The sequence below is a fragment of the Cupressus sempervirens genome, chromosome 10 (assembly GCF_028749045.1).
Source record: "Cupressus sempervirens isolate cs-2001-9-10 chromosome 10, ASM2874904v1, whole genome shotgun sequence".
In the NCBI taxonomy this organism is placed as follows: Eukaryota; Viridiplantae; Streptophyta; class Pinopsida; order Cupressales; family Cupressaceae; genus Cupressus; species Cupressus sempervirens.
Genome location: NC_143127.1, coordinates 604,835,438 through 605,110,122, shown reverse-complemented (window position 1 = coordinate 605,110,122; position 274,685 = coordinate 604,835,438). Strand labels below are relative to the sequence as shown.

At 34.0% G+C, this 274,685-nt stretch overlaps 1 protein-coding gene across 7 annotated transcripts; it reads left to right on the top strand.

The window, feature by feature from the left end:
- Positions 1-98,457: 98,457 nt before the first annotated feature.
- Positions 98,458-233,236, top strand: LOC149535311 (serine/threonine-protein kinase CTR1-like). Of its 7 annotated transcripts, none has more exons than XM_089803403.1 (14): positions 98,458-99,113; positions 148,871-149,060; positions 149,183-149,291; positions 149,449-149,527; positions 171,090-171,130; positions 171,255-171,317; positions 171,690-171,790; positions 172,373-172,451; positions 172,600-172,698; positions 172,825-172,893; positions 172,986-173,035; positions 173,245-173,326; positions 184,809-184,903; positions 185,007-186,146. In XM_089803403.1, exons 2-14 carry the CDS (start codon positions 148,894-148,896, stop codon positions 185,089-185,091), a joined length of 1,119 nt encoding a protein of 372 aa, XP_089659529.1. In that variant the 5' UTR covers positions 98,458-99,113; positions 148,871-148,893; the 3' UTR covers positions 185,092-186,146. The 7 variants fall into 7 exon arrangements, with proteins under 7 accessions (XP_089659529.1, XP_089659528.1, XP_089659527.1 ...); XM_089803398.1 differs by having other exon boundaries at positions 98,464-99,113; positions 149,449-150,115; XM_089803404.1 differs by lacking the exon at positions 98,458-99,113 and adding an exon at positions 125,482-125,961.
- Positions 233,237-274,685: the final 41,449 nt, after the last annotated feature.

The following is a 274,685-nucleotide window of genomic DNA, read 5'->3' as shown; positions in this document are numbered from 1 at the left end:
CAACATTCCAATTTTTAAACACTAATTGCCTATATGATGAACCAAGTCATCAACTAGTTCGAGTATCCTAAGACACTATTCAATACCAAATACCAAGAGTCCTTAATGACTCAGATCATTATAGATACATCCCCATACAAGAAGTATTAGCATTTAGTCGAGACTAACAATAGTGCTTTGTACCACTGAATTGATGCACTCTTTGCATCATCTACTCAGAAATAGGTAGGGGCATAACCCCAATCATACCTCTTAAGTACTCAAAAGTATCTTTAGGAAAAGGCTTTGTGAAGATATCTACAATCTAATCTTTAGTACTCACATAATCCAATCTGATCTCCTTTTTTGTTTCTTTCTCTCTCAACACATGATACTTAATAGATATATGATTAGTGTTAGAATGAAATACAAGATTCTTAGACATACTCAATGTACTTGTGTTATCACATTAAATGATAATAGGTTCCTCAAACTCAATTCTAATATCCTTGAACATCTGCTTCATCCACATAACTTGATTACAATTATTTGTTGTTGTAACATACTCTATCTTAGCGATACTTTGTGAGATACAATCTTGCTTCTTTCTTAACCAAGAAATGAATCTTCCTCCAAGAGAGAGTGCTCCACCATTGGTGGTCTTTCTATCATCCATATTGCCTACCCAATCTACATTAGAATATGCAAATAGAGTGAAGTCAATTGATCTATCATACCAAATTCCATAATCAGATGTCCCTTTCAAATATTTAATATTCTCTTTAATACTACAAAATGATGCTCCTTAGAATCATCTTGAAATCTAGCTACAATCTCAACTATGTTTGCTATATCTGGTCTAGTGTGAGTTAGATACTACAAACCTCCAATCATGGCTTTGTACTTCTTCTACTCTACTACAGGTGTCTTGTATTTGCTAGATAACTTGTGACTAGTTATCATAGGTGTACCAACAGGTTTACAACTTTCTAAACCAAACCTTTTCAAAAAATCTTTGAAGTACTCAACTTGTGAAATGAAAATACCATCACTATTCTATGCAATTTTTAATCCTAGGAAAAACTTCATTTCTTCTATCATGCTCATTTCAAATTCATTCTTCATCTCTTTAGAAAATTTATAACTTGCTTCATCATTACCCCCAAAAATGATGTCATCAACAAATATTACAATAATCAACAAACCATTTTCAACTTCTTTCAAATACAAGTTACTATCTACAATACCTTTAACAAATCCAAGCTTTTCCAAATAACTATTCAACCTTGTATACCAAGTTCTAGATTCTTTCTTCAAATCATATAAAGCTTTCTTTAATCTGCATACCATGTATTTATCTTCTAATAAAGGATAACCTTCAAGCTTCTCAATATATACCTCTTCTTCAAGTTCTCCATTCAAAAAGGCTGATTTAACATCCATCTGATAAAACTTGAACTTCTTATTCACTACATAAGCCAGGAAGACCCTCACTACTTCCATTCTTCCTATAGGTGCATATGTCTCCTCATAGTCTATGCCTTCTTGGTGTGAATATCCCTTGCATACAAGTCTATCCTTGTTCCTCTTCACTTCACCTTGCTCATTCATCTTGTTTCTAAATATAATTCTGCTAGGAGTTGTCAACTCAACTCTTTCTTCTTCTCTAGACTCATATCTCTACTTTTCAAATTGATTCACATTCTACAAATCATTGTTAGTCTCAATTATAACTTCCATATTTTCATGGTTAGCCTTTGGATCAACAATAGTTACCAAAGCTATCTCTTCTATTACTTCCTCTTTCTTAAACAATTCAAGATCATTTTCTTTCTCATCATAGTCATTCAAGAATCTTTCCATACTTATTTTAAATTCTTCATCTTCAATAGAAAGTGATCTCTTTCTAGATTTCTTTACTCTCTTAGGATATCTGGACAAAAAATGACCAAACTTTTTACATGTCCAACAAAAAAAAATTTACATACCTTCTTGCTCTCTTTGCATAGGAAGATCAATACCTTCTTTTATCTTCTTGTCTTCTTCAGATCTAAATTTGTCTTTACTTGTGCCTTGATCCTTTTGTATGCAACAAAAGAATTATGGATCTGGAAACTCGATACTCTCTTCTTTACACAAATTTGATAACTCACCAAGAATCTCAATCTTCTTGATGTCAAAATTTCCTCTATCTAACTTGGAACTATCTTTTCTAAAATAACTCGCCACTGATTTCCCAAAGCTATTAAGATTTCTCTTCAAGGACCTGATGGTCTAATACCAATTGTTAGAATATATAGTCCATCGATATAACTAAGAGGGAGGGGAGGTGAATCAGTTATCCAACTATTATCATAATTATCAACCTTAAAAAACCTTAACTATATGAGTAATATAAACTAAAACCATAACAAGACGCTCATACATAATAACACCAAATATGTTAACTAGGGAAACCCTTGATCATAGGAAAAACCCCAATGGGGATCGTACCCACAAGATGATGTACTAATATAAATATTCCTTGTTAGAGGATGGACCCTATTAGGAGTCTATGAATACATTCAGTACATATGAGTCCCTTTTAGGAGAATTTGAATCTATGTTAGGAGATTCCAACCCTATTAGGAGTTGTGGAAGATAGTTGGACACACTGCCCAAATAGCTTCAAGAGAAAGACCAATGAATCAACTATCCAAATGATCTCTATATTATTCCTTGTAGAATAATAGGATGGTATTGTACTCTTCCTTCCTCTTTCCCTATCCTGTCAATTAGACCTCTGCTCCTTCTAATCTTGTAATTAGATCATGAATCTCACATCTAATAATCCCTTGGATTGCTTACACACATTTAGTAAGCACTCTACTCCTTTTCACACTTTTCACTTTAGACAACAATGGATATACTTTACAATCAAGGAAAAAATATTTCTTTTATACCATATCTTCATAATAATTCCTTCAGTTGGCCTTGAGGCTTTCCCAATTAATTAAAATAAGATAATTAATTAATTATAATTAAAATAGCACTATTAGCTCATATTCTATACAAAAATTCACACGTGTGATGCTAGGGTTTGTGCACTTGCTGACATCATCAACTAACTATCCTTTGTCACTGCCTAACTATGCATCCCTTCATTACATCTCAGATGTAAGATAGCCAACAGACATCGGGAACTACTTTCCTAATACTTTGTCTCTGAAATACTCTCTATGAATTAGGTACAACTTCTATACATATTTGACTTAGACTCTATACACTTTACTATGTCATCGAGATACTATGTCAAACATGTTCGTTACTACACATCACTAGAAAATCAAACTATTTTTTATACCATAAAGATCTTTGTTTGCTACTCAACTAGTCTTTATAGATACAATATTATGTTGACATCAATGACAAACATAGTCATGAATGCAACATATCAAAACTCTCCAATGCTCATAGTATCATTAGCATTCATGCTAATATCTCCACAATATCTTTCTATACCTATTGTTCTACAAAGATCTATATGAACTAGTTCCAAAACTTCTTCAAAATTAAAAGACTTGCTTCTAAAACATATTTTACTTATCTTTCCTATTTGACATTGTTTACACATGCCCATTTTAGGTTTCTTAAGATTTTGTATTCCTCTTACTCTTTTTTTCTTGCTTATAGTAACTAGGTTATCAAAGTTAACATGACACATCCTTTTATGCCATACCCAACTTTCCTCTCATTGAACTAATAAACATGTGCTTTCAGTGTGATCTAGGTAAAATAAGTTAGCCTTTTTTGATTGCCAATCCTAACCAAGTTTCATTTTCCATCCAATAGTTTAGCTTTGTCATTCATGAATTCTACCTTATATCATATATTATTTAGTTATGCCACACTGAGTACATTATGTCTTAATCCTTCAACCTAGTAGGCATTTTCACACTTTATTCCTTCAGTTAATGATATGAATCCTTTTCCTTTTACATAACATGAGTTACTATTTCCAAATCTAACACTTCTACTGTCATAGTGTTTTGAATCTTCAAACTTAGTTTTGTCACAAATAATGTGATGAGAAAAATAACTATCTATGATCCATGTATCATTTTTGCTAACATGAGAAATAAGTGTCATCTTTTCATTTCCCCATTATCAAATTCATCATTAACAACAATATAGACTTCTTCTTCTTCATTATCATCACTATTAGAATCTTTAGTAATGTAACAAGATTTCTTACCTTTATCTTTGCAATCTTTGTAGTTCTTGAAATATTTCTTGTCTTTGAACCTGATATTTCTTTTCTCAATTTTATTCTTCTTTGTTTGGACATCTTGTAGCAATATCACCAATCTCTTCACATGAGAAAAAAAATCAATGGAATTTTGCCTTTGAGTTTTCCTTTCCCTTTTGATGTTCTTTTTGCTAGCATGGCTTCAATAACTTCAAGTTCTTCACTCTATTTCATCTTCTTCTTCACTATCAACCTATTTTCCTTTTGATTTTCCTCTTTTTTTGCCAAGAGTTAGTTTGACTTTGAATGTAGATTCAAATCTACCAAGAGTAGGAACATAGTTATCAAAGTTATCCAATTCAAAAGAAGTCAATCTTCCCACAAGTGCATCCAAGGTTATATTATTTTAGGATTGTGTCTAATCTCTTGAATATATGAAACTATAATTGTATAAATAGGAAGAAAAATTCTTAGTACCTTGCTAACCATTTTTTCATCAGTTTTAATTCCTCCTATAGCTCTAATTGCACTCACACTTTCTTTGATTCTTTCACTGTATTAGACAATGTTCTCACCTTCTTTCACTTTCATTTGATCAAACTTGCCTCTTAAACTTTTTACCTTGGCTCTTTGCACATTTTTATTACCTCCATAGACTTTCTACAATTTTTCCCACACTTCAAATGTAGTAGGACAGTATTTAACCTTGTCAAATTTAGAATAGTTGAGAGAGGAAGCTATATCAATCATCATTATATTGTGATCCTTTATCTCTTTCATATGTTCCACAAACATAGGTTTAGGTAGTGGAATTTTTTTTTTCATGTAAAATATACCAATATCTATAATGCTTGATAGGTGTAGCTTCATCTTTTTCTATTGCGCTAAAAAAGTTCTCTCTGTTAAGCTTGGGAATATCCCTTCTATATGACATCTTGATCTTTAGCTTAGGTCTTTGAAACCTTTCCTACAAGCACCAAATGCTCTAATACCAATTGTTGGAAAATAAGGTAGTAACTAAGAGGGGAGGGATGAATCATTTACTATAAAATAATTCCCAATCCCTAGATGTACAATCAAACATTTCACTAATAATGTAATACTGTCCAACTCGGTTATACTTAAGTTAATGTTTTAACTTGGTTAAAAAAATAGTCTTATGAATATTAATCTATTTTAAAATGTAGTAACTTAGTTGTAGAAACATAAAGCATCAAGAAAATAAAATGAACATAGATGACACCAAGATTTAACTTGGAAACCCAATTGGGGAAAACCACCATGCAACTAGTTACAATATTTTTCACTCTTTTGAAGTGAGCCCTATTAGGAGCCAACCTTGTTAAAGGTTACAAAACATACTGTTAAGTATGACCTTGTTAGAGGATTTAGATCACACTATTAGAAGTGGCCTGGTTAGAGGCCTTCAAACACTTCAATCTTGAAATGTCACCTTGCTAGAGGATTTACAATATGATGATTACGTGAACTCTATTAAGAGATTTTTTAACTACTAAAATGGTTAGAAGGTAATAGTAGTTTGACTTCATTTATTGAGAAACTTCTTTTGTAGATTTAGATCTTTTTTTTGGCTTTACTTCTGGATCCTTACTGATTAGAATATTCTTTGCAACTTATCTTCCACACTTTTGTACTCTATCTTTTCTTTCAATCATATATCCATCTTATTCCATGTATTCCACATGCACATTTTATCCTCACTACTTGAACTTTATTATATATCATAAGCTTTGATAGGTCATCTTGAATACCCATGCAAATAATAATTAAACATCCAAATAGTTGGTCTCAACCAGTTAATTATTAGACAATTTTTTTCTACTATCACTCAGTCAATATTGAGATTTATTACTCGGTTAACACTGGAAGTACTTTGATGCTTGACCATTTGGTTAATATTGAAAGTTGGATATGCTTCAATTCCTAATTTCTCGATTAACATTGAATTCCCTTCATTATCCAACTACTCAATCAATATTGATATGCTTGGTTAATATTGCAAGTTCTTCATTTCTTAGTTAATATTGACATTTGTGTAACATCAGTGACAACATATAATTAAAGAATTGTTTCCAACAATTTGCACTTACTCTTCTTTAGTTTCATTGCAGATTAGCTTTCCTATACACATTATCTAGCTCACATAGACTAATTAGGGGTTTTGTAACTATTTCACTCTTGTTACATTAATCCTCCATTTCACTTAGCTTTAGCTTGCATTTGGCATTGCATACTTGATTCTTAGATATTGGTACTCTTTCTTCTACTCTTTGAATCTTTCATTCTCTAGTGCACCTTGCAATGGTTACTTAATTAGGTCTATTTGAGAGCCACAATAATCTATTTCAATCCTTGCACATCATAGATTGGAAGCCATAGGCCACCTCTTGGGATTCTATTTATCGTAAGTTCCCTCAAGTGTAATGCTCTATAGAAGTGTGTTCACCTTTTGATCATACATCACAAATATGTTTACTTGCTTTCTTATTATAAAATTCCTTAAGTGTATTTATCATAGGGAATGTATATTACCTTTTCATAGGCTTTGTGCATTTTAATTTCTTGTGTGTGGTCACAACAATTTTGAGTATGGAGAAATGTGAAGAATGTAAAAACTAGAGGTTTTTTTTTTGACACTCTAAAACAACAAATGGATTTCAAAGGGAAAGTAATGGAGGAATGGTTGAATAATTTCTTCACTTCTATATGGAGGAATGGTTGAGTAATGTCTACACTTATATACACCTATTCTTTATCAATATTATTTGGTCTCTCTTTAGCTTTGAGTATGCAATCTATGATTTCAAGTGCCAAATAATTGTTAATATTGCATCACTAATTTGTGCTTGGGGGTTAAATTTTGTGCTCAATGAGAAGGTAAAGCATATTGTAGAGTGATTTGTGAAGGAAAAATATTGTGTGGGTCTCAATGAAACTCTAGAGTATACAATGCTTGGAAGAGGGTTTATGGTCATCTAAGGGAATTGGGTAGGTTACCCTACATACCAATCCCATCTTTTTCCTTTTCTCATTAAGCATGGTATTGAGGACTTCTTGAAAATAAAAAATGGCACTAGGTGGGTTTGGCCCCTTCTTGTTTATTTTGTGCATGATTGGGATTTGGAGATCACATCTAGGCTTCCTAAAACTCATATCAACTTGGACCTATTTCATCCACATCTTTTGGGTGCCTGGGAGGAAATGGAGAGCCATAGAAGGGAGAGGCATCAAGAAAGGTAGGATAGAGTTTGAGGGGATGGATAAAGTGGGGTGGTGATGTCTGAAGAGGCTAGGGAAGAGTTCAAAAATTTGGCCAAACACCTTAGAGAAATTTTTACTGTGTAGGAAGATGTGATGTTCAACTGAATGTTTTCAATGGTGGAAATAATTTAGAGGTTGTTGAAGGATCTTGAAACTCTCTAGTGTGAATTTCTATGGATAGAGGTAACCTTGAATTGGATGAGTCCTTAGATGGTGATGGTGTGGGTTTGATGGGTGGTTCATTGCCCTCTCCTCCACCATGCCATGGAAAAATGAAGAGTGGAGAAAACTTTGAGTTTGGTTTATGCATGTTTGCCAATGGTCTAGTCGCTATGTTTATTGTGTGTCTATTAGTATATTTATCTATAATCAAGTAGGGACATGGGTATTTTTGGAATGAATGTCCACCCCATTTTGCAGTGGCACATTATGTTGGGGTATTTTTTTAGATAATTATCCACCCCATTTCAGTTTCATATCTATAAAGTCATGTAGCAGTTTGCACTCAGTAGCTAAATGGGAGACATTTTAGAGGTAATATTCCTAAGAGTTTGAATGAATGATCAATGGAAGAGTAGCCATAATGGATGGTTTTGAAAAAAGTGTAAATTTTAATAAATATTTAAAAAATAAGCAATAGATAATTTTCTAATAAAAATATGTATTTAAAAAATATTCATCCTTTGTATAGTACTTATCCATATCAACATAATAAGAGGAACTTCACTCCTTCAAAAATAGATTAACCTCATGTCCCCATGTAGTTGATTATGGACACTTTTTGTTTAAATTTAAGAAACCAAGTTGTGTTCCTATGTAGATTTTAAATGAAGAGGAAATGATAGTTTGGAATCTTTTCCTATTATGGTGGAGCAGCAACTACTAACACTTTCAAAATAAGTTTTGAAAAAAATGAGGGGTTGACAATAAGTAGCATTTGTTTATTGGAAAATGATAGATGTCTTCATTGTATTTTTTCCTCTTCTTTTTATGGGCCTAAATTTTCTCTTCCAAAATTAATTTGTAACAAATATTTATTTGAAAATTTCATTTCAAAGAATTCACTTAAAAATAAGTAGAAATTTTGCTTCCATGGGGCCACCAACTTCACAATTTTTCGCTAAAAGTATGGAGTAGCAATTACTAGCCAAACTAAGCCTAGTAGTCACATGGAGATCTACCCTACGAAAAATCTAATTTTTTTTTTAAAAATGGTAAAATGATACATTATATTGTGACTAATATTGCAAAAGCATTAGGAAAGAACTCCACACTCCTCATATCCTCAAATTAAAGAAATAACTTCTCAACTATTTTGTTTCCTACATTTCTACCACTATTACCCCATGTCCCCATGCAATTGCTTAAGTTTCATTTCTTCTTAATTTTAAGCCACAAGAGTATTCTCATGCAAATTTATAAGTGAAGCAAAAGGATAAATTGGAATCTTTCTCAATTTTAGTGGAGTGGCTATAATTTAAGAATTAAGATGGGATCCCATGGGAGGGCTTAATATTATATTTTAAAGGAAGTAGGGATCTCATGAGGAAGAAAATAAATTGCTACATGAACATTTAGAATTTTTTCCCAAGAAATAAGAGCCTATACAGTATAGGCTTGCTTATTTAAGCACAAAAATAATGGTGGGGCTAGAATTAGCTCCACCATCTTAGGAAAATATTTCTAAAATCTACATTCCTAGCCCAATAAAATTTTAGTCAGGTTTAACTATTTCTTTTGAATACAAAAACAAATTTGAATATAATTTTTTTATTTAAAGATATTAAAATTTATAAGTCCTAACTTCCTTTAATTTTGGAGTTTAAATTTTTAAGCTTGGTTACACTAGAAATTTATGGGAACACTAGGTTTAAAATATTCCTAAGAAATATTTTCACCACCCACTCAAAATTTAGGAAGCCCCCCTCCATGGGTCCCCACAAAATTAGCGAGATCCTCTGGAGGAGGCTTCCTAAATATTTTAGTGGGTGATGCAGAGTTTTCTTAGGAATATTTTAAGTGTGGTGGCCTCGTGAATTTCTAATGCACCCCTAGCTTAAAATTAAACTCCAAAATTGAAGGAAGTTTGAGACTTATAAATTTTATCTCTTTTTTTATTGGCGAATGACACAAGACATAAATTTTTATTTATAAAAATAATTTTTATAGAACTTGGTACAAGGGAACATACCAACAAGAAAGAACAAGGAAGAAAACCTCTAGTTGTATCTCCAAACTCGTGAGTAATTTAAAGATACATAAATGCATACCCTTGTGATACATACAATTCTCAATCAAGATTGATTTTATGTTTCAAAAAAAACTTTGGGATATACTAAAAAAGCCTAACCTAATTATACATAAAGAATCAAGGCCATACCCTTGTGATATTGATGCTGGTATGGATGGAAAAATTAGGGGCAAAGGCACACCTAACAGTCCAAACACCCTGTCGATTAAAAATAAAGGAAGAAAACAATATAGAGAACAACAATAAGGAGAGAAGGAACAACAAATACTTTATTAATTCATCAATTTGTCTACATACATGCTCGACTATGAGGCTTTGTGCATTACAACCAACAAGATTTATGAAATTCTAGAGTTAGAATTATCACATATCCTTCATTCTAACTCTTCTAACTCCCTTGACTTAGCACCTCCCTTGTCATCCTAACCTAATCCTAAACACCCCTATTTATACTTGGCAAAATGGCCTGCAGGAGATTTTGAATCATTACAAAATAGAAGCTCGACCTTAAAATGGTCTACACACATCCCCATGCATAATCCTTATCTTAAATTCATGATCCAAATTAAATACACAAGTCGGTTCATACTAGGAACAAATCATAGATAAACTCGGTCAAAGAAAAAATTGAACACTAACAAACAACAGGTTCACTTGGCACATGAAGGAACACTCAACCACCAAAGCACTCAGACAATACTGAGCAACATGACCAACACAAAACAACTTAGCCAACACTAAATTTGGCAGCAACTGCATCTCGGCAACTACTAAAGCTCGGCAATGATTGCAACTCAACACTTACTAGAAAAATGAACAAATATGAGCAGCATAGTAAGGAAACCTAAGATGCTCTTGCATCACATACATATAATGCTCATATTAAATTTCATCACATATTTTGATATGAGCTCAAATGATACAAGTTACAATTGTTAGAAATAGGGAATACTAAGAGGGGAGTGAATCAATGTTCCACAAACTCTTTCCTAACTATGGATATTATTAACAATATTTAAACTTGCATAGATGATAAAATTGAAAAGTAAACATAACAAAAATTCAATGCAACTCATAATACCATTATTGGTTAACTAGGGAAACCTTGGCCAAGGGAAAACCCCAATGGGGATGGTACCCACAAAATGATTCACTAATCAAAAGTATCTTGTGAAAGATATTAACTATATTAGGATTCTATTACATCGGTATGGTGTATATATCCTTGTTAGAGGACTAAGCCTTGTTAGAAGCCTCAACCCTATTAGAAATTATTATTACAATACAAAAGAATGTAAGATGAGCCCACTACTCAAACATGCATATACAACTATACAATGTTATCAATAGAGATAGGTATAAAACATTACAAAGTGTTGATATCTTCAATATTTGGTTTCTCTTTGTAATTCCTTCTTCAAGAAAATTCACACAATTATTCTTCTATGATCTAGCATCAAATTCACATCTATACTAATCATATAAAGTCCACATATTACTATTATATCAATACAATACAATGCCACACTTCACTTAACAAAGTACTCTTCCTTTATACCAAATTTCTTATTCCTATTAGCCTTTCTTATGATATTTTTTCTAAATATTAAAATAATTATTTTCCACATGTGGGTTAACATCTAGGATGCCATCCCGATATTGTTAAATAATTATTTTGGTAGCTAAGTTCATACCTCTCCTCCTTGCCTAGTCATTAGGATTGAAGACACTCTCCAAAGTAATTAGACCTTTGGGAAATTTATTGGAATTGAGGTTGATGATCTGATCACCATATTGGTCTTTCAATTTGGACTAGTTCCTGTCTAAGAACTCTTCCTCATTTTGCATAAAATTGACAATCTGTGCATCAAAGTCAAAAACCTACCAATTGGTATTATTGTCTGGGATTATAGGTCTTACAACCACTTGCTATGGCACATCATAAGAAGTACCAATTGATGCAAGACTACCAACATGTTTATTTTCTCTTCTAGGGATGCTCTAGATGTTAAACCCTCTAGCAAATCCCATACCCTATGCTTGGAAGATTTGAGAAAGTTGTTCTTTGTAATATTCTAATTTCTAACCTAATGAACAACCAACTCACTATCCCCATATACATTCAAGTATTGAATGCCTCTCTTTTGTGCCAATTGAAGGCCTTGAATTAGTGCTTCATACTCTGACACATTATTGGTGTAGCTAAATTGGAGCCTATGAGAGAAATAGTACGTCTCCAATTTAGGGGAAATGAGCATGACACTAGCCCTTGGTCCATTCTTATTCCTTGAGCCATCAAAGAACAAACTCCATAATCCACTTGGGTTTTCTTTTGTCTTTATGAGATTGGGAATAGGAGCCTCTTCTTCAAGTATGCAATAGGTTCCAAGAATTTTCCCCCTAGCCTCTTGCATTGGGTCAAATTGATAAGCAATGGCCCACTCATCCAAGAGATAGTTAGGCACCTCTACCAAAGAAGTAGCAGGCTCTTGTGCCATGTCTTTATCATCTATCTCATGGATAGTGTAATTCATGTTTATGGGACTTGGGGTGTAAGTCTCTATATGATTAAGGACTAGAGGCTCTACTCTTATGGAAGCTCTTACCCCATACCTTGTTCTGAATAACATATAACACCAATCAGATGAAATATAGCCACCTATGTGTGTAGTAAATTCTTTGGAAAGGTAGATGGAAAAATGTGGTTTGACCTTAGCTATTGATATGTCTTGTATAGAAGTGCAACTAGGGTAGGTATGCAATGAAATTTGTACATTATTTAAGACTCCTACTATCTTTATAGAGCTTCCATCCAATTAAAGCACATCCCTAACCATTGGCACAAATTTGATACCCATGAGGTCAACTACACACCTAGGCATAATAGAACTACTAGCCCCTAAATGAATCATTCAAATATGGACTATTTTATCTCCTATGATTAAAGAGAAATATAAATGAGGAGGTATTTTTTTCTTACTTGATTCTCCTTCTTTTCTTGGCTACACTAGGCTTGTAGCATCTCTCAGAGTAGTTGATTCATCTTCCACTCTTATGGTTTCTAGCTCCTACTGCAATAGCACCCTTTTTGATGGCATAGTAGTAACAACATCCCACATATGGACACTGACATTGGTCCTCTTCATCTGATCCACAATGTTAAGAGGAGTACCAATTTCTTTGATTGAAGCTTTGGGAACTACAAGGGCTGGTGACTAAACTTGATTTGTCTAAGATTCATTGGGCTTCCCTTTGTTTTTATCTTCTTGATGTTGGGTAACCACACTTGGTTTGGTATTAATTATTGGAAAATGAGAAGTAGCCCCTAAAGTTAAAGCTTGATTAATTGGAGGAGGGATATCATTTTCAATATCTCTTCTCTTACTTCTAGTGTTGTGAGCTATGGGATCCTGACTAGTGTTGTGAGCTATAGGGTCCTGGTTGATGATTCATAAAGGAACAAACCCCTTGATGCTACAAATGGTCATAATTCATAGATTGAGGGGCATTATATTGTTGTCCTAATGTTTGGTCTTGAGTGGTCAGGGCTAGGTATGATTCTGCTTTTTGGCACATGCAATGACTATATGAATAATTGTAGGAGGGACAAAAGTCTCATTCCTAAGCAAGATAATTTTGAGGAACTGGTGTCCTCATTGGATTTGGGTTTATATTTGTTATAGAGGTATTGCTAATAGGCCTATTATATGTAGGGTTTTGAAAATTAGGTTGGGGAGGCCTAATATTTTGGGCTTCTTGTCTTTTCAAGGTCATCACATTGTTATTCATCTTTTGGACCACTAAGAATTTCTCCTCAAGATTCTTTTATTGATCATGCAACTTCTTGCCTATCTTAGAACCCTAATCTTGCAATTTCTAATTACTCAACATCAAAGCCTGCATCATGTCCTTCAATTATTCAAACTTAGTGGAATATGTGGAGGCTACTGGGGCTAAAGAAAGAGTTTGTCTTGGGGAGGTAGTAAGGATAGGGGCTATTAGAGGCTAATGATTGGGCATATCTGGGAAGAAAGGCATTGGAAGCCTTGGGGCTAACTTCCCTCCTTGTATTAGAATGTTCTCTGCCCTTATTGCAATTTCATAAGAATCAAGATAGGTATCCCCTCCCATGGATTGTAGGGTGGTAGCAATATCACTATTAAAGGCTCTAAGGTAATATGAGAAAGCATTACTAGGAGAAGGCTTAACTGCAATGGGTATTCTATCCCATATTTTCTAAAACTTGTAATTAAAATCAGCCATGTACTCATGTGGGGCTCTTTTGATAGTTGTTAGTTGCTTCAAGAGTGATAGGTAATCAGTCTTATCTTTAAAATGTTTATAAAGCCCTGCTCCTAACCCATCCCAATCAATAATAGAGTTAGGAGCCAAATCTCTATACCACTGTAAGGCTTTCCCTTTTAAAGATGAAACTAGTAGCCTGCCAATAACATCATCTTCTACAATACCACATATATTGAAAACATTTGAAACTTCTTGGATATGTTCTAAGGGAGAAATGGAAGTTTCACTAGTAAATTCAAGTATACTTTTGAGAGCTGCTACTGGTATATCATGTCTCAAAGCCAGAAGAAGGGGACTTCGACCATTGAAGGTAGAAAAAGCATGGGCTCTAGCCATATAAACAAGTAATCTCTTTAAGCGGGAAGATGGTATTCTAGGTTGTGATCTTTTAGTAGGAGGGGTAGAGATGGATCTTGCAAGTGTATGTATTTCTTTAGTACTCCTGATTGGTGAGAAAGAGAGTCTAGTATTTTTCTTTCTAGGGTTTGAGAATGAAAGTTCAATTTATTGAAAGCTACCTCTAGAAGATGCCCTTGTGTGAGCTTTAGGCATGAATCACAGCAACCTTGGTCTGAAAACCAGATGTAGAATGTAGTAGAGTTTCCAAGTGCCTTGAAAATGAGCCCCCTAAAGGCTTGAAATACTAAGAGAAGCACTATCTTCCCAACATGTATTTGAATTTCTTCTTTGACACTAGTGAGCCAGTAGACTAAGAATCAAGGATAACTTTAGTGGCTAATATTTTCCAATTGGTTATTCTCGCTCATTGGGGACCCTTGATTTGGTTAATTTTTTACACTTTTGGGGTGTTCATGTCACCTATACTTTACCAAAATTGGGTCCCATGGTTAGGCTAATTGCCAATAATAATACATAAGTATTTATATTTTAGTGATGACTTGGCCAATGGAATCTAATTTTTCAACATAGTAAATTAAATATTTTTCCCTATAATTTTTAAAGCTTGTCTTAATTGATGGTCATATTTGCCAATATTTTTGTAAAAAATTAAGTTACACTATAGATTAAGTATGTAGATTTGACATGTGTCTCTATTGTGAAGACTTTTCATGAAACTTTTTATCCTTTCTCACTTTGCCACAAATAGATTTGATTAGGGACACGTGTCTTTACTTTGGTGACTTTCTTTAAAACTTGGTATCCTTTTAAAAGTTTGGCTTTTAATAGGATTTTGGCTATTGATTTAGGATCATCAGTTAAAAATAATAGGGGTGCTTCCCCCAAACCACCATTCAATAATATGGAGGGAAACTATAATGATAAAAGTGGGCTAAATTTAACCTTAAAGTTTAATAATTAATTAGGCTCTGTATAAAAATAATAATAATAATAAAATCATTATTTCTAGGTATGTGTACTTTTTTCCATGATTTTTATCAATAATGAAAGATTCGCCAAAATTTTATAGAATTTTCATATGATTGAAAAGCAATTGCCAACAAAATCTAAAAAATTCCTACTTAAAAATTTTTAAAAAATTCAATAGAAATTATTTTTTTCCTCCCTAAACTAATGTTCGATTTGCCAAAATTTTATATTTTTTTCTAAAGGGGGATTCTTAAAGTTATTCCTACTTAGAATGTTTCAATATGAGTGTCCCATTGGGTGTGCCAAAAATTGTTGTCACAAAATATTACGCCCTTGCTTAAAGTTTTGACCTAAAGGAAACCTTGTGAAACAGGAAACAATCTCCAAGGTGTCGGACTTGAACAATGAGGTTGAATCTTCAAAGAGGATTGGCTTCCTTATTATCAAGATGCACCTAACTACTTCTTGAGAGCAAAAGGGAGAAGGAATGCATGAAAGCAAACTACCTAATGTAATCTAGAGAGGGGTGATACACCAAAATAGTTGTTCAATCTTATCTTTTCCTTCGAAATGAACAGTTCACCAATACAATCTCAAAGTATAAAAATCCAATCCTTTCTTAACTCAATAACCAAATGTAGGTTAGAACCAAAAGAATGTTATAAGGAAGAGATTTCACTCTATATCATCCAAAGGTCAGGTAGACACAATCATATAGTTAAGGAATAAAGACAATACATCAACAAGAGGCAAGAAGGTATTGCATAGTATATGAATCGTAGAAAGAGATACAACAGAGAATATATTAACTTAGCGGCAAAGGAAATTATAGTAAACAGAGTATAGAATACTACTTCTAGAGAATCAAAGAAAAAGATCAACCCTTGGAAAGGGTATAAAACTTGCTTTTATAGTTCAAGCATAATTGAGAAACTTCTACTAGAAGCTAACAAAATCAACCACCAACACCAAGTTGCAAGAGAACCATCAATGTAGATCAAAAAGATTTGATCATTACACATCCATATATAGAAATATGATCCCCATGTACATACTCAACCTTGGAAGGGATAGAAAAAGTAGCCATAACTAAAGATTGGGTAGATAGATAATCCAAAGCACTAAGAAACATAGAAAATACAATTTTAAAAAATAGGGAGAATGCAAAGAAGTAATTACAGATGATCAAAAGATCAATCTAATCATTAAGATCCATTTGTGTTGTTCTCAACACGCCAAATTAGATATATCAATAAGTTAGTGCATATCAACTTTCAGGCTTCACCACATGGACCAATCATATTTTATCATTCCGCCACTAGACCAAAACATATCTTCATGTTTGACCTTTGACTACCCATGATCATGGCTTTGCAAACTGCTTTCCATTTTAACATCAGTTGCTTGTAACCATGCAAAATAGTCAACCTTAATAGCCAGTGCATTGTTGCCACTTTAACTTGTGGTTGCTCTTAACTCGTTGTGACCATGTGATAAAAGAATATTTATCCATCGCCATTTAAGCCCTAGGTTAGGCCTAAACCTCTGTGAACCAATGAATAAAGGTATTTACTATGTCATAGCCTTAATCATGGTCAGCCCTTGATCCATTGTGACCCAAAAAACATTGACCATTGACCATACTTATCCAAGACTTTGTAAGGTCATGGCTTGTCTTAGCTGATAACAGATTTGCTTTGTGACCATGCAAGTGAAGGGTCCCTCACATTATTTCAATTTGGTCATCGGCTAGAGACTTATTTTCTAGTTGGCATCAAATTCTTGTGACTCAGAAATGACTACCCCTCCTAGTTGTTGATTGCCTAGTCATAACTAAACTCATTGACTTTGATGCTAACCCTGTAAATGAGCAATCAAAGCAATTGTTGCGTCACCCTTCTAACCATGTTGAATATTATCTTCCAGTGACCATGCAATGAAGGAAACCCATACATGGGGTCCACTGATACATGTGTCATGAGGTTTTATCCCTACATTAGCTAAACTCCATGCAACTCAAGAAAGCAGGAATGCAATAGTCATTGATCTCTCCAGATCCAACGATGAAGATCGATACTAAAATTGCTTCTACCATTCATAGTGTCACATCTTAAAACCTTGAAGCTTGTCAAATGGGTGGCAGTTTTTGAACATATTTTCTTCATCTAATAAAGATATATTTCCCTTACAATGATATGATGAAAGAAGCCCTACAAATGTGGCCCACACAGACACATGTCAAACCATTGTTTCCCTACTTTCGTTAAAAATCATGCAACTTCAAAAAGTGTGCAAATGCTAGCCATTGATCTTCCTTCATTTGATGATCACAATGAAGTTGAGACCTTTTCATAACTTTATCACCTTCGATCAATCAAGAATTGTCAACTGTCAAACATCCTTGTGACAATGCCAGCAAGAGGAGCATTTCAAGTCCCGACATATCTAGACACATGGAAACCTATGATTATGTTGCTATGTCCAAAAGTCTAGCAGCTTTCCATAGCAATAAAATGATAGACCTTGATCTGTCTTCAAATAGATGGCCTTAGGAGGAACTTGGAAACTCCTAATGAAAAATAGTTCATCTAGCCAATAGGACATGACCACCTTGTTGGAAGATTGGGGAGATTGTTGGAAGATTGGTTAGAAGCATGAATGTTGATGATATTCCTATATAGGGGAGTATCTATGATGAATAAAGTCATCTAGGACTCTTGGTGACATTTTTTTAGATAGTGTCTTTTGACACTCGAGTTGAGTAAGTATCAATTGTTGCAGAGTTTGATGCAATAGAGTTGGTTACCTTTGACATTGATGTCAATGGGGGAGAAGTATTGCATGAAAAGCATTATGCTAAATGGGAGAAATTTGGCATAAGCACAACATGCAGAATGAAATGTTCAAAATTTAGCTCATTGAGGTATATCAATGGGGAAGAATGATTGATAAAGAGGATTTGAAGACTAATAGTCTTTTGTTGGTATTCTTGGAACTAGATGTTTTTCATCTATGTTGCCATCAATGCCAAAGGGGGAGATTGTTGGAAGATTGGGGAGATTGTTGAAAGATTGGTTAGAAGCATGAATGCTAATGATATTCCTATGGGGAGTACTAATATGATGATATGTTACATTCATGACAGAGTTTGTTATTGATGTCAACATAGCATGTTTTATGTCTACATAATAGTTTTCTATGTTATGTGACTGAAGAACAACAGAAAGATCAAGTTGGTACAGATGGCTAGTTGAGAATGATAACCACCTGAGATTATGGGAGATACTTTTGAGTATCTAGTATATTTAGTTAACATCAAAAGAAGAAAGGATAAGTCTAGAAGAAGATATGTAAGTTTTGGTGATGTATGTTCTGAGATAGAGTTTACAGAGGCATGTTCTGGTAAACTTGTTATATATCTTAGAAGAGTTGATATCTCTAGGATCAAGGTTGAGTACATTGAGAAGACATGTTGGGAATGACATGGCTAAGCTCATTCATCATAATAGTGCATGTAGAAAAAATTATTCAAGTTGCAAGGTAGAAGATTAAGGTTATCGCTATGTGTAACATGTTCTTAATGTGGTCCTATAATAATTAATTGAGAAGGTCTAACACTCGACTTAGGGAATTGTTTTATGGACTTAGTATAAAGGAAGGGCCTTTTCTTTTATCATGATATAAGAAAAAAAAATGTGAAGTGTGAATATTTGATAAACAATAGAAAGTACAAAATGTGAAGTTGAGTAGAGCAGTGATGAAATGAAGGAAACTTCATTACTGAGGTTTTTCTGAGTGATCGGAATAATGGTATTAGGATCTAAGGTTCGTGACCAAGTCTACAAGGTTTGACAGTTATTGGTCTGGTTGACAAGATAGAGGAAATGACAAAGGAAAGAAGAAAGATAAAAATAAATTGCTTGTTTAAGCATTGAGCTCTTCTTGTAGTTGAAATTACATGTTTGGGTAGTGGGCTCATCTTGCATACATTATACCACAACTCTTAACAAGGTTGGCACAAATCCCAATAGGGTTGGAATCTCTTAATAGGGATTCAAAGTCTCCTAATAGGTACTCATTGTACTAAATGTTGTAATAGACTCCTAATAGGGTCCATCATCTAACAAGGAATATTTATATTAGTACATCATCTTGTGGGCATCATTCTCACTAGGGTTTTCCCTAGTCAATATATCTTGTGTATTTGTCTATGTGTATCTTTATATGGTTACTGTTTACTTTGGTTGAATGTTTAAGTTTGTTTAAAGAAGATAAATATTTTAATTGTTGGATAACTGATTCACCCCCCCCCCCCCCCCTTTCAATTTTCTTAGTGGGACTATTATTTCTAACACACCTCACAAATCATCTGATACACTTACCAACTTGGTGGCCCACACTAAGAAATTGGACCCATGATGCCATGTGATAGCCTCTCACATTCTCGCATTCACTAAACATCCTGCATATTCACAAGGTGGATATACACTAGCCATAAATTTTCATCTGATCAATGATCAAAGATCATATCAGTGAAATGCTCCCTTTTCTATTTGCTAAATTCAAGTTGCGGCCCTACAACAACAAAACACTTAATCCTTATTGCACACTCATGACTTTAAATCCAGTTGAGTGATTTAACCATTTGACCATGCACACAAAAGGTATTTACAACTTTGCAGCTCCAACCTAGGTTAACCATTAACTTATTGTGATAATGCAAACAAAGGGCTTTAATAGTTTCTCTACCTGATATACTAACCCAAGAATTAACCATGCAAACAAGTGAACCAAGAATTTTGCAATTTTACCAACCAAATCATGAGTTAAATTTATAATCCTATGATCCAATGAACAAAGGCTTTTTTTGTGTCATGGGTCTAACCATGAGTGAACATTAACTTCCAGTGACCAAGTGGTGAAGGCATAGTCGTAGAGTCATGAGTTAAATCATTGTGAAGGATATAACATGAAAACATGAAGGGTATAATTAGACTTAGGGATATAGGTAATGGGCCAAAGTTTTAAATATATCCTTATGTTATTAGAGTTATTTGAATAATTAACTTCAAATATGACCATTGGCCATCCTAATAGGAAAAATTCAAAGTTTTGGTAGGAGGGAAAAAATGGGCAATAGTAAACCAAAATGCCATTACTCTATTGTTAACTTTGTTTCTTCCTAGTAACTCAAAATTGGTAAAATTATCATAACTCATGAAAAACTTGTTATTATACTTAGAACTTTGACACACATATTGTACATTTTTCATACTCTCTTCCCTTAAGTATGAAAGTCTCTAAGTGCTTTCAGTGAAGCATGCCAAATCAAACTATCTAATTGTTCATTGTTTACCTTTACCAAACTTAGATAATTTTATACTTTATCTTTCACATTATCTTCAATCATCTCAAAGTAAGTTATATGTTTCCATAATGAAAACCTTAACACTTTACACTAGCCAAATTTCCAATAATATCACCCTTTGGAATTTATAGCAACATATGGAAAGAAATTGACTAAGTAACAAAATTTCAAAATTGTAGAACTGTGGCCTTGTGAAAATTTCAAAATGTGGATCATTTGTATTAAAATAACCATCTTCTACATACCGTACTCCCCTTGGATTATAATCTTACTTATATATCCTTCATCCAATACTTACAATTTTTCTTACCATTATTATCCCCCTTCGACATCAATGACAAAGGTGAGTCAAAAAATATATATATATATATATATATATATACGAGTCAAGAATTGGATTATTTTCCCCCCTTCTTCAATCTAAATAATTTTCCAATAACTTAAAACTATCTAAGTAGTTCTTCTTGAGATTGGAAAAATCTATTTTCCAAGAATATCATACTACATCTACCATCATGGTGATTTCACATAAAGCATAAGATGCTACATTTGTTACATTTAGGTCTAAATATACAAATTTGTCACAAGATTCTTTTTCTTCCAATAGAGTATCCAATTGCTTATTTATTACAAAAATTTTCACAATGCTCTCTTTAAGATTATTTCCATATTATCTTCAAGAAGTCTAGATTTATCAAGAGTTTTACTTACTTTATGCTCAAATATTGTGACCATTTCATCTGTGTTCTTCAATATTTCACTCATCTTCTCCAATTCATTCTCCTTTTCTCGGATGGCCTTAGAAACATGCTTAGTGAATTTGTGTGCTAAGGCACATTTCACCTATAAGTATTTTCCTTCAAAAGTGCATCTTCTTAACTCTTTTATGTAAACATCTAGTATAGTTTATCATTCCTTATGTTCTCACAAATTGTGCTAAATAATTTAGCACCATGCTCTATCTTCATTTTAGTGTAAGCTACTTTAGGTGTGGAAAAATGATTTTAAAATTCCTCTATTAGCTTCTCACCTCTCTTCTCAATATTCTACTCAACTAACTATACAAGAAAAGATAATGTGCTTTACAATATTTCAATGGTTAGCTCAAGAAACCTTTGTACATTCTTGTTCACCTTTCCTAATTCTTCTATGATTTTCCCAATAGAAAATGTTGATAGATGAATGTATTTTTGAATATCCATGGTCACAAAAAACATGTTTGTAACATCTTATGGAAAATCTAAAAGTAATGCTTCAAAGAGTGACTTTGAAATATTTGCTAGAGATGTATTAGTTTTCTTTTTAGGAGGTGTCTACAATGTTGTGATATGTCTTTCCTTGCCAAGTTCATCTGATTTATAACATATCACCTCTGGTGTAATTTGTTGCACACTCATCATTTATTCCTTCCCTTGCTCCTTGATTTTATATTTCTTTTCTTCATTGTCCTCTTATTTATTATTTTATTGAGTTCATTGACCTTGATTTTGAATACTGATATGTACACCTTCCACACTAGGTGTTGATGATGCCAAACTTGGATAGGGCCAAGTCATAAATAGTTTTCTTAAAGTTTCATCACCACACTGAATATATGTGTCTTAATGACCTATTCTCTCTTTTCTTTCAATGTGCTTCTTTCTAACATCTTTTTCTTCTTCATCATTACTAGTTATCACTAATCAAATTGCCAACTAAAAAATCGAAGTAATATTTGAAGGGGTCCACTATTGTGCCAATAGTAATCTATACTCCATTTATGTACATTGAAGTGTTGTCTATCTTATATGTAGAAATTGTAGTGCCATGTTTATCTATGACTAAAATGTCTTGTTGTGATGGCTCTTCTACTATTGATAGTGGTTCCAAAATACTAGGCTCACTCAATACTTGATAAACAACTTTCTCTATTTCTTCCATTACCTCTTCATATAAATTGTTCATTAGGCTAATTTCTCTCATTTTTTCTCTTAAAAGTGGGTTCAACTTCTGCTTAATTCTTTCTAGTTTCTCATCATTTTCTTTGATGCAACATTTAAGGTATCGAAAGTTCTCTTAATTTCTTCTCCTCTTCCAATACTCCAAGTCTTGAATTATTCAATCTTTCACACATTTCATTAGGCAATATTACATGTAAACTAATACAAGGTGTTCTAAATTTTATCATATACTTAATGAGAGGTACTTCTTAATTCCTCTTTTTATTGGCATCATAATTATCATAATATTTATTTAACTTCTCTATATTACCATCATTCATAACTATTTCATTCATCTTACCAATTTATAGCTCCCATTTTCTCTTCTTGCTACCATTTCTTTGCTCTAGTTGATTTTCCTTTGGATTTTCTTGAGGTAGTGAAATTTTCCCTCTCATCTTCTCGACTGGTGCTTCTTTTTATCCTTCCTCTTTCCTTGGTAGGAAACCACAATATTAGGTTTCTTTTTGGGTCCAATTCCTACTGCCATCTCTTTAGATCTCTTCAATCTCTTAGGTATTTCTTCCTCTTGTTTGATATCTATTTGCAAATAAATTGTCTAAACAATTAGCAGTGTAGTCCTTGTGATTCTTGTTGTAGGTGTTGTAGGTGAGGTTTGGACATGATTACTCTTCACATCATCCTTAAATGGTGTTTGAATTCTTGTTGTAGCATGTGTGCATGCTGATGCAATGAGAGTGTGAAGTGAAGCATCAATAACCAATGGTTTGATCATCATGATATTTTCTTTTCTACCAGCCTTCATATCAAAATCTATATGTTTCACATCCTCCCATTCTTGTTTTCTCATCTTAGAATCCTTCAAGCATTGCTTGCTCTACTTATTAGTTGTTTTTTAACATTGCTCATTTTATTCTTATATGTTCTCCATCTATCGCTTTTCTCATCCAAATCAGATTCTAGAATTTCTTTAGCACATCCATCAATCATCTCTTTAGTAACCTCATAAACAAATGGCTCAACATGCATGACTCTAGGTTCAATTAACTCAATGCATATTTTGTCATTCTGAAATATAAAGCATATATCATCATTGTACTTCTCTACCACAGATTTGGGAGTCCTTATTCTTTTCTTCATCTATGTCTGGAATGATGTGATCATTAAAGTGATTTTGTCATTCATTTTCTCTGTTGGAATTTTTTTGAACCAATATTTAATCAATTCCATAGTACATTTCCCTAAATTCCATTCTAAAGTAGGCATATTGAGATATTTCTTAATTACATGAAAGAAAAGAAAAGTTTCAAAGAATCAAATAAAAATTTTCTATATTTGTCCCCCTTAATTCTTCTAATGTTGTCAAGTAGTTGCTTCTTTAGAATCCCACATAGGTCAAATTTCATTTTGTTAATACAAATTTTGAATACAACATGGATTAATCTAGCTGATACCTCATCTTCTCTAAAACTATAATTCATCTTGTAACCCATAACATTTCTTATGAATCTAACATTAGTTTTTTTTACTTTTCTCAACATCATACCTATGCCATTCCAATTAGTTTATGTGTTCTATTGAACTATTTTTTTCACACTCTTCTCATTAATAGGAATAGTACCCTCATTATACAATCTAGTTAATTCATAAATTAAGTCACTTGTAATTTTCACTAGTATGTCTCCTATCCAAAACATGTTGTCATGAATTATACTTAAAATTATCCTAGACCATTCTTTATTTTCAAATTCTTCATAAAAGATGTAGTCTGGAATGTTTCGATGCCCTAGGTGTTCAAAACCTTTCTTAAAAGATTTGTCATTTTTGTAAATATTGTCAAGTTGTCTTAATATGTCCATATCTCCTATGGTTTCAAAGTTCCAGTGAATGTATAACCTTACATATTCCATGAAGAAAACTCCTTCAGGCATGTAAGTATTTTTCTAAGGAAAAGAATGAAAATTCCAAGATCTAGAAGCTCAATTGATAGCAGAAGAGGGACAAAACGATATGATCAAATGAATAGATAATTAGATACAATGCATGTAGAAGTGCTTGAATATATAGGCAATCCAAGATAACTAGGATTCATGCAAGTGATAAGAATAACAACTAAACACATGTCCACCAAAGGTGGGTTATTCTCCATTGTGCATGAAAGTATATGCAATAATGAGATGATAAGAACACAAAGGTGTATCACACAAAGAGATGTGTGAGACAACATGTGCTCAAACAAAGTGCAAACTCCTATGTGTCTACATGGAAATTAATATGAAAATACATTATCCTAAGTAAACTTAAATAAAGTGTAATTAGTAATATTTAATTACACCAAGACCACCCTTAAGTGCAACTTAGGGGAATGAACTTAAGATTACAAAAGATAAATGACAATGCAAGATGGGTCCAAACTACTAGGCCATGTTAGGTACCCATGTACAATTTTCAAGTACAAAATAATGCAATATCTTACAAAGAAAAGAAAGAGGGAAAACCTCATAGGAAAAAACCTCTCCCAAAAAGAGAGATGAAAAGAAAAGCAAGATGCATGGATGAATGGAGTATTCAAGTCCCCTCCCCTTCCCCCATTATCACATACATCATGCATCTACCATAGATAATCCCCATATAGGAGAGAAGAAGTGGAAGAGAGACCGATTAGATCATCCTAAATGTAGAATGTACACCTATGGTAGATGCTTCAGAATCTATATAGAAACTACTCCATGAGAGTAGAAAAATATTCATTTCCTTAAGAAGAAACAAAACCAAAGTTGTATCAATGAAACCTCCCCCATATGTAGGACGAAACCTCAAAATTATGGAAATTTTGAAACCTACTCAAGTGTCCCTATGTCAATAATGAGAGGGGCCTCCTCCAAAACATATGTACTATGCCACTCTACTAAAAATGACAAATCATGATCAACTGAGAATGAACGTAGAATATGTATACTCAAGTGTCTCCTATGAAGAGAAAGTGACCTCGTAACTGTTGTATCAAACTATCCACCATCATGTCACCCTTGAAAGAATGATCAACTAGAGAATGAAGATGAGGATCATCATACTCCCTTGCACATCTGAAAAAGGATCATCTTCATTGAAGACAAGATGAATATAATCAATAGTATCTCCCAAATCAACAATGTAGGACTGCACAAACAAACATACAATGTTTGTCAAGTAGCCATCCCATGGAACTAAGTCTAGAAGACAAGGAATATCATATTGCACTAAATTACTTGAATCATGGATGTGTGAATACAAGCACCATCAGGAAAAATAGTAGATCAAATCTCAATAGGAGGAGAAGAAATGGATGGCTCGGGAACTTGATCACATGTGAGAGTACCCAAGTTCAAGTATCCAAAATTCTCCTCAAAATTTGAATCATCATTGGGATGTGATCAAAACTCACTAAAGAATTTGTAGAGAAATCACTATCATCATCATGAGAAAATTTTGAGAAATACTATATCTAAGATGCATGATCAACCACCCTTGTAGCAATGACCTCTTTGGTCTCCAAGTCTCTAGTAAAAATTGAATCATGTGTGAAATCCACAATCCTCCTTGTGTCCCCATAAGTGAATTGATAGATGGAAAGAATATTATGACTTGGGTGAGGTACACACAACACATCTTTGAAGAATCTCTCCCCCTTATCAATAATTCCTTTCCCAAACACATTTATGTAAGTGTAGTTTCCTATCAAAATACATGGAGAATGACAAAGATCAAATGATGAAAACATAGACTATGAAAATGTCATATGATGTGAAGCCCCTAAATCTAGAATTTGTCTCCCTGAATCTTGACTTGAAGAAAAAACTAATGTTTGACCTTTTCCTATTTGATCCTTTCCTTAATCTAAAGAAAAGAAGAGGATGAAGTTTTCATTCTTGAAGGTAAGCTGATTTGAATCTTCAAATAATTTATTTCCTTCTTGTATCAATGATGGGCTTAATGTCCACTCTTCTTACAATATGCACAATTAAGAAACTCCTTATTGGAAGATTTCCCCTTATTATTGGTGGTGTCTTGTGGTGAGGAGGTTGAGTGTTCTTTCTCTTGTTATGTCTTTTCTTGCCATGGTTTTTTTTTTCTTGTTTCCCTTTCCTAGCCACCAATGCTCTAGAATTTGAAGACTTGAGAATCCTCATGCTAATCAAGTTTGATTGTTATATTATCAAAATATTCATGAAGGCATCAAATGAAGGCATGGTGTATGAATAACTAAGGTCAACTTATGAGCATTGAAGCTGGAAATAAATGGTGCATGCTCTAGAGAAATTTTTCTCATCAAATTATGGATCAATTTTTCATCCTCTATGGTAATTCCACAATCCTTAACCATTGACCTTAGTTCATGTTCCTTGGTGATACCATCTTGAATTATGTAAAAATCCTTAAGATCTAATCTCATGATATTTTCATCAAATTCAAATCCCCTAGCTTTGTCTAAATTTGCATATAATCTAGCAAACTTGTCCCATGCTTTCTTTATAGTTTTACAACTGTCAATATGGAAGAAAAGATCATCATGTACATAATTTATTAAAGTACCACTATCAATACTATTTTTATGATTCTATTCTTTTAGTTCATCGAGATCAGAGGGTACAAAAATGGTTCCATCAATATAACCAATTAAAACTTTTACCATCATTTTACTCTATGCTCTAATTTTTTATGTAACATAATTATGTGAAGTTAAAAGTAGAAATTTAGGAGAACCCATGATACAAGATGAAAGAGCATGAGAGAAAGAGAAGAAAATTCACTCAAAACAACCTCCACCCCCATAACCCTCCCCCCCATTGAATAAAATAACCCTCCCCTCAAAAATAGATGCTTTGACACTTTATACATAGTGGGTGTACCACCTATCAAAATGGACCAAAGTGGACTTTTGATTTTGATGGTAACAATAGAAAATATGAAGCTATATCAGACTCAAGAATATAAGACACTAGATCTCTCAAGGATCTAATCAATTACAAGTTCCAAAATAGACCAAATATTGAAAGTACTATGTCCACCTAAAATTTCTCCAAACGAATACTAGTTCTAGAAAGTAGAAAAAAAAATGCACTTTCAAAAAAAATGACACATGAAAATGTGTTCAAGTGAGCCTGAATGAATCCTCAAAAGTTGCAAAATATAGGATTGAACAAGTACAATCACCAAAATCTACCAATTTTGTAAGCTATTCATACCAAAACCAAAAATTAGTTGTACAAATGCAAAATTCAAGAAATTTAGGCCAAAAAAAAAAAATTGAGCTCAATTTCTTGTCTGAATGAGTGATTTATGGTTTATTAAAGCTAGACCGCCAAATAAAAAATATGGTGAGGGGTTCAAAATGCAAATTCCCATTGACATCAGACTGTCTAAATTTGACAGTTGATATCCCATCATAGGAAAACAAAAATCACCTAGGTCAGAAGGCTAGATGACCATCAAATTTGAAATGAGCTTAAATTTGAGATTTTTTGAAGTTTTCAAAACAAAATGAACACTAGGCCCAATGACACGCAAAAAGGTGTCAAATTAAATATCAAGAAAAAACTATTGAAATGTAAATTTTATTAAACTACCATTTTGTTGATGGGGGCACTAGATGATATCCTCATGGGAAAAATATTTGATGGATTCAAATTTGGTTTTTTTTTTTCCTAACATAGAGGTGGGCTCTATGTTGATCAAGCATAAGTGCTTGAGGCTCAACGTCACCCACATGAATCTCAAAATATGGATATTCGTAGTTGGTCATGTAGGAGTTGATTGTTGCTCCAGGTGGATGATACTTTGTTGGCTCATTTCCACCAAGAGCTTGATTTGATCAAGGTACTTGATTTGATCAAGGTACTTGATCATGACAATCAAAGGTGGATCAAATGTTTCTACTGTCGGATGATGCTCAATGTGTGATTGCAAGCTCAAATTATTGTGGATGTATATCAATAGATGTCGATGAGAGATCAAGAGTGAATGAATAAGGATAGATCTACATTGTTTCTGCGAGTGCTCACCAAATGTTATATTAAGTTTGACTGCTATAGAGAATGTATAATGCCCCAAATAAATGTATGAGGTCACCTGAGTGTTGGGTGTTGCTACCCAACTCAGATGTCACTGTAGATCAGGAGCCAAACAAACTACACTTTGTGCAATGAGGAATATTGATTGTGTCATTGATGTCAATGCATCTTGATTGGTGATAATCTAGATAGAAGGCCTTGCATTATCTTAAGTAAACTTAAGTGTAACTAGTAATATTTAATTATATCAACAAGGCACTTGCGAAAATGCTCTAGCAGGATTATCTTCTAAGGGTAAAATAGGGTTTATCTTAAATTTATATCTAGGTTTCTCAATTATGTCATAAATAGATGGAGTGTTCATTTCCTCAAATTAACTTCAAATTCTCTTCAAAAGATAACCTTAAGGACTGGATAAATACTTTTTAAATCACAATTTTATGGTTTCATAGAAATTCACTCAAATCACTTGTGAAAAGGTTCCAAATCACCTTAGATCTCTTTTACTTCATTCTACCAAGCTTTTGTGAATTCCAATCATTTATATGGTGACCAAATTTATTTATTTCAACCCTTAAATCCTTACAAAATTTCATCTTCATTGATTGTGTAAATACACACAACTAAAATAATAATACTAAATCCTATAGACCTTCAATTCTACCACCTCACATATCTTCATATCTTTTTCTATGCTCTTAACCATAACATCCTTATACCAATTCCAAGATACTACCAATAGTATGAAACTCATTTTTTCCAATAAAAGGGTCTAATGAATATCTGGTGAAATATCTCATGTTTTAATCTTATAAAGTGATTGCTTAAGTTGATGTAGGGGTTCACTAGTAATTATTGATTTCATCTTATTCTCTGATGTGTATTTTTTCTTGTAAACCCATACCTAAGTGCTTGCAAGAGTTCCTTCTCTAACAATTTTTTTTGTTAGATTTTCAACTTGCTTTTTTTCCACACTTTCATTCCTTCTTGCATTGCTATTCATATTTATTCTAGGATTAGGTGCTCTCATGTTTTGTGATCTCATGTAAGGTGTTCTCTTATTATTCAATCTACAAAACCTTGTTGTATGTCCCAAACTATTGCAAATCTGACATGCTATAATTGTGTTCCCATATCTAGGTCCAAATTGATTAGTTTGTAGTCTACAATATCTGGCAATATGTCCAAAGTTTTTGAATTTGTAACACATAATTTCATTCCTAAGAACATTTGTTTCTCCCAATAGTTTACTAGTTGTAGGGTTAGTCTTTTCATGCATACCATTATTAAATCTAGGTTTCCTAAACTCATTACATCTATGACCATAAATAAAGCAATTATAATGATAGCCACAAACTTTTCCTGTCATGCCCAAACTACGAGGGCGAAAACACACAATATTTTTTTTTTTTGAATGATAAATAATAATTAAACATGCTCTAAGTTTTAATCTGATCTCATGCAAGAGAAGTGAAGGCTCACTACAATACACCTTAAGTTTGTAATCTTTACACATGAATTAATCAACAATTTATCTTTCATCATTAACACGGTTAATTATTTTAACGATCAAATTTCTATTTTAAAAGTTTTATCATATTGGTAATATTATATACTTGTACACAATAACTTTAAATTATTCGAAATAATTTTAGTTATTAGATCATTAATTAAACAAATTATAATTAAGCTACTAAAATAAAATAAAATCCATGAGACTAACCAACTTTAATTAAATCTAATTAATATTTACATCCAATGCTAAGTACCTTTAAACTAAGCTAATTTTAATAAAACAATTTACCGAAACAAATTAACAAAGATACTATTTAATACTAACATTTCTTAAATCTTAAACTTAACTTAACTCTAAACAAAAATTTAATCGAAATTAAATTAAATCTAAACTAAATTAAAAATTTAATATTAATCTCATACTAACTTGATTTAATACCAATCAAACAACTATCTTAAAATAAATATTAACTTAAAACGCAACTTAGTTTAGATTAAGCACTAACTAAAAACAAAATTTAACTTAAATTAAATATTAAATTCAATTTAATCTAAATTTAATTATATAACAACTAACTAAATTTAACTAATTGTTAAATTAAAATTTTCTAAAATAGTAAAACAACTAAATTAATTAAAAACTAAACTAAAAATATATATATCTAAAGTTTACAAACTTTAAACAATACAACTAACTTAACATAATGAATAACTATCTAACCTTACTATCAATTTATGACTAATTTAAAACTTTAGTAAATTAAATTCACACCACATAATCTAACACCAATCTAACTTAATTAAATTTAAAACTAACTTTTAATACTAAAACTTAAATAAAATAAAATAAAACAACCTAAGCTAAAAACAAACTCAATCTACCCCACCCAAACACTTTAACACATATCCAAGCGCTCATTTCAAACCCATGCGCTTTGTCAAACAAGAGGCGTTCTGCCCGAGCACATTAAAAGTTGACACCACTGACAAAAGGAATGGAGGCGTCAAGGTAAAAAGGTAACATTGGTTTAAAACAAATGAAATATTTTGCAAACACTTTGTCATTGATGCCACCCACAACTTGCGCCTGGAAAACTCAAGGATGGCGACCTCAAAGGCAGAGGTGGAAGTTGATGCATTAATGCAATATCCCAACCCAAAGCAAAAAAAGGGCAGCGCTTCCCAAGGAAGCAACTCGCTTCCAAGGACAGCCAAGGACTGACACAACCCTGCCACGTGAGGTGGCGATGAAGGCAAGAGGTAAGTGAAGTAAAAAAAAAAAATGCAATCACTTTCCTCCATACAAAACCCAACGCTTCCTAAGAGTAAAGTCAGAAAAGTAGTACAGAGGTGACATGCAAGGGAAAGAACATTTAAGCCAAAAGTTTATTAGGTAAAATCTAGATATTAAGATGGAATGTTTTATAACTATTTTTTTGAAATTTCTTTTGTTATTTTAAACTCAAATATCTATGTTGTTCCTCCATTTTGGTTTTATTCAAAATTTAAATATAAGAATATATAGATATATATATTTTTGGAATATTCTCTGTTGTGGAGAAATTTAAATTTCAAACTCCATACAAAACACAGAGAGTTATTACTCTCTTGGAGAACATTTTGTTTTGTCTTTTAAAATTTTAAGTATAGATTTTTTTTTTTTTTTGAAGTTGATATATTGACCAAAAGGGGCTTTATATATATATATATATATATATATATTTTAAGTCAATTAGGAGCTATTACAATTTAAATATTCCAAGGATATGAATGATCCATTTTACTATAATGCAAGAATTGTTTTGCTTCCAATAATCCCGAAATCTGAACATACATTCATAACATAAATTCCATTTTTCAACATAAAGGAAACTCAAAATTTTACTTAATTATACTATCATCATTTCATCTTAATTTTGATGTGCATTCATTTAAATTTAAATTAAGATTAAATCACAAGATAACCAATTAAACTCAAACACCAAATTTATTGGCAAACCTGATTCAAAGGCTCAGCCAGGAAAGAATCAGGAAGAAAACCTAGCTTCGTTGCCATTTACAATAAGGTTTAAAATACAAATTACAATAGGATCTCAATCCCAAATTTGAACAATTATATCAAATTTTCTTCATGATCATAATCAAGGAGTTTGTACTGTTTTCTGAATCTCATTTCAAGGACCATGGAGGAAACCAATATCTGATCGGGTGACAACCAAGCAGAACCAAAAGAACATCAAGCATGCATAATCATACATGGTTTACACAATAGGATTCACAATGAATCAAGACTAGGTAAAGGTGGATTCTTCCAACAAGAGAAGTCAAGCACAACACCCATTCAGATGCCCAATCGGGGCTAATAACCAAGAACTTCAGTTCTTCCATTTAAACATGCCATACTCATACTAGGTTTGTGCTGACGGGTAGGGGCCCATAACACCCTACCCTTTATCCCTCTTCTCATCCTGAGAAGAGACTCTACACAGGTTGGAGTCCAACTAAACAGACCTTTCCCAAAATTGGTCACTTCTGCCCTCTCCAAGGGTGAGTAATACCAAAACACCCATGCAAGGAAAACTCAAAATTACAAACATAAACAAGAAAGGAAAACAACCAAAATGACATGGTTTTCAAATCTTCCCACATACCCACAACCATACAACAATGAAACAACAACAAGGTAACATGAACATGAAACCAAACATAAAAACTGAATAAGGGAGATGAGAATTTCCTACCTTCACAAAGAGGTAATGGCAATGAACAAGTTTGAGTAGAGTATCCCTTTTCTTCCTTCAAGCTTCAAGAAATCTTCTCTAAATGTAGAGATTGGATAACAACCAACTAGTCCAAGGAAGGCCTCTAAATAAGCCTCCAACTCAACCACCCAAAAGGAGCAATAACTATTTCTAACCACTAGCAACTCTAGAAACTCCTAACTCAACCTACACTATGGTTAAACCCTAAGTGGAGATGAGGTGAGGTAACTCAAGATAGCCATGGTCAATTTTCGCACAAAGGAAAAAAGGGACTTTTTGAGTGACCTCAAAAGTCAAAAAAAGGGGCTTCGATGTTGGAAAAGACCCCTAACCCATACCCATACCCTTTAGTTAGAAAAATAACATGTTTTAAAGCCTTAGGAAAGAGGTTTAGAGTCAAATAAAATTTAGGAATAAAATAGGTCCATCTAACTACTCTAACTTGCAAATTACGCACTAATCCGAATTAGGGATGACTAACCCTAATTAAGAACCTAATAGAAAATTGACACTAACTTGAACCAACTTGAATCCAAAGGTTAAACAATTAACCCTAAATAGCACACCGAAGCACATAAACATTTTACAAGTGTCAAGCAACACTGAAAGAACATAATTACGAACATTAACATTCACTGAACAAAGAAGATACATACATATATCTCACAATACAATACGTGAATTACGAACAACAAGGCTTCCAAAAATTAGCACAAAGAGATCAGTTCTGTTCCTCCGTAGGGTTTCTCGGCTAATTATCTGCACACTCATTGCACACATCAGTAGTCCCGAAAAATCACATGTACATAAATGTATACATATTCAAAAATTCCCATAAATTAAAACATACATCAATAAGAGTTTCTTTATCCTACTTAATTCTTAATCATTTAAAATTTCTCAAATCAAAGTCTCAATCCTACATTTACTGATTTCATCAACATACATATTCATGAAACATTAAATGACAATCATCAAATATATCTGAAAATAACATCCCACAACATGAAATAATAAAATATGTTCTAAGCATCAGATAATGTCTTGACATCTCGAGTCGTGCATATAAAAAAAAAATAGTAATGCATCGCTATGGTACGATGGGTCGGGGCGAGGCCTCACATTTCCCCAACAATGATTATTATTAACAATCTTTAAACTTGCATAGATGATAAAATTGAAAAGTAAATATAAGAAAAATACAATGCAACTCATAACACCATTATTTTTTAACTAGGAAAACCTTGGCCAAGGGAAAACCTCAGTAGGGATGGTACCCACAAAATGATCCACTAATCAAAATTGTCTTGTGAAAGATATTGACTGTGTTAGGAGTCTATTATATTTGTATAGTGTATCCATCCTTGTTAGTGTACTAGGCCTTGTTAGAAGCCTTAACCATGTTAGGAGTTGTTATTACAATACAAAAGAGTGCAAGCTGATCTCACTGCTCAAACATACATATACAACTGTACAATACTATCAATAGACATATGTACAAAACTTTATATATTGTCGATAGATCTTCAATATCTGATCTATCTTTGTAGTTCCTTCTTCAAGAATGTACATACAACTATTTTTCTCTGATCTAACATCAAATTCACATCTATACCAATCCCATAAAGTATGCATATAAACATTATATCAATATAATATAATTACCACACTTTACGTAACAAAATACTCTTCCTTTATATGAAATTTATGTAGTGTCTCTCATGTTTGCAGGTTGTACCTTGTTTATTTTGATCGAAGAGTTACTTGAGACTTTTGTTATGTTTCATTTGAGATGACCTTAGGGTCAAACGTTATACTTTGATTTCAGTATCATAGATGCTATACTGCTATACTGTTCAGTTTATCATATTTGCATGTTGATGTCATTTGAGATGATAGTAGGTTTATGATAATACCTGGTTATATGGTATTTAGATATATTTATGATTCTATTATGTGATAGATTTTATGCTATGGATATTTACTTCATTCTTGTTTTAGCATGTTTTATGCGAACATGAGTGATGTAAATGGATTATTTTGGTATAATTGAATAAATGGTTAAATTAGGTATTTAATGCAATTATTGCTTCGGCTATGTTATTATATGCAATTGCACTTGATCATGTGTTTTAGTGTGCAAGATTTATATCCATGGTAGTGGCATAGGGATTTAGTGATTTAGGTGTTCATTTTACCAATGTCATCCATGTATGGTCGATGTATCTTATTTAAATGTTTAATTAAACTTTCCAATGATTTGTTAAATCTACTCATTTGCATTATGTGATTAGACCAATAAGCATGTATGTACATTTAGAGTTTCGCATTGTTGTGAAGTTGTTAAGGCCTTCTATGATTTTGGTTTTAGGGTTTTCACACTTCATTTAATCAATTTTTAATTTTTGGCAGCTTTGCCATGGATAAATTCCTATTACTAGGAATGGCATGTTTTCATTTGGGTCGATTCGGAGTCTAGCTAGTTTAACTGGCTATTTACTCTTATTAAATATTCACTCAAAAAGTGAATAAGTATTGAAAGAGGAATTTAATTCCTCACTTCTCACTTTTGCAAAATACAAAATTGAGAGCTTTTTTTAGAGTCCTCTTCTGGAGGATCACGTTTTTGTTCATTGTGAGAGTTGCGGGCGTAGGATCTTTGCGAGGTTAGTCTCATTAGATCTAGCTTGGGGAGACCTTGATGTACCATGATTTTTGCCAGTTTCTGTGGGTTATTTTTTTTATTGTGGTGTTTCCTCTTTCATCCCTTTTTTCTATCAAGTAGGGCTCTCCCTTTTGTTGTCAGGTAGGGCTCTCCTGTCTTCTTGTTTCAGCTAAGTTTTTGTATCTGTTTCTAGTAGATGATTGTTTGGAGGTTGAGAACTAATGTTCCCCTCCATTTTTTGTTGGTTTTTCCTGAGTGGTCAAGTATGAACTTTTTCCTTATTTTTGGGATGGGGGTTTGGGGCTTCGCATTGTTATGCTGGTTGTTTTTGCATACGGTGTCCAAACCCAAATTTTATTGGATTTTTGAGGCTTTTGTTCCCAAAGACCAAATGGGTTTTAATTTTTAAGTTTTTCAATTTTGGGGGGTTTTTACCTTGTTTTGTGTGCCATTATATTTTCTCAAGTTTTCTTGTCATGATGTTGGTCATAGACCTGGATCATCTATTTGGATATCAATCAAACCATTATTGCACATTTATGTTGCATTAGGATGTGTGTCACATCTATCCTCCCGAGCTTATTTTTGGTTGAGTGATATTTTCTTGTGTTCTCATCTAGTCCTTATGTTATGATCTTTGTGATGGTGGTGCACCATACATGAGTACATATGTGTACATTATCAAGTGACTTATGAGGCCTGATCTCCCATTTATACCTTGGTGGAGTTATGATTATTTGGGGTTGGGTTGGGAATATGCATGTCTATGGGCACTCATCATTGGATGAGCATTGGTAAGGTAGGTAGCATATGGAGGGGCTTCTATCTCACAACTTAGTGATCACTCCCAAGGTTGGAAGAGGAAGTTTTAAGTAAGTGATAACTAAATAAAAATATTGGGTGGTAATAAATTTAAGATAATTCAAATGTGGATTGTGCACCTTTCGTTGGGAAGTTGATACTTCCAGGACTGTACACATTTTGTTGGGAAGTTGATGTTGCCAATACTAGCTTGGGTTTATGGATGTTACATGACTCTCCATGATGTCAACCCCTACTTAGTAGCCATTGATTGTCTAACTAGGACCTATAGTACTTGCATTATCTCATGATCTTGGTTTTAGTCATCATTATTAGCGTGAGTGTTAGCCATGGCCATTGTGATTTTTGTTTTTTTATGGTTGGATCATTACCTCCATCAGCATGGTGGGAGTGGACCTATAGGTTTCACAAGGTTGGGGAGGTATAGCTACCTAGACCACTACTGGGGGCTAGTGTACAGAGATGGTATATTAACCTAGTGTGACTATTGCTGGATATTTTCACTTGGTACTTTGGGTTCTAGAGTATGCTTTCTTGTGATTTATGCTTTCATTGGAAAGCTTGTATATCATGTTTAGGTGATTTTAGTTTATTGATGCATTCACTTAATATGATGTTTAGCATATGATTAGATGATGTTATCTACTTGGTTGGAGTATCTATTGCTTTTGGTTTAGTATGTTAGATTTCTTGTTCTTATGATGTTATTATGCTTTAGTAGTGACATCCTTATAAGATAACTCTAACTATCTAGTTGGTAGTTTGGGATGTTACACACAGGGGATGGCTAGGATCTTCAAGGTTTCATGATGTTATTATGGTTGGGAGGAACTGCACACTTAGCTTTTTATTTCAATATAGTTTGATTTTTCTTTCAGTAGGTCCTTTTACTGCTATGGTAGATGGTTAGATTTAACTTTCATCTTTTAGTTATTGGTTTGAATGACCTTGCCTCGATATGTGGATCTGATATTTCCCAATGTGGAGGTTATGACATTCCATTTTATCCCTTGGTTTGTCCTTGGAGGGTTCCTTGCTATTCCTAGGTGACCGTGCTTCATCATTTGGTGATACTTTAAAGTATCGCATGCCCAAAGAAGAATAATTGCACAATACTGGAAAGTATCACAGGCCCATAGGAAAACTATCATGTGATACTTTGAAGTATCACACTCCCTTTGTAAAAATCTCATATGATACTTATGAAGTATTGTACGGCTTCAGGAGAAGTGTCATCCAAACCTTGAAAGTATTGCATTCCTTCTTTAGAAAGGTCATACGATACTAGAAAGTATTGCACAGTGATGTACTAATCTACCACCTGGGTTTTGGAAAAACCTGTCCGAGTGGATAGTGGGCACTTTTCAAATTGTCCGAAAGTTTTTGGGAGTTATTTTGGCTACCCTCTAGGGTGTTCTTGAATACCTTGGAATTTCATTTTGATTTTAGAATATTTCAAATTCAAAATCGTTTGTGTCCTTCCATGTTTAGTTGTTTTTGGTTAGTAGTGATGTTTGGAGATTCGTTGGTGTTTGGATGTTTGTTTAGTCTTCTATTGTGATCTTTGTGATCCTTGTATGTCGTATGTCATGTCCACCCATACTTGTTCAAATTTTTTTTTTTATCTTGGTTTATATTTATTTTTGTTTCAAGGATCTCTGAGCGAGGCATTACATCTAGTACCAGAGCCCATGTTGCAACATTGGGATCTTTGTGTTATGCTTCCACTATGGTTTTTTTTTTCTATATGTGTACTGTTATCTTATTGTTTGATTATTTTATATCTTTTTTTAGTTCAAGTTGTGCTTCATATGTTTTGACTTTATGTTGTTGCTTCCATAGTGATGCCTCCTATACATAGATCTGGTGGTTGGGGTGGTAGCTATACCAATAACTGAGGATAAGAACATTAGGAAGAGGAATGTTAGGATGGAGAGGGAGAATAGGGTAATAATGAACACAATGACATTGGGGTATTGATGCTAGTGCTTCAAGAGATTCTTTCTCAGTTGGGCCCTCGTGCAGAGGAACACTAATAGGATCATAATCAAGAAGAGGGATCTCATCATGGGGATTCCCATAGGTTGGAGCATAGGGAAGAGGAATGTGATCATGAGTGGGAGCATTCTCATACACCACCTGGTGGTAGAGGGCACTGATGGAGAGCTCATGGTCAGAATGATAATGATGATTTCATGCAAGTTGAAGTGATGCAGGAACTTCAGAGGTCTAAACCACCATTTTTTGATGGCTAGGGGACAGGACTCAAGATCAAGACCTAGTTACTAGATATGGAGTGTTGCTTCTTCTTACTACCTTACGAGAGCAACATGAAGGCTCGTTGTACTATCACATAGGTTAAGGGAACATGGTTCCATCTAGTGGGATATGGAGTGCAAGAAGCTTTGTATCAATGTGGCAGATCTCACTTGGGAGAACTTTGAGGAGAGATTCAAGGAGAAATTCATGTCTCTATAGTATCGTGAAGCTCATATTGATGAATTTCATGAGCTCAAATAGGAAAATATGATAGTGGATCAATATGAAAAGTGTTTCCTTGGGTTCATATAGTATTCGAGTTACTGGCATGATGAGGCACTCCTCATACAACATTTTGTTAGGGGCCTTTAGGAATCTATCATTAAGGATGTCTATGTTCACCAACCTAGGACACTTGCTTTTTTCATAGAGAAGGTGAGAATTCTGGAGAATAACTTGATTAGGGGGTTCAACAAAAAATTTGGTTCTCAGAACCAAAGTGCTCTACCTTTGGGGTAGGATGTACAATATTCTTAGTCCTCAGGAAAGGGTCAAGCCTAGTCAGCACCCTCTTAGAGTAGGATGTACAATATTCTTAGTCCTTAGGAAAGGGTCAAGCCTAGTCAGCACCCTCTTAGAGTGGTAGTCATCATGGTCATCAACAAAAGGGGTTTTGGCCTAAGGGTGGACAAAATTCAGGTAACTCAAGGAAGAAAGGAGATAACCAAAGCCATATTTGACTTTATTTTATCTTTGGTTCATTTTGTCTAGAGATTAGCTAGTCCCATATTTAATTATACCAACAAGGTACTTTTGAAAATGACCCATGAAGATTATCTTCCAAGGGTAAAATTGGGTTTCTCTTAAATTTATTTCTAGACTTCTCAATTATTTCATAAACAGATGGAGTGTCCATTTCCTCAAATTAACTTCAAATATTCTCTTCAAAAGATAACCTTAAGGACTAGAATAAATACCTTTCAAATCACAGTTTTAGGGCTTCATAGAAATTTACTCAAATCACTTGTGAAAAGCTTCCAAATTGCCTTAGATCTCTTTTACTTCATTTTACCAAGCTTTTTTGAATTCCAATCATTTAAATGGTGACAAAATAATTGATTTCAATCCTTAAATCCTTACAAAATTGCATCTTCATTGATTGCACAAGTACTCACAATCAAAACAATGATACTAAATCCTGTAGACCTTTAATTATTTTGCAACCTCACATATCTTCATATATTTTTGTATGCTCTTAACCATAACATCCTTATACCAATTACAAGTTACTACCAATAGTGTGAAACTCAATTTTTCCAATAAAGGGTCTAATGAATATCTGGTGAAATATCTTATGTTTTAATCTTATAAAGTGATTGCTTAAGTTGATGCAAGGTTTCAGTAGTAATTATTGATTTCATCTTGTTCTCTAATGTATCTTTTTTCTTTTCAACCCATACCTGAGTGCTTGCAAGATTTCCTTCTCTAACCATTTTTTTAAAAAGATTTTTAACTTGCTTTCCTTTCACACTTTCATTCCTTCTTGAATTGTTGTTCATATTTCTTCTAGGATTAGGTGTTCTCATGTTTTTTAGTCTACAAAACCTTGTTTTATGTCCCAAATTGTTGTAAATATGACATGCTTTAACTCCATTCCCATATCTATGTTCAAATTTATTAGTTTGTAGTCTACAATATCTAGCAATGTGTCCAAAATTGTTGTATTTGTAACACATAATTCCATTTCTTATAACATTTGTTGCTCCATTTGTTACTATTCCTTGCATACATACCATTATTAAGTCTAGGTTTCCTACACTCATTACATCAATGACCATAAATAGAATAATTATAATGATAACCACAAACTTTTTCCCAACTACGGTTATTATTAACAATCTTTAAACTTGCATAGATGATCAAATTGAAAAGTAAACATAAGAAAAATACAATGCAACTCATAACACCATTATTTGTTAACTAGGGAAAATCTCAGTGGGGATGGTACCCACAAAATGATCCACTAATCAAAAGTATCTTACGAAAGATATTGACCATATTAGGAGTCTATTATATTTGTATAGTGTATCTATCATTGTTAGAGGACTAGTCCTTGTTAGAAGCATCAACCATTTTAGGAGTTTCTATTACAATAGAAAAGATTGCAAGATGATCCCACTTCTCAAACATGCATTCACAATAATGATATCAATAGACATAGGTAAAAAACCTTATATAGTGTCGATATCTTTAATATCTGATCTATCTTTGTAGTTCCTTCTTCAATACTATACATACAACTATTCTTCTCTGATCTAACATCAAATTCACATCTATACCAATTGCATAAAGTATGCATATAAACATTATATCAATACAATAAAATGTCACACTTCGCTTGACAAAATACTCTTCCTTTATACCAAATTTCTTTGTCCTATCAACCTTGCTACTTGAGACTTTGCAAAATATTCAAATAATATTTTTTCACATGTGGGTTAATATCTAGGATTTAATTTCAATATTGTTAAGTAATTTTTTTGGTAAACCAAAACAACTCCTTAACAAAAATGCCATTGCTCTACCTTTGGTAAACAAAAAATGTCATTAAATGCCATTGGTATATTGTTAAGGATTTTTTGGTAAACAAAAATGCCATTGCTCTACCTTTAACTCTATTATTTCCTGGCAACTCAAAACTAGTATTTTTTTCATAACCTATGCAAAACTTAATATCACCATTAGTTCTCTTACAAATGTACTATACACTATCTTTAATACCTTCCCTTAAGTGCACAAGTCTCCAAGTGTTTCTAGTAAAGCGCATCGAACCAAACTATCTATCTATTCACTATTTACCTTTACCAAACTTAGACAATTTTATACTTTGTCTTTCACATTATCTTATGCCATCTAAAAGTAAGTTGTGGCTTGTCATAAATGAGAACCCTAATGCATTACATTAGCCAAATTTCCAAAATCAATTTCAGTTACATCAAATGGGGTAGTTGAAAATAGAGTGTAAGAATCTTGACAATTGTTTTGAGGAGTCTCTAATAGTGGGGAGTCCATAAGTTTAGAAAATGAACGAGGATCTTGTAGGAATTAAACACCCACACTTGGATGTAACAACCCCCTTTGAAACATTAAATATCTATTAATTTTGATATAAACATATGCATTCAAATCATTAACTTGTCTAGATAAATGACATTACCTATAATAATAATAATATTAGATGTTTTTATATTATTCGAATGATCATAATTAGCATTAAATATTAAGAAGACATAATAATAAGCAATCCTAATACTTTTATTTAATAATATAAAATAATAATATTGTTCATTAAATGATTAGATAAATAAATTATTAAAATAACTACATTCATACTAAAGAACAAATGTAGATATAAATGACTAAGCACAATATATTAAAATGAATCAAAAGGCATATTTAATTGTGACCCTTAGGGTCTGTTTGGCTATGGGAATAATAATATGGGAATAGGAATACGTATTCTGGAATTGTTATTCGAGAATAATAATTAAGAATATGTATTCCTATTCTTGTTTGGTTCACTCAGAATTTGATGGGGAATTCATGGACCCAAAAATTTATGTTTCCTTAAATAAATAAAATTGGAATAGGAATATGGATTCCAGTTCCACCTATTTTAGTGCAATAGAAAATGCTCATTTTTGGGCCAAAATTGGAATACATATTCCTATTTGCAATTCTAATTTGGTGCACCCAAATGGAGAATTCAAAATTTTAAGAATTTACATATGTCTATTCCACTCATATTCCCACTACCAAATAAGCCCTTAGAGAAGGGGTCACAAGGTGGTGGCCCCCCCATGTATAAAAGGCCTAACGAATTGGAATCACAAAAGGGGAATTCGTTAGAAGAAAGACTAAGAAAATAAAAAAGGAAAAAAGATCTAACCAAAGAACACTATTGGTATAGTGCAATATCAAAGGGCAAGGAAGGGACGACATCCCAATCTCCAAATAGAAGAACATGCAAACATAACCATACACTAATGATGCCTACAAACACCTGCGATAAGTAGAGAATGCATGTATAGACCTACAATAGGGGTGACATGGATCAAACCCATGGATGAAGATTTATTCATGACAATAAAAGAAGGCACATGCCAATCTAACACTAACTAAGGATGAGCATGTGGGATTGGAATTAAAGGGGATTAGTGGCATCCAACCCCACACAATAGGTAAATATTAATATATATGTGGTAAGGTATTCATATACATAGGTAAGTTAAATTAAAGCAACTTCCTTTATATTAAGAAGTTATATGTATATTACATAATTTAATATGTCTTTAAAATAGAAATATGTAAACATGTTAATTATGATCAAAGTAATGATGTTTATGGTCATATATTTTTTGTGTCTTGGCTAGTAATAGAAAGAATTAAGGTAACTCCCAAACTGTCAGTATAAGAATTCTATTCAACCTTATATAAATGGCTGAGTGCTAGTATAGGGATTGAGATTTCTTATATAAATGGAGAAATTGGGATTGATTGAATATTGTAGTGTCAGTGCGTGAGGTTTTCCCTTGTATAAATAACTTATAGTGCTAGTGAGAGAGGTAACTATAACTCATGTATAAATGGCTAGATGAGTAATGAATGGAATCACATAGTGCTAGTCTAGGAAGTGAGATCCTTGTATAAATGGTTATCATGTTAGTGCAAGAGATGAGTAAACTATATAAATGGAGAGAAGAGATTGAGATAATGGCCAGAATAAATGGTAGACTAATATATTTAGACTTGTTAATATTTAGTTCTAACTTTTTTTTTTGCATGTATTAAGTGTCCCAAGATAGCCAAATAGCAGGGACATTACATTGGAAAGGATATTCCTACCAAGGTTGAAGAGGTAATATTGAACCAATATTACTTACCAAAAAGAAAAGTCATGAACCTACGATAAAAAATTAGTACTAAACTAAAAAGACAATATTATTTAAAAAAGGTTTAAAGTGATAGTACTAAAAATGAAATGACTAAACTAATCATCATCCTTTAATTGCATAAATAATTTTTATAATAATAATATCGATGATAAATTAAAATTAAAATTATTGGATAATATGAATGAGGAGATAATGATCTAACCCAAATAAAAGAGATAAAAATTAACAATAATTATGTTGATGAAGAAAATGAGATTGAAATAAATTGAAATTTAATAGTTAAATTAAACTTCTCAAGAAGATAATAAAAGGCAAAAAAAAGTAATATAAGACTACACATAAGAAATAGATATATATTTAAATTTAGAAGAATTGTTCAAATGAAAATAACTAAAATTAATGCTTCTAATTTAAAAATTAAAAACCAACTGAAAAATAAAGTCAAAATATATCTGCTATAATTAAAATGAAGACGATAAAATACTAGATAGGGACAAAGGTTGAATATTAGAGCTGAATTAAATTATGTGTAAACAATTTAAATTTAGATGAAGACTATTAAAATTATATTCAAAGATTAAGAATCAAATAATTAAATGAAAAATAAAAGATAATTAAGAGCCTAAAAATTAATTAAATAAAAATTAAAAATTAATAAAATTAATAAAGAACCAAAGTATACTTAAAATAAAGATATTGCCCGAGTTAGAATGATCCTTAAGGAGTGTTGGCATCATTCCTTATGAGGATATTGAATAAATAAAGATCCACTAAGAGTTGGTTATTATCAAATGGACAGAAAGAATGATGTTGCTTGACAATTAGATAAATGTAAATATTAAACAAGTAGAGACATGAAATAAAATAGTAAACAAAGAAGAATGAACATAATACACAAGTATTTATCATGGTTCGACAAAACTTGCTTATGTTCACACTTTAGTAGGGAATACTTTATTATGGAAATATCCGATGACAGTGGGCTGCACACAACCAACCTTTATAAAGAACTTTATGAATATAAAGAGTTGAGGGAGAATGAACAAACTCCCCATGAAGTCCAACTAGTACACCCATGTGCATTAGCATCTCTACTTCCCATTCAAATTTATATAATAACCAAACCCTAAAAAGACTTTAACTTTGCCAAACCCTGTTCGAGGATAGTGTGAATTAATCTTCTCCAGATTTTATCAACTTGAATATAATTTAGCAGCTGAACAACTTCTGTTCTAATGCTTCTTTCTCCTTCAATACTAAAGAAAGGATCTATAAAACTTCTATCTTCCTCTTGACTATCTCAACAGCCCATGGTTTGCACTCCACGGTGCCTACATTAATCTGTTCCCATTGCTCCACCGTTTGACTGCCACTTCCCCTCTAACATTCTTCGATATAAAAATTGGCTTGGCTTTTTCCAAAGTCTGCATCTAAAAGCTCCTCATAATCTGCATCTGTTAGATGAGTCCACGGAGGATTATCTATGGTTGTTGGACTATTGATAGAGTCTTGTTGAGTGACTATTGTTGATAGACTATTGTTGGACTACTGATAGGGTGTCTTGTATTATAAACCCACATCCAAGACTTTTCCCAATATGCATATGACTGTCCATAGTAGAGCCTTGTTGTAGAGGTTGTAATCCACCTACATCCTCCCAAGGTTGTTCTCTACGTGGGGATAGGAGTATTGACCAACTGTTTTGGCCCCAAAATTTATCAAACTATGTTCGTTGCCTCCAATTGTTTTGAAAGCATTCCTCCATGGACTGTTGACATACTTGATAGACTTGTGCACAGTCAATTTTGTTGAAAGGATGTGCACAATCCTCCGTCACCGGATCTGACTTTATGATTTTCTCAAGTCGGTTGTTATCCAACATCTCAACAACAGTCCCACCCATTTCATGTTCACTTGGGCATTTATACATATGCACATTCACCTGGTTGCAAGTTTGGTCATCCCCATCCCAGTTAGATGTGTCATGCATCATACAACATCCTTCAATTTTCTTGCTAGAATCATTGTCTTCCGTATGTGAAGGGAAATCAAACCACGCACTTATTAATATCTTGTGATAACCTTCACCAGGATCGCTTTGAGCTCTTCCATCTTCAGAAGACAACATTGACATATTATGTGCCTCTTATTGTTGATGATTAGTAATTTGCATTTCTTGACCTTCTCTTTGGTTGATATGCAAGCCTCTCATTTTGGCCTCCACTAGCTGCCTATGCCTAGTAGCATGTTTGCAAGCTTCATCCCCCTCAACTTGAGAGACAAACTTTGCATCAGTTTTGACCTAGGACTCTAATGATAAATCTTTTGAACCTTCATTGTTCATAAAACTAGAAACTATCTCCGCCTTCAATATAGGGAAAAGAAGTTGGAAACTTGTCTTGCGAGGCCAGCTATTATTTTGAATAAATGTCATAGCTACATCAACATTATGAAATGAAATAATCCCATCTTTCGCCTTGTCTTCAAGTGAATTGTCCTCTTTTTTCCAACCATCCCACTAGCATACATGATGTTCCTTTCTTACTTTCACATACACAACATCTCTTTCTAAATTATCAATAAACTCATCGATAATTAAATCAAATTTCACCTTCATATACACCTTTAGGGAATTATCTTTCCCTTCCTATGTACTTTCACTTTCTTTTAGAGGGAACTACTTGTCAGGGTAAACTTTAAGAAACCCCCCTCTAGAAAAAAGATATAATTTTTTGGCGAATCTTTCATTATTTTGAAAAACCAAATTATTTTTATTGGTGAATCTCTCGATTTTTTTATTTTTAAATATTAATTACATTGGCGATTATTTTGGAATCATAATTTTTTAGTAGAAAATATTGGTGAATCTCAATAATAATAGGAAGTTCGCTAATCGTCATGGAATATTACAAATCAAAATTGAACATGTTTTATCTCATGGAAATTATAAGGATAATTAAATTATATTTAAAATCAATAGTGAAAACTAAATATTGTTAATATATCCCTAAAGTAATTAATAATTATTTTAATTATTGGTGAATTAATTTTAATTTTTTCGATAATATATAATATTTAGTTGAATCAAATCTAATCATGTATCGGATATTGTGGCGAGTCTTTGAGTTTAATTTTTTAATAAAATAAATTATTGAACGATTTTAAATATTTTAGAACTAAATATAATAAAAATGTCGCAACTTAGGTTGCATTAAATCTTAAACTATTAGCCAAATTACTAGCAAAATTTTTCTAAAATTTGCAAAATTATGAATATTCACCACTAAAAAACACCCTACTCCTTGTTTTCATCTTCATCTTTTCCTACAACAAACCTCTTGCATGCCCCTTCATCTTCTTTCATAATATACTTCTCATCTACCCTTTCATCTTCTACAATGAACTTCTTGTATGTTCCTTCATCCGCTTCTATAGAAAACTTCTCATTTTCTTCTACAACAAACTTCTCGTCTATCCCAGACTTTCCTTCTTTAGGGACATATGTACAGTTTTCCAACTGCAATATCTTGTGTACTTTAGAAGCAATTTTTTTTTGGATTATTTAGTTTGAAGTCAGAAATAAGAGAAGTCATGCCATAAAAGGCCAACATCAAGTGTTTTACAGACTCACCAGTCTTGTCCTCTTTTGCTCTCTTCCACAATTCTTGCATGACAAATTTCTTGTTTTGCACATCACCATTACCGTGTGCTCAAGAATTGCATTAAGCTCATATTTAAGAGCTTTAAAATTTTCTTCCACTTCAGCTTCCAGCTTATCTTCCCAGCCATCCCACCAATGCACATGGCAAATTCTTTTTCTCTTTCTATGCACAGCCTCACTCTCTGCCGAGTTTAAATTTTCAAGAAATTCGTTGATGATAGAATCAATTTCATCATCTTCCATCTTTTCTCTAACCTCACCTTGGCTCTAATACCAATTGTAAGTAGAGAAATGAAACAAAATAGTAAACAAAGAAGAATGAACACAATACACAGGTATTTATCATGGTTTGGAAAAACTTGTCTAAGCCCACACTCTAGCAGGGACTACTTATTATGGAAATATCTGATGACATTACATGGGTTGCATACAACCTTTATAAAGAACTTTATGAATATAAAGAGTCAAGGGAGAATGAATAGTTAGTGACTGTTGGGCTTCATATGCCCATAATAAATTCTAATGGAATGAGAACATAGTAGCTTGGTATGATTCCTACATTACATAGTTAGAATCCTATCAGTAGCAATGTACAATGTATACCAATAACTTATGAATAAAATGCTCATGTATTTAGCTAACAAACTGATAATATAGAAAGAAAATATCTATCAAAATGAACCATAATGAGCCTATAACATATCATTAGCTAAATCAATCAGGAGACCTGCATTGAATGTTGGACTATGTCCATAGGAATATATATGTAACAATGTATTCACATATATAAAACTAATAGTGTATTCACATATACAATTTTTTGTCTCTATAGTATATTAAGAGTACTTATAGTGTAATAAGAGATCCTAGATATTGTGTCTTTGTACTATATGAAAATTTTAACTAAAAAGTATTTAGAGTTTCTGAATTGAAAGACATATATACATAGACTAGAGGTACTATTAAACTAGAACTATTTCATTATTGTAAGAGCACTATAGACATAACCTAAACAAAAATCCTATATACATGAGATAATTGATTGAGAAGAACCTCATGTACACCTAATAATCACCAGTTCCTCATTGGAACTATCTTTTGAGTTTGACAAGAAGAGATGGGATAATGAAATAAGACTAATACTGGCCACAATAGGTGAAGCGATGAATGTAAAGAAATGTCTATAGTAATGCAAAACTTTGTGCAAACTATGGGAGGGGAAGATGAAAGAAGAAAAAAAGGCAGAGTGAGGAGGGAGAAAATATAAGGGAGGAGAACACGAGGGAAAAGGGAGGGCCTAAAGAGATTATATAATATAAAGAAATAAGGGATATGCATATCACAACAAACATGAATAAGTAAAAATTGTCCTTGCTAATATTTATGGCCATAAAAATATGTCGTATTAATCTATATTATATAATATGTAAAGGAAAAGCACCAACAAAGAAAAAAATAGATTACCTTGAGGGGATATATTATATATAGTAATAGGGGATATGCTTATAGCAAAAAAAAATGAATATAAAAATTATTTTAATTAATGGTTGTAGCCATAAAAGTATATTGTATTATTTGATATTAAGCAATACCTTAAGGATGAGAAAGAAGATTCCATATGAGAGGCCATAATCCAAATGTAAAGGAATATGTATGTCATATAACATAGTCCAAAAATTAGTGAAATATTTGAAGAGGAAAATGGGGAGAGAGATGAAAGCAACTAACCTAGAAGACTACTGAAGGAGAAGATCAAATGAAGATATCATCAACCTAGGATTTGGCCAAACTATTTGCATCTTCAATACCTTCTTAATAAATGTGAGAGAAGTTGGTATTCTCAAAACTTTTAATAAGGCTAATTTCTATTTGCAATTTAGAGTTTAGAAGCCAATTGGGAGTGGATCTTGTGTGAAGGGCATTGATGACTATTTGAGAGTCACCTTCTACTGCTAGGATTTTTATGCTTAATTAGATACATAGGAGTCAGACTTTGCATAGGGCTTCAAATTCATCTATATTGTTAGTGGTTGTGCCTATTTATTTAGCAATCTTGCCATATGTATTGTTGTTCCAATCTCTAATGGTACAACTAGTTCCTAAGATCCTTGGTTTACCCTAGGAAGCCGCATCAAAGTTGAGATTATGCCAATGAATGGGAAGTGGAACCAATGACATTGGATTCCTGAAAAGGGGATTGCTTTGCCTCCCTAGTCGGATAAAGGGGTGGCAATGAGGTTAGGTAAATATTATTTTGACCTTATTATCCCATAAGATAGAGTTGCGACAATTAAGGATCCTAAGTCTATTGGTTAAAAACTTGATTAGGCTTGCTTTGATTTTGTTAATTAGTTTGACTTCACTAAGCTTGGAATTTTGGAAAATTGTACTATTATGTTCCTTCCAAAGCTCCAAGATCATGGTGAAAGGAGCAATAACACAAAGGGGAAATTAGATAAATTTACTACAAAGTAAGGGCCAAATCTTAAAGAAATCAAGAAGGTTATTAGGAAATGCTAATTGAAGTTGAGGTTTTTGAATGAGCAACATCTGATAATTTTGTGCATAGGGATAATGTAGGAGAATGTGGTTTATTTATTATGAGGTGGATTCACATAGAGCACAACAAGAGGGGCCTTTGAAGCCAAGCTTAGTGAACCATTTAGAAGTGATGATGCATTTTTGGAGGGCAGCCCAAGAGAACCTACCAGCTTTAGGAAGACATAATGTGTCCTAGCATAAGTGGAGGGGGAGGTCAGAAGGGGACCACTGCTAATGATCAACTAGGGTTTGATAGTTGACTTTTACTATGTAAGAGCCTAATTTGAAACCTAACTAGACCAAAAGATCACCAAAAGGTTTGGTGGTGATGGATCTACAGGACAAAATGTAATGCCTACCCCTAGTTCACTTTTCATATTAAATTGCCGAATTATTTTAGGCTAGTTTTATGATTAGTGGTACTTGGTTACCAAATTTGATCAGATGTCATTTAAGTTTTAGTTGATATATTTGATGAGCTACTTGATATTCAGTTATTTCATGTGTTCATGGTTGTTTCAGGTGTTTATGTTTATCCTTTTGATGATGATACATGTATGTTCATATAGTGATTTCAGTTATTTCATGATGATAGTTAGATGGATGATTTATATGTAGTTTTTATGGATACTTACTTCATACTTGCATGTGTATGGTGTACATGTATGTTTTACTTTATCTATGATGTTTCTGATGTGGTTGAGGGAGGGAGTCATAGTCACCTGCTAGTTGGAATCTACATGATGCACCACTCCCTACCATTTCCTTTTTAGTTTAGATTATATGTATATGTACATGCTCGGCTTTTATGCAAATTGCAGGAACCGAGCATCAACTTCCCTGAATTGCCAAGATGAGTGTACCCTATCACAGTATCTCAATGATAAAAGAGGGGAGATAATTCTTGAATCCAAATCCTAGCCTTAAGCCAATTGTCCTAGAAAGTAGGACAAGTGTATGAGTTATTTACCCTTCTGAATTCATCAAGTGACGTGAATTCATGATTTTGACGCTTGAGTTTGTTCTAGTACTTTGTTCTTTATAATAGATTTTCATATTTAGTTTTGTGGGTCTATTATGATTTTAGTTATAATTAAGTCAAACTAAAAGATAATTTAATGATTTAATTTAATGAAAGTTTTATTTTAAAAAATCATTATTTAATTAATTGAGAAATTAACTAAATATAAGAATTAAATTTAAAGATTTAATTAAAGTTCTAAAGTTGGCAAATTTATATTTATTTAATTTAATAATAATTTATTTAGGAGTTTCATTTTTTTAATAATAAACTCTAAATATTATTAGTAGTTAAATTAATAAATATTTTATTAAAGACGTCTTGTGATTTAATAAGAGAGAGAAAGATTAAATTTAATAAAGTTTATTTTAATTAAAATGTAAAAGTTTGCATATGAAATTAAATTAAAATAAAATAATAAAGAAAAAGGTTTTACATGATTGCAAAACTAAAACCCTAATTGGAGAAAGCTCTTTATTAAGAAATCTGAGATATTTTTGGAGGAGCCAATTTTCAAGAAGAGAGTTTTCAAAAGAAAGGGAATTTGCTTGCAAACTCTAAGAGTCTGATCATTTAGCATCATATCCAAGTAGGATCTTGTTGGAAATTTTTCATAGTAATTCTTCTTTTGGAATCTTTGTCATCTCCGTGTTTGTGGATCTGTATTCAAAATTTAATTGAGTTGAAACCCTTATTTGTGAAATTATTGTTCTTCATTTTGAAAACATATGTAAACGAATTGAAGATTGAAAACCTTCATGTTGAGTAATTATGTTTTGGATTATCAACTTAGATAAGGTTTGCTTTTATTCAAGAATGAGATCTGTTTGAATTGAAAATCAATTTGAGGAAAACCATTCCTAGTATTAAAATTTATAATCTAAAAAAGGAAAAAAGAAGGGGTTGCTGGAAAAAATTGTATACTAGGTCTCTACCTGGAAATGAATTTAAAAAATAAAAAAAAATTTATAAAAATAAATTACATTTTATATAATGTAATTTATTAAAAACAAATACACACACACACACACACACACAATTGGGTGGGTGGGGGCCACCACCTCCCCATTAACCCCCACCCCCCCCCCCCCCCCCCCCCCCCCTTCACATTTATTTTCCTGTCGTATGTTGTAGGTAGTGCTTGTTGCTGCTGCAACATGCACGGTTGCCTACGTAGCACATGCGACTGCCTAGCAGCCTCCCTTTAAAAGGGGAAAAACTTTTTGTTTTAAAAGACTTTTTAAATTATTATTTTTTAATAGTATTTTTTAATAGTTTATTTTAAATTATTAGTATTAAGTATTAATTAGTTTAAAATAAATGTTATTTTATAAATTATTAATAAATTTTAAATATTAGTTAATAAAAAAAGAAAAATTTAAAATATAGTTAAAGTTTAATTTATTAACATATTAAAATATGATTTGATTTAATTTATTTTAATGAAATTTTATCAAATTAATTTAAGGGATTTTTTTTATTTCTATTTAATAATATTAAATTTTGTTCCTTTTAAGGATTAAATTTAATAGTTATTTATAGGAATTATTAATGATTTGTTTTAATAAAACTCAAATTTTGTTAAATGGTATAGTTTGTATGTAAATGATTTTATACTAAGGAAGTTTTAGGTCTTTTGAAGATTTGAAAACCTTAGTAATTATGACACTTTGGAATTGAAAATCGAAACCTTGTTTGTATATCAAACCTTAGTGTTTTGAAAACTAATGAACTTTGAAACCACTTGTTTAAATACTTGAGATGTTTTTTGTATTGTACAATTTGGGGTTCAAGTTTGAGTTAGTACTTTGACCTATCAAGATGTTTTAGATTACAGTGAAAACAGGTTTTGAAGGGACCCCGAAACCCTTTAACAAAAGTAGAAAAGATAAAGCATTAACGACCACCAAGTTTTACAAGGACCTAAAACCTACTAAGAAACAATATTAAAATCAGGTTTTACAAGGACCTGAAACCACATAAAATATCTAATAAAAGTACCCAGGTTTTACAAGGACCTAGAATCTAGTTTAAAGACCAGACAAAAACCAAAAAACAGGACTAGAAACAAAAACCATTAATCGCAACCAGCCAAAAGGACCAAAAGCTGGAACAAAAACCAAAGAACAAAACCCAAAGAGAGCTTCTACTGCAGCTCTTTGATCATTTTGACAACCTCTTTTCCAATCTCTGCAGTGTCTTGAATGGAATCAGCAACAACAGCCTCCTAAGCCTGCTTCCTAGAACTCTGCCTGGTTCTCTTGCTTGGACCCCCTAGTGATATGATCTCTTCATTTGTGTGTTTTCCAAGACTGGCAGCAGTAGTGCAGATACTAGAAGTCACCTATTCTATTTTACTACCACTTTCCTTTATAATCATTCAGAGGTTTTGTTCATAATCCTTGAGTTTGTTTGGGATGTTTCCCACCTGCACTTCCAGCTGGCTGATTTTAGCATGGTCAATATTCTAGTTTTGTTGCACAATATCCATTTTCTTTTTCAAACCCATAATTTCATTATATATCCATGAATCAACTTGGAGAATGGAATTGTCTTTTTGCTTAGCAGAGTGCAAAAAGGAGAGCATAGTTTCCCTCTGCGGAGAATCATTCTTGTCCTCTTCCACAACCTCTCTAGTAGGAGAAGCAATCTTATTTGTTTGTTCCTTCTCCTTATGGTAGTAGGGTCCTCATTATTGTCTTGTTCCATAACCTCTCTGGTGGGTGAAGCAATCTTAACAGTTTGATCCTCCTCCCTCATAGTAACATGGTCCTCTTTATCCTTTTCCATCTCTTCTTCACCAACATCAGTATCAATCTGATTACCCTCATCACCAGTGTTACCCTATTCTGTGTTATCTTCACTATTTTCTTCCTCATCCTCTTTCCCACTTTTTCCTTTGCTCTCTGAGTATCCTTCCAGATTAGAACTAAAATCTCCAACATCCATGTTATCCGCTTGCTCTGGAGTATCATCCTCTTTCCTTTTAGAGTTTTCAAACTCAATGTTCAGTTCCACCTTTTCTTTTTGAGAATGCGAGGGTTTTTGTTCAAGAATCCTCTTCTTACCCTTAACATTCTCTTCATTCTTCTTCTTTTTAGAATGAGAATCATTAACAGAACCCTTATTTTTATCTAATGAAGGAGTGGAAACAATGGACTTGCTTTTACAGTAACCCTCAATTAGGAGAATTAAACCTTCATGTAAAATAGGACGTGACTCCTTCTTCCTATTAGCATGCAGACTTTGAAGTAAAGAAAACTGCAAATAGAAAGGAAAAGAAAGTTTATCCTTGTGTCTGAAATGATTGAGAAAGACAAAATGAAATTTATTAACTCTTTTATTTCTACCATCCAAAATGAAATACTCATGGGTACAGGAGAGCACATCTCGCCAAATTTCCTTTATCTGCTCCACGATTTTTCTCCTTAACATCTGTTTTAGGAAATTTTTTGAAAGAAGCATTTGAAATGCTAGTTTGTTTTGTGAACTTAATGCCTTCCATGGGTAAACCCATGATCTCCGCTATGAAATCCTCCATCAATTTCACAGTAACACCATGTAAAGAGACCCTGTCCTCAGTCCACTTTTTTAAAAAGGCTGTGGTGACATGCGATTTGAACCCGTGAAGGCATTCCAAATAACTTCTCACCTTCCCCTTCTCTAAAATATTCCAAACATCCTTCCTAGCCTTCCATTCATCACAATTTTTGGGTTCTTGTTTTTGTGACTCACCTCCCATTTTCAGAGAATTGCAAAGAATGGCTAAAACTAGAGGCAAGTGAAAGCCAAAAGAAAACAAGTAAAATAGATACCAAATTTTCATCACATCACATTAAACCTATTTTAGAGATGATACGTGAAAATCATGCCTTCTAATCACATAAATGTACCTCCTCGAGGAAGAAACTCTGACAACCATAGGCCCACTACCAAAAATCATTAAATTTCTAATCTTGGCATATCTTTCCCACCTTCGCATGAGTAACATCATAATTAATAAGGGCTTTAAGATCAACGTGCTTATATAGCTCACCAATCCACATCATTTTATGACCCATCTGAACTGCATAATTGGCAACCTAGTCAGCTACCCCATTAGCCTCACGATAAGTGTGGGATATTATAACTTTTTCAAATTTATTAATTAGAGATTTAATCTACATGACCGTTGCCTCAATCGACAAAGTAATTGAATTTTTTTTATTGAGTATGTTAATAATATTTAATGAGTCACCTTCCAGCCATAGTTTAGGGTAACCCGAATTAGCCGCTAACTTCATAGTGTATAGAGCAGTAGTAGCTTCAGCAATGTCGCTATTAGAATTACCTATAGGAATTGCAATGGCATCAATAATATTGCCAGCATGATCTCTTAAGACCCCTCCACATCTTGCTCTTCCTGGATTACCCTTCGCAGCACCATCAAAGTTCCCTTTAATCTATCCATTAGGGGGAGTTTTCCATCTAGAAGTTAATCTTGGATTATCAATATTCAAATTAGGACCTTGTGATCACAAAGGATTATCAATTTGAAAAGTTTGAATAGCTTTTCTTTGAGATTTGAAATTTTCTTTTATAGCTGTAACAATATTTTGTCCATGCACCCATCCTAGCAAATCTTCATTTCTAAAGATTCTATTATTTCTTTCTTTCTAGATACCCCACCAGAGATGGGGAAGAGTTATTTTCCATAGCAGTTGAACATCAGGATCCCTAGAAAGACACTTCCAACTTTTAAAACAAAGTTCAACATTGTTTTAATGGACCCAAATTATATTCCAATAGTTGAGAATCTCAACCCAAACTTGTTGACTGTAAGAACAGTTCAAGAACAAATGGTCTATGTCTTCAAATCCATTTTTACATAAGGTACATCTATTTACCACATTAATACCTCTTTTTTGCAAATTATCTTGGGTGATGATTTTATTTTGAAGCATAATCCAGTAAAAAAAAATTATTTTATGTATGAGACCCTTAATCTAAGACCAAAAAGGATGATTACCCTTCTCCCTAGAAGTAAAGAGAGTAGAAACTTTGAATTGACCACTAGGATTAACATCCCATATTATCGCATCCCCATAAGTAGGATATAGAGAAAAAACATTCAAACTTAATTGTATGTTATTGAAGCCTTGATCAATATCAGTCAAATTCACCCAAGAATTGTTATGCCAGTAATGACTCACTAAAATGCCATACCTTTTCTTACATATGTCAACTTGAGCAGTATTTTGAAAGTCTTCTAGTAGAGGATAATTGTTTAACCAAACATTTTCCCAAAATCTCACCTTTTGCCCATTTCCAATTTTCCAGGAGCAACCCTTTCTAAGAGTATTCTTTGTCCCCTGAAGGACATTAGGAGAAGAAAGGAAATCAGCTAGAGTATTAACATTAAAAAGATACTTATGTTTCCATATGATACTCCATTCATTGTCATCATGATAAGTTCTCCAACCTTGTTTAGCCAACAGAACTCTATTCATACTTCTTATTTTTATGATCCCCAGACCACCTTCTCTAATAGGCTTACATACTTGGTCCTAAGTAGTCAAAGGCAGTCTCTTTTTTTCCTTAGTCCCAGTCCATAAAAAATTCCTCTAAATTTTTTCAATAGTATCTGCAAATTTCACTGGAATTATAAAAAGGCTCAAAGCATAAGTTGGTATACTTTGAAGACAAGCTTTGAGAAGAGTTAATTTACCTGCCTGACTTAAAAGATTTCCTTTCCAACCCACCAACTTCTTATTGAATTTATTTATGAGGTCTTCCCAAAAGGAATCAGGGACTTTCAAACCTAAAGGTAGACCCAAATAGATTGAAGGGAAAGATCCAATTGAACACCCAAGGATATTAACAATTTTATTCTGCCTAGGAATAGGGGTATTAATAAAAAACACAACACTTTTATTCTAATTAATCAATTGACCCGAGGCTGAAGAATTCAAATTTAGAGCTTGCTTTAGGTTTCTGGCTTCATTGACTTCAGATTTACCCATAAAGATTGTATCATCAAATAACTAACCATGAGAGCAAATAAGAGGTTGGGAAGAAGGCTATAAACCTTTAATAACACCTTTTTGAACCAAAACCCCTATGTATCTCCCCAGAAAATTAGCCATAATAACAAAAAGAATGGGGGATAAAGGATCTGTTTGTCTCAGACCACAGGAAGGATTGAAAATATGAGAAGAACTACCATTGACCAAGATAGCTATAGAAGAGGTTGAAATCAACTAATAAATAGCTCCAATAACCTTATGGTCAAAGCCAAAAGCATATAAGATTTTAGATAGGAAAACCCATTCAACTCTATCATAGGCCTTAGCAATGTCCACTTTCATAATAAAACCTTGATTATTGGAACATGACAAAGAATGAATATTCTCATGGGCTGAGATAACAGAGTTAAGAATTTGTCTACCTGGGATGAAGCCATTTTGCTGATCAACAATGATTGAAAGAATCACCATAAGTAATCTAGAAGTAAGTACTTTGGAAATAATCTTATAGAAAGAATTACAGAGGCTGATCAGCCTAAACTGATTAGGATAATCAACTCCAATCTTCTCGAGAATCAGATAGAGGAATGTGGAATTGATTTCCTTTAGCATTTGTTTTGCTCCATAAAATTCCTTCACAAAATCACAAACATCTTTTCCAACAAGTTTCCATAATTTTTGAAAGAAAAACATGGGAAAATTGTCTAGACCATGTGCTTTGTCTCCTCCTAGAGAACAAACAGCTTTGAAAATTTCTTCATCTTTGGGGATAGAGCTTAACAATTTATTCTGTTCCTTCAAAACAAAAGGTGGAATCACTCTAAGAAAATCAGCCTGGTGGTCCAGATTAATATTAGGATCAATAGTCATTAAAGAAGAGAAAAAGGCAACCATTTCTTCCATAATGTCTTTATCCTCAGTAACCTTTAGATCCCCCTTTTTTAGGTGTGAAATGTGAGTTTTAGCTCTGTGCTTGAGGGTAGAGAGATGAAAGAATTTGGTATTTTTGTCACCTTTGTTCAACCATATCAATCTTGATCTTTGTCTCCAATAGATTTCTTCTTTAGTAATGATGTCATGATATTGGGCCAACTTGTCGTTTTCTTCTATAATAAGGTCAGGAGTGTATCCTTCCTTCTAAATTTTATCCTAAATTTTTTGGATGTCTTCCTTGATAGCAGATTTATTCTCAAAAATATTACCAAAACATTTTTTGTTCCATATTTTAACTTCTTTTTTAACATTTTTGAGCTTGGAAGCTACTCTATAGAGAGATGTACCTTTATTGTCTATATTCCACCATTCAGCCAGTTTGCTTTCAAACTCAGGATACTGCAAGCAAATCTTTTCAAATCTAAAAGGAAATTTTTTTCTTGAAATTTATCTTTACAGTAGTAAAGATCAGAGGAAAGTGATATGACCCAATCTTCTGACAGACTTCCAACTTGCAAATAAAATCTTTTGTCTATTCAGGAGAGATAAGAGCATGGTTAAGCCGAGCCTAAATACACTGATCACCAAATCTCTTGTTACTCCAAGTAAACTGGATTCTATGGAGGGCCATATCCATTAAATCCTCCTTGTTGATGAAATCTATAAGGTCCAATCTACCTTCCAATTGACTCACATTTCCTCCCTTTTTCTCATGGTCATAGAGAGGAACATTAAAATCACCCATAATGATCCATCGACCAAGATAATCTTTACTTTTTATATTGGAGAGATTTTCCTAGACCTTTTCCCTAAGGTTCTTATTGTTGGGAGCATATATATTGACAATATACAATTCTTCCTTACGATCAATGCTAGTAATTTTGGCTAACATTAGATATTTACTAGCATTCAAAATGTTCCCGAATAATAGTTTTTCTTCCATAATAACAGAGTTCCCCCTAAAGCACCTTCTGAGCTACTAGCATTTATTGAGTAATTTTTAAAGGACTTAATCTGTTCAGCTTTCTCTTTATCCATCTTTGTTTCTTGCAATAAAAGAAAATCTAGCTTTTTTTCTCTAACAAAATTCCTGACAACATCAAGCTTATGGATGCTATTCAACCCCCTAATATTCCAAGTTATAATTTTTATTAATGTTTTTTAGGGGTAAAATCCAGAATAGTTGTTTGTCTTCCATCAGTAATATTCTGCATACTCTCTAATTCTCTAGTTTTCTTAGAGGATCTTCTTCTAGGTTTATCTGGGATACCAACATCTGGTTTCACCTTAGTTTGCTGATCCATTTTACTTCTAGTTTTTTTGGGGTACGATCAATAGGTTTCACCTTAACTTGTTGATCCACTTTACTACTTCTAGTCTCTACCCCCTAGAAATAGTATTAGTCTTTTTTTCAGCCTTTTTCCTTTGATTAGGTTTATGCTTTGAGTCTTTTCCTTCCTCTTTGAAACTTCTAGGGTAATACGATTCCCAAAAAGAGAAATATCTTTACACTCAGTAATATCTGTCTCCTCTAACAGATCTCTAGAATCAGCCAAGATTTCCCCTTCCTCAAGAATCTCCTTCTCATCTAAATCTCCCCATCGGTCTTCCATCCTTTGATAAATAACAATTTGTTTCGATAAATCTACCAAGTCATCTACATTTTGTTCTAGCCTCTCATTGAAACATGGATCCATTATCACCTTTTCCAGAGTTCTCTTTCTTGGGTTGTAGCACAGGTTTATTCCCCACAGATCTATTCCTTTCCTTTTGACTATCTTTATCAATGGCTTCATCTTGAGCTTTTGAAACCATGATCTCCTCCTTCTCTTTTAGGTGAGAAACTTTAGGTTTCCACACTTGTTTACTAGAGGCTTAGGAGTTTTATTCTGTGATGATGTTATGGCTATATTTTCAGTCATAGTCTTTTATACCTTACCGTTGTGATGTAGTCACACATTTTCTATAATAAGTTTGATCAGATGTTTGTAGTGCTTTCTAGTTTCTTGTGTAGAAATGAGGTGAATTGTGTGATGATCCTGGTGTAACCTTTGATTTTTTATCAATTATTTTTGGTGCTTTCTAGTTGCTTGTATAGGACTGAGGTGATTATTGTGATTGGTCTTTAGGTTCTTTCCAGTTTCTTGTAAAGGACTAAGGTGAATATTGTGTTTTATCTATAGGTGCTTTCTAGTTGATTATAAAGGACTGAGGTGAAAATTGTGATTTTATGAGTTGTACTTTTATGAGCTTAGGGTAAGTAATCTGTGTGTATGTTGGGAAGTGGGTTGCAATGGAGGCTAGATCCCTAAAGATGCTTCTTGGGTAAGCCATTGTAAGTTGTTTTTAATAAGGGCTAACATTTCATCAATTGAGAATAAGATGAATTAATAAGAGTTGACATTTTTTCTTGCCCATGCCTTGAGTGCTAGTAGAGGCTAGGATGGGAGTAGAGAGGATGCTTGGTTGTAACCTTGCCTCATTAGTATGCCTTGTCTATATGAAAGGATATTGATGCCACATAAAGACACTAGGGGGTCAAAGTCCAGAGAGGCTACCAGGGTAACCTTAGAGTTGGCTCATGCAATGACACTTGCCCATTTACATAGTAGATTTTTTGCATGTCTTTGTTGCCTCTGGGATTAGATGATACTTGTGTCTTGACACCTTTGAGATAGATTTCTATCAGGATTTCCTTGACCTAGATGATGGTTATGACTTGTGGATTAATATTTGTATGGGAGTTGAGATTATCTCCTCAACACAATGGGAGTGAGCCATTTAGGTTCCATGAAGTTAGGTGGTAGCATTTCTTATACCATTGAAATCTGACACCTATATGTCATTGTTGGATGTACTTGTGTAGTTGTTCTTTTCTTTCTGATCTTGTGTACTGATGGATGGTTATATTATGTTATATTGTACTTGATTTATCAGTGATCTTATGAGATGAAGTATTTTATTCATGATGTATATTCTTTGATCTTTTCATAGCCCATGACTTGTACAGTGGATGATCGTGCATTCTAGTTATGAAAAGTAGCATCCTTTGTAATTGTATATTAATTAATTGGAGTTGTACTTGTAATATTTCTTTGATGTGGATTTTTTATGAATCAAATTTGTTATTAATAAAAATTGTGTGTGTGTGTGTGTGTGTGTGTGTGTGTGTGTGTGTGTGTGTGTGTGTGTGTGTGTGTGTGTGTGTGTGTGTGTGTGTGTGTGTGTGTGTGTGTAATTCAACATCATGGGACCTTTAAGGGATTTAATTTGATTATGATGGTTATATGTATGTGAGTTATTGCTTTTGCTATATTATCTCTTGTTGTCATTATCTTTAAAAAAAAAATTTGGAAAACTTAGTGAAACTTTAGGTTAATTTCTTTTAGGTTCCCTTGAAATATCCCGAACTAGATATTTACTAAACTTTTCGTTCAACAATATATTTAGAAATAAAACATTGCATATCTTTTCTGGCACAATCAAAACTAGTAGAAATCCCAATAGATATTTAATCAATTTATTCTTAAATATAATATCCAAACTCAACATATATAGATATAATATGATGTAATGATAAAACCAGTAGATTCTCCACAAGAAAATAATTGTCTTTCCAAGATACTATTCAGGATTTGAACATATGAAAGTATGTCACAAATCAATAATATAAAACCACCAAACTCTTGTACAATCTCCATAGATATATTATTGCATTATACAATAGCAATACAATAACCAACACTAGAAAACCCAATCTTAAGTACATATTTAATAGTTATATTGGAATACTAGAATAAGAATTTGTAAGTGTGAATGAAACACCTGAACTGATGTCTTCTAGGACAATGGGTTTGTGTCCACTGTCTGCCAGCACGGGGGGCTACGTCCTCAAACTAGCTAAAAGCTTAAGCTTTTTGAAAGCTCTCACAAGAGAGAAAATTGAACTAAATCATAAATCAAGTATGCCTAGCAATTATCCTCTTTCCTCTTTTAATACACAAACTAAGACTCTTCAACTCCCCTCTAGCCTTCGTCCTATTCCTTGTGACTCTTCAACTTCTCTCTGATAATTCATCTTATTCCTTCTTGACCTTTTGTCCTTTTATAACATTAAATTTACCTTTTAATATTTTGAGTCCATGTCTTAGAGTCAATTTTGACATTATATAAAATAAGACTTCAATATTTCTAATGTCCAAAAAGGGGACATTACAAATATCCCCTCCTTAAAATTGCTTGTCCTCAAGCAATTAGTATTAGGATCCCATACAAGTTTGTAGGTAGCCCTGTAGTCTAATCTAAAAACAATTTCGACTACATTGTGAAGCTGGAGGTCTCTCTGCAATCTATCTCTCAATTGGATCCCTAGATCCCATATAACTCTCTGAAAAAACTTTGCACCTATAAATTGAATAACTCTAATCATCAATGATACCATTGAATCCAACCTCAAACTAAATAGAATCACAACAAGGTCCTCAACAAGCCAAAAATACAAATGGTCAACACCTAGATCCCAAACCCTATTGTCATAACCCACTGATATGATAAGATAGAAATGTATCAGTAAACTATGCATAACCAAGTAGATGAAGACATCCCAACCTAAGTAGATGATGTAATAAAAAAGCCACTCAAAACTCGAATACAATACCCTAGGCACAACCAATATCAAAATCTCATTTTCAATTTGGAGAATCTCTGAGTACCTAAGTACTATGAATAAGAGTAAAATTGAAAGATCATTCCCTATGATCAACACATAACTCTCCTCAAAACAAAAACTATCCAATGGGTGATGTATCTAATCTAACCAACTCCTATATGGTGTAAAATCAGGAACCCAATGTGGACTGATCCAATGATGCATTACCATAGTCAAATCACCATTTCCATTCAATGACCCATATTTATTTCTAGGAAATGTATCAGGATTCCACATCTTCTTGTAGTTTCATAGTACCATTCAAGATTTTATCCAAACCCTTTCCCATTGTTGAATGTTGTTATCCTATTACTATAAGTTTGACAACCACTATATTCTTTAATTGACATAGGAAATCAGAATATGGTAAAACAATTCACATTTGTCCCAGGTATAAAAGCTTAACTTCAAGGTAATCACACTGAGGTGTTCAAAGATCGATTACACCCATGAACAACAATGCTAATTCATTTATTGCATTATTACATTAAGTAACATATATGCAATGAAGGTTGAATACTGTTGATAATGACTTCTTAGTGTTTCAAACTAACTATGCACCTTCTGCAAACCATGATGGCTCCAAAAATCAACCTTCAACCCCAAAGTATTTGAATCCCAACCAAAATGTTTTTGTACACCTCAAAATAATATCTTTTACTATAGCAACAATCATCAGCAAGAGATGCACCACTGCCACACTTGTACCAATTCCTGCAATAAGACAGAACTGACAACTAGAACTAGGTTTGCATCATCGCTCACTGCAATGCCATTATTACCACAGAGTTCAAGTAAGCATTTACCAAATCAATCAAATTTTTCCATCCTTAGAACTTTAGTAAATATGATCAATCAAATTCTTATAGCTTTTGTTATGGCCTGCTCAATGTCTTTCCAACAACGCAATTACCACACACCCCAAAATGATGCATGACTCTCAAGTACAATAGTAGGAAAGTTGATGGCAATAATATACTGACTATGCCCAGGGGATACCCCACCAGTATTCTTCTACCATCATTTGAACATTTTGAAAATATAATAGAACCATTCAGAAGTGTATTTCTAAGTTTCACTATCCACTATATTCTCTTTTGATTTATCGGCTTCACCAAAAATTTGGAATATTTTGATGCCATGTCATCAAATTGAATGCTCCATGCTTGTGCCTAATCAATATTCAGATGCCTTACTGGTAATATACTATAATTAGACTTTCGATTATATGCTCAAACTAATGTTCCCAATTGCTCCCCAAAAATGCTATGTTGTGGATTTAGGAAAATTCATTGCCTTTTGAATATTAATGTTTTGTTATGAATATAACACACAACTCATTGATTTTCACATAACACCAATAATCATATTCCCGACTACGGTGTTATTTGGCTTTCTTCCCAATTATATTGATTCTAAAATTGATGGATTGACAGTTGGGGCAGTATCATTTGAATGATATTTCATTACTATTGTGAATATCTCCCTAAGACCAAATTTAATCATCATTAATAACTATCAGACCCGCACATACTTTTCTAACGCTCGAATCCTGGCAATTATTCTAACTCCTCTAATGTAAATGTCTTTCTTGTTGAAGATTTTCCTTCCCATTACCAAGTGTAGAGACCTACATGTGTCCGTCAGTAAGAAAAGCAGCAACAATATTAGACCTTTCTTGGCATTTATACCCTAGTCTAGGTAGCCTTCTATGTGGCATCCACTCCGACCAAATACTTGTTTCTACGATCTTAGTGCTATCTGTATTGTTCATTATTTGGCATGAACACTCTTGACACCTATCAACATTGGCTTTTCTCATCTTGGCCCAAAATCAATTCAATAATCCACACAATGGCTCTGTCTCACCTAGTTACAACATTTTGTAACATTATCTTCACATTTTTAAGTCTCGATGTTTTAAACACTTAGTGGACCATCTTTCCATAACTACTAGGTGTTACAACCAACTCCTACCAAGATTTTTCCCAATCTATAGGTGTTTTTGACCTTGGCAATGAATGTTCATATAGAAGTTGTTAAATCCTTACATGCATCATCTTCTTCCTCAAGATGGTGAGCATCAACACAAACCACCAAGTAACTGACCAAGAAAACCTGTCGTCTTTGGAAAAATCACTCAACCTACAACTCAAGAGGGAAGGAGTCAATGGTTGTCATTTCAAGCCTTTCCAAGCTATGGTTAAAATCACACATGAGAACAATTTATCTTATTTAATGCCATAGACTTTGACAGTTTCATCTTCATAGCTTTCGGCCGAATAAAATGATCTCTCTGCAAATAGTTCAGATTTACAACCTCATGGAGATGACTGTCTTTAGAGTTCAAATGTTTTTGAATGATACAACTAATTAATTCTATAACACTTGTAGTAGATGTGGGTGAAGAAGGAAACTTAGTTCAGTTTCAAACAACGATTTCTTCCTAGATTCTGTGAGAATGAGTCGATCTTCATTCAAAGAAAAAAGACTAGCAAGAATAGGAAATTGTCCAATAAACTCTGGTATCACACCATATGCAATAAGATCACGACTTTCAACATTAAAAACTATTTGATATGAGATATCTCATATTACTTATTCTAGCAAGGATGATGTAACAACAACATTTGCAAGACCATTGGCCCTCATGTTTTCACACATAGGTGCTCCAAAGCCTCTTGAGAAATCTTGATGTCTTCTGATATTGTTTTCTCTAAGTCTAGAAATGCCCCACCAAATATAAGAGTATATCCCTTTATATCTATCTATAAGCACAAGTCACAACTATTGTTCTTCCCCAATGTGAGCATCAACTGGACTCCAATCAGGTGTTGACCGTCTAGCCTTTCAGAACTACCATGAATGAAAATTTTAGATGCTAGAAGAAATCAAAATACTAGCTCTACACCATGTGCTACACACCCAGACTACTCTACCTGTTAATGTCCTAGTTTGCTATTTAGCTTGTCTTAAGATTTGCAAATCTTCCAATCAGTTGTTCCCCCTTTTTTATCACTACACTTCCTCTCTCTCTATCATGCCTTCATAAATATTTAGATCTCAACACAAACTATCTTGGAAAATGATTCCTTAGTTTAGTAGAAAAAGCTACTAACCTATAATAACCAAGTGTATATGCAAAGCTGTATAAACTTCACAATATTTAGTTTCTATAGGAGATGAAAACCTCATCAAAATGATCTTCTTTAGAATTTAGAAAAGAATATCATTGTTTCCATGTAACCCTTCATACTAGTAGAATAACTAGATTTTGTTATAGCTTCACAAGCTAGCAGGAAAACTAGCTCTAATACCACTAAAATATCCTGAACTGAATATTTACTAAAATTTTCGTTCAACAAAATATTCAAAAATAAAACATTGCAGATCTTTTCTGACACAATCGAAACTAGTAGAAATCCCAATAGATATTTAATCAACTTCTTAAATATAATATCTAAACTCAACATAGATAGATATAATACGATGTAATAATAAAACCAACAGATTCTCCACAAGAAAATAACTGTCTTTCCAAGATACTATTTAGGATTTGAACATATGAAAGTACGTCACAAATCAGTAATATAAAACTAGCAAACACTTGTACAATCTATGTAGATACATTGTTGCGGTTATACAACAACAATACAACAACCAACATTAGAAAACCCAATCTTAAGTACAGATTTAACAATCAAATTGGAATACTAGAATAAAAACCTATAAGCATGAATGAAACACCTGAATTGATGTCTCTTGGGATAATGGGTTTGCAACCACTATTTGCCAGCACGAGGGGCTATGTCCTCAAATTAACTAAAAGCTGAAGCTTTCGAAACCCTCTCACAAGAGAGAAAACTGAACCGAATCATAAACCAATCATGCCCAACAATGAGCCTCTGTCCCCTTTTAATACACAAACTAAGACTCTTCAACTCCCCTCTAGCCTTCATCCTATTCCCTTGTGACTCTTCAACTTCTCTCTAATAATTCATCTTATTGCTCCTTGACCTTTTTTCCTTTTATAACTTTAAATCGACCTTTTAATATTTTGAGTCCATGTCTTAGAGTCAATTTTAACATTATATAAAATAAGAATTTAGTATTTCTAATGTCCAAAAAGGGGACATTACATCCCTAGCGGGGCGTTACACAAAATGGAGAGAAGCTCCTCTTTGTTTTGAGGGGAGAGAGGAGTGTTTTCTAAAGAGCATCATTTCCATTTAAGACATGGGTTAGAAAAGGGGAAAAAATAGGTAGTTATTGAGGGTGGGACCCTAGAGGTGAGAGAGGGTCTCTTTAATAGGTGGGGATATGATATCAGAGAGGGGAGAGTATCCACCCTAGGAGTCATGTAATGCCTACCCCTAGTTTTATTTTCATGTTTTATTGTCGAACTCTTTTAGGCCAGTTTTATGATCAACGATACTTGGTTACTGGATTTGATTGGATATTATTTTAGACTCAATTTATATATGTCATGAGTTACTCAATTATTTCATGTGTTCACGATTATTCTTTCAATGATGATATATGTATGTTCTATAGCGATTTTAGTTATTTCATGATGATAGTTAGATGAATGATTTATATGCATTTTCCTATGGTTACTTACCCCATACTTGCATGTGTATGGTGTACTTGTATGTTTTAATTTATGTTTGATGTTTTTGATGTGGTTGAGGGAAGGAGTCATAGTCCCCTTCTAGTTAGGATCTACACGATGCACTACTTCCCACCATTGTCTGTTTAGGTTAGATTATATGTATATGTACATACTCGAATTTTATGTAGATTGTAGGTATTAGGCATCGACTTCTCCGAATTGCTAGGATGAGCGAGTCCTATCACAACATCTTAATCGTAAAAGAGGGGAGATAATTCTTGAGTCCAAATCCTAACCCTAAGCCAATTGTCCTAGAAAGTATGACAAGTATCTGAGTTTTACCCTTCTGAATTTGTCAAGTGACATGAATTCATGATTTTGAACCTTGAGTTTGGTCTAGTATTTCATACTTTATAATGTGTTTTTGCATTTAGTCTTGTGGGTCTGTTGTGATTTTTAATTATAATTAAATCAAATTAAAAGATTATTAAATGATTTCTTTTGATGAAAATTTTATAAAGAAAAATTGATATTTAATGATATTTAATTAACTGAGAAATTAATTAAATAAAAGAATTAAAGTTCTAATTTTGGCGTAATCATATTTATTTAATTTAATAATAATATATTTAGGAGTTTCATTTTTATAATAAATTCTAAATATCATTATTAGTTAAATTAATAAATATTTTATTTAAAAATGTCTTGTGATTTAATAAGAGAAAGAACAAATTCATTTAATAAAGTTTATTTTAATTAAAATACAAAAGTTTACACATGAAATTAAAATATAATAAAATAATTAAGAAAAGGTTTCACATGATTGCAAAACTAAAACCCTAATTAGGGAAAGCTCTTTATTAAGAAATTAGAGCTCATTTCTCCACACACAGATTTAGAGAAGCCAATTTCCAAGAAGAGGATTTTCGAAAGAAAAAAGAATTTGCTTGTGAGCTTTGTGCATCCATTGTTTAACATCAGATCCAGGTAGGATCTTGTGGGTTTTGCGCAATAGTTCTTTTCATTGAAATATATGTCTTCTCTGTGTCTAAATGGATTTTTTTTTAGAATTTAATTGGGTTGAAAGCCTTGTTTGTGAATTCTATTGTTCTTCGTTTCAAAAACATCTATAAATAAATTTAAAATTGTAAACCCTTGTTTTGTAAGTTTAGAGTTTCGTAATTTGATTGAGTACAATGCAAGTAGGGTTTGTAAAAGAAACCAAAATTTGATATGTAAAATTCAATTGATTGTTCATTTTTCTCCTACCAGATATAGTATGTAAATTTATTTTTATATATAATTACTACATTGTAGGTTCCTTTATAGGTTGTCTGGTCAGAGCCAAAGTGGAGAAGTGAACAATTATCAGGCTTTGCTATAATGTATTCAATCCAACTTGGTTTGTAGGTCTTGAAGAAGTTGTTCAAAGTACAAATGAGAAACTTAGAATCCCTCTCCTAGAGCTTTACATGGTGCATCAGCGTGGAAGCTTCGAGTTGGCCATTGTCCCTAGACGTCCCTCTCTAGTAATCTAAGAGAATGCCTTATTTTTTCAAGAGTGACCAAAAATGGAAGCCAACATCCATTTTCTTCTTAGGTGGAGAGCGATCTTAGAAGACCATAGCAAGGCCTAGCTCAGGAACTATCTCAGCATCTTCAATTCCTATATTCAACTGAGAGTGGAGCTAGATAACCTGGAAGCTTTGGATTTTTGTATCCTGAATATGGAAAAGTCCAATAGGGAGAAAAGCACCTTCAAATTTCTGTCAAACTTCCAAACCAAGAACCCTAAGGACATAGCAGAAATCATCATGGTGTATTGGAAATAGGAAGGTTACAGTTTATTGGTGTCCCCTACTTGATAGTTTTTTTCGGTGTTGAATTTTGATCATCTCGAATGCTAGTTGGAGCTTTTCTCTTCTTGTTTCTCCTTTCTTGCCTTTTGGCATATCTATATTTTAGATGGTATCAATTTATGTCTTTTAATTTCCTCCTTCTTCATTATATGGGCAGTGGTTTTGTTTTGGGCGCTTCCTTTCTCCTTACTTATGTTGTTTTCTAATTCTAATAGGATTTGCTTGCCCTGGGCACTCAGTATTAATGTAACCCCTATTCATCTAATTTCAAAATATAATTATAGTTCATAATGAATTTTTTTTAATAGTTTTGGCAACATCTGTATGATGATTATAGGCTTTGCATATCTTGTTTTCTTATAAATGTATGAATAATGTCAAAATCTTAGTATTAACTTCAAAAATTGGTAATATCAATTTGTAAGTTTACATTCCACACATTGCAATTCATGTAGGAACAATCATATTTAAATTAAGTTCAAAATGTGCAAGAAACGTACAAGGAAATAAATCGATCAACTATAGTAAACAACAACAAAGAGGCAATGAAATCTTTTAATGGAAATTGTTTATCGCTCCTAATCCTTCCCAATATAGTATAGTATAGCATGATTGCATTATTCACTAATCTGGACACTACAAGTGCGTATAAACATTAAAAGGACACAAACATTAAAAATTGATAAATTAGATGGTATTCTACCAACTCATAATAAGCTACATATAGCTAAGGAGAAAAGTGTTAAATTTGTTATAGAAAAGGTTCTTTTGTCCATTCTTGTTTGATCTCTTCGTTTACTCTTATTGGTCTAATACTACTAATACTTGTGGAAAGAAATGTTGTTTTTGATATGCAGATTAGTAGAAGTACTATTTTAGGAGGTATATGTAATTGCAACTAGCATCATAAGTCTCAATTTGGAAGACAAGCTGAATATTGCAAGAAAAGTTATTCCTGTCAATATTAGATCTAATAATTGGACACTGTAAGATCTCATTAATTAGGAATATACTAGGGAATGCCCCTTTTAAACTTTGTGTAATATAGGACCTCAGTCCTGAGCAAGGCTGGAGGTTTTCTTACCTCGTTCTTTCCTACCAGTGCCCATTTGAACGGAGAATATATATTACCACAATGATTAAAAATTACTGTGATAATTATACTATCATATTAAAAAAAGGGATGGCAAGATTTTGGTTTTAATTATTTTTTATTAAAAAACAATTTTATATATATATATATATATATATATATATATATATATATATATATATATATATATATATATATATATATATATATATATATATATATATATATATATATATATATATATATATATATATATATATATATATATAAAGTGGGCAGGGCCACCAAACCCCCACCCACCCATGGCTCACACGATGGTCACATGACAGTTGTTGCTGTTGTCGTAGCAACAGGTGCTACCATAAGGCAATATGCTACTATTGCAGAAGCAATGACACTACCATGACAACATGTTATTAGCTGGCAGGCCTTAAATGCTTGTTTTATATTTGTTTGTTTTTAAATTAAATTTATTAAAATTTTAATTGAATAAAACTTTTTAATATAGTTTGTTTATTATAAATTAAATTAATTAAAATAAAAAGTTATTAATAAAATTAAATAGTTAATATTATATTATTATTTATTAACAGTTAATAATAATAATTATTTAATAATAAATAATAAATATTTAATTATAATTTTTAATTTAAAATATATTTAATTAATAAATTACAAGTTTTGGAAATTGAGATTTGATTTAAATCAACAAGGTATAACTGGATTATTCATTTTTAAATCTATTATTGATTCAATTAAATAATCATTTATATGTTATGGGGAAATTTGTAAACTTTGGTAGCTGTGAGACTTAAAAAGAAATGAAAACTTGTATCCTATTGTTTAAAAAAAATTGTAGGTTTTTTTTATTTTTTAATTCAAGCAAAATCTATGAAACTACATTACTGTGTTGTATGTTTTCTTTTGTGTTGTGTTTAGGGTTGACTTAGTGCATTGACTAGTCAACATGTTTACCAGAGGCTTGGGTTTTTTTTGTTCTATGATGATGTTATGTATACGATCTTTTATACCCAACCATGGTGATGTGCACATGTTTTCTATGATAAGTTTTGATCAATGCTTTCTAGTTGCTTGTATAGAACTGAGGTGATTATTGCAATTGTCCTAGTGTAACCTTTGAGTTTCAATTAGTTGTCTTTTGATGCTTTCCAATTGCTTGTACAAGAATGAGGTGATTATTGTGATTGGTCTTTAGGTGCTTTCCAATTGCTTGTAAAGGACTGAAGTGGATACTGTGTTTTATCTATAGGTGCTTTCAAGTTGCTTACAAAGGACTGAGGTGAAAACTATGGTTCTATGATTTGTATTTTTTATGAGCCTAGGGTAGTTAACCTATGTGTATGTTGGGAAGTGACTTACAATGGAGGTCAGAGCCCTAAAGAGGTTGCCTAGGTAACTCTGGATTGTAGGTTGTTTTAATAAGTGATAACATTTCATTAAATGAGAGAAAAATAAATTAATAAGAGTAATTGTTCTTTCTTGCCCATACCTTGAGTGCTAGTATAGGCTAGGATGGGAGTAGAGAGGATGTTTGGTTGTGACCTTGCTTCATTAGTATACATTATCTATACAAAAGGATACTAGTGCCGCATAGAGACACTAGGGGGTCAGAGTCCAGAGAGGCAACCAGGATAACCTTAGAGTTGGCTCATGCGATGACACTTACCCACTTGCATGGAAATTTTCCTGCGTATCTTTTTTGCCTCTAGGATTAGATGTTACTTGTGTCTTGGTACCTTTGAGATAGATTGCTTTCAGGTTTTCCTTGACCTAGATGTTGGTTATGACTTGTGGATTGATATTTGTATGGGACTTGAGATTATCTCCTCAACACAGTGGGAGTGGGCCATTTAGGTTCCATGAGGTCAATGGTAGTGCTTTTTACTTATATCTTTGAGATTTGATAGCTAGATGTCGATGTTGGATGTCCTTGTGTAGTTATTCCTTTCTTTCTGATCTTGTATTTCTTTTGGATGGTTATATTCTAATATACTAGACTTGTTTATCAAAGATCTTATGAAATGGTGTATTTTATTGATGATGTATATACTTTGAGCTTTTCATACCCTGTGACTTGTACAGTGGATGATTATGCATTCTAGTTATGACAAGTGGCATCTTATGTAATTGAATATTATTTAATTGAATTCATACTTGTGGTTATTCCATGATGTGGATTTTGGTTATGTATTAGATTTAATATTACTAAACTTATATATGTGATTCAATGTCATGGAACCCTTAAGAGATGTAATATGTTTATGATGGTTGTATGTATGTGATTTATTACTTTCGCTATGTTATCTATTGATGTTATCTTGCAAATAAAAATATTTGCCATACTTAATGAAACTTTAGGTTAATTTCTTTTGGGTTCCCTAGTGGGGCATTACAAGTCATCCCAAAAAAGGACCTTGGATCCCTTACCAATTTCCTAGGACAACTTGTTAGATACTATAGCTCTACAATCTAGCATGAAATTCCATACTATAGATCATCTAGGAAGATTGATGGTATGAAAGATGTTAATAAGATTAGAGGGATCTAAATATTTATGATAAATAATCTTAACCCATTTACAATGGGAAGATCAGAGTGATCTAAATATTTATGATAAATAATCTTAACCCATTTACAATGGGGTGAAGGTACATGTTCCAAATTAGTTTGACCTTGAAAGCTTTGTTCTACCATGAGATTTTTTTAATGCCGAGGTCACCATAGGAGAGTCATTTGCATATTTTTTCCCAACTAATAAGGTGCATTTTCTTATTGTTAGAAGTCCCTTTCCAAAAGAAAATTTTCATTTTACAATCTGCATTTGAATTGGCTTTTGTAGAAAGGGGTACACAAGACTTTTGATATGAAGGGAGGGTTGAGAGGACATATTTGATCATAATGAGGTGAGCAATGTTTGATAACCATTTACCCTTCCATGTATCCACTTTTTGATCTAATTTGTTGATTAAGGGATCCCAAATTTTGTTAGATTTGGAGTCTTTGTCCAATGAGATAACCAAATATTTGCAAGGAAACTCATCCTTTTTAAAGCCAAGGATATTATAGATGAACAATTCAGAGGCATGATCTGAGTTTAGGAAAAAAATCTTAGATTTGTTAAGATTGACATGCTGACCAAAGGCTTCCATATAGAGGTCCAAAATTTGTCTATTATTAAGAGCTTTGATGGAGGAGCATTCAACGAGGAGAATGGTCTCATTAGAAAATTATTGATGTCCAATATTCTCCACAATTTTAGTAATTTTGACACTTTTGATCTTATTTATAGATTGGTAAGTTGAGATTGTTTTCCCACAGTCTTCTTCCATGATTACAAATAGGAATGAAGAGATTGAGTCTCCTTGTCTGAGGCCTCAAGATATATCAAAAAAAATTCCAAAGGACCATTAACCAAGACAAAGATTTTAGGGGTGGAGATGAATTGAAAGATTAGATTAATCCATTGGGATAAGAAGTCGAAGGCTTCAAGATATTTGCAAAGAAAATGACAATCTACTTTATTGCAAGCTTTCTGAATATCTAGCTTTATTAGCATTATCTTTTGTTTTGTTTTATGACTTGCATTGATAAGTTCTTGAATAATAATAATACCATAAAAAATGGATCTACCGAGCACAAAGCCTTTTTGTTCTCCAGATATAATCTTATAGAGTAATAATTTTAATTTGTTAGGTATAGCTATAGACATAATCTTATAAATTGTATTGCATAAAGCTATTGGTTGGAATTCACTAAAGGATGATCCATCTTTCTTTTTTGGAATTAAACAGAGAATGGTATTATTGATTTCTTTAAGAATGTGACCAACTTTTCTAGTGTTTTCAATAGCTTCCCATAACTTATAGAAAAGAAAACGCTAACATTTTTAGAAGAAGCTAGTGGGAAAGCCATTAGGGCCTAGGGATTTGTCTGATTGCATTTGGAAAAGTGCAACCTTAATTTCTTCAATTGTAAATGATTGGTTAATCATCAAGTTGTCTTCATGGGAAATTAGTTTCAAAATGTTATCGAGCATGGACTTTTAGACTTGAATGTCCAAAACTCTCAATTGTTGAGAGTGTTATGAAAGAAAGAGACAACCTCTTGGGCAATAGATGTGGATCTTCAATTAGGTGGCCATCTTGATTTTTGATTAAAGTAATTCTATTAACATTGTGCCTTGCTTTAATAATGTCGTGAAAGAATTTAGTATTGTTGTCTCATGCAAAGAGCTAGTCTTCTCTGATTTTTTGTTTCTAGAAGACTTCTTATTTGAGGAGGATATCTTCTTGTTTGAGTAGGAGTTTTTTTTACTTGAAATGTTTTGCATTATCCATACCGTGTTTGAATATGTCCTTGTTCAGCTTGGAAATTTCATTTTTGATGTTGGCTTTTTCTTTAAAAATATTTTTGAAATGATTATCATTCCAATCTAAAATTTGATGTTTCTTAAGCTTGGACACAAAGCTAAACATTTCAGATCCCTCAAATGATGAACCTTTCCACCAGGTTTCTAGAAGGGACCTAAAGTTGTTGTCTAAGTACCACATACTCTCAAGTTTAAAGTAAGCTTCAATAATCTCAAGGGAAATTGGTGAATGATCTAATCCAGAAATGGGCATAAGAGATGTGTTGAGATTGAAGTCAAAAGAGAAAGGTTGCTATAGAATAAGAATCTATCTAGATTCTCACGGATTAAGTCAAGGCCATATCTTTTGTTGGACCAAGTAAATATTCCATTGGAGGTGAGGAGATCCATCATGCTATATGAGGAAATCCAATGGTTGAAGTCTTTCATAGACTAGATAGTGGTGCAAATACCACCCTCTTTTTCTTTGATGCATTTGATAGCATAAGTCACCACCTAAGATGAAGGGACATTGGTTATGGGTGAACATAAAGTTTCCAATTTTATCCCAGAGTAAGGATTTACCTATCGTAGTGATGGGACCATAAATGCCAACAAGAAAAAATTGGAGATTGTTATGAAAACTTTTCACAATTCTAATCATCCAATTGGATTCAGTTTGGAGAATATCGTATTTAACTCTCCTAGGATCCCATAGAACAACGAGTCCTCCCGACATAGAGTTGATGCGAGAACCTATAGCTTACCAAATTTCAATTTTTTTAAAGTAAAAAGATTAAATTCTAATTCATTAATTTTTTTTTTATATAACATAATTAGTTCAGGTTTGAATGCCTTCAAACAACTTTTGAGAAGACATTGTTTGTTAAAAGCTCCATGGGACCCTAAGCATTAAAAAAAATAAGGGGTTGAAAATAAGAGTAATTGCTTATTGGAAAAAATGAAAAAATAATGTAACTTCACAAATCTGTTTCCCTCCTTCTTTTTATGTGACTTTTTGAGAAGTGGATGCTAGCTAAAAGAAGCTTAGCATCCCCATTAAGACCTACCCTTACGAACTCAAAACTTAAAAAATAAAAATATACAACTGCCGCTAATCCACCTTTGACCCAATGGTAATGTCTACACCAGCATCAAAACGACAATTTTAAATTAAATTTAAATTTAAGATACAATTTTGAAATAATTTTAATTTTAATTTTTAAAAACAGTAAAATGTCGTTTTGATGGGGACAGAGACATTGGCTAACCTAACAATAATATTTGACTTCTAAATGGTTATACACTATAGCATAAAAGATACAACTTAAGACTAATTTAAAGCAATATATAATTTTACACAAGTGATATCAACACCTTTACATACTTTGATGTCTTATTTGTCCACATGGCTCGCTAGAAAACTGCATGCAATCAGTTATATCCAGATGGCGTCCATGCAAAGCTATGGTAGTCGGCACACAACTCAAAACATTCCTCCTCTCAAAATGCACCTCTACGCGCTGTCACAACTACTCTTATTACCATCAAAACTACATCTCTAAGACGTGTTTAGCCAAGGGAAACAATGTTGATAATTAGGCGTGTTCTCTCAGAATCGCCGCAGAAGAGGAAGGAGGCGCCACGAGTGATCTTAGCAAATGAACTTGAAACAAAATACATAAGTGATGTAATTTCATTGCTTAATGCTTTTTTGGAAATAATCAAAATACATTGGAAAAGTTGAAGATGAATAAAGACAGTTTCTATAATTTGAGAAAAAGTTATTCTATTGTTTTCAAGTCGATTCTACTTTTTAAAGTCCTTTGATAATGCTAGCACATAGATTTTCAACTAAGAATCTTTAATGATTATTTCAATATGGTTGGAGATATCCTAGACAATAATGTAATGTGTAATAAATATTACACAACATAAAAATCAAAGCTCATAAATTTGAATACATGTACTACTTTTAGAATTCATATCATGAACTATTTCATTAACTCGGCTAATTAAAAAAAAAAATTCAACGATGACACATCTAGATCAAATTTACTATAGCTTTAGTTGTATGTTAACTTTTGTGAGTTACAATTATAATTTTGACAATTTTCATTTAGACAAGAAACTTGAAATATGAGAAAGTATTCAAACATAGATTTCTTTTCAATCTTGGTTTTGAAATCCTGACACCAACTACATAGTGCTTAAAGAGAAATTCACACACATTCTAAAATTCTCCAATTTGCTAATTATTAGTACTCTTCACATCTGTCTTTAGCTTAAAACCCTAAAGAATAAAAAGGATGTTATACAACTCATGCATAATTAGCCATTGCAGTCCATCACAAGTTTTGTGTTCCTATTCACATTTGTCTTAAGCATAACACCCTAAAGAATCAAGAGAATTTTGTTAAAATTGTTTATAATTTTCCATGGAACTTTGTCATAAACTTCATACTTTTTTCTATTTTCTACAATCCAGTCTTCAATTTTTGCACCTTTGTTATAATTCATGAAAAGATTTTATAGTATGATATACCAACAACTTTCTCAATGTAAATATATTTGACACAATAGAGGTTTTTAGTGGAATCTTTAATGTCCTCAATCGCTAAATCAAAATCAAGTATGCTCATCTTGTCGAAGAACATGTTATACTTATTATCTTTACAGCACAAAGGAGTAGATAGGACAAAACTATTAGTATAGGATTTTGCGCTTTGTACAATATATTGTCAAAGAAGGTTATTAGGAAATTAGTTAGTTCTATATTTTGGTTTGGAGTGTTATCATAGTTAATTACAGTAGATAAAATGAAAGCATGAGATGGTTTTAAAGTTCATATTGTTGATTTCTCTTGTCTAGACAATCAGACTTCGTGAGTCAAATCGTCTACAATATTAATTTTGAGTTTAGATACACCGATATTAGCATTGGACAAAGAAGTGCTTTCATTAAGAATGTACTTGTATGCTAAGATGATTTCCATTATTCTTTCCATTTTCTTCATTAAGACGAGTGAGATCTAGTAGAGGAAATTATTTCTGAATTATTTGATGTAATAAACTTATAATTGGAAAGTATTATTTGTATCACCTCTTTTACATTTTGTGTGAATACATCTTATGCAAGTGAATCGTAAAAGGAAATAGATAGTGTGCAAGTAGCATTGCCAAAGAATAAAGAAAGCCAATTATTCCCAGTACAATTAGGCAAAGTGGTCTTGGAATGATAAAATTAGGAATTGTATCACTAGGTTAGGTGAAGATAGAAAAAGATTAATGGTTAAAATTGGAAATAGGGTGCTAATTTGAAATAGAAACTATACTAATGCAGTTTTAAAGACTTCTATTGTGAGCGGAGTCTTGAGGATCAAGATAATTGTAAGAAAACAAAGAATTACTAATATATTTTATATTAGAATTCTCTAATATTGGTAGTTCCAACTACTTGTAGTCCCAACACATTGTTGTTGTTAGTGGTTATAGAGAAATTGAGGGAAAGATGTTTAATTTTTAAATTGATGGTGGAAAATGGTCTCCAAATATGTATTAATTTACTTCATTTTATATTAAGTATTCTAGCATCATAAATTGAATTTCTATTCAATTTTCTACTTACATCTTATTTTAGTATGTGTGGCCTCCCACATTCATTTTTGTTCACCCTAGCTCAATTATGAATGTAATATCTTCAATTATGACCTTTGGTCCTAATTTGGGACCACATTGTAGGGAGTAGGCCAATCTAGCTGCCCCATTTCTTCATGATTGGCCCCAATTTGAAGCTAAACAATGTTTATAAATTTTATCAAGATTTTACTCTACAAGATGGTTGGGATAGGTATGAAAGAAGGCTACTATTACTTATTTTGATATCCACAAAAAGTAACTCGATTCAATTTAATATCTCAACTATCATTCTATATCTTAAGTCCCAAAGAGAAAGGTATAAGCACTAAAGGCATTTTGTCCCACCATATTCTTCATTGTGACAAGCTTCAACAAGCTTTAACAACCTTCATCAAAGAATATTTTTTATAATTCCCTTATGGGTTTTTGTGGAGTCATTTTATTCCGTCAACACTTGTGATTACATTCAAGTATAAACTTGCATCATCAAGGTATAGAATGTTCAGATTCTCAAATTCAGACTTTGAAATATATTTATATCAATTTCAAAGTAAATTCATAAACTGAGGCTTTACTTAGGCAAACCCCTTTCTACACAATACTTTCCCTCTTTTTTGTATGCAAGTATATGTTGTAGATATGCTCATAAAGTTATAATCTATTGATGAGGAGAGATAGAGCCTGCAAGTTAATCGATCAAAATTGTTATGATCTAGTCAGTTAGGTCACCCTAGTTTAGGGAGTAGGTTGGCTTGGGAACCTTAACCCCTATACTTCAACTTGAAATTTTGATTATAAGTTGGCTATAGATTTTTTTACCTTATCTAGTTCTTAAATTTGTATATTAGCTCCTAATCACCTTGTACTTGCATAAAACCACATTTCACCTTATTTAGTCCTAGATCTCGCATTTTTCAATCATAATTATAGCTTCATAGTCCCCCCACATCGAAGGATCACTAAATCAACTTAACACTTGAGCAATCTTGAGTAGTGGATCATCTTCCTTCTAATGTAAGAAGAAATATGCATAATCTTATTAAAATAACCTTCATGTTTCCTTTTAATGCTCACTATTGTATCTTATTATATCTCTGTAAATATTAGAATGTTTCTAATATTTAGGTGTAGTCTAGAATAGAATGTTTTCTATTCTATTCGACTCTCCTCTTTGTATATATAGATCAGTTTGATCTTTGATTAATTCATTCAAGTATTTCGCCATTTACATTTGTAACATGGTATCAGAGCAAGGGTTTAAACCCTTTGTGCAAATCGACTGAAAAATTGTCTTTAGCTACAGGCATTCTTGGAAAATCGTGGATTTGTTTTCTGCTAATATTTTTTCTTGGAAACCCGCGGCTTAGTCTGTAAATCACAAATCTGAAGGTTGTTTTTTCAAATTTGGAGGTCGTTTTTTCAAATCTGTTCACACCCAGATCTCAAAAAGTGGGATTTTTTGGTTGTTTTTTTTTTCAAAAATTGGTCTGTCTATCCCTGTTGGATATTCAGCTCGTGTTTCAGCTGATGGGTTTTGTTGTTTTTGTTTTACCTGCAAACATCATTTTTTTGCCTTTTTGACCTCTTTGGCCGCCGACTATTATTCTGCTCGAAACTCTAGTTTTTTGACTTCGGAAATTTTTTTTTATCACACATTCTTGGTGGGTTTTTTGAAATCTCAGATGGGTCTTCATCAGATTTTTGTAGGTGCTTCCTTTTTTGTGTCTCAATTTTTGAGCCAGCAGATCCAAATTTCGACAACATTTTATTTCTGGATATTTTGAGCTCTTTTTTGGGTACTCTAATTTTTTTGGGTCTTTCATTTTCTCACCTTGAAGTTTGTGCCATTTGAAATATTCACATATTATAAGCATCTGTATCAGCAGCATCAGAAGTCGGACTCAATTAAACAGCAAGCCAATGCTGCCCAACACTCAAAGCGGAAAGAATCTATCTACCATGCCTTTATGGCCAGCATACCTGCAAATCATGTGAAATCTTCTGCCTAGTACATCGATTCTAGTGCCTCCCGACATGTCACTCATAGGCGTGATTGGTTTGTTGAATTCACTCCCTATTCTGACTCAGTAATCTTTGGAGGTGGTGAAGAATACAATATTGTCGGCAAGGCCAATGTTTAGATTCAATCTAGAGGAAGACAACTCATGTTTCTCAATGTATGTTATGTTCTTGGCATGAAACATCATCTTCTATCTGTTATTCAAATTATGAAGCACTCTCCTTAGTTGGATGTCGTTTTCAGTGAAAATAAGTGTTTGATTATTGATCGTGCTTCTCACACTACCCTTGCTTTCGGTCTTGAGGATCATGGTATTTATAGGCTTGTAGATTCAAGTGATTCCCTTGAGCATGCCTTCATCGTCGAATCATCAGCTCTCAACAGTCTCTGGCATCAGCGATACAGTCATCTGAACATTCAATATCTAGCACAACTTGCTCGGGATAATTTAGTCCATGGCCTACCTAATATTCAAACCTAGAACCATCACGTTTGTGGAGCTTTCCAAGCAGGGAAGCAACATAGGACACCATTTAAGAATGGTGAATCATGGCAGGCATATAGAGTACTCTAGCTAGTCCATGCTGATGTATGTGGTCCTATAAATACTCCTTCTATTACTGGGAACAGGTATTTCTTACTCTTTGTGGATGATTTCAGTGCAAAATGTGGGTATATTTTCTTAAGCAAAAATCAGATGCCTTTCTTGTATTTCAGCATTTTAAAGCTCTAGTAGAAAAAGAGTCTGGTTCCTCCATCCATACTCTTAGGACCGATAATGGGGGGAATTCTGTTCTTCTGCTTTCTCTGCCTTCTGTACTACTCATGGCATTAGACATCAGTTCACCACACCTCACACCCCTCAGCAAAATGGTGTTGTAGACCGTCGAAACCGTACCATTGCAGAAATGGCTAGGGCTATGCTAGAACATAGAAATGTTCCTAGAAAATATTGGGCAGAAGCAGTATCCACAGCTATCTACCTTCTTAACCGGTCACCCACCCTTGCAGTTAATCATAAGACTCCTGAGGAAGCCTGGTCTAGTTGCAAACCTAGGATCAACCATTTGAAAGTTTTTGGCTCTCTGGCATATGTATGGATTCCTGATGTCAAACGCACTAAGTTGGATTCCAAAAGCTAGAAACTTATGTTTATAGGATACAGTCGCACACATAAGGCCTACAGACTAATTGATGTAAATACTGATCATTTAATCTTCAGTCGTGATGTTGTGTTTGATGAGGAATTTGGACCATTTTCGCTCTCTGACTCCCCACCACATTTCGAGATTTAGTCTTTAACAATCTTTGACTTGGGTTCTTCTATTTTATATGAGTCATCTGATGCTACTGACACACCACCTCAGTCACTTCCAGATAATACAAATCCTGCTCCTGCTTCTCATCCAGCTATTCCGACAGCATCTGATATTGGCTCCTCGACTCTTCGGCCAAAATGGTGGGCTCAAACGATTAGTGATCTTCGTCCTAATGAACTCATTAAGGGTAGAACCTCCAGCAATAAGAGCCTTTAGCACAACATAGTTAATATAGCTCTTATGGCCAACATCCACAATATCCCTAAGCCCCAGATATATGCAGAGGCCAAAGGAATTCTAGAATGGGAACAAGCAATGGATGCTGAGTTTCAGAGTCTTCAAAAGAACCGCACTTGGGTTCTTTCAGATCTCCCTCTTGGGAAGAAACCCATTAGCTGTAAATGGGTCTATAAGGTCAAGTACCATGCAGATGGTACCTTGGACAAATACAAAGCTAGACTTGTTGCTCGAGGATTCACCCAGTGCGAAGGCATTCATTATGAGGAGACATTTGCACCGATAGCCAAGATGAGCACTATTCACATTCTTCTTGCAATTGCAGCTCAGTACGGTTGGAAAGTTCATTAGATGGATGTGAAGAGCGCCTTTCTCAATGGTGAATTACAGGAAGAAGTCTACATGATGCAACCCCTAGGTTTTAAGGTTACCGGTTCAGAACACAAAGTATGTAGACTCCAGAAGGCCCTCTATAGTCTTAAACAGGCCCCTAGGGCTTGGTACATAAAGATTGATCATTACTTGGTTGCTCAAGGATTTTAGCATAGTTCGTTAGACAATAATCTGTATATTAAACACTCTGGTAATGATATTCTTTTTCTTTTTGTCTATGTGGATGATTTGATCATTACTGGAAATTCAGAACATTTGATTTCAAAAATCAAACAGGATCTATGTAGAACTTTTGATATGACAAATCTCGGATTGCTTCATTATTGTTTAGGTATTGAGGTTTGGCAGACTAACAACAGTATTTTTTTGCCTCAGTCCAAGTATGCCAGAAGTTTGCTTGATAGGTTTCGAATGCAGGATTGCAAATCTGCCTCCACTCCTATGGAGACTGGTCTGAAATTGTCCGCACAATCAGTTTCTCCTCCTGTAGATGAAACACTCTTCAAGCAGCTAGTAGGTAGTCTCATCTATCTTACTACTACTAGACCTGATCTCAGTTTTGCAGTCAGCTACATCTCACGGTTTATGACAAACCCCAAGACTGATCATTGGATTGCAGCGAAACGTGTGTTACACTATGTACATGGTACTTTAGATTATGGTCTTCTTTACACAAGGAGTACTACTCCTCAGCTCAGTAGATTCACCGATTTTGATTGGGTCGGCTCAGTTGATGATAGGAAATCTACTTCTAGCTATGTGTTTAGTATCGGATCTACAACAGTTACTTGGACCAATAAGAAGCAACAGGAACATGCACTCTTCTCTACAGAAGCAGAATATAGAGGAGCTGTCAAGGCAGCTTGTGAAGCAGTTTGACTCTGACAGATGCTTGCAGATATGCATATTCCTCAAGCAGGTCTGACTTCTTTGTTTTCAGACAATCAGGGCATACTCAAACTTGCCAAGAACCCAGTGTTTCATGAATGAACCAAGCACATAGAGCTTCATTGCCATTACATCTGACAATTAGTAGAAGATGGATCTATTCAGTTAGGCTATGTTCCTACCTTAGAGCAATCAGAAGATATTTTCACAAAACCCCTTGGTCCTGACAAGTTTGTTAAATTCAGGGGATCTATTGGTGTAGTAAATAGATTGAGCATTAAGGGGGGGGGTATTAAAATAACCTTCATGTTTCCTTTTAATGCTCACTATTGTATCTTATTATATCTTTGTAGATATTAGAATGTTTCTATTCTATTCGACTCTCCTCTTTGTATATATAGATTAGTTTGATCTCTGATTAATTCATTCAAGTATTCCACCATTTACATTTGTAATAAATCTTCCTATATTCCTTGTACAACCTAGTAAACCCCATTTCCCCACCTTACATTTTGAATCTTCGTCTTCTCACTCCCAAAAGTTTTACGCAAAACGAATTGGAGACTGTAGCTCTCCTAATATGTCTGGAATACTTTTTGTGCATTTTCCATCAGTTTTTGTATACATAAAAGAAGAAAATGTGTTGGGTTGAAAGGGGTTTACTAAGGTCAAACACAACTTTGGAATTAATCTTGAATTAGGAATAAATTGAAATATAATTAAAGGCATGTTGATATGTAGGAAATGATATATTAGAGAATTAATGTGTCATATCTTGTTAATGCAATTCTCTCTGAATTTAGTCACAAAAGTTAATGCAATAACATGACCTAGAAGACTAAACTCAAAATTCATGAACACATGTTTTCATGAATAATGTTGAAGCTTTCCATAATGATAGATCCAAAGAAGGCTTTAAACGCTTGAATACTTGATCTTGAGGACTTAAAGATGCAAGATTGTAGTTTAGATCTTGAATTAAATTGAGTGTATATCAAAATGAGGGAGGATAGTTTTCTTGTATACTTTTATCAAGCATTTCATGGTGCAAATTTCAGAGAAAGATCATGTGGGTGTAAAACTACTTCTTTAATAATCTAACTAATGCACGATTTAGATTTGAGGTGGAATTGGTGAGAGTGAGACATAATTTAGCTCATTGCCTCCAATTTAGGCCTAAATTTGAAGTAGAGGTCCAAAAGATTGGGGAGTGGTTAATTTGAAAGAAAAATTCAGTTGTGACATTGGGACAAAATTTGGAAGGCTGCACATGGTAATATAGGGCCTATGTAGTCAAGTGGTGATTGAGGGGATGAAATAATTTGAAGGCATACCTATAATTAAGGGTCCATATAGGATTTTTATGAAATGGAAATTAGGAGGGGACTCATATTTTGAATTAACTATTAATTAAAAGCATAATGAAGCCCTATAATGCACAATAAAATGAAACATACTAAAATGAGTGCTAGGAGAGTGTGAAATTGGATACCCTAGCTTGAAGGTGTACACTTTACGATCCTACATTTAACCCCCACTTTAGTATGAGTATGAGTCTACATGTGGGTGAAAGTATGGATCTTTGTTACCTTTGGGGCTAACTTTTTGGTTCCGGCGGGACCAAATTTGACTAGATGGCTTCTGGGGGGATAGAATCCGATTGAAACTACGTGGCGTCGACTGTACGCCAAGTGGTGTGGACACATCTGCAGGGATCCAACCAAATTGGATCTAGCCAGATCCAATCTGGCTGGAACAACAAAAATTATATAAGCCACAAAAAGACAAATCCACCAATCATTTTTGTCATACAAGCTTTTTGGAACTATAGAGCGGCAAGAGCTACAGGAATCATTCGACCGAATCAGGCATGCTAGCAATTTCTCCTAATTTTTAAATGTGTTTTAAGTTTTATTTTATGTTTTCTTAGGTAGAAATATGGTTTTTAATGTGTATTTTTAATGTAGATTGTTTTAAAGAGTTCAATTTTTTATATTATTATACGTTTGTGTTTTTAAGTACTCTAATATTAGATAAAGTTTAGAAAATGTATTGAAATTTAGTAAAACTTAGAAATTATTAGAGAAATTGTAAAATATTATTTATAGAAAATAGTAGAAAATTATATAGAAAATTTAGAAAAGATTATAATAGTTAGAAAGTTTTGGAACTTTATAAAATATTAGAAAATCTATAAAATATTAGAACAATTAGAACTTTTTGAAAATATTAGAAAATTTAGAAAATACTACAACAAATAGAAACTTTAGAAAATAATAGAATTTTTTTTATTAAATATAGAAAATTAGTTAGATGTAAATTAGAAACCATTAGATTGAACTACATCAGGCTTTACCTCTTACCGTGAACACAAATAAATTCTAATTGAAACCTTAACATTGAACCTTAAGCAGGAGCAAAACTTAACATTAAATGTAATTAAATCACAACATTAAACCTAATCAAATTCGAACTAAAACTCTCACATTGAATTAGATTAGACTCTAACTCCTATATTGAACTTTAAATCCAAATATGTTGACCTAAACTGCTTTCTAAACCTAAATTTCTCTCTAAACCCTAAACCACTCTCTAACCATATAATCTTAAAACCTCTCTCTCTTTCTCTCTCTCTCTCTCTCTCTCTCTCTCTCTCTCTCTCTCTCTCTCTCTCTAGCTCTCTAAACTCCATAATCCGTAACGTAACTTTATCTCTCCCACTCCTAAACCCCATCTCTCTAAACCCTAAGCTGCTCTCTAACCCCTAAACCCCATCTCTCTAAATACTAAATCACTCTGTAACTCCTAAACCCCATCTTTGTAAACCCTAAACCAATCTCTAACTCCTAAACCCCATATCTGTAAACCGTAAACTGCTCTCTAAACCCTAAACCACTCTGTAACCCCTAAACCCCATCTCTCTAAACCCTAAATTGCTCTCTAACCCCTAAACCCCATCTCTCTAAATACTAAATCACTCTATAACTCCTAAACCCCAATCTTTGTAAACCCTAAACCACTTTTTAACTCCTAAACCCCATCCCTCTAAACCCTATACCGCTCTCTAACCCCATTTAATCCCTAACATAACTTCATCTCTCCCATCTCATCTATCTCTCTCTCTCTTACATAACTTCATATATCTCTCTCTCTCTCTCTCTCTCTCTCTCTCTCTCTCTCTCTCTCATAACCTCATCTATCCCAACCCTAACCCATAATCCCTAACATAACTTCATCTCTCCCCTCTATCTCTCTCTAACTATTAAACCCCATCTTTGTAAACCCTAGACCACTCTCTAACTCCTAAACCCCATCTCTCTAAACCCTAAACTACTCTCTAACCCCATTTAATCCCTAACATAACTTCATTTCTCCCATCTCATCTATCTCTCTCTCTCTCTCTCTCTCTCTCTCTCTCTCTCTCTCTCTCTCTCTCTCTCTCTCTCTCTCTCTCTCTCTCTCTCTCTCACACACACACACACACACACACACACACACACACAACCTCATTTATCCCAACCCTAACCCATAACCCCTAACATAACTTCATCTCTCCCCTCTATCTCTCTCTAACTCCTAAACCCCATCTCTCTAAATCAACTACTCGACTTCTGTTATCAATAACATTTAATGCATCTCTCAAATTCTGAACTATTGTTGCCTTCACAATATCTTTTGAGCTTTTCTTATTGTTTACACCTAACTACTCTAGGACAGGACTCATTTCTCTTTTCCTAAATAATCTAACAAATAATTTTGCTTTACCAATTAGAGATTTATTTTCAAAAAATTCCTCCCACATATTTTTTAGATGTAGCTTAATTGTACTTTCAGGCATCATCTGTTCAGATGATTCAATTTCTCTTAAAAGAGAGTCTTCGTTCATCTCCATCAAATTTTCCAAATGTCCTACTACTTCCTCGAACTTCAACAGGATCTTTGTCAACTTCAATCAATGGATCTTAAATTGGTGGCTTATATTATGTTTTGTCCATCCTTTCTTCTGGCCACCTCTGACTCGATCATATCTTTTTGCTCTTTTCGCTTTATTTCCCGTTGCGCAAAAACCTAAACAGAGAGCTTGATATCATCTGCATACAAAAGACTTCCACATTTAATTACATAAATATTGGTAGATCATAGACAATTTAGAAAAAAACTTTCAACATTAGAAGGTTATTGTATTTGACTGATTGTAACACTGCAAAATCTTAAGACAAGTATTTGCATTAAAGCATTGCTAAATTTAGATTAAACAATTTATTAAATATATTAAAGAAATTAAATAATTTAACTATTTAATAATTTTAATAGTTTTTATAATATATTTTTTTGATCAGTAAGAGGCCGAAGCCAAGATTAATTATAATGTATTATTATTAATTATTATTTTATTAAGCACGAGTAGATTCAAACCCAAGAACTCTTCGATAAGAGGCTCACAATTTACCATTGTGTTGTAGGCTCTTGCCTAGTTTTCATAATATTTTAAAACACCTAAATTGATTCTAATAATTTATTTAAATCAAATTAATTAATTAATTTTCAATAAACAACAAATTTTATCAATCAATTTCAATACAAAAATAACTTTAAAAATCTAATTTCTAAATATTTCTTCAATAAAATTTCATTTAAAACTTTACTTTTTTACTATTAGAAATGCAATTATGAATTAAATATAATAATTAAAAAATAAAACTTTACCTTTAAAATGAAAAACCTATTTTATTAGGCAAGATCCTACAATGCATTGGTAAATTGCGAGGCTATCATCAGGGAGGTCTTGGGTTCAAATTTACTTGAGATTAACACATAATAATAATTAATCTAACAATAATAATAAAAATGAATGATAAATAATCTAGGCTTTGGCGAATTACCTATAAAAAAAAAAAAACCTATTTTATTGAATTAAATAGAACAATTTAAAAATAAAACTTTACCTTTAAAATAAAAAAACATATTGTATTGAATTAAATAAAACATTACATTCAAATAGAAAACCTATTTTATTGTTTAAAGTTTAGTAATTTAAATTAAATTTAAAAATAAAACTTTACCTTTAAAATAAAAAACCTATTTTATTGAATTAAATGTAACAATTAAAAAAAAAAACATTACATTTCAAATAGAAAACCTATTCTAATTTTTAAAGGCGCTCGCGTATGTGACGTTGGGCGAGCGAATTTTGTGTCGTGCTGACTCGACCATATCCAGTATGGCTGGATTGGATCCAACTAGAACTGTTTAAGTGTCATTCGATGTGGCACTTTCTTTCATTTTTTTTGCAATTCTGAAGAACTTAACACTTCAGAGGCCAATTTTATCATCAGAATTAGGTTTTCAAAAAAAATTTTAAAATACCATTAGATAGAACTTGTAGTGAGATTTATGTCAATATAATTTTTTTTTATAGGTGACACATGATCGATTACAATAATTGCAAAATAATGCAATTAGGTATTTCAACATTGAAGATGATGCACATTTGAAAAATATAAAAATTAGTAGATGATAACAATTTTTTTTTTAAATGATGAATTGTTCTAGAGGAGAGAGTCCTCTTCAATAATATATAACATTTGTAATGGTTAACATATATTTACTAGGGAAAAGATGGTGGGAACGAAAAACCGTTAAATTATGAAAACTTCAACTTTAAATAGCTATAACAAACAAAATATACAATATTTTTGAAAATTTCTTTTTGATAGTTCTAGGTACATATGTCATCAACAACATAGTTCAAATTTAGATGAAAATACATTTGTTTGCAGTTATTTCTGTGGTGGGAACTATAACCCCTAATTTGCTCAATTTTTAACACTGTAAAAAAGGGTCATTGAAAATTATAAAAACATGCTATTTTTTTTTTTTTTTTTTTTTTTTTTAAATAACATATATAAACTTTATCCTTTTATACACATTTCATCAGTTTACACCAACTTAAAATTCAAAACAGAAATATGACTTTTACATTGTTGAAATTTAACACTTTTTTGATGTTAGCCTTTTCCTTTGAAAAAAGGTAACACATGTTTGTTCTTTTACCCATGTATACTCATGGTAGAGAGGGAGATGGAGGGGGAGAGGGAGAGAACCAAACCTTAGGATCTTAACTTGTACAACTACACAAGGGCACACAAAACAAAACAAAGACAAAAGACTTACAAAGGCCCCATGTGCACTAGTTAAAGATATTGCGATAACAAAATGTCTCAACCACTAATATCATTCTCAAAATGTTATTGAAGGAGTGCAATTGGTCGCATGGAAAGAGCAAGAGCATACAACAAATATAACATGAGCCACAGGATCCAACCAACTATAAAGATGTGTTATGCTACGAGATCATGGAGGAAAGAGAAACTATAAATTATATGGGATAGCTAGTTAATCCATGTGAAAAGAGAAGAAAAGATTCAAAATCAAGTTGTATTATGCTATTTACCGCATCCTAAAAAAGAGTTTGGAACACCTAGAAAAGGTGTACATTTATGATGCTAGATTTAACCCCCCCTTTTAGTGTGAGTATACATTTATACTTATGGTAGAGAGGTTGATGGAGAGGGGAGGCAGAGACCCAAACCTTAGGATCTTAATAGTAAGCTCATAGTACACAACTTACCTTCGAGATAACAATAAGCTCACAGTTACCCAACTTATCTTTGAGATAACAGTAAGCTCACAATTACATAACTTATCTTTGAGATCACAGGAGAACGTAATAGCATCTAAATCACCAAGGGATGAATCAACCTCCTAGACCACCTTACTTGGTTAATTACCCTTTATTTTCTCCTTAGGAACTATTTTAAAGGTATTTTAGGACAACTAGCCATACCTACCTAAGAGGGTAGGTTGAAGGGGTGGATTTATTAAGGCAGAAGCAAAGGGACATGAACTATGTTCCTGGATGGTTAGAGAGTCTTTTGATTCTCTTCAAAACATTTTTTTGGACATTTTACACTCATGTTTTGGTTTGGCATTTTGAGGCTCAAAACTGAAATCAATCTCATTAGCACTGGGAAGGGAATCTGACAAAGAAAAATCAACTTCATATGGAGGGGGACATAATTGTTGTTAAAAGCTACTTTAAGGGCATCAAGGGAGGCACAAAGAGCTTAAAAAGTAACCAGAGAAGGATATTAAGGGCCAAGGCCATCTTTTGCATAATGCCATAACTAGGTTTTCGCTACTGAGGTGAAGGGATTACAACTTGTGAATGATTAGGTTTAATTTTAGGTAATTTGGGAGTCCTTTTTAATTTAAAAAGGTCATTCATGCCTCATATGACCCTCTCTTATGTAGAGGAAATAAGAATTAAGAGCACCCAAAAATGAAATAGGGTACAAAAAGAATGGTCATAGAGATCCATTAGGCTGGTCTTTGCTAGGGTCAATGGAAATCAAAACTCTCACATCAGTGCGAAAGATTATATATTTTATTAACCCTTAGCACCTTGCCAATTTGAAGATTCCATAGAAAAGGAGGGATGTTGCCCACATTAATCTGCCAAGGGCAGTGAAGAGCCAAGACTTTAGCATTGACTCCCTTTGGTGACCATGGCATGGCTTAAAAGTAGGTAGAGCCAATTCCCCAAATTGCTTATCAATATTTTCTTTTTGGGAACTAGTGTTAATAAAAAAATTAAGAACAACCCTCTTTGAATCATGCATAAATAAGAAAAACGAAAACCACAATTTTTGCTGCATATATTATAAACCCATTCATTCAAATATGCTTTGAAAGGGATCTTATTAATATCTTATGTCACAAGAAAAACAATTGAATTTCTTAGCCTATTCTCCTCGGACATAGCTAAGCTTCAGAGAAATTGCACCTTCATACAACAAAAATCATACTATGCATGCATACCATACATGCTACCCATTTTAAATGAAGTAAATGGAAGTAAACAAAGGATTGCCAAGTACAGATATAGATAGATGTATTTGTTAGAGGAGCAGACTTATCCGACTATCTAATTTGATTGATGTTGATAGATTTTTTAATTTTATTTCAAATCTTTAAGCATCTAGATCTTTATTGAATTTTTAAAGATATTAATTTTTTAAATGACATTTCTTTCATTTAATTTAATTTATTTTGTGATATCAAACAACAAAAATATTACTCGGTAGCTCTATCGAGAAATATTGACTGTTGGGATGGGCCAAAGATCTTCTAGCGATAAACCATTTTATGTACTGGCAAAAAGACACAATGTTTTCGCCCACCTATGAATATTGAAGAAACAACATAAATGTTGCTTGATAGAGTGAGCTATTGAGTAACATTGTCCATCAGGATGAACCAAAGATCTTCCAGTGATAAGTCATTTTACCCGATGGCAAAAACACAATATTTTTTTCCACCTAAGAATATTGGAGAAACAACAAAAATGTTACTCAATAGAGCTATTGAGTAACATTGTCCGTTGGGATAGACCAAATATCTTCCAACAATAAGCCATCATATTTGATGGCAAAAACATAACATTTTCGGCTTGCGCACGTTCACATCAAATATTTCCTTCCCTCAAATTTACTTGCAAATGTGCGAAAAGTCTAAAACACAACATTTTTGGCATGTACATGTTCTCACCAAATATTTCCTTCTGTTAAACGTACTTGTGAATAGGCAAAATGTAGAAAACACAACAATTCTATCCTACACATGTTCAAACCTAATATTTCCTTCCCTCAAATCTACTTGTGAACACGTAAAAAGTAAAAAACACAATTTTTTTGGCATGCGCATGTTCGCACCAAATGTTTCCTTCAAATTTACTTGTGAACATGTAAAAAGTTGAAAGCACCCAACATTTTTTACCTATGCACTTTCATACTCAAAATTCTCTTCCCTTAGGTTTCCTTGCAAACATGCAATAAAATCTGAGCCATCAATGTCAAAAAGGATGATTGACATTCAAATCCTTAAAAGTGACTAGGACCCACCATGTCAAAAACACACTGTTTCTGCCAAGAGCATATGTCGAAGAAAAAATAAAGTATTACTTGATAGGAGTTATCGAGTAACATTGTCCATCGGGATGTGCCAAAAATCTTTTCTTGATAAGCCATTTTATCTGATGATGAAAACAAAACATTTTTGGCATGTAGCACATGTTCGCACCAAATATTTCCTTCCTACAAATTTACTTGTGAACATATGATGAAAAGTTGAAAACGCACAATAGTTTCAGCTTGTGCATGTTTGCACAAAATGTTTCCTTCCCTCAAATTTACTTGTCAACATTCGAAAGGTCGAAAACACAACATTTTTGGGTGCACATATTTGTAGCTAATATTTCCTTCCCTCAAATTTACTTGCAAACATGCAAAAAGTCAAAAACACACAAATCCAAATAAATATGAAATATAGTGAGGTGGCTTGCTTTTTTTTTTGGTGCTTGTTCTCCTTCTCCAAATATGTATTCTTGCTCTTGAAAGTTGTAATATGCCTCTCCAAACTTGTCTTCTCCAAATTTCTTTTCCTCCTTGCTAAATTTATTTTCTCTCTCAAAAAGTCTCTTCTTTCTGTCAAAATCTTTTTTCTCTCTCTCTCAAAATTTACACTCCTCTTTGCAAAACAAAAATGAAATTAGAGTGTTTTATAATCTCAAAAAAAAACTCTTCATCTCCTCAAAATGTCTCTTGATTTTTCATTTAAAAAAAACTTTCTCCAACTATTCATATTTCTTAAATGTTCATTAGAAATCTTTTTATTAAAATTATTAAAAAAATATTAAAAATGCCACCACACTGTGTTGGACGTTTTTTATAAAAAAATTGTAAATTTTAATGGGGAGTGATGGGGCCACGCCCCACATCAATCTCAAGGCTGCAACTATTTTTGGAGGTTACACCCCATGCTGTTGTCGTAGCGGAATTGACATTTGCAACAGTTACTACAACTGTCAACTATCACATCTGTTAGTGTCACTGCGGCAATAGTGTGGGGGTTAATTGCCACCACTGTCAGTATCACTGCAACAACAATGTGGGGTGTGTTGATGTCAGTTTTTGTACCACTACATAACATATAGCAATTGAACTCTTGATATGGAATATCAAATCCTCAATTCCTCTCTTGAAAAGTTAATACTTATGAAGACATAAGCAAAAACTCCAATGTTCCTTACACCTGTGGATACTAACTCAGTTATCGATGTGATTTGTTGGTAATCATGTAGGCGGGCTTACGTTATTCATTCGAAGATAACTTGGTGGTACTTTGCTTGCTTGAGTTGTTCCTTTTCTCCTTAATCACTTTCACTTTCAACTACTCCTACCACTAAATGCTTATTGCTCTACTACTACTACTCCTATGGATGGAGAAATTAGAAAATGGACGGGGATCTAACCAAATGAAAGCTCGCCAGTGGCGCTACCTCCATTGGTGCGATGATTCTAAGGGATACTCTTAGGATTTTCACACTGACACCTAGCTTCCAACCCAACTTGAAGTACAAGTGGAAAGATGATATGCAAGTAGAACTTAGGAGCGATTGGACTAGATTACCACACAAGGCTTCCTAACAAGTCGCTAGGATGCTAGTGGCCTAGTATATAGATCCCTATCAAACATTCACTAACATCACCATACAATTAGCCATCTACTTCTACTCTAACAACATGAAATGAAATCCTACTTTAATTTGAGAGATGAGAAGAACCATGCAATACACCAAAATGATCATGTATATCCACCATGCAAGCCACAACAATGAATAGAGAACAATTTTGATAGTATTTTGGCAACAATTCTCCAACATAACTCCCTCACAAATGAGAGCAAAATGGCCTTATATAGAGGCTCCAAATTACAATGAATGGCCGAGATTAAGAGGCAAAATCAAGGGCCAAGATTATTTCTCACAAACCCTAATTAGGGTTACCATTATTCAACCAATTACATTAGGGCACCAACTTTGTGGGTTAATGAGAAAATTACGATAATTTGTCAACCAATGAGAAAATAGGACACTTGGCATGATTTGATTGCATGCACATGAAAGTGCCACCTCATCAACCTTATCTTATAAATTTATTCAATCCTTGAGATAAGGTGAAGCCTTGGATGCTTGAGCTTGTCCTTAAAAATTTTATCATCACCACTCGAACTTGCTTGTACTTGATGTGCTGACCCTGAAAGGATGAAGTCTTCATGCACTTGGGGTAATCTTGCCTTGGCCCCGATGGCTTCCCTAGATGTGAACTTCTTTGCAACTTGAGAGTCTTGCTCTTGGCTACTACCTTGAAATCGAACTTAAACCTCCCCCATTATCCTTGCCTAACCTCAAATATTTTCAAATCTCTTCTACTAATCGGCCCTTCCTTAAAATTGCGAGGCTTCGTGAATCTCAATCTTCAAGCAAATTCACCCTTCACCCGATTTCATTCTTCACCAAAGCTTGCACTTCAACCTTTGCCAGCTTGCAATCAAATAGAAGGGCTAGGACCCCATGTGGAATTGCTTCTAGTTTTGCACTACCTTGAGTTGTAATTCTAGATTTTCATTTATAATTCTAATCAAATTTGCCCTTTCCATTTACAATTTCATCAATAAAGTAATACATCCAATTCTCAAATTGCATACCTTGTGAGACGCCTATGACTCAATTGAGTGGCACAATGAGGTCGCCATACTCTAATTTGAAGTCTGATCGGGTGAACCTTGACACCTTGGGGACTCCCTTCTTGCCTCCGTGTACCTAATTTTGTTTTAGGAGAGAAAAGTAGGCATCTTGATTATCTTGGTGGAACTTGGCAACCTGATCCATCGTTTGTCTCTCAACTATATCATGTTTATAGTGCTACCGTTGGTGTCACAGACTTGCTTCAATTTTGAGAAGAAGGCGGTCTTTGACATCATGTCTTCCTTGTCTTTTTCTGTAAACATTCCTCTAGGGTTCTTGCTTACACTAACATCTACCATCCTAAACACTTATTTCTACCCCTTTGTTCTAAGTGATATGGACTACCCTTATCGATCTCCAACCTTCTTTCTATCAATGGATTCTTACTTATTTCTGCCTCGCCAAGTCCTATCACTACACCTATCAATCTCCAATCTTTAACCCAGGGGTGGGACTACCACTTATTTCTACCTCTTCGTTACCTTTGGATGGACTACACTTATATCTTCCAACTTCATTCTTAGGGTGGTCGAGCTTATATCTGCCTTGCCAAATGTCCTATCATGGAATCTACACTTATCTCTCCAACCTTCAACCTATCAATGGGATAATGAAATGGTGGATGAAAAGTATAAGCAAGAGAAGAGGAACGAAACCAAGCAAGAACAAGAGAGAGACAACCTTGCCCTTAGAGCGGTCTCCAAACACGAAATGAAGTTCGTCCTTCTACCAACAAAGAACACTTTTTGGAAATTTGTCCGGTATGTGAAAATTTAGTCCTCCAAGCAAGAATGTGAAGTCATGGCAAGTGAAATAAGACCTTGGAATTTTGTCCACCTTATGCAAATACTGAAAATGCTTATTAAAACTCCTTGTCTAGAGCACCAAAATGTTTAAAAATTTGCCCTTATGTTGTCTGAATCAGACTTGATCAAATTTTGGAAATTGTCATTGAAATACTTGATCTAGGGCACAAAAAAATATCCTCAAATCTGCCTTCAATATCCTCCAACACACTATCCAAATTCACCCAAAAATTAGGCCTCCACAAAATTCGCCCAAGCAAGAAAAATCTACTCCAAGCTAGAAAAAAAATTGCCAAGTAGAGAGAGCTGCTTGAAAAATCGCCAAGGCAAGAAAAGAAGGCTTGATGGAATGAGAAATGAAAGAGGGGAGAAGCCCTCTTATACCAAACTTCACACACTCCTCCAAGCTGGCCAACTAGCCCTGGGAGAGACAAAAAATTAAATTAGGCCACCATTCATGGTCCAAGATTAAATGCCAAGCTAAAAATTAATTTTGCCTTTGTGAAATTTGCATTTTTAATTGCCGGTTAAGACCAAAATTGCAAAACTAAAATTAATAAAGCCTTGGAGATATTAAAAAATTTCATTTAATGATGTTTTAGTAATTAAAATATCATTTGAAATTGGATTTAGCAAGCCAAAAGTGATTTTTTCAATTTTAATTTACCAATCTCTTTAAATATTTTTAAAATCTTCAAGGCAATTTTAACCTATTTAATGCCAATTTTTGCAATTTAATCTATTTGACTTTGCAATGCAATTTTAATTTTTAACCAAAATAATAATTTTTTTTTTGGTATCGATTTTCAAATTTAATTTCACTATCACAAAATTAATTTTCCTTTTCACCAAAAAAATAAAAAAAATTCTGAAATAATTAAATCTAAAAAAATTATTTCAAAAATGCTAAAGATTATACAATTACATCCAAAATTCAAAATAAATCGTCTAAGTCCAAAAATTTGTAAATTTTATCTTGCCAAGTTTTTTTTTAACCAACGAAAGAAAATATAATCTTTGAAATTTATTCGGCCTAAGGATAAAATTACAAGTTCTGGAAAATCAAGCTAAGACTAGGTGAAAAATAAATCCAACCATATCTTTCCTTTGGCTCGAAGGTGTCCAAGGCGTAAAATTTTCAAAATCAATTTTTTTTCAGACAACTTTGAAAATTTTTGCAAGGCAATCAAGAAAAAAGGGGGGTCCCCAAAGTTTTGGGGTGATGGTGTGAAAACCTCACAACAGGGTGTAACCCCCATAGATGCTAGCAATGCACATGATTCCCACCCTGCGGTGTGTGGGATCCCACACCATCTTTATTTGATTTTTTAAATTTAAATTTTTATGTTTTAAATAGTTTTTTAAAATTTATTTTTACTTTTAAAGTTATATTTTTTAATATTTAATTTATTTAATTTTAAATTTTTTTTTTATATAAAATAGATTTTTTTTTTTTAATATATATATATATATATATATATATATATATATATATATATATATTTTATTTTTATTTTTTCTCTCCTATTCTTTCTACTAGATTTCATAATTTTAATATCTATTTGAATGCCAAATGACATTTGGTATTTTTATTCTTATTTTTAATCTATTCCAAATGGCATTCGGCATTAAAAGAATATGTGCTTTAACAAGTAAGACTTTTGAAACAAGAGACGCATTGCATCAAAGTTCGTACCAATAGTTAGGAAAGAAGGAAATTAGAGAGTAAAATATATGAAGAGAGTTAAAAGAGATATATTTGTCGTAATAGTTAGAAAAGAAGGAAAATGGAGATTTATATATATATGAAGACAGATTGAAAAGAGAGATAATAGAGATTTATAGATAGAAATGAAGGATACGAAGGATATGAAGAGATTTAAAAGAGAAAGAATGACATGTTATTATGGGGACACTAAATAGAGATAGTTGGAAGAGAATTAAAAAAAAGATTAAGGATTATGTTATTTTAAGAAATATTTAAATAACAATTATAAAATTGAGTTAAATCAATGAAGTATTTGTTTCTACCTTTTCCAATATAAATTTAAATATTAAAATTAAAAAAATAAATTGTTGACTACTTGATCCAAACCAACAAAAGAGTTAGTAAGTTTGAAGAATTTTAATATTAGTTTTACAAATTTTAAAATGCAAAAAAGAATTAAAACAAGATTGGAAAAAATAGCTAGTTAAACATAGTGTGAAAAAAGTTAGCATTTTACGATTGACAAAAGTAAGGGACAATGTAAAACTAATAAATATATTTAAAATAGAAAATATAAACATTGAAAACTAAATTAAATTATTTTTGTAACAAAATTTATAAATATTTTTAGTATAAATTTATCAAATAATTGTATTCTTAAAAATATATTTTTGTTATTTATTAATTTAATTATAATTTAGAATAAAAAATTAATTTTACATTAGAATAAAATAATTTTAAATTATTGTGAAGAAAAAAATTAAATAAATGTATTTTAAAATGATATGATAATTAGTTTTTAAGTAAGATTTTTAATAAACTTAAACTCACAAGATGTTAAAAATAATAGATTGATATATTTACAATCTTTGGTAAGAAAAATGATTCAGTTATTATTGTTGATTAGACATGCATTTATGTCTTAGGTAGTAAGGTGGAAGATAAAATAATTACTTTTTGGAAACTCTAATCAATTTATCACAATTGCGAAAAAGATAAAGCTATCGTTAATGCACGACATCATTGTTGTTGGAAAGAATATGTGAATTTTTGTTAAGTAAAATTGATTTTTCTCCCTACCAAAAGTAATATGGACCAATAGAATGAGCACAAAATGTCATTTATAAAATAAGGAAAAATGAAAAATAGATATACACATTGTAAGTTGCATATAAACGTTTAAATTCTTTGATTTGATTGGTCAAGTTAATGTCATATTAACATTAACATTAACTAAAAATAAAATAAATTCTGAAATTATTAGAAGTATAGATAAGAAAGAATGCAACGCAAAAAGCAGAGTGGTTTGATATGCGGACTGCGTGGTGATGATTTTAGGGCTTCAAAGTACTTTCACAATACAAAATATGCAGTGAAAATGAATGCATTCGGGATCCTAACTGAAGATAAATTCAATAGGGTCTTCCATAACTAGGATTCTAAAGTTAGTAAAGACAATGGCTTGAATGAAAACTTTGAAGCTGGTTGGGTTTATGTCCATAACTGTAAGAAGAGAATCCGTTTGAGAAATCCTTAGAAAGGCTCATAACAGAAATGGAGCTCATAATAGAATTGGAACCAAAGAAAATCCACGATTTACCTACAGGTGGGCTCTTACTTTCACAAAACAAAATATTACAAAGTTTTGCAAGCACAAAAGAAAGAATATCTGAATGAAACCCTAGCTAGAAGATGACTACGTCAAATACAGAGGAAGAATCCAGTCAAAGTTCAAAATGGATTTCATGAGGGAAAGATAGGAAATCACTCAAAAGACAAAGGCATTGGAAATCAGAGTGAAACCGATTGTTTGAGCATCGACAATTCAACCTCAAATAGATTATGGAATGAATGCCATAAATTTGGCCTTATTGCATTTTGGCATGAAAGTAACTTTTTTGATTTCGACCATGCTCTACGGCTCTCAACAACTTTCAAAGGAGTGGTATGTACCACTAAACTCCATAATGGGTTTTTTTTGCACAATGTTTAAGCCAAAATATTAAAGAAAAGCTTTTAAAAGGCCCTCCTATGTCTATCAAAGGTTTTTTAATTTCCTTTTTTGAATGGCATACAAATTTTGATTTGTCCTATTTACCTATTCCATCCACTTACTGTTGGGTCAAATTTCCTATTTTCCTGTAGAACTAATGAATATCTCCCATGGTTACCAGGAGACTCGTCTCCCCCCTAAAAGTCGCGTCTCGGTCTCGGAGACTTTTCGCATCTCTGGAGACTTCAAAAAAGGTTGGAGACTTCACGACGAAGTCTCCTGAAGTCTCCCCGTCTCCTAATCCAAAAAGTGAAGTCTCCTCGAAGTCTCCTGGTAAAATATAAATGTAAAATATAATATTAAATAATTTTATATATTTTAGCATCCATTTTAATGTTTTTAATACAAAAATTAAGACCACCGACAATTTAAATCAAATGATTAAATCATTTAAAATATTTTATTTAATAAATTAATAACTTTGAAAACATTAGAAACACTTTTAAAATCTTATTTTTATTCAACAATTTAAATGATTAAATCATTTAAAATATTTTTGGAGAGTGATGATTTTTTGGAGAGCATGATAGCTGAAGACCTTGAGATGGATGATCACAACCTTGTGGAGTAGATAATAGTACCATCGACATACTAATACTAGATATATTTATGTTTTTGGTTTATTGTACAAAGTGTTCATTTTTGTTTGCATATCAGCAATTCAGCATCAAACTATACTTTTTTGAATTTAAAATTTGAATATGTAATGATAATCTCAACGATTATCAATCTGATATGATGGTGATCATATGCAATATTCAAAAAACAAATATATCCATGAGATACAATATTGTGATCATGTGAGTTTTGAAATCTTTGACTCTATGCGTCTATTTTAATTTTTAATGTGACATTGCTATTATTATTTACTTTAGTCTTATAGTATTACTATTTTCAAATTTTGTATTTACTTTTAGTATTAGACTCTTTAAACTATTAAAAAAAATTATTAAAAAAAAAATTGCCGTCTCCAACTACCCCCGTCTCCTATTTGAAAAATTGTCGTATCGGTACCAGTACCAGTATCGGAGACCTCGAAGTCTCCCCGTCTCCCGGTGACCTTGATATCTCCATATTGGAAAATATTGGAGACATGTTGGGGGGTTTTAAAGGGTTACCAAAGAATTTTTTATGCTCAAACTCAATTAAGATTTTAGTAGATTTCCCTTCGAATAAAACCCTTAAGCCTATAAAGATCATCACAAACAATTCTATATATAATATGATCCCGTCTTCTTAAGGGTATAATTGGATCTAAATTTGTATTAGCTGATTTTGATATTATGAAAGAATTCTATTTTGGTAAGTCAAATAAGGATTTTATAGATAAGGAGTTAAGCTTTAGATTTTCATAATGCAGAGGATTTGGTTTTTTTAATAAACCATCCATGTTAGAAGAAGGAGAAATCATTTTTTCTTCTATATCTGAAGATTGGGACCCTCAATCACCCAATCTTATGAAGTTCACCATCTATTCAGATCCCTTTTCTTTTCTCTGAGCACATGTCTGTCCATGAATCCTCTATGGATTGCAGTCAAAAACATGATGAGCTTTCAATTTTAAATCAGAGCAAGCCTACATGTTTTTCTCCTAAGGTCAAGGGTGTAACACTAAATTTGAATCAAGATAACACGATGGTAAAAAAGACCATATTGGATTAGATGAATCCTAAAATAGAGGTCTTAATTGATGAACCTAGATTCAGGGACTTGAAAGAGGTAGATGTCTTTATAAAAAAAGTAGAAGATAATATGTCAACTCTTAATGATACAATGGAGGATTTAATGATGGTTCATGAGGAAGTATGTGAAGAAATGGCTTTATGACACCATTTTTCGTACTCTTTTATCTCTGGGAAGTCATTCTTCCCCACTAAGATCTCTTCTGAGGTTACAATCCACCCTTTAGAAGAAGTAAATGAATGGATGAGGAATGTGGAGTGGATCGTCAGTTACATGTTGGTCTTTTAAATCATAGTTTAGAGCCTTTTAATGGTCCTATAGCTGATGTAGTCTCAACATGAGGTTCAAGAACGCCTTTAGTTGTTCAAAACCTGCTGGAGCAAGTAGGTGTTAAGGAAATTAATGAAGAATTAAATGAATGGGCTGAGGAATGTGGAGCAGATCCTCAGTTAGATTCTGATCTTTTAAATCAGTCTAGATCCTTTTAATGGTCCTATAGCTGATATAGTCTCAACAGGAGGTCCAAATACTCCTTTAGTTGTTCAAAACCTATTGGAAAAAGTAGGTGTTGAGGCAATTGCATCTGAGGGTGAGTTTCATGGAAACCTTAGGGATACTTTGATCAAAGAAATAGTCTCAAAACCTCCAAACTATAATACGACCACATAAATAATCTCCTTGGACAAATTAGGTTCAATAGAAAATTTAGAAGGGCTAGATCATCCTAAAATAGCCAAAAAACATAAAAAGAAAAGAGGGAGAGCCCTTTTCAGGACACAGGACCAAGGATTGGATGACTGGTAACCAGTCATAGTTAACTAATCTAATCAATTCAGAAGCAGGGAAGTTTCCTTCTGATTCCCAATGAAGATATCTACATGGAATGTTAGGGGACTAAATCCCCCTAACAAACAAAGACTCCTAAAAAGAAGTCTGAAAACTCTTGACTCTAATTTAGTTTCTTGTAGAAGGATTAAATGAATGGATTGAGGAATGTGGAGTGGATCCTCAGTTAGATGCTAATCTTTTAAATTGTAGTCTAGATCCTTTTAATGGTCCTATAGCTGATATAGTATCGACAGGAGGTCCAAAGACTCCTTTTGTTCAGAAATTGTTGGAGCAAGTAGGCATTTAGGAAAAGAACGAGGCAATTGCATCTGAGGTTGTTTCATGGAAACCTTAGCGATACTCTAATCACATAAATATGTTCAGAATCTCCAAACTATAATACAACCACAAAAATAATCTCCCTAGTGAAATTAGTTTTAGCAACAAATTTAGAAGGGCTATATAATCCTAAAATAGCCAAAAAAAACATAAAAAGGAAGGAGGAAGAAAAACTTTTTTAGAACTCATGACCAAGGATGGGATGGCTGGTAACAATCAAAGTTAACTAATCTATTCAATGCAGGAGCAAGGAAGCTCCCTTGCAACCCCCAATGAAGATATCTAAGTGGAATGTTAGGGGACTAAATGCCCCTAATAAACAGAGACTCCTAAAAAAGAGTCTGAAAACTCTTGACTCTAATTTAATACTTTTACAAGAAACTAAATAAATAGAGAAGAATATGAAAAATTGAAAAGAAAGCTTGGTCTATGGCAATCAACTTGGGTTGATTCCCTTGGTGCTTCAAGTGGATTAGCCTTATTAAGAGATCAAAGGAAGGTGAATGTATCTAACATTAACAATTGTTACAATTGGATTTGTGCTAATGTCAATAGTGTCAATAGTAATCTAGCCTTCTCTATAAATGTGTATGGTCGTACTAGTATAGGAGAGAAGTTAGCCGTTTGGAACCATAAGTAACTTAATATCTCTAGACCCCTCTGAGACTATTATCTTAGGAGGAGATTTTATGCTATCTTAGATACCTCTAAAAAGAAAGGAAATAGTAAAGTTATATCTCAATCACAAAAAGACTTCAGCAATTTGGTATCCTTAAATAGTTTATCTGAAGTTATTATTAAAAATGACATATTTACATGGACTAATAGGAGAAAAGATTTCAATAGCATATCCGAAAAACTAGAGAGATTTCTATATAGAGGAGATCTTTCAAGCTTTAACTTTGAATTAGAAGCAGAAATTCTTGATCACCAAGGTTCATACCACTTCCTAGTTCGATTAAACATTTTTAAGCCTTTGATAGCATCTAGGCACCCTTTTAGATTTGAAATTATGTGGTTTGAACACAAGGACTTCTATAATATAATTAAATTTTGGTGGGATGAGTGCATAGTGGAAGGATCTAAGGTGTACAACTCTATTTCAAAATTAAAATATATTAAGCAAAACCTAGTCACATGGAATAAAGAACATTTTGATAATATTTTTGAAGAGGAATTTTCAATAGAACAAGAGTTGAGAAGTCTCAACCAAGTTATATCACTAATGAAGGCATGGATAATGATAAATATCTAAAAGAAAAAAACGTATTAGCTAACCTGGAGGCTATTTTAGCGAAAGAAGAATTTTTTTGGAAACAAAAATCCAAAGAGACATGGCTAGGAGAAGGGGATAGAAACAATAAGTTCTACAATAGTACTAAAATTAGAAGAGCAGTAAATAGAATATCCAAGATAAAGAACAGTAAAGGAGATATACTTGAGAAGCCTGAGGATATCTCAAATGAGGTAGTTAGTTACTTCTCTAAAACTTACAATGAAAGGGATCAATCTAATCTTTTCGCCCAATCCAAAATGTCGTCGTCCATCCCAAGCCTCATTACAGAAGAAGACAATAAGAGTCTAAATAAAGCAATCACCTCTGAAGAAGTTAAGGAAGCTGTCTTCCAAATGAATCCAAATAAAGCTCTTGATTCAGGTGATTTTAATCCAAAATTCTTTCAAAAGTGCTGGGATATCATTGGTAAAGACCTCCATGGTGCCATCAAAGCAACTAGGAACATAGGTGCACTCTTAAATGAGATTAGTAACACTTTTTGAATTCTCATTCCCAAAAAATCCAATTGTAATTCAGTAGGAGACTTTAAATCTATTTCCTTTTGTAATACAGTATATAAGATATTTTTTAAGATTCTTGCTAATAGGTCAAAATTCTTTAACCAAAGATCATCTTCGAGGAAAAGACAGGTTTTGTCCCAAATAGATCCATTCTTGAAGGAGTTATTATTGCCCAAGAGATCATTCACTCCACCCAATCAAACAGAGAATCTTGTATGCTGATCAAGTTAGATATTCAAAAAGCTTATGACAAAGATTCTTATGTAAGTGCCTAGAGGCCTTTTGGTTTTCAAAGAGCTGGATAAATCTCATTTTTAATTCTCTCTACCCCCGAACTTTCCATTTTGGTTAATGATAAGCTAGAAGGTTTCTTAATAATATGTCAAACAATATTCATCAAGGTGACCTGATTTTGTCATTATGGAAAAAGCCTTAGGCCGATCAATTTTTAGCGCTCACAATGAAGGAAAGATTAATGGGGTTTAGATAGTGATAAACACTTAAAATATTATCCATCAACAATTTGTGGATGATACTATTCTCCCAGGCAAAAGTACTAAGGAGGAAACAATGCGATTCAAAAACATCCTTAATGATTATATGAATGCTATAGGGAAGAAGGTTAATGCTGATAAATCAAAGATTTTTTTCATGAACATGAAACCTGAAATTGAGCAAGAAATATGTAGTATTATGGGATTCAAACCTAGGAACTTTCCATGTAAATATCTTGGGATTCCTTTATATAAAGGCGCTAGGAGCAATAAGCTTTGGGAGGATATCATTACCAAAATCCATTAAAGAGTGGATGGATGGAAAGGAAAGTGGCTGTCCAATGTGGGTAGAATTACAATGATTAAGTCCGTTCTTTCAACTATGGCCACGTACCTAATGTCAAACTTTCCCCTTGATTCATCCAACAAGAAGAAATTAGATGCCAAAATTAGGAATTTTTTTGGAAGGGTTCTTCGGAAAATAAAAAGTTTGCTCTTATTAAATGGGAGGAAATATGCAGATCTCTTAAAAATGATGGCCTTGGCATTAAAAACTTATATTGGCAAAACTTAGCATTAGGAGTCAAACTCGTATGGAATCTCCTCAAGGAGCCTAATAGGAAATGCGACTCTACATTTCTCAACAAATGTCGTAAATGCTGACCCAATAAATCTGTTTCATGCTCATAACCATCCAATTGGGTCCAAAGTTTGGAATTTTATTAAATCTTGCTTCCTAGTAATAAATGGAAAACTATCTTGGGGTGTAGGCAATGTGGAGCCAGTACTGTTTTAGGAGGACTCTTGGGCTGGATTTGTTCCCTTGGAATCAGAAGGTCTGGATAATAATATCAAGATTATTCCAAGTGAGGCTTGGGGCAAAAGATTGAGTGATTACTTTATTAAGGACAACTCATTGTTAGGTTGGAAATGGAAAGATCTGAATGATACTCCTTTAGTAGAAAAGCAAAAGAATAGTTTTGAGAAAGTTAGTTCTAATACATCCTTCTCCATTAATAATAGATATGACAAATCGATATGGGTAGGTTCTAAAGATGGAAACTATAAAGTTAAAGAAGGTTATAATTACTTAGTATCACCCTGAATTCTTCAATTTTGAATCTTTCTTTGGATTTATGTTGAGACAAAAATTGTGCACCAAAAGCTAGAACATTCTTATGGGCTGCTATGCATAAAAAAATTCTTGCTGCAGAATGGTTCAAAAAAGGGGGTTATGAAGGTCCATCTAGATGTATTCTATGTAAGAAGGATGAAGAATCTGTCGACCACATTCTTCTTTATTGCCCTTATGCTAAAGAATGTTGGCTCAAAATTTGCTCAAAGTTGAATCGGCAGATTGCCTTTCATCACGATCTTACTGAACACCTTAGGAACTAGTCATCAGTACTGCATAAAGGTCTATACTAGAAGATTTGGAAGATCGCACCTCCAATAATGTCATGGGAATTATGGAAAGAAAGGAACTGACATACGTCCCAAAAAAATGAAATGTTAGCTTAGGCTCTTGGTAATAAGGTTGATGCTAGTTTTGTCGAGAATCTAAACAATAGGATTTAGGAATTAAAACCACCATGAAGGTACTTTCTCTTTTATGGATGGAATCATTTGCAAGAATAGGTTTAGATTAATGATTCCACCACATTTTGGAAAAGGAGGTTCAAGTAGCAAAGAAAAAATAGCTAATTGTAATCGGAGCTAATTGTAAGCGGGGTCCTCCTAAGCTAGGTTGGCTCAAGCTCAATTTCGATGGAGCCTCTAGGGTTAACTTGGGGAAAGCTGGAATTGGTTGCATGATCCACAATCATGAGGGAAAGATGGTTGCCAAACTAGCTAAACCTCTACATAACACGACCAACAATATAATAGAACTTTTAGCATTAAGATAAGAAAAAATAGCTAATTGTAAGCGGGGTACTCTTAAGCTAGGTTGGTTCAAGCTCAATTTCGATGGAGCCTCTAGGGGAAACCTGGGGAAAGCTGGAATTGGTTGTGTGATCCACAATCATGAGGGAAAGATGGTTGCCAAACTAGCTAAACCTCTACATAAAACAACCAACAATATAGTAGAACTTTTAGCATTAACATAAGGCTTTAAAATGGGTAACATTTGAGGTATTGCTAGATTAGGGATAGAGGGTGACTCCCAGATTGTTGTCAACACATGAAGGGTGGGAAAAACCCCCAATTGGAAAATTCATGCATTTCTTGAAATCATTTGAAGACATTGAATTTAAACGCATTTACCATGAAGGAAATACAGTGGTCGACAATCTGGCTAATAAAAGTGTAGATGGCCTGGATTTCTCAGAATTAAATACTAAGTTTATTAGCTAACATAACTGTTTGTTTTAAGGTCATTACGCTATTTTTTTATAACTTTCTTTAAAAATAAAAATAAGAATTAATGCTACCTATTCACATCATTTAGGCAAATTGTATATCTTTAGTTGTTTCCCCTCCCCTAAGCCTTTTTCATTATTTAGTCTATTTTGAGCAAATTTTAGTCGACTTACTAATTTATCTTGAAGACAAATTTATAAACCCAAAAGTAGGTTTACTTAGCATCTAACTCCAAGTTTAGCCCAATTCCAAACAATGTCAAAATACTCCATTTAGCTTGTCTCCTATTAGGTTCCCAAGAGAAAATTAATATTTGAAAGACCTCTAAACCTAATAGGCTTATCTAGTTCCACTATAGTAAAATAGCCCCTAGTTTAGAATCGAACTTCGGTATATGAATGCAGTATTGTGTATCATCATTAATATAATAATACTGATTTTGTTTATTAAAGTTAAATTAGATATCATCGAAGGGATAGATAGGTAGCTAGCATAATACTAGGTCCTCTCTTTAATCAAGCATAACCTTGTCGATAAGTATTGATGAAAACATGCTATTTGACATGTTCAATATAAAAGATATATAATCAATCATAGGATTTTCCACAGAGCTATCAACACTATATTTATGAATTACCTAGAGATGTTGGAAGCTAGGCTTTTTAACATTGTAGGTCCTTTAAGTCATATGATTAATAGATATTAGTGGACTATATGTTAAGCCCTTAATTTAACATCATTAATACTCAGTGCGATCTTGTTAAGAAGGCCAAGGTTGTCGTTGCACCAAAAGATCGACTTGTCAATGCCTGATACAACCAATAGGAGGCGATTAAGCCATGTCGTGAACCCCATGCAGGACGCTGGCCCATTGCCTACAATTCCCCCTCCTAGCGTCGCTCACCGTGGCCTACAGGACTTGAACCAATGACCAGGCTCTGATACCAATTGTTAGAAAGGCTAGGGTTCCGTTGCACCAAAAGATCGACCTGTCAATGCCCGATACAACCAATAGTCTTATAGAACCACAGGAGGTGATTAAACCATGTCGTGAACCCCATGAGGGATGCTGGCCCATTGCAACAGATCTAGTTCCTAGTTTGAATAATCATTGATGTCAGTCATCACTAAACTGGCATGAATTATTAAAGGATATAAAGCTTAGATTTGGCTATTAACTTTGGAGATTGTCTAAGAACATTGCGGTAGGCCTAATATTGACAATTATTAAAGTTCAATCCTTTAGACATATGGCATCTTGATCGATCCTAGTTTCTCCCATATTTAGGATTACCTTTCATAAGGACAATTATGAATTTATAAGCATTTAAGGCATTAAGTCTATTATATTATTAGGCTTAAGATAATCATTGTAATATTAGAGGCATCTATCTCGAATATTTTGGTTCACTCTTTAATCCTCCTTTAATTACACCCAATATCGATAGTCTTCTTAGTCCTTTGTTTCATTCCTAATCTCAGTGTCGTATCCATCCTTAAAAAATCTACTATGGATTCAGTGATTGTTATTTTTTATTTGCATAAAAATAGGACAATGACCTTTCTAGGCTCTATCAAATCGGAAAGGTGGAGCAAGATTTTACAAGTTTTCGACGACATGGTATGGATGGTGCTTAATAGAGTTCTGGGAGAAATTTTTTTTGACTACAACCAAACATAGAGAATGAAAAGTGAGGTAATTGGATGCTTCATTGCATGCTTCTTAAGGGCTGGTATCAATCAATGGGACAAGATTATATTGTGTGAATGTATTTTTGGTCCAACATGGATGAAAGGTCTCCACAATGTTCTTTCTAACATTAATAGTAGATTAGAGATTCCATATCATGAAGCCTACATGGGCTGGCCTATTGGGAGCCTAAAACTAGCGAAGATTCCAAAATACCCGATACTATCTATTAGAGACCCTTCTGCATTTGACAAGGCATGGCCAGGAATTTTTTCCAACATTCATATCCTTCTCAGATGGGGTAATATAATTAAAGAAAAAAACAATTTGTGGTTGGAACCTCTTTTTAAGAAAGCCAAAATGTGGCTATCTCCTACTGAATTGGGGACCATAACAATTTCAAGTTTATTTTTCCTAAGATTAAAAGGTCAAACAAACCAAAGAAATTTGGAACAGTCTTGACATCAACAAGTTTTTGAAGCATCAACAAGGACAAAGACTTGTGAGGAGCTCATCATTATTCGTAGGACGGAAGAATAGGTTCAACCTTTTTTGTCATTTTGTCTAGCTTATCGACCTTGTAACGCCCCGCCAGGAAACCCAAAAGAAATTAACCTAAAATTCACTATGTTTGCCAAACATTTTTTTTTGGAAGATTAAAAGATAATAATAACAAGAGATAACATAGCGGAAGCAATGACTCACAAACATACATACAATCCATAAACAGATTACATCTCTTAAGGGTTCCATGATGTTGAATCACATACATAAGTTTTATTAATACTAAATCTGATACATAACAAATCCACATTATAGAATAACCACAAGTATGAATTCAATTAAATAATATACAATTACATAAGATGCCGCATGGCATAACTAGAATGCATGATCATTCACTGTACAAGTCATAGAGTATGAAAAGCTCAAAGAATATTCATCATGAATAAATACATCATTTCATAAGATCTCCAGATAAATCAAGTACAATACAATAGAATATAACCATCCAACAGAAACACAAGATCATAATGAAAGGAACAACTGCACAAGTACATCCAGCAATGACATTGTGTTGCCGGATCTCAATGGTATAAGAAACACTACTACCCAACCTCATGGAACCTGAATGGCCCACTCCCACTGTGCTGAGGAGATAATCTTAAGTCCCATACAGATATCAATTCACAGTCATAACCAATATCTAGGTTAAGGAAAACACCTGATAGCAGTCTATCTCAAAGGGTACCAAGACAAAAATAACATCAAATCCCAGAGGCAATAATGACACATAGAAAATCTACTATGTAAGTGGGCAAGTGTCATCGCATGAGCCAACTCTAAGGTTACCCTAGCAGCCTCTCTGGACTTCGACCCCCTAGTGTTTCCATGCGGCATCAGTATCCTTTTGTACAAATAAGGCATATTAACGAAGCAAGGTCTCAACCAAGCATCCTCTCTACTCCCATCCTAGCTTGTACTAGCACTCAAGGCATGGGTGAGGAAAAATACTGACTCTTATTAATTTGTTTTAAACCCATTTAATGAAATGTTATCACTTATTAAAACAACTTACAATAGGTTATCCAGGCAGCCTCTTTAGGGCTCCAACCTCCATTGCAAACCACTTCCCAACATACACAAATTACCTACCCTAAGCTCATGAATAGTACAACTCATAAAATCACAATTTTCACCTCAGTCCTATACAAGCAATTGGAAAACACCTAAAGATAATTCACAATATTCACCTCAGTTCTATACAAACAACTGGAAGGCACCAAAAGATAACCGATCGAAAACTCAAAGGTTACAACAAGAAACTCACAATAATCACCTCAATGCTATACAAGCAACTGGAAAACATCAAAAGATAACTGATCGAAACTCAAAGTTTACACCAGGAAAATCACAATAGTCACGTTAGTCCTATACAAGTAACTGGAAAGCATCAAAAGATAACTAATCGAAGCTTAAAGGTTACAACAGAAAAATCGCGCCATTAACCTCAGATCTATGCGAGCAACTGGAAAGCACTAACAAGCAACTGATCAAAACTCATCATAGAAATGTGTGAATACATCACAATGGTCGTGAATAAATGATCGTGACCAAATAACATATAACATCATAAAACAATAACTCCAAGGCCTTTGGTACACATCCAAATCTGGTCAACATACTAACTCAAACCCAATCCCAACTCAAAGTAAAAGCATACTTCACAACAAGTGTAGTTTCATAATTTGTTTGGTTTTGAAAACATAAGATTTTGATTTAAAAACAGGGTTCTAGATTTCCATTTCCAAAGTGTCATAATTACTAAGGTTTTTGAGTTCACAAATATTCCAAAATTTCTTAGTATTAGAAATCATTTTCATATAAAATTGAACCATCTAAGGAAAACCCGAATTTATTAAAAACATTTGATTTCCCCAATTGAATTACAATTATCAATTTACTTCATAAAAATATGTTAATAATAAAGTAATTAACAAAAGATTCAATTAAATACTAGTATTAAACAATTCATATAATTAAATATTATTATCATAATTTAATAGTAATTATTAATTATAATATTTATTAACTTATTAATAAAATAATATATTTATTGACATCCGAGAAAAAATGGTGGAGCGATGGAGGAATGGTTTCCCGAAGCAGTTTACTGAGGGTTACAAAAATAATGGAAGGCTTGGTCTATATGGGGGATAATCAGAGTTGTTCATAATACATGAAGGCAGGAACTATTGGGGAAATAGAAATGGGAGATGACAGAATGGGAGCTGAAACTTTCAAGAAAGTTTTCAATGGAAAAGAGTGGGACAACAAAATGGAGGTAAGTGGCAAAAGGATAGAGAGAGACACAATTCAAGTGGCCTCAGAAGTCACCCAATGCAAAGATTCACATCAGTCACTCTGGGGGGAAGTGGTTTTTGAAAATATTGCCAAAACACTAGGAATACCATAGATTGTGGAAAACCAAGAGAAGCAACTAATATAGGAACAACAAATGACAAGATGCATAGTAGAAAGGGTGGTGCTTGATAGAGGTCCTATGAAGGAGAAGAAAAAATTGCTAGAGGGAAATGCTCTTTTCCTGAAATGGGGAGGACCACGGCCAGCAATAGGTAAGATCAAAACTTTGTGTGATGAGAAATGGAGAAAGGTGAAAGATTTCAAAACTTTAGAAAATGGTTTTTGCATGATTATGGTAGAAATGGCTCAAGATAGAGATTGGATTCTGAATAGTGGACCTTATTTTTTGGAAGGGTTTGGGTTTATATGAAAAAATGGGTCCCAAACTTTGATCCAACAAAGGAAATAATAAAGGAATTTCCTCTATGGGTGGGGTTGAGAAACCCACCTCAAGAATATTGGCTAGAACACTGTTATAAAGCTATTGGAAATAAACTAGGCATATTTATTAAGGCTGTAGAAATGGTGGATAATGAAACCCTTCAAATGTTTCCAAGAATATGCATAATGTGGAATGATTGCCACCCATTATTTGAAATGGTTGAGATCTTCAATGAAGGGGTAGTTTGGAGACAACCAGTGTCTTGGGAAGAAGGTCTGATGGTGTGTGAGTTTTGTTTGTGTGAGGAACACGATTCAGAAAGCTGTAAGCAAGAAGGCTGACATAAAGGTAAAGAAGAGGAAAGGTTACTCTATAAGTTGATAGAGATGGCTCGAATGAGGGAAGAGGAGATAGGTGTGACTGCAAACTTCTTAAAAAGGGCTAATGTAGAGGCGGAAAATTTAATGATGTTGAAAACTAAAGCTAATAACTGTCAAGAGAATAGGAAAGGGATATTTGAAATTATGGAGATGGAACATGACATGGGCCCTAGGGAGGCTATTGGTAGTGTCTCGCAACAAGAACTCCAGCAAGAAAAGGTTGAGGGTGAGGCTCAGCAGGGTAAGGTTCTACAAGAAATTGATGGAATGGGGGAAGAGCAAAGGCAAGGCCTAGTGTCGTGTGTTGGTGCTGTTAGTAGGTCTTCAGTAGGGGAAGAACAAAGAGGGTTTAAGGACCAAGAAGAACCTCAAATGCCACAACGAGGTGGGTTAAGGGAGGCAAAGATGTTTCAAAGGATGGAGGGAACACATAAGGGCTAGGAGGAAGATGAAGGGTATAAGAAAGTTTTGGAAGGGGAAGAAGAAAGAGGGATGGGAGAGATTTTTAAGGACATTGAAATCTCTCCAATTCGAAACCTGAAAGGAGGCTCAGGGGAGTCAAGCTCAGAGGAAAGCTCGAATGAGGAAGATTTAGATTGGGGGGTTGAAGGGGGAGAAGGATTTTTTGGTTTAGAGGAAAATATGGCCCTCAAAGAAAAAAGAACCATTGAAAAGATAGAAAGTAAAAAGCATAAAGCCCAAATCCGGAAAAGCCAAAAAAGAGGGAGAACACTAAATGCATTGATCCAAATTGTAGGAAGTGCAAGGGGCCAAAGTAAATTGAAAATAGGAAGGGGAAAAACCCCCTCCTGGAAATGATGAAGATCCTTTCGTGGAATGTCAGGGGATGCAATGCCCCTCACAAAATGTGCTTGATCAAGACAAGTCTTGATCAAGCAAAACTGGATGTGGTCCTAGTGCAAGAAGCAAAGATAAAAGTTGAAGGTGTGGAAGGTGTTAAGAGGAAGTTTGTAAGATGGCATAGTGAGTGGGTTGTAGCAGAGGGAGCTTCGGGAGGGATTTGTGTCTTATGGAATCTGGATATAGTGGTTGGAACTGTAATGTAGATGGGAAAGAATTAGCAATGGATTAAGGTAACCTCAAAATAGTTAGGATCTGAATTTAATGTTCTTAATGTTTATACCCCAGTTCAAAGTTGAGAGAAAAGGGAAATATGGAAAACCTTAACAGATGTTTTAGAAATTCTATAAGATGAAATTACTATTTTGGGGAGGGGGGGATTTCAATGCTATCCTCTACTTGGAAGAGAAAAAAGGGGGCAAGGGTTGGAAAACAACCAAACAAGAAGATTTTTCAAGCCTTGTAGTTGAAAATGGTCTAATTAATATTCCCTTTAAATAGGGGGAATTCACCTAGAATAATAGGAGACTAGGGTTTGTTAATATAGCCAAAAAACTTGATAGATTCCTTTTAGGGGGGGACTAGAGAAGGGTGGATTGGATGGTTGAAGCTGAAATTTTACCCACTATGGTTTGGACCACTTTCTTAGAAGCCTAAGAATTCAGAAAGAGTGTGCTCCTAAACGGTGCCCTTTCAAATTTGAGACAATGTGGCTAAGGGCGGATGGGTTTAAAGAGATGGTTCAACAATGGTGGAAAGAGGCCCCTGAATGGGAATGTAATAAGGCTTTCAAAATTTTCAAGAAGCTACCACATATAAAGGGTAAGCTGAAGGTTTGGAACAAAGAGTCTTTCCAAAATATTTTTAAGAGAAAAGATGAATTGGAAGAATCTTTTAAAACCCTGAATTAAGGAATAATTCAATAGGGGATGAATGAGGAGGTTTTCCAAGAAGAAAATAAGCTAAAAAAGGAATACGAAGAAATCCTTCAGAGAGAAGAAGTGTTCTGGAGGCAGAAATCTAGAGAAACTTGGTTTGAAGGAGGGCAATAGGAACACAGTTTTTCCACAACCCAGTTAAAATCAGAAGAGCTCATAATAAGATCTTCTCCCTCAAGAGCCCTGAAGGAGTAGTGCTAAGTGATCCAAAGTTGATAAAGAATGAAGTGGTAGACTTTTTCAAAGGAAGAGGGAGAGTGGAGGTTGAGGGGGAGGCCTTAGCAGATGAGGTTTTGGAGTGCATTCCAGTTTGTGTTACAGATAGGAAAAATTTAATGTTAAGTGTTGATGTCACAAGAGAGGAGGTTAAAAAGGCTCTATGGGTTTTAGGAAAAGACAAGAGCCCAGGGCCGGATGGCTTTATAGGGAGTTTTTTCAGATTAATATTAGATTGCATAGAGGAGGAAATTTGGGTGATGGTTGAAGAGTCCAAAAGAGATTGTTTTGTTCTGAAAGATATAAATTATACTTTTATTGCTTTAGTTCCAAAAAATGAAGAGTGCAGAACCTTTGAAGATTTTAGACCTATATCTTTGTGCAATATCTTGTATAAAATCATTTTGAAGGTGATTGCCAATAGGCTAAAGTTGGTTCTAAATGATATCATTTCAAAGTCACAGAGTGGATTTTTTCTAGGAAGATATATTTTTGAAGGAGTGATAATTGATCATGAAATGATGCATTCTATAAGAATAAAAAAACTCAGCAAAATGATGGCGAAATTGGTTATAAGGAGAGCCTATGATGAGGTAACTGGAGAATTTTTGTTCAAAGTTCTAAAAAAATTTGGTTTCAATGAGGAATGGATAGTGGGTTAAGGGATGCCTAAACTCTGTCAGATTCTCTATTTTGGTAAATGGAAGCCCCCAAGGTTTCTTTGAGTTAGAAAAAGGTATTAGGCAAGGGGACCCTTTATCCCCTTTCCTATTCATAATTATGGCAGAAGTTTTAGGGAGATTGATAAGAGGAAAAAGAGTGAGGATTATGAAAAGGGGTTAAAGTTGCTCGGGGTGTGGACCCAATTTCACATTTGTAGTTTGTGGATGACACTTTTTTAACCGGGGAGGCTTTAGAGCAGGAAGCAAGACTGATGAGAAAGACTTTAGAAATCTATGGGAATGTTTCAAGACAAAAAATAAATTTGGCAAAATCTGAATTTTTTTCTTTAACACTCCTATTAATAAAAGAGTAGCAATTGGTAGAATTCTGAATATTAAACAGGGATATTTGCCAAACAGGTATTTGGGGATCCCTTTATTTTAGGGGAGAAATAGAAGTGAAGTGTGGAAGGGTTTGGCTGAAAAGTGCTTTAGAAAAATGGAAGGATGGAAGGGTAAATGGTTATCTTCTGCAGGAAGAATATTGATGCTAAAATCTATAGTCTCAGCTATGCCTATTTTCTCAATAATGTGCTTAAAAATCCTGAAGAAGGTGATTAATACAGTGGAAAAGTAGATGAGGAAATTCTTTTGGAGTGGTGTGGGAGAGGATAAAAAATGTCCATTACTTAAGTGGGAGAAAATTTGCAGACCAATTTTTTTTGGAGCTATAGGAATTAGAGATTGGAACAATATGAACATTGCCCTAGGTGCTAAGTTGGTTTGGCAAATGTCAAATGATGGAGACCAAATGTGGATAAAGATGGAGCCCTTCTCTTAAGGCTTTCTTTATCTTGTGGCCAAGGATGACGAGGAGAAATTTGTTTGAATGTGTTTGGCAGGTGAGTCCCTCGATTGTCATTTGGGAAGTGTGGAAGGAGAAGAATAGGAGGATCTTTCAGGAAGTGACAGAGACAATTGACCAATTAATGAAAAGGATTGATCATTCAACAGAAAAAGTTGTTAGTGCTGTAGTGTTTAGGGAAAATATGTCAAAATATGTGTTTATGAGTTGTGACAAAGCTATTAAAAAAGGGTAGCCTTGGATAAAAATTGGAGTGGCCAGAGCGAAGGGGAATATTTCTTCTAAGGTAAATCAGAGGGAATGTGCAAAGTGGGAAGCTCTAGAAGAAGGTTGGATCAAAGTTAATTTTGATGGGGCATCGAAGGAAAACCCTAGAAAATTAGGTGTAGGATGTATTATTAGGGACCATTTAGGGGAGACATTGGCTTTTGGTGCAATAAGATTACCTAATGGAACAAACAATGAAACAGAGTTTGAGGTTGCACTTTTGGCAATAAAATCTGTAAAAAGGTAGGAAGAGGTAAAGTGATTTTGGAGGGTGACGATGGTTGTAGTACAACCCGTAAGAAACAACTCAATTTCAGCATGACACTTAGGAAATTTGTTGGGTTGTGTAAATGAAGAGTTAAACGCACTGGCGGATTTTAAAATTTGTCATGTCTATAGAGAAGCTAATAGAGAAGCGGACACCCTTTCAAAATGGGCGGCAGGCTTTTTGGCAGAAGGAATGTCAAGTTTCAAATGGTGTAGGCATTGGGAAGGATTAGGTGATAATGACTAAGGCTTTTATAAGTTAATGTGTTTTTAGAGGGTGTGTGAACGCAAGGAAACTGACGTCATGAAGGACTGTTAGCAAAAGTGAAAGAACAAATTTGGGAAATCTGTAATAAATGGACTCATAATGAAAGGACACACAAACAGAAAAAAGCATGATTAATTTAAGTGGTGTCGGGAAGATTTACAAGAAAGGAACCCACTGACAGATTTTAAATAGTAGAGTAAGAAAGGTCTTTTTCAATATTTTGAATAGTAAATCAAAACAGTGGTGATAGTGATAGAAAAAATAGGAAACGATGGAAGCTACCTTTACTTTTAAAATGTCAAGACAGCAGAAAGCTCTGTTTGGCCCGGTTTAGAATGAGGTTGAAATTGCTACTGAATTGCCCCACGCAAGGAGTCATAGATGCAGTGAAGGAAATGTTGGGGGATTTGTTTCAAAACTCTTCTCACCATTGGAAAATTAATGTCAACATAGCGGCAATGGTGATGGCTTGGGGCCTTGAGTTGACATTTCCCTGTGGAGGAAGTTGAATGGGTAATGAAGATGTTGTTCCCAGTGGACCTGATTGTAGGGATTGATTCCCTGCTAGAATGGGCGTGGCTAGGAAAGGGTTTTGACTATAGTGAATGCTTTGAGAATATAGAGGAAGGCAGAAAATGTGGAAAATTTGGGTTTGTCTGGTGGCTAACGGGGGTTGACAAAGACACCTATAAAGCCAAGATTAAAGTGGCACGGGCAAAGCTAGTGGAGGAAATTGGCAAATTCAGAGAAAGGAAGGGAAGAAAGGTGATGGGTCTCCTTATTGCCCATCCAAAGGAGCGGAGAAGCGTGGGGAAGAGGAAGAGACAATGGGTGGTGCGCGTTAGATTCCCAGTAAGGGTGGAGGATTGAAGGGAAGTGGTGACAGTAAGAGGTAATTTTGTTTTGTTTCGTTTTTGTTTTCACAAGCCCATAAACAACGACAAGGAAATCTATAAAGTGCAAGCGATAAACAAAGAATTCCTGCAACATACCTTTGGAAATGTTCCTTTGTGAAGTTTTTTTGAAGAAGTAGAATAGGAATTGGCATGGTGGAAAAGTTTGTTTTGTAGAGGCCAAAGGTATGAAGAAATGATGGAAGTGCAATGTAGCCTCATGGAAGATGATGAGAATCGTGTGAGTTGTAGGTGGCGGAAGCGGGGAAAGAATAGAAGGACAACTGGCATAAAGGCTTAAAGCCTTTCGTTTTTGTGAAGTTAAGATGAATTTGTGACCCGTGCAAATGATATAGATGTTAAAGTGGCAATCGATGTATAAAGCTATAGAATGTTTAGGTAGAAGATGTTTAAGTGAAGTGTATAGTAGAAAGTAAGGCTAACCAATGGAGCCTATTTTGAAATGATGTAAAAACTCTTTTATTAATAAAATAAAAAACTATTATTGATTAAAAAAATAAAATCTTTATATTAAATTATTAGTAATAATAAATATTAAATTAAATAATATAATAATTACTTATTAATATTAATAATATTATTATTATTTATTATATATATTAAACAAAACTATATTATAAAATTTATTAAATAAAATTTAATATAATAAAAAAAACTGAATTGCAATAAACGTTTAAGGCCCATCGGCCAGCTTTGTAAAGCTGCGGTAGCCGCTGTGCGATTTGCAGATCGCAGCCGCAAGGTGGGTTGGGGATTTGGTGGTCCCCGCCCCACCTTCAAACCAATTTTATTTTTATTTTTATAACAAAAACAAATTAAAAACAATGCCCTCTTCAATAAAATTCTCATTTTTATATATAATATAATTATCACAGTAATTATTAATTACTATGGTAATTTTATATATATATATATATATATATATATATATATATATGTTTTTAATAAATTTTCATAATAGATTTGATAGGGAAAATAATCGCAACCAGTCAAATTTGTAAATCTAAATTCTGGGTTTTTTTTTCAAATCCCATCCTGATTTCATTCAATCAAATTACGAATCATTGAATTTCTCAAACAAGGGTTTCCAATTTTAAATTCGTTCACAGACATCTTCAAAGAACAATAAATATCAACACTAGGGTTTTAAGCCAAATAAATTCTGAAAATAAATCCATACAAACACGGAGAAGACAGTAAAATTTCAAAGGGAAATAACTCCGCAAAACTCAACAAGATCCTACCTCAATCTAATGCTAACCAGACGAATGCTCGGAGCTCGCAAGGAATTCGTGACTTCTTGAAAACCCTCTTTATCAAAATTTTCTCCTCCAAATCTGTGTGGAGAAATAAGCTCTAATTTCTTAATAAAGAGCTTTCTCCCTTAGGGTTTCAATTTTGCAAACACGCAAACCCCATTTTTTTATTATTTTGATTTATTTTAATTTCATTCAATTTTTTGCGTTTTAAATTAAAATAAACTTTATTTAATTTATTTTTTCTCTTTAATTAAATCACAAGATGCCTTTAATAATATATTTATCAATTTAACTAACAATATTTAGAGTTTATTATAAAAATGAAAGTCCTAAATAAATTATTATTAAATTAAATAAATATAATTACGCCAAAATTAGAACTTTAATTAAACCTTTTAAATTTAGTTCTTTTATTTAATTAATTTCTCAATTAATTAAATATTGATTTTTTAAATAATTTTTTTGTTAAATTAAATAATTTAATACTCTTTTAATTTGATTTAATTATAATTGAAAATCACAACAGACCCACAAAACTAAATAAGAAAACCCATTATAAAGATAGAGTACTAAATCAAACTCAGAGGGTCAAGACCTCGAATTCACGTCACTTGACGAATTCAAAAGGGTAAATAACTTAGATACTTGTCCTACTTTCTAGAAAAATTGTCTTAGGGTTAGGATTTAGACTCAAGAACTATCTCCCCTCTTTACCATTGAGACATTGCGATAGGGCACACTCATCCTGGCAATTCAAGGAAGTTGATGCCCGATACCTGCAATATGCATAAAATTTGAGCATGTACATATACATAGAAATCTAAATTAAACAGGCAATGGTAGGGAGTGGTGCATCGTGTAGATCCAAGACTAGCAGGTGACTACGACTGCCTCCCTCAACCACATCAGAAACGTCAAACATAAAATAAAACATACATGTACAACGTACGCATACAAGCATGGGGCAAGTATTAATAGAAATTGAATAAAACCATCCATCTATCCATCATCATGAGGTAATTGAAAATCACTATATGAACATACACGTATCATCATCAAAAGAGTAATTGTGAACACATGAAATAACTACGTATCAAGTAGCTCATCAAATATATCAGCTGAGTATGAAATATCATCCAAATCAAATCGGGTAACCAAGTACTAGTAATCATAAAACATAACCATAAAGCTAGCCTAAAAGAATTCGGCAATTAAACATGAAAATTAAACTAGCGGTAGGCACTACAAACCTCGTATAAAGGATCGGATATAATTTTTTCTAAAAATATTAATAGTCACTATTGGATAGGAAACTTGTACCTTTGCAATTGTTTTGTCTTCTATCATCTATGTTAATATTAAGAATGACGGTCATGATAGAAGTTTTGTTAAGCTCAGTATGCCAAACAATTTTTGGTATAATAGTAAGCTTTTTATAAGCTGTAAGTAACGTCACCATATAGCTCTTCATAAATTTGCTTATGATAAGATAACTATTTTAGTCATGATCCAAATAAAACTCTGATTTTGAAACCTAGAGGCATATGATCAATAAAAGATCTTGGTATAATAAAAAATGTCCATTTTATATTCGCATCAATTCTAGTTTGAAGTTTTCCCATCAAATGTTGTGGCATGCAGGAAAATTTAAACATAAAGATTATTTATTGAGTGGGAACTGAAAATATAATTAAAAAGCGTATGATTTAATCTTTCAAAAATCTGAGAATTTATACTGATCTCTGAGATTTATTTTCCTTGGAGATTAGATATGCTTTATGAATGAAATCTATAGTGCATGAGTCAATAAACAAATATCTAAGAAATGAATATAGCAAGATTCTTGCATACTTTATATAATAGATCACACATGTTGTTGAGATGTTGGTGAGCAATTTTCCATAAACCAAAAGGTGGGATTAGTATAGCAGTTACGAATACAAGGAAAGTTTCTTAATTTGTGTTCTTTGATACTCATCTAATCTTCGATATTGATTTAATAATAGTAATTTTATTGGATTCTAGAATATTTGGATACCAATAGTGTCTGAATGTTAAGAGTTACCTTCCTTTATGGTAATTAGCTTTCATCCCTGGTGTTTGATTAAGTGCTGTATTTTTAAGTATTGTGAATCCTTTCCTTTTTAACCCTTTTTCACTGCTTTTTACAATCGATAACTGTATCTCTGACTCCTTTCTATTATTAGAGCTTAAAAATTATTAGCTTCTCTGAGATGCTTATTCCCTTCTTACTTTACTTTATCTGTCTCATTCGGATTGCCTTTGTCAGGAAGGTTATGAAGATGTCGCCTATATGTTTTCTGTAGGTGTTTCCTTTCTTTTTTCAGATTTGAAAGTAGATAGGGTTTTTGGCTGATATCATGTGTTTGAGAATCACAGAGTTTCCCAAACATAACAATATCACCAAAACCCACTCTTCTTTGTTTCTCCTACAGGGTTAGTGTAGTCATATATCTCTGTTTCTCATTAGACATAAAATGCTTAGCCTTCGTTTAGTAGCAGCCTTTTTACGTATGTTGGGATCCTTCCTCTCATCTTTATCCTTAGTAAGTTCTCCTAGTAAGGATTTCCTGCACAAGATAACTCTTGATGCCTTGGCTGTCTAGTCGAATCCTCATCCCCTTCATTAAGGCCCTCTTAGCTATCATATTTTTGCCTTAGTATTACCTAGTTTGAGTCTATATCTATTAGATTTGTTGTTTCCCCTTCCTTTTTTCAAGTTTTTTAGTTTTTAGCTGCTGTCTTCATTTTAGTATCTTCGTAAAATATATTGCTAACTTATTCTTCTTAAGGTGGGATGCTTTCCCCTTTTGTTGGCATAGCCTCAGAATGAAAATTCTAAGAATATATCAATAAGGTGGAAGCATTCGGCATTAAGACATCCATATTCTTCTCTAAATGTACATCTCATGTAGCTGCAACATGGATGGTTTGTCACTTATCCAGTATTAACCTTCCAATAAAAAATATAGCTTATTAGTTTTATAGCAATAGGTTTTTTCGCATAATAAGTAGACCTATAGAAGATTAATTTTTTTTAAGCAAAGGAACTAATTGAAGAATCCCAAAGGACATCTATATAAGATTAGATTTCTTAGTGATGTGAGGGTTATATTTGTCATGGACCACTGTGACATTTCACCTTACTTGTCATCCAACACACATCTTTAATCGTTTCACCTTCCATGAATCTCATCTTCTTTCTTTTTCTATGGTGTACTCCTATAAATATGATAATTATAGGACATGTTTAGGATAGGTCCAAGCATGGAAACAAAAATAAGGCTTCATGGGCTTGATTCCCAAATGACTTTTGATCATAGTAATGAGAATCGCCATGAAATTGCTTGAATTGCCAGTTCGGCGATTCGAGTCATGGCATCAGTTCAACGATTTCATGGCATGAATCGCATGAATCACCTCTATTAATCGTGAGAAATCGGTCGGCCGATAGGGAAAAAGTCAAGTCAAATTTTAATAAGAATACATCTTTTTATAATTTTTTTGCCTTTCCTCTTTGTTTTAAGTTTTAACCCTAAAGGGCTTTCTAATTGTTTAGCATAAATAGAAGAGAGAAACAGTGAGAGAGAAGAAGAGAAAATAAAAACCACAGGTCTGCAACCAGCAAGAAGGAAGAGCACCAAAAAAGGACACTTTTACAGATAGTAATAGACATACATTTACAAATACTGATAGACATATTTCATGGATCTTGATTCTTCATCTTACATACATTTATGATTTGATGTCTTATGGATCTTCATCTTACATACATTCTATGATTTGACTCATCATGATCCTATGATTTCTATTTACTTCAGCTACAATTTACATTTTATGTGTAACATAGTTACATATGTGATGGATTTATCATTTATGTTCTATGCTTATGTATGTTAGCTTCTATTTGACGATGTTATAGTATGTTTAAGTTATATTCAATAAAGGGTGCATGAAATAAGTTTTAAATTGTGAAAAATCTCTAAATTTCAAGGGTTTTTTAAATTGGCCTATTTGATTCAGCCTTGTCAATTTCGATCCAATTCCGATTCTCGTTACTTTGCTTTTGATGAACTGATCACAGGTCTCAGCATTAAAGAAATGCTTCTCTTCACTCATTTTTTGGTGATAAGAGGAGTTTATAGAATTCTTTTAAAGAATTCATCTTCAATATTGATAGGTATCAAGTGTCGATAGATATAACTTCAATGTTTATTGCAATGGTGCATATGGTTGAGTTTGAAAAATTCAGCATCGACTTATTATGTAGAAGACTTGGAGAACGTTTTGATAACTATAAATGAAGGACGTCTGATTCCTAGACCATGCAACTATGACATAAACCTGAATGGTAGGAGAAATGTGCCTCTTTTCCCCATTTTGTTTACTTCAGATCATAAATGGTTCAAAAAATGAAAACCAATCATTAGAAGAAATGTTAATTTTTTAATGCACTTCCTGCATGCAAGATTCTTGCCTTTCTTTGGTTGGATTGACTGCTTTATGAATGAAGATTAGGTTGGGATTTGGGAAAATCTGGACAACATAAGCCTTGAACTAATTAGGCCAAACAATCCTTTCGATGAGTTATCAAACTTATGCAACTCTTTAAAATGTACTCTAGTATGGACTTTGAAGATAATATTGAAGGATGTGTTAGTATCTGTTTATACTTAATTCAATATCTAAAATTTGAATGTTTACATGATCAGGATTTGGGAAAATTTGGACAACATAAGCCTTGAACTCATTATGCCAAACGACCCTTTCAACGAGTTATCAAACTTATATGTAACTCCTTAAAATGTACTCCAGTATGGACTTTGAAGATAATATTGAAGGATGTGTTAGTGTCTGTTTATACTTAATTCAAATATCTAAAATTGGAATGTTTGCATGATTGGGATTTGGGAAAATTTGGACAACATAAGCCTTGAACTAATTAGGTCAAACGATCCTTTCGATGAGTTATCAAACTTTACATTTACATTTATATATATCTCCTTAAAATGTACTCCAATATGGACTTTGAAGATAATATTGAAGGATGTGTTAGTGTCTATTTATACTTAATTCAAATATCTAAAATTTGAATGTTGCATGATCCAATTATCGTTTTTGTCAAGGATTAATAAATCTGATCTGGTTTACATATCTAAAAATTTGAATAAATTTTAAATTAATAATTTGTGCTCTGTAATATCCCTTTCCGGATATTTTCTCAAAAACCCTTGATATTAAAGTGCAGATTTAAAACCAAGCAGAAAACCAATATTCCATATAAATTCTAGAACTTAAATCGATTTGTAACCAGCAGATTTGCATACAAGAAAACTCAGAAAAGATTTTTTATTCCTTCAATATTCAGAAGGACATACATAAACTAAGAATTAACACAAATAGTCGCCAAATAACGTTACTATATTATACAACAGCAATACAATAACATACAACTATCCAAATGATCCAATCTTATAATCAGCAAAAACAGTCACATTGGCAAATGTAGATAAAACCTGTAAGAAGGCTAGGTTTGTGTTCAACATTCAAATGCTTCTTCAAGGGTTTGCATCCTCGAAGAGATAACCAATAACTGTTTCCAGCTCCCAGATTAATATTTGTTTTAAATATTATAATCTTCATGACTTCCCCATGTGGAGCTTGTTGTCCCTTTATCACTTTTCCCAATGTGATGCACGCTCTTTTAAGCAATGTGGGATAAAACACCCTTTTTTGTCCTTTAGTCACTTGAGTGAACATTATACCTTTTGTTTTAAATAAAGTGACAAATTAAATGAACTTTAATAGTCAGTCAGTAAACCATATAATCTTTAGGCATTAAAATAACCGACCAAACAAACTCGGATAAGCACGTGCAATAGCTCTTTGAAAAGCTCTCATTGAGATGCTTCCAAACCAACACTGAGATGTCCAGAATACTGAGCTTTGTTTACTTACTAAAATAGTAAGCATCTGGACAAACTACCAAAACTGCTCTGATGGGTCTCAAATTGGAAATGTCTAGGCCAAACCTCGAACTAAACCCAGTAAAGAACCTTTTCGCCCTCGAAACCTAGGTGAAGTGAACCGATAACACAGAAATATAATGTCCCAGAAAAAGGGGACATTACAAAGCTTCCCTTCTCAAAGATTACTTGCCCTCAAGCAATCCGCTGATTCCTGCAAAAACTAAATGCTAGGATCCCATACTTGCCTTGAGAATGAGATTCTACTCCTCTGCCGATGTAACCCGTCATGTATCTTCTCAAATCCGGAATGGTGAAATAGTACAATAGGAATCTGTAATCTCCCCTTTTCAAAGGCTAAAGTTAACAAGTAATATTAAATAATAATACTAAATATATATATATATATATATATATATATATATATATATATATATATATATATATATATATATATATATATATATATATATATATATATATATATCTTTTATCAACAAGATATCAAATTGATATAATATAATATTATATCAATTGATATAGTAGCAAAATGTAAATTATATAATTATATAAATAATAATATAATTATGATATAATTATATACTATAATATCATCAATACTAAATAATTAGTTAATAAATAATGAATTTATTTATCAACATAAACATTATCAATGATTACAAATTTAAATATAAAATATTCAAACAAATAGTAATAGATCATAATATTAAACTAGAAAAGTATACAAGAGAGATAATTTCATTAGTAAATACAATAATCATAACAACAATAAAGAGATAATTTAATTAGTAAATACAATAATCATAACAACAATAAATCCAAATGGCATGACCTGTCATGTAGGAGTTTTGCCAATATGTATAAGGGAAGGAAGACAGATAAGGAATAGGGAAGTAGATGGAGATAATGGAGATGAGTAGCAGAGCAACACACAAATCTCCATGCGCAAGAAGAGGAGACAGCCTCATTAATTGCATCAACAAATCTGCATGCACTAAGGACAGTCCACGCCTTCAACATCATACTCAAGATGCAGGCCAAGTAATAATACACGCCATCATGCAGGGACTCCATCGAGCATAGATTGGACACCATAAATCCAACCTTTGGATCGCAGAGAGCTCATGAGTTGGCAGCGAAGGGAAGGAAAAGGGGTACGACACTCACAAAATAATCTATACACAGCAGTTTGGAATAAGAATTAGAAAACATAAAGGATGGAGATCTAAGGGGGCATACATAATTTGAGAGAACCATCATAAGTACTTACCCAGCCACGTCAAGCACAGGGCTTACAACACCATCACTGTCAGCGGAGTTATGATCTAGGCTTAAGGTATTCTGACTCAAAGCCAATCACTGTAATAAACTTCACAAGTTCTGACCAAGGAGTTATGATCTAGGCTTAAGGTATTTCATCAAACATTTACCATGAAATCTTAGTCCCATCAGTAGGTATACAAACCGTGATGTTGTGGGTAAGCTGGGGCGAGTTTTACCAATGATAAAACCTTCAAACCATCCTCAGTCTTGTACTCCAACCACCTACTGCCTTGCTACGTCCTACTGCTATGATGTGTATGTGAGTGAGACCCCAAACTCTGTAGGCTATTCCTGGGAATGAGTTCTTTTGCAGATGTTTTGTAATACCAATGACTTTCTCATTGAATGTTTGATTATGTTCTACTGCTGCGATGTGTATGTGAGTGAGACCCCGAACTCTGTAGGCTATTCCTGGGAATGAGTTCTTTTGCAGATTTTTGTAATACCAATGACTTGCTCAGTGATTGAATTTTTGTTTATGTACTTCCACTCAATAAATTATTAAAATTATCATCAAACTATATCTGCTCCTTGTGGCGGCAACCCTTATATTGTCGTCAAGTTGCTTCTTGTTGCAAGTATCATTTGCCTTTACACTAAAACCACAAAAGAGTCTTCAGCTTTAATACTGTCCTGTATAGCTCTGAGTGCAGTTTTTTTGATCTTTATTGGATTCTCAGTGCCAAAGCCTATAATAATCTCTGTTATTTTTTAACAACAAATTCCAAATTGACCTTGAAGTATTTGGTCAAATAGTTGATGTGAAAACTCAGTTCTTAGCAATTATTCAGCTTACACACAATAAATTACTAGTTACTATAGCCAAGACCATAAAATGCGATAATAGAGTACACAACCAAATAAAGATGTTATGAGATTAATATTTGGTAATCTTAATTGTTGCATACATGACAATATATAAGTAGACCTTAACTATATGTTGAGAGGAACATAGTAAGCAGACCCTCCTTAATGATCATGATTCAATATAAAAATATAGAGTGAATGCATTAGGAACAGACCCGAGCAATGGGGGGCGTATCTTATAGGCATCCGTGTTGGCTCTCAATCTTTAGCCGGTCACGCTACTCAGCCCTCACCCGACTTATCGCTTGTTCTAGTATTGTGCCGAATGCCATGTGGTGGAAGATGCTGCTTGACCTGTGGTAGGATGCGGGCACATTGCTGTTGTTAACTCGTCTACCTGTGAATACAACTAGGCCTCCTCCAAACTTCCGGTGGCTGTCAACCCTTTAATTAGCCTTGAACATGGTCTGCATTACGCATAATTTTCCAGGCTGCAGCTAACAAAAGGGACTCGCATTTCATATATCCCATTGCCAACCTTCCGTGGTTACACCTTGTTACGAAGGAGGTAGGAGTTGTCACACTTTTGAAAGTTCTTGTCTGCTCTTCAAATCGTGTAGGCTAATGAAGATTACACATTCTTAGAAAAACTCTATTCCCCAGTAACCTATGACACCAATAAAACCTTCCTCCAATCACAAATATCAATAGCGTCCTTCCAACTAGCCGTGAATCTGCCTGGTTTATTACAGCAAGTTAATGTTTCGACTTGTGACAGAGCTACGTCTTCCACTATACCGCATGCCGACTCACCCCCAATCTGTTCTGCGTCATGTGGTACTGGAGGACTACCCGTATTGGAGGTAATGTTTTGCAATGCTGTGTCCCCAGGTTAATGCCAATGTGGAGAGTATTTGAGAATAGCTCCCATTGCCGTGTAATCGCAAGTAATGTCTACTACTCGTGACCAAGCTCGTAATGGTGTTCAAACGTGTATTTCTCTCAAGCATCTAAAGTGACCTTCCGCCAGATGAGCTACAACTGATATTGACCTCATACCGTCGAGAGTGATTTTTAACAGGTACCAAAGTCACAACAATAATAACAGACTTACAGAATGAATTTCAATGTCTGCGGAGTATTCCTTCTAAATGCTGACTCATTGTTTCCAGGTGTCTAGATGATCTGCTCCAGTTTTCAGTAGACTCCTTTCTCCCTATTCATTTGCCCAAGATCCCATCTCAAATGACTCTAACTGATAATCAAAGAAATTCCATGTGAAGACTGGGGCTACATCTAGCTTCAAATCTTCTCAAGGGTTTTCGTCCTTGAGTTCACCCAGTCACATCTAAGCAACTAGAATTATGAATATTTTGGATTCATAAAATTTCTTGTATTTCATTTGCTGATATAATTTCACAGGTTGGCAGGAAAACCGGCTTTGATACCACTGTAGTATCCCTTTCCCGATATTTTCTCAAAAACCCTTGATATTAAAGTGCAGATTTAAAACCGAGCAGAAAACCAATATTCCATATAAATTCCAGAACTTAAATCGATTTGTAACCAGTAGATTTGCATACAAGAAAACTTAGAAAGGATTGTTTATTCCTCCAATATTTAGAAGTACATACATAAACCAAGAATTAACACAAATAGTTGCCAAATAACGTTATTGTATTAGACAACAGCAATACAATAACATACAACTATCCAAATGATCCAATCTTATAAACAACAAAAATAGTCAGATTGGCAAATGTAGATAAAACCTGTAAGAAGGCTAGGTTTGCGTCCAACCTTCAAATGCTTCTTGAAGGGTTTGCGTCCTCAAAGAGATAACCAGTAACTGTTTCCAGCTCCCAAATTAATATTTGTTTTAAACATTATAATCTTCATGACTTCCCCATGTGGAGCTTGTTGTACCTTTATCACTTTTCCCAATGTGATGCATGCTCTTTTAAGCAATGTGGGATAAAGCACCCTTTTTTGTCCTTTAGTCACTTAAGTGAACATAGTACCCTTTGTTTTAAATAAAGTGACAAGTTGAACTTTAATAGTCACTTAGTAAACCATATAATCATCAGGCATTAAAATAACTGACCAAATGAACTTGGATAAGCACGTGCAATAGCTCGTTGGAAAGCTCTCGACGAGATGCTTCCAAACCAACACTGAGATAACCAAAATACTGAGCTTTGTTTACTTACTAAAAATAGTAAGCATCTGGACAAACTGCCAAAACTGCTCTGATGGGTTTGAAACTGGAAATGTCTAGGCCAAACCTTGAACTGAACCCCGTAAAGAACCTTTTTGCCCCCGAAACCTAGGCGAAGTGAGCTAGTAACACAGAAATATAATGGCCCAAAAAAAGGGGACATTACATGCTCTAACGCTCTTCAAGGAACCAGTGTAGTGATGGATTACAAGTTTTGCGAACTATGCAAGGATGGAGTATCTTTAAACTGTTATAATTTGAATTAAAATCAGAGGCATCTAACCTACATTGATGCTTTCATACTTAATTAAAACGGAGAAATTCTTGTTATCAAGGCCAATGGCCTTTTATCAATTAAAAAAAAAAAAGCCGTTTGGCATTTGGTATTTTAATTTTATTTTTTTAACCCATTCCAAATGCCAAATGACATTTGGTATTTTTATTTAATTTCAAATAGCAGCAAATGCCAAATGACGTTTGCTATTTTAATTTGGTTTTTAAAAAAATCATTCGTTTGTAGCTACTATCAAATCTTTTTTATTTACATAACGTATTTCGTTGGCATATTCTCGTGCTGGGATTTGTTGCTCCCATTGTATATGCTTCTCAGCATAATTATTTTTTCATTTGCAACATTTCCTACTTACAAACTGCCCTCTTAAATCGTGTGGACCAACAACTTCAAAAGATAGCCCTAAATTACCCCAAAAAAATACTTTTTAATTTAAGACAAAAGAAACATAGATTGACACAACTGCTCACAATTTGCAGTGCTAAATCTTCTAATGTTGAACAAAAGATAAGCCGATTTATCAGTTATTTTTCTTTTACATAGGAATTTTATATTTTGTGTATTCCAATGAAAAATCTATGATGTATATGAAAACAATCTTTTTGTTATTTGTAGTTTACTTCGCAAGTAAAAGATATTGATCTCAAATTTTACGTATTAAAAAATTTCAAATACTTCAACAATCATCCAAGCATTATGATAAATAGTTGATAAATAATCATTCTCTCTTTAATTTATAGCCATAAAAAGTTTAATTTCTACTTTGATTTACAACTTAAAAAAATCTACGGGAGAATGATATTAAAAAATAAATTAAATATGAATAGATTTTCTTCTATTTGAAATGAAAACCTGGCAAAATACCAAGCCTTTCAAGATTTATCAAGAGGCCATATATTACATAAAATTCTAATATTATAATAAGATGAACATTGCACCAATACCAAATTTATACTTCTAAAAAATAATAGAACATAGCTTATCTCCTAATAAATTTTCCAAGATATCTGATTTTTTTAAGAAAAAGCTCATAAAATTTAAATGTCTTAAAAAAAGTTTAGATTTATTGATAAGAGAGGAGCTGTATTGAATTTAGAGTTTTTATAATAGATCTGGAAGGTTCTTCAAAAATGAGTGATGATGATAAAATTGCATTTTTGACACTTCTTGTTGGAGAATGGCTTTGGTTGTTTGTTGCATAATTGCAGTCTATTATTATTCAAATAATTTTTTGAAATTAAAACATCACTAGAAATTATTACTGCAGTCTATTTTAGTGCTTGGAACTTATTTGTTTCAACTTTTCCAACCAAAAATCTATTAAAGAGCTTTATTCCTGTTGCCCTAGTATTTACCATACCTAAATCCAAAAAATTTCAGTCATAGTATGCAAAGGAACGTCTGGATTCAAGATTTAAATTGGTCAGATGCTTATCCGATTTTTGGTAGTCTCACGATTCCAAATCCTCTGGCTTGTCATCAGCTCCGCCCAGCACTTCGAATTTTTGAAATTCGACTCCCGAGTCAAATGTTGTAGCAGGTTAATGGAAGGTGCCAAAACACATGTTTTAATGGCAACATTAACCTTTAATCTTTAAGAGGTTAAGGTTCAAGTTCAAAATGCATTTTTCCTTTCAAAATCTTAACCTCTCATCGCAAAAAAAGATAAGAAAAATATCCCAAACGTGCTTAACCTCCAAAACTAAAAAGGTTAAGATTGGATCTCAAATAGGTATTTTGTAAATGGTTATTGACCTCTTATTCCAAGTTAATGGAGGTTAAGAAATGAGAGATGAATTACCTCAAAGCGATGATAAGAGGTGGGTGTATAATGGAAAATGCATACTAGACATGAAAGGATGAAATTGATGGTTTGAAGATGAGAAGCTATGGCATATTGAACATCATTCAAGGAAATCCCATGCACTTGCTCATCTCATTCCACCCAATAGATAATTGTTTCAAAGCAGGTGATGATGGCATTCAAAATCTTCAAGGCAAGACAACCAAGCTTCACCTCCAACTTGTGGTCTATTGAGTGTTAGGGGATTGATCTCCATTGATTTGGGCAGTCCATGTGAGGAGTCTTCTTTCTTTAATGTGATGAGGGAAACATCTGCAACATGTGTTCATATAATGGCCACCTCTAGCCCGCACATATGTGAGATCATGCTCCTTAATTTCTCATCTGCATGCCTTGTTGACCTCATGAGAAAAGTGTAGATATGATCATAGCTTGGTATGTTAAAGTTTACAAAGGATTCTCATGAGGTGTTCGACCAAGTGTCGGAAAGAGATCTCATCTTGGACCTCCATGATTGCAGGGTATGGTCAGAATGATTACAATGAAGATGCGTTGAAGCTTTTCTCTCAAGCAATGACCTTTCTATTCTGTATGCCAAGTGTATGAGAATCGAGAATGTGCGCCAAGTGTTTTTGAGGAAATGAGCGAATGAGATTTTGCATCATGGAATATCATGATTGTTCCTTATGCGCAACACAACTTTGAAAAGGAAGCTTTACATCTATTCTGTGTAATGAAGCATGAAAATATAACGCTAATTGATATCTCCTTTGTTAGTATTCTCACCATTGCTGCTAGTGCTAGAGCTTTGCAAGAAGGCAAGCAAACCCATTCCCATGAGTCAAGTTGTGGAGGCCCATGAACCATTTGATATAATTCCCAACAAAAATGTGAAACCAAAGATATTACATATCAAATGTTGACAATGATCCTTGATAAGATGGAGGATTGTATAATGCAATATTGCTTGCTCGATGCCAAAGTATTAAACAAGTTAACTGCAGTAGACAAACTAAATTGAATGGTGAATGTGGTGGTTTTCGTTATTGGTCAGAGTAATCTTTCATTACTCCTGTACTTATATCATCCCAATCATTGTTGGTGGCTTTTGAATTCGGGAAAAATTGCATCACAATATTTGAAACCATTTTTTACTTCTTTACCCATCTCTTTGACATTGGTGACCAATATTTAATGGAAGGCGTTTGAATGGTTGTGGAGGATGGGTGTTTGTATGAAGCTTCTTATTGATAAAGCTTCTTAGTCAACTAATGCAATTAGGCAGTATAGACAAGGCATGCAAACTATTTGGTAGAATGTGTAGCCCAATAAAGGATTCTATAGCAGGCTACAGAGAGATTGGCACAACCAATATAGATTGAGTTTGGGGTCATTTACACAACATTCTCAAAGAGTGGACGTAAAACAAGTCATCATGCACCTCATCAATTAAGAAATTCCCTGCGTAGATAGGGAGAATAGGTGAATCACTTCATCAACTTAACAGAGTACCTCTAATCCATCCAGGTATAAAGATGTTATTGAAACACTCAATTATCTAGCCTTTGTAATGAGAAATGGAGAACCGTGTTTGAAATTGAAAAATTATCGAGGATAACTCTCCAAATCGTAGGCTTAGGCATACAAGAAAGTGTAGACATAGGTCCATTTGACAATAAATAACACGTGGAAATTCATCAATAGAAAGAGATGGGAGGAACAACGAAGCTACTGTAATGCAGTTTCATTAAAGGAACCTTGGTTATAATATATAGTTGGCAATGTGCAATCCATACTCCGACCTTTGCAAATTGTAATAGTTAATAGCTCAATAACACATGAGAGATTTAAAAATCTTATGAAGTTCATCAAAACATGAGAATTGGTTGTTGATTATCCCCAAGAAGGTGCAATCTCATATAGTGCAATGAATAGGAGATTTGTGCAAGATAGAACTGTGGAAGACGCTGAGTCAATAATGGGTCACTATCTTTCTTAATAATGTCCAGACTCAAGCCCTTGAGAGACTATGTGATACATTTTAAAAGGCAAAAAAAACCGCTATACATGCATCCACTAGTAAGATTGCGAAGCATGGCCTTTGACATGCAATGTTAGTTTACTAGATACATGACTGTGGGATTCACCGTTAGACAGAATTATCATTGAGAAGCATTTGAAATTCCCAAGCTATTGCAGATGGTAAGCATAAAGCCACATCAAAGCATCGCTTGTGGGAGTCAACAACTTAGTGTGTGTATGTTGATGCATTTGAGCAGTTGATCAATGAGCTATAAGTAGTGATCTCATTACCTACTTAAATTTGGGAATTGAAGTGAACGTATCAACTTGAATGACAAAATCTTGAAGTAGAAAGAGCCTTGGCCATCATTGGGAAATAAGGAGAAGACACACTTGGTTAAGGGTTAATATGAAAGGGTTGGTTGACACTATGAATATGCTCAAGAAATTATCTTTAATGAACCTAACAACTCCATTCTACACCATGACACAATATACAGTAAGAGGATTTGATGGATAGGTTATAGAGTTTTCAAGCATGTGCAAGTGGTGGGTGTAAGTAGATACAACAATATTCTCCATCATAATCTTGCACAATTTGAATAATATGAAAGCATTTCATTATTTGTGTGGAGATATTTGTTGACCTTTGATTATAAATTTTCTAAGGACATGAATTATGCATGGAGAACGTTGTCAATGGGTATATAGAATCATGGTTCCGTATGGTGCAGGAGATTTGAAACCAGTCATACATATTGACAGACACTCACTGACTTGTAGAAGACACTAGGAGATATTTGTGACATTTTACAAATTTCAAAGGAGAAATTATTCTAAATTTCAAAAAGATAACATTCTTGAGATGCGAAGGAATCATTCAAAAAGAGTGAAATGTTGGGTGTTTGATGCAGTTGAGAAAGATCACAATGTTGTTACAAGAAGATGCTTTGTCACTACAGAAAGCTTAACATCTTCCTCTCTATATAATGTCATACACTTCAAATTTTCGTCTTTGTAATTAGAACTTTCATCACTTTTGGTCAGGGTTAAGAAGTTGACCATTTTTGGTTAATTTTTGCAAGGTTAATTAACCTCACCAAAAACACGTGATTGGTAGGTAGTTATTAACCATTGAAGGGTAGTTTCTTAACCTCAAGTCTATATAAGGAATCATTTTGCTTTGTAAAGGGACTTTTTGAAACTTGAAGAATTGATAGGATAATTTTATTATAGTAGTATACTTCATGTATTGAGAACCAAGTTAATTTGAAAGTATTTTCAATACCTTTGGTTGTTCAAGCTCTTATCAATTATGTTCATCGTATGAGGATATAACATTTCACACTCTCTCTTTTGTAAAGGAAAATAGTCAGCTAAAAATCTATTCTATGTGATCAATTACTTTTCTTGGTATCTTTAAATTGTGCTTGTGATATAGAAAGTTGAAGTTGTTTCATTTCATGCTCATTGGTATTCATGACGGAGTTTAAATCTTTATTAGTTTGAGTTCTTGTTAAAAGTTTGTATATTCTTTAAGAAAGAACGAAGTGTTATAAATCGTAATACTTATTTTTCACTTAAACCTTTAAAAAACCCAAAATTTACATCTTACGAGGTATCTACCCCTCTTAATGCAGAGAAAGGTTGTATATCAAGGGACTATCCAACTATCGGAAATAGTTTGTTACATGCACTCCGTTGGGCTAAATCACGCAATGTCAAAGTGACAAATATGTTTACCAGTAATTCCATAAAGCAATCTTTTAACGCAATGCTTTCTATAATAACTAAAATCCATTGAGTACATATATCTCGTGGCTTTCATTCTAAACAAATTTAGATTGAAACAAATGCCACCTTTTCCTGGGGTTGCTTGTGTTCCCTCTCAAATTATTTTTGAAACGTCATCTGGACTTGGATATTGTTGTCAAGTTGGATGAGATAAGTTAGTAGATGTTGTCATTCATGGCAACATTATGCTAAGGTAAGGCCGCTGATGATAAATATTAATTCTAACATATGATCACGAAGAAAATTGACTAAGCGTCAATTAAGAAAACAATGTACAGGCAGATTGTTTGTTTTAGCAAAGCTTCATTGGAAGCAGGTATAGGGTGACAATTTCGAGGGATAATATATGGACAGTCTAGATGATATGTCTAAGGCCACTTAGCTTAGTTTTGTGACTGACATCAGTTTTGGAAGGAAATGCTACTAATAGTTTGACATTGCAAAACCATAGTATGATCAATTTGGTCAAGGAATTGATTTGACTTGTCAAATCAAGAACTTGACAAGGTAGGGACAACATCCTAGATGTTAACCCTTAGCTAGCAGAAAGTAATATTTGATTTTGGTAATGTGTTGATAAAGTGCAAGGGTGACTGTACAAAGAAAACTATATAAAGGAAGATCATTTTGTTTAGCAAAGATGCCAATAGTTCTAATATGCTATGATTATGATATGTGCACTTTATTGATGTTGGTTAGATGCTATTTTGATGGTTAGAGCAGAGTAGAGGTTTATATGCATGGTTGGATGCAAATAATAACAAATGACTGATAAGATATTTGGGATATCAACACTGTCAGTTTGGTATTTCTCTATACTACTTGCAAAGTTGTATAATATTGTTTTAAGAGCAGTGAGCTCACCTTTTGTAATACAACTCCTAATAGGGCTAAGACCTCTAACAAGGACAAATACACTACATCTATGTAATAGATTCCTAAAATAGTCAAAACCTTTCACAAGGTACTTTGATTAGTGGATCATTTTATGGGTGCCATCTCCACCAAGGTTTTTCTCTTGGTCAGGGTTTTCTAGTTAACAAAATATGGTGTTATGAGTTTCTTTGTGGTTTGCTTATTATCGACTTTCAATTTAATCATTTATGCAAGTTTAAAGTTAATATTTCATATCCATATTTGGGCAAAAAGTTGTGGAATACTAATTCACCCCCTCTCAGTATTCCTTGTTTCTAACAATTGGTATCAGAGCATAGTTACAGAAGGAGCTTAACAACTTGAGGGAGATATGGATACAAATCACTTGTAAAAGAACCTTGAGGCAACTCTCGAGGAATTAGGTCAGGTAAATAATGAAAGAAACAAGTTGAAGGTCAAGCTTAGAGATGCACAAGATTTCATTCAGAAGCTCAAATGTCAGATTGAGAATTCAAGATCCAAGACGAAAGAACTAATTGAACAAATCAAGGATTGTGAATCAACTACCAAACTCAAGAAGGAAAATGAGATACTGAAGGATGAACATAAAATCAGAGCACTAAGGATGAGTATGATGATAGATAAACAAAAGGCAGAAGCAAATCTAAAGATTAAGAATGCAAATCCGAAATGAAAGCTTACCAAGGTAACATCTGAACTTGAGGATACTAACTTAAAGTTTGATGAGCTTGAGAAGTATAATTGTATAGTGAAGGGAGAACTTGTACAAATGAAGCAATGTCTTGAGAAGCTATAGTCAAGCACAAAAAAGCTTGATGAACAATTAATGACACAAAACCCTAAAGGAGATATGATAGAAATTGGTTACATAGAAGGAGAATTATTAAAGGAATCAGAAATCACAGAAGAGCACAAACTTGAACAAGAACCTAATCAACCATCAGATCAAATCAGTCAGACTAAAAATCAGTTTGGGCAACTCGGCGATTAGAGAAGACCATTCAATGGCATATGTTTTGCATGCAATGAGTTCGGACACATGAAGAGAGATTGCAAAGGTAACTTAGAGGTTAAATCCTTTACTAGTTATTGTTACAATTGCTTTCTTTATAGACATAAATCAAATGAATGCAAGAAGCCTAATCAAACATCAAATATGAGGACAAATGAAAGGACTAACATGGCAGCTAGCAGACCTTTGGAAATGAACAATATTATCATCAATGGAGCTATGTGCTACAAATGCAACAACTTTGGATGTATTGCAAGGGATTGCAGATTACAAATCAATCAATTTGGACCAAAGTATGGGAATGAAGTTATTTCATGTCATATTTGCATCAACTTAGGTCATACAACAAGATATTGTAGATTCAATGGATTCGATAACAAGTAGTGGACATGAATATCAAAAATAGAATAAATGAGAATATGAATAGAATACGGGTAGAAAGCATCTATAAGACATTTGTGAGGGAAGGATCTTCAATGAACATGCAAGTATGGAAGGAAAAGTCAAAGGAAAACAAAAAGAACAAGGTGGAAGCAATGCCCAGTAGTGAACTTTCTACTTCATCTTGAATTGAACACTTTTAGTCTAAAAAGGGAATTCTCACAAGTAAATCACTAGACCCCTAAATGATCGAAGTAAGTTTTGCACAATCAATTACAACATTATCAAGTATCATGGAATCTAAATCTAAGTTCGTAGAATCTAATGTAGAGATATGGAAGACCGCTAAAGATTTAAAGGACTCTGTCAATATCATCAATTTTTTGGCAATTTCACTGAACAAATTTAATGCAAACTTAATTTAGAAAGGATTTAAGGGTAGAAATCGAAACCATTCATCACCATTTGAGTAAAGAGATTGTGCAAGGAGCTAGCAAAGAGATTTGAAGGTGAATTGAAGCATTTGGAAGAAAATTGGTTAATGCCCTAATGTGTATTGATTGAGGTATTTACCATTCTTGTGAAGTAGTATTAAGCTTGGAATTTGAGTTGTTTAAAGGATTGATTATCATGGCAATAACACAAGTATTCAATGTGAATGAGTGACCTAGGTATTAATTCGAGAGACATCCTTTTATCTTGATGGGAGACTACCTTGCGGGTGCTTTCTCACAAACCCCTGAAGGCGTTCTATGTATAGAAGACATTAGAGCTTACATACACTGCAAATTTGAATCAATTAGGGATAGGGATATCTACTCAGACCTAGATGAAGTTTATCATGATGACAAGTCATTCAAAGAAAGGCTTGAAGATCTAGGAGACCTTAACATTTTACAATTCATGAGCTATGAGGAATTTGAGGAACATGAGTGGATTGAGCTAGTTTTGAGCAGAGTGCATGATAACATGTTCTGGATGGGAGACTATCTAGTAATGATAACTAATGACTTAATTCATAAAGTAACTAGCCTAAGCAACACTGGTACAATTCTAGTAGCCACAATACTTGTTAAGAGGGAAGTGGAAAAATTGACAGGAGCAAAATGGGATAGAAGAGGAATGAGTCTATCTAACATTAGGCAAACAAATGTAAGGTTAAATATCAAAATCCTTCAATTCAAGATGAACTACAGCTCTAGGAACAATGCAGTTTCAACAGAATTTATTCACACCACCTATAAAATGGCTATTGAGAGAGAACAATTCAATGTCTGCGAGATTAAAAATATTAAGGATGATAAGTACTAGCCTGATAGATTTGGATCACTGATTATGTACTTATTCTTCCACATTTTACGTAAGTTTCCTAATATGCCACATTCAGCATGGGTAACAGATAAGTGCACTATGGAATTGATCACTGATTACTACAATATGCAAACCAAGTCTATGATCACAACAGATATCTTTGGCATGGTCAAAGGATTTTAGATGGAAATGAAACAAAGGATAAGGATACCAAGATCAATTGTTGAGAAGTATGAAGAAACTATTTGCTTCATGGTTGAAAGTTGAAACAAATTACACTTGTATGGAGGCAATAGAACCAAGAAAAGTATTTATACATCTGATGGGATATGAGGTAATGAAGGGAATGCTTGGAGAGCATGCAAAAGTAATATTATAATCAGAAAGAGACCCTACTTGCCCAAGATGGGGTACCTATAAAGAAAAATCAAGTACAGTAAGGGAGCAGTTGCATAGTGGAACTAGAAAGAGAAAAGTAGCAAAGATCATGGAAGATATTGTCAAGAAATAAGGTATGAGTAAAGAAGAGTGGCAAGAGGCCAAGAAGGCTAGTGAGATACATGCAAAGGAAAAACTTGAAGCTTCTAGCAGTGAACAAGTGAAGGAACCTACCACAGAGGGAATAAGCACATAGACAACAACAACAAAAGAAGAAATTAAGGATGATGATATTGAGATTAACCAAGGTGCAGGTTATTCCAAAGATCCATTCACTAAGAAGATCTACAAGATCTTCTCCTGTAGTCAAGGAGGATGAACATAAAACTGAACCAAAAGATCAAGACAAGTAGTCAAAACAGAGGAAAAGATTCAAGAGGAAGTGAAGATAACTACCAGGTAGAAGGTCAAGGAACCTGGCCCCAAGTTTCAAGAAACCAATGCTCACAGTTAAGAGGAAAGGAAAAAAAGGATCAGAGAGAAAAGGAGAAAAATCAAGAAGAGGCCACAAAACAAGAAGTTGAGGAACAAGTTGAAGAACAACCATGGACTTGGCAGCTAAAAGGAAGAAACGGAAGCCAGACTTGAAGAAGGTCACATAAAGGATTGAGCCTGATGGGAATCTAGACTGGGTATAGAAATTTTATTGGAGATACAATGAAGACCAACAAAGGCTAATTGAAAATTCCATTATTACTTATTGAAGTTTAAGAGGAATGTGGTATAACTTCAAGGAAGTATTCCTGATTATTTATTTGGAAGTTGGAAGAACGGAGATTGAGAGAAATTGCAGAAGACAAAAAGATGACAGAGGATACAGTTGGTAAACTTCATACTTTAATTAGTTATGATGAAATGCACAATGTACTTCGGAATGTCAAACCATTGCTAAGGACAAAGATGAGGGCAGTTAAGTTAATGGTAGGACAGTGTCAGGTAGTACAAGAGGAGATTTTAAAAGCATTACATGAAGTATTAAAAGATCCTAATGCAATGAAGTCTAGAAAGAAATCAAATGGAATTACTATCACTGAACCTAAGGTTTTGGGAAGCACTGATAAAGAAACAAAACAATTTATTAGCACTTTTAAACAACCAGGTTTCTACGTAAGTGGAGTGGCCATAACTTTCAATGTAGACCCTGGAGAAGAAGAGCAAAACCTAGCACAAGAAAATGTGGATGATGTTGGCAATCTAGGATAGATTGGCAAAATTATGACATAAGTAGTTAGCATAGCAGAAACCATAGACGATGACAGTAACAAGGATACAGAAAACAAGCAAGATGAGATTAAAGAAGACGAAACAGTTCGCCAGCAAACAGAGCAACAAGAACACAGATCAGAATAGGATCAGATCAGAATGTACAGACAGAGAATTAGAACATTCAGTTAGATAAGGATGCAGTTAAGGATACAGTGCCATCTGTGGCAAATAAAGAAGGATCTTCATTTTCCACAGTAGCTGACTCTTCTGAGAGAGTTATGCCAGACCCTATTGCAAATCAAAGGAAAGATGCTAAGGCACAAACAGTTGTACAAATTCCAGCAGTCGAACAGGGGGCACTAGAAAAGGCAGAGTATTGCAACAACTTCCACACCATCACCTACTATTCAGACATTGCTGGCAAGTAGAAACATAGAGGAAGATATCAAGAAGTTAGCTATTGATGATTTAGATGAGAAAAGTTTTATGCAAATCTCTGCGTTTGCATTTGCTAAAGCACAAGAGCAGTCAAAAAAAAAGTTGGAAAGGAATCGAAGGATATTGGAGATGGCACTTTGAAACTCTTGATCAAACTCAGCTGAAAATTTGGAGAAAGTAATTTAGGAGTTTGATGATCACTTCACCACACTTGTAGATTCAGTGACATTGAAAGATCAATGAGAATTTGAAGCAAGGCTATTTCATAAGGTATGTGACAACATAAGAAATGATTTACATATCTTTGACACATGCATTAAGGATATTAGAGGATGCATATCAAAAGCAGAGATGTATACTGCATGCACAAGAGCACATTAGTTTATTGAAGATGTCACAGAATGTATAAGAAAGGATGAGTCAAAATTAGCACAAATTGCTGAAGAAGTGGAGTAATGTGATTTAAGTATCATTGTAGTGGATAAGAGAGTGAGAAAAACATTTGATGCTCTAGATGTACGGGAATGTGACAGAAACATAATTCTATCAAGATTCAATTTATTTAGAAACAATTTGACTCTTAAGATTGATATGCTATAAAAGCAGTTGAATGCATTATTAGATACAAAGAAATCTTATGAAAATTTCACTGCAATGGACTTGAATAGAGCAGAAGTTGCTGCATATGGAATATGCACAGTGATACATGTGGCAAATCTGTGAAGATAGCATGGGATGTAGAAAGTGAGACCTTGAGGAGAAATTTCTCAGATTGGATGAGACTTTTACCTTAGAAGAACAATCTGGGAACAAAACTTTGACATGTGCATAACATTTTTTACTTGCCTTTGGCATTGATGTCAAAGGGGGAATGAAGACAGTGAAAAATGAAATGTTTTTGGGGAGTGTAGACAATAAAATGTATAAGGTTAAGGAAGAAGCAGTTATACTAAGGGGGAGTACAAGTACAGTATGCAAGTATAACCAAAAGGGGAGTAACAATATAGAATGAAGAGGTATGCATGTAATAGATGTATAGATGATCCACATATTTTGATTTCCTAAAATTTTGCCAAGTTTTTGAAAATCTAAAAAACATCTTTTTACTTAACTAATTTTTCACAATGTTGCCATCAATGCCAAAGGGGAAGGTTGTTGGCCAGTCTAGATGATATTTTGGTCAGTCTAGATGATATGTTTAAGGCCTCTTAAATTATTTTTGTGATTGACACCAGTTTTGGAAGGAAATGCTACTAACAGTTTGACATCGCAGAAGCAGAGTATGAAGCACAGTATGATCAATTTGGTCAAGGAATTGATTTGAATTGTCAAATCAAGAACTTGACAAGGTAGGGACGACATCCTAGATGTTAATCCTCAGCTAGCAGAAAGTAATATTTGATTTTGGTAATGTGTTGATAAAGTGCAAGGCCGCCTGGTCAAAGAAAACAGTATAAAGGAAGATCTTTTAGTTTAGCGAAGATGCCAGTAGTTATACAATGCTATGATTATGATATGCACACTTTATTGATGTTTGTTAGATGTTATTTTAATGGCTAGAGAAGAGAAAAATTTTATATGCATGGTTGGATGCAAGGAACAACAAAGGACTGATAAGATATTTGGGATATCAGCACAGTGAGTTTTGGTATTTCTCTATACTACTTTTTGTGAGGCCTCACCCCGACCCATCCTAGCACCTATGATACATTGTTATTTTGATACTCATGCTTGTTATGTCAGAACATTATTGGATACATTGAACATTGTTATGCTATTTTGCGATGTGTGATGCTTACTTCAGTTAGTTGATTTTTTGCCATTTAATGCTTATAAATATGTATAATGATGAAAGAAAATGTATGCAAGCTAACACATTTGGTTATGCAAGTCGAAAGGCTAGAAATATGAGTAGAATTAGATAAACAACTAATTATTAAGAAGTAGATGCTTTAAACTATATATATATATATATATATATATATATATATATATATATATATATATAATTTCCTTTAGCATGTTATTCACATTATGCACGTGATTTTTTTTTGGACCTACTGATGTGTGCAATGAGTGTGCAGGAAAATCAGCCAAGATAACCCAATGGAAGAAACGGAGTTAAATTTCTTGTTAATTTTGTGCTAATTTATATTGTAATTCTTTAAAGGTTGTAATTTGATCTTACTATTCTACTAACTTATAATTATTCCTAATAAGCCTTTAAAGGCTTAGAAGCATTAAATTTAAGTACCCCTATGGGTAAGGGTATGGGTGGGGGTACTTTCCAACCCATTAGCCTCCTAGGTTGACTCTTAGGGTCTCTTAAAAACTCTATGATAGGCTGATTTCGAAAATGGGGTTGCTCTTTACTTGGGTTAGTGAAACCAAACCTCCATCTTGAGTTACTTGAAGCTTAGTGGGGTTAGGGACCATACTTAGAGGCTTTTTGGGGGGAGTTGAGTTTTTTTTTGTCACCCAATCCTCTAGTTTTGGAGGAAGCCTTGAAGATTGAGGAAAGAAAAAGGGAAGCTCTTCTCAAACCACCATTGCCATAACTCTTTTATGAAGGTAGGAGTTCTTCACTCCATGAATGGTTCTTTGTGTGCGTTCATGTTTTGAATCTTGTTGAATCATGTTGGAGACATTGTGTAGATATGCATTCCTTGCTTGTGTGTTGAGGGTGGTATTGGGAGGGATTTTATCTTGTTCCTTTTTGGATGATATTCATACGTTTTTTTTTGTGTGTTGATTGTTTTTGAAAGATTTCCATGGGGATGTATTTGGCAACACTCACCCTTGGATAGGGAAGAAGTGGCCATGCTTGGGGAAAGGGCATCAGTTGGACCTCAATAGTGTAGAGTCTCCTCTCATGGAGAGAGGAGGGAGAAAGGGTAGGCTGTATGGGCCCCTACTTGTCATCCCATACCTTGTTGTTATTGAGAATTCTTGAATGTGGTAAAGAATGAAAATCCTTGTGGATATAGCCTCGAAAGGGCCTTGAGAAAGAATGGAAATTCTTGAAGTTTTAAGCCCCGAAAGGGCTAAGTGAAGGTATGATGATTGACTTCTCCTATTGAGAAAATCCACCTTTCCCCTATATTGGTTCATTGTTGGACCTATTGTGCAACCGAGTGGAAATGTATGTTCATTTTGCTTATCTCCTTGTGTTGTTATCTCCATGTTGTTTCTTGTATTTTCCATGTTTACTCTTGATGCAATGAAGTCATTTGATAAAAGTTCTATTGTGGAATCCTTGAAGAAATCTCATTGAATTGTAATATTATGTAAATTGTAATTGAATTTGATGTAGTGGCAAAGACATCGGGTTTTCTTACTGGTTCTTTCCCGATGGAGCCTTGAATCAGGATGAATAATAGAGAAAGGAAAAGATTATGAAATGCTCCTTGTATGGCCCTCATGTGATTTCAATTTTTGCATATGTTTATGAGATAATAGAATGATAGTAAATGTCTTGAATTGGGAAATTCTGAGTTTCAATTATGATAATGAAAGGCAAATGGATGTGTTGAAGTTTCAACTCAATGTTTGAAAATTAACATGTTATAATATCAATTCTATATTGTGATCACCAAACTAGCACTTTAATTGTTAAGTTACAATAGTCATACAATTAAAATTGATGAGAATTATTCATCACCCTTTGAATTCTAAATTTAGGAGAATAATTCCTTGATTAGATTCAAACAACAAGAGCATATTGATTAAGAGTTTTGGAATTGCTTTGAATTTAAATAAATAAGAAAAGAACACATGCCTTGTTGTATGATGATTATACACAAACCACATATCCTTGTCGTTAGATGATTGAATTAACATGAACTATAGTAGTAAGAGAATTATGATCCTTTGCGTTCTTTTTCATTAGGGTGCTTGTTCATAGGAACCTCATATTGCCTCTAGAAATGTTTAACTCACCTTGTTTACCAAAGAATTTTAGCAAGAAAGCATGTTAGCACTTAGTCAAAATTGGCTTCTTTAAAAAAAAATGTGCACCTCTAGGTCAAAAAGGCTCTCTGGAAAATGTATGGGAGAAATTTTAATCTTCCCAAGATCACAGAGAATATTCTCTGTATTATTCTTTAGGTTGCACTAAAATTAATACTAAATCTTTAAAATGAATATAAGTTCAATGCATTTGAAAATTATAATAATTAAAAGAACTTTTCGTTGACATTTCTCAACAACCTCACTTTCGCATTAAATTTCTAAAGACTAAGAGGCATGGTGCTAGCCTAATACTTTATGTCTATTCATTATTAAAACCAAATCTAACTTAAAGGACTCACCCACTATACTCTATTTAACCATATATTATCCCTTTCCCTTAACTCGTTTCAATACTAGGCATAGCGAATCTCATCATTCCGTAGCAAGGTACGTGCAGCAAGGTGAAGGGTCATATCGATTTGGGAAATAAGAAAGAATGCGTTTCATTCCCTTAACTTGGAACCTACCTTATTTACCCCTCCAACGTCCACCCTGCAGCAAAGTACGAATGTCACATCTTAATGGGGGAAAGGATAAAGGAAGTTTGTTTCAAAAACATTATTATCTTCTTAACTCCCTCTGTCCATGCGTTTGACATGGCTTTGCCCATCCCTCACGCAAGGGAGACAGGCCTGCGCTTAGGCAGACCTAGGACAGCGCACTCTCCCCTTGGGAAGTGGGAGCCATGGTGGGGCGGGCCACTTGGCTTATGTGGCGAGTAGGGTTAGGTTTGAGGTATAGGGTGCAGGGGGTAGTTTAGTATTTTTAATTAGTATTGCTTGTTTAGTATTTGTTTTAGTTATTTTTGTTACTAGTTATATATATATTATTAAGATTAGAGTAAGTTTGTTTAAATCTTAAGTTTAGTTAGGATAGTATTGTTTAAAAAATTAAATTTTATTTAGTTGATATATATTCTTTAGCTTAATATTAAATTAGGATAGTTTAAAATTTAATTTAAGCTAAGTTAATTTTAGAAATCCAGGTTCATTCTAGTTAATGTCTTATGGTTGCTAATTAGAGATGTATGTTAATATAAATGTGGATTAGTTGTTATAATTATTTGGATCAGTAGTATTCCATGTTAGTGCATTAGGTGTTTTATATGTTTAAGAATTAAATTGTAATTATTTCCATGTTAAGTAATGATGTTATTACTAAATAGTGATTTAGATGTAAAATATTAAAATAGTTGTAATTCAAAAAGTTTTTAAAATGTGACATTAGAATACTTAAATTAGAACAATTTTAACATTATACTATTGTGAGCCTTATAGATCAATTTTAATATGGACTTAAATTCGTGATAGCTCAAATAAAGTTTAGATTAAAATATAGAGTCATTGAATCTATTCTTGTCATCAATTTTTAATGGTAAACAATACATTAATTTATTAGATGGTAATTAGTATGTTGGAGAAAATTTAAGGTTAAGTTTAGATTTGGAATTAAGTTTAAAAACGTAATTAAAGTGAAGTTAAAAGAAGTTAATTAATGACATTAAGCCTGAAGTAAAGGATTAAAATTGTGATGACGTTCCAGTCATCAATTTAATAAAAGGACCTAGCTAATTAGACCATCCTTAAGGTTGTAACTTTTGATCACGATTAGTTTCATTATAGTAAAACCCCTTAAACCCTTTTGACCATGTTGTCTTGCTTAATCTTAGTTAATCACAAGAACTTTTGTCGACCCCATTATCATAATTAGTTTTTTAAAAAATTAAAAAAAAATTGTGTGTGTTTTTGCCCTTACTTTTGGGCATGACACTTTTAAAGTTGTATATTGTTGTGAGAGCAGTGAGCTCACCTCTTGTAATACAACTCCTAACAGGGTTGAGGCCTCTAACAAGGTCTAGTCCTCTAACAAGGACATATACACTATATGTACGTAATAGACTCCTAGCAAGGTCAAAACCTTTCACAAGGTACTTTGAAGTAGATCATTTTGTGGGTACCATCCCCACTAGATTTTCCCTTGGCTAGGGTCTCCCTAGTTAACAAAATATGGTGTTATGAGTTTCTTTGTGGGGTTGCTTATTATTGCTTTTTAGTTTAATCATTCACACAAGTTTAAGGTTAATATCTAATATCCATATTTGGGCAAAAAGTTGTGGAATACTGATTCACCCCCCTTCCCCCCCAGTATTCCCTATTTCTAACACATATATCATTCATCTGGTCCCTGCAATCTTTCTTCAAATAACTCACACATTCGAGTTACATTTTAACTACAGTTATATTTATAAACTTATATACTACCAAATCATAGGCTACATATTACCAACCCCTAAAACTATGGTTATATGCTAGAAGAAAAACTTTATAAATGAAATTATAGGCAAACTAATATTAATCCACAGCTAGAGACGTTGGAAAGCTACAACCCCTAAATGTTGAAAAAGTCCAGAGATAGGAGCAGATAAAAAAGAGGGAAAACTTGTTGGACATTGTAACAAATTTCAGTTGGAAAAGTGGAAAACATGAAAGGATAGTCTCTTCATGAAAATATAAAAACAATATACAAACTTAAAATGCAGCCATCAAAATATATTTCTCTTTAGAGTATTTTTGGTATCTTCTATGTAAAAAAATTAAACACATACATTTGCAAAAATGCGCATAGGATATGCATAGGTGGAACGTCGATTCTTGTTTATTGCTTATGTTTGCCTTCTCCTTGATCCGCACAAAAAACTATTATTCAGTATCGAAAGATCGGCTGGCACAAACTTCTATATAATTTTTTAAAAAAGAAACACATACATTTGCAAATACGTGCAGGGTATGGACACATAGAATATCGACTCTTATCCATTGTTCTTGCTCGCCTCCACCTTCATTTGCACAAAAAACTATTCTTCAATATCAAAAAGTTGGTCGGCAAAGAGAATTTAGATGGTGGCCGGGATAATTGCAAAATATGTAAACACTTAATGTTTTGCAAGCTGTCTAATCATGAAAACTCTGTTACCATCTGTTGTCTATACTTCTGTCTATCATGTTGTCATATGAAAGATGGGGTATGATATGCTATGATGTTTATGTCACTAGAAGCATGCATCGCATGGACAATATGTTGGGAGATTAGCTAGTGGCATTCTTCTCAGCTTCGATAGCCAAGGCCATTTGTGGGTTAGGTGTGAGAATGCCCACAAGGGTAGAGGATTTCTTACCTCTATGTCCTTCATCTCCATTCGGTTTGCCACCTCAAATGCGTTGTTGCTAGAATCTCGCATCTCGGGGCATAGGTACTTTATTATCAAGCATTTGTTTGAAAGAATTCAGTTATTTGGATGAGGGTTTGGGTTGCAGAGAGGAAGTATCCTTCGAATGGACAATTCATGGTGATTTTGAGCCCATAGTAATGGAGTCCCTTAAGAAAGAATCGTTATCAAATTTACTTACTCCATTAATGGAGGGAGTAAATGTAGTGTCAAGGACAGCCTTCCACCAGCCAGTGGGGAAGGCCTGCTTGATTTGAGCACTAAAAGAATTGTCTTTTTTTTTTATTGCAGCATCATGAATTGACCACCTTCAAAAATAGCTGTCATATTTATTCTTTTAATATAATAATTTGATATAATGTATTTAAATATTTAATTTTGGAAAAATGAACCAATGGAAAAAGAGTAAAAGATGTTTGTATAGTTATTTAAAATATGAAATAATCAGAAACTATAAATTTTCTGGTTAATTTTTTAATTCTTTATGGTGATTGCCTAAACTGATGGCAAAAATGAATTCAGTAGATGCTATAGTTATCCTGATTCCTTGCCTATTGACAAGAACTAATAACATCTTTCCTCACTTATATTTCCTGTTTATAGAATTTCATGATTAAAAATTAATACCAAGTATTGTATACATTTAATTTCACTTCAAGGTATTTCATTGACTATGCTACTTATCATGAGCTGGTTGAATTACATTCCTGCCTTAACTTCCCTTATGCTAAGTGTGTGTAAGTCAAGGCTTTATTATGGAGGAAAAAACAATGCCAAGTCCATTTTGACATAAGGACTGGTAGAATAGATGTATTCGTTTTGCATTTCATATGTTTTTATAGATGCCGATGAAAAAATTTGCTCATCTGTGACCAAGGCTGTCTATGTTCTCCCTGTTTATCTTCTTCCTCCTATGTACTCTGTACGGTTTTAACAATGTCTTCCTTTATTTGAAATGATGCTTCTCCATTTTGCTTTTTTCATTCTTTGGCACTGCACAAACTGAATTTCCATTTACTTTTTTCTTGTAAAGGTTTGTTGATTTTCAAGCTTTATCACTTGCAGGAATCATTCTGCTGAGATACTATATGGGTATTCCACTTCAGAAATACTTGGACAGAATGTCGTCCAGCTTCTTGTGCATAAAAATTATACTGATTTTGAAAATGAGCTTATTGATTAGCTTGCGCAAGGACATAGCTGGAAAGGGCAGTTGTTGTTCAAAAAGAAATCTGGAGATATCTTTCCAGCATTGGTAACCAACACACCTCTTTATAATGAAAGTGGGCTCTTTGTTGGTGTTATTTCTGTGACAGATGATGCACGTCGTCTTCATGGAAAAGCTACTGTAATTGACAACTGTTCATCTCTTTCCAGTGAGGGTGGTGATCGAGCAAGCAGAAACAATGAGATGGGCAAATCTAAAGTGGAATTTCAACAGTTGTTTCACTTTCAACATCCTATTGCATCAAAAGTATCTAGTGCTGTAAGTTTTCCATTCTCTGCTATTTCTCTGTTTTCTAAGGGTGAATTACATCAGAAACAAGGGATGTTGAGATCATTACTGTGCTGGTATTTAGATTTGTGGGGTCTTGTTCATAAATCAACCCTAACATACTGTGTTGCGTGAATTGTTGAAACAGGCATCTAAGGTAACATCTAAGGTGCGTTCATGGATGCATAATGGTGACAATGTGAAATGTGAAGGTGGGATTCATAGAGGCAAGTGTTCTGAAGACGTTCCTCATATTAGCCAGGCTTCAGACCATAGAGAGCATCACAATGTTAATTTCAATGAGACAAAGGCCTTCAAAGACACTAGAATATCATTTAATTCTAGCATTTCTCAACATTTTACCCTTTTCAGAAAGTTTAGGGGTACATCTGAAAGCAACACTTGCAATGGAGGTGAGAATAAAAATGCGATTCGCAATACCTTAGGCTTTAAAGCAGAAACATGGATGACAAAGAAGGGAAAAGTGTTGAATTGGGGAAGTGAATGTCATCTTGAGGAGATTAAAAATCGTTTTGGATGGCCTTGGAGGAACCTTGATAAGCAAAAGGATCCTGAAAATCACAAAGAAAATAATTCAAGTTATTGTAAAGAAAACTACAATAATGATATGAATAAATCAAGGTTTAGTGATTGCTCCATCCTTCATCTATCAAACAATGCAGCTAGGGTGAGTCACAATGGAAGAATTAGCAGCATCAATTGCAGAAATACAAAATCACTTGAAACAAATTTGGGTACTCTGGACTGTGAAATTCTCTGGGAAGACATTAGAATCGGAGAATACGTTGGGCAAGGTAGTTTCAGGTTCCTGTTTTCCATTTCTAGGCTTCATTATGTATAGAATTTGCATTTGAAACTGACCAGGATGTAATTGATAGAGGCAATTTCTGTGTCATTCTTCTGGATTGTCCATTTCATATTATTTGCCTTCCATTTCTTTGATCATTCCTTCATACCTCCTAACAACTGATTTGAAAAACGAAGCAAGCAGAGGGGCGAAATAATTGCGTTTATTTGAGTGACTGCACATCTATGTTGGCCTTCTAAAAGTATTTTTCTTGCATCAAACTGAGCAAACCATAAATTCCATGGTAATTATTTACTTTCTTTGTGTTTGTAACTTTGTATTACCACATTTAATTTAATTTTTCCCGCATCAACTCGAACAAATCACAAAGTCCACATCAAAGTCGTTTTGTTTTTAAATGTTTGTATTTACTGGTGTATATATCTTAAATACATCTTGTTAGACACATGGATGTACAGAGAGGGGTGAATCAGTATATCACAAGTTCAAATTTGTTCAACATTAATTAACATCGATAAGTTCTCTCAGCGACAAAACCAATCTCAAATCCAAATCATTAGAACAAATAGCACATATTATATTTTAATTAGTGCAGCTAATCAGGTAGGAAACACTTCCCTTCAACAGCACATAAGAACAAATATACATGGAAATCCAGAAGGAAAAAACCATATTGAGAATAGCTGCTTGGGTGTACTGCCCAAATCTAGCCTCACCACAATATAACTAATAACTTACAATCTGAAGTAGGCAGCAACCTACAGGAGACACCAATCCCCAATTAATTTTGCGAAAAAACAATTCCTGAATCCAAAAGTTGAGCACCAACTCATCATGTAAGACATCAATCTCATAGAATAAAGAGAGATGAAATGTGGGCCTCCAAGGCTGACAAATAAACTTTCTTCTGATCTGATCAATTTCAAATCTTCTTCACACATTGCATATGATCTTTTAATAAAACCACACACAATGATTGATATACTATGCACACAACAACACCCATCTACTAGACACCAATCATTGCACTTTTGGATAATCACCTAACAGTCACATATGTCGACTTGGAACAAGACTAATGCATCTGCAAGTTGGGCACAACAACTCTTAACAAAACCTCTAATAGGCTAAGTTTGAAATCCCAAACTTTACTCCAGGATAAGAGATAATATGCATCTCTCAATATATATTCTAGCGGCCTCAATAAACATCGACAAGCTACCTCAAACTAGCACACATTACATCCTTTGGCACATTCATTTGGAGCACCAGCACAGTTGGCCAATAAGTACTCTTCATTTCTAACTTTGTATCTATTGAAGCTTAGCCTCTAAAACTCCACAATATGATACCTCGAGGTTGGATTACTCTACTTCCAAACCAGAATCCATCACTCTGAATTGCAGTAGAATGTAGTACCAAACATCATAAAAGTGCAACTTAGTGCACTCACAGTTTTTGAGCAATAAACCTCAGAAACCTACTACAAATACTTTCATACATTAGTACTTGTAATAAACAACTAGTAATATCAAATACTGGAGCATAATGATAACATTAAGAGAGGCATCAAACATAGCTTGTTAGAATCCTCGTGGAACACAACTTCTGAGACATAGACATGACAATTATTGCACTCTTTCAGATACCTTGACATCAACGACAAAAATGAACAACACCTTTGATATCAATGGCAACTTTTTCTCGACATTCTGCTCCTATATTATTGATGGCAAATTAACAGAATGCTCCCCTTAATAATAATGCTCTTGTTTAACGAGTTCTGTCATTTAAACATTTTGGCTTGTTCTCCCCCTTTACATCAATGGCGAAGGACCACTTTGATCCTTTATCTAAGACTTTCTCCCCCTATTTGAGATGATCCATGCAATGAAACATTATTTGCTTCACCGCAAGATTACTAAGCCATCTTGTGGTAGGAGTCAATACTCCTAAGCTTGTGCTATCTTTAGAGCATCAAATAGGATAGAGGCCTCTCTCTCATCTTTTCTATGAAGAATCCAAATGTGTTATCATACTCTTCCTCTTTATACCAAATATCTCTTTTGCTTGATAGGCATTCAATTTCCTTGGTCTCAATGGGGACATCATTTTTGGTGCTGCAACTAACCCTCATAAATTGGACCTTGTGACAGTCCCCTTTAAAATTGATAAATAAATAGTAATAACTATAGTATAATTTATATTTAAAATTGACTATACTCTTGATATAATAATGAATAAATATAATATATTCAATACTATAATACTATATATATTAAGAAATGAATACCTTCCCTTTCAATAGTAGGGTGTAGGGGTATGCATGTATCTATAGCCCCTATCCTTCCTATTCAAACTATCCACCTATCCAAACTCTCTATAGCATGAATAAATAAAATATAATTGATATTCAAAGCATTTAACAATAGATTGTAATATCCCTATTTTGTAGTAAAATGTTTTAATTAGGTTAATTAATTAAATGGTCTTAAAAATTAAATATTATCCCAAGGGCTTAATTAATTAATTAAGGGCCCAAATAATAAAATGATAATTAAAGTTTGTCTGCTGAGGTCTTGTTTTTAATATTTTGGAAAACTTTCTGGAGGCCTTTATAAGGCCTTTGTTGGCATTGTAGGCATGATGGATTGGATTTGATTTCTCTGTGTTTCTAGAGGCTAAAGATTGAGGAAGTTGTGCGTAGTTTCGAAGGTGAAAGACCCCCCATTTCGCCTGTTGCATTTTTGGTGGTTCAATAACACCCTATTCTACCGTTGGAGGTATCACTCAGATATCTTACTATGCGTGCTAGATTTGCTAATCATCGTCGATAGGTGATTGCTTTGTAACTACTCAGATCTTGTCCAAAATATGTAATCAAGTATTATCATTTGGAAATTAATGTATTTGTGTCGCACAAGTATGGTGACTATCTTTGGAATTTATTGTGTGTGGATATTCTAGATTGTGTTGTGGCGAATATCTTTGTTGGCATATGATTGTTATATTTGGCATCTAGTTAATATCTTAATGCACATCTGTTCGGCATCTCCCAGTTAATTGTCGTCTCCGGAGACGTTGCATGATCATCATACTCTACACCTCAGGCGTTGGCATCCAATCTCAATTGTACATTCAATATCCTTGTCATATGCCTTAGGATTGAGATTAGCTTTGGACAGAGATAGCCTTCAGGCCAGGATTGCTTTTGCACTAAGATCCCCCTTGGACTGATATTGCCTTCAGGCCAAGATTGCCTTCGGGCCGAGATCCATTTTAGACCAAGATTACCTTCAGACTGAGATTACCTTCGGACCGAGATACCCTTTGGGCCAGGATTGCATTTGAATCGAGATCCCCTTTGGATCGAGATTTCCTTTGGACCAAGATAGCATTCAGACCGAGATTGCCTTCGAGTCGAGATCCCCTTCAGGCCAAGATTTCCTTCTGATCGAGATAGCCTTCAGGCTGAGATCACCTTTGGATGGAGATTACCTTTAGACAAAGATCGCCTTCAGACTAAGATTACCTTTAGATAGAGATCACCTTCAAGCCAAGATGGCCTTCCGAATATTACATAGATGGTCTTTGGCAAGGATATAAGCTAGACTCATTATTTACAAAGAAAAGTTACCAAGGTCATCATGGATAGATAGATCACAGTTGTCAACGGGGCCAGAAAAGGAGATAACAACTTAGTGATATATATAGCATCTACTTCTAGTTTTAAAGGAGTAGTTATATACCACCTACATATGGTAACAGATATATTTCAGCCATATATTGTGTTCCCATTCGTTAGAGTTTGTGGCCATATATATTAGGCTCATTAACGCACATATTAGACACTGAATCTACACATTACTAAGTTTTGATGACCGCAAGGTATTTAAGGTTACAAATAGACTGATCATTCTAAAGATAAGAATATAATCGTATGATTAGTCAAGTAAAGATTAGAAAGACTTGGGGTTACATTAAGAAGGTGCAATTAGAATATTTGTCAATTGTTAAACTGAAGTGTCCAAGTAAGAAGGGAAAAGATGTGTCCATTCCCACGAAGAGGTGCAATTAGCATACAACATACAACACTCTGGTGAAAAAGTTGAATGGCTGATATTCTTGAGCTGGATGTCCTACTCTAATTTATCCATGAATAGATACAGATTTACAGGGTATTATATGTAATGTCTACCAAGGGGACTAGGCTGGTAAGCCATAAGAGAACTGTCATTAACTTTGTATCTATCCGATATGCTTGCTAGCAATATCTATAATTACTTACAACAAATATAAACTCAACTCCTCACGCACATAGTAAGAACTGATACAACATCCAATATCAATATGACAATGACTGATAATGTTGATGCTAACAACATATTACTAATAGGAAGAAATATAATGTACACCAACAGAGAAGTTGGATTACTTTAGAAGAGGATTAATGTAACATGTTATATTTCTGAAATCTATTTAACCAACAATTAAATGAGATAACATAACAATCTTAACCGAATGAAAGGAGTGACAGTTATATCAGTTATTCTACTTTTCACATGAAAGGGAAAATACGAGTTAACCATAACTTATATTTGTTGTGATGTTTTCACACCATTGCCCTAAAAATTTTAGGGACCCCCTTTTTGGGCAAGCCTTGGCAATTTTCGCAGATTTTGGGAATTTTTTCGATTGCCTTAGCAAAATTTGGAGTTGGCCAGAGGTTATTGAATTGGCAATTTTACATCTTGGACGCCTTTAGGCCAGGAGAGGATTTGGTTTGTTTTCACCCAGTGTGAAACTTGATTTTCCGGAACATGTGATTTTGTCCTTAGGCTAAGCAAAATTCAACAACATTTTTTTTGATGGCTAAAACAATATCTGGTAGGACAAATTTGCAAATTTTGGACTTTGACGGATTTTGAAAATTTGATTTAGTGAACAAGCTTGAACATTTTCAAAATGAATTTTAGATTTAGTTTTTTGGAAAATCTTGAAATTTTTTTGGTGAAAAGAAATTTTGATAGTGAAATTGAATTTAGAGTTTGAATTTTGATTGCCAGGAAAGGATTTATTTTGTTAAAAAATTGAAATTGTAGTGCAAAATTGAAATTGAATTAAATTGCAAAATCTCATCAATTTGGTTGAAATTTTGCCTAGAGGATTTTAGAAATGTTAAAGGAAATTGGTAATTTGGAATTGTAAAATTGATTTTGGCTTGCTAGATTTGATTTTAATGATAATTTTAATTGCCAAAATTTTATTAAATGAGAATTTTGACATGTCATAGGTTTACCTTATTTCTATTTTGCAATTTTGGATCAAACTGGCAATTAGATGGGCCAATTTCGCTAAAGGGCTTAGTTACTTTCATGTTTTATTTAAAACTAGACCATTTGGGGGGCTCTAACTTAATTTTTTGTTTCCCTCCAGGCAGGTCGACCCACTTTGGAGATCAAGCAGTTCCCTCCCGTGCACACCCCGAGATTCAGGAGGATATAAGAAGGGGCTGCCCCCCTCTTATTTCCTCATTCTTTTTCACTTCCTTTGCTAGAGGTTGAGCGATTTTCTTCCAAAGAGGCGAAGTTGTCATTGGCAGCGATTTTGAGGGTCTAATTTTTCCGTTTTTGAGCAGCAATTTCTTCCTTGGAGATGGGTGATTTCTGCCCTAAGGCGAATTTGGTGAAGATCTGATTTTTTGCAAGATTGGGCAATTTTTGGAGGTATGATTTTCCTCCTAGGGAAGCGATTTTTTCCTCCAGCTATGGCGATTTTGTTTGGTGAAGAGGCAAGACAATTTGAGATCTAAGTTTTTGCAATTGTGGGCGATTTTAGGAGGTCGAAATTCTGATTTGGAGCAGACTTTTCTGCCCTAGGGCAGTGATTTACCTTAAGTTGGATGATTTTGGCAAGGAAGTCAAAATTTGTAAGAAGGGAGTAGATTTTTGCAAGCAATTCATTTGTTAGGGCATCGCATTTTGGAGGAGGACTGAAATTTCTAAGAACAGATCTGAATTTGAAGAGGCCTGATTGTTGGTAGAAGGCAGATTTAAGGTAAAATTTCGTTCATTTTTAGAGGTGAAGATTGATTTTAAAGACGAATTTTATTCTTGCTTGGTTCATTTCCCTATATTTTCTTCTTGCACTATTCATTCACCACTTCATCATTTCCATTGATAGGCTGAAGCTGAGAGATATAAGTGTAGATTTTATGATGGGACACTTCGAAAGGCAGAAATAAGCTAGACCACCTTAGGATTGAAGTTGGGAGATATAAGTGTAGTCCATCCTAAGGTGACAAAGAGGCAGAAATAAGTGGTAGTCCCACCCCTAGGATTGAAGTTTGGAGATTGATAAGTTTAGAGATGGGATTTGGAGAGGCAAAAATAAGGTAGATTCCATCTATAGAAAGAAATCGATAGAAAGAAGTTTGGAGATTGATAAGTGTAGTCCATATCATTTAGAACAAAGGGGCAGAAATAAGTGTTTAGGATGATGGATGTTAGTGCAAGCAAGAACCCAAAAGGAACAAATACCAAAAAAGACAAAGACATAATGCCTAAGATCACTTTCTTCTTGAAAGTGAGGTGAATAACGGACACCAATATCGGCACGGTAAACATGGTACAGTTGAAGGATATGATTGAAGGAAGGACAATCCCCCATGGTGAAGAAGATCTACACGAGCGGAATTATACACATAGCGACTTTCCCTCCTACCTTGCCTTGTTCAGAATTGGTAATGGAATGTGCATCCCAGTTTGATATTATAACCCAATCCATCATTTTTTACGAGGGGAGGAGAGTGTTGGCTACATCAGCGGACAAGTGGTCGAAGAAGCATTTAATATTCCCTAGCATAAAGGCATGATAGTAGTAATGATGGATTAGGTGGCCAAGTTCTTTTAGGATAATTAGGAGGCCTACTTCACTCATCTAAAGTAGAATTGATTACACGAAGGCAAGAAGGGAGTTACCAAATCGTTAAAGCTCACCTGGTCAGATTTCAAATCAGAGTATGGCGACCTTATTGTGCTTCTCAATCGGATCATGGGTGTGGCTCAAAGTATGCAATTCGAGAACTGGATGTACTATTTTATTGATGAAATTGAAAGTGGAAAGAGAATTTGATTGGGCTAGAATTATAAGTGAAAATTTAGAGTTGCAACTTAGAACAGTCCAAAATCAAAAGCAATTCTATATGGGGTCCTATCTTTTCTATCTGATTGTGAGACTATATGAAAATCCTGGACATAAGACCTTAGGAGTGATTAGTAATGGGTTGGGGCAATGTTTGGTGCATGAGTGCTATCCACAACTTCATTTGCACAACAAATATTATAAAATGTTTTATGATGCCCTTGCCATGAAGACGATAAGGATATTACAAGGGACACCTACTAGGAGGCTCTCATTGGAAGCAGAAACAAAAGTTAAGAAGTATGGGAGTTGGTTTATTCAATTTCTGCAATTCACATATATTAAAGTGACAGGAAGTATAGTTTGTCTGAAGAGAAGGTACCCACCCGACAAGATAGTTTTGATGGAGTTGGCTAGGCAACTTGAGCATTATGACAAGATGATGAAACTGAAAGGTGAGACATGGATGACCTTCTCATTTGGAATAGGCAATGATACTTGCCCTAATCTTGTCGCCTTTGCAACTGCGGAGAAGGAGTTAGAGTGGTATCATCTAGGATGGTATAGAGCAAGATGGGGATTCGATCCTAATGGTCTTATCAAGGCATCTCACGAAAACATATTCAAACATATTCCTACTATAGATGATTTTTGGGCCAATGCAGAGGATGACTTTCATGTGAGGAAGCTAGCTTTCTCAAGATTGTCAGTGGGTATAATGAGGGCAATCAGATGGAGAGGCTTTGATATTCCCAATCAACTGGAAGATGATGAAAGTGTGCTTTAAGGGAAGATTATGATACAGTGGATGGAACAGAATTGGGTTTAGTGGATTGGGATAATCCTCAGGATCCTTCCTTAGAGGCAGTAACAAGGATAGTTGATCTACACACTAAGTCATGGTAAAATGAGAAGTCAAGGCAACTACAAAGTCGAAGGTAGACCTTACTTATGAGAAGATAAAACCGGAGAAAGAAGGTCCAGCGGAGTTAGTCGGACAAAAAGGTGGGGGCAGTAGGCAGCAACAAAGAACAGTTAAGAGCAAGAAGAGAAATTTGGAAGTTGAGAAAAGTAAAGAACATTAGGAGCCTCCAACAAAGAGAGAAAATGCAATGCTGTCAAGGGAGAGCATAATTGAAGCTAGGAGCCAAGAGGTTAATACAAGTGGACAAGGGGTCGTGGTAGAGGTGAGCTTTGATTCAGAATCAAGTGGTTACAATAACAGTACCGAGCACTCTCCTCTCTTAGTGAACCAACATGGGGATGGTATGAAAGTCACTAGTGAAGAAGAGGATAGGCCAATTGATATTGAGGAAGTAAGCTAGGCACTTGAGGCCATTGGTGATGTTTTGTTAGTCGAACCGAATCCAGATTTGGGGAGATGCACTGCACCACTATGGTTAAGGCAAATGCTTATGCCAAGAGGCGAGGTGGTGCCTGTCCGAATAGTTGAAGATATTCAAGGGTTAGTGGAAAAGGAAGATGGCAAGAAATAGAGACAAATTGCAAAAACGGTAGCAAAGGTAATCAAAAGCGATGATGAGGTTCACTGAAAAGTTCAAATTGTTATACCAAAGGTTAGCAAGGCAATAGATGAGATTGTAGCCCAGGAGTATGAGATAGTAGATCATAACTTGGGAAGAATCACGGATGACATGGAGTGTGAGGAGATCCAAGAAGGCATGGTTTTAATTAGAGAAAGGTTGAGGAAGGCAAACAAGAGGATTGTAAAGTTGGAAGCCGAAAACAAGTATTGGAGAGATTGCCATCCTATCCAACAGTTGCATCAGGAAGCCCTTCTGCAAGACAACAGGAGCAACATAGAAGAGATATTTGGTCAACTGCACAAAATCAAGGATTGGATCACTGATATAATTCAAGATGGGCGAAATTTCTTGCCTTCCTCTATCTCGACATTCAGGTCATTAGTGGCTATTAGAGACAAATTCAGAGCATTTGAAGGGGAGCGGAAAGATTTCCTTCTAGTCAAGGACTTAGGCATTCCCAGGCTATAGGCAGTTATTGCATTACCGTAGAGATATTTGGAGAGAACCACATTGGTGGACGAAGGAGGAATGAGTACGGTTGAGTCTTGGTATGTTGCCTTAACCACCAGATTGAGGATACTTGAGGAGATATGGAATGAGATTGCACAACACAGCCTAGGCATTGACACTTCCATTTCAACCATGATGAGTGATGTTGGGGTTGCACTTGATTTTGAAAGTATCAAAGAGGAGAACGTTAATGAGATAGAGTTTGGATCGAGATTGGATGAGTTGGGGAAGGTTTCCATCAGGAAGAAGCATTTGGGCACCCTTTTCGCCCTCAATGCCTTTATCGGATATGCAAAAGAATATGAGAAGGATCATGAGAAGACACTACAAGCAGCAAGCAACACGATGAATTTAGCTGAGCTCAAGATGAAGCACACGCCTTGCCCTCCCATGAAGGAAGTCAATGACAAGCTAGCCAAGTTCATTGCCTTGGCTAAAAAGATGAAAGAAAAAGGGTAGAATTATATTAGAGGATCATTTGATGTAAGCCCAAGTGGTAAATTCTCTTTCTTCTTGTGTAGGATAGGTGTTTGATTCTGATTGGCTACCATTTTGGTGCCTTCTCATTGGTTGTCACTTTTCCTTTTTTTCATTGGTCCATTGATGAGGTGACATTTTCCCATTAGCCGATGGGGTGGCAACCCTAGTTAGGGTTTCTAGGATTTGATCTAGATTATTGATTTTGTTTCTTAATCTCTACCGTTGGTTGTAATTTTGGCCCCTATATAAGGCCATTTTCTCTCATTTGTAAAGGGTTGAAGAAAATTGTTGCTTAAGATAATACCAAAATTGCTTCTTTATCATTGTTGTTTCTTGCATGGTGATTAAGAACACTTGTTGTTATTGCATGGTTTCTACTTCCAATTGTTGAAGAAAATTGTTGCTTAAGATAATATCAAAATTGCTTCTCTTATCATTGTTGTGACTTGCATGGTGATTATGACTTGCATGGTGACTTGCAATAACACTTGGTGTTATTGCATGGTTTCTACTTCCAATAGTTAAAGTTAAATTTCTTTGAAGCTGTTAAAGTAGATTTTATTTCAAGAGAGTTGTTAAGCAAGAGTAAGAATAGATAGGTAGTTGTATGGTGACATTAGTGGATGTTTGATAGGGATCTATAAACTAGGCTACTAGCATCCTAGCGGCTTGTTAGGAGGCCTTGCATAGTAATCTAGTCTTTTTTCCTTTGATCATTGCATTTGTGGAGGTAGTGCCGCTGATAAGCTTTCATCAGATTTGATCCCCGTCCATTTGCTAATCTTTCCATTCATAGGAGTAGAAGTAAAGCAGCAAGTAGTTTAGTAGTTGGAGTTCATTCAAGAAGAGAGTCAGACAATTTGAGCATTGGTGGACATACCCTCCATCATCATTGCCATCAACATCATTTGGTGCTAGTATACATTGCAAAGCTAGATTTCATCATCATCATAGCAAAAGTTCGACATCCTTGAAAGAACAATGTAAGTCTACCTATGTGATTAACCAACAAATCACATTAATATAACTGAGTTAGTATCCACAGGTGTAAAGGAACCTTGGAGTTTTACTCATGTTCTCCATGAGTATTTACTTTTCAAGAGAGGGTTGAGTTTTTGATATTCTATATCAAGCATTCAAATCCTATATGTTATGTAGTGGTACAAAACTGACATCAACAATATTTCCAATAACTAGAAACTAACAATCATTTCAACTTCTAGGTTCATATGAAATTAAGTTAAAACTACCATTGCATTGCAATTCATATATTTGATTTCTTGACAACTAGAAATAAGAAATAGTAGAAATAAAAATTCATGATGATAATATGTACATCAAATGGAATACAAAAACTTGAAATCGATACCCGAGAAAAAGAAGATGATGTACTTTTGTTGTGCAAGTCTTGGCATTTGGAAAAGAGAAGTATTGCCATGGGCTTAACCTCTCAACTAAGGACCTTTAATTATCCTCACACAATCGCCATCAAGAAAGGCCCTCCCTACCCTGGGACTAGGCTTGGGACACGATTGTCCTACCACTGAGCATCCTGGTGTTAAGAGTGTTGGCTAGTCAGCTGGTGAGGTTGTGGGCACTTTCCAATCAGCCTATCTTCTAACCACTAGCACTCTGACCTCTAGTGATCACAGTGCCAATCTTGCCATTAACCTACATTGGCCAAGGATTTTGGATGGGCAAGATAGATGCCCAATCAGCGACCTCGACTTGACAATAAGAAATTATACAAAGGATTTCCATGAGCTAACTTATTTTATTGAGATTTGAGCATTGTTATTGATTATGTTCACTTTTCATCGTAGGATTATTCCCATTTACTCCCCTCATCTCGACAATACTGGTCCTCATGGATGAATTCTGGGGTGGTTCCTCATTTTTATCTGGTTTACAGAATATAACATTACCATCTTTCGTGCCCAAACTGGTCTATGGCATCCTAAATGAGATATGCTTTCATTCTAATTTGTTATGGTTTACTGAATATAACATTGCCATCTTTTATGCCCAAATTGGTCTATGGCATCATAAATGAGATATGCTTTCATTTTGATTAATTCTTTATCATAAGGTGCTGCTCCCATCTCAGAGATATATTGACCATATCTCTCTACGAGTTAGCACTCTTTGACAAAAAAACATAAGTACATTCATATTCGAAATGTTAACACATATATGATCTTTTGATTGTGAGAACTCTTTTCTCATATCAATTTAACATAAAGAAAAATAAATACACAAGCTGAAATCATTCCTATTTTGATTTCAAGAGAAGAAACATTGAAGCCTTTCTTAAGAGGCAAGTCGGCAATTTTAAATGCATGACTTCTATAAAATAAACAGTAACCAGATTAAAATGCATGACCTGAGATTGGTATTGCGCGATTTGGAAAATGCAATTAAATTGGCGTTGAGTATATCGCTCTCTTGCGCAATCAAATCTTATTTTCACATCTAGTATAAAGGGACATTGGGAAATCTTAGACAAGCTCAACTTTAGAATCAATCACTAGATATGATCACACTTTAGCTTGAAAGAGCAGAAAACATAGCGAGCAAATGAATTATGGAGAAAAGCAATTATGTTTTTGAAAGAATTGCCCGAGAAGGTGAGAGGCAATTATTAATGTATCATTGTTGAGGCGAGCAAATATGCAAAGATGCACTGTGTACATGCTTAGTTACACAAGAATTGCTAAGGAGGCAAAGCGTTTGCACGGGGTTTCTAATCTAATTTGAATAAAATGGCATAAAACATATAGCCCAATGGCATAAAAGTGATATGAAAAAGGTGACCGCTCATGGAAAAATAAATAAACTATTCCCAAGGTCTGAAATAAAAATAAGGGTAGCAACAAATGTCTTCATTCATGCCTTAATATAATAGTATCACTCCTTAATTTTCATGCTTGTTTGCGTAGCCTTAACATGTAGGAGTGTATATATATATATTTGTGTGTGTGTACACACAGACACACATATATGTAGATATGTGTGTGTGTGTGTAAACATACGTACATATTTTTCACCCACCCAAGTATGAGTATAGACATGATATTATTATACAAGACATGATAAGATTTGCAAGATATTATGAGATCATCCACATTATGTGTTGGATACAATTGATTAATTATGTGTTGTCTTTGATGTTACACAAATGTCATATCAGTTGACAATCAGTGTTTACCGAGCTCGCTTGGTCAGTGAAGACAGTTTTCCTTGTCTATCGAGTATTTTTAAGTTTACTCTATGCAAAGATAGTGTCTACCGAGCTTACTCGGGCGTTGAACAAATTTTAACAGAAAAGAGTGTTAATCGAACTCACTCGGTTAACAAAGGAAAGTTGAATAGAGTTAGTGCTAACCGAGTTCACTCGGTTGCCAAATGATTTTTTTTTGCAAATTTGTAGTGTTAACCGAGCTCTTGTTGGTTAACACAGGAAATCGATTCAGAGCTAGTTTCTACCGAGCTGGGTTGGCTAACGAAGGATTTTCTTATTTTGGTATATGAAGCTTAATTATTTTATGTATTGATTTTAGCCGACTATGATGATGAATATTGGTTATTCTAGTTTATATTTGAGCTGACTTGACAATCTAGAAGGTATAAATAAAAGTCAAGTTGAGATTTCAAGTGTGGTGTGCAAGTGTATTGATTGAATTAAAAGTAGAAGAGAGAGGAAGCAAACTTGAAGGATAAGTAGGTATCCTTGTGGAGCAAAAAAGTTACATTCGATTAGGAAGGATCAAGTTTAAGCAGAACAGAGATCTGGATTCAGCAATTCAGTTGCATCACAATTAGGTCATTTCATTGTTACTCTCTAACCATTGTAGCAGTGATCTAAAATCTCTGAACAGAGTTGGTTTAACAGCCAGTTGTAAATCCTCTAACAAGGTGGCAATTTCATTGAATTGTTTCAAGACCTCTTACAAGGCCACTTCTAATAGGGTGATTAAATCCTCTAACAAGGTCACACTTAAGAGTGTGTTTTGTAACCTTTAACAAGGTTGGCTCCTAATAGGGCTCACTTCAAAAGAGTGAAAAACAATAACTAGTTACATTGGTGGTTTTTCCCAAATTGGGTTTCCACGTTAACTCTTGGTGTCTCATGTGTTCATTTCTTTTCTCATGCATGCAACTAAGAATAAGTAATTACTAATAACATCTTAAAGATAATTGATTACCGAGTTACAACAATTTCTATTTGTTTACCGAGCATTAGCAGCAGTCAGTTTTATTAGTCTAAATCTTATTGTTGACATCTAAGGGATTAGGAATTTATTTTAGTAGTAACTGATTCACCCCCCTCTCAATTACTCCTATATTTTCAACAATTGGTATCAGAGCCTCCGGAGGAGAAATCAAGGAAGAAACTATTGTAAGTAAAATTCTTAGAACTTTGCTTCCCATCTATGCAATCAGAGTGTCTTCTATTCAAGAAAAGAGATGTTATTCAAATAGCAAGTTAGGCTTGGATGCCCTAGTAGGAAGATTGATAGCTTTTGAGCTAGACAACTTTGACAATTATGTTCTAGCTTCCAAAAATGTCGAGTCTGCATTTGAAGCTAAACTTTCTCTCAAGGATAAAGACAAGAAAATAAAGGACAATCAGTTAGAAAGTGAAGAGGAAATAGAGGAAAGTTTTGATAGTGATCTTGAGGTTGTTGAAGCTTTACTTGCAAAGAAATATTCTAGAGGTAGAGGAAAGTACAAAGGTAAAGTTCCTCTAATCTGTTTTTCATGTGAAGAAATTGGTCATATTGCTGCCAGGTGTCCAAACAGAGAAATCAAGGATGAGAAGGAGAGCCACAAGCACAAAGGCAAAAAGGAATTCCAAAGTCACAAATCATACAAAGACAAAGGTAAGAAAACTTGTTTTATGGTTAAAGATTCTGATAACAGTGAGGATGAAATAGTGTACATTACTGTAAAAGATGAATTAGATGATGGAGATAAGATGGCACTTATCTCTCATGTTAGTAAAAATGATACATGGATCATAGATGGTGGATGTTCACATCATATCACTAGAGACAAAACAAAATTTGAACATTTTGAACACTATGATGGAGGTAGTGTAAGGTTTGGAAACAATGAACCTTGTTGCATAAAAGCAAAAGGCCGCATCTCATTAACCAATGGACTTGTATGTGACAATGCCTATTGGGTTGAAGGTCTAAAACATAATCTATTAAGTGTGGCACAACTAATCAACATTGGATTCAAGGTAGAGTTCATGCATGGCAAGGGAAGACTATTGGATGACAAAGGTAATATGATTGGATTAGGCAAGCAAACAAAAGGTAATCTATTTTATCTTGATCTTGGTGATTGCTCATGTCTTATTGCTCAAGTAGAAGAAAGTTGGTTATGGCATAGAAGATTGTCATATAAACTTTGATAACATGATCAAGATAAGCAAATTCATAAAAGTAAGAGGTATCCCTAGTTTGAAGAAACTAGATGTTGGTTAATGCAAAAATTGTCAAATTGGCAAAATGAGAAAGACTAATTTTAAGAGCAAAAACTATGAGTCAGAAGATGTTTTGGAAATTGTGCATACTGACTAATGTGGACCTATTGGAATAGAAAGTTATAGTGGGGAAAAATTCTTTATTTTTTTTGTTGATGACTACTTTGGAATGATGACTGTTATGTATCTTAGAGAAAAGTTAGACGCATTTGAGAAATTCAAATGTGATCTGGCAAGAGTAGAAAAGGAAATAGGAAAAATATTGAAATGCTTAAGATCAGAGATGGGTGGTGAATTCATCTCCAATGAATTCAATAATTTCTGCATTGAAAGAGGAATCAGAAGACAAGTATCAGCCCCTAGTACTCCTGAGCAAAATGGAATAGTTGAAAGAAGAAACAGATCCATCATGGATTGTGCAAGGACACTAATGATTGAAAAGAATGTTGCTATCAAATACTGGAAGGAAGCCATCAGCATTGCAGTTCATACTTTGAACCGAGTATAGTTGAAGGACTTAGATAAAACTCCCTATGAACTATGGTATGTCTACAAACCCAATGTAAGTTACCTAAAAGTATTTGGCAGCAAATGTTATATCTTGAAAGAATCTAGAAAAGAAAAATTTGATCTGAAAGGTGATGAAGGTATATTTTTAGGATATTCCTGTAGAAGTAAAGCATATAAATGTTTGAATTTGTCTACTCATAAGATCATAGAAAGTGCACATGTAAGAATTGATGAGTTTGCAGAAAAGACTGAAGAAGAAAGAAAAAAGGAACCAGAAGATTATAGAAGATTTGTTTACTTCGAACCTGATACATTGTCAGGCATATCTGATAATAAGGAGACTTCACCTCCCAAGCCCTTCATAGTTACCGAGTTGCAGGCAGTGCAAACCGAGTCTCAGGGACCCGAGTCACATTCAGAAGCAACCGAGCTAGTGCATATTGAGTCTGAAGGACTTGAGCTTGAAGTTGAAATTCAAAATGAAGACAGTGCAATTCATTCAAAAGGAAAAGAACCTATATTAGCCAAGTATGTCAGAAGGCATCATACACCTGATCAAATTATTGGAGATAAATCAGAAGTAACAATGACAAGAAGCAAATTAAAAGGTACATGTTTACTTGCTAATTTTGAACCTAGAAGTGTTAAGGATGCACTGGAAAATGAAAGTTGGATTGAGACAATGAACGAAGAGATAAAACAAATAGAAAAGAACAAAACTTGGACTCTTGTTCCTAGGCCTAAAGATAAAAATGTGATTGGAACAAAATGGATATTCAGAAATAAGCTGAATGAAGATGGACAAGTCTCTAGAAATAAAGCAAGATTGGTTTGTAAAGGCTATTCTGAAGAAGAAGTATTGACCATGGTGAAACTTTTGCCCCTGTTGCAAGATTAGAAGGTGTTAGGACCCTACTTGCTTATGCAGCTCATAGAGGATTCAAAGTATATCAGATGGATGTTAAATCTGCATTCTTAAATGAAATTCTTGATGAGGAAGTCTACATTGAACAACCAAAAGGTTTTGTTGATCCAGACAAAATGGACATGGTCTGCAAATTACACAAAGCACTATATGGTCTCAAACAAGCTCCTAGAGCTTGGTATCAAAGATTACATAACTATCTAATACAGATTGGTTTTCAAAGAACAAATGATAATAGTAGCCTGTACATCAAGGAAGGACTAGATAACAAGATTGTATTGGCAGAGATATTTGTGGATGATACTCTATTTATAGGAAATGATGACTTATGCAAAGCATTTTCAGAACAAATGAACAAAGAGTTTGAGATGTCCATGTTTGGAGAAATAAAATTCTTTGTTGGATTGTAGATACAAAAAAACAAAAATGGTATCTATATCACTCAATCTAAGTATATCAAAGAGATATTCAAAAAATTTGGAATGGAAGATTCAAAACTAGTTGGTACCCCCATGTGTACTAGACTTAAGCTTACCAAAGATGATGACTCCAAAGAAGTAGATTAGACCTTATACAGATCAATGATTGGGAAATTATAGTATGTAGTTCACACAAGGCCTGATATTGCCTTAGCAGTTGGGATAGTGGCAAGATTCTTAGCTAAACCCAGAGAAAACCACATGATGGCAATCAAAAGAATCTTGAGATATCTGAAAGGTATTGAAGACTATGGTTTATGGTACAAACTTGGAGGAAATCTAGACCTAAGGGTATTTACTGATGTTGATTGGGTAGGAAATCTTGATGACAGAAAAAGCACTAGTGGTGGAGCTTTTTTTCTTGGTAAAAGGTTGGTATCTTGGACAAGCAAGAAGCAAAACTGCACATCTCAATCCACAACAGAAGTAGAATATGTTGCAGCAACAGTAAATTATTCTAACATTGTTTGGTTCAAATAATTAGTGGAAGGAATGAAGGTTGAGATCAAAGAACTAGTAGTCATGTATTGTGATAATATGAGCGCAATTAGTATATCAAAGAACTCAATGATGCATTCCAAAACAAAACACATTGCTATAAAATATCACTTTGTCAGAGAACTGGTGCAGGACAAAGAAATCAGATTGGAATATGTCCATACAAAAGAACAAATTGCAGACATATTCACCAAGTCATTACCTAAGGATGCATTTTTGTATCTAAAAGGTAAGCTAGGGGTCATTCTCCTATTTGAAGCTCACTAAATAAAGTTTAGCGATGCATCAACAGGAACTAAGTTGAAGATCAATCTGTTGATGCAACACAGTCAAGAGAATATTGCATATGAATCAGTACTCAAGGTACATTGATACTAATTTGGCATGTGTTGTTAAAGAGGGAGAAGTTTACTGTCACATCTTTCTGGAATTTTGTAAAGGGAGAAGTTGGAAATTTTGTAGAGGAAGAAGTTTTTGTGTAAAATCAAAGAGGGAGAAACTTTTTGTCAGAGGGAGTCTTATTCTCAAATTTCATTATGCTATGACATGTTGTGTTGCCATCAGTGCCAAAAAGGGAGATTGTTGGATACAATTGATTAATTGTATGTTGTCTTTAATGTTACACAAATGTCATATCAGTTGACAGTCAGTGCTTACCGAGTTCGCTTGGTCAATGAAGACAGTCCTCCTTGTCTACTGAGTGTTTCTAAGTTTACTCTGTGCAAAGACAATGTCTACCAAGCTCACTCGGGCGTTGAAGGAATTTTAGCAGAAAAGAGTGTTAACCGAGCTCACTCGGTTAACAAAGGAAAGTTGAACAGAGCTAGTGCTAACCAAGTTCACTTGGTTGCCAAATGATTTTTTTTGCAAATTTGTAGTGTTAACCGAGCTCCTGTTGGTTAACACAGGAAATCGATTCAGAGCTAGTTTCTATCGAGCTGGGTCGGCTAATGAAGGATTTTCTTATTTTGGCATAAGAAGCTTAATCATTTTATGTATTGATTTTAGCCGACTATGATGATGAATATTGGTTATTCTAGTTTATATTTGAGCCGACTTGACAATTTGGAAGGTATAAATAAAAGGTCGAGTTGAGATTTTAAGTGTGGTTTGCAAGTGTATTGATTGAATTAAAAGTAGAAGAGAGTGGAAGTGAACTTGAAGGATAAGCACGTATCCTTGTGGAGCAGAAAAGTTACATTCGATCAGGAAGGATCAAGTTTAAGCAGAACAGAGATCTAGATTTAGCAATTCAGTTGCATCACAATCAGGTCATTTCATTGTTACTCTCTAACCATTGTAGCAGTGATCTAAAATCTCTTAACAGAGTTGGTTTAACAGCCAGTTGTAAATTCTCTAACAAGGTGGCAATTCCATTGAATTGTTCTCTTACAAGGTCACTCCTAACAGGGTGATTAAATCCTCTAACAAGGTCACACCTAAGAGTGTGTTTTGTAACCTTTAACAGGGTTGGCTCCTAACAGGGCTCACTTCAGAAGAGTGAAAAACAATAACTAGTTACATTGGTGGTTTTTCCCAAATTGGGTTTCCAAGTTAAATCTTGGTGTCTCATGTGTTCATTTCTTTTCTCATGCATGCAACTAAGAATAAGTAATTACTAATAACATCTTAAGGATAATTGATTACTGAGTTACAGCAATTTCTATTTGTTTACCGAGCATTAGCAGCAATTAGTTTTATCAGTCTAAATCTTATTGTTGACATCTAAGGGATCAGGGATTTATTTTAGTAGTAACTGATTCACCCCCCTCGCCCCCTTACAGCAATTTCTATTTGTTTACCGAGCATTAGCAGCAGTTAGTTTTATCAGTCTAAATCTTATTGTTGACATCTAAGGGATCAGGGATTTATTTTAGTAGTAACCGATTCACACCCCCCCCCAGTTACTCCTATATTTCCAACATTATGATGGTATTCTTTCTTGTTTGAGTTTTTTATAATGTTATAATCCAATTGGTTAGCTCATGGTCATCCTTTATACGTTCTTGCTTGTCTAGCTGTTTCATCCTTGATCTAGGTGGTTAGATTTCATACCAGATGGTTTGACAGTGGAATTAGGTGTCCCCCTAACTCCCATTTTGGCAATGCTCCCCCCTCGTCATGCTCCTACAAAAGAAAAGGTTCAGGAGGAATGATATGTTTCCATAGTTTGAAAAATAAAAATATCACATAATCATTTTCAATTTTGAAAATATTCATTTTTCAATTTCCATCATATTGACTAACTAACATGTTAAATGAAATAATAACTAATAACCAAACTTCCATTTCACATGAACCAAATATCTCAACAACTTTACTGATCAACTAAATTCACATGAATTCTCAACAGCTAGAAGATTATTTTAAATTTGGGATGTGACAATTGAAGAATAGGGAAGGAATACTTTTTGGATACTTTTTAAAGGGAAAGAGTATGAAAAAGTGATCATTCTGTTTGGTAACATTAATTCGTGTATATTTATATGAACCAAGAGATCCTAAGATTATATATTTATACACACATGTATGTTCAAGCTATGTTAAATAAAAGTATGTGCAAGACATCATAATTAAAGATGTGATGTTATATATATGTTCGTATTATAGAGAATATATATATATATATATATATATATATATATATATATATATTCAACCAATTCCTCAAACCCTTGTTTATATTAAGAGAATGGGTTGTCTTTGTCAATGATGGAGTAATACCCCACAATGTAAGGAGCCTTCCAAGATAGGGGTAAGGACAAGTATCACGAGACCTTGAGGATGTACCCTAAAAATAGGTAATGCATATATGTTCCACAGACTCCTTGAGTTGTCTGCTCACATAGGATTTCTTAGCTTCCATGAGCAAGAACACTCCTATCTCTCTTAAGATTGGTGAATTGGGAAATTTGGGAGTAAATATGTCAATCACAAAAGAACTACAATTCTGCAAATGGAGTAACACCATGTTGGAGGAACTTTCAAGATAGGGATAAGGACTTATATCACAAATCCTTGAGGACAGCCCCAAAAATGGAAATCCGTAATGTGCTTGTGGGAGCTTACTTAGAGATGGTTTCTAAATGCCCACGGACAAGTAATTCCCAATTTTTCTTAAGGTTAGTAATTAAAAATGAAGTGACAAATTGGGACTTTGAGTATATTTTATGAATCAACTATACTGGAATACAGTAACCATCTTTTGGAAGGTAAACATGTTTGAATGGGATAAACGGTAAACCTAATATTTGAGATTATTCATGCTAATATCTTTTGTGTGCATGAAAGGTTGGGTAAGTGAAACGTGTATGCTTGTTATGTATGTTGCATTTACAGGAGATGATTTGTTAACACAGAAACATTTGTGGCAGGTTCTTCTGCAACTGTATACCATGGTCTCTGGTATGGTTCGGTATGTAATTAATCTGTTTCAGTTAAAGTTATATTCTTTTTTATTCATTAATCACAGACGGATGCCACATACATGATTACAGACAACAGAATCTTAACATTATTAAAATTGATGTTTCATGCAGGATATAGCAATCAAAGTATTCCATGATTGTCTAAATGATTTTGGAGATGCAATTTGCAAGGAGGTATGCAAAATATCTTCTGTTTCAGATTTTATTTTTGATATTCTATTTTTTATCGCTATGCTGGTATTGTTTCTCTAGAGAGTTCTGTTCTATTCTGTTCTTCTAGGAAGGATCCCTAGTCCGTTTCCTTGCAATCTTTCTTTGTTGCTTCGGTGGTTCCCATTGTTAGTAAACTTACTGTCCCTGAGACCCTAGTCTCTTGTTGGACATCAATAAATTTAATTATTGGACATTAACAAATTTATCTTATCTTAACTTATCTACTTGAACTTTAAAGCCATACAGCTTTAACAGGCAATCTTCAGCTTTTCGTTCATCATTTTTGAAAATTTGTGTTACACAAGAACTTTATTTTACCTCTCTGTCCTAAAGGTGGTAATAATGAAGAAGCTGCGGCATCCAAATGTGCTACTTTTCATGGGAGCCATTACTTCTCCTGAGCGATTCTGTATAGTCACAGAGTATCTTCCATGGTTAGCTTCCAATGTTTTTTCTTGATTTTAACTCTTAGAACTTAGAAGTTTCTTCCCTTTTTAATGGTTCTTTAAGGTGATTGGTTTTGTCATAGTAATGTTGAGTAATCTTTCCCTTAAGATCAACAAAAAATTGGCATCCATGTATGTATACTACCAGATGTTCTTGTTTGGTTTATTTGTGGTCAGTCATATAGATATAATATGATATATTGGAACTTAAGAAATTCCCAGAGTCCATGAGAATACCTCTTAATTTTTTTATCTTTATCAACATTTAGAATCACACTCTATGATCTATCACAAGGATGAGATAATCACATAAAAGTTCATTGATCATAGAATGTTAACAAAGAAATTAAGTTTACATGGTTTAATCCAAAAACTTTGCATGCACTATCGAAATTTATTTTTGTGTAGTCTCAAAATTTGCTGAACTTTTTAGCTTCTTATCAAAAGCAAGTTGCATAATTTATAATTTTTATATCATCGCTTATGTGGTTCATGGCAAAATTTATGTTCTCCTTTTCCAAAGAAGTTTTGAAAGTGGAATGTCATGAATGATGAAGTTCTTTGTTGTAGTGGGAGTTTGTTTCAGTTGCTTAAAAGAAACATGCCTGTAATGGACTGGCGACGACGGACATGCATGACATTGGACATTGTGAGTGAAATTTTTGTACTTCAAAAAGCATGCAAAATGAAGGACACAATTCATGCAGGTTGTATTTTTCTAATAAGTAAAATTATGTGGAGCTTTAGCCTTGTTGATTGTCATTTTTATCCTGAATTAAAAATCATTTTTTCATCAGGCACGTGGAGTAAACTATCTTCACCATTGCCATCCTCCTATAGTTCACCGTGATTTAAAATCATCAAATCTTTTGGTTGACAAGACCTGGACTGTTAAGGTTTCTGGTTCTGATTCTCTGTAGACCCCCTAATTGGACTGAATTCCTAAGTCTATATTTTCAAAATCTTATTTATCCACTAAATTCCATTTCTTCTTGTAACTTCGCTACTGCTCATTATTGTAGGTTGGGGATTTTGGTTTGTCCCACCTCAAGAATACCACAATTTTAACTACAAATTCTGGAAAAGGCACAGTGAGTATATCTGGACTGTTTTAGTTTTCTTATAAATCTATTTGCCTCTGAATGATGCCAAGGAGTACATATTGGGTTTTCTTCTTTCACAGCCACAATGGATGGCTCCAGAAGTTCTTCGAAATGAACCTTCAAATGAAAAGTAAGAAACAATGTAACTCTTGGTTTCGTATATCATGAACTAGGTTGTATGGATGTTAACTGATAGGGATCTTTTTCCGGTTATTAAGTAGAACCTGGATGTTAGCACCACATCTTTCAGACTTATCGTGAAGTAATGACTGGACATGTTTGTTTCCTAGAGGAATATGAATAGAGCTATTGCTTCTGTTTCTCAATGTGAATGAACAGGTCGGATGTTTATAGCTTTGGTGTTATCATGTGGGAGCTGGCCACTGGGAAGGTTCCTTGGGATGAACTGAATCCCATGCAGGTAAGGTTTTGAAAGCCATAATTTCCTCATCCATTGTTTAATTTATATGAATCTATTTAAAAATGCATAAAATGGCTTAATTCCAACAAACAATACTGAGTTTTTGAAAAATGTATGATTTTTCCTGTAAGATGCCGATTGCAAGAGGTAAATTTTCATAATTGTAGTTGAGAGAATGTGAATTGTGGCTAGATAATTATAACATAAATATTAAAACTATTGATTACAGTTTCACAGTCATGAATTAGAGTTTGGAGAAAGATTTATATCATTACATTATTATATCTGACATCTTAGTACTTTGTTAGAATTACTTATGATATTTTTTTCTACCTTTAATGCCAGCTAGCATAAGAAAAAATCCTGACCAGAAGATATATGAAATATCCCAAACCGGATATTTACTGGATTTCTTTTTCAACAATATATTCAGAACTTAACAGAGGCATATATATCACGAAACACCATAGAAACCAGAAGATTTACCCATATATATATAAACTCACTGTAATATTCCAACCCTCGGAACTATAGAAAATTCAGAACTCATCTGATGACATTTTCACAAACAGTTTGAATGCAACCCCAAAGATGAAAGTTCTGATATCCCTGAGATACTCTAGCTGGAACTGTTATTAAACCGATGATATACTGACCAAAACAGTTGATACATAGATGATCCAAGATAATTATACCATTGGCGGTCAAGAATAACAATGCTATTTCATTGATATATATATATATATATATATATATATATATATATATATTTCTAATACAAGAACTGGCAGATACAATCAACTGAAATGTGAACTTAAATGAAATACTTCTTTGGCTACCAGAAATTACAGTCCCACTGTAATATCCCTTCCCTAGTTTTATAAAGAATCCAGACTTCCTTCATTGACATTTTTGTGAACAGTTTGCAAGCAATCTCTGAAATATGCTTGGAGACCAAATTCTCTTGAACAAATACCAAACAAGAAGAACAGGAACAGTACAAATATAAATGCTATTCCAGTATACTGAGAATTCCAGTTCTCCTATTATGAAATGATAGACAGCTGTCACACAATAATGATCATACAGCAGTACAGATAATCACACTTCAGAAATTGATATTTCGAACACAACTTTCATTTCATCAATATTGTCGTACATACAACAGTTTTACAGTCACCCGATTGAAAGATTTGATAACTAATATTGTATTCAATGCAGGGAGAGGGGGCGGGGGGGGGGGGGAACGTGGCACCTATAGTTACAATGCTCATGGATTCTTCAGAGCTTCCTGCTGTATGCAGTGTGCTGCAAGGAAGTTTTCTGCAGCAAGAATAACGTGACTGTCACATTAACCACATGTGATTATGTCTTTGCCCCACTTGTAGGTGATGCTCGTGATGTAGTCTCCATAATACTCAAGGTGGGCAACTGTCGTGACCACCTTACTATCTGCTAACCCTGCAGATCTGTGTACTCCCTACGTGGTGCTGATAACTGGCTGCAGACTGTAGATATGTTGGCTGTATGTGGTCCACCTTTAACATACCCAACCTGTATATATTTCCCAGCACTTGTAAATCTGCTACCAGGCGACTCCCACTCTCAGACATGAAACAATGCTACTGCAGAACGAGATTACTGATATGTATTTACCTCTCAGCTATAAACGACTGTCAACCCAGTCTGGCATCCAAGCACCCTCATCTGTTCACTAAGGACCTGTATGTGCTCAAATAACTCTACGGAGTTCAATCACCAATTCTACTACCTACCATGAAGCTTCATCAATCTGAAAATCTATGCATTAACTCAACTCTTATTTCTGAATCTGCAATGTGAGCACTAGGTTTACGTCCAGTCTCAGTTCTTTCCTTAAGGGGTTTCGTCCTTAGGAAATATCCAGTCACATTTAAGCAACCTTTAGGAATTAACAATAACAAATATTCATCTTATTGCAACAATCCCAATGCAAATGCCTTCCTTTATAACTTCAAAATGAGGAGAGGTATGAACAACTTAGCAATGTGGGATAAAAGACTATTTTGTCTTTTAGTCACTTAAGTCATTTTGTCATAAAGTGACTTTATAACTTTATAATAACATTAAAATATTTAAATAAATCACTTAAGTCACTTGAACTTTAATATCTCTTGAAATACATGTCTGATTGCCATGCCATCTGAAATAGGAATCTCTCCTCATAATTCCCCATGTGACCAAATACACTTTCTAAAAATAGAAAGGGTCCATCTCTATTACTCCTGACTTACTATACATAGTAAGCATGGCGAATGGAGTCCAAAAGATATCGAACGAAGACCAAATCCATAAATCCTTGAACGTTGGAGACGAATCAATCCTTAGAAGACCCTCTAATCATCCTTATTAGCCTACGAGGATCCAATAATAGGCTAATCCCTGAAATTCTGATGTTGGCAACAAATGAGGACATTCTAGTCCTTCCTTCCCGAGATTGCTTGCCCTCAAGCAATCCAACAATCACAGTGAACTTCAACCTCCACTTGGGTCCCAAATGACGTAGTATGTGACACCCCTGTTAACATTGAACCAACTGCATACCACTAACATCATCAAGACTAACAAAATAACCTGCAGTATAGCACTCAAAACTTGTGCTAATGATGTAAGAGTCAGAATATCACCTAAAGAATACCCCACAAGAAATAGCTTCATCATGGGCCCCACCCATATAATATAAACTTGACTGGAATCCTGAACAACACTCCCTTGAAGAGACATAGCTACAGAAGAACCATATGCACTCATCTCAACTGTATCAACCATAGGTGTAGCCACGTCAAAATCTGTTGGCACACGAACATTACCAACTGTTGCAACATAAAATTGGATCTTTACAGACGATGAAAACTGAGCCCATCTCCACTCAGGTGAGTGATCAACCTCAAACTCAACCAACGGATTGTCATAAGACAATGTTGCATCCATGCCAAATGTAGGATTATCCATGAAGTGAACATCAACACTTTGTTGATCGATAGTGTAACATGACTCTATCATTGCATTGCTCGCCTCATCAACAATAACAAGTATACTATGATTAGAGCACACATATACAACCACATGTATATTGCTAAACTCCTCAATGGATGTCTCAACCGACACAGAAGTAGCTACTGATATGATAGTATCCTCGCATGCTCCTACTCCCACTATCACTGCATCTCCATCAAAAACATGATCCGGGGAACTCATGCCGACAACTACATTATTTGACTTAATCTGACATAAATTCTCATCACATTCCACCTCAATTGTGCCCAACTCATGTAGTGTCTCATAAGAAATGTCCCGCAAATCTAAAGCCACAATTGTATCATCACATTTTGCTCTTCAAAAAAACAATATCATGCTCTGCTCAAATCTTGGATTTGAAATCAATTGGGTCATCCGTTTGTGATTTTGATTCATCTCATTCACTAGCACACCCAACTGTTTTACAATAACCTATATCTCAAAATCTCCCTCCATTGGCGGAGAAGTATGCCCTTCGTGGGGTAAATGAATACCAAACCTTTTGTCACCATCCATAATGTTGAAGACCAAGTCCTCTACCTGTGGGTCAAAAAAAAAGTGATGAGCACTCTTCACAGTGTAATGTCGATAAAAATTCCTAATCTCTGTCAAGGGCTCATCATCATCAAACTGGAAATCAGAAGATGGCTCCGATCTATGGCCCTAAAATATTGGTTGGGTAGGATCTTGGGCAACCCTCTCAGCAAGCCCAACCACAAAATCCTTATTGTGAAGCATTGTGGCCAAGGTCTCTATAATTTTCCTCACCAATCATCGAATAGCATGAGAGCCCCGAATGAGAGCACCCTCAGATATACTATATGAAACCTCCCTCAAATCTGAGCTCTCAAGAAAATACTCCATGAAAGACTCAGTACAGTAGAAATTATATGTGGAAGCATCAATCTGCTCCCCCGCAATCCACAGCTGACCTCTTTGAAAATGTGACAATGCCAACTATCCAATGCTACCAGCGGTATGAAAAGAAGGAATAGATTCACTTTTATTAGAAGGAAGCAAATCACCATGAGAGCCAGTTCACCACTGATGCTCTCACCTCCTCTGTACATACTACACTCATATCCTAGACGAATGTGTTTACCAAATCATCACATCTCTCATCCTCAATTGTAGAAGCAAACTCACCACCAACCACGATATGTAACTGAACAGGGTCTGGGGCTGGTGTTGACTGTACCTACTCTAACTCCCCGGTAACCTCATCCAACTATGACTATGACTCCTGAAGAGCCAATTGAGTATACTGAAGAGAATCCACCATCACTGCAAGCTCCCAGGTGAGCTCAACCACCTCCTCCTCTTTCTTTAGCAACGCCTCATAGTAGGTGCTACCCCACTCCAAAAGGTAATCTCTGTCATCAACTAATTGAGAGTAACTATGCTTTAAGATCCTAACAACCTCTCGAAGTGCATGAACCTCTGCTAGGGAAAGACTACTAGCACTATGCTCATCTGACACAGGGGCACCCCAACTAGATGTAGCTGGCATATGCCGAAAATCTTCATAATGATCAAGAGATGAGAAATGTCACTACTACTCACCTTTAGCTGATAAGTCACATGATGCCTTTGTAACCCCTGACTCCTATGCAAGCTCTATGTCTCACTAACTGTAGTGTGATAGGAAATTGAATCAAAATTGTCCACCACAAGATTACTCATACATGTGCTATCATCCTCTTACAACTTTGTATCCAAGATACAACTACTATGTACCTCAAACAACTCCTCCGAAGAAATAGAAGCCCTCGCAATATCAATCTCCCCACATGTCTCAGCTTCCACCTCAATAGTAAGATCCTGTAAACATGTATCTTAGGACTCATTCAAAACCTCCTCAGAGTCATCACCCAATATCTAACAAGGGGTATCATACCCGGTACAACTCATAGCATCATCCGATAAATTACCAGAGGTGTCTACATTGTCTGCATCCCCATCACCTAATAGAGTCTCAACTGCCATCACCTGACTCTGCACACATGACTCTATGCCAGGCTATGGATCAATAATGCTAGAGCATGAACCTACATCTACTGACTCCATTGTAATACCCAAATCATTGGCATCACAGTTGGGTGACTCCATACATGCATCGGTCCCACTTGAGGAAGCAACTACCTCCTGTAATGGAGCAACACTATGACAACTCCCATACAAATCTCCAATAATAATTCCCTCAAGAGAACTTGAAGTATCAGTAGTAACAACTGCATCAACTGTCTCTGCACTAACTGCAACAACTCTAGGAGCCTCAACGTGCTGAAACTTAGTGCCTCTATCCACCCAAGGTACTGACACATCTACTAATCTCTGTAAAATGGGTCCACCATCAACATTGTAGATAGGACAAGCAGGTGTCGTACTAAATATAGGTACATCTGCATCATGGAAACTTGTCAGGGAAAATTGAAGCTTCCTTCCTTGCAACCTCAATTGCGGCCTTCTAAAGGCAAAAACTATATACTTCACTGTCCTCTCAACTATCTCTGGATCCGACAAGCTCTCCGTCAGCCTGTATTGATGAAGCTTAAGTTTTTCCAATCTCTCCTGCAAAGCATTCATTTTCTTGGTAAATTCCTCATTACTCCACCGACTTCTAGAACTACCAGTCCTCCTATGTCTTTCCATAAGAAAACAAAACTAGAGTGCTGTCACTCCAAATGGAACAACAAAACTGAAAACAAAATAACTTTCGTACACCACATGATGGCAGGAAACTAGGCTCTGAACGAAGTGCTTCACTTTATTTCTCACAAAGAAATACTCTTCCACCTCCAAAAGAATACAACTTCAAACCATTTAGATTAAACCTTGTGTAAAAATGTTCATTCAGATTAAACCTTTTGTAAAAATGTTTTTGATGAAATCTCTGATAAATAGTTTCCAAAAAACCACACAGGCTGACAGAATACACAGCTCTGATACCACTGAAATATCCCAAACCGGATATTTACTAGATTTATTTTTCAACAATATATTCAGAATTTAACAGAGGGATATGTATCATGAAACACCATAGAAACCAGAAGATTTACCCATATATATATAAACTCACTGTAATATTCCAACCCTCGGAACTATAGAAAATTCAAAACTCATCTGATGACATTTTCATGAACAGTTTAAATGCAACCCGAAAATGAAAGTTCTGATATCCCTAAGATACTCTAGCTGGAACTGTTAGTAAACTGATGATATATAGACCAAAACAGTTAATTCATAGATGATCCAAGATAATTATACCATTGGCAGTCAAGAATGACAATGCTATTTCAAATAAAATAAAAAATATATATATATATATTTCTAATACAAGAACTGGCAGATACAATCAACTGAAATGCGAACTTAAATGAAATACTTCTTTGGCTACCACAAATTACAGTCCTGCTGTAAGATCCCTTCCCAAGTTTTATAAAGAATTCAGACTTCCTTCATTGACATTTTTGCAAACAGTTTGCAAGCAATCTCTGAAATATGCTTGGAGACCAAATCCTCTTGAACAAATACCAAAGAAGAAGAACAGTACAAATATAAATGCTAGTCCAATATATTGAGAATTCCGGTTCTCCTATTATGAAATGATAGACGGCTATCACACAATAATGATCATACAGCATTATAGATAATCACACCTCAGAAATTGATATTTCAAACACAATTCTCATTTCATCAATATTGTCATATATACAACAGTTTTACAGTCATCCGATTGAAAGATTTGATAACTGATATTGTATTCAATGCGGGGGGGGGGGGGGGGGGGGGGTGGAGGGGGCGGGGGGGACGTGGGACCTGTAGTTACAATGCTCATGGATTCTTCAGAGCTCTTTGCTGTATACAGTGTGCTATAAGGAAGTTTTCTGCAGCAAGAATAATGTGACTGTCACCTTAACCGCATGTGATTATGTCTTTGCCCCACCTGTAGGTGATGCTCATGATGTAGTCTCCATAATACTGGAGTTACAGTCAAGGTGGGCAACTGTCGTGACCACCTTACTATCTGCTAACCCTGCAGATCTGTGTACTCCCTACGTGGTGCTGATAACTGGCCTGGTCTGCCTTTAACACACCCAACCTGTATATATTTCCCAGCACTTGTAAATCTGCTACCAGGAGACTCCCACTCTCAGACGTGAAACAATGCTACTGCAGAATGAGATTACTGATATGTATTTACCTCTCAGCTATAAATGACTGCCAACCCTGTCTGGCATCCAAGCACCGACATCTATTCACTGAGGATCTGTATGTGCCCAAATAACTCTACAGAGTTCAATCAACAATTCTGCTACCTACCATGAAGCTTCATCAATCTGAAAATCTTTGCATCAACTCAACTCTTATTTCTGAACCTGCAATGTGAGCACTAGGTTTGCGTCCAGTCTCAGTTCTTTCCTTAAGGGGCTTCGTCCTTACGAAATATCCAGTCACATTTAAGTAACCTTTAGGAATTAACAATAAAAAATATTCATCTTATTGTAACAATCCCAATGCAAATGCCTTCCTTTATAACTTCGAAATGAGGAGAGGTATGAACAACTTAGCAATGTGGGATAAAAGACTATTTTGTCTTTTAGTCACTTAAGTCACTTGAACTTTAATATCTCTTGAAATACTTGTCTGATTGCCATGCCATCTGAAATAGGAATCTCTCCTCATAATTCCCCATGTGACCAAATACACTGTCTAAAAATAGAAATGATGCATCTCTATTACTCTTTACTTACTATACATAGTAAGTATGGCGAATGGAGTCCAAAAGGTATTGAACGAAGGCCAAATCCATAAATCCTTGAATGTTGGAGACGAATCAATCCTCAGAAGACCCCTCTTATCATCCTTATTAGCCTAAGAGGACCCACTTTAGGCTAATCACTAAAATTTTGATGCTGGCAACAAATGGGGACATTACAATATAAACCAAAAGCATGTTGTTCCTCCTTTCATTACCTTTTTGCTCAATGTATTGATCGTAAATTGTTGCAATAAAAAGTAAAGTAGTGAATGGAGGTTATTTTAGTTTTAGGAGAAAAAATCTCACCATAATCTAATCTCACAACCTGGGAGTAACCCTTTGCGGCCCATATTCCCTATGGTTTATAGTCCCTTAAAGTAGTCATCTACCCATCTTATTATTGAACATGCCGTTTTCGACCAATAGGTTTAATATTTCAGGCAATGGTACAACGTCCCATGTATCATTCTTTGTTACTTTTCAAGGCTCTATATCATTTATGCCAAGAGTCTCTTCTACTTATGTCAGCTCATTGACATTAGCATTAAAAGGAAATATCCATCTCCAATCATCAAAAGAATTACTTCCAACTTTTTGGTGGTTTTGTATGCTTGGTAGGTGTCTTTGAACAACATGGAGTTTAGGTTCTACTTCTTCCTCTAATGATGCAAAACTTGTGGAGCTCTCCTCAACCTCGTACCTTTCTAGAGGCCTTAGTTCTATTTTCTCTTTTGTAGAGGGAAATTTAATCATGCCTTTTTTCTTTCTTCCTTTTTTCAGTTGCACTGTAATAGAAGAAGGTTTGATTTTTTCTCAAGAAATAACATTTATAGCATAAATATTAAATAACCTTTTTTGCCAAAGCTTGTGTCCTTTGACACCGTAATACCATCTGAAATGCAATTTTATCCACTTCTTTAGAACATGTGCATATGCCATGCAACCAAAACCTATCAAATTTATCAACAAGAGCTGACATAGGACACTTATTTATCAGATAGTAGATAGTGACTTGAACTTGGGCCCAAAAATTTGTTCTAGTTCAGCACCATTGAGTATACTCCTAGCCTTCTCCATAAAGGTCTTGGTTATTCTTTTGCAACCTTATTTTTATGTAGAGAATATGGGGTTGGATTCTATCTCTTGATATTGCAATCTTTGTGGGCTATTTCAAAATCATAATAGCAATATCCGCCACCATTGTCCATTATCAAGCACTTAATATTTTTTTCTGATGTGCACCTCAGCCACTGCTGTAAATTCTTTGAAACAGCTAGAAGACTCAACTTTACTCAGCATAAAATAAACTTATGTCCTACCAGAATCATCAATGAGGGCTCGTTTATTTCCTGGAATTGAATTTTTCCAATACCGGAATTTCCAAATTCTATGTTTGTATTTAAAAAATGCAAAACAAGCATAAAGATCTTCCACCTGAAAACTTGGAATTGGAATCAGAACTGGAATTGGAATTGGTAGATCTCTTGAAGATTGCTCTTGGCCCTTAGGAAATGAGAATCTTCTCTTGCGGACTCAACCGGATTATGTGATTCATAATTTTTCCCAGCACTGAGCTGCCACTGTAGCCGTCAAGGTTGGTATTCCAACCATTTATTTTTGCATTTACAGTGTCGCGACTGATGGTTATTATATAGTGCCAAGAAGATATATGCTTACCGAAGCCACTATAGAAGATCTAGTGGTGCCGCTGCTAGGTTATCCATCGTCTGTCATAGCTTTTGAACGATTTGAAGCAAGATCTGTCTGACCTGTGTCTAATGGCCAGGCGCAGAAGATGTGACAGTTATGGGTTGTTTTTCAAATCTGTGGAGATGTGTGAGATTATGCTTGTCAGATCATGCAATGAATTGGAAAGAAGGCCTTAAGAGCTGTTGGATGACAATATGGAGAGAATAGCCATGAAGGAGGCCGTGACAGAAACGCATGGCATGGTCGATTATAATGTCGAAGACTTGGTGCCTTTGTAGAGCTGGTGATCAACAAAGCATGTCTGGTATTCCAATTTCAGATTTATGGAACGAAATGTAAAAAATACATCTTCTGACTTGTGATTATAATCTTACTTCTTGTCTTCTTTACAGTCCTTTTAAAATTGTCTAAGTCTGCCATGGTTTCAACATATTTTCTTGGATTTACATGGGGATTTTGATCTCCTTTTTTTCTTAGACTTAGAATGACCATACTGCTTCTCTTTTTTGGCTCATTCTTTTAGTCTTCCTCAAACACTCAAAGCCTCTTTGGCATTCTTTTCCTTAGAGAGTAGAGAACCATCATTCTCCATCTTCAAAGTGATTGAGTGCTTCTAATGGCCATGACTAGGCTATTCCATGAGTTTGACAATGGACATAGCAATATTTGGCACCTTTGTTCTTCAGCCACCTTCATCCTAATTAAGGTCACCTTAACTAAGGTAAATTGAATCACCAACATATTGAATGTTTTCAAATGCTTAAAGATTTGTTCAACTTATTCCATTCTCAAGGAATACAGCTTCTTCCTTGAAAAATAATGTAGAGAATTGATTTGATAAATCTCACCCAATTTTTTACACAACTTCTTCGAAGTGGGCTCTTCATGGACATTAATCAGAGAAAAACCTTACTAGGCAAAGTCTGATGAGACCTTTAGTTTTTATTTCGATTACATCATATTTTGTAGTCAAAGTTGGATTCATAGGCCTCTAGACGTGTGTTTAGACTTAGAGTGTTGTGAAATTGGTGTGGCAAGTTTCACAGAGGCATGGTGTGTTGGCTTCTTCATTTTGCAGTCATGGTCAGAGTTGATAAGGTGTATTAACTAACCTTCAGGCTTTTTTTTAGTAGCAGGGTACCATATGGTTGTACCTCATAACCCCCTTCGCAATGGGGAAGGCCTCGTATCACAATTGAAGGAAATATTTAGTGCTCTGAATGCACCTATGATAAAGTTTGTTAAATCCATTCTAGGGTAAGGGGTTATTGCAGATGCAGGTGTTATTCAAAACCCAGCCACGATTTTAGAGGACCAGATTAGAGCCCGCGAGCATTAATAGAGAGGTGAAAAATTGTATAGTTCAGATGTTTTGTTATGACCATGTAGAAATGTAGTGGGAAGAAGTGCAGGTGCTTAAACGTGATATGAGCATCGTCATGGATTTCTGCTAAGATTTAATATGGTTATCAAAACCATAAAGTAGTGCGGAAGATGGAGTGGCAGTAATCTTCTTCATTTTGATTAAACTATTCTCACTTAATGAGGGTTTTGAAATTAATCAGATGCATTTTCTTTAATGTTGTTTGGAGTAGTCTGCTATGTATATGCAAGCACAAGTTAGGATGACTCCAGCTTTTGGCAATGGAGTTCCAAGAGGGTATATTATAGGTGTTCTTTAATCCCTGCTGGTGCTGGTATCTCTCAATGGGGGCTTTGGCTGCAATGAGGCAGCAATGTTCTTGGTTCTTCTTGGTTTTAACCATAGTGCTTATGGTGGCAACCGGTTCTGTGTATTTTGTACTTTGATTTCCTCTCCTATATCTCTTAGGGTTAGTGTAACAGGGTATAGCATCTGCTCTGATGTTTGTTAGTTTTTATTCGTTTTATGCTTTGGTTGTTTATCTTGGTGCCTGTACACCCTCCATGGCTTGACTAAACTATAATTTGCAGGTTGTAGGAGCCGTGGGGTTTAGGGACCAGAGATTACAGATCCCAGAAAGTTTGGATCCTCAGTGGACATCCATTATTGAAATTTGTTGGCACAGGTAGCCTCAACTTTCCAGTTCTAATCTAAATGTCACACTACATGCTCTTTATAATTAGTACACATTAAGTCCCTACTGATATATTAGACATTTATCATTGCAGTGACCTTCAATGCCGTCCATCATTCCAGGAACTTGTAGAGCGACTGAGAATCTTAGATAAATCTTATTCAAGACCTGCCTCATAAATTCTCTAATTTTCTAATATATGGGAAGACATCAAGTCCTGCCTCAGAAATTCTCTAATTTACTAATATATAGGAAGACATCAAGTCCTGCCTCATTAATTCTCTAAATTTCTGGGAAGACATCAATCTGGGCAATAAGGCTGCAGAAACTATTGTTTTCTATCCTCAATGATGAAACTTTGTTGCACCAGTCACAGGAAGATTGAGGAATTTTGTTCACTTGTTCATGTGTCCAAAATGTTACTGAGAAGAGCTCCTCTCTGAAATTTATTTTTGTAAGTGATTATGAGTAATGCTTTTGGATTTGATTGTGTTAGCTTTTGCATCAACGTTCCAGATCGTCCTCTGTGATCACCAGGATAAATGAGTGAAATTTGAAATGTTGATTCAGAAGATAACACAATCATAATTTCACGAATTGTTGAAATTGTGGAAAACTGATGTGTTGGTAGTATCAAGAGGAGATGAATATTGAAGAGTGGAGACAGTTGAGCTTGGACATGATATTTCTAGGCAAGCTGGCTGATGAATTATGATTTGCAGACCTTCCAAAAGCTATCAGGTTGAGCCGGTTTATATGGCGAACTTTAGGGGAAATAATTTTATGGTTTCATGAAGCTTGTTAAATATACATTTAGGAACGGAAGCTGCAGTAAGCATTAGAAGAGAAATTATGTGGAAATTGTGGAAAACTGATGTATTGGAAGTATCAAGTGAGCTGAATTTTGAAGAATGGAAACAATTGAGCTTGGACATGATATTTCTTGGCAAGGTGGCGGATGAATTATGATTTGCAGACCTTCCAAAAGCAATCAGGTTGAGCCCGTTTAAATGGTGTAATTTTGGGGGAATAATTGTATGGTTTCATGAAGCTTGTTAAACATATATTTAGGAACGGAAGCTGCAGTAAGCATTAGAAGAAATGGATAAGACTAAGGTAAAGCTAGAGAAATGCCTAGGATTTGTAGAATAAGACATGCTTATTTTATTGATCGCAGATATATTTTTTCTAATTTGGTTTTATTCATACAATCTTTTAAGTTAATTTTGAGAAATTGATTTGCTGGTGTGGAAAATTATGGAGTTTTAATTAGATATTTATAAGTTTATAAGCTGGGATTATTTTGTTCTAATTCAGATCTACATCTACAGAAGTGAACTAGATGTGATGAGATGAATCAATAGAGAATTGACAACTTTGTATATTTGTCTCAGCTTGTTGCACTCATGTTTGAAGTGGGGTGGTGCAAATGGAGACTATTTGGTAACTTTCTAGGAGAGTATTCATCCCCTTGGCCAATCCCTTAGGAAAATCAATTATTTTGTTCTAATTCAGATCTACATCTACAGAAGTGAACTAGATGTGATGAGATGAATCAGTAGAGAATTGACAACTTTGTATAATTGTCTCAGCTTGTTGCACTCATGTTTGAAGTGGTGTGGTGCAAATGGAGACTATTTGGTAACTTTCTAGGAGAGTATTCATCCCCTTGGCCAATCCCTTAGGAAAATCAATTATTTTGTTCTAATTCAGATCTACATCTACAGAAGTGAACTAGATGTGATGAGATGAATCAATAGAGAATTGACAACTTTGTATATTTGTCTCAGCTTGTTGCACTCATGTTTGAAGTGGGGTGGTGCAAATGGAGACTATTTGGTAACTTTCTAGGAGAGTATTCATCCCCTTGGCCAATCCCTTAGGAAAATCAATTATTTTGTTCTAATTCAGATCTACATCTACAGAAGTGAACTAGATGTGATGAGATGAATCAGTAGAGAATTGACAACTTTGTATAATTGTCTCAGCTTGTTGCACTCATGTTTGAAGTGGTGTGGTGCAAATGGAGACTATTTGGTAACTTTCTAGGAGAGTATTCATCCCCTTGGCCAATCCCTGTTTGAAGTGAGGTGTGAAGCGGGGTGTTGCAAATGGAGACTATTTGGTAACTTTCTAGTAGAGTATTCATCCCCTTGGCCAATCCCTTAGATAGTAGTGAACTGGATCAAAAACTACAAACAAATATGTAATGTCCCCAATTTTCTAGGAGAGTATTCATCTCCTTGGCCAATCCCTTAGGAAAATGAATTTAATAGTAATGAACTATATCAAAAACTACAAACAAATATGTAATGTCCCCAATTTTCATAAGTGACTTAGTCAAATTAATAAATTAAGTGGTTCCAGATTTTTAAATAATTTTATAAGAACCTATAATTAATTATTAAATAAAGGAAGCCTAAATAATAAAATATTGTAGTGTGTGCATACTGTAACTTTTTAGGCGCTTGGAGGCCTTTTGTAAAATGTAATTGAACTCTCTTCATATTTTTTGGAGGTTGGAGGCTTAAGGTAGTTTATGCAGTTTAGTTTTAGAGGTGAAAGATCCTCCTTATTTTGTGATTGCAGTTTTGGCGGGCGTTGTTCCTCACCCTTGTCTACAGTTGAAATGTCATTTAGATATTTCACATTGTGCGTCAAGTTTGTGAAAGTTTTCGTTAGAAGACAAATACAAATACGCATTTGGCTCTTGGTCCAAAATTGTTATATTAAAAATCTATTTGATATAATTTGAAGTACTATCATTATTGAATCTGAATTTCTTCGTACATGTGAGGGCCTTGTGAAATCTTTGACAATTCAATTTAGTAATTGGTATATGATCATTCTTGCATACTCTGTTATACATATGAAAGTGCATTAAGGGCCTACAATACACAATAGAGAGGGCATATGGTACACCATAGAGCTTACACTACATCAAAGAGAGGGCCTCTGGTACATAACAAAGAAGGCCTACAATACATTACAAAGAGGGCCTATGGTACAACATAGGGCCTACGATATATCACAAAGAGGGCAACGACTACCCAACCAATTAATTCTACATTGTTGGATGCCCATGCCTATCTCCATAGAAGCCACTGTACTTTTATCTCTTGCCACATCATTGGAGGGGCATTTTTTTGTGTTATAGTGTACTTGCTTAGAAAATGTTATAGAATAAGTAAAAATATAATTAATTCTAAAGTCTTTGGTTTTTTTTAAAATAATTTTTTTCTTTAATTAAATAATAAATTAGTAGATTAATAAATTACTAAATTTTAAAAAAAGCTTCAACCGTTTACCGATCAATTTTTTTATACTAAATTTAATAATATTTATATATTTAATTAGTATTACATTTTGTTGTATATTTTATGAATAGTTCTTGTAAGAATGAATAGAATATTTGGCACCAATAAATGATGGTCATATACTTAAACTACTAATCCTTCTTACTACTTATCTAATCATTTAAAAAATATATATTAAAAATTACAAGTGAATCAGTATTTCACAATTTTTTTTCCAAAATTGCATATCATTAACAACTTTATAACTTGCATAAGAAAGTAAACTAACTATGCTGAATAGTAAACATAACCATGCAATAAAGTAACCCATAACACCATATTTTGTTAACTAGGGAAACCTTGGCCAAGGGAAAACTCCGGTGGGGATGGTACTCACAAATGATCCACTAATCAAAAGTATCCGATTAAATATATTGAACTTGTTAGGAGTCTATTACATTCGTATAGTGTCTCGGTCCTTGTTAGAAGCCTCCCCTATTAGGAGTTGTTATATACAGATTACAAATGTATGCAAGATGAGCCTACTGCCCAAACATGCAATGTACAATAAAGTTCTTCAATAGAAAAGATAGATACAAGAACTTTTGCATTGCTACTTGTTAGTTTTACTTGGATCTCTGATAGATAAAACAATTAACACAGGAGCAATGTAACTCTTACTTGTATAGTGAGCAACCTATTCTTTGAATAATGCAAATTTCTAGGACTGTAGAAACAAAGTCGTCTTCCCTTTTGTATTGCTTCTGATTTTGGAACGACTTCTAATAAACCTGCAAGTTATATATGCAATGGAGTATATATTGATAAAATAAAGTGCAGACCGCTGATACAAAAATGTCGTATAATGATTAATGTTTTATTAGCATTCGGCAAGGTTCTCAATAAATGAATTGAAGAGTCATGACCCTCGAAGAGTCATGGCTCTATGTGGCCTTTGGCCATGCAGAGTCATGCCTCTTCAAGGGCATGCTTTGTTACGTATTATTAAGAAAAGACGTAATACAACTTTGTCTTTCGGTGTTCATTATATCAAGAAGCCTGATCATAATAATGTGATATTATATATATGGCCGCCAATAAACATACAAATGTCCGCTGATGATTATCATCATGCAATTTGATATTATCCAAAGCGCGCGCACACACACACACATCCATTGAATTTAATAATTAGAAATAACAACTTATATCTGTTATTTGTTACACAAGCACACATTAGTATATCAAATAAATAATTACTTCTACTAAAGCTTAAACATTAACACTCCCTCTTTAGTGAGGGAGAAGTAAATACCATTAGAATTTCAGTATAGACATTTAATCACTTTATTTGATCCTCATACTATAAAATTATGAACAATCATCATAATGCAAATTTAAAATCTCTAATTGTCTTAAACAATATCTAGAGAAGCCACAATAACAATTATCTATGATCTCTAATTGCTCGAGGCAATGTCTAGAGATGTCCATAGGAATTCATGATCTCTAATTGCTTGAGGCAATGTCTAGAGATGTCTATGAAAATCTGTTACTCATGATCTCTAATTGCTCGAGGCAATGTCTAGAGATGTCCATGACAATAACATGAATTTGTTATCTATGATCTCTAATTGCTTGAGGCAATGTCTAGAGATGTCCATGATAACAAGCCTATTACTTACAAGATCGTCACCTTGTAAATAATTATCTTATGAATAAATATGTATATGAAAGATCATCACCTTTCATTACATATGATGCTACTAACAAACAATAGAAGCATAAACACATGAATTTAAAATTTGATTTGATATTCAATATTACAAATTAATCATACTAAGTTTTTCTCTGAAGTATTTCAACTTCACTTTAGCAAGAGGCTTGGTAAAGATATCAGCTGTTTGCTTATTAGTACATATATACTCCAATTGAATGATTTCTTATTCACCATATCTCGTATGTAATGAAAAAGAATTTCAATATGTTTGGAGTGATTGTGGAATACTGGATTGGTTGAAAGCTTGATGCAACTTTGATTATCATAGTGAATCACAGTGGGCTTCAAAGGTTTTTTAAACAAATTTGCCAACAACTTTCGTAACCACACCGCTTCTCTAGCACCCAAAGATGATGCAATGTATTCTGCTTCGGTCGAACTTAAAGCAACTTATGTCTGCTTTCTGCTAGACCAAGAAATCATGCCAGATCCTAGACTGAAGCAATATCTAGAAGTGCTTTTACATTCAATAGGACTTCCTACCTAGTCAAAATCTGAATATCCATGAAGTTTGATGTTGACTTTGTCATATTTGATTCCCATTCCAGTAGTACCTCTTAAGTATCTCCAAATGTATATTGCTACATGTAGATGTATCTTCTTTGGTGCACACATAAATTGACTCAAGGTGTGAATAGCATATGTTAGGGCAAGTATTAACCAAATACATTAAATATCCAATAATCTGCCTATAGTAGGTAGAGTCAGTATGATCAGATTTGACTACATCATCTTTCAACTTATGTAAATTTACTTCCATGGGAGTAGTTGCAGGTTTACATTCCATCATCCCAAATTTAGTTAAGATATCCATCGTGTATTTTCTCTGATTCAGAATAATGCAGTTACCCTGCTGCCAGACTTCTAATCCAAGAAAGTAGTGAAGTAGACCTAAGTCTTTCATTTCAAACTCTGCTGTGAGTTCTTGTTTGCATTTTTTTGTGAGATATTCCTCACCTATTATTAACAGATCATCAACATATAACACAAGTATAATCATATCATCACCATCTAAATAGGTTAGGATCAGCTTCATTTTTGGAATATCCTAACTTCAGTAAGTAGTTGTCTATCATTTCATACCAAGCTCTGGGAGCCTGTTTGAGACCATAAAGTGTTTTTTTTAACTTACAGACATGAGTTTTTCTGTCAAGAGTATTGAACCCTTCTGGTTGCTCAATGTAGACTTCTTCAATCTTGCCATTGAGGAATGCTATTTTGACATCCATCCAATGTACCTTCCATCCCTTGGATGCTGCAATAGCCAAGATGGTTATGATAGAAGTATATCTGGCAACTAGAGCAAAAGTTTCTTCATAATCAATGCCTTCTTTTTGTGAGAACCCTCATGCTACATATTTGACCCTATATTTTTCGATGCTACCATCAGATGTATGTTTAATTTTGAACAACCATTTGGAAGAAACAACTAATTTGTTCTTAGGTCTTGGTACCACATCCCATACATCATTTTTTAATATAGAGTTACATTCTTCAATCATTGCTTCTTTCCAAGACTGATTTGAAAGTGCTTCTTTCACATTAGAATGTTCTATTTTTATAAGTTCAGTTAACAAAGCAACATAACATGATTGATTTCTTGTTCTTTTGCTCTCTCGTATAACTTCATCAGGTTCAATATGATTCTCTTCTATCATTTTCCTAGCTCAGAGTGGCCTCTTTTTATTCGTGATATTTTTAGATTCTTCATGAATAGGCATAGTGGAAGAGGAGGGTTCATAATCCTCCCTCTCAATTTCTATTTGTGGATCTTCTTTAAGAATAGACTCAATAATAGATTCATCACTGTTTCTGAAAATTTTAAAGGCAATATTTTCTTCAAACTTTACATCTCTGCTAATCTCAATTGTTCTTTGTCGTGGAATGAAGATTTTGTATCTTTTAGTTGTTTCACTATATCGAATAGATATTCCCTTTTTCTCTAGTTTTGTTCTTTTCTCTTTAGGTATGTGAATATAAACTGGACATCCAAATATTCTAAAATGACTTAGATCAGGTTTAATGCTAGAGAATACTTCTTCTGGAGTGGTGTTTTCTAAAGCTAAGTGTGGGCATCTGTTTTGTATGTAGACTATAGTGTTAGATGCTTCAACCTAGAAGGAAGTATGAAGGTTTTGATCATGCATCATTGCTCTGGCTGATTCAACAATTGATCTGTTTTTACGTCTGCAATTCCATTCTGTTGAGGATTATAAGATACAAAACACTCCCTCTTAATCCCAACATCAATGCAAATTTTTTTTAAAATATTAGAGATATATTCACCTCCATTGTCAGATCTTAGGGTCTTTATTTTATGACCTAATTGATTTTCAACTAGGGCTTTGAACTCTTTGAATTTAGCTAAAACTTCAGATGATTCCTTTTGTTTCAAGAAATATATCTAGGTTCTTCTAGAATAATCATCAATAAAAATTATATAGAATAAACATCCATTAAGAGAAGGTACAGACAAAGGACTGCAAAGCTTAGTGTGGATTAGTTCAAAGATGGATTTAGATTTGTGATCGCTTTTAAGAAATGATTGTTTTGTGTCTTTTTTTTTTTGGGCCTAAGGCACATCCTTTGCAAATATATAAATGATCAGTCTTTAGGCTAGGTAAACCTTTTACTATTTTTCTCAAGGATGATAAAGCACGATAATTAAGGTGAGCTAACCTCCTATGCCAAATTTCAATGGAGATTGAGGTTTCATGACTTAGAGCTAATTTTGTATCTTGACTATTACAAAGTTTGTAGAGACTTCCATCTCTGAAACCAATAGAAATAACTTTCTTAATATTAGAATTCTTGGGCCAGGCTAGAACTTTGTCCTCTAGAAATGTGATTATGAAACCCTGATCAGCAAGACCATAAATAGAAACTAGGTTTCTTTTGATCCTTGGTACATATAAGACATTCTTGAGTTATAGAGTGGTTCCTAAATTTAGTTGAATTGAACATGAACCTATTACTTTAACAGGATGAGTAGAGTTATCTCCAATGGTGACTTCTTCTGATGCTTGTTTAGAGAATGTTTCAAATTTGTCTTTAAAACCGGTGATGTGTCGAGATGCTCCACTGTCGATGATCCAAGTGTTATTATTAGAATTTAATTTACTTGAAAGAGCTAAGTAAAATGCATAGTTTTCTCTTCATTCTTTCTCTTCACCTTCTTCTTTGATTTCAGCAAGTGCTGCTTGAATTCTTTTCTTTTTAGGACAAATTTTGTGGGGGTGACCAATTTTATCACATTTAAAACATCTAACTTTTGACCAATCATGTTGCTTGAAGGATTTGTTGGACTCCTTTTTGTTGTATTTTAATTTTCTCTTCTCATTTGATTTTATATGCAGTGCTTGAATTTCTCCCTCTTGATTTGTACTCAGTCCCCTTGAGACTAGTCTAGATTCTTCTTGACTGCATTCATTTGTTAATATATCAAATTTTGGAAGTTTAGGACGAGAACTTAACCCTCGAATAAATGTTTCCCATGATAATGTAAGAGCTTTTAGTGCTATCATGCTGAGTTCTTTGTCATCAACTCAATTGTCCATAGTTGCTAGTTGATCTTTTAGTTCAGAAATTCTTATGAAATACGAAGTGATTGATTCTCCATTTTTCATGTTAATATATACTAGATCTTGTTTTAAGGTTAATAATCTGCTAGTATTATTCATTTCAAATGTATCTTTAGTTGTGGAGAATATTTCAAATGCAATCTTAAGACTAGATATGGATGGTAGAATATGATCTTTTACAAAATCTATAATGATCTTCATAGCTTTGTTATTATGTCTTTTCCATGTTACTTTCTCTGGTCCATTTTCAGGCATAGTCATGTTTGATTCAATGAATTCTTCTAATTCCATTTTCCTTAAAATTATCATTACTCTAATTTTCCATTAAGAGAAATTAGATGCACCCTCAAGCCAATCTTCTAGTCTTACATGGTTTACCATTTTAATAATTTAGAGTTTTAGCCCCTTCTTCAAAAATTTAGATTTTAAATATATATTGTGTAATGGTTTTTCTAATCATAATGGCTCTAATACCATGTTAGTTTTATTTGGATCTCTGATAGATAAAACAATTAACACAGGAGCAATGTAACTCTTACTTGTATAGTGAGTAGCTTGTTCTTTGAATAATGCAGATTTTTTGGGACTATAGAAACAAAGTCGTCTTCCCTTTTCTATTGCTTTTGATTTTGGAATGGCTTCTAATGAACCTGCAAGTTATATATGAAATGGAGAATATTGGTAAAGTAAAGTGTAGACAGTTGATACAAAAATGTTGTATATTGATTGATGTTTCATTAGCGTTCGACAAGGTTCTCAATATATGAATTGAAGAGTCATGGCTCTACGTGGCCTTTAGCCACGTAGAGTCATGCCTCTTCAGGGGCATGATTTATTATGTATTATTAAGAAAAGACATAACACAACTTTGTCCACCGGTGTTCATTATATCAAGGAGCCCAATCATAATAATGTGATATTATATATATGGCTGCCAATAAACATACAAATGTCTGCCGATGATTATCATAATGCAATTTGATATTATCCAAAGTGCACGCATGCGCACGCGCGCACACACACACACACACATGCATTGACTTTAATAATCAGCAATAACAACTTTATCTGTTATCTGTTACACATAAACACACATTAGTATATCAGATAAATAATTACTTCTACCGAAGCTAAAACAGTAACACTACTAATATCTTCAATATTTGATATTGCCTTTGTTGCTCCTTACAAAACTTTATCAAAAATTGCATTCCTCTGATCATACATCAAAATTCACATCATACACAATTCATTCAATCACATTTTTAAAAAAAAGTTCACATAACTTCACATTTGCACTCTTTCCTTTATTCCTTGCTACTTCACAAATATTTGCTTTATCAGCTTTCATACCTTTATTGCAGTTATCAAAATACAAAATCGACTCTTGCTAACTTAGGGCTAACGTCTAGGATGTCATCCCTTATTAGTTAAGTAATTATTTTGTAAACAAAATAATTTCTTAACCTAAAATAGTTATTTCCTTATCTTTCTTTGTTCTACTTGTACAATACTACAACTGGTAAAATCATTATAATTCTGTCTCTATCACTCATACAAATCAGTGCTCTTGCACACGTCATCATGACATACTGTAGTATCTCCAAGTAATTGCACACGTGCTAATTCTTCCTCTGTAACTGCGCGTATCAAAACTTTGACTGTGTAACATAGACAATTTTCTAAGTCTATATTCCAAAACTTTATGCGCATAACTTGCTCATTTCATATGACCTATATGTTGCCATAAATGACAACATCATAATAACTAACCTAACCAAATTGCCAACAATCTCCCCCTTTGACAATGATGGCAACATATGGGAAAGTTGGGTAAGTCCCAAAACAAAACTTCAAAAATTGTGGCCTTTATAAAATTCAAAAATTGTGGATCATCAATATTTATACCATCTTTTCCTTACTATTAAAATATTACTCCCCCTTTGACTAAATCCTTTACTTTATTACTACTCCCCCTTTCATATACATTATACATACTTTTTTCCTATACACTCCCCCTTTGACATCAATGACAAAGACGCCAAAGTCTATACACGTCAAAATTGTTTTACCTCAATCTTTAGGCTAAAAATCTATAAATACAATCTATAAAGTTTGCCTTCAGATTCTCAAACTCTATCATGTATCCTTGACTTCCTTAGATACACTAATCAGGGTGCACAGTCCATAGGATGCTAATTGAACTACATTCAAATATGAGTACACAAACTTCTCAAATGATGTATTTGCCTTAAGATATTCTTCTATCCAATTTTGCACATTGCCAATTTTTAGTGTTAAATGTTCTCTTAATAAAGAAAATGTCTTGATGATTTTGTCTATCTTAAGCTCAATTAGATTTATATCATTAGAAGTCTTTACAATTCTGGACTCGACTTTCTTTGTAGGGGCCGTCGAATAATCTATGTAACGCGTCTCGACTTGGGGCCAAATAATCTATGTAACGGGGCCGTCTCGACTTTCTTTGTAGGGGCCGTCTCTTTATCCCACCCAGGAATGCTCATAATAAGGAGAAGGGTGTAGTGAAAGAGTCTTCCCTTACCATCCTGGGTGGGCTCCTTTGGATGAATAGCTCAATACCGTTGGATCATCACGCTAGCCTGGAGTTCTCACAACTATATATAGTTCATCCGACCATCCTGAATCGGGCCCACTAAAATAAGTCTTCAATCTTGTTTCGAGGTTGTCGGAGTTCATTCACAAAATTTTGTAACTCTTTCTAACTTTCACTCAACTCCTCATTTATATCCTTGATGAATTTGAAGGACAAGGCACATTGTCCATATAATGCCTTTCCTTCTATCTCACATCTCCTCGACTTTTTTATGTATGAGTCAAGTGTTACCAAATCATTTCTAATATTCTAGCACAATGTATCAAACATTTTAGTGTCATGTTTTGCGTGTGCCTATATCACTGCCACTTTAGATAATTGAGTGAATTCTTTGTCAAAAGATTTCACCAATTCCCTTGCTCATAGTTGTGGATCTGTCTTTGTTACCTTGGCTGTGATGGCACTCTGTAGCTTTTCTTATACTTGCTCTAGTGATTTCTCAAGATTACTTACCTTTTTCCTCTCAAGTAATTTTCTTAACGATGATATTAATCCTTGTTGATCATCAACATCATCATATTTGTTTCTTTTTAAAGTTGTCAATTAAAGTGGTGACCTAGAACTAGGTTCACTTGCATTCTTGCTTGCCTCTTCTTTTCTCTTTTTCTCCCTTTCTTCTTCTTTTCTTCATCTATCCTCTTTCCTTTTTCTTCTTTCTTTCTTCCTCTTCATTTCTCTTTGTTTCTTCTTCTAGCTTCTTCTTTTCTTCTTCCTCTTTCATCCTCCTTTTCTTTTTCTGCTTTCTTCTTTTCTTCTTCCTTCTTCTTTCTGCCCTCTGCTTCTTTCCTTTTCTCTTCTTCTTTATTTTCCCCCTCTTCTTCTACTTCCTCATTCTCAGAGTTAGTGTATCTCACCAAATTGCCACCAATGGATGATCCATAATCCTTAAAAGGATCCTTTGTTGTGTCCAAGGTAATTCTTGTACTGTCTATTTGCATAGTGTTAATAGCAATTGTTACCTGTCATCGTTGTATCTATTGTTGTAGGTTTTTCTATATCCTTTACCTTTGTTTTAATGCTCTTCTTCTTTTCTTTTGAAACCTTTTGCAGATTGGATGCCTTCAAGTGTAACATCATATGCACAATTGTTGTCTTCGTCTATCTATTTACTTCTTCACAATCTGCTCCCATAATTAGGATGAGTCTTGTGTTGTTTCGCTAGATAGGGTGCAAGGTTGCTCAGTAAGCTTTGCAAGTGTCCATCACTAGTCACTGTTCCGTTATGTGATTCTCTCTAATTTTCTTGTCCTCCTCTACTACCTTTTGCTTTCTATTTACAAGTCTTACATACAACTCTTTTGGAATAAGACCTTGTATGTTAGCAAATTTATTATCATTCAGTATTGGATGCCTTATTACAACATTTTCTAATTCAAATTGTAAGAATTTGGTATAGCTTTGATACCATGTAAGAATTTTCCTTAGGGCAATATTCACGCAAGATTGTAGAACTTGAACACAAGCACAACTATAGACCAAAAAAGGAGTATGTTCAATAGATCAGAGTATGTCCTCATACATTGCTTTGTATTGTATATGATGAATGCACACACTAGGAGTGCCTGTATATAAAGGTCTCTCAAGAAGCACCTAGAATGTCTCTAGAAAGAATCAAGAGATAAGATAAGCATGACAACTAAGCACATGTCATATCCATCATTCTAGATGATAGGATAAGAATGATGAAGTGTATCTCAAGTGGAGATGTTGTAGACACCATGTGCTTAATTAGTGTGCTAACTCATGTGTTGTAGACACCATGTGCATAAATAGAGGTGCAAACTCCTATGTTGTCAACATGACAACTCACAAGAGTATGCATACTCCTAGGTGACTAATAAATAAATATTAAAAATATGCATTAACCTAAGTAAACTTAAGTAAGTGTAAATAGTGAATACATATTCACACCAACACAAATTTCTCAAAACTACTATACATTTTATAGAACTTATTCAACTATACAAAATTTTCTTTTATTTATGATATCATCATTTAATGTTTCAATCCTTGGTCTCCATGCTTTTCTTCTAGTAGGTGCTTTTACCCATGTCTTCACTTTTTCTACCTCCTTTACCCGTGCCTCTTCTTCATCTAATTCTTTTGATTCAGACTCAACAATTTAAGTCCTTCCTTGAGTTGCCTTTATAGGTAAGAAGAGTCTTTCTCTTCTTCTCTAGTTATGTAGCCATCTGCTTCACTCTTTTCTATTCGGAGGGTTCAAGTTGCTCCTTAACTTGTGTCAACCTTTCAAACTTCGTTATGCCTGGAGGGGTGGATGATTGTACCTTCACAATATTGATATCTTCTTCATATTTTTGAATAAATGGTACAAATTGGGGTTGCACTTGGGACACTATTGCATAAGGTGCAATAGGTATTTATGTTGATGGACCTTCTATTGTTACATCTTCTAGTGTAGCTCTAATTGCTAAGGGCTTAGCAATTAGTATCTTTGATTGTCCACTTTCTCTCATTTCAAGAGCAATTCCCATAACTTCCTTGTATTCCTCTCGGCTCATACCCGATTCTTTCAAAATTGTATCTATTTTCTTGTCAACTCTTTTCTTTATATCTTTGTTGTATAGTTCAATGTTGACTTCTTGAACTTTTTCTTCATAAGTGACCCATCTAGGATATTCCTTATCTCTCTCTGACTTAAGAATGATCTGTGTTTATCTTTCAATGAGTTATTCTGTCATTTCATATCCCATATGATCAATGAACTTGACCCTTGGTTCCATTGCTTCCATGCATGTTACATTAGTTTCAACCATGAAATAGATGTCATCTTTATTTTTCTCAACAAGTGATGGAGGGATCCTATATCTTTGTTTTGTTTTTTCTTGGAAAGTCTTCATCATTCTAGTGATATCCTCTGTTATCCTATCCTCTGAATGCTTCTTGTACTAGTGAGTTATCAGGTTCATAGAGCATTTTCTTGCATTCCACTCATAATCTTGCATACCAGGGAATTTCCTCATAATTTTAATGAATAGATGTGTTATCAATGATTCAAATCAGTAGAGTAGCCGATTCCTTGATTAAAGTGTTCAATTTGATGAGTCAAACACTACATTTGACTTTAATAAACTTTTAGATGCTTTACTTGACTGACCTTCCAATACCACATTTGTACTTGTTGGATCTTTGGCTTTGACATATACTTCATTATAGTCTTCTACATTTTCTCTTATATTGTCTTTCTGGGTGTCACTATTGCTATCATTCCTTCAAAACATTTATGTTCATGTTCTTTATGAAATTAGGATTTCTCATGTTGTTTCTCATGCCTATTCTATAGAATCTTGCTATGTGACCCATATTGTTATATAACCAACATACTAACACATTGTTCCCAAATCTAGGTCTAGACTGGTTAATTGGTTCTCTCCAAACTCTAGCAATATGTCTAAAGTTGTTGCACTTATAACACACAATGTTACTTCTCATTCCATTGTTCCCTTCATTAAATCTTCTTGTTGCAAGGTTAGTACCTCTAAACATTCTAAGCTATTACTGTTATCAAATTTAGGCTTTTTACAATTTACTATTTTATGACCAAAACCATGACAATTACAACAATAAAAATTAGCAATAAGTTTGAATGACTTACTTGTGTAGTCCCTTTTCATATGGCCAAATTCATTGCATCTATAACATCTACCTATGAATTCATTCTTTATTCCAATTTTGGCATTCTCAATTTCAAGAAGTTTGGCTCCAATAAATAAATACTTCTTTAGGTGATTCAACTTGCTCAGGTTTCTTAGGTACATCAACTTGCTTGGGCTGATTAACTTGCTCAAAGTATAACTTTAGATTGACTTGCCTCAATCTTGTTATGATTATCTTCCTTGTGTTTAGCTTGATGAATCACAAGATCATATTCTTTTCTAGCTTCAGACTTCTTGGTTGATTTTTCTCCAAGGTATCCAATAGTTGTTTTATCATAAGAGGGTCTTTGTATAAATATATGTTCATCAAGCTTTTCAGTACTAGAATATAATTTCTCAAGCCGTAGCTTAGACTAAGTTCTCCTTTCACAATAATATTGTACTGCTCAAGTTTTGTATACTACAACTTTGTAGAATCAAGCTTAGATGTCACTTTGTTAAGGGAGGATCTCAGATTCACATTTTTAGCTTTGAAAACTAATTCAATCTTACTGTCATCATCCTTTAGGCTCAACTTTAGATCTTTATCTTGACTTCATGCTTTAGGGTCTCATTTTCATTCTCTAGTCTTGAAACTTTATCACTGTCCTTGATTTGAACTTTAGGCTCTTTCTTGGACTTGAAATGATCTATCTTATCTTTCAACTTTCCAATGTAGTATTTTGCATCTTCATATCTTTCTTTCGAAGCATCTCCCAATTGGTTATAACTTTGTGAAACACCAAATCCTCCTCAAATTCAATTGTTTGACATTTTGTTAAACACGTTGCAAGCAAGCTCTGATACCACTATAATAACCCCAACCGGTTATAATTTCGTGAAACACCAAATTCTTCTCTAATTTAGTTGTTTGACATTTTTTCAAACACTTTGTAAGCAAACTCTAATACTATGGTAATATCCCTTGCCCAAACTGACTGATTTTAGCTCAAGGAATATTGTCAAACACTTGTATGTTGCCTTTCTCTTTTCTGATTTTTTGTGTTTCAGATTGTTTGATATAGTTTGAATGATGCTAAAAAATTTAGAATGTTTGCAAATGGTATTACAATACCTCTTACAATGAAATAATATGCAAGTGCAGTTCCTTTTGGTATTTTCAATGCATATACATGAAAACTAGATATGGAATGCATACCTACAACCAACTAACATTTTGACAAACAATTGGCATACAACTATTATGCTGATCATATATGCTATTAGATAGACATTTCGTCAAACAAATGGTATGCAACATATATCTCCTTTATTGAATTCATTCCCATGTACAATGTTGCTATGAATTTGCCAAGAGGAATGGGCTTACAATAATGACTACAACAATGCCAAATCTAATTCTGAATTATCACTTACACAGCAAAATTATATGCCTGAAATTACAATGCTAACTACTAATAGTTGCAAGAGTAACCTAATAATAGTAATGCCCAAGGATGGAGGTGAAAGTTGCAATCATAATCAAGCATAAATATTGTAGCGCGAGTACTGTAGTGCAACATTGTTCACGCTTACTGTAGCAGCAAGGAAAAAGAAGATTATTAATGGTTGCCAAAGATGAACCTTCAGGTCTACACTCGATAGTCCTTCAATATTCTTCAAACGCTTTGGTTATTCCTTAACTTTAAGCACAAATAGAACTCTAGAATGAAGCTCTCGTGAATGCCAAATTCAGTGGATATTTCACCAGCTCAAATGGTTGCAACACTAAAGAATTGACGCTCTCCAATGGCTAACTGAAATTGGAAACCCTTAGTTTCTTCTCCCAAGTTTATATCAAATGCAATTCACCTCTATTTATTCTTTTCCTTCACCCTTCTAGAAGGAAATAAAATATTATTTAGTTGCACTCTCTAAAAGCTTCCTTCTTTCCAATACAATAATTAGTTGTTCTTCTAGAAAATGCACTCTCTAGAAGCTTCTTCCTTTCCAATGCAATAATTAGTTGTGCTTCTAGATAATTAAATTTATTAAATATATAGTCATCTTTAGATTTATTTATTTATTGACTTCAATTTAATTTATTTCTCCTTATTTCTCCACTTGGCCTTTAAAGAATGAAAAGCTAAGAACTCCATTGAGGGCCCAAGAGACGGGGAACATTACAGTCCGCCCTCTTTGAAATTGCTTGCCCTTAAAAAATCCAACAACACAATGGACTCCAACCTCCACCTGCATCCCAAATGAAGTCGAATGTGACACCCATATTAATATTGAACCAACTACATATCACTAACATCATCAGGACCAACAACATAAACTACAATATAGCACTCAAAACCTATCCTAATGATGTAGGAGTTGGAATATCATTGAAAGAAAATCCCACAAGAAATATCTTCATCCTAGTCTCCACCAATATAATATATATTGGGCTGGAATCGTGATCAACACTCATGCCAATTGTATCAACAATAGATGTAGCCACATCAAAATTTCTGGAAATAGGAACATTACCAATTGTCCCAACACAAAATTGAATCTTTACGGATGGTGAAAGTTGAGCCCTACTCCACTCAAGTGAGTGATCAACATCAAACTCAAATAGTGCATTGTCATAAGACAATGTTGCAGCCATGTCGAACATAGGACTGTCCATGAAGTGAACATCAACAATTTTTTGATCGACAATGTAACATGACTCTGTCACTATATCACTCACCCCATCAACAATAACAAGTGTACTATCATTAGAGCACACATCTACAACCACATGCATACTAAACTCCTTGTTAGATGGCTCAACTGACACCAAAGTGGCTGCTGACATGACAATATCCTCGCATGTTCCTACTCCCACTATCTTTGCATCACCATCAAATACATGATCTGAGAAACTCATGCCAACAACTACATTTGACTTAGCCTGGCATGAATTATCATCAGTTTTCGCTCTTCGCAAAAATGATATCATGTTTAGCTCAAATATTGGATTCAAAATCAGCTGGGTCATTCATTTGCGATTTTTATTATCTCATTCTCTAGCACATCCAACTGTTTCACAATACTTTGTATCTCAAAATCTCTATCCCTTGGCGGAGAAGTGTGCCCTCTACGGGTGTAATGAGTACCAAACCTTTTGTCACCATCCATAATGCTGAAAACCAAGTCCTCTACTTGTGGGTCAAAAGAAAAGTGATCAGCACTACTCACAGTGTAATGCCGATAAAAACTCCCAATCTCATCATCATCAAACTAGGAATTAGAAGATGACTCCACTCTTTGACTACAAACTATTGGTTGGGCAGGGTCCTGGGCAACCCTCTCAGCAAACCCAACCACCAAATCCCTATTGGGAAGTATTGTAGCTAAGGTCTCTACAATCTTCCTGACCAATCGTCGTATTGCACGAGAGGCTCGAATGAGAGTAACCTCAGATATACTATATGAAACCTCTTACAAATCCAAGTTCTCAAGAAAATACTCCATGAATGACTCAATATAGTAGAAATTATATGTGGAAGCATGAATCTACTCCCCCACAATCCACAACCGATCCCTTTGAAAATGTGACAATGCCAATTGTCCAATGCTACCAGTTGTATGAAAAGAAGAAATAGATTCAATTCCAATAGAAGGAAGAAAATCACCATGATAGTCTGTCTCCACTGATGCTCTCACCTCCTTTGTACATACTACACTCATATCCTAGACGGATGTGTTCACCACATCATCACGTCCCTCATCCTCAATCGTAGAAGAAAACTCACCACCAACCACAATATGTAACTGAACAAGGTCTAGTATTGGTGTCAACTATACCCATTCTAACTCCATGGTAACCTTATCCAACTGTGACTATGACTCCTGAAGAGCCAATTGAGTACATTGAAGAGAGTCCATAGTCACCTCAAGCTCCTGGGTGAGATTGGCCACCTCCTCCTCTTTCCTTAACAACATCTCATAGCAAGTGCTATCCTACTCTAGAAGATAATCCCCATCAGCAACTAGCTGAGAGTAATTATGCTTCAAGATCCTAACAACCTCTCGAAGCGCACAAACCTTTGCTAGAGAAAGAGTACTATCACCATGCTCATTAAACATAGGAGCACCCCAACCATATGTAGCTAACATCTGATACATAGCATCATAATGCTCAAGAGCTAAAGAAATGTTACTATCACTTACCTTCAATTGGCAAGTCACATGATGCCTCTATAATCCCTGACACCTATGCAAGCTCTTTGTCTCACTAACTACATTGAGATAAAAAATTGAATCAAAACTCTCCACCACAAGATTGCTCATACGTGTGCTATCTTCCTCGCACAATTTTGCATCCAACATACAATTTCCATGTACCTTAACCAAATCCTCATCCAAAGAAATGGAAACCCTTGCCTTATCAATCTCCTCGCATGTCTTAGCTTCCACCTCAATAGTAAGCTCTTGTAAGCATCGATCCTAGGACCCATCCAAAAATGCCTCAGAGTCATCACCTAATATCTGACAAGAGGTGTCATACTCAGTACATCTCATAGCATCATCAAATGGATCATCAAATGTGTCCATATTATCTGCATTGACATCTCTTGACAAAGCCTCAACTACGGACTCTTGACTCTACACATATGACTCAATGCCAGGCTACGAATTAGTAATACTAGAGCATAAACCCACATCTACTAACTCTGTTGGAACACCAACATCACCAACATCATAGTTGAGTGATTCTATATGTGCCTCTGTCTCACCTGAGGAAGAAACTATCTCTTGCACTGTAGCAACACTATGAGATCTCACATACAAATCTCCAATAATAATACTATCCTCAAGAGAGTCGAAAGTATCAATGGTAACAAGTGCATCAATTGTCTCTGCACTAACTATAACAACAACTCTAGGAGCCTTAACCTATTGAAGTTCGGTGCCGCTAAGTCCATTGTCAATAGTGCAGATAGGACTAGCAGGTGTCGTACTAAATATAGGTATATCTGCATCAGGGACTCCTGTTGAGGAAAATTCAAGCTTCCTTCCTTGTAACCTCAATTTCTGCCTTCTAAAGGCAGAAACCATATACCTTGCTGCACTTTCAATTGTCTCTGGATCTGACAAGCTCTTTGTCATTCTCTGTTGATGAAGCTTAAGTTTCTCCATACTCTCGTGCAAATCATTCATCTTCGCACTAAGTTCCTCATTACTCCACCAACTTCTAGAACTATCAGTCCTCCTATGTTTGTCCATGGCTAGAAAATGCTAAAGTGCTGGTCATTTCAAAAGCAACAACAAATCTGACAATAATTAATATTTTCCTACCCCACAAGATGACAGAAAACCGCTCTGATATTAATGTATTAACCCAAACAGTTATAACTTCATGAAACACCAAATCCTTCTCAAATTCAATTGTTTGACATTTTGTCAAACACTTTGCAAGCAAGCTTTGATACCACTGTAATAACTCCAATCGGTTATAACTTTGTGAAATGCCAAAGTCTTCTCTAATTTAGTTGTTTGGCATTTTGTCAAACAATTTTCAAGCAAGCTTTGATACCATTGTAATATCCCTTGCTCAAATTGACTGATTTTAGCGCAAGGAATATTGTCAAACACTTGTATGTTGCCTTTCTCTTTTCTGATTTTTTGTATTTTAGATAGTTTGATATAGTTTGAATGATGCTAAGAAATTTAGAATGTTTGCAAATGATATTATAATACCTCTTACAATGAACTAATATGCAAGTATAGTTCCTTTTGGTATTTTCAATGCATATACATAAAAACTAGATATGGAATGTATACCTACAACCAACTGACATTTTGATAAACAATTGACATACAACTATTATGCTAATAATATATACTATTAGATTAACATTTCATCAAACAAATGATATGCAACATATATCTCCTTTATTGAATTTATTCCCATGTACAATGTTGCTATGAATTTGCCAAGACAAATGGGCTTACAGTAATGACTACAACAATGCCAAATCTGATTTTGAATTATCACTTACAATAAAAAAATTATATGCTTATAATTACAATGCTAACTGTTAATAGTTGCAAGAGGAACTTGATTATAGTGATGCCCAATGATGAAGATGAAAGTTGCAATCGGAATCAAGCATAAATACTGTAGTGCAAGTACTGTAGTGTGGCACTATTCACATGTATTTTAGTAACAAAGAAAAAGAAGATTACTAATGGCTGCCAAAGATGAACCTTCAAGTCTGCACTCGATAGTCCTTCAATATTCTTCAAACCCTTCGGTTATTCTTTAACTTTAAGCACAAATAGAACTCCAGAATGAAGCTCTCCTAAATGCCAAATTCAGTGGATATTTCACCACCTCAAATGGTTGCAACACTAAAGAATTGACGCTCTCCAATGGCTAACTGAAATCAGAAACCCTTAGTTTCTTATCCCAAGTTTATATCAAATGCAATTCAGAATAATTGGATGCTTAACAATGAAGCTTTCGGCTCTATTTATTCTTTTCTTTCACCCTTTTAGAAGAAAATAAAATATTATTTAATTGCACTCTCTAAAAGTTTTCCCCTTTCCTATACAATAATTGGTTGTCCTTCTAGAAAATGCACTCTCTAGAAGCTTTCCCCTTTCCAATACAATACTTGGTTGTGCTTCTAAGTAATTAAATTTATTAATTATAAATTCACCTTTAGATTTATTTATTTATTGACTTCAATTTAATTTATTTCTCCTTATTTCTCCACTTAGCCTTTGAAGAATGAAAAGTTAAGAGAATATTACACATCTCTTTCTTCAATAAGAATATCAATTTGTTCAAGAGCTTCTTCTAGGTTCTTTTGTAACTATTCCATATCCATAGCGATCTTATTGAAGCCATTAGGCATTCTTTGAGTAACTGTACTCTGATACCAATTGTTAGAAATAGTAAATAGTAAGAGGGTAGTGAATCTGTTGGAAATATAAGATAGGCTAAGTTACTGAGAGGGGAAAGGTGAATCAATAACTAATAAAACTTAATCTTAATTCATCAGTCAATCCTTTATGTGTATTATGATTTAGTTGCATACATGAAAAGCTAAAAGCATTAAAATATTCATAACACTTTGACACACAATATGGTGACCCAAAAACCTTCCAAATAGAAAGTAAAATTGGGGTGGGGATGATACCCACAAGCTTTAGTAATGCAGTATAAAGTTGGTCTGTTAAGGATTACAATGATCATTTACTTTGGAGCAATAAGGACTGCTAGGTCCACCTTGCAAAAGGATTTACAAACATATAGTGAAGTATGCACTTGGTAAAGAGATTTACAAAAGACTGTTAAGTCTACCTTGTGAAAGGATTTAATTGTTCCATCTGTTAGGATGAACCAGTGGCTGATCTTTGATCTGCAACTTGATTTGTTGAATGAGATTCTTTTGAGTATAATGATCACCTTGCTATGATAGGTAAATCTTTGCTGCTTCTTATACTCCTATAGCCTTTTACTTTGTACTTTCTACTTCTTACTGCTTGTTACATTCTTATATTATTATTTTTTGGACGTGATACAATACATTACATATATATCAATCAAATTTACAATTCAACAAAGTCGACTAGAATACAAGTATTACCAAAATACACAAAGTCAACCAAATCGCAGGTACTTGGGTTCTGAAGAGAAACTGGATGAGGTTCTAACAGTCAACAATCATTGTCAACGCTTGGCATCGTCATGTAGTTGGTAGACATAGAAGCTCAGTTCATACTAATCACTTCCAATTAGTCTGAACTCAGTTTATACTAGTGACTCGGCCAATACTTTAAAACTTGGCATATAAACTGAATCACTTGATTCACACTATATAGCTTGGTCAACATTATCACTGTGAGATAGGTATAAAATGAATCACTTGGTTGATACTGTATAGCTAGGTCAACACTAGATTCACATTGTCGAAGCTGTGAACTTGGTAAGTATTGGAGAACTCGGTTTGCATTGAGAAACTTGGTAAATATTATAAAGCTCGGTTTATATTAATAATCATCAACTTGGTAGAAACTACTAAGCACAAACTGAATGTTGTTCTTTGAACTCAGTAGCAATTGTAGAACTGAATAGAGCCTAAATTACTTGGTTAACATTGTTAACTGTACAATAAGCTCGGTAGCTACTATCATTCCGATTAAGTGTGTGTGTTACTAATAAACAAACTTGACTTGTAATGTCAACAATCTTCCTCCTTGGCATTAGTGACAAAAACACTTATCAATCAAAACTGAATTCTCAAAAAGTTCAAAACAATCTTTAATCTCCATCTCGTGTCTTCAACTTGGTAATGTACTTTGTTTTTTAATTTATTAATATTATTTTTAAAATACTTTTGTAAGAGATGTTTATCTCAATATTTGAACATGTATATGTATAATATTATGATGCTCCCCCATACATATATATTCAATAGACTTTACACATTATATACATCTTCTCAATGTCTTATCTTCTCCTTTATATCACATCTTCTCCCCCTTTGTATATCACATCTTATATTATATCTTCTCCCCCTTTTTGACATAAATGCCCAAGGTGTTTTCTAAATGGTAATGCCAAAATGTGACAAGAAGTCAGAATGTATCTTTAGAATCAGTGACATTGTCTTATCCCAATTTTCTTGCAACACCTTAGTTGCATGCAATGCAATTTGAACTTCTGCTAATAATTCCATCATGTGATTAGCTATGGAGAAGTTGTTATCATGGAAGAGAGTTTTAGCATATGCAATATGTTTCTACAATGCATCCATGCTTGGAAGAATCATGCCTTGTATGTCTACAAGTGTAGCCCTTATCCTAGCTTCTTCCCTTAGTAATTTTGCTTGCATATCAATCATAAATTTGATCTTTTTATAATGAGCAGAACTGTAGATCTGATCAAGTGACAACTAGTGTGCGCTTGCCTTCAGATCTTTGTCTATCTTGGAGATTTTACCTTTGATTTCTTGTGTGAAGATAGATGTATGACAGAGTTTACTGAATAGAGAAGTGACATTGTTGGCAGAGGTTTCCAATGAGCCTAAAATGGTAGACAAGTCTACTTTGTATATTGCAATATTTTGTGCTGCTAGCTCCAATACTTTGTTTTCAAATTTCTTCTTCGCTCTTTGCAACAATTTCTCTTGTCCATTCAAATCTTCATTGAATTTGTTGACCACTTCTGTTAATTGAGCCAAAATAGGCTGAGAAGTATCAACCTCAGTGCTGAGTGTTGCTGCAAGAATGTTCTTTGTATCTTCAAGCGCTTGAAATTCTTTGTTCCTTTCCTCTCTAAGCCTCTGTTTTTTAGCTTTCTTTTGCAATAGCTCTTCTACTATATGCATTTGATCAGGATTTAGATTAGAGGTATCCTAATTCAGGATAACTATATCCTCATCAAGATTAATGTCTTCTTCATTATTTTTACCTTTGCTAGAAGTTTATGTACTCGGTTGAGGCTTGCTCTCAATTGTCTTTGTACTTATTATTTGCATGCTCGGAATAGTAACAATAGTGGAAGTGGAAGGACTAGAAACAAAAGTAGATAGAATTGATTGAATGAATAACTTGTTGTTGAGTAACCACAACTGATGAAGGAGGAAACATTGATTGCTCAGTAAATGAAGTGCTAGTCACTTCAATCAATGAAGTACTGAGCTGAACAGGTGCAGAGATTGGTTGAGTGCTTGGACTAGCAGTGTTTGACACAACCAACTCGACAATAGCTTTCTCTGAGCTTGATGTCTTTAATGCTTCGCTCAGAGAGTGATGAAGTGAGGCTATAACTGTTGTTGCAATCTTTTCAGGGTATGTTTCCTCAATACTTCGAATCTCAGGGAGATTCTCCTTAGTGGCTTCCTATTCTTGTTCCTCATCATCTATATTATCATAATTTTTTACTTCTTCATCATCATTGTCTTGTTCCTTGTCATTATCCGCTTCCTTGTCATATTCTTTATCACTGACATTAATAACAAAATCACTCTACTTATGAAGATTATAGATATTTTTCCATGTATCTGTTGCATTCCTTACCACATTTTCAATGTCATTGACCAATATCACCCAAGTGTTAAACTTCCAAGGTGAGTTTTACTTCATTTTGTTTGATAGATTCTTTAACTTCTTTGTCATTGAGACTCGACATGAGTTGCCTCAAAGTCTACTCATACATGTCCATGGCAGTTTTGTTGGCGTGTTCCCATCTTGGCTTGACTTTCTCCATTAATTCATTGGGATTTTTTTGTTCAAGTTGGTTTGGTGAGTATTTACATTTACCTAGCTTAGATATAACCATGTCTTCCACTTGCTATTTCTCCTCTACATTTCTAGTTTCATACTTCAATGATCTGAAATTTTCCATGCTAGCTCTGGAATCAATTATTTTTAGTTTCTCTTGAAAGGTGGGTGGAGGCTTTTTGAAAATCACATCCTCTGCTTCTTCACCCAATTTCAGTTTCTTTCTAGATGCTCTTCTTGTAAACACTATAGTAGATGTCTTGGTAGGTTTGGTTATAATAACCTTACCTTTCTTCTTGACTGGATCTTCTTCTTCTGATTTTTTCTTTTGTTTTGCATCATCGTCATCTCCTTTACCTTTTGTCAACAGGAGAGTAGAACTAGTTTGTTTTAATTTTGCTATTCTTTTCTTCCCTTTGCTGACCGCCTAAGGGAGTTTTATCTCTAGTTCTATTCTGGCCTTAGCTTCATCATATGTTCCAAAATATGTGGCCTTTGGATCTATAGGTTCATTTAACAATGCTTCATTGATGTCCTTGGTTTCATCAATATTGACCTCTTAACCTAGAGGCTTGACCCATACTATTCTAGGTTTGATTGCTTGTATATACACTACCAAAATCTACTATAAAACAAATATCATCTTTGTAGTCTTCTACAAGTTTCTTTGGAATCCTGAATCTATTATTCATCTTCTGCTTGAATGCATCCAAATAGTTATCTATTATACTGACATATTTTCCTTCCATTTTTGCTATATACTCATTGCTTTTATAAAGAACAAACACATTGTTTCTCTATACAATTGTGCCTTTTGAGGGGAAAAACTTTTGCTCAAAGAAAAATAAACAGGATAAAAGTGAACCAACTTACATAGATTATTCTTTGATGAACTGATGCTTTCCATGTTCTTGTTGAATTGGTTCAACATCAACTTAGCAAGGTTGAAGGACATGTTCTTGACCACTTTGAAAGTGAGATCCATTGCTTCACATGATACATTATTGAGATGGCTGGAGCTATATATCTTGTGCGCAATTACATGAATTCCAAACATCAACTTCATATCAATAATACAACTAATCTTCATACCCCTTCCGTCCCATTCGGCAAGGGTTTTCTTCTCCAGTTCCACCCAACTTAGAGTTTTGGTGGTTTTTTCCTTTGACAACATTGGAAGCCTTGTGATCTGAGGAATCATTTTCTTCGTTATCAAAATAGGTTTCTCCAACCATAACTGCCCATTGTGTACTTGGCTAAGGATAAACCTTATCCATTTTATCTAAAAGTCTCAGGGCATGTGAGGAATATGGGTTAAACCCTTGCTTTCTATGTGTTGATGCTCAGGTTTTAACACACCATTCACACACAACTTTTCCAACGTTTCATCCATTTCCAAGGTTCCTATATCTTGAATTGTACAACAAAAATGCGAGCGAATAACATTTACTAAAAGTACCTTAGATGGAATATGCAATTGAGCTACAATAGGATCAAGAGTTTTCGCAATAGATGGATTCAATTTGAAATCTAGTGCTTTCCATTGGACTCCATGAACTAACATCTCAAACCCTTTCTTTGTCTTGTTGCTAGAGGATGCCATCGCTCGGTAGGGTTTTTGAAAACATGGAAAACTTCAACAATAATTCGCACAGATTGCTTGGATGCACATAAATTGCTCTTCGCATATAGCTCTTGAAAATTCATAGTGACAAATGAATTCGATTTCGCCCTTTTTAACAAATTCAACTTTTCAATTGCCATAAATGACTGGCATGTTCACTTGCTCGATGAAAAACTGTCTTCCACTTGACTTGAATTAATTGCTCGATAGGAACATTCATGACTCAATGTCCACACAATGATTTAGTAACTCTTGACCTTGCTTGGTAGGGTCTTGCAACTCGACCTTGCTCGGTAGAGTCCATAATTCTTTAGATGTTCGGTGATCCCTTTACATCTTGAATGTTGATATGAATCTTTCCTTCTAGCTGATTGGAACTGATGTAGGATGTCTGCTTCAAAATCTTAGTTCCAGTTATCCTTGAGAGAGATCAAGTAGAAATGCTTGAATCACCCAATTCTTGAGTGACATGATCTTCAATGCTCGAACTTGCATTCTCATAAGATTTCAGAATCCACTGTTGTCTCATCTATTTTCTGATGTTATTAGCTTTGGCTTTCTTTTCATCTTCAATTCTTCTAGTGTTTATATAGTTCTTGGCAAGATGTCCGAGTTTTGTACAAATGAAACATCTTGTAGTGGTGTCTTTTGTCCTCATGTGATGTTTTACACAATTTAGTCCAATGTGTCCAAATTCTCCACAGTAATGACATCTACACCAAGTGTTGTAGTCCCAACCAAATATAACATTTATAATCTGTTTTGCTGGATTCAATATCTTGGTTTCACATTTAGAAGATTTGTGCCCATACTTCTTGCATTTGTGACATTTTCCTTCAAAATTAGGTTTCTCTTTGCATTCATTAGCTCTATGACCATGCTTATTATAGTTGTAACATTTTCCATTAAATTTAGCTTTACCATTACTCCAACGTTTGTTTGATGTATGACCTAACTTACCACAATGATTGCAAGTAGGTCTTTGATTCTTTTGAGCTCCTTGCTTGGATGATTCACCTTCTTCTGTGTATCCAATCCTTTCTTTTCCTTTCTGTCTATATTGGCTTTGCTCATTTAATTTGATTAATGTCTGCTTGAGATTTTATCATCCTTTAATTGGTTTGCTTTTTAGTATTCAGATCATTCTACAATCTTTCATTTTCTGATCTTAGATTCATGATCTCTTCATTTGCATTAGTAAGCCGATTAATGAAGTCTGCCTATTGAAGGGATTGATGCTGAATTTCATTGTTCTTTCCTTCTATCTCTTCTTTTATCATGTTTTTCTCTTCCATGACTTCACACAATCTTACTAACTGAATTTCTTATTCTCTTTTTAGTTTTTTTACTTCTTCTTGAAGGCTACCATTCTTTTCTAATAGTTTTTTGATTGCCTCATTGGCTTTATTTGAATTACTTTCTGAATGGATGTCTTCAATTCTTTCTTCAATGTAGAGTTTGTCATTCGTTTGTACTGCAAGATCTTTTCTTCTTTTTAGGGATTGAGAGAGTTGCTCCTTTTCTTTCTTAAATTGTCCAATAGCCAATTCCAAATCTAGCTTGTCATTGTCAATAGTCTTATCGAGTTTGAATACCTCCATTACCTTTGATCTTTGCTCAAGTTGTTAAACTTTTTCTCTGAGAACCACAAAGCTTTGATACCAATTGTTGGAAATATAAGATAGGCTAAGTTACTGAGAGAGGAGGGTTGAATCAGTAACCAATAAAACTTAGTCTTAATTCATCAATTAATCCTTCATGTGTAATTTGATCTAGTTGCATACATGAAAAACTAAAAGCATTAAAACATTCATAACACTTTGACACACAATATGGTGACCCATAAACTTTCCAAATAGAAAGTAAAACTAGGGTAGGGATGATACCCACAAGCTTTAGTATTGTAGTATAAAGTTGGCCTATGAAGACTTACAATGATCACTTTTAATGATCTACCCTATTAGGTGCAATAAGGATTGCTAAGTCCACTTTGTAAAAAGATTTACAAACATACAGTGAAGTATGCACTTAGCAAAGAGATTTACAAAAGATTGCTAAGTCTACCTTGTGAAAGGATTTAACTGTTCCACCTGTTAGGATGAACCAGTGGTTGATCTCTGATCTGCAATGTGATTTGCTAAATGAAATTCCTTTGAGCGCAATTACATCGCACTTTTTGCTTCTTACTGCTTGTTACATTCTTATATTATTATTATTTTTCTGATGTGATACAATACATTATACATATACGAATCTAACTTACAATTCAACAAAGTTAGCTACAATACAAGTTTCACCAAAATACACAAAGTCGACCAAATTGCAAGTACTCGGGTTTTGAAGACAAACTCGGGGAGGTTCTAACACTCGGCAATCATTGTCAATGCTCGGCATTGTCATGCACTCGGTAGAAGTAGAAGTTTGATTCATACTGATCACTTCCAAGTAGTCTAAACTCGGTATGCATTGGTGACTCGATGAATACTGCGGAACTTGACATATAAGAAGAATCACTTTATTCACATTGTATAGCTCAGTCAACACTATCACTATGAGCTCAGTATAAACTGAATCACTTGGTTGACATTGTATAGCTCATTCAACACTAGATTCACATTGCTAAAGTTGTGAACTCGGTAAGTATCGAAGAACTCAGTTTGCATTGAGAAACTCAGTAAACACTATAAAGCTTAGTTTACATTGATAATCATCAACTTCATAGAAACTGCTCAGTGCAAGTTGGAATGTCGTTCCTTGAACTCGGTAGTAGCTGTAGAACTTGGTAGAGCCTAAATTACTTGGTTAATTAACATTGTTAATTGTACAATAAGCTCGGTAGCTATTATCAGTTTGATTAAGTGTGTGTGTCACTAATAAACAAACTTGACTTGTAATGTCAATATAATCATTATTTCACAAATTTTTTTTTTAGAACTGGATATCATTTACAACTTTATAGCTTGCATAAGAAAGTAAACTAGCTATGCTGAATAATAAACATAACCATGCAATAAAGTAACTCATAACACCATATTTTATTAACTAGGGAAACACTTGTCAAGGGAGAACCCTAGTGGGGATGGTACCCACAAATGATCCAGTAATCAAAAGTATTTGGTTAAAGATATTGACCCTGTTAGGAGTCTATTACATCCATATAGTGTCTCGGTCCTTGTTAGAGGACTTAGGCCTTGTTAGAAACCTCAACCATATTAGGAGTTGTTTTATACATATTACAAATGTATGTAAGATGAGCCCATTTCCCATGGAATGTACAATAAAGTTGTTCAATACAAAAGTTAGATATAAAAACCTTTGCACTGTTGCTAATATGTTCAATGTTTGATATTGCCTTTGTTTCTCTTCACAATTTTTTTATCACAAATCACATTCCTTTGATCATACATCAGAATTTTCATTATTCACACTTTCATTCAATGACATTTTTAAATTTCACATAACTTCACATTTGCAATCTTTCCTTTATACTTTGCTATTTCACAAATATCTGCTCTGTCGATTCTCATACCTTTATTACACTTCTCAAAATAAAAAAATTAACTTTTTTCTTACTTGGGGTTAACATGTAGGATGTTGTCCCTTTTAGTTAAGTAATTATTTTGTAAACACAATAATTCCTTAACCCAAAATAGTTATTTCCTCATCTTTCTCTATTATGCTTGTGCAATACTACAATTAGTAAAATCATTATAACTTTGTTTGTACTATCCATACAAATTTGTGCTCTTGCACACATCATTTTGACATATTTTAATATCTCCATGTAATTGCACATGTGCTAATTCTTCCTCTATGAACTACACAGATCAAAACTTTGACTATTCTAACAAATAAACTATGTAATACTTAGACAATTTTCTAAGTCCATATCCCAAAATAAAAGCTAATATTTTTTTTATAAACAAGTATGGATGCACATGACAACTGACACACAAGGATCATGAAGATCACAATGGTAGACTTAACCAATAATTCTATCAACTAATGGATCTCTAAGCACCATTACCAAATTGACAAGCACAAACTGAAAGACGAAAACCAAAGATGACAACAGAACACATAATCTTCGATCCATTGAAGTTTGGAAATTTAAACAATCCCAAAGGGTACTCGAAACACCAAATTGCATTCTTCGGACAACAATAGAGGTGCCCCCTATTTTTAGTGCAAGAAAGCACATATGATAGTCTCACACAAGGAAGTACCTCTTCACGGGAGAAAGTACACCATGCCTCGTAAGGAACTAACCCCTTGCACGAGGAACCGCTTGGTCTGACAGGCAAAATACACTACATTAGTGTTGAGGTTTGCGTGAGGAAGTGCAAGCTACCCCACGAGGAACTGCAACAACAAGCAATAAAAAAATAAGATAAAAGGTAGGAAAGATAATTTCCTCCACACTGAGGAGTCCACAAGTTGAGGCTTGAACACTCAAACATAAGAGAAAAAAGATGGACATGCAAATAACCATCTACACCATAGCAATAAAGGAAATGTATTGAAAGTAACATCGCAATGTACAAAAACAACACAACTCATGCACGGTTCCTTCCAACCATAATAGCATCATGAGACCTCAAAGACCCTAACCATCTCCCATGCGTAACATCCCAAACCGCTAACTAGATTGTCGCACTTGTCTTATGAGGACATCACTACTAAAACATAATAACATCATAAGAACATGAAATCTAACATGCTAAATCAATAAGCAATAGATACTACAACGAAACACATCATCTAATCATACACTAAACATCTAATCATATGCTAAACATCATAATATAGGAATGTGTCAAATAAACTAACATCATCTAAACATGATATCCAAGAATTCTAATGAAAGCATAAATCACAAGGAAGCATACTCCAGAATCCCGAATATACCAAGTGAACATCAAGCACCGATCACACTGGAATAATAGATTGTCTATGTACACTAGTCCCCAGTGGTGGTGAATGTAGCTATGCCTCCCAACCATTGAAACCCATAGGTCTACTCTTGTCATGCTGATGGAGATAATGATCCAACCAAAAACACACATAAAGAAAACATCCATGGCTAACACTCACACAAGACAGTAAGATGATTGCAACCAAGATCATGAGACAATGCAAGTACAACAGGTTCTAGTCAAACACTCAATGGGTTACTATATAAGGTCACGCATGTAGGGGAAATAGCTTAGCATTAGGTAGCCCAAGCTAGCGTGGTGTTGAATCAACTTCCTAACTGAAGGCTCTTGCACTGTATCCTTAAATTTAATTGGGTGCTCACACATTTTATTTTCTTAAGTTTATTACCCAGTAATTATTTAGTTATCACTTGTTAAACCTTCTTTCCACCAACCTAGGAAAAGTCACTAAGGTTGCGGTAGAAGCCCCTCCATGGAACTACCTTACCTTACCCATACTCATCCAACGATGAGCACCCGTAGGCATGCATATTCACAACCCAACCCCAAAATACATAACTCCACCAAATTACCACCACGAAAGTCAAAACACAAGGGTTGGATGAGAACACAAGTAGAAAACACACTCAACGAAAAACAAGCTTACGATAATAGATGCAACACACATCCCAATGCAACATAAATGTGCAACAATGGTCTAACTGACATCCTACAGATGATCTAGGTCCACGACCAACATCATGCCAAGAAAACTTGAGAAAACTAGGTGATACACAAATCGAGGTAAAAAATCTAAAACTCAAAAATTTCAAAAATAAAACCCATTTCGTCTTAGGGCACAAAAGCCACAAAAATCTAATAAAATTCAAGTTCAGACACCATATGCAAAAATGACCAACATAACGGTGCAAAACCCCAAACCCTCATCCCGAAAAATAGGAAAATGTCAGACCCGTCCAACAATCTGAAAAATAGGGGAACACTAGTTCTCAGCCTCCTAACATCCAACTACCAGAAATAAAAATAGAACACAAAAATGAGAGAGCCCTACCTGACAGCCAAAAGGGCTAAAAAGGGAATCAGCTGGATAAGATAAATATCTTGCAAAAGTTGTCAAAAGTCATAGCAAACTAAGGTCTTCCTAAGCTCGATCCAATGAGTCTAACCTCATGAAGATCCCGTGCTCGTAGCTCTCACAAAAGACAAAAACACAATCTTCCAAAAGAGGATTTTGGAAAAAGCTCTCAAATTTGTAATTTTCAAAAGTGAGAAGTGAGGAATTAATTTCCTCTTGACGCAATGCAAGGCAGAAGAATCCCCAAAGGAGATTTCCTAGCCCCCAGCCAATAACCACATAGTGGAAACACAATAGCAAAAAGATATAATGCAAGATCTGATACCAAATTACAATAATTTATTCATAAATAACTGTTACATGCAATGTGCCAGGCTGTAAGGCCTTCCCGATTATGGCTAAATACAAAGTAAGTAATAGTTCTATAAGATCCCTCAAAATCCAATCCAAATCCTAGCTAGTCCAGATCCACACTCTGGTAGAAACCTCCAAAGAAGATCTCAACTTATGCTCGCAAGCCCACCAAGCAATCTCCTTGTTTTCCAAGCCGTAGCTACTAGGTCTACACCAAATTTATCCACAATCAAGTGTAAACTACCTCACATTCAGTGCTCTATCCACACATTCACAACTCCATCATAATCCTACTATAAACTGCCTCACATTTGGCGATCTATCCACAAACTCAGGAAAACTCGCTCTTTAGCTACTCCCACACTCACTCCTCCTCCTCCAAATGAATCACTCCATGAATGAATGAATAAAAGACTCCACTACAACCCTTGCGTATACCCATCTAAGCCTGAAGTTGGCCTAGAACACAAATAAAATACCCATGCATAAATTAAATGCCAAAAGTCGGCCTCCAACAATAATTAAATACCTAAAAATTGATACCCGAGTAAAATCACGATGTCTCCTAGCTCCGATTGAATTAGAACTCGCCCTTTGAACCATAGGTAGTACTCTAGGTCCTATTCAATCCTTGAAATTTTCATCCTCTAACTCATTATAAAAAATTACACACATGGAAACAGGGACCCAGAAACCAGAAAAACACAGTTTCAACAACAAGGTTCAAACAACTCAAACTTCAACTCAATCCATCCAATCTCTATGAAATCATGAGGAAAGGTTCCCTAATGTGTCTCCAACACATCCCTAACCATGAAAACATAGCTCCACCAAAATCCAAGCTTGATGCTCCTGCATCATACTCTCTAGGTAAATAGAAAAGTGTGTCCCACACTTTGATGCCCAAAGAAATATTTGCAACCAACTTCATCTTTACCAAAGGCTTCCACTTCATCAAAGTTAATAGAACAAATATGAAAATCTACCATCTATGCTTCATACACTGAAACATTAGAATCAAATACATATCAACAACCAAATCAGCATGCTCACGCCCAAGAACAAACTGAACACAATGCTTCAACAACAAAACCTCATCCACATGAGTGACTAGTGAATCCACACCAACAACAACCAATTTTGCATCAAAAGCAATATGAAGATCTCCATCAACACATGTCAAACTCACAACACCAGAAATCTCATTGCTCACAACAAGATGCTCTGCAACATACAAGTCATCACCAACAACAACTAGATCATCCACGACCAAGTGCTCTACAATTTCCATGTTAGACTCAGCCAGCTGATCATGAAAATTAATGTCTATCCCAACATCAACAAAGTTAGGAATATCTTTAGCAACAACCTCTAGCTGCTCTACAAGTTTTATAGCAGACTCCACAAATTGATCAACAAAACCAAACTCAACCACCTCAACGTTGTTATGCCATCTTCTCTCATAAACAAGTCTCTCAAGTGGCCAGACAACTCTCTTCTAGATCGGTATAATCCAACTCTAAAAAACTTTACGGAATGCCTTCCTCATCCCATCCTTATCTCGATCATTCGAACTGGTTTCAAACTGAGCAACCACCTCCTTAGTTCAATCAACCAAACTAGCTTCAACCTGAGCAGACATCTTAGAAAAATTCCTCTCCACCACATCATGGAGATTCACAATCATCTCAGGGTCCAATCCTCTCAGAGCCATCTCCCAAGATTTTCGTAACCCTCTACAACAAATCCTACCTACGCTCCTTGTGACAGAACTAAATTTCTTGCAAGTTAGATCACAACCTTCCACCTCGCATGAACAATCAAGAACTAAATCACAAGTCTAGGAACACAAAATCTGCAATCCACAAACCCTCTACAATCATGCCTCAACAAGATCAGTCTTCCATCTTCACATCCATCGATCCATCTACAAGCCCCTTGTAATTGCAAGTCAGAACCCTGATCTGCCACCTCGCAACCAAGAGATCTAGGACTCTAGAAATAAAATCCACCAGTAGATCAAGATCAACTTAGTTCAACATCTCCAACCCAAGTCCTAGTGCAAACTGCCACAACTTCAACGATCTGTCTACATTCTCAGGGAAAACTGTGCTTTGATACCATTTAACATAGTGCAAGGCAAGAGAATCCCCAAAGGAGATGTCCTAGCCCCCAACAAATAACCACACAACGGAAACACAATAGCAAAAAGATATAATGCAATATCTGATACCGAATTACAATAATTTATTCATAAATAATTATTACATGTAACGTGCCAGGCTATAATACCTTCTCAGTTATGGCCAAATACAAAGAAAATAATTGTTCTGCAAGATCCCTCAAGATCCAATACAAACCCTAGCTAATCCAAATCCACGCTTTGGTAGAAACCTCCAAGGAAGATCTCAACTTGTGCTCGCATGCCCACCAAGCAATCTCCTTGTTTTCCAAGCCATAGCTACTAGTTTTGCACCAACTTTATTCATGATCCAAGTGTAAACTGCCTCACATTCATTGCTTTATCCACACATTCACAACTCCATCATAATCCTATTGTAAACTGCCTGAAATTCGATGCTTTGTCCATAGACTCAGGAAAACTCACTCTTCAACTGCTCCCACACTCACTCCTCTGAATGAATGAATCACTCCATGAATGAATGAGTAAAAGACTTCACCACAATCCCTACTTATACCAATCTAAGCCACAAGTCGGCCTAGAACACAAATTAAATACCCATGCATAAATTAAATGCCAAAAGTCGGCCTCCAACAACAATTAAATACCCAAAAATTGATACCCAAGAAAAATTGCATTATCTCCTAGCTTCGATTGAATTAGAGTTCGCTCTTCAAACCATAGGTAGTACTCTAGGCCTTATTCAATCCCTTAGATTTGCATCCTCTAACTCATTATGCAAAATTAGTTACACACCCTGAAACAGGCACCCATAAACCAAAAAAACATAGTTTCAACAACAAGGTTCAAATAGCTCAAACTTCAACTCAATCCATCCAATCTCCATGCAATCATGAGGAAAGATTACCCAATGTGTCTCCAACACATCCCTAACCACAAAAAGCACAGATACACCAAAATCCAAGTTCGATGCTCCTGCATCACCTCTTAGGATACTTATTCACTTATTCACTTTTCGAGTGAATAATTGATTAGGGTAAATAACCAGTTAACCTAGTTAAACCTCAAATCAACCCAAACGAAAATAGGCTATTCTAAGTAATTGGAATTCATCTATGGAAAAGCTGCCAGAAATTAAATTAATTAAAATAAAGCCTAAAAACCCTAAACCAAAATCACAGAACTCCTTAACAATTTCGCGACAATGCAAACCTCTAAATGCACAAACATGTTCATAGGTCTAATTACATAATGCAAGTGAGGCCGGATTTATAAAATTACTAGAAGGTTAAATTTAAAAATTTAAATAAGATATGTCACCCATACAGGGACAACATTGGTAAATATGAATAGCTGAATCACTAACTCCATATGCCACTGCCAGAGATATAAATCCTGCACACTAAAACACATGATCAAGTGTAATTGCATATAATAACATAGTAGAAGCAATAAATACATTAAATAACCTAATTTAACCATTTATTTAATTATGCTAAAATAATCCATTTACATTACTCACGTTTGCATAAAGCATAACAAAGCAAGATTGAAGTAAATAAGCATAGTATTAAATCAACATATAATATAATCAGAGATATGTCCAAATACCAAACAACTAGATATCATTATAAAACATATTATCATCTCAAAATGGTATCATCATGCCAATATGGTCAACTGAACAACATAGTAGTCTAACGTCTATGATATTGAAATTAAAGTATAACATCTGACCCTCAGGTCATCTCTAATGTAAACATAACATAAGTAACAAGTATCTCTTGGATCAAAATATAACATGGTATAGACTGCAAACATGAGAGGCACTACAATCCACATAACCTGCTCATTTCATGACTTATATGTTGCCATAAATGACATCATAATGGCTAACTTGGCCAAATTGCCAATAGGCCTACAATACAATACAAGGTCTGTGATACATCATAGAGAGGGCCTACAACATAGGGTCTATAGAACATCACAAAGAGGGCCTACGGTACAATGTAGGGCATATGGTACATCACAAAGAGAGCCTACGGTGCAATTCAAAGCCTATGATACATCACAAAAAGGGCCTATAGTACTACAAAGGCATATGGTAAATCATTGAGAGGGCCTATAGTACAACCCAACTTCACTCAAGATTTCCATTGGGTCGAAAACCCTTCAAGTCGAGACCACTTTAGGCTGATTTTTCCTTCAGACGAATTCTCCCTTTGGTCTGAGATCACTTTTGGCTCAAGATTGTCTTTGAGATGAGTTCTCCTTTAGGCCTAGATCACCTTCAATACATCACATAGAGGGCCTCTAATACAACATAGGGGCTATGATACTTCATAGAGAGGGCCTACGGTACAACATAGGTTCTACAACACATCACAAAGAGGGCCTACAATATTGCACAAGGTGTATAGTACATCATATAGAGAGCCTACAATACAACATAGGGCATATAATACATCACATATACAACCTTTGGTACTACACATGGCATATGGTATATCATAGTAAGGGCCTATACTACAACCCAACTTAGTGTTGAGTTCCTCTTTGGGCCTAGATTTCCTTTGGTACATCAGAGAGAGGGCCTATGGTACAATATAGGACCTATAATACATCAAAGAGAGGGCCTATGGTACAATATAGGACCTACAATATATCAAAGAGAGGACCTTCACTACAATGCAGGTTCTACAATACATCACACAGAGGGGCCTCCAGTACTACACAAGGTATACATTAATCACAGAGAGGGTGTGTGGTACAACACAAGGGTATGATACATCATAGAGAGGGCTTACAATATATCACAAAGAGGGTTTATGGTACAACATAGGGCATATGGTACATTATAAGGAGGGCCTACGATACATCACATAGAGGGCCTACAATACTACATAAAGCATAAGATATATCATAGAGAGGGATTACAATACCACCCAACTTCATTTGAGACCACCTTCAAGTTGAGATTTCCTTCAGTTTGAGATTGCCTTCAAGCTGAGATTGACTTTGAGCTGAGTTTTCCTTCAAGAGGAGGTCGCTCTTCAAGTTGAGATCACCTTAGGGTCAAGTTCCCCTTTGGGCCTTGATCAACTTCTAGTCAAGTTCCCCTTTGCACCTAGATCATCTTTTGACATCCTTTTTGGGCTTGTTTTCCCTTCATCTCAAGATCCCCTTCATCCTGAGATCACCTTCGAGTTGAGTTCCCCTTTGGGTTGTTTTTTTCTTTGGGCCAAGATCTCTATTAGGTTGATTTTCTCTTTGGTTCAACATTGTCTTGGGGACATTATAATGGTATCAAAAGATGGTGATCTTTCCATATCATTGGGATGATTGAGAGATTTAGGGATTTGGATCACATTATGGTGCCCAACAATGATGGAAAATGGTGGTTGAATGTGCTACAAAAGATTGGCAAAGAGCTCAGTAATGGAGTTGATATTCCATTAGATATATTAGATACATGTTTGTGTAATGCAGACTAGTCTAGTAACCTTCAAGATTTATATAGAGGATCCTTACTCCGATCAAGATTGTCTTAAGACAATCAAATTTTTAGAGATACCCTGACAAGGAAATCAAGTTAGCAATTACAAATTGTCTAAGTGATATTTTGAGAATCTTGACTCCCAGAGCATCAAATGACAATGACACCCTCACAAAGATATTGCACTTGATTATTGACAACTTTTAGAGCCTTGATGACATTGGTGTTGATCTATTGGACGTGCAATATAGAATATTGGAGAATTGTGCAAATGTCAAAGTAAGTAACTTCCCTATTTGATTGAGTTGCAAGATTTGATCCATGCTATGTTTCATCACTTTTTGGTCACAATAAGGTTTTAGTAGTTATGGAGAGCCTTATGATTTCGTGCATTGAAGAGATGGAGGAAATATCTCAACTTATCATATCTATGTTATGGGTTGTTTGCAATATACAATGTGTTCCTTTTATTGCAACATGTAAATTGGTCAATAACATATTCAAACATTGTGAAGAGAAATTAAATTCTCTTTTGCACAAGTGTCATGCCCCACCTAGGAATCCTTGGATCACAAGGATAAAACATGCCTTGAATAATTTTTTTCTTAATTATAAGTTACCTTGCTATAAGATGGAGTAACCAAGTGCATAATTAAACATCTAAACAAGATAATAAAATATGGAACATGGAAGAACTCACATGTTGACCTACACAACCAAAAGTCTTACTAACACTTCCAAAGATTCTCAAGCACTAAAGTAGACCCTCAAAACAAGAATAGACATTCAAGAGAATACTCAAAGGAGATATGGATAACATCCACAAACACTAATAGGGAGATACTAATCTAGCTATCCCAAGCAAAATTATTCTTTACACCCAAAATAAATGTTCCTAGCATAGTTAAACATGCATATCCATTTCTAACTAACCATAACATAATCAAAATAGTAGGCATCAACATTCAAACGGTTCTGCACAAGACAATAACTCAAGGTTATGATCATTTTCCCACAAGACACCATGTCAAAGGCCAAATGTTCAATCCTAAAATTCGGCTAAGTCTTAACCCTTGGAAAGATGAAACAACTCTCAAACATCTTGAAGGTGTGTGTGTGTGTGTGTGTGTGTGTGTGTGTGTGTGTGTGTGTGTGTGTGTGTGTGTATGTACACCTTAAAAGAATTTCTTATACTTAAATGATATATTTTATATATGGTTGTGTTGAATTACTTGAGCACCCTAGGAACCAACTCAAATTGTCAAACACATCTCCCACCATCTAACTTGTATTACAATCCAAATAGGGTGGAGATGAAAAAGGATAGGAAGATATGGCAATTTTTTTGTGTAGACGCTAAAATTTTTTTTGGTTAAGTTTGAAAACAACACAGTCCAATGAGTCATAAATGAAAGACCTCAGGCATAGACACCAAATTTTTAGATGCCAATATGCTAAAAAATGTCTAAGAGGTCGTAGATGTTAAATGTAGGTGGAGATGTCATTTTGTCAATCTTGAATGAAAATGCATAAGGAAAAGGCCACAACTAAGATGAAACCAATGCACAAGAAAAATGTAGCTACCTCCACACTAGCGAGTACCAAATACACACATATTGAGGTGATGGTCACTCAATTGTTTCAATACATAAATGTAAAGTATAAATATACAAGAATGGATTAACATCAATATCTATAGCATCAAATATACATGTATACCATCAATAACTCTATAATAAACAAAGAGCATACAAGATTCAAATCTTGTAGTTAGAGGAAGTTCACTCACGTTCACCAATCCCCAACAGTGCTATAGTTAGCAATGCCTCCTAACCATATGGAACTCATAGGCCCAACTCACCGTGCTCATGGAGACACCAAATGGGCCAAACATACAACATATAGACAAGCAAGGACTGGTTAAGACAAACACTAGAAAAACAATAATCTCATGGGACATCACAATGTCCAATACAGTGTAGCAGAGAAGAATGCAGTCATATATGGAGAACTATCAACATGAGATCCACTATCCAAATATAATTAAGGACACCAAAAGTCACAATACACTAAGGGTACTAATTAGTATTAACAAAGGTTTAGTGTGGAGACATGGGAATTAAGTGTCATCATGCAACTCATAAAGCCTATACGACATCAACCCAACTTTCTCTCATCAAGGTTGCTTGAAAAGCCATATCAACATTTATGGATGACAAGGCTATAGTGTACCATTTCAATGTCCTTAAATGATGACAAGGTAGTGCACCATATCAACATCTTCAACAACGAAAAGGGGAGACATACCATATCTACGTTCTCAAACAATGACAAGGTAGTTAGTCACATAAAATTTGTTTAATATCTTGTTAACATTTTAAGATCCAATGCATTTATTTAGTTATCACTAATTAAGGATTCTACAAGGGATGCTCTAGGACCCCTTTGTGTGTCAACCTGCCTTGAAAAGCTTCTCCATTCCACTTCTAGAACACTAAACAAGGCCAACTCATTACAACAACGAGACACCAAGAAAAAAACATTAATAAGAATAAATCAATATGACAAAAGTCATACAAGACTCACAAAGTCATAAAACACAAAATACGACAAACTTGATGGGTCTCAATACCAAGAGTTCCGCTCAGCTAGACCCCAACATAGGAGCATGGCTCAACTACATGTTGGATTTGGTATCACACACAATCATCCACATATCTCATGCAAGATCAATCTTAAACATGACAGGTGCCAACACATGGGAAAAAACAACGAGGACATCTCAACTCCAAAACACTCAAGGAAAACAATTAAATGAAAACCAAAGAAAGAAACAATAACACATAGCTCAATTAACCACTATGTTAAGAGCACAAATTCTCATGGAATCCATAAATCACCTCATTAGAACATGTGGAAGGTACTAAACACCTAAAAGCAATGTAAAATTTGGAAAAGGGAAAAACACATTTTAACATTGAAGGAACACATTCAGATTAAGATTAAAAAAAATTGAAATATCCTCTAGCCATTTCAACCCCATGATCCTAATCCTTATAGTAATGTCTACTAAATTCACAATTCAATCAAGCCAAACATGGTGACTGATAGGTTCTAGCTAGCATGCAAAATGATTTGGCAAATAAAAAGCCAAAAAATCAAACATCAAATAAATCAACAAAACTAAAATCCATTTGTCCCAATCTACCCAATATCATACTTTTCAAAAATAATAATTTAGACTTAAGCACTTCACGAAAATCAGACAACATAAAATTGTAAAAAGATTCCACATGGATGAACAACAAAAACTCACACCCATCCAACTGGGTTAAGGAAAGCAGTGAAAATGTGAGGAAACAATAGTTCTTAGCCCGTGAACTAAGAATTTACTTCATTTGAAAAGACAAAGTGAATCAAAAGATATGAAGAGCCCTACCTCACACAAATTGTAAAACCAAGGAGATGATGAAATAAATAAAGACTCCACCAAATTAGACGAAGCATTTCGTGAAATGGAGCAATTGCAACACGAATTTAACAAGTTGCTCCATGCACAAATCCAAGGATGATGAAATAAATAAAGACTCCATCGAATTGGATAAAGCATTCCGTGAAATGGAGCAATTGCGACATGAATCCAACAAGTTGCTCCATGCACAAATCTGACACCTAAATTTTACCTATCAAGAAAAAGATTGATTTTCTCCAAGAAGGTTTAGAGAAAGAATCTCAAATTCCCATACCATAAAAATGAGAATTGAGAATAAAATTCACTTTAGGCATTATAAACACTCTTTCCAAAAGAGACCTTCGAAATAGATTATTTAAATAAATGAAGTAATCTAATTGAGATTTTTCCAATAAATATAAATCAATTTCATTTAGATGGAATTCAACTATGGAAAATCAATTGGTAATTAAAATAAAACAATTTAAATCCCAAAATACATTAAATCAACATTTAAATAACATCCTTTGGGTATAACCATGGAAACTCTAATGCATAGAAACTCACCTGTTTATCAAAATAAATTTGGATTTCCCAAGTACATACTAGAGGGATCATATGAAATAATTAGATATGCCACCCATACAAGGATGGCATTAGCTCACTATGTAAGCCCAAAGCTACTATCTCCTCGTGTAAATGCTAGGGATATAGTACACACTCAATTCTTGTAATTCAAAATGAACTTACCTGGTACTTATTCAATAAACATGCAAACATCAAGAGAAGATGCTCAATATATAAATAACCAAAGCACAAATAAACAAAATCCACATGAAGGAGAAAAAAACACCATATAGATCTTATAAGCAAGTGACTACAACTTAGTTGCCACTTTGTATTAGCAATCACAAATATTCCACACATAGTAGTGGTGTAGTGCAACATAATGACCTCATATAACATCCATAATTTGAAAGCAAAATACAACAACCATAATCATATTACACCATTATATAGATATGATCAAAATACCATTAACAACATAATCTAATATATAAATCAACACTACCATAGAAACTAAAATAAGGCTTGGTAATTGAATGCATCACGTGGTGTAACTAATGATCATATCATAAGGGTATTCACGAAATAACATCGTGATACCATCGGTAACCACTAACACATACCTCAATGAAACCATCATAACACATTATAAATCCCATAAGACAAATATCAATCAAAACCACAATAGTCATCTCAAAAAGGACACAAGAATCAACTATATAGGGTGCATCTCACAAGGTCACATGAAAGTCTAGTCAAGGATGATAATTGCTTCATAGAATTAGTTGAATTGATCACATAGGAGCAATAGTACACATACAAAACCAAAGTGAGGCATATCAAATCAAGCACTCTGGTTCACACAACGAGCTAGTCTATTCATGCAACAACATAAGTCAAATCACCCTAAAGGTGCATACCACTCAATTTGATCATGCAATAATCTTGCATCATCAAAATCACATCTTGTAGGATGTCACACAAAATGCATGGGAGAAGTGCTACAACAAGTGGGAGGAAGTTGGTTTTAATAAAAAGAGTGATGCTTTACTTGAGGAAGATGAAGAGCCACACAAGGATATGTAAGAATCTGCTACCACCCCTTAAAGTGGAGAAAGCCTAAGCCTACATGACAAAAGCAAGGTTGAAGAAAATACTTGCACATGGAGCTTGTCCGAAAGACAATATTTATAAATTAGTTGTATGCAGAAATAGACAGTACCAGTGATCATTTTTTATGGGTGGGTTAGTGCAAGAAGTTGTGTCTCACTTTTTGTCAAAAAGTGCAAGTGTTTTTCTTGTTTTCAGAATTTCTTATCAAATGATGTCAGAATTTTAGGCACTTATAGTTTGAGTATTAAAAAAACGTTAGTAATAGAAATAGTAGTGAGTCTACTTTTTGAATATGTAATTTATTTTAATACTTATATGATATGCTTTTTTGTATGGATCTTTAAAAACTATTTTTTCAAAATGCACGTTTGAGGACCATACCACACTCATGTACAAACACCCTATTTTGACATAAATAAATAAATTTATGTGAATCCTTTTAAAGGAAGTAACTTGGCACACTAAAGATTGATGAGAATATTTTCCTTCATTTTTTATTGAATATTTTTAAATTAATTTTTAATTGACAACTAAGCTAATTTTTAAAACCTCTCGTGTACGAACACCATAATTTGATCAAAATTTCAATTTTTTATTTTTTAATTTAACTTCAAAAGAATTGTGTGAAGATTAATGACCTGTAAGTTAATTTAAGAAATATAAAAAATAAAAAAATGTTATTAAAGTTTTAGTGAACCTCAGTATTTATTGTTTAGGTGACACTTTTGATTAATAAATAATGTAAAAATAGCAAATAAAGTCAAAACATTATAAAATTTACATTAATGAAATCAAGATAGTAAGACCTATAATGGGGTTTCATTTCGACAAAAAATTTGATGAGGAAGACCCTCTAAAAATTGTGACAATGCATGAAATGGTAGAATAATTTCATTAGTAATATTTTGATAGATTAAAGGCACACACTTGGTCCCTCCAAGCCTATACTATGCCTTTACCCAAGGTAAACCCCGATGCCAACCATAAATTCTTGTCCAAGGCTTTAGAATCGGGTGCCTGATTGTTAAATTCAAAAATTGGATGCTCGATTTCAATCAAGTAGTTGCATGAATTGAGTGCTCGATTTATAAATCATGTACCTAATTCTTAGATAGTCGTTGGGGCCCAAAAATTGGCCCATAGGAGCAAAAAACAATCATTGCAATTGTTCTTCAACAATTCTAAGCTGCAACAATAGATTTCTTGCATATTATTCTATTTTCTTGTCATCTTTTGCATTTTACAATCTTTGATTGATTTTAATTCAAAATTGGTGCAATCATGGGATAAAAACAATGAAGAAAGAAGAAAATGAAAATTCTAATAGATGAAGATATTGTACCAAACAAAGAGAATGAAGCACAATGTCAATGAGAGAGAAGACAAAGAATTAGAGAGTTGAACAATGTTGGGGCTTCAATTTCAAATATTGTTTCAAAAGAGGAGGACATTGAGGATACCATGAAGGATGAATAGGTTGAAAAAGAGAACCCAATACAAGGAGATTCAGGTGCACATTATAATCAAACATTCAATACACGTGTGTCTCCAAACCCTTGAGTTTATCTCATAATGAAATTGGTGATTTTTAGAAGGTGGTTATGATTTAAATGATTTAGATTTTCTTCATGTGAATAGATTGACAAACAATCAAGCACAAAGAACTCCAATTAAAATTCAAGACACAAAAGAAATACAAAGCACAAATGAAAATGAGATTCAAATTCCAATTAACATTGAAAATCAAATGCTAATTGAAAACAACAATATGAATGTAGACATGGAAGCACCAAGTAGTGAAAAAACATGTTTGAATGATACTGAAGTACATAAACATTTTCAATTTTCTAATGATGTGCTAGATAATCTTCGTGGATTGGTTTCGTGAAGACATATTAGGATGCATGCTAATAGATTATATAGACAATTTTTTTTATAATAAGAAATTTAGGTTTCAATGTCAATCAATGTTGTAATTAATTAAAATGTCTAAAATCAAAGAAGTGATGAAAATGTTAGGAATGTATGCAAAGCCCAAGAATCAAAATTAGTCTTTAAAACAAGTCGTATCCATTGTTGCTAGTATCTTTAATGTTATCCAAAAGAGAAGTCACTCTAAAGATAATAATACAACACATCGAGTAATAACAACAACTTTAGTTAACAAATCAACTTCTTACAAAATATTGATTAGTAACATAAGTGAATATCTTAATGTGAGTCTTAAAACTTTAGAAATATTTCTAAAGAGAAGGGTTAACTTTGAATGTGATCCAAGAAATAGTTTTTTGACTTCTAGTGTTGGTAGACACCCAAGATCTAATATGAAACTTATTAGTGAAGTTGGCATGATAATACAACAATATCAACTAATTCAAGAGATGTTCTTAAATTGAGTGTCAACTCAAAAATACGTGATCCACAACCTAAAAACCTTTTGGACACCACTCAAACTAAATTATTATAAAAAAAAAAGATTATAAGGTGTTAACTATTAGCATTAGTCAAATATATTTTGAAAAGTTTAACTTATGGTATGTAAGGATTAACAAGGAAAGAGTCATATGTTGTAAAACTAATGTTCAAATTTGTTACCATTATGATATATTTCAATCTATATGTAGTAACATGCATACTAATAAAATGATGTAGGAATGTGGGATAAAAATACCACCTCAAACTATAAAGGATTTCACATTAGGTTTGTTTTTCAATCCACCTAATAAATAATATTTTCTTTTAAATGCATGTCTTTCTAGTACATGTGATATGTGTGGCAATCTTGCTTTGTTAGATGAATGTTTGCATAAAAATTCTTTGACTGATTTTGGACAACAATTAGTTGACGTAAAAAGATTCAAAACTATTGAATATCAATTGAAGGATGGGAAGGTTGGAAGAAGGTGTGATCTAGTTACAAAAAAAGCTAGTTGTCATGTATTATGAATGAGTTTGTGATCATACCAAAATATGTTACACCCTCAATATGCTAGATGGCTTGATGGGAAATTTAACATATGTAAGAATAAGTTTCCACTTAGTAGGATACTTCTAGTGATTGACTTTGTACAGAGCTACACACTTGCACCCCAAGATGAGGTACACTCACAATATTATAATTTAGTGCAAGTAGCAATTTTTGTTCAAGTAGTTTATAGGCATGCACCTGATAGTATAAAAGAGGATAAAAAAATATTGATATTACCATTTCTATATGAGTGATAATAAACTACATTCATTTGAGTTTGTCTAGTATTGCTTCAATGTCTTTTATGATAATTTAAGAGAGAGACAAATTCAAATGACACAACATCTAATATGGTCAGATAATTGCACAAAACAATTCAAGAATGTTAGAATGCTTTATTGGTTGAGTAGGACACATAGGGAAACTAATATCAAACATTGGAGTTTTATTGAAGCTGGACATGGTAATGGAGAACATGATGGTGTTGATGCATGTGTAAAGAGAGCCCTTTGTAGAGAACAATTAAAATTTGAGGAAAAAGCCAAATTAAAAAATGCACAAGACATTTTGGAATGGTGTAACAAATATATAAACACAGGGTCAAGTCAAAGCTCTATAATCAGACGTTTCTTTTGGCTAGTTAAGAAAATAATATCGTGTTAAGATATGACTATGATACAACTAGTGGGTTAGCTAAATGACATTCTTTTAGGAGTTATGATTCTAACACTTGGACTATATGGACTAGGGAGCTTGCATGTCTTTGTTAGTTTTGTCTTGTAGGTGAATGGGAAGAATGCAAGAATACAAAATGGGTTGAAGACTGGAAACACAAATCATTAAAACCTGCTGACATACACATTGGAGATTATATAATAAATGAAGGCCCAAAGGTTAATTTGCATCAAATGACTATGGTCGTATTTTAGACCTTGTACGACCTGATATGTATAATTAATTCAATTTGTTATGATTTTTCTTCAATTTATATTGTTTATTTATGTATGTCATATATATAATTCAAGTACATGCATGTGTACTTTATCTTGTAGGACATGTTTATGTTGTTATTGCACCTGATGATAATGATGAACAAATTGAGTACTGGCTAGTTAGATGTGTGGAATTTAATAAAAAAAAGTATATGTCATCAAGTAGATGATGATGGTTTTGAGTATCCAATTGGGTCTATCATTGTAGCTAGCACTTGGCTATGTAGATACCTAACAAGAAGAAATGGTTTACTAGCATTTGAAGACTACCAATCAAAAAAGAAGATTTTACACTATTCTCATTTGGTGGTGGCAACGAATATCAAATTAGAAAGATACAAAGGGAGATCCGCCAATAAGGTACTATGGACAATTTTAATGGAAGAGCATGAGGCATTCATAGATGAATAGCAAAAGAGACAGGATGCATATGGTACAATAGGTTGACACAAAATACACATAGGTAGGTTTTTTATTTTATTGTGCTCTTTTTATATGTATTTTTATAATAAATATATGTACGCATTATCAATATTAAGTTAATTTATATACTTCTTATTTAGGTCTCAAGTACAACTTATGCAAATTTTGATGATACCATGGATCCAACATCAACATCTTGTGCAATTATACATGGTGAATGTACATTATACACATAAGACTTATAAAATTATGTTTTTACTAACATTTCAACAAATTCATGTTTCAATTTGCAGAACCCCATTTGAACAAATGTGTTCATCCAGTTTTTATTTGAATCGAAACATGTTGTAAACATTCAAAAACATGAGTTTACTTCTATTTATGTCCTTCGTATTGTTTTAAATATACGAGTTCACTTTTTAAAAAAAATGTATAAGTTTAGTTGTTTAAAATATACGAGTTTACTTCTATTTGAAAGTTATTGGTGTGCACTTGATATTAAAATCTTTGTCAAATTTTAATGATCCCCTATATGTTTCCATTGATATTACATTCAAAATGTATAAAATATTGTTCCTACATTTAATTCAATATAAGTGCACATTAGATATGCTTGTACACATATGTCAATTAAAAATGATAATAAAATGAAAGAAATCTAAAATTTCATCATACCATTTATTAAACGTGTTGTACAAACATAATATAGTATGGTCTAATGTATAATTCATAAAATATAATAGAGATAAGTGTCCTTATACAAAGTATATCATAATAAACAAAACGTGTCATAAAAACACAATGTAAAGGTGTCATAAGACCTAATCTATTTGATCTTCAGTCCACATGAAGAGGACTCAAATGGATCATCCTGTGTAACATCATGTGGGACATCCTACGTGACAATGTCTGTGGCATCCTAAGAAGACAACATGTACATGGTTAATTAAAATGGTTTTCAAAATCTAGTTCCCAAATAAAATTAAATAATGAACTTATTTAAAATTTTACCATGTGAGATTGGCATCCCTCTGTAATAGGAAGAGGTGCACTGTCATAGCCACCAAATGTGGCAGTGGTCAAGTCTCGGAAGAGAATACATAAATTCTGAAAAATTGATAAATATCATACTGACCTACATAAATAACAATACTAACCTGAAAGGATGATCTCTGTACCTCCAGTTGGCTTAGTGTTATATGTTGAGTTGTCGTTTTGCATGATGCTTAACAACCATAATCCTTTCAAAAACCTCTCTTGAAAAGTTGATTTGGGATTAACTCCAAGGTTTTGGGCAATGTTGCGACCTACTGGAATCCACTCAGTTGAAGATAAATGTTTATTGTTCACAAAGAGGCCTTTGCTAGTTTGTATCAATTTTGAATAAGCTGATAAATCTTCTTGTTTCAAAATTAACCACAAAAAAAGATATGTTTGTCTTGGTATTTTCTATTTTCTTAATGAATGCAATCTAACAATGCAACTATATGAATTCCTAATTTAACCAAGGGTTAGCAAAGAAAATAACAAAGATAAGGTAAAGAGAGATGAAAGTAAATAACATGAAAGGGAAATTCCTAATAGACATAACCCATGGTAACAACACGTGTGAGTTAAACTGTCAAAAAGATGGGGTAGGAAACCAATGAAAACAGGAGCAGAGCGATGTAATCGTTGATGAAAACTTTGTAAAAACTAAAAGATGTTTCACTTCTTATCAAATCACAAGGCTACAAAAAGTATACCCATGCGAGACAAGAAGCTATGTAGGAATAATAAGGGTGATCACTTCTCCAACTCGATACGTCAGCGAAATTTGTCAACACGTGGAAAACACTAGAACTAAAATATCATATGATGAAATCAACACAACAAAACTATTGACTCCATTATAATTATGAACAAGAATCCACGAAAATAACACACTCTAACAAGAATAACTAAACTCAAGACGAGAGCACCAAAAGCATATATTATTGCATCAAAATAATGGCCTGGAATACATGTTACATTCCTAAATTGATAGGCAATCATCTCCTCGGTTTGTGTTGAGAGTGAGAGATTCCTTCATGTAAATATATGCTTAAAACTAATAAAACAAATTTAATTATATACAAACTAACTCTCTAAATGGTGCTAAGTAGGACTCCACCCTTGTTTATATTGATTAATGGGTGCATGAGCCTTTGAATGACTTAAAAACAAAGAAATTATATCAAAATAAGAAGAAAGTTGTCACATGATGTAGGAGTCTCTGGAGATACCAAAAATAAAAGCTCAACCTTCTCTAGATGTTTGTAGGAGTTAAATTGCTATTAGAATGCGTTTCCAGTGTATGAAAAACTCAAAATTTGGAACTAGTAGTTAACTGTCGGTACACCTTTGACTTCTTCAGAAACTTTTGGCACACCTTTAGAGAAGCACCTTGCTCACCTTTTGAGAAGTGCACCTTAGTGGCAGATTCAAAAAATGCAAAATTTTGCCAAGTGTCAAAACTGAAATTCTAGCTTTTGGATTTTCTTCTCCTTCATACTAGAGAAATATATGGATGTTTGCCCTTGAATTTCTCTATGATCTCTATCACTTTAGTTGCATCCAAAAAATCCAAAGCATCATACTTATTCTTTACTATTTTCTGTTTGTTGCTCACTTCTATGTGAGTCTCTAAAAAGTCTTCCAGTTTTACATCCAATTCTAGCAATGCCTCCTATGTCTTAAATGCTTGTCTAATGTCTTCATTGGTTGAAGCTTCTTCAAAAGTCTTCTGAAACTATTTGACAACTACTTGCACAATAATGAGTTTATCCCTTTACTCATCTTCAAAAATGTCAAGGCAAGCATCACTATATGTAATGACCCTTTTTGGGACATTAAGGTTTCTTACTGTAAATATGTTTTCACCCGGGTCCTTCCATTTGTAATGACTTTTAGGGGTCATTGGTTTGTGACTTTTTCTTAAATTTGTATAGTTTCCATTATATTTTCATCTAATTTGTTTCTTTATTCCCCTAAGCCTTCATCATAATTCATATCTGATATCCCTTTCTCTATCATTTGTTCTTCTATTTATATATATTATTACTAGTGAATAGTCGTGAATGGTTGCATACCTTCAAATAATAATTAACCAGTTGTTATGGTTAAGGTTTAATAGCTATTAATTAACATATATTTAACAATATATATTATAATATTTATTAATTATTAAATTTCTTTATTTGTAGTGTATCCTTAGGATTATGGATAATATAAGCTATTTATATAACATAATAATGTTGTCACCATTATTACCATCCTTATTTATTATATATATATATATATATATATATTTATATATATATAATATTGTATTTATATTAATTCTTGTATCCTTAATATTATATTGATTAATGTATTAATCAGTTTATTATAATTATCATTAGTTATTAATATCGTATATATTCAAATGTGAATATATTATAATCTTCTTTGGTTTCATAATGTAATTATAATATTTATTATTATATATTCATTATTATTCTTAATTATTATCATTGTATAATATGTTATTCAAATATTCATATATTCTTAAATTTGGGCTCATGACAAGTCCGCCCCTCTTGAATTTGCTTGTCCTCAAGCAATAATCATTTTCATATTTGTTTCACCTTATATAACAAAATTGACTACTAGATCCCATTCAAATTTTTACTTATAAGATTACTTCATTCTATTCTATAGAGAGCCACACATGAAGTATGCATTTGAATGCAAAGTATACATATGAATGTATGAAGACACAAAGAAAACACGAAGCATACACATTGATGCATGAAGACACGAAGTAGACACGATGTAAACACATCATACATAACCTTGATTAGATCCTAAAATGCACAATGACTATACTTCTTCGTTAGGCTTATAAACCCTGCAACCACAAAATAAGCATCAGTACATACATATATATAAACTTCAAAGAAATTTGAATGATATTAAGTTAATCCAAGCCAATTCCATGCTAAGCCCAAGAGTGGAACTTTGGCCCATTGGGCCTCGGTGGTAGGTGTTAGGCATCCACACGAGGTGGTCTACTTAGTGGATTGCTTGTTTGGCTAGAAAGGTTCTTGTGAAAAGGAGTCATTACTATCTTTCCCTTAACTAGCACTACAATAGGGTGTCCTAACCACTCTCCCTTGATTGCAGACTACATAGGAAAGTTGATAGGGTGCCCTTACTATCTTCCCCTTAACTAGTACTATAATAGGGTGTTCTCCCCTGATTGCAGACTCCATAGGAAAGTGGTAGGATTCCCTTACTATCTTCCCCTTAACTAGTACTGCAATAGGGTATCATAGCAGCTCTTCCCTAATTGTAGACTCCATAGGAAGGATAGATGCCCTTATAGTCTTTCCCTTAACTAGTACTACAATAAGGTGTCTTAACAGACTTTCCTTAATTGCAGACTCCATAGGAAAGTTAAATATGGTCTTTCCCTTAACTGATACTATAATAAGGTGTCTTAACAGACCTCCCTTAATTGCAGACCCCTTAGGAAAGTTAAATATGGCCTTTCCCTTAACTGATACTACAATAAGGTGTCTTGACAAACCTCCCTTAATTGCAGACCCCATAGAAAAGTTAAATATGGCCTTTCCCTTAACTGATACTACAATAAGGTGTCTTAATAGACATCCCTTAATTGCAGACCCCATAGAAAAGTTAAATACGGCCTTTCCCTTAACTGATACTACAATAAGGTGTCTTAACAGACCTCCCTTAATTGCAGACCCCTTAGGAAAGTTAAATATGGCCTTTCCCTTAACTGATACTACAATAAGGTGTCTTAACAGACCTCCTTTAATTGCAGACCCTATTGGAAAGTTAAATATGGCCTTTCCCTTAACTGATACTACAATAAGGTGTCTTAACAGACCTCCCTTAATTGCAAACCCCATAGGAAAGTTAAGTATGGTAGGGTTTCTACATAGTCTTTCCCTTAACTAGTATTACAATAAGGCATCTTATAGACCTTCCTTGATTGTAGACTCCATAGGAAAGCTACTCGAAATCCCTAAATCATTTCTCAAATAATCAACTTTACACTTTTATGATTACATTAAGAAAACTTACAATTTCATATTTTTCATTTATATTTCATTTTTCATATATTCTAATTTCATTTCTTTGTAATTAGGATCATTGATAGTAAGTATTTAAACTATCACAATAACAAAATATGTCAATAATAACAAACACACTAACAATTATTGCATAATATATGAAGAAAACATATAATTTACCTCATCATCTTTATGTGCTGAGTGGCCATTTAAAAGCACGAAGTAACCTTCATATCCATTTTTCATATTAAAGTCTCTTAATTTAGTCGAGCCAATGAAACTCCTCTTCTAACGTTGCTATTCTTAATAATTAAAAGTCAATCTGTATTAACTTCATAACTTCTTATAGTCAGAAAAAAAATCCTTTTATGAAATATTGGACTCCCACTTGATTTATACCCAAGTATTCACAAAGCTTCCACATGCACCTGTACAAAGCTTTTTCAATTATATATTTATAACCTCCTTTAATCAATAAACAAATTAGCATCTAGAATACTTACATGTTCATATATATAAATAACAATTATGAAATTAAAACTCTCCAACATTTTATAAGAGCGAAGAAGAAAAATCGTACCTTTATCAAGGCCTTATTATAGGTCTTTCTCATCGATACTACCTTTGGCCTATATTATTCATGTATGGACAAGAAATCTACTTATCCTTTAATTAACCATTTCAAATCTAAATCTCTCCTTTTATATATTTTTAAAACATATTATTTTTTATTCATTATGAAAATATAATAATCAATTTTCATAATCCATATTACTTTAAAAAAATGTAATCATAATAAAATAGACAAATATTTCTTACCTCGTCATTACTTTGGCTTACCTACACACGTAGTCCATGAAAAAGTTGTAACACTTATATTCTATATACTTGATATATCTTCCATCCATCTTATTAATGCCTCCATTTCCCATTCAAACTTTATAGTTGCCACTATAGTTAGTGCCTTCCTCAAAAAATGCACCCTATTTGTTCTAAACAAATTGATTTTGACCCCTCAAAGATGAGTTGGCATTCAGATGAGATGTAGAAAGCACAATTATTGCAGTGACTAGCATACCGATCAAACAAGTAACATAACTTTGAATCCTCAAAAATTAATCATCGCCATGCCCTCATGGATTTGTTCCCTTTATGCGCAGAGAGCTTGCTTTTATTTTACATGTAAATTTCACTTCTTGCTTGGATATGAATTATATCTCCCCATAATCATTCCTTACGTTGAAACGTCTTCCATATCTGATCAATATTTATGATATATATTCTATATACTTTTGTTATCATTGTCTTCCCAAATTTTTTGTTGTTGATCCAACGAAAAGATTCGCACGCCTTTTTATGGAGAGGAAATGACACAAAAGTAATGACCCGCACGTGCGTGACTACCATTAGGGTTTAAATATTGATTTATCTTCAATATTTTTATGTGAAATTGTAATGGTGACACAGATTTTTAATACTTCCTTTTGTTACCACAGCTTCATAGTCTGATTGGCAGAGAAGATATGCAGCCGCCTATAGTTGGGCTTCTGATTTTATGCCTTCCATCAACTATTTGAATTATATCAAATATAGTGCCAATTTTGCATATTGATATTGATTTTTATGTTCACAACATGATGCGAATGCTATTTTTGATATTTTATTGCTACTGCCGCTGAAGACTTCTACCATTCACTTTAAATATTTGTTCCACTCCAATCAATTTTGTTTCCTCAATTAGAGAATTACTTCTCGTGTATCCGATTGTGCAGAAGTGTCTTGGCTCGGGCCTCACAATGTTTGCTATTGTTGTATGCCTAACTTAAAACAAATTCCTAATCCTTCACGCCCTGCAATGATCTCTAAACGAATTGCTAAAGATTATGATAAACATCTTCTTTTTACTCTCTTCATCGTGCTCTCTGCCTCCATTCTTTTAAGATAATTGGATAGGGAACGTTGGATGCCTAGTCTTATTGTTTACAATAGAGCGCCTAGGTATAAATGTTGGTTCAAGAATTTCTTATAGAAGCTGGTGGCTCTTTTTGTAACAACTGCTGTAGCCAGATCCACTGATGTAGTTGTGGGTGGTTCTACTATAGTTGGATCCACTGTTGGTGCATTTGCCTTTTCTTTGTGAGAGGATCCAACTAGCACAGTTAGCATTATTGAACTTGGCTTCTTTATTTTGAATGTACGTCTTTGCTACAAGTATTTTCTAGATGCAATGTATATGTATATTCGTTGATTGTATCTAGAAGTTTGATAATTTAATAATTCTATGCTAGTACAAATACATAGTTCAAATGCTCCATTTCTGACTCCTCAACACAAATTGCTTCGCAGGTATTACCTTTGCACCTCAATTTCTTCTATGCAGATATATTCTTCACAGGATGGCAAGATCGATGCTCTGATACCATTCGTAATGACCCTTTTTGGGATATTAGGGTTTCTTATTGTAAATATGTTTTCACCCAAGTCCTTCCATTTGTAATGACTTTTAGGGGTCATTGGTTTGTGACTTTTTCTTAAATTTGTATAGTTTCCATTATATTTTCATTTGATTTGTTTCTTTATTCCCCTAAGCCTTCATCATAATTCATATCTGATATCCCTTTCTCTATCATTTGTTCTTCTATTTATATATATTATTACTAGTGAATAGTCGTGAATGGTTGCATCCCTTCAAATAATAATTAACTAGTTGTTATGGTTAAGGTTTAATAGCTATTAATTAACATATATTTAACAATATATATTAATATATATTATAATATTTATTAATTATTAAATTTCTTTATTTGTAGTGTATCCTTAGGATTATGGATAATATAAGCTATTTATATAACATAATAATGTTGTCACCATTATTACCATCCTTATATATATATATATATATTAATTCTTGTATCCTTAATATTATATTGCGTAATTTATTAATCAGTTTATTATAATTATCATTAGTTATTAATATCATATATATTCAAATGTGAATATATTATAATATTCTTTAGTTTCATAATGTAATTATAATATTTATTATTATCTATTCATTATTATTCTTAATTATTATCATTGTATAATATGTTATTCAAATATTCATATATCCTTAAATTTGGGCTCATGACACTATAATACTTCTCAGCTTCCAAAATTTGCTCTTGGGTTTGATCCTTGAGCTTATGAATATCTGCATGTAATGTCTCCATTACTTTATTACCGACATCAATCTTCTCCATCCAATCATCTATCTTATCCAATTCTTCCCTTATATATGCATCCACAAGCATACAATACCTCTGACCCTTTATTGACTCTAACGTTGGAAGGTCTTTACCCCAAGTATGAACCTTGTCCATCAATCCAAAATCCTAGTTCAGTATAGGAACCAACTTGTCTGCATTAATTTGTATATGGTACAATAGTTTAATATTTCCTTGTATTGTCTGCACACATTTTTCCTCAAAACTTTCCCACCATTGCTGACACGCCTTCAAAAATGGATCCAATTGTACACCTGTGTTCTCCTTCCTATCAAGTGTCACACCTAGAGTTGCCTCAGGATGATCAAGGTCCAAAGGACCAAGCACTTCATGCAAATAGCCTCTTAGAAGCTCATTCTGTTTCTGAAGCCTCAGCAATTCAAACTCATCTTGTTCCAGGCGGCTAAAACACTTCTTTAATTCTTGTAGTGACCATCAATTTAGCAGTGTCAATAGTGGGCTTTCCCAACATGACCTCTTTAATGTGATAATCTGTCTTGGTCAGATCTTCAATATCTGCATGTAGAGGAGGGATGACAATATGGGAAAACTAGTCCTAATTTTGGTTCTTCATAATAAAGGCCAATGTTCATGTGTCACTTGTAGGTAGCTCAGATTTCTTGAGGGCTTCAACTAATTCTTTTATTCCCTCATTGACACTACAATATAGTTTCCTTTTATGCCTAACCATCACCTCCTCCTTCAACCAGCTTGGAGTAGTTTTCATTGGAGACATATACTTAGTTGAAGAGTGGGTTTGTCCTACTAGACCCTTTCCCTTATTTCTCCTCTTCAAAGTCTTCTCTTTCTGTGAGAGATCTACATCAAGCATCCTCATGTCTGTTGATTCCACAGTTCTCACCTTGTTATCTTGAGAAGTTTGTTGAGGTTCTTCATGTATTTTCCCCTCTTTTGATACTTCATTAGTGAGTCTTTGTTATGGCTCTTCTTCCTATACAACTTGTACTTGCTCTTCATTAAAAAGAGGGAGAGGAGTGGCTGAACCTTTATTCAAAAAAGATAAATCTTCAATTGGTGATGGTGGGGCACTTAAAAGGTCCTTGTGGAAAAAGGTGGTAATTGATTCCAATATTCTTGTAAAGGTTGATTCATTGGTGTATCCCTTATCCTGTCACATACTAGTTCTGTACCCACAGACATGAGGTCAAAATATGAAATGTCAAAGGCATCACTCCCTTGACTCTCTTGTTCATTAATTCACTATTTAAGCTCATCCTCTAGAGTTGTAACTTGAATAGGTTGTGTGGAAATAGATGGCGGTGTTATTGTGGAACTCCTTCATTTTGCCTTAGTAGCACTAGCCAAATGAGTCCTCTGACTCAAGGGGAGGTTATCTTTTTCATCTTCTCCATCCTCTTCAAGAATGGTTTATGGGACTAAAGGAATAGGAATAAACTTCCTTTGCACTTTCTGTCTTCTAGTCCTTTTGATTGGAGTTTTAGTCCTTTTTCTCTTAGGAGTTGTTGGAGAGGCTTCTTCCTCTTGAACATGTGGGGACACCTCTTATGCTTCTTCTTTAGGACCTTGCCCCTGTTCCAACAATGTCACTTGTGGATTATCTTGAGTTGAGAGACTTCTACATTTTTAGGCTCTTGGTTTTCAGATGCTTGATTTGCCTCCTGGGCTTGAGTCCCTTCAACTTTGGGCTCAACTTGTTGAGGAAAAACTCTTTTTCTTTTATTCTTGCCCTTTTCCACTTTAAAGTATCCAACTTGCCTATCATGCTGATACAAGTTTCTAATTTAATTAGAGATTGGGCTGTGAATGTTGGTACTATAACTTTAGCCCCTCTTGCCTTTACTGGGCGAGCTATGGCATATAAGACTTGTTTGAGGAACCGGGTCCAACTTGAATGGCTTCTTAATCCATTTCTTGGTCAACTAGATGATATGCCTTGCCCTGTAATTGATATCTGCATTTTCTTCTCTATCAATTTTTGCATGCATGACTGATCGATTGTATATCTTGTCCTGATTATATAGGGGGTCCAAGACATTTGAAGTGTCTTGTTGAACAACCTTCAATGGGAAATTTATTTTCAAGGCATTGGCTTCCAAATGAAGATTCATCGTACAGTAATCCCTTATCCAAATATTGTAGTCATCTATTGCATTCATCCAATGATTCTCTATAGCATCTTCATGTTGAAATTGTTTTTTTTCCAAATATTGAACTTTGCCAATATTTTCAAAACATGGACGAGGGCAGTTATAGTCTTCCAAGGGATACTAATCCCATTCTAAATCAACAGTCATGATATCTTGCTTCTTGACTCCAAAATGGACCTATGATGATAGGCCATACCCAAGTCTTCTTATGTTGTTTTCTCACTCTATCATATGTAGATGTGAGTTGTTGTGCAATCTCCAGCAAAATGAGTCTATCACATGGGTACCTAGGGAGCTTCTTAGGATTTACAGTTGTACTCGCTACCCTTAGGTAGGTGAATGTCTTGAATTGGATGTAGTAGGCACCTATTTCTATAATTCTTGCTACTGCCTCTACTAACAACCTTTTTGCATAATCACCTTCAATGAATTGGATGATTGCAAAAATGAAAGCATCATTCACTATCATGTACTCTTTACTCTGATCTGACAACTTTTTCTTCACCAACTGGGAGTATACCACATAAGGCCAAGCATTAGCATCTTGCATGCTTCCCTTGTTGAATAATCTTGGGTAGTTTGTAGTCCTTTCTGCTAACAGATATACCAAATATGAAGTCATATAAAATTTGGGGTTAGTTTTAACTGCCACTAGTTGTTCATCTAGATTCTCACTAATTATTGTGGCCTAGTTAATTGGCATCTTCATCATTCTGATGGTCTCAATGAAATGTACCATTGAGATGTTCAAGTGCCCTGTTGCCGGTATACCCATAATTTTTTTGAAAAGTGAAATGGAGTATTCAATGTCATCTTTCATGTATCCTCTAGTCATATCCACTTTTCCAGCTTTTCATCCCATAAGTGTCCTATCAATCAAATATGATGATTGAATGATTTATGTAGCTTTCTGCTCATTATCCCTATACCACCTTTCTACTTGATGATAAGTCAACCTAATGTATTGGTCTTTGCTTGGAGATGGAAAAATTTCTCGATATTCTTCGGCCTTAGGCCTAGGATGATCTCCCCTATCATGCTCTTCACCACTCTCTCCTCTAACACATAATTCTCTTCCAAGGTCATAACAATCTCTGAACACTACACTAAAGTAGAATGTGAGGCCACATTAATCAACTCGGATCTGATAAGTGTATAAATCATTGGTGACCTTTCATTCAGTTTGTTGCAGAGTACCAGGAATGCATTCCAATCAATATGACCTAATTTAGTGTCCTAAATCTTCAAATCTGCATCCTGGAAGCATGATTTCGTTTGTACACCTTGAAACTTAAAGACAATTGGTTTTGGCGAAATCTTTGTTGCAATTGAAGATGAGGATGAAGCCATTTTATCTACTCAGAAGGTTGAAAATAAAACCCTAAACAAACCCTAGTTACTAAAAAACCAAACCCATAATGCAAAACCCAACATAAACACTCAAAAACCCCATTTTAGCCTGTGATATGCAGTTTTTGGTGCACCTTGCACACTTTGAGGGTGCACTAGGTGTGCTAATACAATTTAAGATAACTTTAAAAAACTAAGGGTGTACACTTGTGCGCCTTTATGTGCAAAGGCTTAAGGGTTTAGTTTTAATGGTGCACAGTTGCACATCTTGGAAGATGCGCACTTACGCATCATTGAAGTGTTGCTTTAGAGTTCTATCTGAAAGGTGCATGTTTGGTTTATTAAAGTTTATCAATGGAAAGGTGCACACTTGTGCACCTCCTAACTTAGGTGTTGTTTTGTGTAATGTGTGTAGGGAGGAAGAAGGTGCACCTCTAGTGGATGCAAGAAGAAATGAATGAGAAGGAAGGTGGGGTCCCAAGATTTTATAGGGGTAGGATGGAGCACACCTTTTTGGGGTGCGTATGTGTGTACATGCACACTTCCAAAGGGAAGTGCTCCGTGGTAGTGTAGTTAGTGCACTAGCACACCTTGAGAGGTGCGCTGGGTGCGCTAGGTGCACTAGTGTGCCCCTTACACTTACAAAATCACACTTTCTTCTAAAATTTCTCAGTTTCTGGCACATGGGTTTCTTAGGCAGAGGACCAAGCAAGACCTAAACTCTAGGTAGAACCCTACAAATGACTCAGACCCTAGATTAGGGGTTTGGGAAAGCAAAAAATTTATGAGGGGGTCCCCCATTTCTAGGAGAAATGGGGCATGGATTTTGAAACCACAACACTATACTCCTACCAACACTCATGGATACATAAGCCTTGAGTCAAAATTATATATACATGAATTATAAAGTACATAAATTAAAAAATACATAATTTATACTACAAATTTATGAAATAAAAGCATATATATCATACCTAAGTACTGGCCAGTGTCACAGATTGGTCTAGAAATATGCTTGTGGCATTACGATCACATATGCCAATGTGTTGGAAATTTGGCTAGGTTAGAGAGCATAAAGTTGTCATTTATGGCAACATATAAATCATATGAAGTGAGCATAGTATGAAGATATTGTTTTAACAATTAGACTTAGAAAATTGTCTAAGTATCATACAGTTTAAACACAATTAGAGTTTTGATTGGCGCAGTTCATAGAGGCAATATTGGCATGTGTTGTCATAGCTAAATTAAGTATAGTATGTCAGAATACTGCAGGTTATGTGCGCAAGGTAGTACGAACAATCCAAACAAAGTTGTTGTAGTATTTCCAATTGTAGTAATGAGTCAATTGAACATGATATGAATTAAGTATTTTATGTTAAGGTATTATTTTGTTTATCAAAAAAATTACTTGACTAACTAGGGACAAGATCCTAGATGTTAATCCTAAGTGGGAAAGACATAGTTTTGCATTTTGGCAAACATGTGGAAGTATGAAGGCCAATTTAATGCAAAATATTATGAAAAGTTATGGTATAAAGGAAAGATTCTGAAATGAGAAGTTATGAAAAGAAATGTGTGGTAATTTATGATAATTGTGCCATTATTTTGTGATGTGAACTTGATGATAAAGCAGTATATACGCTGGTAAATTTGGGTTCCATTTTCGACCTAAACTTTTTATGGCAGGCCAATTTGGCTTGTCAAATTCACATTTTTTTAAAAATATGATCCTGATAACATCAAAATTTCATTACAATACTTAAGTTTTTAGTCAAAATTTTGATGAAACTTAATGTTATTGTCAAAATTTCAACATTGTCAAGATATAAAGAAAAAAAAGAAAAGTGAAATTTCATTTTATTTTGATGTGGCAAAGTGTAGGTGGTAGGGTTCAACGTTGTTCCTAGGCATGACAGTGATATTCTCGGCGCCGTTGAAGGTAACTTCATGGTTTTGTTGAGTTGGGAGAATTATAGGGAAACTAAAAGTCATTAAATTTTGATTGATTATGTTATAACGTGATCTTCCCGTTCTTATCCATGTCTCTATTGTGATCTTTTTCAATGGAAATGGAATAAAAGGAAAAGCAAAAGGAAGGGCTTTATATACACAATGGTACAGGTGGCTTACATACAACCACATTTAGGGCCCGTGGGAGTAGCAGAAGGCTAGGTCAGTACAGGTGGCTTACATATATTAAATCTCTAGGGCTTTCATTTGATGATGAATCCTTCTAATCTATGGTGCAACATACATATCTTGCAATCATAAAATCTTAAGATCTCTTTATGTTTTGATTTATGCTCATTACCAATTACTTGCTTGGAAATTTCAATTTTTTTCGATCAAATTTGGTAGAACTAAACTATATTTGAGAAAATGCATGGGAAATGTTTACACTATCACATTAATCTCTATGCATCCAGTTATAACATTAGCTTCTTTTAGTTATTTGTATTGCTTCCTCCCCTCATCCATTGTCATGCTCCTGCCCTATCAATTTTTTTTGGAAATGTATCATATCCTAGCTGAACCTTAGAGGAACACCACAAGTCTTGGGATAATATTAGTTTTTACTAAACTATGGAAGATCAGAGTGGATGATGTATCTATATTGAATGCCCATTTTGAAGTTCCAATCATTTGAAAGAAAAATTTGTTATAGATGACCCTTTTAAAGACTTATTTTATCATTCATGCACATCTCTTGGAAGGTATTTTGAGATGCTAATAATTTGAATAATTCAATTGAAAATTATTCATTATCCATACAAAGAATCTTTTGTAGTCATATATTATTTTTTACTATTTGAGCTGCCTATTGTTGGCATGCATTGAGCAATAATGGAACCTTGTACACCCACCTTCAATTGTTGAGCCACAAGCTATGATTTGACATTTTGTTCATATATTGTATGGTATTAGTGACATTCAAGGTCAATGGATGCCATAATATCAAAATTTTCTACCATGTATTAATTTTAAGAAGTGCACATTGATCATATACATAGATTAAGATAAATGATAAAAGATATAAATCTAGTGGAGAGAAAAGACAAATACATGCATTGCTGTAAGAATGATGTTACGAAACATGGTTTTCTCTTTCAAACAATGTTTCTTGTTTCTTTTAAAATGCAGAAAGACATTCTTTTCATAAAAAAAATTATAATTTCTTATGAAAGGTTAAGGTGTACTTTTATCCAAGTTATTTTTCAACCACTCAAAACCTAATTGGTTATGTGTGTTCAAATTTTGAGCACTGAAAACCTTCTTTCATTAGGGATTTAAACATCTTGAACAACATTACACAAATTTATGATTTTTTCATAGTTTTTCACAAAATAAGGCTCATTTTTAAGGTATAAATGATGATGATATTTAAATAATTAAAATTTAAAACAAGCCATGTATTTTGTTGAATAAATAGACCTTAATTGTTTTAACATTTGACTATACAAGGAACATGAGAACAATTGGCTCTAAATACAAACATTAATTGTAAAAGGATGTAGGAGGAACCCATAGAATGCATAATTATCAATGTGTTATCCAAAGAGTCATAAACGTATTAAAACCAATAAAAGAGACACCTTATATACTAATTGGAGAAACTCAAGGAAGTTCAAAAATGGATCTGACAAAAAAGAAACTTCTACCTGATATAGTTGCATGGTAGGTGAACCCTTACTTAAGGTAACTCTAATAAAACTATGCAAACCCGTTGACTTGTTAGGAAAAATAAATTCCATGTGAGCTAACAAGAAAAAATCTAAAAGTATCGACGAACTTAGTTGTTATCTCACTCCTTTAGATTTGGCTTTAATATCCCTAAAACACACATCATCTTCATGTTAGGTAGCATATCCAAATAACCAAACGTCATCAAAAAATTTGAATTTGGAATTCACTCTTCTTCCTATCACGTCATTTACAATTGCTTCTTTAATAAGCTAAATTATTAGAATTTCAAGTCTTTTAGTGCACCTTTGATTATATTCGCATCTATATCTTGGTGACTTGAAGAATCCTTTTCTATCATTGGATTAGAACAACCACATTTAGGGCATGTGGGAGTAGTAGGAGGATAGGTCAATATAGGTCGCTTACATATATTAAAGCTCTAGGGGTTTTATTTTGTTGATTTATCCTTAGACCCTTAGGTTGTAATAGTACCTTTATATTTTATTGAGAAGTTTTCAAAATAAGCACCACCAAGTACAATGTTTTGTTTCATTGGTAAGATATTGGATCATTGAGAAGTTTTTTCAATTATAGCTATATTTGGTTGCACCAACGAAGTGGTCAGTAATTTTCTATTCAACATTTATATGTAGATTTTGCAAATGTTAGGTAGATGATTGCCAATAAGCAAATATTGATCAATAACTTTTTATTTAAATAATGATAGATGCATTCAATTAGGAAAGTTTGGTGCTTCAATACTATTTTTCTTCTTGTTTTGGCATGTTTAAAATATGGACATTAAAAATAATAATAAATTGTTAGATCAATGTCATTTTTTTGTAACATGCAAAGTTGACAAATCTAGAACTTTGCATTTTTTGTAACGTGGCTCCTCAAAAAGAGTGACATCTCTAGTAAAAGTCCCAGTATTTTGTGAATTTAATCATATTAATGTAGGGGAACTCTCTCTCTCTCTCTCTCTCTCTCTCTCTCACACACACACACACACACACACACACACACACACACACACACCTTGTAAAAGCCATTCAATTGACTTGACTTAAATTTGAAAACTTAAAACAACCATGAGATTCAAAATTCAAGAAAACATTCTAGTATTCTTCTTGATGCAGGGGACTCCTTGTACATACCACAAAACCATTTCTACAAATTACACTAATGGAGATACCTTAATGAGCTCTTAAAACAAAACCACATTACCACACCTATATAAATAAAAAACCTCTCTTAGACATAAATTGCAATACAAAAATGCTTCAAACAATTGTAAAAGATATGCAAACTCCAATGGAAATTACTCATACCAAACCAACTGAATTGATATGTTAAAGAAAGATGAAATAACATTGATATGAAAACCATAGGGGCTAATAAAATCATCACAAAATGATGTAAAAATTATCCATCACAACAAACTCACATAAGCTTTAAATTTGAAAGAGAACTAACAAATTGTATGCATCTCTATGTCTGCAGGCTTCACAAAACACCTTCAATTTTTGAATCTGACATCAAAACCACCTTCAAAAGAAACTGTAACAAAAAATCCACCTGCAAATTTGATTACAACATCCATTCCTTCATTTGCTAAATCCAAATCAGCAAACTCTTGTGTCAATTGGGTTATTTGGCTTCTGCTATCTCTACATTCTCTTCCTTCAGTGATCTTAATTCAATGGAGAATTCAGTTGCAGTAAATAGGTATGCAGAAATTCCAAGTATATTGAGAAAAAATGGGCATTAGAAAAACTCGTAACAAGAGTTGTATGCATCAAAAGTCTCCAGTAACTTACACAAAATGAGTTTTATACATATATCTACAATCCCAACAATCACACGATTCCAACCAATTCAAAGTGAAGAGTTTCTTGGAGGAAAAAAAAAACTACAAAATTACAAAATTCCAAAAAATTATGAAATTGGATACCCCAACTTGGTGGAGTCATGAGTTTCTATTTGGTGCCCAAAATTGAAAACTACTTACATTGTTGGAAAGGTATTGAAGAGATCTAATTTTAGTATTGTAAAACTATGCCAAAAGATATTTCTTTAGCAATGTTTGTTTCCAAGAGATAAAGATTTTGTATAGATTTTGAGCATGAACTGGAAATAAAATTCCAACACCCCAATGGATTTTGACTTAGTGTTGGAATTCAAGGAATTCAAGTTCCACTACCTAGTCTGATTTTGACCATGACTTGCAATTTTCCATTCTTGCATTTTAAAGGGTTTATAAATCCACACGAGGATTAATTTTTTTAGAGGATTAATGTGCAACTTTACGTAGTTTGTACCTTGAACAAGTTCTTGATAAAAGCAAGTACATGTGAAGAAAGTCCACACCTAACAAAATGAACCCAAAACAAAATAAGGTGACAATTGCTAGATTGTGGTCTCAGTTCAAAAGAAAGGTGATGGAAAATGTTATTGTTCTTGCAAAAAATGCAAGGGCTTAAAGAATTAAAGAATTCTAATCACAACATCTTAGAGACATTGTAGGCAACATGATCACAATGAAGGGGGACATGGTTTTTGTCCTTTGGTGAATGTGGATTTTGAACATGTGGAACATGTAGGTGTGAATTTTGAGGGAAAAGGTAATTCTTGTTAGAGTAAACTGTTAATTTAATTTCATTTATTAAATTACCTTTACTCCCTTCTTAAGATTGCACTATATGTACTTTGCATTTTCATTTAATAATTAATTAGTAATGAAATGTCATTTACCTCTTAATGTTTCCCTTTTAGGGTTTCAATCTCCTTCATAAGGATTGATTGGTTGTAAATTCATTCATTCTATTTTGCACAAGTAAATTCAATCTTCTTGTTTTTATTGAGCAAACCCTTCTCTCTCTCTGCCTTTCTTTCTTCCTTGTAACAAGTTATATGAATGTAGGATATTTAGGGATCTATGAATTTTTTCATCATCAAATCTTACATGGTATCAGAGCCTTGCCTATGACTACATGTTCTTGTTTAAAAAAGATCAAGGGTTGGACATAATAGATTTGGTGTTTTTTGGGTATTTCTATGAAAATAGAGGGTCTCTATTTCAGAGCACTTTGAGGCTAAACGGACCTCATGGTTGTATTCAAAAGGCATCGAATCCCTCATTTTCATATAAAGTTTGTCAATTTTGGACAATGTTGACTTGGAAGGCAATTTGTTTTTGCATAACAGGGTCATACGACCTCTATAGACAATCCAAGGCAGGTTTTTATAATAAAAAATTTGCAAAATAAATGAATATAAAAACATAATTTTTTTTATTTCCATGGTTAATTAACCACAATGGTTGCCATTGTGGTCTCCTAACCATAGTAGAACTACTATGGTCAATGCTAGTAGCTAGCCATCGCATCACCGCTTTGTGACCTGTGCACCACCTTCATCTACGATGTCACTCTCCCACTACCAACAACCTACTCCTGTAGTGCTGCCCTCTAGCCACTGGTGAACCACCAGTGCGCTGCCAAGGCACCACCTGTTAGATTGTGGTGACTGATCAGGAAAGTACTGTACATACTTCATAAATAGTGGGGTTCAATTTTTTTTTTTGGAAGTAGCCGACATGGTAGCCGACATATTATGGCCGACATGTTATAACCCTAAAGCGGTTTAATACTTGTATAAAAGGGCTTAGGGTTGGGTATTTTTTATTATGTTGTGATACGAAATTGGTTCTTGCGGCAGTATTGAGCTGTAAGGGATTATGGATTGTAATCAGGTTGTAATCACTGGATTGTAATAAGATCGGACTTTCTGTTTGGTGGACGTAGCCCAGGGATTGGGTGAACCATGTTAAATCTTGGTGCCTTGTGTTCATTTCTGTGTGTTCTATTATTTTCTGTTATTGGTTATATTTGCATGTAGTTTTTATTTCTGTCCGTGGTTTATCCTAACACCACCACCACACCACCATATTCTTTTCCTTCCATTGAGAATTTCTTGATGAAGTTCAATCTATATAGATCTTTATTGGAGGGTTGTGGGAAAACCAAGACTGACACTGAGTACATCTATTTGATTCTTTTAAGCTTCGTGAAAACTTTTAGATTTTTGCTTCTACCTTCTATTCCACCAAAGATGCTTTGGGTAATAGATTTACCATGCCATCCTTTGAGGTTTTTTGTGATCATTTGACTCGAGAGTAAGCTAAGCTCTCTTAGTTGGATTCTCTCATAGGCTCACACACTTATGCATTGGTAGCTCGACCATCTTCAGGGATGAAGGAGAAGACACATAAATCTCATTCTACAAAATCTTAGACCGATTCTAGCAGTCATAATTCGTTAGGGCCACCTCCTCCTAAAGGGGGTAAATCAAAGCCAGAAAGACCTAATTGTGCTTATTATAATAATCCTAATCATGATGAGTTTCATTTCTATGAGAATAAGTTAGATAGATATTCCAAACAAGTTTCATATTTGACTACTCTCGTTTAGAAGAGCAACTTTGATATTCCTTCTACTTCTCATAGATCATCTTCATCATCATCATTTCAGTTAGATGGTAAAGATATAGGAAAGGGTCATGCACTATGTGCAAATGCTAGTCCACCCTCTTCTAGATGGTTACTAGATTCAACTACTTCACACCATATGGCATCTTCTCAGGATCTGTTCTCTTCTTTTGAGGCTTCTCCTAGCCCACATATTTTGATGGGGAACAACACTATTATGACTATATGTGGGAAATGTTCTATTGACATTGATGATGATACATTTCATGATTTACTTTATGTTCCATCTTTTTCCTCTAACCTTCTCTCTATCTATCAGATTACACATAGTGTGATAGGGAAGACAATTGACTTTGCACAAGATTTAGTGCACATCAGAGATAGTGAGACATACAATATTGTTGCTATAAGGGTTGTTAATCAGTCTTCCCTCCTATATGGCATTGATTATCACATACATCATTTAATTTTCTTTATGTTAATCAAAATGATAACTTATAGTCTGTTAGAAGGAGGAACACCACCACATTTTATTATTATTGATGATGGTTAGCAATCTGTTGGTATTGACAAAAACATAGATGATGCTTTCAATAAGGCGTAAGTATTGTATTTTAGAGTTCTCTTTTTCTTTCCAAAAGGTACATAAGTATTAATGACCTCTTGTAAAATCAAAATTCTTAGTGGTAAGCCAATTCTCATTTTCATCTTAGGATGTCTAGGGAATTAGGGCACTTAACTCACATCAAAGAAAACTACAAATTTGGAAAAAAAATTGAAAAGAGGTTGAAGAGCAAGAAGATCCAACTCTTGGCATTCAACATTTGGTTGAAATAGATAAGAAGAAGCACAACCTAAAGTAAGATTGAAACCTATGGAATTATATTATATGAAACATGTGTCATATGTAAATATTTTAACCTTAAAATGCTAATTTAATAAGAGGAAATTTGGTAAATAGTATGACTCATTAATGTTAAACAATGACTAAATAAAATCAAACTAATTTTAAAATATGAAAGTATGTAGTTGTAAGGTCCCTCCTCGTATGTACTTATTAGATATGAATTTTTCTGTCAAATCTGTTGTAGGAGATTTGAATGGATATGGAGTAATGTTGTAGGTTTTTAGATGTCCTAATGAAAAATGAGAACAAAAGATACATCCATGCTTTAATACTTAAATATTAGAGAATGACTATGTTGGCACTAACAATAAAACAAGGTGTTTCACTTAATGATGATGTTATTGATTTTGTTACCTCAATGATTAGGATTCTATGCATTTAGATAGTTCAATATTCACTATTGGTGATGTTATGATGTTTAGGTATATGCATGCCTAACAATGATTATTCTTGTACTTAATCTGAATTAATGAATAAGTTATATGTCATATTGATTAAGTAATTACTGATGATTAAATGATGTGAGGCCTTGCCCTGACCCTTTGTAGCCTTAGTTGTTTATCATTTTGATACTCATGACTCGAGATGTCGAGACATTATTAGATACTTGAACATATTATATTATTTTATGTTGTGTGATGTTACTTTTAGATATTGACGTTCGTCATTTAAGGTTTTATGTATATGTATATTGATGAATTAAGTAAAAAGGTAGGATTAACATTTTGGTTTAAGATATTTTAAATGGTTAAGAATTGAATAGGATGAGAGGAGCCTTGATTTTGTTATAGATGGATGTTTTAATTTATGTGATTCCTGATATGTATATATACATATGTACATGTGATTTTTGGGACTACTGATGTGTGTAATGAGTGTGCAGATATTTTAGCCGAGGAAACTGACAGAGGAACAGAACTGAACCCTATGTGCTCATTGTAGAAACCTTGTTGTTCGTAATCAAATTTATTGTGAGATGTATGTATGTATCTTTCTGTGATCAGTAAATGTTAATGTTTGTAACTATGTTCTTTTAGTGTCGCTTGACACTCGTGAATTGTTTGTGCTCTATATCGTGCTAGTTAGGGTTAGCTATGTAAACCTTGGACCTAAGTTGGATTAAGTTAGTATCTTTTTCTTATTTTGTTCTTAATCGAGTTTAGTCATCCTTAATCCAGATTAGAGCTTAATCTACATTTTAGAGTTGTTAGTTGGTCCTAATTATTTCCTAGCTTTTGTTTGGCTCTAAACCTATTCCTAAGGCCTTAAAACATGAAATAATTATACCCAAAGTGTATGGGTATGGGTTAGGGGTCTTTTCCAACCCCTAAGCCCCTTTTTTTGACTTTTGAGGCCACTCAAAAAGTCTCTTTTTGCCTTTGTGCGAAAATTGACCATGGTTATCTTGAGTTACCTCACCTCATCTCCACTTAATGTTTAACCCTAGTGAGAGTAGAGTTAGGAGTTTCTAGAATTGCAATTGGGTGGGAGAAGTTATTGATCCTTTGGGTGGTTGAGTTTTGAAGCTTATTTAGAGGCCCTTCTTGGACTAGTGGAGGTTGTTACCCAATCTCTACATTTAGAGAGGAGTCTTGGAAGATTGAAGCAAGGAAGGGAAAAGCTCTACTCAAACTTGTTCATTTTCCATTACCTCTTTGTGAAGGTAGGAATTCTCACCTCCTTTGTTCAGATTTCATGTTTGTTCTTGCTTATGCTACCTTGTTGTTGTGTGAATGTTTGTAGGATTGTGGGTATATTGGGAAGATTTGAAAACCATGTTATTTTTGATGATTTCTTTTCATGTTTATATTTTGAATTTTGAGATGTTCTTGCATGGGTGTTTTGGCATTACTCACCCTTGGAGAGGGCAGAAGTGGCCAATTTTGGGAAAGGTCTGTTTAGTCGGACTCCAACCAGTGTAGAGTCTCTTCTTAGGATGAGAAGAAGGAGAAAGGGTAGGGTGTTATGGGCCCCTACCTGTCAGCACAAACCTTGTATGATTATGGTATGTTGAAATGGAAGAACGGAAGTTCTTGGTTTATAGCCCCAATTGGGCATCTGTTTGGTGTTGTGCTTGACTTCTCCTGGTTGGAAGAATCCACCTTTCCCTAGTGTTGATTCATTGTGAATCATATAGTGAAAACTTTATATGAATATGCATGTTTGATTTGTTTCTTGGTCATGCTTGTTATCACCTGATCAGATTTTGTTTCCTCCACGGTTCGTAGAAATGTGTTGCAGATTTTGTTATGAATCCCTTGATGAGGGTCCTGAAGAAAATTCAATTATATTGTTGAAATTTGGGATTGATATCCTATGTAAATTGGTATTTCAAACTTTGTTGGATTGGCAACGAAGCCGAGTTTTCTTCCTGATTCTTTCCCGGCTGAGCCTTTGAATCAGGTTTGCCAATAAAATGGTGTTTGAGTAAATATGCTTGCATTGAGTCTTATAGCTTTGTTTTCAATTTTGCATATGTAATTTAAAAATCAGATGTGATGGTGTTACCTTACTGCACATTTTTATGGTTGGTAATCACATTCATTTAAATTAGATTTATCAGATAACATGTTGATATATACTTAGCTATGCAATTTTAAGTTTAAAATATGTTTTAAAAAAAAATTGCATTTGAGTTGTGCTTAATTTTTATCATTATACATGTGCGTGAGGAAGTTAAGTGAATTTATTTGAATACTTGTTTATTACATTTTATCCTATTATCACTTTTAAATATTAAAGCAAAACTTGTTGGTGACCTGGGCATGACAGCAGTGAGACTCTTATAACATTGACTATCTTATATTGATTAATCAATATAAGTCACTTCCCTTTCATAAACTATTACTTCCGCTATGCATGTAGATATGTGTATGTGTTGCATGCAATCATAGGCTATTGGGGAGGATGGGTAAGCTTGACAAGAGAAAATGACGACTCATGGATCATAATGATGAAACATTTTCTCTTTTCAGCCTTAGTCATTTTGTGTTTTTGGTTATAATAATAATGGAAAATTTTGAGTCTTTAAATGAAACTCCTTGTGTCTATAGGCCAAGCTCTTGGCTTTACTTCCACATTCCATCTATAAGGGAACATAATGGAGTTTGTGGGGCCATGGGTAAGTTCAATAAAGGATTATTTTGATTATCTTTTGTGTGATCATACAATGGGTATGAATAGTCCTAGGCCTAATTATTATTTATGATCATAGTATAATCTTCCTCTATGCACTAGTATTAATATTACCAACTATACCATAGTATGTTGTGCATAGACTATACTACAATTATAAACAATAACTAGGCCTAGGATTATTCATGCCCATCATGATCATGTAGCAAGTAATCCAAATTGAATGCTTTTTTCTTAAAATCATGGTAGCCATAACAAAATTGATGGCAAGTGAAAATTCTGCAACACATTTTTGGTGTTGATGTCATATGACTGCTATCAAGTTCAATGACCAGTCATCTAACATTTCTAATGGGTATTAATCGGTTATACAACATTGTCACTAAAAATGGTGTTGCAAATTTTAAACTTAACTCTAGCAACAGTGTGTTCTAATAAATATGCTTAACTACTATGACATCTAGTCATTGCAATGTCAATGAAAGACCAAATTTTCTGACATTCTATGTATTGATAATTTTTGGCACCCTACATGTGCACGATGATGAAATTTACCATAGAACTATCGATGGAAAGATCAATCATCAATAGTTTGCAACAAATTGGATTTGATGCCTCCTTCTATTAGTTGTGTGATGACTTGGCATTGCAATATCAAGGGATAACTATCAAAAAGGAGCCTCAAATGTACTAGTTTGTTTGGGTTGGTGAAAAATATTTTTAAGGGATGTAGGATAACTATTTATAATTGATTACCCCCCCCCCCCCGCCCCCCTCATTTATCTAACAATTGTTATTAGAGTTGAGTGCTTGAAGAAATTTAAAGACTTGAAGATGTATAAGAGAGAGGTATTGAAGTTGAACAAGGAGAAATTATCTTCATGGTAAATCAGGATGAGGTTGTATCTATCTATAAATAGAGATAATGCATTATATTATCTAGAAAACCATTACACACACTGGTCCTCCTATGACAGTTGATGAGATAAAGAAAAAGAAATAACACTATAGTCTGATGATTGATAATTCTTCTGCAGTAAATGATGTGGAGTTTGATGATGTCAAAGACTGTGCTACTGTTAAAGAGGTGTGGGATAAGCTGATACTTGAGCATGGTGGAGATTAGAATATATTGATAGCCAAAGAAGAAAGTCTAAGAGGCAAGTATGACAAGATCAGGATGAAAAAAGCATAAAACATTATTCAATATGAAAATAAAATCAAAGAAGTCATGAGTGCCATTAAATTTGTTGGAGGTCATAAAAAATGAAGAAGATGTAAGTAAGATTCTAAGAACACTATTGACTATTTATTCTATAAGAGTGTCTACGATTGAGGAATTTAGAGCTATGCCTACTAATGATCTTAATCTTGATGGTTTATTTCGTAGATTAACTTTATTTGAGTTAACTTTGATAATAGTATGCCTAAGATTGAGAATGCTTTTAAGACATCACTAAAAAATGTGTTTTCAAATAAAGAAAAGAGTAGAAAGGATGAGAGATATTCAAATTCATATGATAACAAGATGGATGTGATTGAACCATTATTCACAAGGAGGCTACTAAGAGCTAAAGGAAGATTCAAAGGTAAACTTCCTCTGATATGTTCTAAATGTAATGAAGTTGGTCATATTACTACTAAATGTCCCAAGAAGAACAAGAGTGAAAGAAAAAGACAAGAAGGCTAACAAATACAGAAAGAACAAGCATTACATGGACTACAAGGAAAAAGGAAATAAGTCATGCTATATTGTTGAGGAGGATCAGTCCGAGTGAGATTCAAATGATGAGAATGAAGGTGAAGAAGTGGTATATGTTTCTATTAAAGAAGATCCTAATGAGGAAATGTATTAGGAATGCAAAGATCTTATTTCTCATGTTATTGAAAGTGATACTTGGATTATTTATAGTGGATGTTCACATGATTGGTGATATTAGTAAGTTTGATAAGCTAGAAGAATATCATGGTGGAACTATTAAATTTGGAAATGATGTTCCATGTTCTATGAAAGGTAGAGGACCATTGATGCTAAATGATAAAATTAGACATGATGATGCTTATTAGGTTTAAGGACTAAAGTACAATTTGTTGATTTTTTCATAGCTGAATAATACAAGTCACAAATTGGAATTTTAGAATAGGAAGGTAAAGATCTAAGATGATGATGGAAACTTGATTGGTATAGGAGAGAAAACAAGAGGTGATCTTTTTTACCTAGATCCTACTATTAGTACATGTCTATTTTCTAGAATTGAAGAATTTTTCTTGTGGAATAAGAGATTGTGTCATGTAAACTTTGAGAATATGGTCAAAGTGAGTAGAAATAAGAAAGTCAGATACTTACCAAACATGCATAAACCTAACAGTTATATGTGTAAGCAATGTCATCTTGGTAAGATGACTAATTCTAGGTTTTTAAGTAATACACATTCATCTAAAGAAATTATAGAGTTGGTACATATTGATTTTTGTGGTCCTATGAAAGTTGAGAGCTATTATGAAGATAGATATTTTATATCTTTTCTTGATGATTATTCTAGAATGATGTCAGATATATTTTTGAAGTTTAAATATGACAATTTTCAAATGTTCAAGTGGTACAAGGAAAGAGTTGAAAATGAAATTGGTAAAAAATTGTTTTGTGATCTAATAGAGGTGATGAGTTTATGTTTGATGAATTGACTAATGTTTGTGTTGAGCATGGAATTAAGAGACAACTATTTAGACTGAGACTACCATTGTAGAGTGAGATTGTAGAAAGAAGAAAAAAATTTGTTGTTGATTGTACTAGAGCATTACTAATTGAAAAAAGAGTTGTGCAAATATTTGAGAGAGAAGCTATAAGTATTTTTTTACATGCTTAATTGATTTAGTTGAAGAAAGGGACAAACAAGACACCATGTAAACTTTGGTATGGTCATACACTGAATGTAAGTTATTTCAAAATATTTGAAAATAGGTGTTATATTCATAAAGATGAAAGGAATGGAAAGTTTGATTGAAAAGGTGATGAAGGTATATTCCTAGGTTACTTTATTAAGAAAAGGGCTTACAAATGTTTGAACAAAGTCACTAACACAAAGATTGAAAGTGAAAATGCTAGAATTGATGAGTTTGTAGATAAGATGATGAAGAGAGAAATAAAGAACCTAGATTACAAATAAATTGTGTATATCTATGATGATACATCTTCTACTTTATTTGAGCACCAACCTAATGCATTACAATGGCACACCAAGAAATAGAAGAGATCTACTGAATAATAGTGTATATTACCTAAGCCACGTATTGGAACAACCTGAGCATAATGTTTAGCCTAACCAAGTGAAGATAATTTTGGAGATCATGGATTTGAACCTATCTCAAAAAATTATGTGAGAAGGAATCATTCAAAAGATAAAATAATTTGAGAAAAGAGTATTAGAATCATGGAAAGTATTAAGGTCAAGGACAATACATGTTTGATTCCTGAATTTGGACCAAGAAATTTGAAATCTGCACCCAATAATGATGATTGGATCAATGCTATGAATGAGGAAATAGCTCAAATTGAGAAAAATAATTCATGTACATTAATACCGAGACTAAAAGACAAAAATGTGATTGGAACCAAGTGGATATTTAGGAACAAACCGAATGATAAAGGAGAAGTTACGAGAGAAAAAATCTAGACTTGTTTGTAAAGGCTATACCCAAGAAGAAGGTATTGATTATGGTGAGAGCTTTTCACCTCTAGCTAGACTGGAAGGAATCAAAACATTTTTGGCTTATGCAACTTATAAGATATTTAAAGTCTATAAAATGTATATTAAGTCTACATTTCTAAATGGAATACTTGAACAAGAGGTCTGCATTGAACAACCTATGGGATTTTTGTAGCCAAATCAAAAGCACTTGGTATGTAAATTGGACAAAGAACTATATGAATTAAAGAAAGCATTGAGAGAATGGTATGAAAGGTTGTATTCTAACCTAATCAAGATTGTATTTATTAGCACAAGTGAAAATAGTAACTTGTACTTGAGAAGTGAAGATGAAAATAAGGTTCTAATAAGTGAAATATTTGTTGATGATAAAATATTTGGTCGTAATGTTTTTTGTGCAAATCATTCACTAATTAGATGAGCAAACAATTTGAGATGTATTTCATCAAACATTAGGTGGTATATATGTGACCCAATATAAGTACAAAAAGGAGATATTGAATATATTTGGTATGGATGACTCAAGGCCAATTAGGACCCCTATAGTCACTAGATGAAAATTATCTAAGGAAGAAAACACTGCTAAAGTGAATGAGACATGACAGTGCAATATGGTGTACATAGTAGACCTGATATTACACATGTAGTTGGAATAGTTGCAAGATGTTCATCTAATATTAAGGAGACATTTATGACTAAATTTAAGAGGAGATTTAGGTACCTGAAAGAAATATTATGGCTTATGGGATAATAAAGAAGGTGATTTTGAGCTTAGAGCTTATACTAATGTTAATTGGGAAGGAAATATTAATGAAAGAAAGAGTACTAGTATGGAGATTTATTTTTAGGAGATAGGTTGATTACATGATTGAGTAAGAAAAAATGTTTTATATTACAATCTATAACTGATGTTGAGTATGTTTTTGTTTCTATTAATTGTCCAAATATTGTATGGATCAAGCAATTGTTGGAAGGTTTGCAAGAAGAAGTCACAAGACCTGTTAGTGTCTATTGTGAAAACATAAGTCCTATTAACATATCAAGAAATGTGGTGATGCATGAAAAATACAAGCATATGTCTATCAAGTATCATTACTTGAGGGACCAAGCTTGATAGAAACAAGTAACACTAGAGTATGTGAAGTCTAAGGAGCAAATTGCAAATATATTTACAAAGCCATTTGCTAAGGATGCTTTTGAGTATTAGATAGGTAAGTTAGGGGTCCCTACCCTAGACAATATTTACTAGGATAAGATTTATGTTGCATCAATTCATGAATTATTAGAATATCTTTGTGGAGTTGATGCAAGAGATCACTCTTTAGAGACTCTTTCCCAAAGGTTTGAAGGTGATTGTCATGAAGCAGATGAAATCATTACATGTAATGTACAAGGTATAACTACAAGGTTTTATAGGTTTCTAATTGAAATTTATAGCTACCTTTGGCATTGTTGTTGACGGAACCATGAGAAAGAAAGGGAGAGATGAACAAGTTGGGGAGAGAAAATGTGTGAAGGTGATACCCTAAGGGGGAGAATGATGAAGAGAGACATATGAAGTGTTGTATAGTCAAAGGGGGATTAATTTTATAACTGATAAAATATATTTAAGATACTATTAAATAGAAAAGTACACCCAAAGTGGGAGAATATGTCAAAGTGGAGAAGATTTGAAGAACCTAATGATGAACCTATTATAGAGAACTTAAATGAAGCCAGATAACTAAATATGTGTTGGAATTTATTATTTCATAAAGTAATATTATTTAATGTAATAACTTATGTGTTTGTGTGTTTCCATTAATGCCAAAGGGGGAGATTGTGTCAAAAATAGATAATACTAAGAGGGGGTGAGCCGGGGCGTGAATCCATATTCTACAAACTTTTGTCCACAATTGAATATTGTTAATTACTTTATAACTTGTATATGAAAGTAAACCAATAATGTTGAATAGTAAATATAACCATACACAAAGAGAGCTCATAACACCATTATTTGCTAACTAGAGAAACCTTGGACAAGGAAAAACCCCAAATCTACTAAAAAAAAGAATCCTGTTAAGGATATTGACCCTGTTAGGAGTCTACTCCTTATTAGTGGAATAGGCCTTGTTATAAGCCTCAACCCTGCTAGGAGTTGCTTCAACCCTATTAGGAGTTGATAGATAAAATACAATGTATGCAAGAAGAGCCCACTACCCTAACATGCAATATACAATTTAGTTTCTTCACAAGAGTAGATATACATATAATAATGTCTTACTATTCTATCCTGCACTTACTCTGATCATACATCAGATTTCACATCACACATGGCTTGCATATCATTTAAGATTTCTTAACATATAGTTCACATCACCTTCGTAATTCACATTATTTGTGCAAGATATGAGCTTTACTTATATCTTGCAAATTAACAAAACTCTTCTTAGTTAGCTTTGATGCTTTTATGAGCTTGACCAAATTTAAAATAACTTAGGGTAAACATTTAGGATGTCAGAATAACATGATCAAGTAATTATTTTGTTTCCAAAATAATTCCTTAAGTTGTACCCTTCAATTAGTTGTCATGCTCTATTTTGCTCTACTAATTACCTGAAATTGTAATTTAATTGTAACTTGTGTTGTACTATTCGTACAAGTCTATGCACAGACATATGTCATTGTGACCCTGTCAACTAGTGATCCTCAACTGGGTATGAACTAACTCAAAGTTTGACATCCATACATATCGTATCTATTTCTACATTGTTTCAAATTATCTAACACCGAAAATTTTCTAACTCTGATAACATCATGGAATACCAAAAGTATATATTTTCATAAATGACAACAATCATACATCTACCTAGCCATATTGTAAAAAATCTCCCCCTTTGGCATTGATGGCAAGATTTGGGAAAATTGGTTAAGTCCCAAAATGACTTCATATAAAAATAAAATAAATACAAAAGGAAATCCCTTCAAAACATTAAAAATTTATTCATCTCTTGATGGATCATTACATTCCTGATCACTCATGTACAATACATAGCTAAACTCCCCCTTACATATACATATACAATTTTACATACATCTTCCTTACATATACAAACATGCACATATAAAAATTTCCTTACATACTTCTCCCCCTTTGACATCAATGGCAAAGGTGTCAAAAATTTGTACACACAAAATTGTGTTGCTTGCCTCTGATCAACTTGACATTTTGGATATGTAATCTATAAAGTCATGTTTCATCTTATAAAATTCCTTCTTCCAATTTTATTTGACTATATCAAAGATACCGATGAGTGCACAAAGTGCATAAGATTCCACTTCTACTGTGCTCAAGTCAATATAGGAAAATTTATCATAGGATGCCTTTGCTGCACGACACTCTTGTAATTGCCTCTACAAAATGATAACTTTAGGAGATAAATTTCTCTAAAGATAGAGAATCTCTTTATTACCTTCTTGTTATCCAATTCAATTCTTCTAATATCATTGTGAATTTTCTTCATCTCTATTCCAATATCTTCAATGTTTGCCTCTAGTTGATGTAACCTAATAGTGAGTGTTTGAAGCTCACTCATTTGGCCTCTAATCAGATTATCAAATTCTGATAGATGATTGTATGACATTGTGCATTGTCCATACAATTTATTTCCTTCACATATACTTTTCCTTAGCTCTTTAATGCGCACATTTAATTCCTACAAGTCATTTGTAACACTGCTAAATATTGTGTCAAGCAGTGACACCTCATGCTTTGTTTGTGCTTGAAATGAAATTTTTTTAGACAAGGTTGTGAATTTTTCATCAAAAGATTTCACCAATTCTTTTGCCTTTACCTGTAAGTTTGTATTTGTGATAGTTGTGTGAACTATCTTTTGCATCCTTTCCAACACTTTTCCTAATATTCTTTCCAAAGTCTTTACGGACTTGTTCTTTTCAAGAAGTTTTCTCAAAGAGAACATTAATATTTTAACTGCTAATCTTGGGGTAGCTGTTGATGTTGTAATAGGTATAACTGTTGGTGTAACATAAGGTATGTTAGCTTCATGTTGAAACCCTACCTTTCTAGATTCTGTTTCCACATGTTTCAGATTGGGCAAGAATGTTAATTCTTGCATCACAATATTCCATTTCTACTTCATTTTAGAAGTTTCTTGAACTTTATTTCTTCTTCTAATATTGCTTTCTCTTTCTCTATTTCTTTCCTTCAATCTTCTTCCTCCTTATTCTTTTTTGCATTTTTTCTTTCCTTCCTCATCTTCCTTGTCATGACCAAAATATTAGGGCAAAAATACAAGGATTTTGTTTTAAAGTTAATTAACCCACTATGTTATTACAAACTACACTAAATAGGTTATGGAAAGTTGACAAAGGATTAAAAGTGTTTCGATTATTCTTCAATAAGATGTAGAGTTGACATTTCAACCATATTATACAAATTCAGAATACTGAAGTTAAGGTGCCATAGGAATACTGCATTCAGCTTGAGTAAAACCTAATTATTGACTAAGTCAACCTTAATTTGACCATTCCCCAAGTCACATTATTAAGTTCATAAAGTTTCATAAGCACTATTAGGTTATCAAGTTATCTTCCATTCATTTGGTGTGCCAGTTTAATCTCCTAGGTGAACTAGTTTCATCATTTCAAAAAGTTTGTCTAATTACCTTAAGACTTAATTTTCATTATTAAAACAAACTTTTAAACTAGTTAAAATCATTAAATATTGATTTATTAAATTATTCATGACTTTCATGTCATTCTTGAATCATATTCCTAACCACTGTCAGGTTATCAACCTAAGGTTCTTCCAATGACCTTTTGATTTGATAACCCTCATAATTTGAGTTAAAATAACTTTTAAGTAAATGTACAAAAACATTATAACACATTATTTAATTACTTCCAAATAAAATAAAATAATTTCATATGTTACTTCCATATTTAAAATCAAAAAAACATTAAAACATAAGCAGCTAAACATAACTCTAACTTTTAACACTACCTCGATTCCACTCACACATTACACCTAAGACTAATGTTCGAAATTATCAACTTCATTAAAATCTATCATAATAAATCATTAAAAAAAAAGAAAAGAAAATTTTGAATGTTCATTAAAATATTTAAATCTAATATCTAAACCCCAACATATAACTTCTAACCATAAAATAATTACTTAAGCCTATCCCTTCTCTTTCAATAATTAAATATTTAAAATAAAAAAAAAAACCTTTTTAATAACACCTATACTAACAAAAATCTCATACAATAAACTTACAAACTAAAAATTATAGCTAATAATAACAATTAACTATTAACAAATTCATAACTAACTACTAATCAAATCCTAACTACCACACCCACTAACATCCTAACAAACCCTTACCTACTAACCCCTACCCATCTAACTATCCTTTCCAATAAACATGGGTAGCTTCCCAAATGGATGGCCCACTACCCAACATCCTCCATGTTGTCCAAGCAACAGTCATACGCCCCCCCACCCCCCCCCCCCCCACCCCGCATGGGACGATGGAAAGGTAAGAATCAAGGTGTTTTATCATTACATTTTCAAACATCCCTCCCCCCTTTTCATGTCAATGTACCAGCCCTAATGGATATGCATGGGGAATGGCATACAACTCCCAAGGTGGGGAATATGTCAGCCCTGTGATAGGATTTGGGGTCAGTGGGGATGACATCATCTTTGAATGCATGGGATGAAAAGGGAAAGAAGTTAGGATTTAATGTTTATTAGGTGAAATGGAGGATAAGGTGTTAGCATGAATGCCGATGCTATGAGAAAACATTGTAGAACAGTATTATGACTGTGTTTGTCATTGATGACAAGATAGTAAAACTGTTAGAGCAACAAACTGAGATTTATGTATTGAGGACACCACATTGTGTATCTACCCATGCACGGTTAACAACATATATTATAGCATGTATTTGACATGTGGTCAAGTGCGTAGAACCTAAATCGGTAGTGTACATAAGATATTGATGATTTACTGAGAACCATAGGAAACAGTCTCTGTATTATGATCAATTTAACATACTATGTTTGGAGTCAAGGGTTGCGCAGTTAACTGGAGAATGTATACTGACCACTAATGATGCCAACAAGTGCACAGGTATGGAAGTTGCACATGTGAAAGTTTGTGTACAACTGGAGTTGAAAGCTTTAATTAAATCTGTATTTTATTCATGGAGCTGACTCAAATTAATGTTATGTGTGTGGAGCCAACTCAAAGGGTTAATAATTGAGTATGGTATAAAGGAAATATTTTTTCCAAGTTCTAAGATATCATGGTTGTGATCGAGAAGCATAAGAGACTTGTGAATTGTGAAGGGTAGAGTAATCTGCTAATACATGTAGGTAACCTTGAGGGTTACTAATGAGTTCTAGATCTGTTTGCATGATCTAAAGATGAAGAAGTCTGACATACTAGATAGAGGAAGAGATATGAGATTGTTCACATCTATGAATGGTATTGAGATCAATTGGATAGTGGGTTCATTGGTCTGATCACGAAGCTGTTTGGATAGTGGGTTAAGCTGCCTTCTTCAACTCCTAATAGGGTTGGAATCTCCTAACAGGGATTCAAAGTCTCCTAAGGACTCTTGTACTAGGTGTTGTAACAGAGTCTTAACTAGGTCCATCCTCTAGCAAGGAATATTCAAATTAGTACATTATTTTGTGGGCATCATTCTCACCAAGGTTTTCCCTCTAATCAAGGGTTTCCCTAGTCAACATATCTAGTGTATTTGTGTATGCGCATTTCTTATGATTGTTATTTAATTTGGTTGATAAAGTAAGAATAGTTTAAGATTGATAGATAACTGATTCACACCCCCCCCCCCCCCCCCCCCCCCCCCCCCCTCTCTTAGTTATACTAGTGAACTATTTCTTCTAGCAATTGGTATCAAAGCCTTAGGTCCTTGAAAGAAAGTTTAGCAACTTTGGGAGATCCATGGTGAATATGTTCAGAAAGAAAAGTCCTAGATTCAATGTGTGAGGCCTCGCCCGACCCATCCTAGCACCGATGATACATTGTTATTTTGATACTCATGCTTGTTATGTCAGAACATTATTGGATACATTGAACATGGTTAAGCTATTTTTACGATGTGTGATATTTACTTCAGTTATTTGATTTTGTCATTTAATGCTTATAAATATGCATAACGATGAAGAAAATGTATGCAACACTAACACATTTGGTTATGCAAGTCAAAAGGTTAGAAATATGAGTAGAATTAGATAAACAACTATTTATTAAGAAATGTATGTTTTTATTCATATAATTCGTCTAATATGTAATTCACATTATGCATATGGTTTTGGACCTACTGATGTGTGCAATGAGTGTGTAGGAAAATTAGCCAAGACAACTCAACAAAGAAGCGAAGCTAAACTACTTGTTAATTTTGTGCTAACTTTATATTGTAATTCTTTAAAGGGTTGTAATTTGATCTTACTATTCTCCTAACCTTTAATTGTTCCAAATAAGCTTTTAAAGGCTTAGAAACATTAAATTTAAGTACCCCTATGGGAAAGGGTATGGGTGGGGGTACTTTCCAACCCTTTAGCCTCCTAGGTTGACTCTTAGGGTCTCTTAAAAACCCTATTATAGGCTGATTTCGAAAATGGGTTGCTCTTTACTTGGGTTAGTGAAACCAAACCTCCATCTTGAGTTACTTGAAGCTTAGTGGAGTTAAGGACCATACTTAGAGGCATTTTTGGGGGATTTTAGTTTTTGTCACCCAATCCTCTAGTTTTGGAGGAAGCCTTGAAGATTGAAGGAAGAAAGGGAAGCTCTTCTCAAACCACCATTGCCATAACTCTTTTATGAAGGTAGGAGTTCTTCACTCCATGAATGGTTCTTTATGTGTGTTCATGTTTTGAATCTTCCTTGAATCATGTTGGAGACATTGTGTAGTTATGCATTTCTTGCTTGTGTGTTGGGGGTGGATTTGGGAGGGATTTTATCTTGTCTTCTTTGGATGTTATTCATATGCCTTCTTGATGTTTTGTTTGTTTTTGAGAAGTTTTCATGGGGATGTTTTTGGCAACACTCACCCTTGGATAGGGAAGAAGTGGCCATGTTGGGGAAAGGGCCTTAGTTGGACCTCAATGGTGTAGAGTCTCCTCTCATGGTGAGAGGAGGGAGAAGGGTAGGGTGTATGGGCCCCTACTTGTCATCCCATACCTTGTTGTTATTGAGAATTCTTGAATGTGAAATAGAATGAAAATCCTTGTGGATATAGCCTTGAAAGGGCCTTGTGAAAGAATGGAAGTTCTTGAACTTTTAGCCCCGAAAGGGCTAAGTGAAGGTATGGTGATTGACTTCTCCTATTGAGAAAATCCACCTTTCCCCTATATTGGTCCATTGTTGGACCTATTGTGCAACCGCGTGGGAATGCATGTTCAATTTTCTTATCTCCTTGTGTTGTTATCTCCATGTTGGTTCTTGCCTCTTCCATGTTTACCCTTGATGCAATGTAGAAATTTGATAAAAGTTCTCTTGTGGAATCCTTGAAGAAATCTCATTGAATTGTAATATTTTTTAAGTTGTAATTGATTTTGATGTAGTGGAAAAGACATCGGGTTTTCTTACTGGTTCTTTCTCGATGGAGCCTTGAACCCGGATGAATAATAAAGGAAAGAAAAAGATTATGAAATTCTTCTTGCAATGCCCTCATGTGTTTCCAAACTTTGGCATGCGTATGTGAGAAATTAGAATGATAGTAAATGTCTTAAATTGGGAAATTTTGAGTTTCAATTATGATAATGAAAGGCAAATGGATGTATTGAAGTTTCAATTCAATGTTTTGAACATTAACATGTTATAATATCAATCCTATATTGATCACCAAGCTAGCACTTTCATTGTTAAGTTACAATAGTGATACAATTAAATTTGATAAGGATTAATTCATCACCTTTTTGAATCCTGAATATAAGATCATAATTCCTTGCTAAGCTTCATAAAGAGTAAAAATCAATTTGATTAAGAGGATTATATTCCCTTGCATGCTTGTGTGTCAATTAGATTTAGAAGATTATAACTCCATATTGCCTCTAGAAATGTTTAACTCATCTTGTGTATCAAAGAATTTTAGCAAGGAAACATGTCAACACTTAGCCAAAATTGGCCTCTTAAGAAAAAAAAAATGTGCATCTCCAGATCAAATAAATCCTCTCTGGAAAATGTATGGAAAAGTTTTATTTTCCCATCCTTGTCACAGAGAATATTCTCTTGGATACTCCTTATTAATAATTATTTTCTTTCAAATGCAATAACTTAATTTTCAAACTCTAATTAAATTGGATATGACATTTATCCTATCTCAACTATAAAACTTTAGTAATAACTATCCTAAAAATGTCTTATCTCATTACTCTACTTTTCTCCATCTCTCAACCACGTCCTCCTAGGCATCAGTTGTATTGATTGGGAGTTGGAGTGTGAGTTAACCAAAAATGGGGCAAACAATGTAAAAAACAATTAATTAAATCTTAAGGTGAATATCCCATGTCACCACCTTTATTTCATGCCTTTACATCATCCAATTAAGAGACTCTTGGTTATCTCTTAAATCTCCATCCCTTATTCAACCCACGTACCACTGTCATCTCTCTTGGGCAGTGCGCTGCGTGTGTGGGGAAAGAAGAAGGCGTGGTGGGGAAGCGTTTTCAACCACCTGCCCGTTTCCACCAACCCCCTAGCCACCTGTTCCATCTCCATGTGTATTGCTAGCCTTGCCCTCACGCACGCAAGGGACAGTGGAGACAGGTCTGTCAGCGTTGACAGACCTTGGTCAGCGTGTGGGGATTGGGTAGCGTGAAGGTAGGTGGGGTATGGCTTGGGTGAGTTTAGGTGGGGTATGGTAGGGGGTTAAGTCTTGGGTAAGTGTAAGTTAGTAAGTTTAGTTTAGATTTAGTTGTAATTTTAATTAGTAGTAGTCATGTTTAATTAGTAATTAGGTTAGTTGTGTTTCAATATGAAGTTTAGCTAGGATATTTTTAAATTTATTTGAGTTAAATTTAGTTGTTATATTGTTAGTGTAGTGTTAAATCATGTTAATTTAAAATTTAATTTATGTTAATTTATGTTAATTTATATTAATAGTCAAGGATTGTTCAAGTTAATATTTATGTTTAGTTAGTTGAAATGTATGTTAATTTTACATGAGGATTTGTGGTTACTGTTACTTGATCAATAGTATTCTAAGTTAGGGTATTAGATGGCTAGATAAATTATAGATTGTTTATATTTTTAATAAAGGATGGTATTAATCGATAAACTAGTTTTGAAATTTGAAGGCATTAGGAGGAAATGTATTGTGTTAAGAAATGATGTTAATATTAAATTAGTTATTATAAAAGTTTAAACTTGGAAATTTGAATATCTTGATTTGAATGATTTTAATGTTTAATAATTAGTTTTATAGATTGCGAGAAGAGTTAGAGGGTACCCTACACTGGCACTTAAAAGTTGAACCTAAAATTTTAGTAGTTTTAAATAACGTTCAGTTGACTCTTAGATCTAATTGAATTAACCCTAGTCTTCAATCTTAATTGTAATGATAGATTGATGCAAGATGGATTGTTATGATTATGTAGGAGTTAACTTTCTAATAAACTTAGGATTAGAGTTAAGTGGTTAGTAAAGGTTTAATTAATTAGTGTAACTCTAGTGCTCATTGGTAAGGGAAGTAATGGATACGTTAAATATTAATTGTCATAGTATGCTTTAGTTTAGATTTCTTTCATTCAATTTAATTTATAATTATCTCTTAGGTAGTTGTACTAATTCAGTTTATGATTGAGGATTGTTGAAATTGTAAGTTAGCTCAAGATCATTTTTTTGATGAAAGTTATATTTAATGTTAATTTCACGCGTGAAGATTATAAAACGTAGATGAAGTGTACAGAACCTCTACTTATATTATGAGCACAAGCATATCAAGCTAATAATAGTTTTAAGTTTTAACACAAAAAAAAAAAAAAAAAAAAATAGTGTATGTGTTTTTGTCCTTACTTTTGGGCATGACACAATGCCACAAACTACGATAGCTGGAAGGATAAAATAAAGACTCATATTTTGTGCATAGGTCCAAGATATTGGCTTGTCACCAAGATATCTAAGAACATTGTAGATGAAGATAATCTTGAAACATGCACTGAGGAACAAAGAGAAGTGTTTATGTGAAGCATAAGGGCAAGAGAAGCAATATTGTCAGCATTACTCAAAAGTGAGTATAGTCAGGTAAAACTACTCAAAACATCTCAAGAAATTTGGAAAACTTTAGAGGCTAATTATAAAGGTGACACACATGCAAAAAGAGTTAGATTGCAAAATTTGTATTATGCATTTCAAGATGCTAGAATGATGGAAGATGAATCTGTAAGAAGCTATGTTGGGAGAATATCTAAGATTGTTGTAGGAATCACATCTCATGATAGAAAGAAATCTGATGATGAGGTGATATGGAAGATCCTAAAAAGTCTGACACTACCTTTCGAGTCAGTAGCACAATTGATTCAACTGATGATACCTTGCACTATTAATTACACCAAAGAGACATTGCTTGGTAGATTGGAAGCTACAGAATTTGATCTAAAACAGTCTAGAGAATTGGCAAAAGTTGAAATAGCATTCAATTCACTGGACATCAAACCTAGTTTAGCAAGGAGCACAAAACCAAAGGGAAATATTGCTAGCAGTAGTAGATCCATTGAAGAAAAGATCCAAGAAGGAGTGGCTCTTCTTGTGGAAAGAGAAAAGGATGGTAAGAATATTTTTAAATGTTGGACTTGCAATGAATATGGTCATTATACATCTAAATGTCCTAAGAGAGAAAGGAAGTTTAAGGGTAGATTGAAATCTAGAAGATCTAGAAATTGTTTATATGCTAATGAAGAAAAAGATGAAGAAGAATCTGATCAGAGCCAAAGTGAAGATGAATTAGGATCTATGCCCATAAAAGATGATGATCTTGATAGAGAAATCAGAGAAGAAAGTGCATTGATTTCACAAGTTGAAAAGAAAGACTAGATCATTGATAGTGGTTGTTCACATCACATGACTGGTGATATGAGAAAGTTTTTCAAATTCAAAAGCCATGATGGAGGAATTGTCTGAGTAGGAAGTAATGTAGCCTATCATATTATAGGAATTCGATCTATAACACTTGATGGTAAAACATATACTGATGATGTTTATTTTGTTGATGGATTGAAGCATAACTTGCTAAGTGTTGGTTAACTTATGGACAAAGGATATCAACTGCAATTTGGTAATGAAACATGCATAATCAAGAACAAGGAAGGAAAACTACTTGGTACTGGCACAAAAACTAGAGGTAATTTATTTTAGTTAAACTCCACTGAAATAACAAGTTTAGTAGTAAAGATTGACAATAGTTGGTTATGGCACATAAGATTTTGTCACATTAACTTTGATAACATTGTGAAGGCCAATAATACACTTGCTGTGAGAGATTTGCCCAAGATCTCTAAGCCCACTGACACTATTTGTAAGGAATGTATTTTGGCTAAGTAGAAAATAATCTTATTTCCTAACAAGTAGTTTTGTACGACACAAAGGTTGGAATTGGTACATACAGATCCAAGTGGTCCTGCAAGAACAAGAGGATTCTATGCAGAAGGGTACTTTATGATTTTTGTTGATGATTTCACTAGAATGATGTGGGTAGCTTTCCTCAAAGAAAAATTAGAAGCATTTGAGAAATTCAAGATATTTAAGAACAAGGTTGAAAATGAATCTGGAGTTAAGATTAAAAGCCTAAGATTAGATAGAGAAGGAGAATTCAATATCTATTGTGAAGAACATGGCATCACGAGAAAACTATCCTCACCCCATACACTTGAGAAAAATGGGATTGCTAAAAGGAGAAACAAATCAATTGTTGAAGCAGCAAGAGCTAAGCTATTTGAGAATGATGTACCAAAGAGTTTTTGGAGAGAAGCAGTCAATACAATAGTATACACACTAAACACAGTATACAACATATTAGAAAAGGTATGGAAAAAACACCTTATGAATTATGGTTTGGTCATTCACCATTAGTCAAGTACTTCAAGATATTTGAAAGAAAATGTTACATCAAAAGAGATGATCATATTGGTAAATTTGATCCAAGGAGCGATGAAGGTATGTTTCTTGGTTATTCATTAAAAAGCAAAGCTTACAGATGTTTCAACTATAGAACAAAAACTATAGTTGAGTGTGCAAATGTTAAAGTTGATGAAAAGTTTGGTACCAAGGAAAAGATAATGGACTATAACTCTGATGGAGATGATTGTTTTGGAATGACTAATAGAGGTAATAAGTTATTTTTCAAGACTAACAATGACATGCAGAGTACTATGCAAATTGAAGATGTAAGAGTAAATTAGAATGCAGTACCAGAAATAAGAATTAAAGTAGCTACTCCTACTCCAACCAGAAACTTGATAAGAAATCATCCTACATATCGGATTATAGGGAGTAAGGAAAAAGGGGTAATGAAAAGGGGCAAAGTTAATGAAGAGCTATGTTTGATATCTCAAGTTGAACCAAGAAGAGCTGATGAAGCTATCAAAGATGATTGTTGGAAAGAAGCAATGAAGGAAGAACTCTAGTAGATAATTAAAAATAACACATGGGAAGTAGTTCCTAG

What these genes read in the sequence shown, in the direction of transcription:
- LOC149535311 (XM_089803398.1), top strand. Translation starts at nt 148,894, where the DNA reads ATGGGTATTCCACTTCAGAAATACTTGGACAGAATGTCGTCCAGCTTC. An exon ending in GAGATATCTTTCCAGCATTG is followed by an intron (nt 149,061 to 149,182) that starts GTAACCAACACA and finishes ATCTCTTTCCAG; the next exon opens with TGAGGGTGGTGATCGAGCAA. An exon ending in CATCAAAAGTATCTAGTGCT is followed by an intron (nt 149,292 to 149,448) that starts GTAAGTTTTCCA and finishes TTGTTGAAACAG; the next exon opens with GCATCTAAGGTAACATCTAA.